This window comes from Lingula anatina, chromosome 8, assembly GCF_051362555.1.
Source record: "Lingula anatina isolate TDL-2025a chromosome 8, LinAna3.0, whole genome shotgun sequence".
Classification (NCBI taxonomy): domain Eukaryota; kingdom Metazoa; phylum Brachiopoda; class Lingulata; order Lingulida; family Lingulidae; genus Lingula; species Lingula anatina.
The window spans coordinates 6,314,134-6,590,944 of NC_141774.1; the positions used below are offsets into that span (position 1 = coordinate 6,314,134).

The 276,811-nt window shown below is 37.5% G+C and overlaps 20 protein-coding genes and 2 non-coding genes across 54 annotated transcripts; 7 read left to right on the forward strand and 15 right to left on the reverse strand.

Moving 5' to 3' along the window:
* Positions 1-4,286: 4,286 nt before the first annotated feature.
* LOC147760263 (uncharacterized) lies at positions 4,287-4,944 on the reverse strand. Its single transcript, XM_086994551.1, has one exon. It carries the CDS (start codon positions 4,826-4,828, stop codon positions 4,313-4,315), a length of 516 nt encoding a protein of 171 aa, XP_086850677.1. The 5' UTR covers positions 4,829-4,944; the 3' UTR covers positions 4,287-4,312.
* A 15,063-nt stretch (positions 4,945-20,007) lies between these two features.
* LOC106164308 (organic cation transporter protein-like) lies at positions 20,008-34,206 on the reverse strand. The gene is made up of 12 exons (XM_086994545.1): positions 34,089-34,206; positions 27,453-27,635; positions 26,903-27,122; positions 26,423-26,526; positions 26,011-26,165; positions 25,468-25,636; positions 24,942-25,062; positions 24,419-24,513; positions 23,672-23,895; positions 23,127-23,311; positions 21,591-21,745; positions 20,008-21,209 (listed from the first exon to the last, which is right to left on the reverse strand). The coding sequence occupies exons 2-12, from the start codon at positions 27,593-27,595 to the stop codon at positions 21,110-21,112; spliced, it is 1,671 nt and encodes a 556-aa protein (XP_086850671.1). The 5' UTR covers positions 27,596-27,635; positions 34,089-34,206; the 3' UTR covers positions 20,008-21,109.
* Positions 34,207-35,130: 924 nt separating this feature from the next.
* On the forward strand, positions 35,131-81,946 carry LOC106181471 (protein argonaute-2). 20 transcript variants are annotated; one of them, XM_086994521.1, is made up of 25 exons: positions 35,131-35,293; positions 36,570-36,680; positions 47,375-47,434; positions 52,431-52,529; positions 53,456-53,560; positions 55,039-55,378; positions 55,725-55,845; positions 56,108-56,289; positions 56,890-57,026; positions 60,242-60,376; positions 60,757-60,844; positions 61,284-61,431; positions 62,089-62,160; positions 62,455-62,502; positions 63,519-63,659; positions 67,814-67,962; positions 68,345-68,529; positions 69,059-69,218; positions 69,731-69,821; positions 70,160-70,354; positions 70,681-70,815; positions 71,247-71,348; positions 71,728-71,927; positions 74,013-74,039; positions 77,864-81,946. In XM_086994521.1, exons 1-25 carry the CDS (start codon positions 35,275-35,277, stop codon positions 77,970-77,972), a joined length of 3,159 nt encoding a protein of 1,052 aa, XP_086850647.1. In that variant the 5' UTR covers positions 35,131-35,274; the 3' UTR covers positions 77,973-81,946. The 20 variants fall into 20 exon arrangements, with proteins under 20 accessions (XP_086850647.1, XP_086850657.1, XP_086850651.1 ...); XM_086994531.1 differs by having other exon boundaries at positions 63,519-63,641; positions 67,829-67,962; XM_086994525.1 differs by lacking the exon at positions 63,519-63,659 and adding an exon at positions 64,838-64,960.
* A 4,450-nt stretch (positions 81,947-86,396) lies between these two features.
* LOC106181465 (60S ribosomal export protein NMD3) lies at positions 86,397-95,606 on the reverse strand. Its single transcript, XM_013565847.2, has 15 exons — positions 95,456-95,606; positions 94,895-95,029; positions 94,205-94,298; positions 93,686-93,766; positions 92,779-92,907; positions 92,353-92,443; positions 91,940-92,018; positions 91,455-91,551; positions 90,835-90,952; positions 90,424-90,572; positions 89,791-89,900; positions 89,245-89,317; positions 88,720-88,826; positions 88,405-88,475; positions 86,397-87,971 (listed from the first exon to the last, which is right to left on the reverse strand). The coding sequence occupies exons 1-15, from the start codon at positions 95,521-95,523 to the stop codon at positions 87,832-87,834; spliced, it is 1,542 nt and encodes a 513-aa protein (XP_013421301.2). The 5' UTR covers positions 95,524-95,606; the 3' UTR covers positions 86,397-87,831.
* Positions 95,607-95,723: 117 nt separating this feature from the next.
* LOC106181468 (zinc finger and BTB domain-containing protein 24) lies at positions 95,724-102,399 on the forward strand. The gene is made up of 6 exons (XM_024077149.2): positions 95,724-95,922; positions 96,241-96,468; positions 96,870-97,058; positions 97,306-97,494; positions 98,018-98,119; positions 101,027-102,399. Exons 1-6 carry the CDS (start codon positions 95,895-95,897, stop codon positions 101,644-101,646), a joined length of 1,356 nt encoding a protein of 451 aa, XP_023932917.2. The 5' UTR covers positions 95,724-95,894; the 3' UTR covers positions 101,647-102,399.
* A 549-nt stretch (positions 102,400-102,948) lies between these two features.
* LOC106181473 (uncharacterized) lies at positions 102,949-112,901 on the forward strand. Its single transcript, XM_013565856.2, has 9 exons — positions 102,949-103,120; positions 104,051-104,280; positions 105,056-105,244; positions 107,012-108,040; positions 108,657-108,847; positions 109,747-109,953; positions 110,470-110,603; positions 110,940-111,121; positions 111,626-112,901. Exons 2-9 carry the CDS (start codon positions 104,052-104,054, stop codon positions 112,585-112,587), a joined length of 3,123 nt encoding a protein of 1,040 aa, XP_013421310.2. The 5' UTR covers positions 102,949-103,120; position 104,051; the 3' UTR covers positions 112,588-112,901.
* Positions 112,902-116,061: 3,160 nt separating this feature from the next.
* LOC147760264 (uncharacterized) lies at positions 116,062-117,114 on the forward strand. Its single transcript, XM_086994134.1, has one exon. It carries the CDS (start codon positions 116,062-116,064, stop codon positions 117,112-117,114), a length of 1,053 nt encoding a protein of 350 aa, XP_086850260.1.
* Positions 117,115-122,889: 5,775 nt separating this feature from the next.
* On the forward strand, positions 122,890-130,279 carry LOC106172908 (uncharacterized). Of its 2 annotated transcripts, XM_087019344.1 has the most exons (6): positions 122,906-123,020; positions 124,112-124,175; positions 124,959-124,999; positions 125,569-125,808; positions 129,251-129,375; positions 129,793-130,279. In XM_087019344.1, the coding sequence occupies exons 2-6, from the start codon at positions 124,153-124,155 to the stop codon at positions 130,000-130,002; spliced, it is 639 nt and encodes a 212-aa protein (XP_086875470.1). In that variant the 5' UTR covers positions 122,906-123,020; positions 124,112-124,152; the 3' UTR covers positions 130,003-130,279. The 2 variants fall into 2 exon arrangements, with proteins under 2 accessions (XP_086875469.1, XP_086875470.1); XM_087019343.1 differs by lacking the exon at positions 124,112-124,175 and having other exon boundaries at positions 122,890-123,020.
* On the reverse strand, positions 130,272-135,409 carry LOC106172909 (proteasomal ubiquitin receptor ADRM1). The gene is made up of 9 exons (XM_013553838.2): positions 135,166-135,409; positions 134,708-134,824; positions 133,893-134,085; positions 133,454-133,538; positions 132,908-133,143; positions 132,727-132,765; positions 131,837-131,997; positions 131,189-131,291; positions 130,272-130,828 (listed from the first exon to the last, which is right to left on the reverse strand). Exons 1-9 carry the CDS (start codon positions 135,364-135,366, stop codon positions 130,734-130,736), a joined length of 1,230 nt encoding a protein of 409 aa, XP_013409292.2. The 5' UTR covers positions 135,367-135,409; the 3' UTR covers positions 130,272-130,733.
* Positions 135,410-135,521: 112 nt separating this feature from the next.
* Positions 135,522-142,197, forward strand: LOC106172901 (phospholipase ABHD3-like). The gene is made up of 10 exons (XM_013553829.2): positions 135,522-135,787; positions 136,340-136,503; positions 136,861-136,979; positions 137,416-137,476; positions 137,701-137,746; positions 138,113-138,225; positions 138,894-139,067; positions 139,460-139,508; positions 140,197-140,362; positions 140,658-142,197. The coding sequence occupies exons 1-10, from the start codon at positions 135,671-135,673 to the stop codon at positions 140,843-140,845; spliced, it is 1,197 nt and encodes a 398-aa protein (XP_013409283.2). The 5' UTR covers positions 135,522-135,670; the 3' UTR covers positions 140,846-142,197.
* On the reverse strand, positions 142,196-148,257 carry LOC106172893 (ciliary microtubule inner protein 5-like). 2 transcript variants are annotated; one of them, XM_087019345.1, is made up of 3 exons: positions 147,847-148,257; positions 145,039-145,243; positions 142,196-144,029 (listed from the first exon to the last, which is right to left on the reverse strand). In XM_087019345.1, exons 1-3 carry the CDS (start codon positions 147,900-147,902, stop codon positions 143,838-143,840), a joined length of 453 nt encoding a protein of 150 aa, XP_086875471.1. In that variant the 5' UTR covers positions 147,903-148,257; the 3' UTR covers positions 142,196-143,837. The 2 variants fall into 2 exon arrangements, with proteins under 2 accessions (XP_086875471.1, XP_013409275.1); XM_013553821.3 differs by lacking the exon at positions 147,847-148,257 and having other exon boundaries at positions 145,039-145,324.
* Trnad-guc (transfer RNA aspartic acid (anticodon GUC)) lies at positions 147,059-147,130 on the reverse strand. Its single transcript has one exon. It is a non-coding gene; the product is annotated as a tRNA-Asp (tRNA).
* Positions 148,258-149,334: 1,077 nt separating the features above from the next.
* On the reverse strand, positions 149,335-149,406 carry Trnad-guc (transfer RNA aspartic acid (anticodon GUC)). The gene has a single exon. It is a non-coding gene; the product is annotated as a tRNA-Asp (tRNA).
* Positions 149,407-156,455: 7,049 nt separating this feature from the next.
* LOC106156866 (uncharacterized) lies at positions 156,456-163,595 on the reverse strand. Of its 3 annotated transcripts, none has more exons than XM_086994574.1 (3): positions 163,430-163,595; positions 158,413-159,180; positions 156,456-157,607 (listed from the first exon to the last, which is right to left on the reverse strand). In XM_086994574.1, the coding sequence occupies exons 2-3, from the start codon at positions 159,061-159,063 to the stop codon at positions 157,002-157,004; spliced, it is 1,257 nt and encodes a 418-aa protein (XP_086850700.1). In that variant the 5' UTR covers positions 159,064-159,180; positions 163,430-163,595; the 3' UTR covers positions 156,456-157,001. The 3 variants fall into 3 exon arrangements, with proteins under 3 accessions (XP_086850700.1, XP_013387751.2, XP_086850699.1); XM_013532297.2 differs by lacking the exon at positions 163,430-163,595 and adding an exon at positions 163,290-163,419; XM_086994573.1 differs by lacking the exon at positions 163,430-163,595 and adding an exon at positions 163,039-163,221.
* Positions 163,596-174,613: 11,018 nt separating this feature from the next.
* LOC106156855 (protein Star-like) lies at positions 174,614-176,542 on the reverse strand. The gene is made up of 2 exons (XM_013532284.2): positions 176,133-176,542; positions 174,614-175,448 (listed from the first exon to the last, which is right to left on the reverse strand). Exons 1-2 carry the CDS (start codon positions 176,540-176,542, stop codon positions 175,040-175,042), a joined length of 819 nt encoding a protein of 272 aa, XP_013387738.2. The 3' UTR covers positions 174,614-175,039.
* Positions 176,543-181,990: 5,448 nt separating this feature from the next.
* LOC106156856 (protein Star-like) lies at positions 181,991-183,416 on the reverse strand. The gene is made up of 2 exons (XM_013532285.2): positions 183,064-183,416; positions 181,991-182,399 (listed from the first exon to the last, which is right to left on the reverse strand). Exons 1-2 carry the CDS (start codon positions 183,414-183,416, stop codon positions 181,991-181,993), a joined length of 762 nt encoding a protein of 253 aa, XP_013387739.2.
* A 2,281-nt stretch (positions 183,417-185,697) lies between these two features.
* LOC147760266 (protein Star-like) lies at positions 185,698-187,561 on the reverse strand. The gene is made up of 2 exons (XM_086994441.1): positions 187,087-187,561; positions 185,698-186,455 (listed from the first exon to the last, which is right to left on the reverse strand). The coding sequence occupies exons 1-2, from the start codon at positions 187,557-187,559 to the stop codon at positions 186,047-186,049; spliced, it is 882 nt and encodes a 293-aa protein (XP_086850567.1). The 5' UTR covers positions 187,560-187,561; the 3' UTR covers positions 185,698-186,046.
* Positions 187,562-211,639: 24,078 nt separating this feature from the next.
* LOC106156860 (uncharacterized) lies at positions 211,640-219,950 on the reverse strand. The gene is made up of 6 exons (XM_024075449.2): positions 219,825-219,950; positions 214,780-214,898; positions 214,028-214,394; positions 213,477-213,673; positions 212,548-213,057; positions 211,640-212,198 (listed from the first exon to the last, which is right to left on the reverse strand). Exons 2-6 carry the CDS (start codon positions 214,853-214,855, stop codon positions 212,035-212,037), a joined length of 1,314 nt encoding a protein of 437 aa, XP_023931217.2. The 5' UTR covers positions 214,856-214,898; positions 219,825-219,950; the 3' UTR covers positions 211,640-212,034.
* Positions 219,951-222,731: 2,781 nt separating this feature from the next.
* LOC106181541 (SCO-spondin-like) lies at positions 222,732-244,737 on the reverse strand. Of its 10 annotated transcripts, none has more exons than XM_086993952.1 (22): positions 244,593-244,733; positions 239,894-239,971; positions 238,424-238,473; positions 237,997-238,097; positions 237,521-237,580; positions 237,031-237,214; positions 236,189-236,425; positions 235,620-235,793; positions 234,540-234,671; positions 233,658-234,032; positions 232,798-232,968; positions 232,297-232,467; positions 231,743-231,913; positions 231,076-231,246; positions 229,666-229,836; positions 227,888-228,058; positions 227,203-227,373; positions 226,015-226,197; positions 225,340-225,516; positions 224,746-224,919; positions 223,963-224,130; positions 222,732-223,622 (listed from the first exon to the last, which is right to left on the reverse strand). In XM_086993952.1, exons 2-22 carry the CDS (start codon positions 239,902-239,904, stop codon positions 223,333-223,335), a joined length of 3,513 nt encoding a protein of 1,170 aa, XP_086850078.1. In that variant the 5' UTR covers positions 239,905-239,971; positions 244,593-244,733; the 3' UTR covers positions 222,732-223,332. The 10 variants fall into 10 exon arrangements, with proteins under 10 accessions (XP_086850078.1, XP_086850079.1, XP_086850082.1 ...); XM_086993953.1 differs by lacking the exon at positions 244,593-244,733 and adding an exon at positions 240,070-240,093; XM_086993956.1 differs by lacking the exon at positions 232,798-232,968 and having other exon boundaries at positions 244,593-244,737.
* Positions 244,738-249,373: 4,636 nt separating this feature from the next.
* On the reverse strand, positions 249,374-256,392 carry LOC106181542 (cartilage intermediate layer protein 1-like). Its single transcript, XM_013565959.3, has 6 exons — positions 256,212-256,392; positions 254,198-255,840; positions 252,928-253,187; positions 252,157-252,362; positions 251,137-251,388; positions 249,374-250,210 (listed from the first exon to the last, which is right to left on the reverse strand). Exons 1-6 carry the CDS (start codon positions 256,390-256,392, stop codon positions 249,975-249,977), a joined length of 2,778 nt encoding a protein of 925 aa, XP_013421413.2. The 3' UTR covers positions 249,374-249,974.
* A 479-nt stretch (positions 256,393-256,871) lies between these two features.
* On the reverse strand, positions 256,872-267,150 carry LOC106156862 (uncharacterized). The gene is made up of 6 exons (XM_086994296.1): positions 267,039-267,150; positions 264,736-265,446; positions 261,988-262,044; positions 259,076-259,255; positions 258,056-258,367; positions 256,872-257,019 (listed from the first exon to the last, which is right to left on the reverse strand). Exons 1-6 carry the CDS (start codon positions 267,058-267,060, stop codon positions 256,907-256,909), a joined length of 1,395 nt encoding a protein of 464 aa, XP_086850422.1. The 5' UTR covers positions 267,061-267,150; the 3' UTR covers positions 256,872-256,906.
* A 3,572-nt stretch (positions 267,151-270,722) lies between these two features.
* Positions 270,723-274,023, forward strand: LOC106181546 (uncharacterized). The gene is made up of 4 exons (XM_013565962.2): positions 270,723-271,043; positions 272,081-272,220; positions 272,701-272,806; positions 273,178-274,023. The coding sequence occupies exons 1-4, from the start codon at positions 270,893-270,895 to the stop codon at positions 273,324-273,326; spliced, it is 546 nt and encodes a 181-aa protein (XP_013421416.2). The 5' UTR covers positions 270,723-270,892; the 3' UTR covers positions 273,327-274,023.
* The last annotated feature ends 2,788 nt before the right edge of the window (positions 274,024-276,811 follow it).

The window sequence follows — 276,811 nt, forward strand, 5'->3', positions numbered from 1 at the left end:
GCGCGAGGGCGTGCGTTTGGACGTAGACGCGCTGTCGCCAAAACTTTTTTAAGTTTACAAATTTTGAATGCTGTTGTACCCCCGTAGGTTATCTTACTAACAATTCCAGAAGAGATAGAAGTGAAAAGTTAAAGCTGTTATTTTAATATCTTAATATTTTTATATATATATAAATCAATATCTCGCTTTTTAAACGTTTTCAAGAATGGGTGCAAACACGATCGTCATTTATTACATTGCTTTTGGCTTAAAATTGTATAATATCGTTATTTTCTTAATTATAACTTTGTCATTGTATGAGAATTATTATTGTTGTTGTTGTTATATATTACGATAATAATAAGTTAAAAAGATAAATACTAGGTTGGAGAGACTAACTCATTTTACGATATTTTTTTCCTTCTTTTATTGTTGTTTTTCTTTTTAATGTGAATGATTAATCATGCAGTAATTTATAATTACATGTTTGTATTGATCAAATAAATGATTCGAGCACCAAACAAAAAGACTCACCTTTCGCCGCATGAAGTTCGCACAATACTTGCAGTAATTTTAACCCTTTATTAATGGGTTCTCTTTTTTAAAATTATAAAATATTATTTGGTCTTATTTCAAACTTTTAAGTATATTTATCATTAGCGGAATTTATAATAATAATAATAATAATATTATTATTATTATTATTATTATTATTATTATTATTATTTGGCTGGCTCCTCTACAGCCCCATTCGTTCTCCTGACCTCTGTTGCGACATATTTACCCTATGTCAAAAGATAACTCGGTATCGACCTCTTGATTTTCAGATACTGACGGAACTTGAATTGGCTCTGTGGTTTTATTTACCACTCTACGGTACTTAAGAGATAACGTCGTGGAAAAAAATGACACAATTTTGATGCAATCACGCACATGTTTCACAGCCGGTGGACGAGAACAAGGCAAACAGAAAAGAAATTTTGAAAGAGGAAGGAAGGGGTGGTGCCTATAATTAACCATTATAATTAATCTAATTAACCAGGGGATTGGTGTGGTGTCCTGACACGTAATATTTTCATGAATTACGCATAATTAAAGAAGTGGACAGGGCCCATTTTACCCCCCCCCCACACACACTCCTCCACCCGATCCAGACCATACTACGCGTACATGTCAAGTCCATTTTAAAAATCGTGTCTGAAATTTTGTTCTCAGGATGATTATAAGAAAAATTGATTAAAACAAAGCGATAGGCAGCCCAGTCGATAGTACATGTCGTACATATAGACTGAGTCTCCGCTGAATTTCTCATTGTTGGCAAAGGCAACGCACAAGGGGATGTTGTACTAAAAAGACTTCTCCTTGAGCTGGTTGATATTAAAGTAGAACTAGATATCGAGGGCTGCAAAACAGATAACAGATAACAAAATCTCAAATTTTGTATGGGGACCTTGGTATACGAGGGGGTGGGGGGGGAGGTCCAAAAAGATGCATTTTAAATTAACATTTTCTATTGGGACAATTTTCCCTAGATCTGTATAAAGGACGTGCAAGTTTTGTGTGGTGTAAGTTTTTATCCCTCATGTACTATCATTTTGCAATCACAACTCAATACGCTGAATAATTTTGGCTACTCGAACACTGTTCAACATGTCATGGGAATTTTCCTGATCTCCGTTTGAATATTATTCTTGCCAACTTCAATGGTTTGGAAATTGTTGACATAGACACTGTCATTACATGCGGGTATCCCCACAGAAAGCAATCGAAATAAATGGGGTCGGTCTGGAGCATGTGCACGGGTAGTCCATGCGCAGGCTTACCCAACTACCAGACTCGGCACCGAATGATCCTGAATTCACCGGTAGATCAGACCACACTACCCGTTTTCAAGGTGTGTGTCAGGTCGCATTACACAGTATCATACCCTGAACAAATTTTGAGTGGTGATGCAATGCTTTTCAACCCCGTCACTATCGTCACTATCACATCGCGTACTAAGCAAGAGCGGTGTCGCGTCTGATACTGTAGGCCTGATACGATGGGGGACCTAAATTTTGTTAAACCCTTTACACTGAACGGCGTCCATTCTGCGTCCTTTTTCGTTAATTGAAACTGGCATCGCTGTGGTCGTAGAAAGGAGACACAAGCATAGCTTTGGTTGTAGAATAAATGCTTAATGATTGGCCAGTAGTCGGCACTTAAAGTATTATTATTTTTTCACTCTCAAACGGGTCTGTACTACGTATACGGGACGCAGAAAGGACGCCGTCCAGTGTAAAGGGGGCTATACAGACTACTAGCAATGACAAGGACTCGGTTCCCATCTCTAGATCGATCTAACAGGATCGGTCCATCTCCATGGGGTCCCTCGCTAAATTGCTTTCAGCCCAAGCGGCTTAGATGTCTGGGACGCCCACTAAAGCTGCTAAACGATAGTTAATAACCCCCTACAGCCTCAGCATGCGTGACAGACATCTAAGCCGCCCAAGTTAATTGCGAGAATCCCCTCGGAGATAGTTCGATCCAAAGTTAGTACGATAGTCTCTGGGAATGGTCTCTAGGGGCACCCTGTGATCATTACAGCAGACGGAAGGAGAAACTAAATGTGGTAGTTGAGACAATGTCTGTGCAAAAATGCGCACAACTTTTGACGCAATCACACTCACGTTTCACAGCTGGTTGAAGAGAATGTGATTATTGTACTAGGGAAGAAAGGAAACTACATTAGGAGCTGGGCGAAACATTTAGAAAAAACTAATGAAAGATATAATTAAAAAAAAAAAACTGTCAGCGATTTATGATGACCATCATCACGTATTCAAACATCACGTATTTGAGGCAAAGGTATACCTTTAAATTTGGCTTAAAGAAGTGGGCCGGGGCCGCCCCCCCCCCCCCCCCCCCCCCCCCCCGCCCCCTAGCCCTGGCTTCCCGTGCTATGGACTGACGTGTTTGAAAAAAGTAACTAGACTCAGACGATTTGACATGGGTTCGATCACGATCAGATTACATTTATATGCTATTTCTTTATTTAAACTTCTCGTCAGTATGGTGAGGGATAGTTAAAACTACAGAGCGAGTTCGAATTCCGATGGCATTAAAAAGACACGTGATCAAAATCGGGTTTGCTTTTGATAACGAGTAAATGGGGAAGTATGATTCAACAGAAGTCACGAGAAAGAATGCACACCCTTGAAGGCATAAGAAGGTCAACATTTGCAAAAGAAAAGATAAATAGAGTTTTGAATAAGTAATCAATGAGAAACTAATAATTGAAAAAAAGATAAAACTAAAAAAAGTTTTAGATTGAAAAAGATTGAGAACCCATTCAATAAAAATTTAAACTACTTCAGAAAAATTTAACAAACTACACTGGCTAAAGTGACTCATATATTTAGTGCCCCAATCGTTTAATTCATTCACAAACACAGGATTATAAATTATTGATTAAATGAGAAAAACATTCACATTATTGTTAGAGGACAGTTTTAACTTTTCACTTCCATAAATTCTGGCATAGTTTATGTCATAATCATATTCTAAAACAGCATTCTCAATTTGTATATAACTCACAGAAGTTTTTCTATAATGGTATGTCTACACCCCGCCCACATTCACGCACCCGTACACGTGCGCGCATGCTGTCTTCTGTAGTTTCCCTTCTTCTTAGATGTGTCAACAATATCTGTGCAACACAACTGTCCTTTGAATTCAAGTAGTTTTATGTACTCTTCCGTATTTTATAACAAATGCTCAATACCAGGCATATACAAGTATAGAAATGGATTAAGAGCAAAGTTCACGCTGGCTTTTCACGTTTGAAAACGTCCATGACAGAACGTTAAGTAGTAGGCGTCCTTTGTGCTTTGATAATTTTTTTTCAAAATAAATTATCAATAAATTAATAAAAACCCATACCAAAGCTGACTAGCTACTTGGTGTCATTGCCCAAGCTTGGTGCAAAAAGCGACACCATCACCAAAGTAATTAACTCATTAACTCGTCAAGTTTAATAATGAATTTGTCCAATTTCACGTGTTGCTATGCTGACTCCATTGGGGCAAACGACGGCTTTCACAATATGCCTAATGCAAAAATATAAATGTTACGTTACATTGAAAAAGATGGTGTTTTTCTCCCTCCGATCCAGGGAACGATGCAGGATCACATGGGAATTAATTCAACAATAAATCTAGGTTAAATTTGCAGTGAGTTCAGTTACATATCACTAGGCTTACTTGTCATTTCGTGCTTGTATCATTTGGTGTTATTAGTCATAAAAATTCTGTCATCACTGTATCGCGTGAAAGTCACGCTTTCTAAATAATGTCTAAATAATGGTGCAGCTATCGGATGAACGGCGTCTAGCCTGGCGATTCCCTCCACTCAGTCCCTGAATGCGACTTTCGAAACTCTTAATCGGGTTGATGAAATTATTCTCAATCCACGACATCTTGAAAAACATGATTTTTTGCACGCGTTTGCGCTCACCGCCGATCATGATGCTGTCGGAGACAACGAAGGTGTGGTTCACGGCGCTGAGTTCGTAGAACTCGTTGCTGAAATCATGGCACATTTCTTCGCTATGGAAAATGCATTTGTTGATCAATTCGTCGGGGCTGATCAGCAGACAGAGAATCAATAATTGGTTGGTCTCTTCTTCCGACAAGCTTGAATAATTCTTATAATCCCTCAGACGCCGGATTTCTCCGGAGCTGTCCAAGTTAAGCACGGTGCAAATGCAGTTAAGATAGTACATCAGCTTGGCTTTGGGGTTGTTGGGGATGGTGCATGGCGTTGTGGTCCTCTTTAAGCCGATCTGGAGTCTTCCCATAGCAGCCGCCATTTCTGATATAGCCAGTAGACTCTTTCAAATACGGTAAAATGTCTCTTAAATGTTAGCGGCAGTTTACTCACAAGCAGACGCATCAAAGTCAAATCCGAGAATGCGAAAGAACATTAGACGTAATGACATAAATCCGGGGCTCGATCCAGGGTCTCTTCTGACATCATAGATATAAATAGATCCGAAAACGAAACTAGTTCATGCAGGATCGATGCAAAAATCTTAAGGATGTTGTCACCCTTTTTCCAAAACTCCTTATCTACTGCCTTACATAGGCCTACATTATTTTTTGGTAAAAATTAATCGTCAGAATTTAGTGACTAAATTAATTATCATTGACACATATGTCATCTTACGGGTGACGTCATAATTGCGATTTGTGGATAAAAACTGAAAAATCGGTTTTTCAAATTCCTCTTTTACCTGAGCACCCAAGATCACCGTTAACGCCGATTTAATAACACCATTTAGTACTCCAAAACCCTGCCAGCGATTTTTCTTTTTGTATTTTTTCAAGGTTATTAATGAGTAAATGCAAATGACTAACCACTAGCTCAATAATTTGCAATTAAGTCGGTGTTGCCAAAGCATGTATCTCAAGCAATTTGATTCGACTGTACTAGTTGGCCTACTCCTACTCCGAGATGGGACTCATTTAGACCAAAAATATCGTGCATAAAGTAGACCGGGTATATCATATATATAAATAATGCGATGATAAAATATACGCCCAGTCCATAAATTGACCTGTTTAAAGTTCACCTTTATTCGTATTTATTAGCTTTGTTTTAAAATGCTTTTCCGATAAACCAACCTTGGCGTTGGTGAGTTGGGTACCTTGGAAATGTGTTTTAGGCGCAATTGTTATTAAATTTTTGTTTACGGTGCAGGTACTCTATCTTGTATTATTTTTCATAACATATGGGACAGTACTTTAAAGAATTCTTCCAAGAAATCGACCTTGACCCCTCCAAGTAGGTGACGTGTTGCAAAGATGGTTGTTTTTGAATTCATACAACGAGGATGGCCATCTCTTTCTTGGGGATATTTTTTTCAGTTTCATTTTAGTGGTTAGCAATTTGCGTAAAGGCACCTAGCGTCCGTAGAACGTGGATTTACAGTAACGCATACAATCCACTTCTGATATACATAGTTCTTCGGTTTTTGTGTCAAAGAAAATTACTTTATATGCCACTTTCACGCATAAGCACCGTTTGGGGTCAAGGTCAAAACAAAGGGGGCGTATCTCGTCCATACTTCAAAGATATCAAGATAGATATTTAGTTAATGATGAACCAAATAATTGTGGAGTTGATCAAAATCCCTGTAATAAATCATCGATTAATATCTTCCAAGAAATCGACCTTGACCTCTCAAAGTAGTCCAGGTGTTGCAAAGATGGTTATAATTGAATACATATAACGAAGATGGCCATCTCTTTGTTGGGAATATTTTTCAGTTTCATTTTAGTGGCTAGCCTTGTTAAGATTCACCTAAATGTACATTTGAAACTAGCGTCCGTAGAATGTGGATTTGCAGTAACACATAAACCACTTCTAGTAGTTCTTCGTTTTTTTGTGTTTGGGTCAGGGTCAGATTTTTATATCAGAAGGTAAAGCATTTTTGAACAAAGGAAGACGTATCTCGCCCAAACTTTAAAGATATCAAGATAGATATATAGTTAATGATGAACCAAATAATTGTGGAGTTGATTAAAATACCTATAATAAATCATCGATTAATATCGATTCTGCGTGTTCTTGAGGCAATAATGTGACTGTCGATTTGGAGGGACCTTATCGCTAAGTTTTTTGTTATTATCATGGCAATTTTGAGGCTCCGGTTATGTACCGGAGATACGTTTAACATTTTATTATTTAGTTTCCGAGTTTGATGTCATTTCACCTTAGACCAAAGCCGCAGTTTAAAAGTCATTTCAGGCTTAAAAACACTAGCTAACATCTTAAACAGGCGCCATGAATTTATTTTAGACCCTAACCCAAACGTTCCTTTTTTTTTTTTTTTTTTTTTTTTTTTTTACATCAACATCACAAAGGTATGTTGGAAGAGGGGAACTATACCATATAGCCGAAAGTGAACATGTAAGTTTCACAAATGACAGATGACTAACTTTGGACTATAGCTGTGCCATGGATGAATATTTTTTAATTCAATGGACAATTTTACGATCCATAAATCGGTTTCTGAGTTCCGATTTTTATATTAATCAGCCAGTCTGGTGCACGTAAAATGAAGACAAGTAGGAAAGGGTGGCGCAAAAAGCCCAGTTGGGGCAAAAAAACAATTTGCAATTTTTCTTTAATAACGCGAGACTTAGTCCACATGACACTAAGCCAAATTCCGCATAGCAGACGACGTGTGTGTATCTAGCCAAAGCCCAGCCTCACCAATAGGTACGTATTTTACAGGGTTTTATAAAGAGGAACAACCTCAGCGTGTGCCAGCCCTAAGCAACCAGCTGAAGGGCCCAAAAATTTCGGTATTTTAGAGGGCAAATGGTGTCATTTGGTACTTTTTAGAACTATGATTCAGCTAGTCAAAATTCTAATTTCAAGAGAGGACCATTGGTGTAATTTTTTTCAGAAACTAAAGGGGTATAGGAGCCCCCTGACACCCCCCCCCCCCCCCCCAAAATCCGCCACTTCTAAGTGAGTCTTTTTTTAGTGCTGAAACCATTAATTTTATTCGATCGATGTGGACTTTTGTATTTAGAACGGACTGTCAAATACAGTGTAAATCCTTAATGTGGAATATCTTTTTTTATCGTTGTTATTTTTGAGTGCATATTAAAACTTTTTTGTTTTATTGTTCAAAAGAGTATGTTATTGAGCGATAAAAATATCCAGTTTTCTGTTGTGATATATTTTGGTTAATAATATCATATCTGACATAAGGTGTCATCCAAAAGAAAAGAACACCCCCAGATTGGCAAACATTTTAGGCCACCCCTGTTACGTAATAACTGGTACTACTACTTTTTATGTTAAATATGAATACCACGTAAGTCACCCAGTCGTATTTTACATAAAGGAGGTTTTTCCATCTAATACATGGGCCATATCAACAAATAAAATAAAAATTACTAAAATTCAAATGGCGCAAAGGGGCGTCACGATTTGATTGTGATGGAAATCCACAAGCTTTGATCTGTTTTTACTGATTGATTAATTGATCGAGTTCATGTCGCAGTTGGGAATTCCTCCCCTATACGTTATTTTTGTCTAGATCCAGTGGGGGAAACAGTCAATGCTTTAGAGGAGATAGCATACGATCGTAAATGTGCTACTACCGATTGGGCTGCGAGAACACACTACTATCCGATGTTTATTCTTTTTTCATTAGACAAAATTTCAGAAACGATTTAAATAGAAATAGCATCTACGTATTGATTGGTCCTAATCGAACCCACGAAAAATTGTCCTATTCCAGTCATGGCACTTCCCTTCAAACGCTCCAGTCCTAAGCGCAGGGAGGGGGGGGGGGGTGCAATGTACCCTATCCTCTTCTTTAAGTCAAATATATCCTCAAATAAACATTTAATATATTACGTAGCGGGACAAGACAACAATGAACAGAGCATCAAGCATGTGATTTAAATCACTGATTTTTGTTCGTTGTTTTTAGTACCTTTTAAAATTCCTTTTTATTTATTTGCCGTCAACCAACTGTGAAACATGAGCGTGATTAAGTCCAAATTGTGTGTATTTTTTATCGCAAAGGGTGTAGTGTAGCAAGGTCACAGAGCGAGTTGGAGTTCCCTCACTATCGGGAAATTCCAATGTCGATGCTAAGTTACCTTTTGACATAGGGTAAAGAAGTCAGGAGAACAAATGGGGCTCTCGTGGAATAATAATAATAATAATAATAATAATAATAATAATAAATTCCTTTAATCATTAATAAATTAAAAAGCAACTCTAAAAGTAGATTAATTTCAAAAGTAAAAATGATTGAAAACCAACTCAATCAAGGATTAAAACCACTTTAAGTATTTTGTACAAACTACATGTGGCTAAAAGGGAGTATTTTATATAGTGCTCGAATCATTTATTTGATCAACACGAACATGAAAATGATAAATTACTGATTAAATGATAAAACATTTACATCAGAAGAAAAAACAAAACTGCAAATCGGAAAATGTGTTCGTCTCTCCAACCTACATGTAGTACTTATCCTAGGAACTTATCATCATATAATAATAATAATAATAATAATAATAATAATAATAATAATAAATTTGTGATGTGAGATGAATGAACAAAGACATGAACACTTTTTAGGTCAGGGTCAGATATTTAGATAAAGAGGTAGAGCATTTTTGACCAAAGAGGGCGTATATCGTCCATACTTAACAGATAGCAAAGGAGATATTTAGTTAATGACGAACCAAACAATTGCGAAGTTGATCAAAATCCAGATAATAATTCAATAATAATTATCAATTTTGATAACTGTGATTCAGCTTATCAGTTTTGATAAACTATGATTCAGCAAGTCAAAATTCTAATTTCAAGGGGGGACCATTGGTGTGATTTTTCTCAGAAATCGAATGGGGGGTGGGGGTCAGACACCCTTAACCCCCTTAAACCGCCACTGGGGAGTCAATAGGTTGAAGAAATATCTCAGACAAAGTGGTACCCATCATCGTTGTATGAATGGTAATTTTGTACATGTATGAATTCAATAAACATCTTCCGTGTCACATGAACCACTTTGCAAGGTCAAGGTCGATTTATTAGAAGATGCCTTTTTAAACAAAGCACTTAGTCCTTTATGATGTGAATATAATGTAAAATACCTGCACAGTTAATATTTAATAACAATCACGCTCGGTACATGTTATCAAAACACTTCACTTTGTGATGTCGGGGTTGGTTTCTTGGAAGAAGCATTTCTAACAAAACACTCTATTGATTAACCTACCAGTACTATGAACTGGTGACTGGTGTCAACATGAACTTAGAGAAGATGTTCGCATGGAATAAAAATAATTACCACGATATTTAGGCCTATATATATGATATGTCCCGTCTAATATATACAAGACATTTCGGGGTTGAATGGGTCCCGCAACAAACCTTCATTAGTAGACCTCTCTGGTGACATGCTTTGAAAACACCGATTTAATAGCAATCGACACTGTTGAGCTGAATTTGGACCGACTCATAACCTACCTTGAAAAATTCAATCAGAGCTTAAATCTCATTTTTAAATTCATCGACAAAATTGAAATAACCTTGTGTATCTGTGTATCTCTTTGTTTTTTTAGTGTAAGGTCTCTACAGAGTGCAAATCTAGGCTTAAGATTTTTTGCATCGATCCTATACGAACTAGTTTCGTTTTGGGATCTATTTATATCTATGATGTCAAGAGAGACCCTGGATCGAGCGATATATGCCATTACGTGTGTTATTCTTTACCATTCTCGTTTCTGACTTTGATGCGACTGCTTGGGTGTAAACTGTCGCTAACTTTTAAAAAGTCATTTTAACGAATTTAAAAGAGGCTACTGGTTATAACAGAGATGGCGGCTGCTATGGGAAGACTCCAGATTGGGTTGAAGAAGACTGGTACGAAAGTTACCGTCCCCGACAACCCCAAAGCCAGGCTGATGTACTATCTTAACTGCATTTGCACCGTGCTTAAATTGGATAGCTCCGGCGAAATCCGGCGTCTGAGGGATTATAAGAATTATTCGCGCTTGTCGGAAGAAGAGACCAACCAATTACTGATTCTCTGCCTGCTCATCAGCCCCGATGAATTGATGAACAAATGTATTTTCCACAGCGATGAAATGTGTGGAGATTTATCAAACCAGTTCTACGAGCTTAGCGCCGTGAACCAAACCTTCGTTGTCACCGACAGCATCATGATCGGCGGTGAGCGCAAACGCGTGCAAAAAATCATGTTTTTCAAGATGTCGTGGATTGAGAAAAATTTCATCAACCCGATAAAGAGTTTCGAAAGCCGCATCCAGAGATTGAGCGGAGGGAATCGGCAGGCTAGACGCCGTGAATCCGATAGCTGCACCATTATTTAGAAAGCGCGACCTTCATTGATCCAGTGATGCCAGGACTTTTCTTTGAACAATAACGCTAAATGGTACAAGCATAAAATGACAATGAAATTGGACTCATTCGATATCTGACTGAAATATCCTTGCTGAATGAATTCTTATGAATTCCTGACTCGCTTTAAATGGATGAGAGAGACAAATACACCCCCTTTTCTTGCTTACAAACTTATCATTTTTTACAATATGGTAAATGCCGTAGCTTTCCCAAAGGAATCAACATAGAAGGAATGAAATTGGACAAATTCAACATCATACTTGACAATCCTTGACGAGTTTATTCCTTTGGTGATGGTACCGCTTTTTAACATCATGCCCGGACAAAGACAAAAAGTAGCCAGACAGCTCGTTAATTTACTGATAATTAATGTTCAACAGTGGAACAAATCAAAGGATATCACAATTAACGTTATTATTATCGTCGCTTGTTAATCAAGAATGGCCTGTTTAAACTTTGGTGCAATCGTTTCCAGTTTGAACACATATTTGACCATTTTTCATAAAATGCGAAAGTACATATTTTGTATATTTTCATATTTTAAAAGGAAATTGATGTTTTTCACAGTAACTGTTGTTAACACATTTTAATTAAACAGAGAAAATGCTGCTATGCAGAAGTTACATGTATGCAGGGTTGTTATGCAGAAAGTGCGGAAGACGGCACGTGTGAGGGCATGTGTTTGGACGTAGATGTGCTTTCACCAAAACTTTTGTAACTTTACAACTTGAGAATGTTGTTGCAGGTTATCTTACTGAAAAAAAAAAACAATTCCAGAACAGATAGAAGTGAAAAGTTAAAACTGTTTTAATTTTAATATCTTAATATTGTAACGCGCGAGGTCGCCGCGTCGGCGCACGACCCCGGACGCGACGTGGGAATATGGTGTTGAAACAGGGAAAGTATATCCCGGTCCTTCGAAATTAACAACAAAGGCATATGGTTACAGTTCAAATATTATTATTATACACCAATTTGCTTTCAATAAAAGAGATATTTCAAGAGATATATACAAGGCCTAAAGCCATAGAGTTTGTAATAAAATCGAGCAACGTTTTTCATGGTATGGTAGCGTAGCGCAAATCAGCATCTTTCTTCATAGTAGCGTAGCGCAAATCAGCTTCTATCTTCATGGTAGCGTAGCGCAAATCGGCTTCTATTTTCATGTTAGAAACGACGACCGTTGAACGCGGCGGCGTCATCTAGGGGATGGCGACGATATCTTACGCCTGGGGACGGCATAACGACGACCATTGAACGCGGCGGCGTCATCTAGGGGATGGCGACGATATCGTACGCCTGGGGACGGCATAACGACGACCGTTGAACGCGGCGGCGTCATCTAGGGGATGGCGACGATATCGTACGCCTGGGGACGGCATAACGACGACCGTTGAACGCGGCGGCGTCATCTAGGGGATGGCGACGATATCTTCATGGTGGGCGTCTGTTCAGTTTCTCAGCATTCCGGCTGTTATTCGCAATGGCAGAGGAGCTCGGTACGCATCACACGGCCGCAGCCGCGGGAACGGAACCTGAATGGGATTCACAGACTGTACCCTCGGTCTGTGAACCTGGTTCGACGACTCGACTCTGAAGTGGACACGGCGACACTCTCCACCAGCAAAATCTCACGGGTACGGTTCATGCACACAACAACTCAGTCCTGGCACTTTTTCCACCCACGGGCGGTGAGATCGTAGGGGAACGCTGAGGCCTTCAGTTCAATCAGTGAACATCTTGGCGGCAGTAAACCCCGCGGACCCGGAACCTGTGACTGTTAGCTCTGAAAGAGCAAGGTTAATCTTCCGTGGCGCATTTCCTGCATTATCTACGCCCTGGACCCGTCTGTCCCATGGGAAGTTCCCAGTCTCGCCTCGGCGGGAGCGGAGGTTTCCTAGGGGAGCACCGTGATCGAGGGTTAGGACGTCCTTCACCATTACTGTCTCTTTTCGCTTTCCGGTAGCTGCATGCAAAGGGACACGTCCGGCGGACCGAACTAAAACAAAATAAGAACATAACACTGCCCCGATCATACACGGGGGAACACTGCGCACTCGGGCTGGCATTTTCCCTTCAGCTCCGAGCTGTCGACGGCGCCTCCTACATGACGTCTTGGACCCGATCAGCCTTTCACCCAAAATCGTCCATGCCGCAGCGGCTTCCTTGGCCAGGATCCTAAACATCTGCAACCAAGGGATCCCATGATCTGACAGCCACCACTTGTCCTCCGGAGCGCGTCACGGTGAATGCAGTTACAGGATTGCGTTAAGAAACTCGCTAAAAACTAACGGTACATGTAGCTGACATAACTGTCAGCCAAAATACTACAAAAAAAAAAAAATAGACTAATCTTCGAAAAGAAAATTCTTCACAATTTTTCCCGACTACGTCGGGTAGCCCGAGGGCTACCCGCAGCCCGTTTCACTCACTTTTTGTCTCTCTCTTGTGCTTTATGACTGTCACTCAAAGATACTTTCTTTCTTCCCCGCTTCAACTTGAAGAACTTGAAAGACGCCGCTAACGATCAGCTGAGCGGTTATTTATAGCGACCGTGACGTCATGACCGCAGGTCGCGCGGTCACACTTTCTGACGGCACGTCGACACGGTTGGAACGTCATTGTTGATTCTTTCCCGTACAGCGGTACAAATCTAACGTTTCTTTCTTTTTTTTTTTTTTTAAATCATGGGGTATTTGGCATCTTTTCGTCTTTAAACGGCTCTAGAACGGCAACTAAAGTTGGACTGGTAAATTTTTGTCGGCATCGGTGTAGAGCTATTGGAGCCCCGTTCGTTACAATATATTTGTATATATAAATCAATATCTCGCTTTTTAAATGTTTGATTAGGTGTAAACACGATCATTATTACTTAGAATGTTTCATGTTTTTGACTTAAATTATATAATATCGTTATTTTCTTAATTATTATTTTTGTCATTGTTATAATAACAATTATTATTGTTGTTGTTGTTGTTATATTTACGATAATAAGTTAATGGGAGCAATCCTAGATTGAAGAGACGAACACATTTTCCGATTTTTTCTTATTTTATTGTTTTTATGATTGATTTATCATTCAATGATTTATAATTTTATGTTTGTATTGATAAAAAAAATGACTCGAGCACTAAATAAAGGGACTCACTCTTAGCCACGTGAAGTTCGCACAATACTTGCAGTAATTTTAATCCTTTATTTAGTGGGTTTTCTTTTTTAAATTCTAAAATATTATTTGGTTTTATTTCACACTTTTAAGTTTATTTATCATTATCGGAATTTATTATTATTCTTCTTATTATTATTATTATTTGCAAAAGATAATTTGGCCGGTTCCACGAGAGCCCCATCCGCTCTCCAGATTTCTGTTGCGTCATATTTATTATTATTATTATTATTATTATTATTATTATTATTATTATTATTTGACTGACTCCTCTACAGCCCCATCGTTCTCCTGACCTCTGTTGTGACATATTTATCCTGTGTCAAAAGATAAGTCGGTATCGTCCTCGTGATTTTCAGATACTGACGGCACTTGAACTGGTTCTTTGGTTTTATCTACCACGCTACCCATGAGATAATGTCGTGAAAAAAATGGCACAATTTTGACGCAATCACGCGCATATGCATCACAGCTGGTTGAAGAGAGCAAGGCAAACAAGGGAAATTCTATAAATGGATAATGAAGCTGCTAAAAACAATGAATTACCCCTAGCAGCTTTAGTAGGCGTGACAGACATCTAAACCGCTTAAGTTGATTGCAATTTAGAGAATCCCCCTTTGAGATAGATCGATCCACACTTAGTACCACAGGGTCTGGGAATGGTCCCTAATAATAATAATAATCTTTATTTAGCACTAAAATGTGTACAGGCTACATTTTACGGGCTCTCTACTCTACTTTTAGTTTTATAACATCTATATAAATGCAAAATACAAATGGAATGATTACTGGGAAGTAGCACAGGATAAAGCATGATATCATTCTTGAGAGCTTCGATAGTTTGGAGATTGTTGACATAGACATTGTCTTAACATGCGGGTATCCCTCCAGAAAGCAATCCAAAGGGTTAGGTCTGAAGAATGTGCAGGGGTAGTCCGTGCGAATTGAGACCTAAATTTTGTAAAAAAAAAAAAAAAAAATTTACACTGGACGGCGTCCTTTCCGCCCCTTTTTTCCGATAACTGAAACTGGCATCGTTGCAGTCGTAGAAGGCACAAGCAGTTGACAATAATCTAGTTAGAATCCCCACGGGGATAGATCGATCTAAAATCTGTAGGAATGCACTCTAAGACCCCATTCCCACAGATTTCAGATCGATCTATCCTTGTAGGGAGTCCCACTAGATTACTGTCAGCTTAGCCAGCTTAATTGTCTGTCCCGCCTACTAAAAGCTGTAAGGGGGTAATTAACTACCGTGCGCGCTCGGCTGGCAGCAATTTAGCGTGAACCCCCAGGGAACTAGATGGATCGATCTAAATCTATGGGAATGCAGTCTAGGACACCATTCCCAGAAACTATCGTACCAGGGAATTCCCTGATCGTACTAACTTTGGATCGAACTATCTCCGAGGGGATTTTGGCTTAATTGCAATTAACTTGGACGGTTTAGATGTCTGTCACGACTGCTGAGGCTGATAGGGGTAACTAGCAGCTTTAGTGGGCGTCCCAGGCGTCTGAAAGCAATTTAGCGAGAGACCCCGTGGAGATGGACCGATCCTGTTAGATCGATCTAGGGATGGGAACCCTTTCTAGGACCCCATTCCCGGAGATTATATCGATCCAACTAGATCGACCTAACTCACTGGGGGTTCACGCTAAATAGCTGTCAGCCGAGCGGGCACGAAAGTTAATTAACCCCTTACAGCTTGTAGTAGGCAGGACGGACATTTAAGCCGGATTATCTGACAGTAATCTAGTGAGACTCCCCACGGGGATAGATCGATCTAAAATCTATGGGAATGCCCACTAGGGTACCCTGTGATCATAACAGGAAACGAGAGAAGATACCAAATGTGGTAGTTGAGACAATGTCTGTGCAAAAATGCATACAACTTTTGACGCAATCACACTCACGTTTCACAGCTGGTTGAAGAGAATGTCAATGAATGTCATTGAGAAATTATGCGGTTTTCCTTTCATGTAGGTCCGCCATATTTAAGTATCGGCCTTGCTAGGCCTCTGCTATTCTCGACTTGAATGCTGTCAATGTAATTATTGTAGGCAGGAAGAAAGGAATTAAGTTAGGTGCTGGGTGAACCATTCAATAAAAAAACTATCAGCAATTTATGATGGAAAGCATCACGTACTTGAGGTTACAGTAAACATATGACTTTAAAAAGTGGACCGGGATCAAATCCCCTTCTCCCGACCTCCACCCTCGCTTCCTGTGCTTTGGACTGACGTGTTTGATTAAAATTGATTAGACTAATTAAGACAGTTTGACATGGGTTCGTCCCCGAAGATTACATTTATATGCCATTTCTTTGTTTAAACTTCCTGTCGGTATGTCGAGGAATAGTTAAAACTACAGAGCGAGTTCAAATTCCGACGGTATTAAAAAGAGACGCGGCAAAAGCCGAAGTTTCTTTTGATAAAGAGTAAATAGGCAAGTATGATTCAAAAGAAGTAACGAGAAAGAATGCGGATCCTTGAGGGAACGGGAAGGTCGCCATTTGCAAAAGAAAAGATTAAATAAATAATTATATGAATAAGTAGTAAATTAAAAAAACTTGTAATTTAACAAAAATAAATCTAAAAAGTAGTTTAGATCGAAAAAGATGGAGAACCCACTAAATTGAAATTTTAAACTACTTCAAAGGTAATAAACAAACTACACGAGCTAAAGTGACTCATATATTTAGTGCCCCAATCGTTTAATTCATCAATACAAACACAGGATTATAATAACTGGCTAAATGAGAAAAATATTCACATTATTGTTTAAGGACAGTTTTAACTTTTCACTTCCATCTGTTCTGGCATAGTTTACGTCATAATCATATTCGACAACAGCACTCTCATTCTGTATATAACTCACTGAAGTTTCGGTAAGGGCATGTCCATACCCACCCCCACATTCACGCACGCGCACACGTGTGCGCATGCTGTCTTCTGTAGTTTCTGTATAGTGAACTTGAAGATTTTTTCCTTCTTCTTAAATGTGTCAATAATATCCGGGCAACACAAATGTCCATTTCAAACATGTACCCATATGTTATGTACACTTCAAGTGTAACATCCTTCGTTTTGATCAACTTTTCACAATGAATTACGAATAAATTTATAAATACACTACCCAAGAAGCCTAACTACTTGGTGTCATTGTCTTGGCTTGATGTAAAAAGCAACACCATAACCAAAGGAATTAACTGATGAAAGCCGGTCAACTCTGATATTGAATTTGTCAAATCTTATGCTTTTCTATGCTGATGCCATTAGGAAAAACAATGACATTCACAATATGGCAAGCAACAACATATAAAGTAAGAATGAAATACGGGGTGTTTTCTCCCTCCCTTGCATTTAAGCGATTCGGGAATTCATTAGAATTCATTCAGCATGGATATTTCAGTCAGATATCGAATGAGTTCAATTTCATTGTCATTGTATGCTAGTTCCACGTGGAATGTTTAGTCACGCTTTCTAAATAATGGTGCAGCTATCGGATTCACGGCGTCTTGCCTGGCGATTCCTTGCACTCAGTCCCTGAATGCGGCTTTCGAAACTCTTAATCGGGTTGATGAAATTTTTCTCAATCCACGACATCTTGAAACACATGATTTCTTTCACGCGTTTACGCTCACCACCGATCATGATGCTGTCGGTGACAACGAAGGTGTGGTTCACGGCGCTGAGCTCGTAAAACTCGTTACCGGAATCTCCACACATTTCGTCGCTATGGAAAATGCATTTGTTGATCAATTCATCGGGGCTGATGAGGAGGCAGAGAATCAGTAATTGGTTGGTTTCGTCTTCTGACAAGCGCCAGTAGTTCTCATAATCCCTCAGGCGCCGGATTTCCCCGGTGCTGTCCAAGTTAAGCACGTTGCAAATGCAGTTAAGATAGTACATCAACTTGGCTTTTGGGTTGTCGGGGACTGTAACTGTCGTGCCAGTCTTCTTCAACCCAATCTGGAGCCTTCCCATAGCAGCCGCCATTTCTGATATAGCCAGTAGACTCTTTTATTTTCGTTAAATGTCTTTTAAAATGCTAGCGACAGTTTACACCCAAGCAGACGCTTCGAAGTTCGAATGGAGAATGCGGAAAAATGATAGTCATAATAACATAAATCCGGGGCTCGATCCAAGGTATCTCCTAGCATCATAGACATATATAGGCCTAAATATGGTTAAATCGAACTGCTCAAAGTTCATGTTTATTTTAGTTTGTCCGATTATATTATTCAAGAGAGTGCTTTGTTCAAAACATGCTTCTTCCAAGAAATCAATTAACATCACTTCAGGTGCTTTAATTGGCAAGGTTTTTCAAGCCCAGGTATTCAGTATTATATTCATATCAAGTAAGAGAACGCTTTGTTTAAAAAGGGCTCTTCCTAGAAAACTATCTTGACCCATGTAAATCGGTCAGGTGACGTAAAGATTATTGTTATTGATTTCATACAACGAGGATGTGGTCTTCTTTGTTTGAGATATTTCTTCAATCTATTTACTCATTGTAGTAGATCACTAGTTAGGTAGGGGTCCACTTAAGGATATTGTCACCCTTCGCCCAAAACTCCTTATTTACTGCCTTACATGTACATTCTTTTGGGTAATAAATAAATCTTCAGTGTTCAGTGACTAAATTAATTTACATTTACACATATGTCATCTTACGAGTGACATCATAATTAGGGCCTACTATTTTTGGGTAAAAACTGAAAAATCGGCTCAAATTTCTCTTTTACATGAGCACCCACGATCCCCGTGGCCAATTTATAGACACTGTTTAGCACTCCAAAACTTTGCCAGCGATTTTTCTTAAAAGTCTTCGTTCAGATTTTATCATTGATAAAGCAAATAATGTCTTTGTTTAATGAAAATCTGTAATTAGGGGCTTATAACTCCAAAACAAAACATTTAAACCAAAATGACGGCACGGGATTGTAGCCTATACACTCGCGGTCAACTCTTCCAATTTTCGTGATAAAATCTTGTTCCCCATCACTACTGGGCGTTTTCAAAACTGCAATGACTTCCAAACTGTGGATGTCAGTTTAAGTTAAAATGACTACGATGCACCAAAGTCCGGAAGAAAAAATGATAAAATATTATCGTTACTTTTGTGCATGATCGACCGGTCCAAGGTCGAAAAGAACATAACAAAACCTTATCGACTTTTTATCTGGTTATTTTGGCACTCACGATCAAATACTACGTATTTGTAAGTAATTGATAGTTACTACGACTTATTATCGGAATTTTAATCAACCTCACAATTGTTTGGTTCATCATTAACTTAATATCTCTTCTTGATAATTCTTGTTAAGCATGGACGATATACGCCCCCCTTTGTTAAAAAATACTCTACCTCCTGATCTAAAAATCTGACCCTGACCCAAACGGTATTTAGTGGTCAAAGAAGGCCCACGTTTTCTATATTTTGTTCAAGAAATAGATTTTAAAAAATTATTATTATTAAATGCCCGGTTAAGTTTTTTAGCACGTTTTCTGGTGAAGCGCCAGCATATAGTATTGATATTTCTTTTAAAAGATATTTTTCCTGATATTAAAATATGAACCCGACCTAAACGTTTATTCAGCAACATCACCAAGTTATGGTGTGAGAAGTTACACCATACTTCATAGTAAGTTACTATGTAAGGTTCAAAAATGTGTTGGATTTTGGACTATAGTAGTGCCGAGGTGATGGATATATTTTCTCATATCCATTGAGACCTGATCTTTAAATTCTCAGCCTCTCTATCTCGTTTAACATATAGATGAAGCTCTTAACGGTAAAGAATTAAGAAATTGGGAGCTCGACAGCAGGTTTAAAGAGGGCTCAGTCCCAATGAAACTGTCGGTCAACGTGGATCGATCCAACTCCGGGAGGAGTCTCGCTGAATCCAATCAGATTAATAGATTAACACACCTTTATTCTTATTACGCATTACTCGTAAAGAGTTGGATAAATACAGTAACATATAATGGCACAATCAGATAAAATTACTTAACAAGATCGAAGGGTATTAAATACCAAGATAAAATTCCATTGCGTAAATTAAAACAAATTTTTAAATTTTTGAAAAATTGTTAAAACAACTGAAAAGTTTTCAAAGTTTGCAAAGAGTTGCTGTTGGAAAGCCCTTCTGGTACAAACCCAGATACATATGTGACTATCCAATGAAGAAAATTCTTCCCGTGGTAGAGAGTAAATGAAACAACTATGAAGATTTTAACACAAAGGGTATCTAAGGTTAATGAAAACACTGAACAAAGTAAACATCTAGCATTAAAAAACAGACTTTCAAACAGAAGCAAAATTCAACCAATGAGAAAAGTGAAAAGAATCAATGGCGGATCCATAATTTTTTTTTTTTTTTTTTTTTGGGGGGGGGGGGGGTAGGGCAAACAAACAAAAATAGGCAAAGAACACTTTCTATAAAATGTAGAACACAGAGCGAAAAGGTGATAGAATTTGTCATATTCAAAGAAGGGGTTACTCCGAAATTAAGTGTGTGTCTGGGGGGGGGGGGAGTGTTCGTTGCGCCCATACCACTACCCGGTTCCGCCATTAAGCCTCTCACTATCCATGTGTCTACAAACTGGATCTTATTTTTATGATGAACTTTTGTACAAAATGTCATGAAAATGAAAAAAAAAAATGAGGCACACAATTAGCTATCTTTCTCCCCCTCCCCCCCACACACACACACACACTACTTACATATAAGGCCTCGTTTCACAAAGTTTTGTTCTATCTTATTATTATAAGTCATTATTATTAGTAACATTATTGTTATTATTGGCAATAATATTTGTCCTGCTGTGTGACGAAACAACAACAATAATAACCATAATAATAATCCAGATATCTAAATTGCTTTAAAAAAACACTGACTCTCATTGCAATTTTCAGTATACTGAAATTATCTTGTGAAGTCGAAAGCAGTTTTATGACGTCACGCACGCCTGTTGTTTATTATGACGTCACGTCTGCCCGTGTTGAAGAGCCTCTTATCTTGGCGACATGCTGATCTCGTTCAGACTGGTCAAACTGAGGCCTAGTTTCTCTCTGTGCTCTCTGTCGGTCAGTTTCCTAGAGCCCGGATGACGGCTGAAATAAAAAATATTCGATTTAAAAAAATTAATGATTTTGAAAAATGACGTGTTTTTTTTTTTTTTTTAAACTCGGAGACATGATGGTTATAACCTTCATCAAATACCTCTGTAGAATCGATTTGTTTCATAATGAAAAAAATCTGTTTTTCAGTGTAGGTATGTGTGCTTTTCCTAGTCTAGTCCGGATAATGAGAAAGAAACGCACGCACGTAGAGAGAGAGAGAGAGAGAGAGAGAGAGAGAGAGAGAGAGAGAGAGAGAGAGAGAGAGAGAGAGAGAGAGAGAGAGAGAGAGAGAGAGAGAGAGAGAGAGAGAGAGAGAGAGAGAGAGAGAGAGAGAGAGAGCTTTCACCACAAATCATTTTTTAAAAAACCTACGTGGAGACTTTTTCAGCCTGTTCGATAGTTTCCGGCAGTTCTCGGCCGGTTGTTTCCGGTAACAGGAGGGACAACAGACCGGCAAGGATTGTAGTACCACCAAATACTATGAGAGCCGCGTTCTGCCCGATCTTTCCTTCAAACTTGATCTCATTCTGAAATAGAATTGCGCATGATCCAATAAAAATGTTAATTTCATTTATTTATTTATTTTTCAAATTCGCATATTTACTGTCTGAAACGAGTGGAGCAGTTAAAGGAAATGAACTCTATATTGTCCTTCAAACCATATTCGTAGAATAAAAGGAAACATTTTAATTGAAACCATCATTCCTGTAGTTCGGAAAAGGCTTTGGAAGGGAAAGAAAAAAGTTGCAATGAGAACAGATTAACTTTTGATATCTTTATTATTAGTTTGTGGGAGAGATACACCTGAAACAATTTGTCACAACCAATGCAATCTGTCACATCTAACACAATTAGATGCCATGAACACTTGATTCTACCCCCCCCCCCCCTCCCCCACTCCATTTAACATCGACATAGCGAGAGTAAATCATAAACTGAGAACTAAAAAAAAAACTGTTACTTTGTCACGACAGTTTTGAGTGTGGTATAACTTGAAGATGAAGATTAAGGAAAAAGTTTCGAAATTTCCACGAAAATTTCTATCCTATAATATATATGTCAAAGGCCCTGATCAAATCTAGTCCTATGCATAAAAAGCCCAGACGGCTGGGGCCATTCTTTATGGTGTCTTTTCATTGTTAACAGCATAATGGGCAAGTTAAATGACCAAGTTAATTGGCCAAGCTGACGGTTTGTTTGTATGGCATTTGCAGGGGATGTCTTAGATCAAGGCACATATTATGATACTTACAGGTGTGGCAAATGAGATATACTTGTATTTCATTACCTGTGATTTGTAAAATACATCAGAGGATGATACTTTTAAAGATGTTTAATGTTTAAAGAAAAGACATGTAGATTCTTTTGTAACATTTACTGAAGAAATGTTAAATTAAAGGTGGGCTTCATTTGTGCCTTGATCTAAGACATCTCCTGCACATGCCATACAAACAAACTGGCGGCTTGGCCAATTAACTTGGTCAATTAACTTGGGTCATTTAACTTGCCCATTATGCTGTTAACAATGCAAAGACACCATAAAGAATGGGCCCAGCCAGGGCGTAATAAACATGGGGTCTGGGCTTTTTATGCATGGGACTAGATTTGGTCCGGGCCTTTGACATATACATCTAAAGCTCATTCAGTGCATCTTAAGGGTGTATTCCCAGAGATTTAGATCGATCCAGGGATTAAGATTTAGATCGACCTAACTCCCTGGGGGTTCAAGCTAAATTGCAGTCAGCCGAGCGCGCACCATAGTTAATTACCCCCTAGCAGCCTTCAGTAGGCGAGACAGACGCTTAAGCCGGCTAAGCTGACAGTAATCTAGTGAGACTCCCCACAGTGATAGATCGATCTAAAATCTATGGAAATGGGGTATTAGTCTCAACTAACGCAATTACTCACCGCAATCACCGGAGCCAGCATACCTCCTACTCTGGCAAATGTAGAGCTAAATCCCATGAGGCCGTTCCTGACCACGGTGGGGTAGATCTCCGCCGACCACACATAGACGATAGCGAAGGCCATCGTGGCGCCGAATTTACCGGTCATTGAGAGACACACGTTGATCCAATTGGTACTGGGTGCGTCTAGAAAAAGCACCATTTTTTTCTTACTTATCTTTTTCATACAATCCTTTATTTATTTATTTATTAATTCCAACCAGTTCATTTATATAAAAAAATAAGGAAATGAAATAAATTTTTTTCTTTTTTCTTTTTTTTTTTTTTTTTTTTTGGGGGGGGGAGAAGTTCATTTATCCAATTGACTTTAATTACAAAATCAATAACAAAACTGATTTATTTTTAGACAAACAACTTGGCTCCGTCTATCCGTAAAACCTGCATCATATACTGTAAAAAATATAAAGTACATGTATTACGATGAAAAAAAAAACAAAATTCCAAAAACAAAAAGATGGAGGAAAATTGGATAAATCTTTGCCTCACCTGGATCTGCGTAAACAGCCACAAAGATGCTACAGAGACATGCCACACCTCCAAGAAGCATGCTACCGCAATACACCGCCTTTCTCCCCAGCTTGTCTATAGTGAAACATGCGGTGTAGGCCGGAAACTCCACGAGCGCGGCCACCAGAAAGTTCAGGAAGATTGAGCCGCCCAGATTACCGCTGTTCAAGCTCAGGCCGTAGTAGACCATGCTGACGATGCACCTGTAACGTGAGACAAGTTTTAAGACAAATTTACATATTTTGATTTGTTATAACAAACTGATAAATAAATAAATAAATAAATGTTAAAACTGATAAATAAATGTTATAACAAATAGATAAATAAAATAATAGATAACCAAATGAATGAATAGTCGATTAGACTGAAATGTTTAATTATGATATGCATATAATATGATATTAATATTAAGTAGAAACAGTACATATATCCTTAAAATACGTGGTCTCAGTGGCCTGACCCAGTGCTTACCTATGCCACTGACGTCATCTAGGTTAGCAAGATGGAAATCATTTAATAAACTTTAAAGACAGACGGAAAGAAAGTGATGATGACGGAAGTTTGAATGTTTTTTTAAGAAAAAAAACACTGAGGACTTCGACATTTGGAAATGATGCTGTTTACGTAATGTATGACGAAAGAAAAGCTGGACTCTAACGTCACATGCAGCGCATCCGCAAAACAAAGATCGATAATATAATAAGTCAAATTTAAATTGCAGCTCACCAGTTGTAGAAAATTATCGCAGTCCTACATAGCAGTTTAGGAGCGCGAAAGATATTCAGCAAACTCGAAGACTGGACTTCTTCGTCCTCGGACACCTGACAATGACCAATATGTAAAGTAGGTTATAGTATATAAATTCAAAGTTTGAACAAATGAAGGTTTTTTTCTTCCTGGATAGAAAGAAAAATATAGTAGAGTCTACTAGAGTATCGATAGTACATGTTTATACCTATGTAAATGTGCTCCTCTGAATTGTTTAGTATGCATCGTCATTTTGTGAATTTATAAAATTGCTGTGAGGTCAAAGCACGCAAAAATATTACGTTTATTCGTACTTTATTCGAGTACCAATAACTGTTAATGAACACTACAAAGGTTATAGAGTATGAACGTAAAGTTTGAGCAACTGATATTTTATATCCTTATATTCTTCCTGGGTGGAAAAGATCGCATTGTCCAGTCTTGACGTCATCTACGGCTGAACCAGTTCACAATTTCTAGTCTTACACTGACGTAGACTTACCTGTTCAAGAAATTTCTCTGGTAGATGGGCGCGGTTCACTTTGGCCGCTTTCCTCAGTATCTTGGCGGCTTCTTCATGCTTACCATTGGCTAGCAACCATCTTGCTGACTCGGGTATCAACCTTTAGGGAGAAAATAAAACAGAATTTGCAGCGCGAAGTCACAAGGAGATACAGACTATCCAGTCTTTTATATTATTATTATTATTATTATTATTATTATTATTATTATTATTTGAAAGTTACATACTTGCTTTATTTAGTCGACTATTGTAAATGCATTCTGGACTTAAGTATACTACAGTTTTCGTGTTTCAGTGAATATCTATTACGGACTCGATTTTGTTTATCCTTAGCGTAATCATTTATTTATTTATTTATTTATTCATTTATTTATTTATCTATTTGGGAGGGCAAAGGAATAAGGCCCATTCTTCGCCCAAAATATCCTCATGACGAGCCAGAATCATGACACCCAGTCATTATTCATGAAAAACTGCATGACGAATATTACATACATGTTCTTACCACCAATAAGATAAATACAGGAAACTGGGGATGGAAATGGCAAGTTCAAGGTATTGCCAGTCCCTGATCAGGTAGCCCAGGAGGGCGAGGATGATCTCTCCCAGGGCGAAGAAATACATGTTGATGAGACCCGCGTACATTCGTTTAGAAGGCCCGACCAGCTCGACACCTTGAACACAACGGTATTTGGTTAATGAGAATATGTTATAAAGGGGTCCTATTTGTAATTTTTGCTTTTTTGTTTTTAACGTATTCTTAAAGATATACAAGGAACTTTAGTTTTTTATATATCAAAACTTTTATTTTTGCTGTGAAAGGTCTAGCATAGTGTACCTTTAATGTACTTTGAATGTCTGGATAATTAAAGAGAAAATGTGGTACATTTGAAATTGAAGGGAAAGACCTAAAAAGCAAACTGTTCAAAGGAGCTGAAAAAGAAGAAAAACGGCCGAAATAAAGGAAATGTAAGACTTTTTAAAGACTTTTAACGAAATTTGGAATACACCATTATTAATCACGTTGGCCTTAATGGAAACTTCTCACCTAGTACAAAGGCGCACATCATAACCCCGGCGTTCGAGAAACCGTCCAAGAAGCGGAAGAAGACGAAACTGTAGTATTCGGGTGCGAACGCTGCGGCTGTCCCCGAAAGTCCTTGAAGAAGCATGGACACCAGAAATGTCAGCTTACGCCCCAAGCTGCCAGCCAAAATAAAGAAAAAAAATCAGTCATTTCTGGGTCAAAGTGAAAACAGACAGAAAAGAAAGAATGAAACAATGAAACAAAGAGAACAGAAGCAGAGGAAAAGTAAAAATAAAACGTGGCGGATGTCATGCACATGTACATATCTTATATGCTTAGCAATGAAAAAGCTGTTATTCACTAAAGCAGAAGAGAAGTTTTTTTGTAGAAACTTTACATAATTGTAATTTTGTACAACAACGTCAAGACTTACTAGTCCGCCATGAAGCCCAGTATGAAGGCTCCTGCCAACACTCCGCCCATGAAGGCGACCTGTGCCGGGGTGATCTTTTCCTTGTCCTTACATACCAGGTTGAACTGAAAAAGATAAATACATTTTTTATTCCAATGATATCCAGTATTATAAAAAAAAAAATAATGTAATTGCCAATGTTTAAATATCAACAACAAAGAACATGGTCTACCTTTAAGTGACGTAAACTAGACGATACCTCTCGAAAACGAGGCCTCCCACATCTCTTTTTTTATAACTTTATGGATTTTAGATTTAGCCTTACAATTCTGATCAAATTTGCTGGGAAAGAAATAGTATTTTTAAAATTAGCAACAGCATAAAGTGGACTAACACCGATTTACTGGGGCATCGTAAATTGAAGCAGGACAAAATAAATTTTGGTCTTAAAGTGCTGACTAAATTCGTTTGTTAAAACCGTAAATAAGCATCCACACTCACATCAGTGGCAAACGTCCTGGTAAAGATCGACCGATCGTACACCCAGCTGTCGCATTTGTGCTCACTCATGTTACCGGTGTACGCCAAGGTGTGATTGGCCCAGATAGTACACTTCGAGTAGTCGCCGTCAGATGTCACTGGTATCGTGGCCTCAGTCAAGGCTTTATGCCAGTCTCCTTGGATTTCATACGTGTCGTTTTCCAGTCCTGGGATCTGGCATCTGGAGGGGATAAAGAGTATAAATAAAAAGAAATTGCAGAGAATATATTAATTGCCAGAATTTTTTCTTTGAAATGTTGTATTTTTTCAATATTTTTAAAAAATGGGTCAGGCGAAAAAAAAAATGGGTTCTAAAAACCCAAAGAAAAGGTTAGAAATCTTATGCTGGAAGCTGAGACAGTACACAGTTACTTGGGCCGCCTAAATTCTCTGAAAATGCATTAAAAGACAAAATAATAGGTCCATTTGGTTGACCTTTGATAATGTGACGGAGTGCTGAATAATTGTGACGTCATAATGTGACGTCACTCACTTAAATGACGTAGCCTACCTATGAGGTGGTAAAACTTGGATGAACACGGATACCAGCATGTGAAAGCCCGCAGAAATCAATGGGATGCAGATGATGATGTAGTTAATAATCTGGAACTTCCCAAATTCTCCTATCTGCTTGAGTATGTCGTCAAAATGCATCTTGAATTTGTATGACGTGATTAGGATGACGTAAGATAGGCTGAAAAAGAAGAGGTCCGGAGGTAGAAAAATGGCTAGGGGTCAGAATGCCTCTGCGTAACATATAACAAATAAATAGAAAAATACAATAATGGATAAACAAATGAATAAAAAGTCGATTAGACGAATAATCAATTGAATTAAAAATTAAATAGATTAATAAATAGATAAATAAATAAATAAATAAATAAATAAATAAATAAATAAATAAATTGACTTTTTAGCATTCTGATATAAAGGTGAATAAAAATAGCCGCAATAGCTCTAAGGGTATATCAAACAGATATTTCACAAAAAGGACATAGCATCAAAAGAAAAATTACATTAACTCTGAGAGCACAATTCTTCAACCCAACACTCGGTGGACCAATATAGCGCACTACATGGATACAACAGACAGAAATAACTAAGACGCACCTCTCTCTCTGTTAAGACCATTACCCATACTTACTGACCTCAGACATACGGTAGCTAGACCCTACTTGTTTTGGTTTAGGACGTTTGTTATTGTCTAGGTGGTGGATTGACCTCATCAAAGTTAGCGTGGGAGCAACTGGGCTTATCGGGTAATTAGCCCTCCAACTCCACCTGCCTTTCACACACACAAACTCACACACACACACACACTTTTCAACCACATCAGTTATAAGTAAGCAGGGGGGGGGGGGGGGCTGGACCCCCTCTCCCTCTGTCGCTATTTTTGAATGGTAACCCCGCTCCACTACAACCCCACCCATCTTAGAATTTGTATTTTACGCGCCTGTCTATGGATATATATATAATTTCCACGTATAATTTCCACGTTTCTATTCATAGTCCGGTGGCTTAAGGAAAAAATCGTGACACGGCGGATAAAAGCACCAAATTTTGCATGTGGGTACCTTTTGACATTCTAAATCAAATTAGAGCCGTAGCCCACGGAAAAAATTTACCGTTTGGTCAAAAAATCCAAAATGGCCGCCAATTTATTGAAATCTTTAGAATTATGTACATACCTATGTTGATTTTTATCAAATAAATTATTTTCTCAGAGTTTTCCACACCCTTATTACCCATTATATTCATATATGTCAGATAGCAAACAAGTTCCCTTGGACTTTTTGAAAAAATCCAAGATGGCTGTCATTTGCCATAGAAACAGCCATAGGAATACTAGTGCACAACTATTACCAGCTAGAACGATACGTTGTCCACTATTAAATTAAGTCTGTTTCTCAGATCTTTGTTACCCACATAATATGTTTGTGGTGAGTAACTACGAAATGTTCTTGGGCATTTTGGAAAATCCAAGATGGCTGCCATGTGCCACAGGAATTCTAGTATACGGGGGATTCAACTAATGGCAACTGGAAAGATTAGTTTTTCACTATCAAATTAAGCTGGTTTCTGAGTGTTTTCCACATCCTTTCTACCCAAACAATATGTATGTGGTGAGTAACTAACAGTATTCTTGGGCATTTTGAGAAAATCCAAGATGGCCGTCATATGTAATAGGAATACTTCTAGTATTACAAAGGGTTGGAACTAATACCAACTAATTCACTATCAAATTCAGTTTATTTTTTTAGTGTTTTACACATTATTATTACACTGTGATACATATCTAGCAGGTAATAAATGTGCATATTTGATCATTTTGAGAAAACCCAAGATGGCCGTCACTGGCCATAGGAATACTACTGGAATTACAACTGCACATCCATGGCTTTTCATCTACTACCAGGGTGAATTTGAGTTTGCTTATCAAGTTTTGCCCATCCTTATTAGTCCTATGATATATATCTGGTGGGTAAAAAGTGTGCATCCTTGGATATTCTGAGAAAAAGATACCTACAATTTAACATAGGAATACTAATGGGTGGGTTTCAATTGCTGCTAGAGAGGCATATGCATGGTTCATTATACAATTACATTTCCATGAGTTTGTTTTAAAAATAATTCATGATTTTCATTCCATTTATTATTACCCCTATGATGTATACCTGGTCTGTAGTATGGCATGTGTGTATCTTTGGGTATTCTGAAAAAATGCAAGATGTCTGCCTTTTGTCATTAGAATATTCGAACACATAATCAAATAATGCTAGAGATACACTGAGTACGATTTAAATGTAGTTAACGTTGGGTCTTTTTTAAATGTTTTTCATATCCTATTTATCCTTATGAAAGACTGTGTGTTTTGAAAGTGTATGTATCCTTGAGTATTATTCGGAGAAAACCCAAGATAGCTGCCAGTTGTCATAGGAATATAGGTGTCAATTAATAGAACAGTTCAGACATTGATTCCAACCTGAAATAAAGCCGTTTGATGTTTAAACATGTTGACATCCTTATTAACCTTACTCTTTATAAATCTGGTGTGTAGCAAGTGTGCATCTTGCGTATTTGAGAAAATTCAAGATTGCTGCAATTCACAATAGGAATAGTACAGTCAACTACTGCCAGAGAGACATTGGGTTCAATATAAAATGAATTTTGTTTCTCGGTATTTCCCACATTCCTTTTGGACTTTTAGATATCTGTCTGGTGGGCAACAAGTGTATACCCTTAAGTATTTTGAAAAAATATCATGATTACCCTCATTTGCCTTAGAAGTGCCTATTAAATCTAATGCACCAGTTTTCCTATGGGGAAAAGAAGGCCATCTTGGATTTCCCCAAAATGATAAAATATGGACATTAATTACCTAGCAGATATGTATCATGGGATAATAATACTAAAAAAAAACAGAATAACAACTGAACTCAGCTTCATTTTATTTGTAAGCCTATCTCTAGCAGGCATTAACTGAACCCCACCTTCTATGGCTAATGGCAGCCATTTTGTTTTGTTTTGTTTTCAAAAAGGATACACGTAACATTCTCATCACATATGTATTATGTAAATTAAAAAGATGTGGAAAATACTCAGAAACAAACCTAATTTATCAATTAATATTATATTTCCATGGCAGAAGAAGCCCTATGTGTATACTACTGTAGTATTCCTTTGATATGGGGGCCATCATGGATTTTTCTCGAATTGCCTGTGAATAAAGGTTAGTTACTCACCACAAATATATTATTTGTGTAATAAGAAACAAAACTAATTAGATAGTGGGCAATGCATCTTCCTATTTGGCATTAGTTAGTTGAAAACCCTTGTACATGTTCTAGTATTCCTATGTCATATGGCGGCCATCTTGGATTTTTCAATAAGTCCAAGGACACTAGTTTGTTATCTGACACATATGCATAATATGGGTAATAAGGATGTGGAAAACATTGAGAAAATACTTAATTTGATAAAAATCAACATAGATATGTATATATTTCTACAAAATTTCACAAATTGGCGGCCATTTTGGATTTTTTGGCCAAACGGTAAATTTTTTCCGTGGGCTACGGCTCTAATTTGATTTAGTATGTCAAAAGGTACCCACATGCAAAATTTGGTGCTTTTATCCGCTGTGTCACGATTTGGCCATTTTTTTGCCCTAAGCAACCGGACTATCAAGCACTACTTTGCCATCACGTTGAATATAATAAAGAATACAATAAAAAGGTGAAGATTTTTTTAATTTTAAAATGAAGAGAAAACTTCAAAGGCTTTTCTCCAAGCTTGCTGGCCTATCTATAGGCTACATATTTCACCAGAAATTGAGATAGGGAGAATTAGGAATAATCGTATTGAAGGACACTTTATTGGGATAACGCTGGGTTTTGAGCGCGTAGCATAAAAATCTCATGAAATCTTCTTTTCTGCATGGACCAGTGGGTTTTTCATTCGCGTTTTCATCATTCTTAAAAGGATAACAACTCCTTGTATGACTTAAAAATCCACAATAAATACATTGCAAACAACAGCATAGGAATACAAAAATTTCATTTTACCGTCATTTTATTGCGCTTATTCTGAAATCTGTGTTTGCCAGCGGACCATGTGGACCTTTATGGGTGACTACCCTCCCTAAAAATCTTTATATAAATTATTAAAAATATCCAAACCAAAAATAAAAAACGATTACTTTGAATGTTGGAACGGATTCATTAACCATTGGTTAGTATGGGAAAAATCCATGCATGGCACTTTTCCCGCTAAAATGAACTGTTCTTATGCCTTTCAAACAGAGGCTACATTTACACATGTAGTCTCACTCCGAGAGGAAAGGGTTTGATAGGGACCAAAATATTAGAGTGGGAAGACCGCCAGGTTTTAGCTATTGTTCGACAAAATAATCATCGGAACTGTGGGTGCAAAACACCGCTGATGAATTTTCTTGCTGGCAATAATATATACACGTAGGTTTATTCACCGTAACATATGCTTATCGTTGCTGTCCAGTGAATCGAAGCCGATTTACATACAGGCAATAGAGCTTAAGTGGACTGGAACGCACTTCAGTAAGGTGAAGCCCTTGTCAAATTCTAGTGTGTGTGTGTGTGTGTGGGGGGGGGGGGGGGGGGCTGGATTGGGAGGGCGAGGACGCACCCCCTCCCCCCCCCCCCCCCCCCCCCCCCCGTCCCCACCTTTTTCAAAAAACCGATTTAATTGCAGACCGGGCTAATATTAGAGTAAAAGGACTGAATTGTGAAAAAAATCTTGAAAGAGCCGAGAGAATATCATTAACATTATCATTTGTGTCCGTCCTTATAGCCGAAATGTACATATACAGTGTATATGCAAAGCAAAAAAAGAACGGACGCCCTTGGCAAAAATCCAGGAAAAAAAGGTTGAAAAGACGTCTCCGGCGTTTTTTGATGCTTTCACAAATTGATCGAAACCAAGCAGTCGTCCAGCCGAGTAAATAGAGACTATGTGGGCTTCTGCTGGGGTGGCGACTTAAAAAAAATATCATAAAAATAGCATTTAACAAAACGCCATACATTATAGCGTTTAATTACCATATAATGCCAACCTTTAACAAAATACTATACATAAAAGTGTTTATATCATACATAATAGTGTTTTTAAACAACGCGTTCAACATTTGGTCTGACCATAAATTGCGTTACTCTGGCCTGAGTTTTAGAAGTCACTGGAAATTATTCTCTACATCATAAGAATACCTCTGCCGTTTTCCAGCACTATCTGAAATTCAGGGTTGCAGCAACATCTCAACAATGTGAAAATCTGTGCATAACCTCGAATGTCTGTGCGATTGATTTAATATGATTTTTATACTAAATATTTGTACAGCTTACACAATTTTGATGTTGTAAGATAATGTAATGCAAATTATATAATGTTAAATAGTTACAAAACTCGTGGTATTTTGTGAAAAAAATGAGCTTTTTAGTAAAACGAAGGGAGAAATTTTAAAATAAGTGATCAAATTGTTTTTTTTTTTTGTCCTTTTTGCAACTTAAACCATAAGATACATGTAAACGCGTTTTTACTTTTTTGTTCGCCGCTGGCGAGTCTACTACTACTGCTACATCCTATATAAGTTTAGTCACTGCTTACAAATCAAATCATTTAATATCATAGATATAACCCATATCTGAATTTTTGTTTTCTCTATAATTATAGAACTGGCGCGCCCTTCTAGCTAGTGGTCCGTATATTGTTCATCATCTTTTTTTTTTTTTTTAATTTTTTTCATCATTATATATTTTACGTCGATGTTTTTTTTGTAAATTTGTTAAAAAAATAAAATAACTATCATAAAACTCAAAATCCGAATTGTGATTGAATAGGCTTGAATTTATACGCCTAAGCATTTTTCTCCGCATTTCTTTCAGCGCGTATGTATATTCAATTCAATTATCAAGTACATATTTCGAAATCCTCCCTCTTCTAGTGCGCATATTATTTTTGGAGTTGTATATCAATATACATTTATGCAACTCTTTCACTTTTAAGACTAAAAAGTTTTCAATCCCTCAAAATGGTGCGAAAAAAAAAGGACCACGCGACATGAAGAGAGCGTAAGTTTCCACCGCCACATAAACAGGACTATTTTACTTCATGTTTTAAAAATTTGAATTAGCGATAATTTTTTTTTATAAAATGCGGGAAAGCAATATCGCTAGATAAATTTTTTTTCATCCGCGCTCTTGCTTTTCGCGTTAAGAGATTTTTTTTTCTTTTTCTGAAAATAATTTTCAGAAAATAATCAGTGTAGCGAACGTATTTGGCATCAATTTGAACTTTAAGAAAGAATTAAAAAAAAAGAAACAATAACGTTTAAAACAAAGACAAATTACGAAAAAAAAAAAGAAGAAAAGAAAAAAAGAAAAATACCATGGCATTCGCAGCAAATTAAAAACAGCATTTTCATAACTGTTAGAAGAAAAATAGCAATTTGTGCTAAAAAAAATTAAAAAATTAAAAAACAAAAATACAATAGAATAAATTATCATCTTCCCACAGTTTAGGTCCCTACGCCTAAAAAATAAACATGACTTTGAAATTGAATCGCATGAGATAAAAACAAACAAAAAAAAAATCTATGAAAGCGACTGCTACTCACCTTGCTGAGCGCCTCTCCCGACAGATTAGGATTTCTCAGCTCGTCGCGTGATTGCGGTTCACCTGTAAGTTGTTGTATTCACGCTTCATTGGAATCGTATCGAGTCCAGGTTTCACAGAAGTCGGCGTTCTCGGTAAGCGTTTAACACGACTGAGGCCAAACGGAAATTCCGGGCACCGCTTTAGAAAAAAAGGTAAGCAGCACGATGTTTGATTAAGTTTACTAATTCTTGTACTAAGGCTGAATACTAAGAGTAACTTTTTGATCGACTGTAACGAAAGTGTTGCGACCCGTTTCACAAAAAAGTACGAATTTTTTGTTGTTTTAGGGCGACAGTTGTTTTAGGGTCGAACTGGATAGGCAATTGCTAGTTTGACTTCGGGCTGAAAATTCGAGCACTCAGTGTGAGAAGGTGAAATATGTTGCTACGGAGAAATTTTAGGACAATATTCTAGGTAGTGTGGTCCTTTTAAGGGCCACCCCTTTCTTTCTGTTACAGGTGTTTATCATCGTATCGTTTTTTGTTGTTTTTTTTTTATCACAGTACCCCATAACATATTCCCTGGATAATATGTCGATCATCGTTGGAGAACCCATAACGGGCCAGCGACCTCACAGTTGAATTTTTGGTAGACCTAAAACGAAGGGAAAATGTAAAGGTGCTGTAAATTGTGTTAGATGTGCAAGGTCACAATCAACAGCGCAACGCGTCTCACCAAATGACCCTTACCTTGTGAGGACTTAAAAGTAAAATTAAAAAATAGAATATTGTTTTATATCATGCTATACATGTTTTCGTGGTCACTTCTGAATAGGGAATTAGGTGGCGTGGAATTGGCAAAAGCAAACGACAAAAATCCAACCTCCGTCGTTCCGCCCTTCGGCTTACTCACCCTCACTGAGCCGCAGCAAATTCGTCAAATTTTCCAACTTTAAACAATATGGGCGACTCTTCCACGTTACACAACATTCCAGTTTTAAATATTTTGCTAGATTATTTGTATAAATCAACACCGACCACTGGACAAAAGCCCCTAAACTCGCAAGTCGTTCCGCGTAATGCCGCGCTTGAAATTAGACAACCCTTTATGTTACCCCTGTCGGCCATTTTGGTTTTGAAATATTTTATTGTACTCTGCAAGCTTAATCGAAATACTCGTCAGTAGTGCAGGTAACAAGTCCCTCCATGTTCCCAATAGGCACAGGTGAGGTCAAAGTCAATAGTGGATACGGATTTTTAACACGAAACATCAGTAAACGTTACTTTTGAGACGTGTATAACGGGCACCTGTTGTTAGAAATGGGGGAAAATCCCCTGACGCCTTGAGCAACCTTTTCAGACAAAGACCCAATGTTTTGGATCTTTATGTTTTGATATAGAAGAAATCTCGGTTCGAAAACAGCCGAAATGAATGTGTTTGGCTTTTATGTTATTTAATAATCGGTTTAGTTTGAGTTTGGAGTGTTATCAATGGAAAATTCTAGTAGAAAATAAACTGTTTTGAACGCCTGTTGGATTTGGCTTTTGGATTTGGAGACACTGTTAACATCGGTTGCTGCAAACTTTTGATTTAAAAATTGTTAAATTTTTCTATTTTAATGACACATTTTGTGGTGTTCCTTTCCTAAAGTCAGTTAAATTAGTTCTGGGCCTGTAAAAAATTCTTAATATTTTCCTTTACAATGTAGTTCGGGGGAAGTCCTTGTTAAACCTAAGTAAAAGTGGTTTCGATACTTCTGCAGCATTTCCCTCCACCTTATAAGTCTTTGGCTGTTTATGTATTTTTCAAAATTATGTTGTGGCCCTTGGCAATGTTTCTGCTGTAGCTGAAAGAATCAATATGTTTAAAAAAATTAAAATTTCCAAAAATCTGATCAGGCTTGCCACTGTTTGAAAAAATCTTGTGGTTTGTACTAGTTTGACGTAAGTTCCTCTTGCTGATGGACTTAACTGATGGTCAATATTGCTGACTGTACTTCATTAATATTTCTTCACATTAATGGGTGAATTTTGTAAATCATCCAGTAGAATAAGATTGATAAATATGAATAACTCTGATACTGAAACTTACATTTAGCAACTGACCAACAATAGATCAGGTGGTCAGTCCATCCAGGTCATTTACCTGGCTAAAGAAGGGTCTCAGGTTGAGACCGCAATGTCAGTTGCTAAATGTTACTTCCAGTATCAGAGTTTTTCATATTTATCATGTCTTCACAATGTTAAGGAAAGAGACAGACCCTATTGTCCTTTCAGATATCTCATAGACCACTGGTCTAATACAGAAATAATGCTCAGTAACTGGAAAATAATACAGAATATTACTGGCCCAAGTTCTTTTTTTTTCCTGGTATTTTGCAACATAGGCCGGCAAGATGTAAATACAGTGGAAATAACCTAAATAATATGACCTTTGTACTATGGACTTTACTATGACCTATATAAACTATGGCCTGTACAATATGATCTATATATTTCAGGTGGGGACAATGGGAGCGTCCCAGGTTTTCCACAGAGTTTTCAGTACCCACAGCCTGTACGACCCCCTATCACCACCAGCATGAGCAGCATGAGTGACCAGAGTATGATGGGTGAGTACATGGTGGCATTACCATCTGTGTGTGTGTGTGGGGGGGGGTACATGGTGATGTTACCATCTGTCTCAATGTGAACATGTTGATATTACCAGCTGCATGTGTACGTGGTGATATTACCATGTGTGTGTGTTACATGGTGATGTTACCATCTGTGTGTGTTTACACGGTGATATTACCATTGTGTGTTTACATGGTGATATTACTCTGTGTGTGTGTGTGTGTGTGTGTGTGTGTATTGTGATGTTACAATCTGTCTCTGTGTGAGTATGGTGCTTTCCTGCTTTGCGTGTGTGAGTACATGGTGACATTACCATATGTGTGTGTATGGGTACATGGTGATATTACCATCTGTGTGGTCACCCGAATACAGTACCATTTGGCATTTGTGATTGCACACGGAGATATTACCATCAAGCATGTATGGGTGAATTTCATTTATTGCTTGGATAAAGTCTTGTTTAGAACACCTTGCAGCAGTAGAATCTGAGAATTGACAGGATTGCTTTTAAAGTGGGGTCGGCCATATTTAGTGAGTGGGTCAGTAAGTCTGTAGGTTATTTGTTCTGAATGTGCTCACTAAGTGGTACAATGAAGTGTCCAAGCAAATTGTACAAATAACACCCCATTTCCATAGATTAGATCGACCTACTTTAGATCGACCTAACTCCCTGGGGGTTCACGCTAAATAGCTGTCAGCCGGGCGGACACGAAAGTTAATTATCCCCTTACAGCTTGTAGTAGGCGGGACGGACATTTAAGTCGGATTATCTGAAAGTAATCTAGTGAGACTCCCCGCGGGGATAGATCCATCTAAAATCTATGGGAATAGAGCCTTAGTGGACTGGTCACATGAATGTTATACTTGAATACTCATTTGTGTGTACATGGCCACAGTACCATCAGTATGTGTGTGGATACATGGAAACATTACCATCTAAATAAGAGTTGGAGCAAAAATTGAAAGGCTTATGATACATATAAGTAAGAGTTCATGGGAAAGATTTTGATCTTCTTGGAAAAAATGAGGAGTACTTACATACTGTTGCCATGACCATACCGTAACCGTACTGAAAACTTCAACAAAACGTTTTTGAAGTTCATAGATTGTATTTCAATAAATTACGTAAACTTGTACAATAACGTTATCTCATGAAAACTTGGGATAAGTGGAGAAAACTGGAGAGACCGTGACGCTGAAACTGAATGAAATGTCCCATAACAGGGCAGGAATTCAAATAAATAAGCATGTCATATGACATGCGTGAACTCATCTCCCCGTACACGTTACTGTGACCTTCATGTAGCACGTGCTACAGTTACACATCCATTGCCAATATTGGTTGGAATCTGGGCCATTACATTGCCTTGTCGGTTTCGTATTTTTTCGTGGTTTCCTGTATCCTGTCATTTTCCTGACGAAGGAAAGGTCTTGCGATGAGAAGCAATGTTTTATTATTAGAAATATGATCCCGAGTTTCCTTTCATTTTTACGCAGTGCTCTGTGTGTTTTACCTATGTATGACGTTATGGTATCAGTCTTCCCAGGCACACTTTGCTTTAGTTTTAAAAGTAAATTATTTTTTTCATTTCGTGTAAGAAATAACAAGCTGACCCCAAACTTATACTTTTTCATCTCATGTAACAGGCACATGCAGGGTTTTCAAACTAAAATATTTTTTAGTCTAAGGCAGAGACATGGCTGGGGTAGTGCTAGCAATTTTTTTTCGCTTAGCCATATACCCACATTTTTGTCAATTTGTTATCAAAATGGTTATAATTTGGCTAAAACATGTCAAATCAAGCCCTATTCTCTTTAGCCAATTAAAGTCAGTTTTAGCATTCGGCTAAATTGGTGAGTGCTAGTGCTACCCCAGCATGGGTTTAAAATGTCTGAATACAGTAATGTCGTCACATCTAGGTGCTATTAACGATGTCTTAAGCCAGTCAGAATGCTCCCACAGTCCAACTAAAATGTTGTCACACTTAGGCATTATCTACGGTTTGATTTAAGCCAGTCTGAATGCTCCTACTGTCTGACTAAAATGTTGTCACACTTAGGCATTATGTGCGGTTTGATTTAAGCCAGTCTGAATGCTCCCACTGTCCAACTAAAATGTTGTCACACTTAGGCATTATCTACGGTTTGATTTAAACCAGTCTGAATACTCCTACTGTCCAAGTAAAATGTTGTCACACTTAGGCATTATGTGTGGTTTGATTTAAACCAGTCTAAATGCTCCCACTGTCCAACTGAAATGTTGTCACACTTAGGCATTATGCGCGGTTTGATTTAAGCCAGTCTGAATGCTCCCACTGTCCAACTAAAATGTTGTCACACTTGGGCATTATGTGCGGTTTGATTTCAACCAGTCTGAATGCTCCTACTGTCCAACTGAAATGTTGTCACACTTACGCATTATGTGCCGTTTGATTTAAACCAGTCTGAATGCTCCTACTGTCCAACTGAAATGTTGTCACACTTAGGCATTATGCGCGGTTTGATTTAAGCCAGTCTGAATGCTCCCACTGTCCAACTAAAATGTTGTCACACTTGGGCATTATGTGCGGTTTGATTTCAACCAGTCTGAATGCTCCTACTGTCCAACTGAAATGTTGTCACACTTACGCATTATGTGCCGTTTGATTTTAACCAGTCTGAATGCTCCTACTGTCCAACTGAAATGTTGTCACACTTAGGCATTATGCGCGGTTTGATTTAAGCCAGTCTGAATGCTCCCACTGTCCAACTAAAATGTTGTCACACTTGGGCATTATGTGCGGTTTGATTTCAACCAGTCTGAATGCTACTACTGTCCAACTGAAATGTTGTCACACTTAGGCATTATCTACGGTTTGATTTAAACCAGTCTGAATGATCCGACTGTCCAGCTGCAATTGAACAAGTCTAGCGGTTCAATTTAAACCAGTCTGAAGACACCTTCAAGCTTCTTTTGTTGTTTTATCAGTGACAGCGGTTTAATTTTAGCCAGTCTGAACGCACCTTCAAGCCTCTGCTGTTGTTTTATCAGTGATAGCGGTTTAATTTAAACCAGTCTGAACACACCTTCAAGCTTCTTTTGTTGTTTTATCAGTGACAGCAGTTTAATTTTAGCCAGTCAGAACACACCTTCAAGCCTCTGTTGTTGTTTTATCAGTGAAAGAACACATGTTTGACCTGAGGTTGTTGTCCTCAGGCCTGTCAGTACAGCTCACGGTACAACTGTTTTATCTACCTGGCCACGTGTTGACCTGGTGGCTTATCAACGGGACACTTGGGACAGAGGTATTCTCTCCCTTATTCTTATCTAAATGGAGAGGAAGCTGTGAGGTTCATTTAGGGGAGGGGGGAGACAGGAAAAAAAATTCTGTATTCTTATCTAAATAAGGTGGATGTTTTGCGGGGTGGGAAGGGGGGAGGCAGAAAAAAAACTCATTTTTTCCTTATTCAAAATGAGTGGAGGCTGTGAGCTTGGGTAGCGCTAGCAATTTTTTTCCCTTTGCCAAATCACCACTTTTTTGGCAATTTGTTATCCAAATGGTTCTAATTTGATTAAAATTAGTCAAATCAAGCCCTTTTTGTTTAGCCAATTTTAGTCAGTTTTAGCATTTGGCTAAATTGGCGAGTGTTAGCGCTATCCCAGCTGTGAGGTGCACTTAAAAGGGGGCGGGGGGGAAGGGGGAACTAGTATTCTTTCCTTATTCAAATCAGTAAGTGGAGAACAGGCTGTGAGGTGCACTTGAAGGGAAAAAGGGGACAGGAGGAGCTGGTATTCTTGGTAAAGCTGCAAAAATTCTGGTCTTAAGTTGAGGCAAATTTACATGCTGAAGTCCTTTTTGGAACAGACCCAAGGTATTTTTAGTTTTTCTCATCATAAAAGGGGATGGAATTTGGTCATTGTTTGAAGGCAAATTTATTCTCCACTTCTTATTGATTGGTATTAAAGGAGACGGATGGATATCTGGCTGTGTTTCCAGTTCGCTTTATGGCTTGCCATAGTTAGTGCTATTTAAACAGTAAAATTAGTCTGCTACTCTGCAAGTGTGGATGAGATAAATTTTGTGGCGTTAGATTGAGGCATACAGTAAGAAAACATAATCACATCACATCACATCTTGAGAAAGAATGCACTAAGTTGGGCTGTCACAAATTGACTTGGAATGCGCCCTATCCGTATTGTTCCTCTGACGTTTCTCTTTGTGTAGACTAATCAATGAGGGGCTATAACTTATTAAAAAGCTACATGTCCTTGACTTCTGATAATTGAAAATGTCTATCTAGGTTTCTGTCGGCTGCAAAGATGGGGGAAACCTCAGAAGATGTGATTTTTTTATTTTACGTAATCTCCTTTTGCATGCGTAGGCAGTCCTAATATGAAAATAGACTGTGTTTAAACTGAGAATGCAGTTATTGGCGTTCCCATATAAAAGATGGGATTGAAAGAGAGAAAAAAAAAGATGTAGATTAAGTGGTATTTAATGGCAGAAGCTGAATGTACTTTAACAATGTTGGGGCTTGTTCGTTTGAGAGAGAGAGAGAGAGAGAGAGAGAGAGAGAGGGAGAGAGAATTTGGATTAAAAACAGGCCTACTTGTATTGGTTTATTTATGATTCAAGGAATTTGTTATTGGCTGCTGTATCGGAGTATTGAAATGAATTTAATAGGAGCTGCATCTTTTCTCTACTTTTTTGTTATAAAACAAGCGTAATTTTTCTTACAGGACTGTTACTGATTCACCTTGGTTCAAAGTAGATAGAATTTTTTTTTGTTTTACTAAAAGTTTTGACCAATATCAGTCCAAAGTTTTCTTGTGTAAACAGGCTGCTGCCCCACATCAGCTGTTGCACGCCAGTGCCAGCAGTGTGTAGGGTGTCTGCTTTGAGACACCAGCTTGGGGTTGACGGTAGTTAGTAGCTAGATCAATATAGACAAATTTGAATTACTATATTTTCTTTATCAGAGTAAATCTAAGTGATAAAAATAAATTGTAGTTCAAGAAAAAAAAAAAAAAACTTTGAAAGAAAGATGTTCATGTGAAAACATTTTGAGCAATTAAAATTGATAAACGTTGAAAACAATGAACTAGAGGTGTTATAAATCTTTGAGAAAGTATCGTATCAAGGCACCAGTACATTAACCTTGCATCCCCTCTGACCCTGTGATAAACTAAATATATATATATATATATATATATATATATATATATATATTAGAATATAGACAATGGGTCCTAATTGATTTATTTATAATATATCTATTGCCAAATCCGCTATAACACATTCAACATATAGACGTGGCTGTCAGTGAAAAAATGACATATCGTCACTGAGACTGTTGTCTTCTACAGCCTTGCCACTTAGTGTTAATTAAGATGCTTAAAAGGAATCTTTTTCCACACAGCACATTTGGGGCAAGTGTCACAAAGGAATTTTAGCTCTAGAATTGGTTTAAACTCTTACTTAGGTCACAAAATGAGTAGTGTCTGTACTTAAATAAAGTAAATAATTGGTCTGAATTTCTTTCTTGTAATTAAACAGGCACAATTATCCCAATGCTGAATTGTTCCTAAACACAAAAGGTAGAATTTGGGTAAAAAAATCTAGACTAATTTTTCAGACTCCAATACTCTTAAAAAAAGGGAAAAAACGGGGGATTTCTTTTTTCTTTGTGAAACGGGCCCCTTATCACTGTAATCACCATGTGAAATTAATGAACAGACCTGACGAGAAATATGACAATTATAGAACGTTGCCACTGATACTATGTGGGCGTCTATCTCCTAGCTTTATCATATGGACGTGACACAATTGATATTTGTGGCATTGTACTATTGGAGTTCAAATTGTGTGATGGAACGTGCATTGCTCGCAGGGAAGATAGTGCTAGCCTGTAGCCTTGGGAATCGTTGATTAATAAGAATTATATTGATAAGAGTGGTTGCTATCAGATAGGGTAAAGTATATATATATAATATATAATACATCAGACTGACTGTTGCAGAGTTAATTTTGGTCGAGGAAGATATTTGAAAATTATTTTCTTCAATTTTATTGTTAAGTGTATGTGGAAGTGAAGGTTGTATAGAATTTTGTCTAGAAATATTTGAAGGTTATTTCACTGTATGTTCTGCTCATATTTAAGACTTGCTTTTAAAAAAATCATTAGGTTGTTCGGTAAGAAGAAACTTTTATCCTTTGACGAGACTTGATAAAATGAGGATGACGGGAGAATACTGGCCTGATAGGCGCTAAGACTATCAATATATGGAAGTAAGGCCAGTGTCGTCATCAAAGGAGTACTTTTAAGGTTGCATGAATTGATGCAGGGATAGAGGCATTAATAACCAATTATAGCTGAATTATAATAGGAAAGGCTGGCTGGGATTTTCATATCCATACTACAAGGACAAAGGCAGCAACAGCTGTGGATGCTGTAAAGTGTGGAGACTATATTGAGTGGGGGCACCTTGAGACTTTTATAATAAAGTAACACGTGTGTAGAGAGAGAGAATATTCTGCAGCTAATATCAGAAGTATTGGCAGCGAGTGACCAGGTAACACATTGGCGAGGACCGTCTTCCGTCGCTTCCTGGATCTAATTCCGACCAAAGTAGCATATGAATAGAAGATAATTACACCTGGTTTATAACAGAGACGGAGACAGGAAGAAATTGGTTATCACGTAGGGAGCAACGACGAAGTATAGTTTTTTCATGGGTCTTAATGCATCCAATGTAGCATATAAAGCGGAGAGAATTATACCTGGCAGAATTCAGACAAAAGCATTAATAGGTCCAGTAGCACAAGGTGGCATAGATTTTTTTCCTCTGGATTTCGATGTAATGCAATCCATGTATGAATTGGAAGCGTGGAGAGTGTTCAAGAATTGTAACAGCGGATTATAAACCTCAGTTTCTTGGGTCTCTACAAGAGTTGATGCTGATTTAAATCAAAAGATTTGTTATAGTGATAAGAAATCTGTGATAGCGTATACTGAGTCGCGAGTCAGGATTTAGTGGTATGGCTTCTGATAGAGGGTTAGGGCGAGGAGGAGGAGCGGAGTTGACCAATATTGCCAGGATATTTGCTTGGTCTGATAATCCTTCCTTGCCTCTTACAACATCTGTGACTTCTCATGGTGAGTATCTCTCTTTCTCTCTCTCTCTCTCTCTCTCTCACGAATTTGTGTTGGATTTTTCAGGTGTGTTGAGTAAATGTGTTGGTTTTGTTATGTGTTATGAAAGTTAGGTGGTTAATCTGCCCCTCTATTTGACTGAATCTCTCTCACACTCTCTCTCTCTCTTGTATTTGTGTATTGAATTTTTCGGGTGTGTTGAGTAAATGTGTTGGTTTTGTTATGTGTTATGAAAGTTAGGTGGTTAACCTGCCCCTCTATTTGACTGAATCTCTCTCTCTCTCTCTCTCTCTCTCTCTTGTATTTGTGTATTGAATTTTTCAGGTGTGTTGAGTAAATGTGTTGGTTTTGTTATGTGTTATGAAAGTTAGGTGGTTAATCTGCCCCTCTATTTGACTGAATCTCTCTCTCTCTCTCTCTCTCTCTCTTGTATTTGTGTATTGAATTTTTCAGGTGTGTTGAGTAAATGTGTTGGTTTTGTTATGTGTTATGAAAGTTAGGTGGTTAATCTGCCCCTTTATTTGACTGAATCTCTCTCACTCTCTCTCTCTCTCTTGTATTTGTGTATTGAATTTTTCAGGTGTGTTGAGTAAATATGTTGGTTTTGTTGTGTGTTATGAAAGTTAGGTGGTTAATCTGCCTCTCCATTTGACTGTGTGCGTGCATCTGTGTGCATGCGTGAGTAAATGTATTAAATTTCCACTAGACGTTAAGGTCCTCCGTTTTAACCTTTCATTGTAAGGATTAAAAGTGACCTCTTGACTCATTGTCTGTGTGTTACATTACGGTTGCAAGTAATTTTCATAATTTGCGGTGGTCTCTCAGGAAGAGAATGATTAAGATTTGTGGTTTTTACAAGGAAAAAGAAGCACTTTATCTATTACAGAACAATTACAAAGGAATTTTCTTGGTATTTTCTTGTCACTCAGGAAGAGAAAATAATTAAATTCTCTAGATTCTACTAGAAAAGAAGCACTTTGTTGGCAAGGACTGTAGAGTTCACATTCACTAGTAAAGATGAAAGTGAATAAGAAGAAAATATGTTTATTTTATGACAAACAGGAAGAAAAACTTGGAAATATTTAACAGATTATTGTTTTTCTGTATTCAGGAAAGTGATCTACTTATAAAGAAATTAGGGAAAAAATACAGAATACTATTTTTTTAAAAGCTGTTGCATGACCGGTTTCAACATCAGTTTTATAATAGTTTTGTAATTTTTGGGGGTTTTGATTAATTTTACATAAGAAGATAAGCATCAAATTTGTAACTTGTAATTTAGAAGTGATAATGCAACTGAATATCCTTAAAGGGGAAAATAAATCGGTTACTGTAGTGTTAGGAAATTTAGACAAAGCATTTTCTTGGTAAAATCGCTCACAAGCAAGTTGCTATTCAAGATAAAAGACTCCACTTTACACATTGATGGGAGTATTAAAGTGATACTGAAACAAAGCAAAAAAGACTGACATTATTAAACGAAAGGTGAAAGTGGTGTGTTAGGAAGAAAAAATAAAAAAAGGGAAAAAATTCAGATTTGGAGCTTTTGTCTCTGGTGTAGTTCAGTTGAAACTGTGATTCTGAAATAAAAAGCAGGTATGAATCTTTGATTGAAACTATATTGAACATGACGGAACACTTCCTATATTGGGGCAGTAACAGCTGACGGTAACATCTTATTTTTACCAGCTGGTGTATATAGATACTAACTGCTTCTGAATTTTTTTATTGTCAAACATTAAAACACCACTACTGATTAGTTTTCTGCAGTTATGATATAGAGCGTAAATGTGAGCAGGTGCTTTTCTTGAAGGAAGTTTTCACTCTATATATTTCTTTGTGAGCCAGAGATAAAAAATAATATATTTTAGTACTTATAAACAAAATAATTGCTGTTTTCTAACACAATCCTTAGATTAGGCATTTGTGCTCATCAATCTGAGACTTGAGCTAATCCATTAATAAGACCTGGATTTTAGTAGCGAGGAGTCACTTGGAGTGCATTCCCATAGATTTAGAGCGATCCATCTAGATCGACCTAACTCCCTGGGGGTTCACGCTTGTTTGCTGTCAGCCGAGGCACACGGTAGTTAATTACCCCCTTGCAGCTTTTAGTAGGCGGGACAGACATTTAAGCCGGCTAAGATGACAGTAATCTAGTGAGACTCCCCACAGGGATAGATCGATCTAAAATCTGTGGGAATGGGGTTGTGAATAAAGATTTGTTCTACATCCTGAAGCAGAATTTCTCACAGTCTGTGTGTCCAGTGACTAATATCTTTAATCATCACCAAGTTTTTTTTTTTTTGGTCCTAATTTGATCATTTTGGAAGAAATACAGCAGTTTTGCTACCACTTTTAAATTGTGATTGCTAGAAGTTGTAAGGCCCCATTCAGAATAGGGGCAATTCAGAATAAATGATCGTATTAACTGATCCACGGACTAAACATGGTCGACCTCACTTCAAAAGCGATGGTCTCCCTTCTTCCACACGTACCATTAATCAGATTAAACCTTGGCTCCAAGGTCTAATTGCTAGGCACCTGCTAAGGAGATGAGGTGACCATCATAGCTTGGCTTTTGAAGTGGGGTCAACCATATTTAATCGGCGGCTCAGGTAGTACTCGGATAATCTGTTCTGAATAGCTTCATGGGGCACTAACAAGTCAGAGGGTCAAATATGGCAACCCACTACAAAGCTTGCAGTCTGACACCCCATTTCCATAGATTAGATCGACCTACTTTAGATCGACCTAACTCCCTGGGGGTTCACGCTAAATAGCTGTCAGCCGGGCGGACACGAAAGTTAATTATCCCCTTACAGCTTGTAGTAGGCGGGACGGACATTTAAGTCGGATTATTTGAAAGTAATCTAGTGAGACTCCCCGCGGGGATAGATTGATCTAAAATCTATGGGAACAGAGCCTAATCCTCTAGTAGACATGATAGATATCCCCTGGGGAAGTATTTGAGTGGGTTGGCCATATTTGACACTTGGCCTAGTTACTAGTAGTCCCCTATTCTGAATGGGGGCCTAACACTTTCACTGTCACATGAATTCTAATGTTTTGTATCCATCTGTGTTGAGAACTAGAAATCTAATACCCTCACTGTCATGTGAATTTTAATATTTTGTGTCTGTCTGTGTATGTTGTAGAAATCTAATACTTTCACTGCCAGATGAATTCTAGTATTTTGTACATGTCGGAATATTTTGAAGACTAGAAATCTAATACTTTCACTGTCACATGAATTCTAATATTTTGGATTAGTCTGAGTTTGTTGAAGACTACACGTCTAATACTTTGGCTTAAATTCACTTAAATTCTTATGTGTGAGTGTGTTGAAGATTAGAAGTCTATTATTTTCACTGTCACACGAATTCTAATATTTTCACTGTCACATGAATTCTAATATTTTTTATCAGGTTGAGTGTGTTATAGAAATCTAATACTTTCACATGAATTTTAATATTTTGTATTACTCTGAGTGTGTTTTAGAAGTCTAATACTTTCACTGTCACATGAATTCTAATATTTTGCACTGTATTTTTAGCGTCCAGTTGGCTCAGTACTAACCAGCCCAGCAGGCCGCCCGATGAATCTCTCTGGCAAGGTATAATTTATATGGATAACTTCTAAGGCCCCATTCAGAATAGAGGACTAAGTTGTCTGAGGGTCAAATATGGCGACCTACTACAAAGCTTGCCGTCTGATCCGCTAATAGACACTGGATAGATATCCCGTGGGGAAGTATTCAAGTGGGTCGGCCATATTTGATCCTTGGACTAGTAAGTCCCCTGTTCTGAATGACCCCTAAGGTTACTCTGGGATACAACTAATTTCAGCCAAAGGGCTGGGCCCTGTAACTTGAAAGCATCGCGGATTGCGACCGAGTGTAAGCGTCTCGATTCCATAACTTGCTCATCATCGACCCATATAATACAATGTAGCCTCTATGTGATATTGTTTTTTCGCAATATGTGATGCTTACGGGTTACTCTGGCCTGGATAATTTCAGTTGAAAAGAAATATTTGTGATGAAGTTGTGGGGGGGGTGGTATGATTCAATGGATTAAAAACTGATGCTTATGATTAAAAATATAAAATAGTTGTGAGTATCAGTCTTTAATTTTTTGAAAAAAGTAAAATATTCCTAAGCCAAATAAGAATGTTCAGTTTTTGGCTAAACTTACAGTGCTGGAGTGAGCCTGCTGTTTCTCTAGCCGGGTTTAGACAGAGGCTGTTTAAACCCGGAAATGGGCTTTACTTAACCATCAGATATCCAGACAAAAAAGGTCTGGCTGGCGTTGTGATTGAAGTCTCATCGCAGAGTTGAATCACGTTTTATGTACAGACACAGATGTGTCTGTACATATTGCCATCACCTGCGTCTGTCGTCGCCGTCGCCAATGCCGATGCCGCTGCCGATGCCGATGCCGTCGCCGGCGCCGTTCACTTTCCTTGTAAACACGATAAGTGGAAGGCAGTTTCACTTTTTGGCTTTATATTTACAGAGCTGATGAATATTCATAAAACGCAGGTCAAGTTCGAAAATCAGCATGATCGGGCCATTATTGTAGAAGTTATGCTGTTTTTTCAGTTTTCAGCATATATGCAACCTTGTAAACACATTTCAAGGAAAACCGTTAGGCCTGTTGTCATGAAACTCACAGGAGTAATCAATCTTACTAAAACGCAGGTCAAGTTCGAAAATCAGCATGATCGGGCCACTATTTTAGTAGTTATGCGTTTTTTTCATTGTTCAGCATATATGCAACACTGTAAACACAATATAAGAAAAACAGAAAGCCCAATTGTCATTAAACTCACAGGAATGGTCAGTCTTACTAAAACGCAGGTTGAACTCGAAAATCAGCATAATCGGGGCATTATTTTAGAAGTTATGCTGTTTTTTCACATTTCCTCAGATTTCCTCAGATTTCTTAGGCATGTTAATAGCCTTATTATTTAAGTAATAAGATACGTAAAAGTGTTTGTTTGACATTTCCTGCATCTTTACAACATTGTTAGTTGATTATGTAAAAATGATGGTAAATTTGTTATCATGTATTGTGTAATCAAGTGTCAAAAACGGAAATAAACTCATATCATTGCAGTTTGTCAGATTCAATCATCCACTATGTTCAGAATCTCAGAATGGAGAAAATTGGACATTTAACACTGTTCTATTGATACTTTTCTCATCTCATCAATTTTCTTAGTTGGTCATAAAAAAATGGCAGTAAATTGTTTATTTTGTTTTATGTTAAAAAAATGTTAAAAACGGAAATAAACCCATTTCAGAACAGTGCTGTCTTGTTTACATTTTGGCATTTTCAAGATGTGACTTTGAAGTTCCATGGGCCTGAAGACCTTTGCTAGTCACATTTTCTGAATATCTGTGATACTAATATTTTATAATTAAAAATTAATGGTCATTATGCTGTTAAACATTATGTAATATTGCATCAAAATTTGAAGAAACCCCTATTTTGGGCACTGCTCCCATGATGACCATTTAAGGAAAATCATGTCACTTACTGTTCTCAAACTTACAGGAAAGAAACATGGGACTAAAATACAGCTTCAGTAGGCAATGCAGTCTGTTTGGTAACTTTTTCTGGCAGTTAAACAGTTTTTTGTGAAAATTTAATTTTTCACATGTTGGAATTTTAAGGTGTGACTTTGAAGTTCCATGATCGTGAAGACCTTTGCTTGTCATGTTTTCTGAATGTCCATGTTACTAATATTTTATAAATAACATTTGATGGTCATTATGCTGTTAAACATTATGTAATGTTGCATCAAAATTTGAAAAAAAACCTATTTTGGGCACTGCTCCTATGATGACCATTTAAGGGAAATCATGTCACTTACTGTTCTCAAACTTACAGGAAAGAAACATGGGTCTAACATACAGCTTCAGTAGGCAATGCAGTCTGTTTGGTAAATTTTTCTGGCAATTTAACAGTTATTTGTGAAAATTTAATTTTTCACTTCCTGGCATTTTCAAGGTGCGACTTAGAACCTCCACGGGCTTGAAGACCCATGCTAGTCACATTTTCTGAAAATCCATGACACATATTTTATTATTAAAAATTGATGCATTATGCTGTTAAGTATTATGTAATGTTGCATCAAAATAGAAGAAAACACAATTTTTGGTGCTTCTGCCATGATGACCATTATGGGAAAACCGTGTTACTTATGATTGTCAAACTTTCAAAAAAGAAACACAGGACTAAAATGCAGCCTGTTCTATATATATATATATATATCAAACTCAAAGATTAAAAGTTTGAATAACAGCTTCATTGGAATTATATTTACCTCTGCCAAGGAGGTTAACCGTTATATTTTCACCCCTGTTTGTCATCAACATAACTCAAAAAGTTATGGACGGATTTTGCTGAAATTTTCAGGAACTGTCAGAAGTGGGCCAAAGAGGACAATAATCAATAATAATCAACAATTGCTACCTTGGCAGAGGTCTGCACTCTCGGAGCACTTTTCTAGTTTTGTTATGTTTTCCTTTATAATTTTTTCTCAAACACTTGCATTTGTGACTTTTAACTCTCATCCGCCTGAGGCTCTGACATTTCTGTATTTCCACATAAGCAGTTGTATTGTTTTTTATGTCTTTAAACATTATGTTACTTATGTAATATTATTTTATGCACTGTCATCATTTTTCAAATATTGAGACTTTCATCATGTGAATTTAAACTCATGGTCCTGAAACTGTAATCTTATTGAAAGGGTAGATTGAGACCATCTTCTGGGTCTTCCAGAAGACAGTCAGGTTATTAAGTTTATCTTGCCTGGTATCTATTTTTTCTTCTGTTGGAAGACCATCAAAATGGAGGATGGATCAAAATAGATACTTTGGAATACTGTCAGAAAATATCTCTGGGTCCGCTCATGTTATTGACCATTTTACCTGTTGTGCATGATTAAAATTCAGTGTTGACTGACAGTGCTATTATATACATTATTTATTATTGCATCAAAATTGACAAAATGACCTATTTTGCATCTTTATTTTCAGTTTTTTGTCTGTACATTTGACAGCTTTGCTGCCTTGTTCCACTTGTGAATCTCAGTTTCAGTTTTCACAGTTAGATTTAGCAAAGAGTATTGTAATTATGTGCATGGTGGCTTCGTTAAATTGTTTTCGGGTCATCTGATAGTGCTAGTTTAGCCAGTATCCATTTTAAAGCAACCCTGTTTGAACTGACCTTGTAGAAATGACATGGCTCACTTTTTAGATTTAAATCTAGGGGAGTATTACTTAGCTGGTAGTCAAGCTGCTTTTAGATTTTCAATGGGGCCAGTTTCACACACACACAAAAAAAAAAAAAAAACCTGGAAATTGGGCTCAAGTTGAAAATGGAGAAGAAAAGGAAAAAAAAAATTAAGATGAATATTTTGGATTAGTGCTCTGTCTTGACACTGTTGTAGTTCTTAGTATAATCTCACAACTTGATGATAAAATCTTCTTTATATGAAACCACCACAAAGGAGAATTTTATTAGAATATTGGTCTCTGCTTAAAAGCCAAGAATGTGCTTTACTTACGTGCACGATAATTCCATTGTAGTTTGCTTAAAGAAAGTACTGGTCTAAAATATTAGCCATATAATACAGCTCAAAATCGGATTTAGTTGGGACTACCGATTTCTCTTGGTTTTAAGTTGAGTAAAATGTGATTAAAAACTATGACCAATTCTTTTCTTCTTGCTTCACACCTTCCATGTTAAACGAGCCCCTTGGTTGTTTGCAAGGTCATCCGAGGTTGATGCGTGAAAGTGCTAAGAAGTGTCGCCCGTCTACTACCTTTGATAGCCAAAATCAAGATACTGTTGTGACGGCCTAAATTAAGACATTACGTGTTAGTTTTCAGAGACAGATCAATATTTCCCATCTCACGAGTACCTGGAATTAGTTTTGCTTTCAGGGGGAAAGGAATGGGATTTTAGCATGCATTTCATGCTTGTTTCTGTGGTTTGAGAAATGAGAATTTGTCGTGTGTCTACGGTAATTGCTAAAAAAATTTGGATGACATGGATTCATCCAGTGTGTCCCAAACCAATGTTTTTGTGCCTTAAAAGTTTACTGTAAATGTTCAAAAGGTTCCTATGACATGGAATGATTCAATGTCGAAAGATGTGTTAATAAGTCTTATTGTTATATTCCTGAGAAGGGGTTTTCCCAGGATTGGGGATACAGCCCGTCCAAATTTAGCATCTGTAATTTCCTACAAAATTTCTGGGATTCTTAATATGCCCAAAGCCATAATATTTCCAAAAAAAGAAAAGAAAAAATCCATAAGCCGTCTAGCTGTCTTTGCAAATTTAGGCTGTCCGGTGACGTTGGTGGCCGTCCAAATGATGGCTAGATAGTCTGCTGGGAAAACCCTTGCTTCTGATTTTCTTTAATAACTCTATATTCACACAGTTTGCACCTCTGTTTTGGACTCTAAGTCTTTCTAGCTGCAAGACTGAAAAGTGCCCCCCCCCCCCTCCCGAAAAAAAAAATTACATAAAAAAAAAAATTAAATTGCTTTTCTATTTTCCCTCAATAAAACTATTATATTATTTCTGTTCTAGCCTCCCAAGGTCTCCCAGGACCGCCGAGTCTCCAGACCACACGGCCTCCGCTAGGAGGAGATAGCTTGCCTTACCCAGGTAATAGCTTGCCGTATCCAGGTAATGTGACCACGAGTTTTACTTTCTATAGAGGCTGGTATAGCAGCGCGAGAAAGCATGCAGAGCAGTTCTCAAATGCTTGGGGTGTGGGTTTCACTAAAGAACTTTAGCCTGCTATTTGGTCTAGGCTTTAGTTCTAAGAGAATTCCACAGTAGTTCAGTGTTGATAAAGTAAGTTTTGCCTTTCTCTTTTTTTAAAGGGACACAGTAATTCATTTTCATTTGAATAAGCATGGATTTATCTTGAATTAAAGTAAAGTAAACTAAATTTTTGGTCTTAAGTTTAGACAATTTTTTTTCGGGCTCAAGCCCTTTTTATTGAGTGTTCCCCAGAGTGTACAGGAAGCCCCAGTGCACCATGGGAACTTGCTGCCCTCTTGCATTATGGGAACTTGATGTCTTAAAGCATTGTTGGAGTTGTTTGCATTGATTGGTTTTCAGTTGGATTAATTTGAAAGTAAATTGGAATTTCCAAGATCATTCTGAAAAAAGAAATTTAAAAAATAGTACTTTTTATTGCCAAAGCAGATTTCCTAAGACATCTTTTATTTCACTGGTCTTATAAAACCTCAGTTTTTAGAAGTTTTGATTGGTTATTGAAACTGAACATATTGGCTCTACATTTCTGCTATCTGATCGCTAAAAAAGCATTAAAATATTTGGAGCTGCTTTCTGCTTTCTTGTGCTGTAGAAAAATATCAGCCTGACATATTGTATGTGTAAATATATATATCTATTATATTACCAATATGCTTGTCTCTTTTATCTCTCCATCTTCAAATGTGCACACATATAATCATGCTTTAGAGGGAGCCCCTGTTTGTCGGAATGGAAACCCCCAGCATACCAGTGGGACCCCCCTGGAACTTGGAAGGGCATCCCCTGCAGCTTTCACTGTACGTGTCTGCTTCTTTATGTATTTTCAGCTTCACAGGGATTGGCCGGGCCGCCCGGGTTACAACCCAGCAGATCGAGTTTTGGAGGAGACATTTTAGGCATTTCTGGGTTGCCCAATCTTCCTAATTTGACAAGTAAGGTCACACCTGTGTCGAGACGACATGTGAATGGTTTTGACAATTTTTCTTCTTTTGATGGTTTTGTAATTGTAAAAAATTGATGCAGTTCTTTGGACTGTGTATCTACTCTGGTTCTTTACTGTTGACATCTTCTGACTGTCTGTGAACTTTATGGCATATGTCAACAGCTAGGACAAAATTATACATCCAGTCTTAAGTACTGTATGCTGAGGAAATAATCGACAAAACTCTTAACTCATGCTTTATTCATGTACCCAGTAAATATGGGTTTGTCTAATTTATCTGGGTCTTCTAGGAAGTGAGTGAGGATAAGAATTGTTTTAAGTTATGTGGGTGCATCTTCAATGGAAACACACCTCTAGAAGAGATGTCTTAGGTTAGATGGACCCATCTTTACTGGAAACGCCTTAAAGTAGCGTTTTTGAAATGATCTGTAACACTAGAGATGGCAAAGGTACCTTGAGATCATTATGAATGAACTATGAAACATTTACTTAAAATTGATTTATGCTTACACTTTAACTTGAAAATGATCCAATTTAAAGTAGGCAAAATGTAAACTTTGCAGGGTGTCATGGTACCTTTAAATCATGTGATGTCATGGTACCTATAAGTCATGTGATGTCATGGTACCTTTAGGTCATGTGATGTCATGGTACCCTAAGGTCATGTGATGTCATGGTACATTAAGGTCATGTGACGTCATGGTACCTTTAGGTCATGTGATGTCATGGTACCTTTAGGTCATGTGATGTCATGGTACCTTAAAATCAACAAGTGTAGAATATACGTTCACATGCACTTAGTGTTTGAACACTGAAATCTTCTGGATGGAGATTTTTGTAAGAAGTCTTGACATAGTTGACTTGTGAATATATGTACTGTAGATATGTATTAACATGTCTAGTATTGTTACTGTTATACTGTCATTGACGTTGTTGCTACTGTTGGTATCATTGGATTTATGTTCAGACTACTTGTAAAAATGATAAAAAGAGTAATGGACCTCCATATATAAAAATCCTGTACTAAGCAGTGGAAGTCCATATATAAGGTTATAGTTACTTTGCTCTCATAATAGGTGTAGCTTTTTTTACAATGGGATCTAAGAAATGTTATTGCTGTTGGAATATTGAATTATTGTTTTAGCAAATAAATGAGAAAAATGTTTCCCTTTGTCAGAATTTAGACCAAAGTTTTAGTCTACTTCAGTTCAAGTTAAATTAAAAAACTTCTTACACATCAAGCAAGTTTTAGTCTGAAATGTTAGAAGTTTTCTTGTTATTGAACAGTCATAGCAATTCATTGAATTCTGCCACCAGTATGACTGCATTGTTTTGGAGCAGTTAGACTAAAACTTTGGTCTAAATGCGTAAACCATTTTCAGGCTCCAGATTTTTGCAAACTGGTTCCTGCATTACAGTTGTGTGATTTCCCTCCTTTACCTCACTTACGTTAATGTTTATACACAGGTCCACCAGGCCCTCCTGGTCCCCCAGGCCCCCCGGGACCCCCAGGCCACCCTCCAGGGCCCCCTGGGCACATGCCAGGACCCCCGGGACAGCCAGGGGGACTACCACCAGGCCCGCCGGGACCCCCAGGTCCACCGGGACCGCCAGGACCTCCACCCTCTGCCCCAGGACAGCCACCCCCACCGATCGAGTTCACGTGTCCCGCTCGCCCGAATCACGGTGTGGAGGGGCGTCCCATCTTGCTCCGAGCCAACCATTTCCAAGTGCGAATTCCCAAAGGATACATCCACCACTATGATGTGGCCATCACGCCGGATAAGTGCCCAAGGAGAGTAAACAGGTAAGTTTTGAAGTGTGACAGGGGTTTGGTTTTATACAGGTGAAGATACTCTGGAATTACCCAGAAGTCTGGATATTTGGGTGCTAAATCTATGCACTCGGGTCTCCATACCTCGTATATAGCATCATCTGTTCTGAATGCGACTGTAATGTGCTTTCTACCAACAGACCTGAATTTAATATTATGAAAACAGTAAGTATTATTTTAAAAGTAATGTTGTACTATAAAATTTTAAGGAAAATGAATTTTAAAAAAATGTTCATGCATGGATCACCTGAGCCATATTAATAGAAAGAAGATTATAAATTGATTATGTAAATGATGTCATGATCTCTTTATCGTACAGGGAGATTATCGAGACTATGGTGCAAGCATATCAACAGAAGATCTTTGCTGGCCAGAAGCCTGTGTTTGATGGGAGGAAAAACTTGTACAGCAGAGATCCACTCCCCATTGGCAGGGACAAGGTGGGTGGACATGATTTAGTTATAACTGGACGTGTGGTAGTACGTAGATTGTGATTCATCTGAGAGTATCCTACTCTAGTAATTTGATGTAAAATAAAATAAATATATTATATCAGTGTTCTATGTTTATCAGTGTTCTATCTCAAGTAAATTTGGTTGATTATTTTCATTTTTGCTGGCTTAGCTAAAATTTCGTATCTCAAGCTCTTTGGTTGATGTGCATAAAATTTAAAATCTGACGATTTTTTTCCCCGACCACCAGGTGGAGCTGGAGGTTACTCTGCCAGGAGAGGGCAAAGATCGCGTGTTCAAGGTTTCCGTGCGCTGGGTCGCTCAGATCAGTCTATTTGCCTTAGAGGAGTCATTGGAAGGGCGCACTCATCAGATTCCCTTTGAAGCAATTCAGGCTCTTGATGTGGTCATGCGCCATTTGCCGAGCATGACGTAAGTTTTGTTTTCCAATAGATTTTTTTAGAATGCTTGAAATGAAAAAAAAAAAAAAAAAAAAACAACAACTTCTTATGGAAACAATAAAGAGGTGATTGAAAAGAAAACAGAATTTTCATATATTTTTAAAAGCGGTTAAAAATATAATTTATTTCTCACAAGGCTTGACATGGTTTTTTATGTGTGAATCATGGCGTTTGGACTTTCTTTACCATAAAGTATCGCGACACATTTCAGTGTATTATACAGAAGTTTTTTGTAAAAGTGATAGGCCAGTTTTTACATTGTATTGAATTATCAAAATGCTTGTATGAATTTGTTCATGTTGGTTTTTGTTTCAGGGAAAGAGAATGTAACAAATCTGGGGCAATGCATCACAATAGGTTTTGATGTCAGATATTCAATTATTGTCATGTTTTTCTCAGTTTCTTTTTTTTTCTTCAAGCAGATGATACCTCATCCAATAGGTGCATCTCTGGGCCTCCGGCAATTCTTTTCCAGATTCTTGCCAACATTTCAGCTGCACTCATTTCAACCAAGCTATATCAGTATTAATGACCGCCATTTTCTGTGGCCACCTTTTTCCTCCATTTCCAGATACACACCCGTGGGGCGATCCTTTTTCTCCCCACCCGAGGGGTACGATCACCCACTAGGGGGCGGTAGAGAGGTGTGGTTCGGTTTCCACCAAAGTGTTCGCCCTTCGCATTGGAAAATGATGTTAAATATAGATGGTAGGTCTTTTTGTTTTGCCACAAGGGGGAGACACAGGTGAGGACTGTCTTGGTTGGTGGCGCTGTGGTCTGCTGTTATATTATTATTATTATTACATACCACATATATCTGTGTATATACAGCAGTGTATGTATGGCTGATGGAAATCCCTATGTGTTGTGTATACTGCACTTCACTTGACTGTTGTATATAGTGCACTTGTCTATGGGGGGGGGGGGGGGGGGTGAAAGATGGACAACAACGGAAAAGATTGCAAAGTAATAGGCGATTCCAGAAATGAGACTTAAAACAGTTTTCGGTCTATCTGATTTGGAATTTATGGAGCATAAAAAAGATGTATAGTAGCAAAATACAATATGTCAGTAGTATATACAACACAAAGCTTCCAGACAGCGTATGTCCACACTGATGCAGTATATACCCTCTATATGCTTTGGCATGCATGTTTGATCCCTACATTATCGATAGCCAGCATCAGACTTGATGTAAACTGTACCCAATTTTTCTAGTCCAAGTTGTGACTGCTGAACTTGATGTATGTTTTTTCTGCCAGAGAATACGATGGCAGTTTTCAAGATTGTCTCGTTGTTGTTGGGTGGGAAACAGAGGGATTAGATTGGTTGTTTATGTTTAAAAAGTATAAGGGCTTATCACCACTTGACTGAATGTATGGGCATAAAGACTGGCCTGATCCTGGCTTTTGAAAAGAAATCTTGTTTGTATGTGTGTGAAGACGTGTTTTTTGACAGCTTTTTAACTTTATCCACACACAAAGATTTTGATCACATGTTGTCTTCTCCAAGATTATAATTTGCTCAAGTTAAAAGACTGCAAAGGAATAAAATTGGTTAAAATCAATCGAACGTGTGTGAAAGTTAAAAGGCTGATCAATCCACCGCCAGAAATGTCACCACCAGGTGTCTCCACCTGCATGTCCACTGGATCGGCTGCCGTGCCAAGTGCTTGCGACTACCACCACCAGATGGCGACACCGTCCAGCCATCTTCCTCTGTTATTTATTATCCATGCATGTCCGAGAGGCAGACAAGAATTGCTTATGACCACCTCGACCTTAGCCGCGGAATTTAGGTGCTGCTGCAGATTGTCAATACCATGCATGCTGGGAAGGCAGCTGCTTGTGGTCACCACGGTGACCTGCCGCTGCCGCTGCTGCTGCTGCCATCTATAATAATTTCTCCATGCATGGCCAGGACTGACCTCAGCGTTGGGGCAGCTTGCTTTAGCTTAGCCAATCATTATGTCATCGCTTGTCTATATATATTCCTTATAGGTATACACCTGTTGGGCGTTCCTTCTTCTCTCCCCCAGAGAATTACTACCACCCCCTGGGTGGGGGGAGAGAGGTTTGGTTTGGTTTCCACCAAAGCATAAGACCTTCACAGTGGAAAATGATGCTTAACATTGATGGTAAAAAAGCTTTTGATGCCATTTGGCTGCAGCTGGGATATGTAGTCTAGTGGAATACTAGTGTAGAGTTCCTGCCACCAGGGTTGCCAACATGGTTAGAGTTATGGTGGAAATAGGTGAAATAATGGTTTATACTGTGGTAAAAAGTACAACTACAGCAATTAGTTGTTAATATTGGGAAATCATTAATATTATCCAAACCATTTTTTTGTTAGTTATACTTGAAAAAATTTTGATTAAACATTTGTGAAAAGTGATTTTAAGTCATAAATTGCATTTTTTTTTTGGTGATTATTGAGTGAGGTTTTTAGTACCTGAAAATTAAAGCACTGATTGCAATCTAAAGAATGAGCATGATTGTGAATAGTTGGCAACCCTGATCTTTACTTTTGATTAACAATATTGATTGATCATGATTATGATTAACTATTTTTACTCATTAACCAACTCTTAGTGATTAGTTGTACCTTGACTTGACATCTTATCAAAACTTACTGGTAGAGAATAGCATGCAGTAGATACATACTAATTTTACTTTGACTAACTGAACCTAATGTCTTACTACTAACAAAACTACTGCCATGTATAACTGTCTTCCAGATTAGTCTTAAAATTAAGATATTTTATTGTTGTACTTATGAAAGGTTTAAAAGGGAAGAAGTAGTAATTGTTTGTAAAAAATTCTATTTATCAGAAGGGAAATGATTTTAAAGTGTTTGTAAATCCTTGTATTTAAAAGAAATGGGTCTTTACAGCAGTATCTTAACTTTTGTTTATAGTGTACGCACTAAGGGTATAAAAATTTTTGGTCTCCCTTTTTTGCCCAAATGAATTTTATATACATTATTATTATTATTATTATTATTATTATTATTATTATTATTTGAGAGGGGTGAATTTATTGTCCAGAAATACTGTGTTAGTTAATGGAGTTGACTTTGTGGTCTGTCTTGTCACATGTCTATATTTATCGTAATTGTGTTGTGGTCCGTGCATGGCCAGTATTGTAACTGACCCCTTATAAATATTAACAGCTAGGTGTATCAAGAAGCACTCAAACATTTGTTTATGTCCCTGGTCAGTTTCTCAGGATCCTTATGATAAACAAGAATTTTGGTGGATCAAAGGGTAAAGAGTTGTCAGAAAGGAACTAATAGTTAACATTGTTTTAAAAAAGATATGACAAATTTTCCTTCCTTGTCAATTCGCCCAATGTAAAAGATGTGTGATTTGAAAAAAAATTATTAGAAAACACATCGGCTTTGTTGCAAATAGTCTTCGTGATTTTTTTTAATCAAAGCCACCTGGTGTCTAGATCATGGCCACCTGGTGTTCATTTTTGCAAGACAGTATCAACTCTAGTTTCAACTTTGATTAAAAGTACGCTATGCAGTGGTGTGACTGTTTCCCTGTGCCAAATACACTTGCTTTAGCTGCTGCTTTGTGTTTTTAAAACAATATTCTCTTAAATTAAACTGTGAAGGAATATTTACAAGTGATTAAGATATTTAACAGTGTTTTATTTACTAACTTGTTGGCATTCAGAAAAAAGTGTGTTACTAAAGTTACATTATCTTTGTTTTTTCTTTCCTAAGATCTTAACATGTAGGAGTGAAAAGAATTTTATACATTTGTGAACTGAGTCTGATTTCTTAAATATGTGAAATCTACTCAGCTCCTTTTCTCCTCTAAATAAAAAATCTGAACAAGCACAAAAATAAAAAAATAGATAAATTAATTTAGAACTGAGGACTTTAACTTATTGATTTTATTTGTTATTTTCCAGTGTCGGCAACTGCATTCTACAAGGCCCAGCCAGTGATTGAGTTTATGTGCGAGGTGTTGGACATTCACAATGTTGAAGAACAGAGGCGACCTCTTACAGACTCTCAAAGAGTTAAATTTACCAAAGAAATTAAAGGTATCAAAAAAGCTAGATTAAATGAGACTTGGAAAATCTTGGAGAATGGCATGAAAATGTTTAAAAATGTGAGAAAACTTGCTTCAGAAAGTCATTTGAACAGTCGGTTTTTAGAAAAGTGAAAGAAGACAAAATTTAAATTTTATTTTTCAAAAATGTTATGGTTATAAGAAATCTTTGATTGTCACACTTAGGAATCTCGTTTTTGATAATTAAAAAGATTGCTTAAAATTGGGCAGAATGAAATGTGTTAAATGTTCAAAAAAATTGCTGCATTCTTGTTAACTGTATTAGCCTAAAATTGTCAAAATATATAACCCCTACTTTTGTATCAGTGTGATAGCCAGGATAGATCTAAATATATAATTGTACATTTGTAGGTTTGAAAGTGGAGATTACCCACTGTGGAACTATGAAGAGGAAATACAGAGTATGCAATGTCACCAGGAGACCTGCCCAGACTCAGTCGTAAGGAGGAGTTCTTTCCTTTTTTATTAAGGAGGGAAGGGGGGAGAGAGGAGGGAATGGGAGTTAAAAAAGTGCAGGGGGAGTTTGAAGACTGAGAGAGGGGAGGAGGGAGAGCATGAATGAGAGAGCAGCAATAGTTGGAACTGAGAGAGAGAGAGAGAGAGAGAGAGAGAGAAGGAACAGCTCACAGTCCATAGCATTTTTTTTTGGGGGGGGGTTAAGTTCAGGGAAGTCCGAGAAAAGCATACCTGTAAGCTGAGAGAAAGAGAGACCAAGGAAAAATGAATGTTCATTTATTTCACAGTAGTCTTCAGTTTCATAAAAAATAAATAAATAAATAAACTCGAAAGTGCGATTTGAAGAAAGCAAATGCACAGGCATGAAGAAATTGACAACCTCTTAGATACAAAATAGTTAATTTTTTCTCTCATTCTTCCAGGTTCCCACTTCAGCTGGAGTCTGGTCAGACGGTGGAGTGCACGGTGGCCAAGTATTTCCTGGAGAGGTACAAGATGAAGCTCCGCTACCCTCACCTCCCCTGTCTCCAAGTGGGGCAGGAACAGAAGCACACATATCTACCTCTGGAAGTAAGTTCAACATTTGAAAGTTTTTAGATGAGTGATTATTGTTACAGTAAGAAGTGCTATTTACTACAGTTAAAAATGTCTGTTAAATCTTGTTGGGAGACCATCTTCTTTCTTTTAGAATATTTCCCATTTTTCATATACTTTTTCAATAAAATTCATATTGCCCTGTCTCCAAGTGGGACAGGAACAGAAGCACACACATCTACCTCTGGAAGTAAGTTGCGGCATTAAATTACTGTCACACCTAGCGTATCCCACTTACATATGAGAAAAATGGCCCACACGCAGACTAATGCAAGGGGTATGTTAGACTAACATTGCTACGAGAGGTACAAGGTGAAGTTTTGAGTTTGGGTGGATATATTACAGTCTGTGCCGTAAACTTTTCTCTTTACTGGCCATTCGGATCACCCCTTTCCTATAATCTCCTAGTCCAAATTGGGATTTATTGAAGGAATAAAAATTTTGATAAGACTGGGCATTTTCCCTTATTGCATAAATATTAATTGAATAATATTAAGACCTTGATTTTGTAGGCTCATAATCGTTTTGAATGGGCCAGTGGTGAAAGGGTCTTGTATAATAACTGTGACTTTGTAAAGAAATATTTCTTCTTCTTTGTCTTATTATAAATGATAAATAATTTTCATAATTCAGGTGTGTAATATAGTCGGAGGCCAGAGGTGCATCAAGAAGCTCACAGATATGCAAACGTCTACTATGATCAAAGTAAGTAATGGAAAAACTCTGAAAAAATGCTAGAAAAACAAATTGAATTCTTTGGTGTAAGGTACTGTACTGTACTGCTGATGGATTAAATGCTTAGAGTAATGTGTTTAGAAATTTGAAAAGTTCTCTTTCATTTTCCATCTTTGGAATCATGTGTACTCTTCCATTTTCTATCTTTGGCATCGTGTGTGATTAAGAAATCATAAAATTAAGTAATTATATAATTTATAAATAATATAAGTAAATAAATAGGAAGAATTTAAATGTTCTAGGTGAATCTTCTCTTATTTTTAGGCAACTGCAAGATCAGCGCCAGAGAGAGAAAGGGAGATCAATAACCTGGTAGGGGAATTTATTTAGTAATTGAATTCTCCCTTGTTAAATTAAGTATTTAAAGTATGAAGTTCATGCAATGATGTGTTCCATCCTCATGATGATTAGATTAAATTTGAAATAACTGTGAAAAAAATTAATTTGGTAGAAAAGTTTTTACATTGATGATAGACTTTTATAATTTGTGCACAACGTTGAGTGGATATATATATTTTTTATCTGAAAAAATATAAATGCATATTTCATCAAGTGCATTACAAATGTATTGTTGTTTGTTAGTATGCCTTTGCCCCATTTTTATAAGAATGTTTCTTTTTTTCAGACATAAAGCTATGTTAAGCTCATATTTCTGATTCACTTGCCATATGATTTTTTCAGGGGACCCCCAAGTTGTAAATATTGTATGCAAAAGTCTTTTTGTATTGCAGAGATCTTTTTCTTCCAGATTGGTCCTCAGCTTATTGTTGCTTGCTGTCGATGTTGCTGGCCTAAATGGCGATGTTACATGTAGATCTGTTGCTGCTATTTCAAATTTAGATTTTTTTTGTTAGATTTTTAAATTGATGGAATTCTTTTGGCATGCTTCATTATATTACCTTTTGGGTAGGGTATTTCTTAGGTAAAAAGATAAAATATTTTGGACATCTCATTTTTTTGTGATATATTCAAGAATAGTATTCGAGTTTTGTTTTCAAACTGTCAAATAATAGACTATTGTACATATTTTAAGTTATCACAAAATTTTAAAGCGGCAGGCATGGCACATGTTTTAAAAGATTGAAAGAATATTCTACAAAAAATCAAAAATTAAAAAAAATTCACTGTAAGAATAGAATTTGACAAGGTTTGGGCTTTTGGGCAACTTCTATTCATAGAAAAGTACTTAGTAGTAATAAATGTGATTTGATAAACTGTTACATCCTAGGAGCCACTGCATGATACCACCAGATGGAGCCACTGTTAAGTGTTGTCTGCTTTTAAGCAAGAAGTCCCACTAATGCTACTTTTCCACTACTATTGTCTAGGTTGGCAAGGCAGACTTCAAAAATGATCTGTTCCTTCAAACGTTCGGGGTCACGGTGAACCCGCAAATGGTCGAAGTACAAGGCCGAGTGTTGCCGGCGCCCAAACTGCAATATGGCGGCAGGGTAGGCAGCCATCTTGATGTAAGATGTTGTCTCAAACGAGTGGGCTCATATGCGGTGTCTTTTTTTTTTTTTCCTTAATTTTTTTTCATGTTGTTGTTGTTGTTTTTGTGCTGTTTTTTATTTATTTATTTTTGTGTGTGTGTCAACCGTAGTTTTGGGGCTCACTCGGTAGGACACTAGAGGTCACTGCTGGCACTTGCTCAAAGCTCATCAGTTATAATCCAAAACAAGCCAAGGCTACTGGTGGACCATTTGTGACTATTACATCAGTGATATGGAAATTTTCCTTTGGAAGCAAAAATGACTTTGAAAGAAAAATTCTCAAAATTGGAAGAATAAAATTTTGTCCCTCTTTATATTCTTTATAATTGAACCCAAACACAAAAAAATATTTTGTACAGCATAACGGGTTGATATCTGCGTACAAGTAAGCCTGTGCAATTGCTGGCAGAAATCTCTTGGTTGACTATGTCTCTCTGATCATGTTCTCTCTCTAGAATCCACACGTGTCAGTCTTGCTTAGTAGAACACGGGACAAAACTGCAGTTCGAAAACTCAGAAATAGATCTTGATATATTCATTGTGAAATATACACAAATAGAACTGAAGTATGTTGTGTTTTCTGGAAGATAAGATCAGATCAGACAGGCAGCGTCGACACTCTACTTACACCGCTTGCTAATCACCATGGCGTCCAAACTGTCATGGCCGCCATTTTTCGCCTTTGCGTCTGCCCTTCACCAATAGGGCGGCGCCACCATCTACTTACTACCAACACCAGCATTGCCAGCCTTAGCTGCAGGGACTGCTCTGCTATAGGTTCTGATAGTAGAGGACTAATACGGATTTCAGACCTACTGATCACGTTTAGGGGTCCTAAATTCCATAAGTACTCTATACGAAACCTGACTGACTCATATGAATGAATTTTCAGCCCCTTGACCTGCGAGATTTTAGACTTTTCAGACCCCTTTTTGCGTATGTAGGGGGAGTTAGAATCCAAACAGGCGGAGAGAGAGGATTCCTTTCACGTAGCTACAGGGCTGCAGCTCGATTGCAACTCACTCACTCACTGACCGATAGTACTAGAACTAGTACTTGTTAGAGTACGGCTCTACTACCACCACTTACTACTAGCAATACTCTGCACATTATATTCTAACCTCTGTGTCTTGTGTACCAAATCGCACCCCCAGGTTCGTAAAGCGGACTTCAATCAGGACCCGCACCTCCAGCTGTTTGGGCTCAGTGTTAATTACCGTATGACGGAGGTCCAGGGACGCGTGTTACCACCTCCTAAAATACAGTACGGCGGAAGGGTAAGAGAAAGAAAATAGTTGTTTTTTCGTGCAGGGTAGGTAAAAATAAGAAAAGAAATGGAAACGACAAACGCAGCTGATTGATTGGACAGAGGAAGAATTAAGAATTTGAGGCAAGAACGAAAAAAATGTTTCTTTGTAAAGGAGAGAATATGTTCATTTACAAGTTGAAGAATGGATTTTAATGAGAATGATTAGATAATGTTGTGGGGGATCAATCACAAGCCAACGTTTTGATAACAATTTAAGGCAAGATTTAAACTGGAAGGAGCGATTCAAACAAGTCTGGTTGCTACCTGAACCATGGTATGTCAACACGACAATATGTTCCTTTCAAAAAATAAAGTTAAAATCAATTGAGTAAAGAAATGAAATTAAGATGTTGAAAAAGTAAAAGTGCATGCAGAGAATGGCATGATCAAAAGCAAGATAACAAAATAGACTGAGAGGGGGAAAATTTTGAAAGTTGACTCAATTTAGCTTACTCTGAGTCATCAGTCTGCTTTTGAAAGAGATGGCTTTTGGAAAAGCAAACGTTTAGTAGAAATATTCGTTTTGAGAAATTACATGATACTTTCAATGGCAATGGTGAAGATATGGGTAAGATTCCAACACCAGGGCGACGCCACCATCTGTTCACTTCCTCCAACCACTGACAACTTGTCTCATCCTGAATTTAATTCAAAAGGTTTTCATATTCAACTTCTTTAATGTTTATTTACATTGCATTGGCCATCATTTCTAATTTAAAGACAGACTAAAACAATTTGAATTCAGTTTCTATTTTCACTAACTACTTCCTCATCCCAGTAGAAACTTAAAAAGGTTTCTCGTAGTGTTATCACTCAGATTAATCAACAGATCATCTCAAACAGATAATATCAGACAGATAATCCCAACAGATTTCTCCTGACGTTTTATTGTTGTGTAATAACTGTTGTCTAGTTAAGTGTTTAATTCTGGTGATAGGAGGATATTAATGAAGAATGTAATCAACATAGTTTGTCTGTAATCTTCAACACAAAGGGCCCCCTGTTTCACAAAAAAAAAAAAAAAAAAAAAAAAAAAATGGGTATACAGTCTTACTTTAGATCATCATCAGTACCCTTTAGGCTGACTGGTGTCTAGGGTGCCTAGATAATGCTCTCTCTGTCACAAAGGTTAGCTTAGAAAGTAGACTTAAAATGTCAACTCCCTGATAGTTTTTAGACCATTTCATACGTGAGACTGACCCACCCGAAGTTGCAACTTTTCAAGAAAGATTTACTAAAATCAATGATTTGCATTTTGGGGTTGGGTTTAAGATTAAGAAATGTTAATTGAATTAAAAAGGAGAAGTAAGTGACCGTAAGTTTTGGCTCAGTCACCTTTAAAAATCTTGCTTGCTTTTTTGTGGAACAGGGAGGCCTCCAGACCATCTATTCTACACCTAAATATTCTTACTGCTCACTAGATGTCTCTTAGATCAACTTATTTAAATATTCAGTAGACGTCTTGTAGATCAATATGAAACAATTCTTTTTGTAGATTTTATTCAATTGTTTGATAGTTATTGTTGTTGTTATTGTTGTTGTTATTTTTCCCTTCATTTTTTGTAGAAAATTGAAGTATTACAAATTGTTAAAAGTGATATAAAATGACTGAATGCTCTAAAGCAGTTTGTAAATATGTATATTATTGTGCTTTCTATTAAAGAATGTATAATTATGTGTATTTATATATATAATTGCCACATAGCATGTTAATTTATCAGATGTCCTTAAGCTTACTTATACAGCACCGTTATCACCTAGAAATAAGAGTTTAGCCAGTGAGCTGTCGCGTAGTTATTTGATTTGTTCGAGGAGAACCCCCCTCCCTCCCACTAATACCGTGATACTATTCAATATTTGAAATAGAATTTTGAAATAGAATATTCTATAGCCTATTTCAAAATACTGGTTAAAACCCTTGCTCTGAAATATGTCGTTTGAGAGATTGACCATGGCTTCCGAAGATTTTTGACGACCAATAAAAGATAGACAGAGGACTATGGATCCCTAGTCCAACTCGGAACTGGAATATCTTTCAAAAAAACTTTTTGGTTTTGATTGAATTTTTTTGGCTTCAGCTGACAAGTGGCTTATGTTAAGATGCATGTTGCAATGAAATGGGGGGAATTTTTGTTCTGTTTGTAGTTGTTTTTTTATTTTGTTTTTTTGTTGTGGGAGGGTATGGTCTGTGTAAGAATTCTTTTGAGTCCCCTTCAGTATCTGATGCTGCAGTTCATCTAATGGGATAAGCGAGCATAATACATTCTCGTAAAGATGCATTTGAGACGCTCCTTCAGGTTGGTCCGTTTTTGTTAATGATATCCACTCAGAGGTGTTTTAGCTATAATATGTTCCCTCTACGTTTTTGAGGCCTGATTTGTAACATACCAATTATAAAAAGGCTGCATGTGAAGATGGTTCCGTAACACACAGAATATGAGGTGGAGCATTGACGTAGACAAGAATTGGAAAAATAAAAACACCTCGCCTCCACTTGCCATTCCCTCATGCCCCTTGTCCTAGTGGAGAAGTTGAACATTTTTGTTTGCTTTCTTGCTGCTTATATTGTGTTTGGTAATTTGGCATTCACTAAGGTGTTTAGTTCTTTTTCTATCCCCGCCCCCCCCCCCCCCCCAAAAAAAAAAAAAAAAAATTCAAGGTAACATTCACAGTGTGTGTGCTGTAGATATTCCGCTTTGCCGTGTACTCATTTCATGCATCGTTTTGCTAATTATTAATTTGTTGACTTTTTATTTATTTCTTTATTTCTTTTTTGTCCACATTGATATTTGACCATAGTGATGGGTTTCCTCTATTGCAGTCTGACTATTTCCAGACCAAAGCTCAGGCGATCCCCAATCAGGGAGTCTGGGACATGAGAGGCAAGCAGTTCTATAGTGGCATTGAGATCAGGGTCTGGGCCATTGCCTGCTTTGCCCCTCAGAGGACTGTTAGGGAAGATGCTCTAAGGTGAGGACTGCGCGAGCATGTGTGTGTGTGTGTGAGAGAGAGAGAGAGAGAGAGAGAGAGAGAGAGAGTGTGTGTGTGTGTGTGTGCGTGTGCGTGTGTGTGTGTGTGTGTGTGTGATAGGGATGATGAAAGAATAAAGTAAATGATTAAAGAAAGATATGAACCGATAGATTAAAAAATGAAAAAATAATGGAACAAATATATGACTTAATGAATGGATGAAAAATGAGAAAATTTGTAAATGAATGAATAGAAAAAGAATAAATTGATTAATGAATAAGTAAATGACACATGATAAATAAAATTACAAAAAAAAAAAAAAATTGGACTGAACAAATATCAGATTCTATTATTAAAATGTTTTCTTTGCCATTCTCTGTAGAAATTTTACCCAGCAGCTCCAGAGGATATCAAACGACGCGGGCATGCCCATTGTTGGGCAGCCATGCTTCTGCAAGTACGCCACGGGCCCAGATCAAGTGGAACCAATGTTCCGCTACTTGAAGAATACATATTCAGGGCTCCAGCTGATTGTGGTGGTGCTGCCTGGGAAAACACCAGTCTACGGTAAGTGGATACATATAACACCAGTCTGTATAGAAGGGAAATGATATTCTTCCATATAATTATCATGCACTGTAATTATTCAAAATATTTTGAGCAACATTTTTAATTTCCCTTTAAAAAGATTTTGTAAGGAATACACATGAATATATTTTAGAAGTACTGAAAAGTAAATTTGCTTCTTGTGTAGTGAGTAAATGAGAATGATAAATAATAAAAAAGTAATATATACACAAGAATGAGTAGAGCATTAAAAAAATCATACTAATTACTGAATGCTTACCTTCAACTTCTTGTTATTATGAAAATTGATAAGTTTTTACCCCAGAGAGTAATTGCCTGAAATATACTTTTCTGTTCCATTTGATTTCAAGCTTTCTTGTAGGTTCAGGTTTGGGTGAGGGAGGGGGTTATTGAATATTGTTTATAAAAACCATGATTCTGCTGCTTTTTCTGGTCGACTAAAGGTGGACTTATCTAGTGGGTTAGCTTTATTGAGAAATAACCCTCAAATCTACTTTCTTTATTTCAGCCGAGGTGAAGCGTGTTGGTGACATCCTGTTTGGGTTGGCGACCCAGTGTGTTCAGGCCAAGAATGTGAACAAAACTTCCCCCCAGACCCTGTCCAATCTGTGTCTGAAGATCAACGTCAAACTGGGAGGCATCAACAACATTCTTCTGCCCAGCATTAGGTAAGTACAGTTACTTGGTTGACTTATAATTTCTTCTTTAAAACATGTCTCATATTAGTAGGCATCATGTTTTTACTAGTGTTTATTTTTTTGAGTCTGGAAATTTTTTTAATGCTTACTTATATGCACAAAAATATAAGTAAAATGCAGGTACCTTCAATATATTATATTACAGAACATTTTATATGTTCACTGCTAATGGATGACTGGGGATATTCACTAACTTGCTTTACAAAGTTGAATTTAGATTTCTAAGGCTTGGGAGATGTTTTAGTGTTAAGGCATTCTATTCACAGTTCAATTTTTCTGCTTAGGCCTGGAATATTGGAGATATTTTAGTTTTATAGCATTCTATACACAGTTTAATTCTCTATCTTAGGCCTGGAATATTGGAGATGTTTTAGTTTTATAGCATTCTATACACAGTTCAATTTCTCTATCTTAGGCCTGGAATATTGGAGATGTTTTAGTTTTGAAATCATTCTATACACAGTTCAATTTTTCTATCTTAGGCCTGGAATATTCCGGGAGCCTGTGATATTCCTGGGAGCCGATGTGACCCACCCCCCTGCAGGAGACATGCTGAAACCTTCCATAGCTGCAGTAAGTTCAAATGCATGCACACACAGACATGCGCATGCGCGCACACACAAACACACATGCACGCAGGCATGCACGTGCGTAATTCAGTAGTGTACAATGTTATAATAGTTCTATTTTAACATGAGAGCAGAGAAAAAAATATATATATTCTGTACACCATTTGTAGCCTGGTCTAGGCCCCATTATACTTAGTATATGGACTAAACTTAGACTGCTCAAATTTGGTAGCTGACTATTATATTGGTGCAAGACTTGAGCTTGAGAACTGACTTTTTTGAGAAAGGGGGGACCTGCAAAGCCGCACCTTTTATCCTATCTGTCCCATTTACTCTTCACAGGTGGTTGGCAGCATGGACGCCCACCCTAGCCGCTACTCCGCCACAGTTCGTGTCCAGCAGCATCGCCAGGAGATCATCCAAGACTTGGCCCAGATGGTGAAGGAGCTGCTGATCCAGTTCTACAAGTCCACGCGCTTCAAGCCCACCAGGATTATCATGTACAGAGACGGAGTCAGCGAGGGACAGTTCAACCAGGTGAGTGACCATTTTGACAGAAGTTTATTAGTCTGAAGTTGGTTTTAACTTCTAAACCAAACATATTGTATTGGCTTGTTGCTTTAATGGGATAGCTGGCGATCTTAGTGGTCTAAGACTTAAAACTGAGATGAAATATTTCGCGTTACTCTGTTTGAGGCAAGAGTTATAGTTGTCGTGTTTTTGTGATAACATTCCACTTGCCGTATTGAAAGAGATGTCACATAATAAACATCATCACATGATATTGTTGCGACCAATAGTTATTCATATCTCATGAATGAGGTTTGATAATTGAGGAGGTTGTATTCGCGCTTTCCTTGCAGGTGCTAGCCCACGAACTGCGTGCTATCCGCGAAGCGTGCATCAACCTGGAGGTGGGGTACCAGCCAGGAATTACCTTCATCGTCGTCCAGAAGAGACACCACACGCGGCTGTTCTGTGCAGATAAGAGGGACCAGGTGGGTTTGTGTGTGTGTGTGTGTGTGTGAGAGAGAGAGAGGGTGTGTGTGTGTGTGAGAGAGAGAGAGAGAGAGAGAGAGAGGGTGTGTGTGTGTGTGAGAGAGAGAGAGGGGGGGGGAGAGATTGGAAAGGGTAATGGAGAAAGAATGAAGGAGGGAGGAAATAGAGAGAGGGGGAGGGAGGTGTGAGAGATATAGAGAGAAAAAGAGAGGGAGGGGGGGGGGGGGAGGAAAAGAAAGAAACTAGGAAGGGAGGGAGGGACCAGGTGAGATAGAGAGGGGAAGCATTTAGAACTGTGCACCTTGGATACCTGCAATTTTTGCATTTCAGACATTTGGCTAAACTTTGCTGGAGAGAACCATCCTCACACAGTTGATCAGGGTAGTTACTTCTTTAATGTTTTAATAATTTCAGTAAAATTTTTTTCCAGATTGGCAAAAGTGGGAATATCCCTGCAGGAACCACAGTCGATGTCGGCATCACTCATCCCACGGAGTTTGACTTCTATCTATGCAGTCATGCAGGCATCCAGGTATATCTTTATATCCCCCTTGCCAAGTATGTTTTGTACCCTTTATATGCCTCCCACCATCAACACCATATATTGTTTCTACCTTTTACACACCCCTTCCCATATACCGCCTTTAAGTATATGCTTTGAAATCAGGAATGAAGCCTGACAGTATTTCAGAGTGCATGTGGTACGAAAAAGTTGGTAATGTAGATATTTTAATGGATTTTAAAAGATACAGTACAAATTTCCAAGCAGAAGGTATCATCTTATCTCAAGTCAAAATTTTTGAATCGTAAAAGTAAAACCAAAGGAAATAATATCTTATCACTGCTGGAGTGGTGTGTTTGTCCATAGAAAAGCTACTTCTGTAAAATGTAATAATTTTGTTTCCCCACAGGGCACCAGCCGGCCCTCCCACTATCACGTGCTATGGGATGACAATCGTTTCACGGCCGATGACCTCCAGATCCTGACTTACCAACTGTGCCACACGTACGTGCGCTGCACGCGCAGCGTGTCCATCCCAGCTCCGGCCTACTATGCACATCTCGTTGCCTTCCGCGCGCGCTACCACCTCGTTGAGAAGGACCACGATAGGTGAGTTAGTTGTGCACGGGAGTTCTTGAAGAAAGTTCAGTGAACGAGACGAAGTTCTTATCAGTTTATCATGTAATTTGTCGTTCTCTTTCACTTTGAAGCAGAAGAGTTATTGCAATCCCTTTTTTAATTCTGTTGTATTATATTGTTACTCCAAGGGGGTAGGGGTGAAGGGTGAAGGGAGGGGGCAGCAGAGATGAAAGAGAGATTACAGATCTAAATGGGAATTTGCAATTAAAATATGGCTTCTTCAAGCTGGGACTGAGACTATTTTTTGATAAATTGATTTGAACATTTTTTTTTTTTTTTTTACTTTTTTCTTAATAGGAAGATTGAGAAATGAGAGAAATTGAATGTGTTAGGCATTGATTTTACTTACTGAAAAGATGCGTACAACTTTGGCAGAATGTTGTGTTGGTGAAGATATTGATAAAAATAGTAATAAAAATGATCAGTAATACATATTAGGATAATACATATATAATGAAAGGCATGAGATTTTTGTATATCTCTTATTATGTTGCTATTTAGAGAGTACACGTATATATATATATATATATATATATATCGAGGTTTATGAATTACATAATAATTAAAGGAAAAACGGGGAGTTTATGGCACGCACGTGGTGTTATTAGGGTGATGACGGACTCTGTTGAGCTCTTGAACCCCTTGGTGTTTTGCAACGCCCTCTTTGAATGTGTCACCCCTACCCCTCCATTTCATACTAGTTTTAAGGCAAGTTCACGGGCTGAGCCAAGCAGACTGAACATATAATATAGTATGATGTCAGTATTTGGCCTTCTGTGTTTGAAGCTCGGTATTGAGCAATGTGGCTGTCTGTATGCATCTGATGGTTTTGATTTATGGTCTAGATTGGTCTGGCCGTGAACTTGCTCTGGTACATGTGAACAAATGGAAAAAAAAAAGTCATTAGATTTTTTATTGAAAATGATCTCAAGTCTAAGAAACTACCCATTAATTTTTTTTTTTTTTTTTTTGATAAGTATTTGATGCCATCCATGTTTTACCACATTGTTTTAGATTGAGAGACACTGATCACTTTCTTTTGTCCGTCTTTTGATGTAAATTTAATAGTATTATCCAAAATATTTTGTTTAATTTTAATTTATTTATGTTACATGTATCAGTGAAATTAGTGATTGGAGTTGTGTTTCAAGTCAAGTTGGTTCTGCCTAACTTGCTGCAATCCACTGCAGCAGGCTTTTTGATTGTGGTGACTTCTCAGAAAGCCTTTGCAATGGCGGATACTGTAATACCATGATGGCGGCACTAGGTGGGACATTGGAGGGATTAGATGTGCTGCCTCTAGGGGGTTTATCAGTTAGAATATTAAGCATAATGGTGGCAGCGGGTGGGATGACAGGGATTGGATTGGCGGGCTATGGTGGGTTAATCATAATAAGATACATGAGACAGTAAAACAATGGTAGAGGCGGGTGGGATGTCTGGGATTAGAGAGGCGGCCTGTGGTGGGTTAATCATAATCAAATATATTAGACAGTAAAACATAATGGTGGCAGCGGGCAGGATGACTGGGATTAGATGCGCTGCCTGTGATGGGTTTATCAGTTACAATATAAAACAATGGTGGCAACGGGTGGGATGGCAGGGATTAGATTGGCGACCTATGGTGGGTTAATCATAATAAGATATATTAGACAGTAAAACATTATGGTGGCAGCGGGTGGGATGATGGGGATTAGATTGTCTGCCTATGATGAGTTAATCATAATCAGACTTCTTGACTTGAAACACGACTAAATGAACAAGTGGCATTTTAAGAAAGTGAATCTTGCCTTTAATTGCTACATTGTCAACAAAAACATACATAAACATTATCATTATTGATAAAAAAGTGAATAATTTCAACAGGCTAAACATAATTTTTACTTGTGGGGCATGACATTTAGTCTGTTTAGAAATTATTTACTTTTTTAATCTTCATTACACTAGACCTACATCGCCATATTATCATTATTGTCACATATTGAATCATTTCATTGATACATCAATGTCATTGTTGCTGAAGCCTTGTTCTGTTGTTTTCTTTTCCCTATAAAGCGACCCTGCCACCTCAAGCAGTTACACGTAAGTACTAATTTTCATGACACTAAACAACAGCCAAGAAAAAAAGTTTTTGTTTATGATTCCAAATACACTGAGAGGCATTTGTGTGTAATGTGTTAAAAAAGGGGAGAGGCTAGGCAAATTTCTAATAATTTGTTTATATCCGTTTTACTAATTGTGGAAAGAAATTCATGAGAGTGGTATGATCAGTTGATACCACTCTAGATTTATAAAACTTTTAAAAAAATTATTCTAGATTAACCACAAAACTTAACATCAGAAATATCCAATCCTGATTTTTGCAGAAAATATTTTGATAAATGCTAGTTTTTTTTTTTAGAATTTAAAGAAAAAGGGGTGTTTAATGGGTATTTATGGTATTTGACCAACAGGCCTCTGTCTCGCAGTATCTTGGAATCTTTTATGTGGTTTGTTTTCCTTCATACTTAATCCTTCCACTGCCAGACGTTCAATTTCACTGGGTGTGGTGGATGAAGGGTTAAGTAAACCCCTCTTCTTCGAGTTCTGATGCAAACTTGTGTGACTATCTTAATCAGCCTGACCTTGAGTAATGTTGTGTTGTTGGAGTCTACACTTATAAAAAAAAGGCACTTTGCTAGTTTGACCCTTCTGTGGTATTTATCACCTACCGTTCGATTTAATCCTACTGAAATTATTTTAGAGCTAACTCGATCCCATTTATGACCAACATGAATTTTTTAAAGGCATAGTGCTAATGGAAAGCCAGCTTGGAACCTGTTTGCATGTCTTCCCCACATATAAGACTCCCCCCATCCCCACCCCCCACCCCCCCCCACCCCCACCCCCCCAACCCATATAACACCCACCCTAATACAGTCCCATTTAAGACCTTATTTAATCCCATTTCAATATTCTCTCCATACAATTTAAGCCCTGCTACATCCATTTAAGACCAGTTATAAATATTTAAGTCCTGCTTTATCCATTTAAGACCAGTCGTGTACATTTAGGGACTGTTCACATGGAAAGTCTCTTTTCTAAAAATCTATTTTCTATTTGCGGTATCTTGTGATCACAGTCTGTGCCCTGAATATCCCGCAGCCAGTTACAGAATCTCCTCCGAGCGCAGCGGAGAATTAATTACAGCTTTGGAAGTAACTGGCTCGTGCTGCCCGTAATTACGCCGCGGGATATTCAGGGCACAGACCGTGATCACAAGATACCGCAAATAGATTTTTCGATTTTTCGATAATAGATTTTTCATGTGAACGCAGCCTAAGCCCTGCATTTTATGTGAAAGACCAGGTATGTCAATTTCAGCCCTGCTTTATATATTTAAAACCAGTTATGTCCAATTGACCCCTTCTTTATTCATTTACAACCAATTATATCCATTTGTGAAGAAAAGGCTTATCCAGTAAAAAAGTTCGAATTCACCCACATATGGAGTGATCAAACCATCATTCCATCAAGGCTTGGGATCAGGTGCCTATTAAAACCAAAAATACTTAGCCTCCTAAAATTGGATAGCCAGTGACACTTGGTCCACTTTGCAATGAGATAGCTTTTGAGAGAGGTTGGCCCACAACAAGTCTTTTACCTCTGCGTCAATCACAATTTGCTTAAGAGCTTAGTTAAAAGTCAAAAGAAAAAAAAAATCAACATTTGAGATTAATGGTAAAAGGCAACATAGTTCCTTCAGTCTTAGATGATAGATTTTAGCCTTAAAACTGACGTTGGACTTTTGTAACATGAGTCCCTGACAGGAGCGGATCCAGAGCTATTTACTGACAGTCTTCCAAATTATCTTTGTTGATTCATCTTCCAATTTTGACCGTCTTCCAACAGAAAAAAATAGATATCGTCAATGTAAACTTGAAAATCCGACCGTCTTCCGGAAGACCCAGAAGACGGCCTAAATCCGCCCCTGCCTGATGTTGTTCACAGTCTCCTAGGTTATTTCCAAGTATTTCCAAGTACAGAGAAGGTTCACACATTATATTTGACAACCTTAAGTTTCCAATACCTTGATTTGAAGAAAGACAACTGATTTGGTAGTTATGAATGCTTTGAAGGACTTTTTTCCCCCCTATCATTTGATGTTTGTTAAATGACTGATAATTTGGCGGAGAAAAAAATGTAGAATTGTCCATGTATAGCCAGTAATTGGGTTTAAAATTTAAATAGGATTCATCTAGATTTGTCTGTATTTAATTACCCTACATTTCAAATGAAAACTCGTAGAAAATGCGGAAAAAATTTTGTGAGCCTTGTCTGTACAATATCGCAAAGTCAGACGACAATGGTCAAGAGCTCAAGAGAGTTTCGTGAACATGTTTTACAAAGTTTTAGACCAGAATGTTGCTATAGTTACAATCATGTGACATATGTTGTCATAGTAACATGATGAACAATCAGCCAATAGAAGTTGCTCAGTATACTGGAAGGTAGAGGATTCTGTTGAGACAATCCTCTTTTAATTTGAAGATCAGTATGTGATTGCTGGGAGGGGAAAAAAGGGGGGGGGGATACTGGAAGGTAGAGGATTCTGTTGAGACAATCCTCTTTTAATTTGAAGATCAGTATGTGATTGCTGGGAGGGGAAAAAATGGGGGGGGGGGATACTGGAAGGTAGAGGATTCTGTTGAGACAATCCTCTTTTAATTTCAAGATCAGTATGTGATTGCTGGGAGGGGAAGAATGGGGGGGGGGGGATACTGGAAGGTAGAGGATTCTGTTGAGACAATCCTCTTTTAATTTGAAGATCAGTATGTGATTGCTGGGAGGGGAAAAAAATGGGGGGGGGGTATACTGGAAGGTAGAGGATTCTGTTGAGACAATCCTCTTTTAATTTGGTGATCAGTATGTGATTGCTGGGAGGGGAAAAAAAGGGGGGGGGGTATACTGGAAGGTAGAGGATTCTGTTGAGACAATCCTCTTTTAATTTGAAGATCAGTATGTGATTGCTGGGAGGGGAAAAAAATGGGGGGGGGGGGGATACTGGAAGGTAGAGGATTCTGTTGAGACAATCCTCTTTTAATTTGAAGATCAGTATGTGATTGCTGGGAGGGGAAAAAAATGGGGGGGGGGATACTGGAAGGTAGAGGATTCTGTTGAGACAATCCTCTTTTAATTTGAAGATCAGTATGTGATTGCTGGGAGGGGAAAAAAATGGGGGGGGGGGATACTGGAAGGTAGAGGATTCTGTTGAGACAATCCTCTTTTAATTTGAAGATCAGTATGTGATTGCTGGGAGGGGAAAAAAATGGGGGGGGGGATACTGGAAGGTAGAGGATTCTGTTGAGACAATCCTCTTTTAATTTGAAGATCAGTATGTGATTGCTGGGAGGGGAAGAATGGGGGGGGGGGTATACTGGAAGGTAGAGGATTCTGTTGAGACAATCCTCTTTTAATTTGAAGATCAGTATGTGATTGCTGGGAGGGGAAGAATGGGGGGGGGTATACTGGAAGGTAGAGGATTCTGTTGAGACAATCCTCTTTTAATTTGAAGATCAGTATGTGATTGCTGGGAGGGGAAAAAAAGGGGGGGGGGATACTGGAAGGTAGAGGATTCTGTTGAGACAATCCTCTTTTAATTTCAAGATCAGTATGTGGTTCCATTACATTGTTAAACATATACTGTTATTGAAAGGGAGGGTAATAAAAACTGAGCATTTTACAGTGCATAGTTTTCAAATTGTTCTTGTAATGTATATGACTGTATGTATATAAACGCCTTAGTATAGATGTGCATTGTCTGAATTTAATTGTTAAGGTCCAAAAAAAAAAATTCACAAGACTGCTACAAAAATGTCCTTTTTCTTCTAATTTTTCTTAAAAAATGAACTTTTTTCCTATTACAGTGGAGAAGGCAGTCACCAGTCCGGCAACAGCGATGATCGCAATCCAACGGTGCTTGCACGTGCAGTCACCGTGCATCCCGACACTATCAAGGTCATGTACTTCGCATAAAAAAAAAAACGATGTCAATGTTTATCAAGGGAACAGACGAAGCAGCAGACTGTGTATAGTGTTCCTATCCGTGTTATTGGCAGCAGAATCAATGGGATTTATTTATATCTCGGTAGTCATAGAGACGCTAAAACATATGGAATCCGATCAAGATTCTGATTTTATGAAAACCCAGACTTGCAGTTTTTTTATGAGACACTAGACCCATGAGACTGACTGCCTGTAGCAGTGTTTCTTATCGACATAATCTGTTCCAGTAAAACTTCCAAGTTATATCCTTGTTCCGAGGGCTTTAGACATACAGGTTCCAGGGGAAAACAGATTGAGAGCGCCATCTTTCCAAGACAGACTTTTGGTGTTGCTATAGTTACAATCATGTGACATCTGTTGTCATAGTAACATGATGAACAATCAGCCAATAGAATTTGCTCAGTATGCAGTGTTTCATAACTGGAGTAAAAATGTGTCATTTCAAAGCAATATTGGTTGGTGTCTTCCAAGATGGTTTGGGATCAGGCAAAAAGTGGAAGATGTACTTCAAGTTGGACAGAGTTTTAAAACTAGTTAAGGTTGCAAAAGAAGAAGAGGCGGCAAAGATCAGGGGAAAAACTCGGAGAAGAGCAATATTGGATGGCGTCTTCCAAAAACGTCTTTGAACAGTGGTACTTTTAGCTCAGCTTGAAACAAACAAGCCCAGCATCGGTTTTGTCATTGTTGCAAAGGCATAGGCACTGGGCCTTACAAAACATCATGGGATTTTTGCTGTCAGACAGCATTGCTGCTCAAACTGGGTATTTGGGTATTCAATTAGAAGATTTTGGTGATCCATTTTATGTTGTTTGCTAATTTTATTTTATATTGTGTGGAAATAAGTGCAGTTATTTGATATTGTGTGTCAAAAAATGAGATGGAATTCATGCAAATGAGGGTGAAGTATTCTGCCTAGAGTCGGCTGACTTTTTAATTTTTTTTTTTTTTTTTGTTCTTGAACTTCATCTGCAGAATTTTATAAACAATGAATTCAATATTATAATTAAGTATTTATCAAATTTGCCCTTCACCAGTAAGGAATTTTTTCAAAGATTTATTTTCACACAGTTTTTTCATGCAATGATTTGTAAATTTGTGTTAGCAGAAGCTGTATCAGTCAGAATCCCAACTTTTGTTCCATGCATTCATTAAATGGGCGTTTTTTTTAATCTATCTTGTGAGCTGGAAGTATTTGAAAATCAAATTTTTTACACATCAGCTGTGACTGTATGAACATGTCCAGGTCACATGGGCCTACATTTTCAAAACATATGCACAAAATCCTCATCTTAAGCACATGACAACTTTCACCTTGACCATGTGGGTCAAGGCCATGACAAGGTCAAGGGCAAACTTGGGCAGCTGGAACTTGTTGTTTTTAAAGGTGTCAGCTGTTAGAATACTTAACCCATGTCATTCTCCACATGCAACTTTTGACTACTTTGAAATAGGCATGGCTGTTCAACTTTCTATGGACTATATGCAAAAACTTTGAAGTATTTATATGCTGTTCATTGCTGTGCCTGGTAAATAACCGCAAAATTGTTGCACAATCATGACTTAAAACATATGTCAAAGAGGAGTTTTAATGATATTTTTTAAGAGAGGCAGTGCAACCAAGCAAGATATATGCCGTAACATACAATTTAGTAGAGGTAGCTTGGATAGTGCAACTTTTACCCATGCGTGCATTTTGCAGATACTTAGAGTTTTTTTTTTTTTTTTTTGTTTCTTTGTATGAAATGTAGAGCAATGTTTAAGTGACTTTTATGTGAATTTTCTTTTGTTGTGATCTTTGCTTTAGATATCACCCCCTATATCTTATTATATTACATATTGTATAAGATGATATAGAAATGAGGCTGTGAGCATGGATGTCTGCCTTAAAGGGCAACTATAATAACGGCAATTCCTTTAAGAATTTTAAGGCTGTATGTGATGTAGAATCAGCACGTATCGAGCAATACAATGGCTGGAAGAAAATGCAGCTTTTTTTCCCCAATACTTAAGTTAATATTTTATGTATATTTTGTCTGCTTTAGAATTCTTTGTCTAGAATTACAACTGTTAAAATGGGCTCTTCTCCAATTTTTATGAAAAATTAAATCGATGATGGGGTTTTCTCATGTTTTAAGAAAATGTATTGGATTTTATTGAATGGTTTGTATTGTGTAGTGTGCTTTATTATGAACATTTCAGTCAATCATGTTGAATGCCTTTTTTTTTTCACAGGTGAAAAAATGTTTAGTCTAATTAGCATTCAACTGTATTTCAAAAAGGAAATGGCACATATGAATATTTTGGTGTTTTTTTTATTGTGACCACAATGTTCAAATAGTGGTAAAATTATAGTTATTTAAGATCATATGATTTGCTAGACATTTTGTTATATACTCTACATGGTGTTTTAATGCATTCTTTGTAAATATGAAATATCAGGCTATGAGATGGGAAGAAAAATTAAACACGGTTCTGCCACAATGGGAGTCAATGCGGTATATAAGTTATTAGTTAACCTGTTTGCCTAAACAGTATGAGTTTATATTGACCCAGAGATAGGTCTGTCCCATGAGGCATTGGGCTCTTTCTGAAGATGGACAAGGATGAGATTTTCGGGCTGTCAGCCGTTTTCTGACTTTTTGAGATGTCATTGGCCTAGGCGGCCCACTGGACCCCATGTCATATTTTTCCAACTTTTTTCCTAAATGACGGTGTCAATATAAACCTGTATTGGGTAAGCAAACCTGGGGCAAGAAATTTATCATTCAATGAACAAAAATGCCTGGTAAACTGCTCATCATCATGCCTGACAAAGAATCTGGTTTGGTGCAGAAAAAGAAGCTCCAATTTCCATCAAGATGGGAGCCTCTGTTTAACATCAGTCAAACTAAATTATGTCACCGAGTTGGTGCCAAAACGAGACAACCGTAAAACAAGGCTCTCTATCTGTGGAGTTAACATGCTGATAATGTAGACAAAAAATAGTCAGTAAATTCATGGACAGGTCTTGTGTCTGGTCTAACCAATCAAATCACATCGGTTTTCATGGCATTGAATCACATGACACTGAATGATAAATATTTATATTATAATCCATATCAGATAGTTAGGGGAGGGGGTACTATATGGGATCTGTACCTTCTGCTAATACCCAAGTGTGCTCGTGTGTATATATATTAGGACCAATGCATTTAAGTGAAGGGGTCACCCGGAGTGGGCAGGCGGTGTTCAAGAAATCTCAACCTTTTGTCAAATGTTTGTTAACCCATACTGGGATGTTTAACCTCTTGCAACCCATTGCGGCTACTGATGTTACAATTATATTGTATGCTGTTTTGAAGTATTTTTTTTTTCTGTAAATGTTTAGAGTGTTGATATGGGTTGTGAGATGTGGACGGTGTTGTGTCGCAAATTTTTTCCGTTGTTGTGCGTCAGCGGCGTGGAATGATTTGTGGCGTGTTCACTGTACAGGGACAGACAGTAGACCGGTGGAAATCAAGTCATTTTAAGCCACATAAGATCAGTTGAGTCAAGCAATGAGCTGTCTTGGATCAAAGAAAATTAATTTTTTTGGCTTAAAGTTTTGGATAAATATTTTGGAGCTAATTTTTTTTGTCTGATTCTGAAAAAAAAAATTCTCACCTTTGGTCTACTAGTCTTGTCCCTGGCATCCTTTGGCTGTGACTTGGTGTTAACTCTTCCAAGGCATGTTTAGACACCCTCTTGGTCCAGTTGTTCCATTTTGGTTCATTTATGGTTTCAGACTTGTATCTAAATTGTGTTCCATTTTGGTTCGTTTACGGGTTCAAAGCTGTGTCTAAATGTGCCTTGTCTCTGTTCCAGATCTCATTTAGGTTGACGTGCCACTTCCGTTGCCTTCAAGTGCCCAAAATGTTTTAACTTGATAGGTGCAGCAAACTTGAAATAAATGACAATGATATTTAGCTCAGTGATATTTGTACTAATTTAATGATTTTTTTTTTTCTGTGAAAATCTAGGCTCACTTGAGCTAGTGCAAGTTCGCTAAGGACTAAATGTGGATCATTTCCAAAAGGGAATCAAATATTTAATTTTGTTTTAAAAAGTTTCTGTAAGGAATGCTTTTAGTCCTTGGACTTGCAGATCACAGCAAAGGTTAGCAAGAAAGACTCAATAGATGTTGCGCAGCCAGTAATTTTGTTTGTTACAACTTTTGTGATTGGCTGTTGTTTTTTTGTTTTTTTTTTCGAGTTCTGCTTGTGGTGGAACATCCATGACATTTTGAGATCAAAATCCAGACATTTGGTGTTGGAACATGCTCCCTGGTCCTCCCAATGTAGCGCTATCCATCTTTTGTCATCTTAGACAACCTTAAAATAGTTAAAATAAAGAATGTTGTAAGATTGTAGAAGTATATAGGGATTCCAGTTTTTAAACTCTATTGGTATTACTTGAAAGTCAGTTAAATACCTTGCAGAAAATTCCACCTAATTTAAACTTAGTCCTGTATAGTTAATTCTTCAATACATTAATATTCTGTTGTGTCCACTCAAGAAAATTAAATAATCAGTGCTGTGAAGCAAAAATATTTCTTTGGAAAGAATATTATTTGAGATTGGGGAGGGGGGGAGGTCTGGCCTGTTTCTGTATCCTCCTAGAAATGCATCAGATGTCTTATCTAGGGACCATTTTTGCAATTGGTAAAAAAAGAAAAAATAAAAAAATAAAAAATGGTGCCATTAACCATTTCAAATATTTTAGACCTTGATGCCAAGAGCTGATCTCATATGGCAAATGTACTAATGCAAAATATGAATAAAAGCTAGTGTAATCCCTCACTATTCCCCTTTACACTGGACGGTGTCCTTTCTGCATGAAACTGGCATCGCTGTGGTTGAAGAAATGGGGGAACAAACATCGCTTTGGATGCAAAATAAATGCTCAATGATTTGCCAGTTGCCAGCATGTAAAGTTTTTTTATACTCTCACATGGGGCAGTACAACAGAATACAAAAAGAACGCCGTCAAGTGTAAAGGGGGTTTTAACGAGGTTATAATAACGTTGTTGCTAGGGCCTTCCAGATTTCTATGCATGTAATTCTATGGTGCAAGAAACTGAGATCAGTCATACTCGCCTGATTAACAAGCAATATCGCCATTATTTTTGTAGTCCCAATATTCAAATGGTATAATATGAAGGCTGGGTATGGGAGACTTTACTCCTAGGTTAGTTTTACCAGGTAGATATTATGCATGGCTTTTTATGGCCTGTCTAGTAATTTTCAAGGTTCTTATTCCTGTCCTTCCTTAATGACTGTCTCTATCAAACTTAAAAATTTTTAACAACTACTGGCAATTTCATGCAACTTTTGAGTACCTTCAAAAGTGATAATCTTTAGATGTGAAAGATATTTTTGACTTGCACAAAAAATGGCTGTTGACGGACTTTTTTTTTTTTGTTATTTAATGGGACATCAGATAATTTTCTTGCCAGTTTTCCAACTAAAGCTGCCCCAAGATCCCCCAAGGCTAAAAGCCACGCCCATTTTTTACTCCTTTTCTTTTTCTAACAACCCAAAATCATATCTGTATTTAGGATTTTGTATCAAATTGCAAATTTTGTATCAAATAATGGGGATTAAGAAAGGACAATAGCATATTTAAAACTTTTAACCCATTTCTGGCTTTTTTTTAAGGAATATAGTGAGAAATAACTGGATAGCATAACTCTGATCCAGTATATAATATAGATACTGAACACTGGAGTCCAAACTCTGAAATGGCTAGTTAACTTGTAGCAACAAAATAGTTTTGAGATTTGCCATCTACATTTAAGGAAGACGCAGGAACACATCCATTGAAAAAAAGGACTTGTAGCAGACATAAAAATCGCCTCCCCGTCTTGACATTTACCATGCGGTTTTTACGGCAACTGTATCCAAAAATAGTCTGAGTGGCACCCCTTTCAGGCATTACCAGTTGCGCCCCCTTTCAGGCGGTACCAGTGGCGTCCCCTACAGGTAGGGCATATGGCATGATCCCTGCCTGCCATGCTCTTGGTTTGTCACTGGGATGACGAGACTAGCGTAGAACTCCTGTGTTTCTATTGGCCAACAAATTGAGATGCTCACCCTTGAAAAATTAGGCTCATTTTTCTCACCTGAGTGGTACACTTCACTGAGCACATCCATTTTGACTGGTCCACACATGTTATTAAGCTACAGGGAGGTTTGACTCCCTACCAAAAGTTCGGGGGAATTCCCATGAACCCATTGTACTAGCTTTAGTGATCTAAATCTATGGGGATTCTTGCTAAATTGCGTCCATTGTAAGTGGCTTAAATATCTGGTACGCTTATTCTAACTGTTAGGGGATAATTAACGACAGCCAACTACCCCCAAGTTACTCAAGAGGGAATGCCAGACAATTAAGGTGATCACACTGAGAGCACTTTAGCAAGAAGCCCAGCAGAGTTAGATTGATCCTGGTAGTACAATGGGTTTGTGGAAACGCAGTCTAAATAGAGCTCCATCGCAGAAGCTCTGTTCAGTTGACTAAATTTGTTTTAGGCAGATATGAATTTGTTGGCCTCTCAAAGTGAACCGGTCCAGTGAAGTGTTCGTCTCGATGTGAAAAGGGGGTCTAAGATTGCTATGCAACATGATGCGTAATGGTGCCAGCTTTACATTTGTGAACTTCCTTTTCACCCGTGTGTGTGTCCATGAGCGCATTCAGAACATTAGAATTACCAATCTGTGGATCAAATATGGCAACCCACTATTAAGCTTACCGCGTAATTCCTGATTAGGCACTGAATAGATTCCCTGCGGGGATTACGTAAAAAGCATTCAAGTGGGTCGGACATATTTGATCCGCGGATCTGTTAGTTCGCTGTTCTGAATGCACTCCAAGATGGCGGTGAGCGAAAGACGTTAAGAAATTTTGTATTGTTCAGTGAAAGAGGAGAAAAGCATGTAGAGCGAGTGATTAGAACTGTGTTCCGCTTAATGAATGAAAAGGTGATATTCCAAATCCAAAATACTGATCATTCTAGATAATTAAAATATATATTCCCGTTATTTAGACTATGTCAAGCCTTGCACATTATACATATTTATTTGCATATGCCCAAGCGGTAACATGTCAAATGAATAATTGCCAGTGAAGATTTCCAAGGTGCCCAAAGAGTTTGGTGTTTTATATTGCTGTCTGTATTCTTAGAGGGCCATTTGAGTAGTTATTGTTTGAGATTCTTCATTCAAATGACAGATAAAATTAGAGAGTCATTACAACTCCATTTTTTATTCATTGCAATTTATATCATCTTTATCCTAATAATGGAGTCTCTCTGTATCAATATCTATATCGACATCATGAACCCTCTTGAGAATACAGACTAGAAATAGTTTTGCAAAGGGATCTTAATTACAAGGCAAAAGTAAGGCACAAGCATTTCCTTGAGCAATCTACTGATATTTGATAAAATGTTTGGTGCAATTTGATTGGTCAGCCCTTTGAAGTCAGTCATGTGACTGATAACACATATCATTTGACCAATCAAAATTTTGCTCACAAAAAACGGGTCCCAAAAATGGGGGCCTTCAAGCAAAGCCGGGAAAACAATGTCAAAATATCATAAAGTGCATGCATTTTATTAAGAATTATCATTATTATAATTATAATAATTATTATTAATAGCAATCTGCTTTGTTGTGTATCTATTTTATAGTGAAATGTTCATGTATGGTTAATGCAATGATTTTATTTTTAGTTGTGCAGAGGGTAACATATTTTAGTTTGACAAAGCTTTGAATTATGTGAAATTGTGTCATGGGTAGTGGTGACACCTTGTGGAATTTTGATGCCTGCTCTCCCCACCTAATTTAAGATCATTGAGGGTCTTTTTTCGTAACTTTTTGTTTTAAAATGTGAGACGATTTAGTGTTTAAAAAGTGTTTTTATATTAGTTTTATCACAGTTGTTTCGATGTAAAAATAAGCTACATTTTGGTGAACGAGGGAATGAGGATAGAATTTGAAATGTACCACGCGCAACTATTATTTTCGATGAGTGTATTATGTATACCTTATTTCTAGATAAAAGGGAAACTCCCAAGATGGAACTTTTCATCATTTGAACGTAACAAGGTGGAGAACACAATTTGAAGGGAAATTTAAAATATCAAGAATATGTGTAGAAAAAATAACAAGCTTTGTCATTAAATTGTATTCAAGATTCAGGAATAAGTTTTAGTATTACATTTGACTGAGAATGAAGTATTTAAGCCCATTTTCAGTTTGCTTTGAACTTGTATTTGTTTTTAAAGGTTTGACTTGTGAATTCATCATAGTAACTGGCTGTGAGTATTTGGTTATCTTATATCTATTGTATAATATTAACAATAACAAAGCCTAGTATGTTTTCTTAGTGGACTTTATTAGAGTTAGCAGTAAAGGTAATGTGGCTTCTAAAACCAAGACTTTGTTTTGCTTAATTTTTTTTTAAATTAAAACAAATTACCATGGAGTTTGAAGATGTCTGTAGGTACAGAGAATAACAAAGAGCTGCCCATCAAGTTTAAGATTGCTGGAAATCTTTCTCTTGAAATAGTAATATATTACACTGCTTTCTAGAAAATTAAATTCAAAATCTCTGTTGAGAGTGAGAAATGTTCTTCTCCGGTATCTAAACAAGGGGGTAGATCTGTTTAACATAAATGGGAGGATAATTATTCTTCAAATCTTGAAATTGCTACAAACATAATCATGCAGTCTTCCATGTATCCACATGCTACATGTAAGATTGCACATAGGGGGAAAAAAAACTTTTACAGGGAAAATGAAAAACATGACATAGATTTCAGGCAAATGCTCAGCTAATACTTAGGCTGTATTCCCAGAGCTTTTAGATCGATCTATCCCCGCGGGGAGTCTCACTAGATTACTGTCAGATAATCCGGCTTAAATGCCCGCCCCGCCTACAACAAGCTGTAAGTGGGTAACTAACTTTCGTTTCCGCTCGGCTGACAGCTATTTAGCGTGAACCCCCCGGGAGTTAGGTCAATCTAAAGTAGATCGATATCTAATCTCTTGAAATGGGGTCTTAAATTTTACTTTAAACATACCATAAAGCAAATATGATTTGAACAAGTCAAACTGAAACATCACATCACTTTAAAGGATAATAACTCTTCGTATGAGATCTATATTTCACAATAAAAACATTGTGAATAACTCATAGAAATATAATATATTCTGTTTTACCACAAAAAAGGCAGTTATAGCTATTATTCTGATATCTGAGCTTGTCTTAAGACCACGTGACCTCCATTGATGGCTATACTCTGTTAAAATCTCTTAAGAGATTTTAACAAAAAACCAAACTTTTTAGAAAAAAACCAGGGACTAACTTTGAATGTAAAAATGGATTCATTAATCATTGGTAAGTATGGGAAAATTGTTGTTTACTCCAGGAAAATTCATTTTTTGGCCGAAACGAAGAGTTATTATTGCTTTAAATGTTCTTAAAACCAAGACCCAGCAAGACTATAATAAAGATAACCTCATAATATTGAAATATTTGTTATTAATAAATAAATAGAGGAAAATCCCTCTTCGCCTGACAAAACCCTAATTTCAAACGGGAAATGTGATGCCCCGTAGGGTTCAGTCACAGCATCATGGCTACTTTTTCCTTTCTTCTTTTCAACGCATCTCTACAAACATGCAAGGCATAGCCAACAGTGTTTCAGCATAAGAGTTTATCACTTTCTGACAATTATTCATCAAAATTTAGCAATCATTGCATATTGTTTCCAGTCACAAAACATGCAGTGCCCTCTATAGTTTTGTCACTCCATCATGGCCGCCCCCTCTTCCCCAGTTGCATCCTCAGAAATATGCAAGTCATCCAGCATTTCCTGCAGGCTTATGTGTGGCACGTCTTCATCATCACTGGTGTCATCTTGGTCAACTGCCAATTTCTGTGCATCTGTAATGTCAAGAATTCTTGTTTAATAGGGGAGTAAATAAATGAAATGAAATTGTATTTCATTGGCATCCCTTAACGACAATATAGGCTTTTGGCAAGGGTTGCTGGAGTACTCTGGCTATTCTCCGGGAGTACTGCTGCAACATTTTACATTCTGTAAGGGATAGGCCATGACTGCTCTATTCTTTATACACCTACTTGATAATCTGTAATTTGGCTTTTTTAAAATACCTTCAAAATGTTTTTCTAAATTTATTTTGAGAGAAGTGTTGACTAATTCTGATTACAGGGAGAATCTTGTCTTATTTTATGGAAAATGTTTTTTTTTCCTTTTCTTTCTTTTTTTTTTTACAAACTGGACTAATACAGTAATGATATCCACCATTGAGTTTTTTGACCTATTTATAACACTGCAAATTTAAACTATACTTGCCTTTGTATATATTGACATTTTGCCTCAGTCCTGGGTCTTCCTCCAAATCATCCAAGAAATCATTATAATCCCTAAGAATAATGAAATTTTATGAATATATCACATATTCAAAACCATATTAAAATATGCCTATTTTTACAATGGGAACAGTCAAAATATTTTGAAAGCAGAATATTCGAGACTCGATTAAAATATGTTTTAATCATGTTAACAACTTATGTTGATTTTTAATGAAATTTTAGAATATATGTTCTTTACCAAATAGAAAAGATATATTTCATTTTCCAGTACAAAAACAAACAAACAAACAAACACCTCTCAATACTGGAAGTCTCCTCTTTTTCTGTTTGCTCCAATCTCTTCAGCTTCCACTTCCTCTTCCTTTGACGCTTGCTCTTGTCATAAATCTTCTTGACAATCACCTGCGTAAAACAATTGACAGATTAATTTTGAGAGAGAAAAAATTCACTTGATCTAGTATCTACATCTCACCTTTTCTCCATACCTTTTCTTTTCAAGAATTAAATTGTCTCTTCAGCAAAAACTCCCTTCTATCAACCACTAAGGGTTACTCTTAAGGAAAGTGAATATGTAAATCGCACCAGTGACACACATTTTGTGTAATATTTCACCTTGCCCAATTATTTTCTCTGCTTTATACTTTAGTTCCCACGTATATCAGTAATTTAAAAGTAAAATAAAACACACATAAATATCACACAAAATGTGTGCATTGTTGATGTGATCGCAGTGGTTTTATTTTATTTTATTTTATTTATTAACTTGTTTATTTTTTTTAATGGAATGACCACAGATACAGGACTTTTGGGTACTACTCACCACATCTGGTATCTTATCAGCAGGTATACTCTCCAGGTATTTATCATTGACATTACTGTTGTTCAAATCAAACCTGAAAGAAAAACACAAAACATTGAAGAATAATAATAATAATATGGTTAACCAAAAAAAAAAAAAGGGTACCGAGACAGTTAATTGTATCACACAATCAACAATATAATCCCTTCTCATCCCACACAATCACACCTAACACAACAATCAACACTATTGCTTCTCAGCAAACAAAATCACACCTACCACAATGAAGAGTGTTCCCGTCACTCACCCCAGCACAGAGTCCCAAGGCTGGAATTATGTCAGTCAATTCTCCTCCAGCACAATCACACCTCTCACAGTCAATACAACTGTTTCTCATCCAACACAATCACACCTGTCACAATCAATACAACTGTTTCTCATCCAACACAATCACACCTATCACAATCAATACAACTGTTTCTCATCCAACACAATCACACCTGTCACAATCAATACAACTTTTTCTCATGCACCATAACCACACCTATCACAATCATGGTCACTCACCCCAGCACAGAGTCCCCAGGCTGGAGTAGATGTCCCAGGTGGGTTCTGCAGAAATATTGCTTCTCTCCCATCTCACTGGGTCTGGCCACCCACACCTCAGCCAACACATGCTAGGGGAGAAAAGAGAGAAAAATCTTCATTTTATTTACAAATTTTGCACTTATGTATGCTGTAAGATATTTCTGAAAGTTAGCAGTGCACATACATTTAAACTTTCATGACTCACATGATTGTAATCCCATATGGGTGAGTTTGCAGTAAAGAACTTCATATAGATGATTAATGCCTTGCTTCTTGGAAACGAAATGTAACATGAAAATAGGATTGTGTGTGTTTTTTTTATTCAATATCTGAGCACTTACATACAAAGTCTGGAAATTCTTTTACAGGCACAATCTTAAATTCCCATATTTGGGCATTACATGCGAAATCCAATTACTTTCTATGCTCTCTCTCTCTCTCTCTCTCACACACACACACACACACACACACACTAATTAAGACATACAGAAGCACACACACACACTTACAAAGACAGAAATAAACAAACATTCAGAAAGACGCACAAACACACATAAACAAAGACTAACGGACATAACTCTACATCAGCAATTTCCCATCTCTGCACCCTACCTTCTGAGAGACGGGTCCCCTAACTGTCCCCTGCTTCCCGTGGTCAAACAAAATCTGGATGTCCATGACAACAAACTCTGTCAAGTTCTTAGGTTCGCACAAACTGCTGAAGGGAGTTCTCCAGAATGTTGTGCCACTCATCTCAGCAACTGATAGAAATAAGTTTTCTTCTTTTAAAAATTTTTATATGTTACAATGGGCGGTAGATACCAGATTCCATGTCCTTCTACTTTTATTCAAAAATCACACCTGTAATTCAATATATCTTTCTTGCAATTTTACAACTTAATTTTTTTTTTTTTTTGAAATTCTAGTGTAGAATCCAAGTTTTGAGTTGTAATAAAAATTTTAAGTACCATAATTGTCATCAACAACAATACCACATCATTATTATTATACCAGTTTACTTACTCTGCAGTGTGTTGACATCAATTAAGTGTATGGTCTGGGTGACCCTCTGACAGAGACATATGGGGTTCATACCCCCCAGGGACTGGGCCAGCTTGGGGGGCAGACACACCACATTATCCTGGAAATTATAGAAATCAAAAGGCAATTTATTTAGTTCATTTTATTGCACAACAACTTATTTATCTTGTTTAATTATTATTTACACCTAAAATTTAACACTAAATTTGGGGCTTGGCTTAAAGGGATAGCAGCTGTTGCTTTTGGTAAAAAAAAAAAAAGGATTTTCCTGGGGTAAACCACAGTTTTCCCATACTTATTTCCCTTATCAATGTTTAATGAGTACATTCCAACATTCAAAGTTAGTCCAAGTTTTTTTTCTAAAAAGTTTTTTGTAATCATCTCTTAACGCAACAATTGTTATCCCTTTAACTTGTTTATTAAGTTAATTTGTAAATGGCTCCATGGCAGCATGTTGTAAACTGGCCAGCATTACTTTAGCAGGTGCTTCAACAGCGCCCCTCAACACGTCTTCCCCTACTCTTTTTTTATTTTGGAATACATTTTGACCCACAAATCTGGTCTTGTTGAACGACACGTGAGAACTGAAAATAAAGACTAACCTTGCATATAGGCACAATTTCCACTGAGAAAGTGGTCTTGTAGTTGTAGGTGTTACTGTGAACATCATGAGATATCAGTTGCTGTGACGTTTGATACCTGAAATAGACAAATAATGGCAGGCGTAAAGATTAACTTTAGTTATCTAAGGCTGCAATCAGAACAGTGGAATAGTCTGAAGGTCAAATATGGCCGACCCACTTGAATACTTCCCCACTTGGAAACTATTCAGTGTCTATTACAGATTAGAAGGCAAGCTTTTAAGTGGGTCACCATATTTGACCCGCGGACTGGTCCACTGTTCCGAATCAACATACATCCTCCTTAATCCATTTTACATCTGGTTTCCCACAATGAATAAATTCAAGATGATAAAATGTTAAAATACAGACTGAAAACCATACGGGTTTCTTTGAAAAGACACATGGGAAGGGCAAGGTCACTTGAGTGTCAAGGTCATTCTGAAAGTGAACAAACTTGGACCCACCTACAAGGAACCACAGCCTGCAAGAAGTTCACCATCGTCCTGGCTTCTTCCTTCTTGTGGTAAAAGAAGTCGATTCCATCTGAAAGAAAATATCATTGTTCCATTTGATCTTAAGTAATAGGTTTTATCAAGGGATGAGACTGCCGTTACATGAAAAAGTCAGAAAAATATGGCGCGATGTCCAGGGAGCTGCATGGGCCGATGATATTTTTGGTTCCCAAAAAGTTGAAATTTCATCCCTGTTTATGTTTACAGTGGCATTGTTTCTCTCTCAGCCTGCATTTTTTACTTACACTGAGGAAAAGGACATTTTTCTTTTGAACTAATAACTATCAATCTTGATTAGTTTCCTGAAAGTTGAATATAATCTTTGGTACATCATGAAGAAATTTCTTTGGGGGAAAAATTCTTACCTGGCACTGGGACTATACTGACGGTGTTAGCATGGGCATTGTGCTTCAGTATCAGCTGCTCCAAGTAGAAGAAGGTCTTCTTGTGGGAAGTCTGAAAAATAGAAGAATTTGATATAGAAAATCTATAAATTTAATTATTATAAAATTCTATTAAAATATGCTTTTCTGGAAGAAATAGAATATTTGTGGATTCTAGAACCGAATGTACACTGCCAAAGAAATACTATAATCCTACATCAGGTTTTTAGCCTTGACAAATAATTTTTCTGACTAAGTGACACACACACACACACACACACACACACACAAGCAGGCATACACAGACAGTGACTTTAAATAACACCAATCTTCTTATTTAAGGTCTTAAATGTCTCTCAAATCATACTACCATCAGAGATTCACATTATCTAAACATTGAGGCCCCACCTTCTGTCTGACTTGCACACATGCCTTCCAGTAGTCCTTGGCCTCCACCTTGTGACAGTCGTCACACATCTGGTTGTTTACTGTGAACTCCACCACAAACACCTGCTGCAGTACAGCACCATTTACTACCTGAAAAAATAGAACTGAGGATTAGAGAGGCATAGTCCACTTTAAGGCATTTCCCAAAAAGGTATAGCACCATTAACCACCCTAAAGTAGAACTGAGGATTAGAGAGGCATAGCAGCCTCCTGAGCATGTACCACCAGTTTGGTAATTAAAGACCTTTCTCATCAATAACAACACCCAGTTATAGCACCATTAACCACCTGAAAAAAGAATTGAGGATCAGAGAGGCATAGCTGCTTCCTGGCCACCTGCCACCAACTTGATAAGGCATTCACAGCAATAATATCACCCACTCAGAGGGTGCAGACCTCCAGCAAGGCAGCAAAGTCTCCATCCAATGCCGTTTCACACCTAAATTTTCGATATTTTTGATTATTGATTGATTATTGATCCAGATCACTACCAAAAACTAATCACTTCTAAGTTAACCCATTTCTGACCTACCCCGAAAATTCCATTGAAATTCATCTATAACTTTTTGAGTTATGTTGATGGCAAACAGACAGACAGACGGACAGACAAGCAGTGGTGAAAACATAATTATACCACCATTCATGACTGAAAATAAAATTGAGGGTCAGAGAAGCAAAGTTGCCTCTAAGACATGGACCACCAGACACATTTTTAAAGACCTAAAATATGGTAAACTTATTAAATCCAGCACACTTTTATTTTACTTTCATTTTTTATATGCATTAATTTTTAAAATCATGACTATCACCAGTTCAGCTAAGGTTGCTTATTTCTACATGAACAAATAATTATCATTATCCTACATACCTCCTTCTGTATGGTCAATTTCACTTTGATTCTCTTAGAGTGAGGCTCAGTCCATATAAACCCAGCATCCACCAGACGAACCTGTTGATTACAAAGCCAAGGTCACATTTTCATTAAAAAGTGAATGTTTCATTACAATCTTATTGCATGCACTGTCATTAAAACATGAAACTTGAAACTGAACTTAAATATGATTGTGATACTCAAAAATATGACTGAAAATGTCAGACTGGTATATATTACAATTATCTAATGTGATGGTTTAAATGTTACAGATGGTTGTATTTAATGTAACAAAGCAAATTGTTATATGTTGACAAATAAGACTTGATTTTTTAAAGATATTTCAAGCTGAACTGGCTGTCAATATGAACCATCACATATCTCAAGGAAAGACTCAATAAATTGTTACATTTGAAAACACTTCAAAAGCTGAAGACGTGACATTCATTGCTCTCTAAATTCATTTTTCTGTAAAATGTACAGTGTCTGTACATAAAAACTGAATTCAGTATTTACCTTGTTAAGCCCCTTCAGTTTCTTCAGACACACTGTTAACAGCTCTCTGGACTCTAGTGATGCTGCTACCCAGGCACTAGGAGGCTGAAGATATCTATAGAACAAAACAAGGCAGCAAAGCTGTCAAATGTACAGACAAAGAGCAGAAAATAATGATGTACAAAATAGGCTACTGTCAACTCTGATGCTGCTACCCAGGCACTAGGGGGCTAAGGGTATCTAGAGACCACACAACAAATTCACTACTGGCCAGATTAATGTTAATAAAAGTTTCAGTCTGTGCCCCCCCCCCCAAAAAAAAAAAAATAATAATAATAATAATAATGTAATCAATAAAATAAAATAAATATTATATTAGTTTTCTATATATCTGGAAGGCTCTAAGGATCAACTGGCCTTTAACAGTTAATAGTGGCTGATCATTGAACAAATTTACAAATTTTCACTGGCTCAATTTCAATTCTGCTGATATAGTACTTATAACAATCTATATTATGTATTTTTAACTTTTAATGTCACAGATGAAATGAACCAGTATTTGTCCATTCATAGAAAATTCTGTTATCAATTTACTTGAAGTGGTGAAAAGTGTTTGAATTTTTAGGGAAATTTAATTTCAGTGAAATAAAAGCCTTAGGTTAATGCTTCTCATAAAGAAAGATGAGCACTCCTTGGAATAAATCAACAAACCTTTCACAATTCCTGCAAAAGTAGATGGTCCCTTGTTTAGGGATTCCTTCTGTGATGTCAACATCTGCCCTGAGACACGCAATGCACATGTTCGTAGGGTTAGGCTCTATGGCTGTGCCACATGAACAACACAGGCTAAAAGTAATAAAAAATTAGATTTGCTATACTACAAAAAATTGTTCATCATTTGTGTATCTAATTCATTTCCTATAACAGCAAAAACAGGTCCCCAAAAATGTCAAAGCATTACATAATATCAAGCCACTACATTGAATTATGTTGACATTAAAATATGAAAAATACCTGACACTTGACAGGAAAATTGTCACCCTTTACTTTTAAGCCTAAAAAATGTAACTAAATTCTAAAAGAAATAGACATGGGCAAAATACACAGTATAAACGCAAGAAACTTTAAGCTAACCGAGTCATATTTCACAACATTTTGTCATGTTGGCAAGTTGTTTTCCTACGGTTTTCGGAAACGATAAAATGGCCAATATCAAAACTCAAACTTTCATTTGAAAAACACACTTGTCAAATGAATACAGTAAATACTTACATCATGTTTGTTTGGGTCGATGAAGTTTCGGGTAGATATTCCATCTTCACTCTTTTTTTTTCGACCATGTGTTAGAGATGTGATATCACGTGTAGAGCTGCGCTGTAGTTAAAACTGTAGTTTCGTAAAAATGAACTTATCCAAGCAGGAATATTGTTTAATGTCGTTTAAATTATTTAAAATAAATTTATGAAAAATCAATAATCTAATCAACGAAAAAAGACAGATACAACATATGTTGGTGATACATCATAATTTAGATAATTTCGAAAATTTTCCTTTCTTTCAGCTCTGAAAGAGAGGTAGATAAAAAAAAATTCAGCTGATCTTTCGGACAACGAATTTCTTACAAATTAATTTGTTAATTAACCCCTACTCATTGCAGAAGTTGGAGCGGGTGAACAGATAGATTAAAACACACTTCTTCCATGTCGTGACCATGTCGACCGTCGAACTAAAGAACTTGAGTAAGTACAACATGAAAGTTTTAAAAATACACCATACGTGTGTAGACTTGGACAAGAATGCAGAAAGTTGCCTAAATGGTTGCTTATATTTATATTTGGTACTTATATTTACCACAGCCACTTGAATGAATTTTAGGTTTGGAAAGTTTGCTTTTAAACTAAATTACTTTATTATTATTTTTTTTATCAGATGCAGAAATTTATCAGATACAGAGTGGAAAATCCCTCTAACTAGTCTTTATATCATAAATACATTTGCCCTCCTACAAGTGATATGACTCTGGCACTTAATTTACCATGCATATCATCTATTTTCAGGCATGGACTCCAAACTGATCTCGCTAACAGCCAAAGCGTTTTCTGACGCCATTCTCTCGTGTCTCCACACATTATATCGCAGTGTTATACTCTGTGACGTCACCCTGGTGGCGCAGAACAGTGTGGTCTTTCCTGCTCATAAAGTAGTCTTGGCCAGTGCCTCGGGATATTTTCGGTCACTGCTTGACCAGGGATGCCTGCTGGATGAGGACAGGCATCTGTTGACTGGTATTTAATTTTTTTTTGTTTTTATTCATTCATTCATTCATTAATTCAGTTTCATTCATTCATTTTAAATAAAAGGTTGTCAATTTGAGGAAATAAAAAGAGATACTTTCATGCATATCATTATTTAAGGATATCTCGTGGTTACTGGAATTTTTGAACAATATTGTTTTTATCATAAGCACTATAAACTTATATTGAACTAAAGTTACTGAGGGTAAATCAAATTTATGAAAAGAGCATCTCAGTTTGTAAAAAAATAGATATATATACAATTTTAATAAAGAGCTTGCCATAATTTAAACAGTTTTCTGTAGCTCTGTAATACCAGTTTATGATTTTATTTCACCTCAGTCATACCAAAAAAATCAAAATTTATGGTCAGTTGTTGTTCTTTTTATCAGGCATGCCAGCCAGTCAGTTAAAGATCCTATTGGACTTTATGTACACAGGAACACTGCAGCTGACTGAGTCTAATCTGGGACTGATTCAGAAAGCAGCAGAACAGCTGAAAATAGAGGAGGCTGTCAGGCTGTGTAAAGAGTATACAGAGAATCAGGAATGCAAGGAAGTAAAACAGGAGTTAGATGAAGGTAAGATATATTCTCTCTCTCTCTCTCTCTCTCTCTCCTGTATGTGTGTGTGTGTTTGTGAGAGAGAGATGAGGAAAGAAAAAGCAGGATAGGGGATTAAAAAATGAAAGCCAAAGTTTAACTTTGATAACATGTTTTCATTTTAAAACAAATTAAATGTAATTCCTAAATTCTCTCAAAATGCTTACTACAGATTGAATTGTCTTGGTAGACGTGGTGCTATGATACTTATGACGTTTCTATTCAGAGACATGGCTGGTGAGGTTCCAGAGGTGCTCAGAAGATGAAGAGTCCAACACTGGGACAGTGACACAGATGACCTTTCATGATGACCTCCACAGTGACCTTGACCTTCACAGTGGCCCCCGTAAGGATCACCACAGTAGTGGTCACAGTACTGGTCAGCAGTCTGGTCATCAGAGTGATGGACGTACAGGTACATTGGCTGTATTCATTTCGGACATGTTTTGTTGTGACTTAATATATTCGACCCTTTCAGCCATAAATATTGAGAAATTTATGGTTAACACTTGTGAGCAGCCCCAGTTTTGAGGAGGTCAGAATTTTTTATTGCATCAATTTTCCAACGCAAGAAAAAATTGCTTTGAGTATTGTGTTGGTGGATGGGAAAAAATTTACAAATGGAAAAGTCTTTATGATGTTTTTTATTGCTCTAAAAGCATTCAAACCTGAAATAAAAGGGTGAAAAAAACACTGAACAACCGTAAGATTTGACTGCTGTGCTCTATGCTCAATAAAAAGAAAAATAGAGTAAAATAAAACCTGTATTTTTGTCCACCAACCCTGTTTAGATAGAATCCATGCTGTTTTACCAACTTGTCAATTTTGTCTAGTCAAACCTTTATACTTCAGCAATTGTAAACAGAACACCAAAATGCAAGATCACAGCTACTGAGGAAAAACAAATTTCAAAACATGATCTTTGAATAATTTTGCAGATGTTAAGAAGAAATGCTGCAAGAACACTGACAACCTGGAAAGTGCTGCTGATGTCAGCACTGATGACGGCGATATTACCAACACAGACCCAGAAGTGAATGGTACGGTAACTGTTTAATAATTCTTAATATCCAATTTTCTCTAATATTTGTCGTCATTTTCAGACACGCACAAAAATGTATTTTCAGACATGTCAACTTATTGTTCTGATGAAGTCTTGAATCGACATAATTTTACTGACAGAATTATTGTACCACCAGCGTTAGCGCTGGCGGTACACATGGTTTCGGTCCCGTCCGGATCGTTCCGCCGGCTCCGCCGGACGGCTACCGTTACCGCTTCTCCTCCTAGACGGTAAGGGCCCCCGTACCCATCTCATGGATTTAGGTCACCTATAATCTCAACTCGTTCCACGTAAAATTTGGGCTTTGTCGGTATTGGGGTCTGGGTGTGGCACTCATTACAATGCACCCTTGTCTAAAAATGGCAAAATTAAATGCTAATTATCTACCCTACGGAAGGAGTTATGGGAAAAATTTCTATAGACGGCTTTCCAAAAGTCATATGTGTAGATTTCAAATATACCCTTGGATTTGACCTTTGACCTTTACTTCAAGGTCAAATGGGACAAAATTTTCAAAAAAATGAAATTTTTTACGAAAAAAATTTTTTTTGCCCTGTTATTCAGACACTACACAGACTTAACCAATAATATTATTGGAAAGTGTTACCCTTCAGGTCATCTTTCATCTCCATGAATTTGGGGTCAATCGGTGCATTTTCACGGGAGTAGCGGCCATAAGATACCGAAACTGAAAACTGTCTCTAATTTGGGAACCGTTAATGCTAGAGACCCATTCTTTTTTGCATTTTGTAGAGCATGTAAAGCCCAAAACTGGAGGTGGTCTCGGTTTTTTTGTATTCCATACGGTTTTCGAGTTACGCTGTATCAAAAAGTACATATTGGTGGTAAAAGCAAAATGTGCAGTACGGTAATGGATAATAAATTTTGAACTCTGGAAAAATAAAACATAAGGCTTGGCAAAGCAGACAACTTGTGTTCAAAAATGACATTATTTCATCAAATTTGAACTTCTGAAACTTCAGAGCACCTCCTATTTCAAGAATTTTGACCAAAATGACATTTTCTTTATTTTAATTAATTTTTTCTGTACGAAATTTAAGGCACATTATGGTAACTCCAAAATTATAACATTTAGTCCCTTATAACTATAATACTATTGAACTTGAATAGGAAGTCATATACTGGCATTATAAATGTGACATTAAAATTGACCTTTGACCTACTTTACACCATGAACTGAATTTTGCAAATTTTGTTTTCCTTTTATCTCCAAAACTGGCAGAGATAGGTCCATAGTTACTATTGAAGTTGAATAGGAAGTCATATACTGGCAATCTTACTGTGACCTTGAAATTGACCTTTGACCTACTTTTCACCATGAACTGAACTTTGCAAATTTTGCTTCCCTTTTATCTCCAAAACTGGCAGAGATAGGTCCATAGTTACTATTGAACTTGAATAGGAAGTCATATACTGGCAATCTAAATGTGATCTTAAAATTGACCTTTGACCTACTTTTCACCATGAACTGAACTTTGCAAATTTTGCTTCCCTTTTATCTCCAAAACCGGCTGAGATAGGTCCATAGTTAGTATTGTACTTGAATAGAAAGTCATATACTGGCAATCTAAATGTGACCTTGAAATTGACCTTTGACCTACTTTTCACCATGAATTGAACTTTGCAAATTTTGCTTTCCTTTTATCTCCAAAACTGGCAGAGATAGGTCCGTAGTTACTATTGAACTTGAATAGGAAGTCATATACTGGCAATCTATATGTGACCTTAAAATTGACCTTTGACCTACTTTTCACCATGAATTGAACTTTGCAAATTTTGCTTTCCTTTTATCTCCAAAACTGGCAGAGATAGGTCCGTAGTTACTATTGAACTTGAATAGGAAGTCATATACTGACAATCTATATGTGACCTTAAAATTGACCTTTGACCTACTTTTCACCATGAACTGAGCTTTGCAAATTTTTCTTCCCTTTTATCTCCAAAACTGGCAGAGATAGGTCCATAGTTACTATTGAACTTGAATAGGAAGTCATATACTGGCAATCTAAATGTGACCTTAAAATTGACCTTTGACCTACTTTACACCATGAACTGAACTTTGCAAATTTTTTTTTCCATTTTATCTCCAAAACTGGCAGAGAAAGGTCCATAGTTACTATTGAACTTGAATAGGAAGTCATATACTGGCAATCTAAATGTGACCTTAAAATTGACCTTTGACCTACTTTACACCATGAACTGAATTTTGCAAATTTTGCTTTTCTTTTATCTCCAAAACTGGCAGAGATAGGTCCATAGTTACTATTGAACTTGAATAGGAAGTCATATACTGGCAATCTAAATGTGACCTTAAAATTAACCTTTGACCTACTTTTCACCATGAACTGAACTTTGCAAATTTTGCTTCCCTTTTATCTCCAAAACTGGCAGAGATAGGTCCATAGTTACTCTTGAACTTGAATAGGAAGTCATATACTGGCAATTTACTGTGACCTTGAAATTGACCCTTGACCTATCTTACGAAGAACTTAAATTTGATTGTACCATATATATTTTTTGCAAAAGTTTAAAAATTCTTGTTGATTGCATTTTTACAGCTTGTCAAGCACAAAACTGGTGGCTGTGTCCCTTATTTTGTGTATGTGGGGGTCTATACGAATGCGCTTGCTCCAGCTGGTGGTACAATATTCGGAGGCGGTATCGCCTCTCTGATCCTCTAGTTTTACTAACAGAATCTATTAATGGAAAATTATTAATGCATGTTATTCACTTTAATTGTAATGAGTAATAGCCTATAGCCTTGGGCTGTTGGCTAATATATCAGATTACTTTGAATGCATTAAACAACTGACTTAATTCTTTCCAAGATATGTAATAATTTTATTTTTCTTTTTTCCTCCAGCTCTTCTTAAATGTGATACATGTGGAAAGTCATACCAGACGAGAGACGGACTACGAAGACACAAAAGAGTCCACTCCAATGAGTATCCCTACAGATGTGAAGAGTGCCAAAAGGGATTCCACTACGAGAATGCGCTGATGGATCACATGCGCACGAAACACCAGGAAAGCGCGATGAAGTGTGCACTGTGCTCGTGTTGCGTGCAGACTGTGGCAGGGTGGAAACTTCACGCCTCCCTGCATGAGCGCAACGAGTCATTCCCGTGCGATAAATGCTGCAAGACGTTCCCCAATAAAATCTATTTGAATCGGCACAAAAAGACTCATACTAGGGCGTTTGTATGTGCAGTATGCTCAAAGACCTTCACCTCCAAGCAGCATTTGAAAACCCACGCCATAATTCACCAGTCGGATTTTTCACTGTCATGTGACATTTGCTCTTTTGTTACGAAGCACAAGGGGTCTCTCATTCGCCACAAGAATGCTGCTCATAGTTCCGGGGCTTCCAGACACACTTGTAAGTGTGGCATTTCGTTTAAAAGGAAATATCGCCTGACGGCTCACATGGAAATTTGCAATGCGGCCCAGGAATTAGGGACAGATCCTAATGTAAAAACGTAATATTTTACGATGAGATTGTCTGCATTCACTTATGATTTTACAATGAAATTATGTGTTGACTGTGATACTGTACTTAAAATATGACTGAAAAATACAAGACTGATATAAATTAAATTTGTTTAAAGGGATAATAACTCTTCGTATGGCCAAAAAATGAATTTTCCTGGAGTAAACGCCAATTTTCCCATACTTACCAATGGTTAATGAATCCATTTTTACATTCAAAGTTAGACCCTGATTTTTTTTCTAAAAAGTTTGGTTTTTGGTTAAATTCTCTTAAGAGATTTTAACAGAGTATAGCCTTTAATGGAGGTCACATGGTCTAAAGACAAGCTCAGATATCAGAATAATAGCTATAACTGCTGATTTTGTGGTAAAACAGAATATCTTATATTTCTATGAGTTATTCACAATGTTTTTATTGTGAAATATAGATCTCATACGAAGAGTTATTATCCCTTTAATACTTTATTAATCAGGAAGTCATAAGAGTAAAAATCGTGCTAAGTATTATTTAGGTTGTTTCACATTTTTTTCTTGAAATGAGATGTCGTTCGTTATTATTTAAAAACAATTTTTTTTATTAACAAAACTTTCATAACATAAAATATCAGTGCATTTGCATGGTTTTAATCTTCATTATAATGGAAAATATGGTCCCAAGTCGTTAAAAGTGATTCTTCAAGCATGGAAGAAAATTCAGCCTATCATTCACAATTAACATGGTGCAATAATAAATCTAATTCAAACCATTCCTAGGTGTAATTGTTGTTTTTCTTTGAGATTTTTGTGGAACTAATTTGTTTAAAATGTAAGGCATGCATAGAGACTAGTTCTGTCAGTTGGAGACATGTAATCATTCAAATTTTATATCATTTTCTTTTGGCAGAAATTATTTTAAGAAATATGAATACAGTAGATAAAAGATGTATAGAAAGGCAAATGATAATTTTTTAAAATTATTTTTAAAGGGAGATCAATGAACAATAACAAGTGATTCAACTTTTTAACACGTTTGAGTAAAGTTTGAGTTAATAGAAAAATAAATAATTCAAATGGAGAGAAGTCTGACACCCCCCCCCCCCCAAAAAAAAAGCGCCTTTATGTCACACACTTTTAAACTTCTTCAAAGATCAGATCAGTACTTCAGTTTCGGCATAAATCCAGTTGATGAATACAATAAGTTAAACAATATTAATCAAAAGATCCAAATACAACTGGGTGTTTGTAATCTCAAACAAGGAATCAATGTGATTTTTAAACAACCTACGTAAAACAACTAAGCAATAAAATAGCGAAACAAAACTGCAAACCAAAACCAACTTTACATGCTTTCTTACTGGGAAGAAGGTACTTATCGGAGAAAGGAAAATCGCAAATAAACACAAAAGTCATGAGGTAGAAAACAATAAAATACAGGCGAATTGATACATCAGCTCCCGAAGAAAGTGCAGACGGATGCTCGAAGTGCAAGGTAAGGCGGATCTTCTGCAGAGAACTGAAATTGTACATGAGGTCGATGGTTAACCACCCGCGGCCGTTTCTCAGAGAGACGATATCGACGCGATTCGGTGTAAATCAATGCTGCCATCTTTTGGGCTGTTTTGTCAAAATCCCCATTCATCAAAGTGTAAATAAAATCGACGTATTTCAGGACGCTACCTCTCTTAAACGAGCTGGACCCCCCCCCCCCCCCCCTCATCCCAACACCAATCTCTTTTTACGTTTTAGCCCATCGCATATGCAGTAGTCTGTAGGTTAAGTCTTTCAATTTTTATCGCAATTTCCAGGGCAGATGATATTAGTGAAATTAGCCTGGGTCTACCTAACTTAAGGCAAAGAAGATGAGTTAAGTGCAGGTTATTTCAAGGGAACATGCTGTTAGTTGCCAAACACTGCATGTGATTTTTTGTATTACTTTTTCAATTTCTTTGCAAGTTTGCAATTTACTCACGATAGTGTGATTGTTCATTCCTGAAATTACATCTCTTGTCATTTTTTTAAAGGGATAATAACTCTTCGTATGGGATCTATATTTCACAATAAAAACATTGTGAATAACTCGTAGAAATATAATATATTCGGTTTTACCACAAAAACGGCAGTTATAGCTATTATTATGATATCTGAGCTTGTCTTTAGACCACGTGACCTCCATTGATGGCTATACTCTGTTAAAATCTCTTAAGAGATTTTAACAAAAAACCAAACATTTTAGAAAAAACCAGGGACCAACTATGAATGTAAAAATGGATTCATTAACCATTGGTAAGTTTGGGAAAATTGTTGTTTACTCCAGGAAAATTCATTTTTTGGCCGAAACGAAGAGTTATTATCACTTTAAACTTTGTGAATGGGATTGAAATATTATTTTTTTAATCAAGCTATACAATTGCATTTCAAGCATGGAGCCCGACACGTTCATCCTGACAGCCCATGGCGCATTCTCCGCCACCGTCCTCTCCTGCCTGAATGAGCTCTACCAAAATGGCGTCCTGTGTGATGTCACCCTAATGGCGCAGAACCTGATGGAGTTTCCCGCACACAAGGTGGTGTTGGTCAGCAGTTCTGGCTACTTTAAGACTCTGCTGGACCAGGGCTACTTGCTGGGAGACGATAGGCAGATTACTACTGGTGAGTTTTATTTAGCCTTAGGAACCATTCCCACAGATATTTGGATAGATCTATCTCACTAAATTGCTATCAGACTAACCAGACTAAACATCTGTCATGCTTAGTAAAACTGTTGGGGGTAATTCTTTACCCCTAGCTGATTCGGTAGGCATGACAGACATTTAAGCCTCTTGAGCTGATAGCAATTTAGCATGAACCCTCAGGGATTAGGTCGATCCAGATGGTCGATCCAGTATGGGAACCCAGTCTTAAAGCATGAAGATATGCATGTTATATTTGGGTAAAGCTAAAAAAGATAATATATTCCAATTAGCTGCTGGTAGATGACTGGCAGAGTACTACTTGTGAATGGGCTTTAAAGCTTTGAAGCGTGCAGTGCAGGTTAGATGTGGGTATAGCAGAAAAAATGTGAATTTACCAGGAAAATTGAGCATTTTTCTCTCAATCATCGAGAAGTGCTTACTATTAATAAGCAGGCTGTTGCTATAGTCTTGGGGACTTGTCACTGGGACTGTTCAGTATGACTGGTCAGTGAGACTGGACATTGAGACATGTTTTTAAAAAAAGGCCCTTCCTGATCACTCAGAACCGGTCATCTCTTAAGATCTGAGAAATACATTGAATTTCATGTCAGTCAGTTGGTAAATGTTTAATATATATTCTGAATTAAGGAAATAAAAGAGAATAGAGATAGTGAAATAAATGAATGAATTAAAACGGACAAGAATGAATTACCATAAATATAAAAAATATGAGCACATCCTTTCTATTCCAGGAATGCCAGCCAGTCAACTAAAAATTCTCCTGGACTTCATGTACACAGGGACACTGCAGCTGACTGAGTCTAATCTGGGACTGATTCAGAAAGCAGCAGAACAGCTGAAAATAGAGGAGGCTGTCAGACTGTGTAAAGAATACACGGAGACTCAGGAAAAGATCAGGAAAGAGGCCAATGCACTTAAAGGTATTTCAATATCATTACAGTGGACCTGGCTATAATGTACTGCTTGGGGTGTACCATGAAAATCTGACTCCCCCAAAATGTGACTCCCCAGTCAGATTTTCATTATGAAAATGTGACTCCCCAGTCAAATTTTCATTATGAAAATGTGACTCCCCCTATGAAATTTTGACCCCCCCCCTCCCCCCCCCCCCCCCCCCCCCCCCCACAAAACTTTATAAATCTTATTTTATTTGAGTATATAACTTTTATACTGTAGTATACATAATGGAGGCTGTATTGGCACTTTTTGCTAGTTTGCAGGTGAAAATTTTAATGAGAAAATAAGGAAATTAAAAAAGTGTATTTTACCACCCAATGACTCCCCTATAAAAAAGCTATTTATTTGATATTTGGTGATCATTTCAACATTTTTCCTTACGTATACTTTATGAAGAATATATATTGGAAATATTTGAAAGTTTGGTGGTAAAATATTGGGTGCAAAAAATGAAAAAAAAAATCATAAAAAAAAAATCTTCATATTCATACCCATGGGATTCGGACACTCATGAAGAAAAGGCCCTATTTTATATCTAGTCACCAAACCATTGTTTTCTACAAGGTTTGCATTGTGACATATATTTTGTTAATATTTGAAAGTTATGTGGCGAAAATTGTGGTGAAAATTGATAATTTTTGAAACAAGTATTCATCTTACTACTTGCAGGACATGGACTCCCATAGTCTTTTCATAGGAGTCATTGAGTGGAAAAATACACATTTTAATTTTCTTTTTTTCTCATAAAAATTTTTCTAAAAGTGCCAATGTATCTTCCATTATGCGTACTATATAATAAAAGTTATATACTCAAATAAAATAAAATGTAGTTTAGTCAAAATTTCATGGGGGGAGTCAGATTTTCATTATGAAATTTTGACTGGGGGAGTCAGATTTTCATGTTAGAGGGGCACATGATTTTTGATCATATGTGAAGTCAGTTATATGCTTACTAGTATATGATTCTTTGTCGTAAGTTGGGTCTGGTACTTCCAGTTTTAAAATGATAAAGACATTGCAGTTATATGCCCTCTTTACTGTGTATTATATGTAAAAGATGAAAGTGGAATGAATAACTGATTAAGATAGAAAACAGATGAAACCATCTGTGACTTATCATGTACAGAAGCATGAATTTCATTCCCAGCACTGCTTGAATTTCAACACCAGCACGTCAATATACATTAAGGTGTCATGTGTTACATGACACTTAGAAGCAGGGAAACAAATTAGATCGGCTATTGGAGATGTTAACGCACATAAAAACATATACTAGTAAACTGCTGATCCAGCAAAGAAATTTATCAGCTGTGTTGTGCTTTTTTTAGTAAGAATAAGGGTCTATTCCCAGAGATTTAGATCGATCCAGAGATTAAAATTTAGATCGACCTAACTCCCTGGGGTTCACGCTAAATTGCAGTCAGCCGAGTGCCCACCAAAGTTAATTACCCCTTTACAGCTTTTATTAGGCGGGATAGACTCTTAAGCCGGCTGAGCTGACAGTAATCTAGTGAGACTCCCCACAGGGATAGATCGATCTAAAATCTATGGAAACATATCTTACCTACAGCTAAAATCAGAGTTATTACACCTGCAATATTTCAGCATCTACAAGACTAGTATTCCTTGGTACAGATGAATTATTGGAGTGGTAAAAACTAATTTTTAGCATTTGAACAAAAACTTTGTTTCTGTTACTTTTAAACTACTGATCATGCTCATTTTTTCAGACACTCCACGAAGCAGAGGTCGGCCGAAAAAGAAAGCAGCAAATGACACGCCAGCAGAAGTCAAGGACTTTCCAAAAACCCCAGGAAGGAAACCGAGTAAAAAGGGGCAGGAGAAGCTAAAGGGTGGAAAAAGTACAAAAGCCAGCCCTCCTGAGACCAGCAATGAAAAATTGGAAAGTAATAGAAAAAGCATCGAGAGTAAGAGGACTGAGGATGATACTGATGATGATGATGACTCGGATGTTGATGACTCCGATAAGGAGTGGGAACCGAAAGGGGTAAAAATCCCAGAATCCAAGCTCACGAGGAAGCAGAAGTGTTCTTGTCATATTTGCAAAAGGCAGTTTGAGTATCACTCCCTCTTGTACAGACATTTGCATCAAGACCATAGAATCTCATCCACCGACGTGGCCGACAAATTAAAAAAGCAGTCCATACTTACACATTTCTTAAGCATCAAGAAAGAATTAGGGACATCAAACATGTGTATGACATGCAACAGGACATTTAAAACGTGGTCCAGTGCCTCGTTGCATATCAAACGAAAACACTTGAAACACGTCCACCGAGTGTGCCGTTTGTGTTTTAAGGAATGCTCAACGTTAACTCATCTACGAAGACATCAACTGGTTAAACATAACTTCACGCCTTTCAGCGGAGACAAAATGTTGCTTAAATGCAGGCTTTGCCCACGGGTCTTCTTGTACAAGAAATCCAGAAAAAGTCACGAGTTTACCAAACATGGAGCTATGGGGAAAGACATCGAAAAGCTCGGAGGAGAGCAGCCTAGTTTAAGATGGCGGCGACGCCTGAGGCGGGTCAGTAAATTCAAGTGCGGGGCTTGTTTCAGGAGGTACACCACGGAGAATCGTTTGCGGATTCATATGATCAAGTTCCACGGAGTGAAAAGTGAGCAAAGGGGGAGCCACAAGTGCATGTTCTGCGAGCTGGAGTTTCCGCTGCCCAAACTGTTGAACATGCACGTGTCAGACTGCCATAACTGCGCATGTGAGGAAGGAGAAAACGGAGGTGAGTAAATGCATGTCTGCTGTGGCACACACACATGCAAACACACACACACACACACTCTCTCTCTCTCTCTCTCTCTCTCACACATGCACACACACACACCCAACAACAATAAGAACCTTAAGTGTAAATATAACATGAAATTTTGAGAAATAATGTGACTTTTTACTGAGGTCTTTATAATCATCACCAAAATTTTTATATAGGGACTAAGTAACTCTTAATTTAAGTAGAAATCATCTCACTCAGTTTTTTTTTTCTCCTTTAGTTTCTCTAGATTTGTGCATTGAAAAACTTGTATGACAGCCAGCCAGCATCTCCATATCTTGTGTATTTATTTTCATGTTGTGAAAAAAGTCATTGCAATATAACAAACATCTGTCACTGTTTTAAAGACTTAAGTAGCATCTGAAAGCTCAAGTCTTTCAGTTTTGCGCATATCCAGATAAATTAAAGGTTTAAGATTAATGCACTGGTTTTTTCATCAAGAGAGAGAAACTGACAATAGAAGTCTAGAAATTGTCAATCTAAACATAAAATCCAAAGATTTAAGACACTAAAATCCACTTGCAGAAGTTATATTTTACTTTTCTATGTTTTTCTCCTTCTCCTACAGTTGTCCTGTGCATGATCTGCAAGCAGATGTTTTTGCGACGAGGAGACTTGAAGCGCCACCTACATGATATTCACAATCTCAATCAGCCTATCAGGAAGAACAACTTGCAGTTGCGATCGTTCAGATGTGACGTTCAGGGTTGCACGTTTAGCACGGACAGCACGCCAACGCTGAAGATCCACGTAGAGACAGTAAGGACCCCTTGATTTTAGAATTAAGATTCACAAAGTTGAATTTTTTCAGGCTTTTTATAATTATTGTTATTTCACATCATCATTAAATTGGAGAAGGGGGAAGTTTTTGCATAGCTTGTTTAGAAGCATGATCTTCTGGCAGTGTGCATATAATTTAAGACCAGTCTTTATATTTTACAAACATCAAATTACACAGAATCTTGTTTAAATGTGTTGACAGAGTACATATAGTATATATTACTAAGCAGTATATTTTACATGAATTAATGCCCAAAATTAGAATCTTGTTTATAGATAGCTACAATGGGCAAAAAATTTTTAAGTTCATAAAAATACATACAGTATTTTCTATATTGTAATAGGTTGTGGCAACATACATATATTACATATGCAGTATATTTCATGTAATGTGCACCTTTAGGATCTTTCTGTATTGTGACAGTGTATAGGTGATAGGAAAGCAGTATACTTCATTATAATAATAATAATAATAATAACTAGAAAAGCACTCTGAGAGCGAAGACCTCCGCCAAGGCAGCGATTTTTTATTATTATTGATTATTGATTGATTATTGATCCGGATGACCACCAAAAACTAATCACTTCTAAATTAACCCATTTCCCACCTACCCTGAAAATTTCATCAAAATCGGTCCATAACTTTTTGAGTTATGTTGATGATAAACAGACAGACAAACAGGGGTGAAAACATAACCTCCTTGGCGGAGGTAATAATAATAATAATAATAATAACAGTTTGGATCGTTTTATGCTATTACTATTTATTTATTTATTTATTTATTTATTTATTTTATATATTTTTTATTTTATTATGTATATTTATTTCTGAAATGATGGTGAAATGAAATTATAAGGTTGTTCTGTGACGTTTCCAGGTGCACCCAGAAGTAGTCTTTAACTGTGAATATTTGGGCTGTACATACAAGAGCTGCCTAAAGATGGACGTACGCCGCCATTACACTCTACGACACGAGCGAGGCATGGGTGTCGTGTGTACGCTGTGTGGGAAGAAGTATCGCAAACGTTACCACCTTAGAATTCACATGTTTAATAAGCATGAAGTCCGAGGGGATGGGCTGAGGGTAGGTTTTATTTATATATATTTACTTATTTATTTGTTTTGTTTATTTATTAATTTATTTATTTCATATGTTCACCAACAAGCAGTCCAGTGTTCATTGTGTCTAATTGTGCCTTGACTGCAAATTGGAAGAATTGAACTTTTGCAGCTTCTCTCCCTCTCCCTCTCTCTCTCTTTCTCTCTCTCTCTCTTTATATATATATATATATATATATATATATATATATATATATATATATATATATATATATATATATATATATTTTTTTTTTTTTTTTTTTTTTTCTTTTTTTTTTTTAATTTGTAAAAAGTCAGGAAATCTGAAATATTGTGTTTCAATAAATATCAAAGTGACAGAAATTTTCAAATGCTGAACGGTCCCAGAATTTTGCTTAATTTAAGACTATTACAACCAGTGACCTTAAAACTATCATAAACATTTTATCTTTCATTGGTACAAGTACAATACTCCCTGATGATTTTAAAGATTGATATTGTTCAAATTGTATTCCTTCAGACTTTCAAGTGCCCAGAAGAAGGTTGTGAGTATGAAACGACAGCAAGCAACAGTCTAAAACTCCACGCCACCAAGCATAAGAAGGACAAGCCGTTCAACTGCCCTTACTGTGGTCGCTGCGTGAAAACGGAGAAGTAAGTAGGAGAAGTTGAGATGGGTTTAAATGTATACAGTGATCTTTAGGCCTTTATTTGAGAAAACTTGAACTTGAAAAAGGGTCTGTTGGATGTAATTTTTTTGAACAGTTTTGGATAGAACATACCTTGGTCATAAGAGCAAATTGCAAGAATTTTCAGAAAATTCCTTTTTCACAGTGGATATTTTGTGAAAAGTAATATGCTTCCAAAATGCTATTTCTCAAACCTTCAATATTAGTCTTTTTTTCCTTTTAAGTGATACCACAATGCAGGATGAATCGGAACATGACCTCAGTAATTATGAAAATTATTAATATTTCCAATTATTTTCAGAACCCTACAGAAGCACATCAACAAGCGCCACCTGAACATAAGGCCTTACTTGTGTCAGGTGTGTGGAGCATCTTACGGAGAGGAACACGAGCTGAAAACTCACGAGGCGCGTCACCTCACGGATAAACCTTACATATGTGAACACTGTTCATATTCCACCGTCAGCAAGGCAGATTTGGCGAGTAAGTGATGGATAGGATAAGTACTCAATAAATAAATATATGCCTCAAAGCAATGCTTTGATTTAGTAGTGCTTTAAGATATTGATGTTAAAGTTTTTGAAAAATTAGTTGGTTTTATTTTGGAAATAATATTTTTGGGGTTTGGAAATTTGAGTTATTGCAATTAAACCTTCTCGAGGGCCAAGTTCTTTTCTTAACATTTATTTTTTATTTTTGTAATTATAGAACTGATTGGCTGCATTTGTCTCTTCTTTTATCATATATCTGATGGGGTGAATTTCCTTACATCTGGTTTATGTTCTTTTATTATCAAAAATCTAATTGAGAGTATTTGTTTACTTGTAGGCCATGTTTCTTTCTAATCATAAATCTTATTGGGTAACTTTGTTTACTTCAAGGTCATGTTATTTTCTAATCATAAATCTTATTGGGTGCATTTGTTTACTTCTAGGCTATGTTATTTTCTAATCATAAATCTTATTGGGTGCATTTGTTTACTCCTAGGTCACGTTCTAGCCAGACACAACCAGAGACTGGACAGCAAGATCAAAGTCTACCAGTGTCACATCTGCGGCTACACCACGACCCGGAAAAAACACCACGAGCGCCACATCAAGGGGCACCTCAACATCCGCGACATGGTCTGCAACATCTGCGGGAAGACGTTTGCTCACGACCGCACGCTGGCCAAGCACATACGCTGGGTTCATACAGAGAAGAAGGTGAAATGTCCCCACTGCGATCACGTCACGGCGGATAATTATCACCTGAAGGAGCACATCCGCGTGATGCACACGCACAGAGATTTGAAGCCCTTTAAATGCGGGTACTGTGATTTTAGGTGTAAAATATCGGGAAACGTTCGCAAACATTGCCTGCATAAACACAAAGGAGTGGAGGTGAAGTATTTGAAGGTGGCGCGGACGGATGTCGTCAAGGAGGTTCCGAAGCGCCCTCTTTTGTCCGACGTCTCCATGCGCACGGCGGATGTGTTTAGTTCTGCCCTGGAGATGTTGGCGACCCAGACCGTGCAAGCAGTGTCGTCTGAATTGAGTCATTTGTCCAATCAGGTCGTTTCAGGACAGCAACAGATCGCCAGCGTTTCCGACCAACCTCATATCGAGTCTTGCTCGCCCGTGCCCATGTACGCCGGCAACCAAATCCTCTCAGTGCAGCACGTGACGTTGGGACAACACGTACAGCAACAACATCAAGAACCGCAACACCAACAGCATCAGCAACCCTCTTCCATAGCGACCAGCCAAGTGATGACCAGTCACATGACGGGCTCGGGGCAGTTGCCAGTCTCGGCAATACGCACAGCGCTGATGCAGCCCGTGACGAACCAGATGCCGCCGCCTCACCCCCATCAGCACCCGAACCTCTTGCCCCCTCATGGTCACCTGGCTGGACCCATTGACATGTCCACCGGTCAGATTCCCCACTGGACCATGGGGCAGTTTTGAGAGGTGGTCAGCCTAAAATTTTGGCTCTACGTCGTTCGTGTGTTTGTTGAAAGACGGCGATTGAAATGTTTTGTCGCTGATATTGTTTTGTTGAAGGCAAGCAAATTTGATGTGTGGAAACATGCATACACACGTGCGCACGTTCAACACATGTTCACGTACGTGCATTCATACATACAATCTACCTCTAACTTATTTGCTTGCACGCACATGCACACACACACACACGTACGCACACGTGCACACATTCACACAAAGCTTTCGGTTATCGTGGTAAATGATCAAGAATAATGCAGTGGTAATTTTAGACAATGGAACATTAAGTGGGCAATTCTTTTATAGGAAGGTTTAAATCTCGATCATGATTCAACAGTGGAAATTTTATAGTAGATTGCTTTATTTATAGAACTTTTTTTCCTTTATCTTTAAAAGTCTGTTGAAAACAAACTTTAACAGTGAAAGAAAATAGCACGAAGATTTTATAAGTTATTTATCTATATTTTATACCGTATGTGCTCTTACAAAATAATGGACCTATTTATTGTTTGGTATGGGAATATAGATATAGTAATCAGATGGTTCAGTTTGTAAAATAATATTGTTTTGTTTTAGAACAATTATACTTGATGACATCATATCGTGCTGTATATGTGAATACGCCAATTGTTTTTGCATTAAAATGCAATTGTTGCTTGTTTGTGTAGATATAAAATATTTAGAATAAAACCATTTGAAGTTGGAAATGTCACGAGTTGTTTGTGTTTATTCATTTATTTGAATTCACGTGCAATAAAAAAATAAAATGCACGGGGATGTGGGGGCCGCACTACAGCAATTTCTGAACGACGCAATACATTGCTTCAGAAGAGAGCTATCTGTCTGCAGACAGTAGATTAGTTAGTCAAGAGGGGGCAAACGTTTGCCGAATTGTTTCGTTTGCTTGTATTTAAATATGATTAAAATATCTGTGCTTCGGAGAAAGAAAGAAATGATCAAATTGTTGAAATTAAATGCAGCAGAAACCATAAACATTTCTCCTTATGGTCGAACAATTCGTACCCCAGCTCAAGGTCGTCGATTTCACCATGTTGTACTGCTTCGTGAGATCAGAAGCAGGGACATGTTTTCACGTTTCTCCAAGATTCCCCTTTTCTCTTAACACCACAAAGTAACACCTTTCACTTTCTTGGCATCTAGAATGAGGTAATACTCTCCAGTATTTCGCAAAAATAGCGAAGGGCAAATTAGTCACCACTCACGTATGAAAACACGTACGTATTGACGCAAATACGTGGCCACCCACGATTTCGTTTCCAGAAACACTGTTCGTAAACCGACTCGAGTTTTGTACGAAAATTGTGTCCGTAGAGAAGTTTGTATTTTGTTCATATGTATATATGAGCGTTTGAGTTCCGAGGCTCATCTGCGCTTGAAAATAATCAAATTATATACCATTCCCAGTTCTCTGTATGTAGGACTACGGACTACAGGAAGAACTGATGAGGGCAGAAGCACGGTAATTTCTTAAGAATAATGCGCCTCTCTTTTGTTATATTTTGCTTTTTTTACGATTCTCAATTTCAATTCTCAATATCCTTTCTGACTTATTGTTTGATGCAAAACCATCTAATTTGTCAAAAATTCTGTACGAGTATTTTAAGTATTACAAACATAAGGTTTTTTTTTTTGTGAGGGGGATTATTTACCTTGTGCGAATTTATTTCGCAAATGCCGTATATACTTACTATGTGCCTAAAACGTGGGTATTTTGAAGTGATGTAATAGGTTACTTCGACTAAATTGAGATCGTATAGCAAGTGAAAGCGTGGAGCCGTATATGGAGTGACATGAGGGATTTACAGGGCGTAGCAGGGGCCGATTTCACGAAATAACGATACCCGAATGTTGGCCCAAGCTCAAACAGCAAAAATTTTGTCTACCTCTGATCAAGCTAAATCTTCTGACATAAAGATAAGTCTTACTCGTTGTGTAACAGGTGCAATATTTATTTTACGTAATCCTGTTACGTTACAGGCCTCGAATCAACCCTCGAGTGATCTGGAACCATTACAATGAATTTATCGGGGGGGCTTTGTGTTATTTTTCTTTTCTTGCCAGAACATGTATTTTCAGTGACAGACGTATGCAACAAACTACTGATATCCCGCACATGCATATATTTCCAAATGTTCAAAACTTTCAAGGTATATTGGGTATTTTGGTGACTTTTTTCTTCAAACGTTAGTAGATGTTTGATAAAATAAAAGTTATAAGAAAACATTACATGTTCTTCCGTGATGTCGCTTAATAATAGTATTTGTTGTATTTTTGTGAAATATATCTATTTGCCCGAAACAAGGATTTTCAAAATGTTCCGTATGCGCATGCGCATTTGTATTGTTACCAATTTCAGATAAATGTTACACTGCGTACGTGATCTTTGACACGCCCTTCTCAGATTGGTTGAGCCCAGGGGGGTTCTGCTCAATACATGAGGCACATATCAAACCAGTTTTTTTTTCTTAGATTACTAGCTCTATTTTTCGTGGTATTGACTGAAGACAGAGGAGGCGGGACTTTTAAAGAATCACTTTATTCGAAAATGGATATTGTTCTGGATGTGCTTCTATGACCTTAATATTAAAATGCTCTAACTTAATTCGTTATTAAGTAAAGTCTAAAATGTGGACCATGCACTAATGCAATTCGCCGAACTCAGGGAACTTTTTCAAAGCGTTTTAAAATTTTGCGAAAAAAAAGAAACATTTTTTCAGGATTTTGCTGCCTCGTTGTGCTCGTTTTCTTAACTTACTTCTCCATTGATAGTGCCCCCCCCCCCTTCCCCCACTACCATATTAGAGTAGACCTTTGCTAATGTATGAAAATGTGAAAATCATTTTCTGGGAGAGCCAAATCGCCGCCATTTTCCGTTATTTGTTATCTCTTTCTGGGCGATATAACTGCATTCTTTTGGAAAATTTGAGGACTGAAAACATCAAAAAAGCGAAAGAAAGAAAAATAATTCTAAAGTATTATGCATCGACATCATCAGAGGCAACTTTGACCAATAGCAACCACCTATCAGATCGAAGAACGACGTCGGCTCTCTACAAAGAGGAAAAAAGTTACAAGAGCGGTTGCAATATATTTCGTTTGGATATAAAATATCTTGAGTTCAAAGTGAAAGATTCGTTCTGGTATCACCGAGAAGACAAAAGCCAAAGCTTTGCTGGACATACTAAAAACGGGGACAAATATCTAGAGAGAATTCAACATCAAATGGACTGATATCGGCAACGTAACATATTCCTCTATATTTTAAAAAATACCAAAATCGGAGAGCAAACGTAACGGGTCTCAGTTTCTGCGTATTTCTATCAGTGAAAGATAATCAAGGTAGAGCTATTTCTTTTTCTTTCTTTCAAATTAAAAAAAAAAAAAAACAAGAAGCTACGCCAAATTTCATCCATAGCTATGGTCATTAAAAAGGTCGTGATCCTCGAGTGCAAATCCTCGCCGGACAAACACGTCGAGAGTGATCGAAAATATCGCCGGGACACACCATGGCTTAGAGATGCTTTCATTCGAAAGGGCATCCCCTCGGAAATCATCTACATCACCGACGCCACCACCGTGGAAAGCCTCTCAAAGGACTACCCGGAGACGCACTTTCTTGGGCGCGTTAACCCCGGCGACTTCGAGGACCTCAAGCTTCACAACTACCTACGGCTTCTAGCAGACCTTGCACGCGAGAAACTCCTAGTTGGACCCTTTCCCGACCATATGGGTTCCTTGGGATCTAAGATCGCTTTATACTACCTCCAGAATACCGAATTAGGAGTCCCGGGGGTGCGGTACCATGCCCTTGAAGACGACAACGAGATTGATAGCATTTTACCTCTGAACGGAACCAACCGCGTGTTGAAGACCCTGCTAGGAAGCACGGGTTCTGGGATCTGGAAACTGGAGAACATCGACGCGAACACCGTTCGAATCACGGACGCTCACGCTCTGAAAACCGAAGACAAACCCCGCAAGGATGTCGTACGAGATTTCCGCGAGTCATTCGGGAAGGAAGCCATCAGTATGCCTTTTTTACCACTCATAGCGAGCGGGGAGTACCGTTTCTTGTTGAGCAAGGACAGAGTAATGGAAGTGATCGTAAAGAAACCGGTAGACGAGACAGCTTTTTGTGCCACCCTCCGCTCCGGGGCCATCTACGAGACGAAAGGGAGAGAGGCCTACACGGCCGTGGCAAACACTTTGGAAGGCTGGGCGCGGAAAATCCGGGGCATTATGCAGATGCCGGAGCTCCCGTACTGGTGGTCTATAGACTGCATCCCGGATGATACAACCGAGGCCCCCGAGGGCCGGATCCCCGTGGACGGCAAACCGGATCAGCGGTTCACTTTCTCTGAGTGCAACTGCTCCTGCCTCGGCCTCGTTACCGATACCTCTTCACCGGAAGTGACCAAAAAGAAGGGCGACGAGTATGCTGATTTTATTGTGGAACAGATTTTAAAATAAATTTGTTTCGTAACTTTAAAAATAATGAAATAATTTAGATGATTTTAGAGTGGACATTGTTTTTATTGTTTATTTGAAAGTTTTTTCATTCAATTAATTCATTTATTTTACATTATCATTATCTGGAAGTGGTTGTATAACTCTCCCCCCCTTTTTTTGCTTGTTTTTTTTTTTTTTTTTTTTTTTTTTTTCATTTTCTTGTTAGCGTAATGAGCAAATACTTTCATTACTCACATTGACCTATGTTATAATCGACTGTGTGTGTTTACTCGAATTATTATCACCAAAATAAGACATATCTAATGACTGGTATTTAAAAAGATTTAGATTGAGATTTAAGTTGATACTACCGTCCCTCCGGTGTCGCCATGAGTCATGACCAATAAAACATGTTCTTCCCTTTACGCCATTTTGTTGTTTAATAAACTTCCATGTTTCAAATACCTGAGCATATAGATGAACGGTCAATTTTGAGAGAGAATTTAATGGCTGAAAACACAAATTTCTTCATTACTACCTGCCTTAAAACAAGCAAACCAAAAAAAAAAAAAAATCATTTTACTCGAAAGGGTCTAACAACTCTGATTTCTGAACATTTGCCAACGTAACATTGCTCACTATGTTAAACTGTTCAAGTGCAAACAAATGGGAATAATAACAATTGCTATTTCCCTTTTTTCTACTTATTTGTGGAATAATACTCAGAAATTTTGTCACGAGTTCCTTAAATAGATACCCGGTATATGTTAGCGAGTCTTTGATGCAAGTACAAAAAAAATACCAATCCAAATGATGTAGCTAGGCAGCATGTAGACTAATCGCCTACTTTTTCATTTTTTTTTTTTGCCAAATTCTCCAAGCAGCTCCATTAATTAAACGTTAAATATGTATTTTAAACAGTCAGTTTGGATTATTAAAAACTTATATCCTGTTTATTAAAAAATAAAAAAAGAATGCTTTACTGCTTTTTATGCACTCAGCTTGAATTGTTTCTTATCGAGCAGAGATTTTTTGTTTATTTTCTCTTTACTGAAAGCAATCCGGAATGAAGACTCAAGACCCTGAACACAATTCCAGACAAGTGTTCGTTTTCACCCGGTCCCAGTTGACAATCTTGATACCCTAGGATAAATGTTATATTTTTTTCTCAGATATAATTTTAAAGACATTTCTATTATTTTTGCAAGGTCAACTCTAAGCTCCTCAAACGGCGCCTGTCTCTTTTTTTCTCTTTCTCTCTCTGACCTATTTTTTCTATCTCTACCATTTACTACTTACTGCCTTGCCTTTTGGTGCTACATCCGCATATTTCAAAGAATGCGACATCCATTATGCATACTATAATACGACGGTTATCTTTTCTCATACTTTTACTTCAGAAAAAGAAAATTTCAGATTTCGCTAGACGTTTACTGTTTCTGCTTTGCATCATGTAAAACATACCGTACGCCTTTTCGCCGAGATCAAAGCTCTCAATTTATCAGAAAGATCACTTATATGTTTTTGAATCTGATTTTTCTCATATTAGCTCAATCATTAAGCGAAAAAGGCTGCTAACACGCTTCACGTCTTCTCTGTCTTCTCTGATAACTATGGCCGTTGTGACAGGAATGGAAGTCCTAGAAAAAGAGGTCCGTGGTCCTACATGATTAGTGCAGGGTAGGTTTTGTTGGAGTAATATGCTTAGTATATGGATGAATGTCACCTGTACCGAAAAGTTATTACAGCGTCTTTGCCTGTACAAAGCAATGGGGGACGGCCTACCTTTCTGTCATACAGTAAACACACAGTAATAACTTAGCTATAGGATGCTTTAACATTATTAATCTTATTATTGTCACTTTTATCATTAGTACTACTCGTCTCGTATTATTATTTTTTCTATCACTATTTTTTATTATTTAAAGATCTATCATTTCTTTTATTACTTTCACTATGGTAATCCTAACTACATGTAATACCAGAAGTACTACTATTAAGACAACCATTATTATCAATTTTTTACTTAGTTACTATTACTTTCATTACCCTTATCATTACTGGTAATTTTATTAATTACATACGCACCATTTATTACTTACACACAGGCCCGCCTTGAGCCAAAGGTGCAAGCTAATTAATCTTGATCGCCGCGTTCATTTTTGATACATATTTGGGAAGCGTTGAAGTTGCTGCTTTGCGTTGATATCTGTGCACCTAGCATATTTGCAAAGAGCAGCTCTTTTTTTTTTCAGTAGAGAACGTGCTGCTGCAGAACAGCATTATATGCCGATTATATATCATTTTGCAACAGGGGCGCATTCACAAAACAGTTGTTCCGTCGACTAACAGATCCTCGGATCAAATATGATCAACCCACTAGAAAACTTGCCGCATAACCCCCCCCCCCCCCCGGGTACCTATTCAATGTCTGTTAGGGGATTATGCAGCAAGCTTTCAAGTGGATCTCCATATTTGATCCCCGGATCTGTTAGTTTGCAGATCAACTTTTATTGTGAATGCGGCCATAAAGTTTGCGGCAGAAATTGGATAGCGCTACTCCTTCTTTTATTAGGATGCAATATATAATGTTACGCAACACGTTTGGCACGTCGATTGCCTAATACCAAATTTTTTCGAGGCTAAATAAGAGGAATCAGCGCTGCAGGATCCCAGACTATCTGGAGTTTTTACCTACCTGCATTAGGATAAAGATAGAAGCACTCGTTCTCATGTTTTGCAACACAAAATAAATAAATAAATAAATAAACAGCCATTGCCAAAGATGCTGAGCCTATACAATGGATGATACATGTACCACATTAAGTGTCCTGCACGACCATGCTGTACACACATTATCCGAAACTAAAGAAACAGAACAAACTCCAAACTCACTTTTGAGCATTTTTTCCCTTTTTTGTTATCTTTTGTCAAAAAGAAGTATCAAGACATAAGTGACTTCATTTCGGAAACTGCAGAGGGCTGCTGATATCAGAGGTATTGCCAAGTAAACTCTGAAACGCAGGGTGTTACGAGTAACGGCAGAAGCGTGCTGACAATAGGGGTAAGTCCAAAGTTAACTCTGAAACGCAGGGTGTTACTGGAAACGAAGCACGTGCCAGAACGAGAGGTTAATCCAAAGAAAACTCTGAAATATGACACGTGTTACTGGAAACAAGACACGCACTAGCACCTGAGGTTAGTCCAAACTTTGAAACACCGGTGTAACTTGAAACAACAGAGGCGTTCTAGTACGTGAGGTTAGTCCCTCACAAACTCAGGGTGTTATATTGTTATATGCAGACTTGAGTTTAAATTTGGAATCAAAACTCTAGAGTTAACAACATGCCATACTTATATACTTATTTAACTTGCTCAATTTTATTCAATTCAAAGCAAGCGAGTAAAATGCAAATTTCCGTTGCATACGTGTGTCTTTGTGTGTGTGTGTGTGTGTGTATGCAGGCCCGTAGCCAGGGGGGGTTCGGGGGGTTCGAAAGAACCGCCCCTTTTGCTGAGAAAAGGTCCACTCTGGGTAAAATTTGATCTAGGTACATGACGTTTTTATGGGAAAAGGTCCACTTTTTCAGAAAAAGAACCCCCCTTTTGAAACTGCTGGCTACGGGCCTGGTATGTGTGTGTGTGTGTGTGTTGGGGGTGGGAGAGAAGCTTGGGCAGTCCATTCTTGAAAAAACAGCTACTGAGAAGAGGTGTAAAGGGAAAATATGTCTTAAATTTGGGCATCGGTTGACTTAAGTTTTGGCCTGCTACATAATAACTTACGTTTTAGATATAAATTATTTGAGAAAAGGATGAGCTCCCTGCGCTTAGGATTAAGGTGGCTGGAAAAAAAACACCCTTAGTCCCTATTTATTTATTCATTAATTTTATTTATTCCTTTTTAAGCAGGAAAAATCATCATGAATAATCAACTACCAGAGAACCTACATGTACTTTATTCTGGACATTTTTTTTTTATTTTATCCGAATACCAATACAAATACCACTACCCCCCTCCCCCCTCCCCAATAAACAAAGACTCACCTACTTGATTATAATTGGCCGTTTTTTGCGTCACTTGATGTTGCACACACTGAATATCTAAGGCACGTATGATACCACTTATTGCATAATAATCTAAGTTAGTCTCCACATTTTACAGACAACATTTTTCAGACCTGTCATTTAGAGACATATCTCCTGATTCCCCGATTCATAATAAATACTCCCTGATTTATCAGACTAGAACGCGTGGCCATAAAAAAATGCACCTAGTGACTATACTATGTGCCGTCACTTAATCGCCATGTTCCATTAATTGATTAATTGCAGTAAACAATGAGGAGGAAATGCTGAAGACAAAACAATGTCGGGTCGTTGTGTGACTCCCTTAACACTTTCTATGTTGCTGTCAAGGAGAAAGGAACCGAGATAGCGCTCATTTAAACCGCAGCTGCTGCTTGTACAGGTAGACTTCAACATTTATCATTTAAATGCCCCTTCCTTCCAGCACACCCAACTTGAGGAATGTCATGGTACAGCACACTGTATATCAAATCTTGGTTCAAGTTATGAAAGGTTTTTAAACCTTAAAAGGCCTCAAGGATATTACAAATACGTCTAAAACTCGATTTTTTGTTTTTTATATGTTAGAAATAATCAATTTTGTATCTAATAATGAATTCAGTTATATTTTTGCAACACGGACTAAAAATATACATTTGGAGTTTTTCTACCTGTCCTGACTGGTACGCGTGGCAGCCTTTAGGCTCCGCCTCCGTTGTCAAGCACCGTTACTATGGGGGGCGGGGCAAGATGGGTTGTCTTAAGGCTCTGTTCTCATAACTTTTAGATCGATCTATCACCGCGGGGAGTCTCACTAGATTACTGTCAGATAATCCGCCTTAAGTGTCCGTCCCCGCCTACTACAAGCTATAAGGGGTAATTTACTTTCGTGTCCGCCCGGCTGACAGCTATTTAGCGTGAACCCCCAGGAAGTTAGGTCGATCCAATGTAGGTCGATCTAATCTATGAGAATGGGGTGTTATAGACTGAAAATTACGTGTGCACAGGCAGCTCATAAGTCTTACGTCAGCTAAGCATTACACATTTATATACACTGTCATGGGAAGAAAGAAAGTTGAGAGAAAACGGATGAGCGAGGAAAGCAAGATGATTTTGAAAGAGAGTGCTTCTGGTGGATGAAGGGGAGTCTTGGCATATGCAGGGAGCGTATGCGTACAACATTTGGGTTGTCAGAAAAAAATCGTTACATTCACAATAAAGATCAATCGTAACAGCAAGCAGATTTATAAATTGTAATATTATAAATTTTAATATTGCCACCTGTTTTCAGAACAGTATAATTTCTAGTCAACTGTACCTTGAATTTTTGATTGACCTTTTATTTTTGAAGTTATTAATACTGAAAGTGGAGGGTCCATAATTAAAAATTTAGTAAAATTCACGTTTTATCGAAATAAAATCAAAAGTAAAAATAATAAGAGAAAATCCAGAAGCAGTTTACTGGTTTTTGTGCTAACCTTTAGATAGCTCTTTCAATCGTATTTATAGGGATTTTTGTTTAAGATAAACCCTTGATTACAAAATATGACAATTTTAGCCCAAAACGAGAATATTACGTCACTCGTGTTACACTGCGACTACAAGCTTTGGAAATTTTTTTGCTTGGTAGACCACATCCTTTAGTTAATAGGAAATTAAATTAGCTGCATTAGTTTTGGATTTTTTCATTAATATCCTTAAGCCTTAATTAAATTTAAAATTGCTGTCAATTATAACCATCCACCAATGAGCGATGGCGTCTACAGGGATATATATCCCCGATCTTGTTTGAACCCTAGTCAGATGTTTAAGGCCCAAGCTTTGACAGTCACCCGTGGAAAACACACAGCAACGGAACAAAGGTAACACATCACCTTGTTATACTGTGGTGTAGGAAAGATGTAACTTTGACTTAACTGGTGATTTTTTTACACGATATGCGTGCTGCCATCTGCGGGTCGAATATAAACTTCAGAGACTTAAGAATCAAGAATCACGATGAATATTTTAACACAAAAGTCGGTGGAAGCCGAAACTAGTTGAGAGAAAATTGTCAATGTTTGGATCAAGTTACGAGAAATTGTTGTTTCTTTTTAAAGATTATAACTGTCATCATTTAAATATACACAGTTTTACCTTTTGGACAGAGATTTTTGAGAACTACAATGAGTGATATAATATAATATATAAAAATAAGAAAACCAATTTTGTTGGAAATTTGAGCTATTCTTTTTCCAAAACGAGAAAAGCATACACCATCCAAAAACAATTGAGATAATTGAAACCCTAAGTTAAAAAAAAAATGAATATCTCTCTTAATGGAGATAGAAAAGAGTGAACTTTAATGATCACTGTAACAATGAGAAATTCAGAGCGCAAAGAAGAGTTTATGGATCAAGATTTTGTGACCGGTTTTGAATTTTGCATTGGCGATTAAAGGAAAAATTACTTACATTTCTAGGAAATGGATTTTTTTGCTATATAAAGGTGTAATGCACAATGTAATGCTTGTATTTAAGTTAAAGCAGTTTAAGTTGGTAGATCAGAGGCGGATCCAAGATTATTTGAAGGGGGGGGGGGGCGCTGATACGAAGCCGACCCTAGCCAACCCTCCTTGGCGTGGAGGTTCGGGGACCGTTGAAGGCCCCCGAAAAATTTTGGCGTATTAGAGGGCGAATGATGCCATTTTGTACGGTTTAGAACTATGATTCAGCTAGTCAAAATTCTAATTTCAAGTGGGGGACATCGGTGTGATTTTTTTTCAGAAATCGAAAGTAAGTCTGAACCCCCTGACACCCCCTTGAATCCGCCACTGAAGATAATAGGCAATTGCAATGAAAAGCTGACCAAAGTAACTTTCATTGAAAACGATCCATGAAAGGAAAGGGGGTTTAAGGGGGTGTGGAAAACGACACATGAACTAGATCAGAGCTGTAAGTTCTTTACTTTTCAGTCAAGAAGCTGTTTGGAGATAAATAGTGAAGAAGTCATACCATGGCGATCGAAATCGTTTTACTGTGAGTCTGTTGATTTTTTTTTCTGTAAAGCGAATGATTTTTATTCCGCAGAATGTCGATTTTTTACACATGCCGAATCTCTCTCTCTCTCTCTCACACACACACACACGCGCGCGCGCGCACGCGCATGCACACACACACAAACACACACACACACACACACATGCTAGAAGACTATTACATCGTAGCAGTACTGAACTACATAAAATCAATGATAAACAGTCACTTGTCGATATAAATTGTCCACTTTTCGCTGAGATAATACTGGCGCACCTTGAACATGCGGGCATAATTTTTGTGACAGCATCACAAACTACGATGAAAATTATTTGTAATTCCGTGTCACCGTTCGCTTAAAGGCATAATGGACTAATAAGAGTTAAAGCAGAGCGAACAACTAACACCTGGAGCCTTAAATTGCCCAATTTTCACAGAAATCATCCAGACATCATTATTGTGAATTATTACAAATAATTATTGTAAACAGATCCATTAGAAGTATTTACACTTGATCGACATTTTTCAAGGCCACTCTTTTTTATACCAAACAAAAGCATAAACTTTGTAATTAATAAAGTGCATTTACCCGTCATGTGGAGTGTTAGGCAATGTTATCACACAAATTCACAAAATAGCTTGAATAGGGACAAAAAGTGTTAATATCCCAAACAGCTCGAGAGAAGCAAGCCATCTTTGATTTATTTTATTCACTATTTCTCAACAGAATGTGATAACGTCAATAGAAATTAATATATATATATATTCGCATATTTTTCTGTTTAGGTATGCTTGTGGGTTTATAGCAGGTGTGGGAGGTTACGGAGGTACGTGTCATTTGTTTTTTCTTCACACATTGTGATGTAAATAAAGTAAACTAAAACGATTAATTGTGTCAAATGAAAATGGAAGCCAAATCGCCAGCATCAAACGGTTTGCGCCTCTTTAATCAGATCGCATTACTGATGCTTGTGAAAGACGGTCTTAGCAAAGACGACTATTTGTTTGTGAAAAGACGGTCTTAGCAAAGACGACTATTTGTTTGTGAAAAGACGGTCTTAGCAAAGACGACTATTTGTTTGTGAAAAGACGGTCTTAGCAAAGACGACTGTTTGTTTTTAAAAGACGGTCTTAGCAAAGACGACTATTTTCTTTGGTCGACGAAATTGCGTTAAGCAAAGGAAGGTACTTTACCTCGCTTTTTGTCTTTCAACTTATCCCCTATTGCTATTTGCAATAACCTTGGCAACGACGTTGACGCACAGCGATGAAAATAACCCTTTTTTGGCACAATGACTGTTGTTCGTAAAATGATTTTTAATGTCTCATGTATATTTAAAAACTACTACTACTTCTACTACTATTATTATTATTATTATTATTATTATTATTACAGACCTCATGATAGGCACCATAGGTCAGGTCCGCAATGGTATCACGGCACCAAATGGCATAGAATATCTGGCGTCCCGGATTTCTGAGGGCACCGGATGCATCATCTCTATCTCAAACAACGGAGACGGGACACTGCGGGCGCCGCACTGGGACGTTTTTGAGGGGGAGGTGGAAGGAAGCGTGCCACAAGAGATCGGTCCCAGACAATCCGTGGCTCTGAAATTCCACAAGTCAAAGATAGGTGAGAAGGGCTATCGTCCATCGTATTAAAGGCGTGGGTTGGTGCTGAAAATCAAATTTTTAGTCAGCAGGCCAATTTCCCTTACTGAGCAAAATGTATCGTAGCATGACAGTAGATCTTATCGATTTTTTTTTGTTTGTAAAGAAAGACACCCATTAATGCCACCCTGAGCTTCAGAGATAACTTGACACTAACCTCTTCACTATAGCCTGTCTTTATCGTGTCAAGTTGAACATATGCTATAGTGAAGAGGTTAGTGTCAAGTTAACTCTGAAGCTCAGGGTGCCCAATGCTGATTTTTCAAAATAATTTTCACATAGGGGAACAGGTGTAACAAGAATGGAAGTCCGGGCTCTCATATGATTAGTACAGGTTAGGGTTAATTGGAGTATTGGGCTTCGTATATGGACGAACGTCACCTGTACAAAGTACTGAGAAGCGGACTATGGTTCTTAGCGGACTCCCATTCCTGTTACACTGGGCTACATGTGTAGTGGGTCTAGTAAGACACTTTTGGCCTTGTAGAGTATCGTATGTGACATCGGATATTTGCACGACTTTGAGCAAATGAAGGTATCACCACCGGGTTTATTGAACAATCGTGAACAGCGCAGTAACAGCCTCTCACTTAAAATGGGCTATATCTGTTGTTATTTGCATAACAACAAGTTGCTCATCGTAGTGCGAGCTGTCTTCTCGAGTGCTCACTTGGCAGTTAGACAGAGTCGGGTGTAGACGCAGCAGTAGGCCTATGTGTGGTGCAGTCAGAAGGTCGAGCTTTTATAAGGCGTGGAAGCAAATGCATGTTTGTAAGTATCACCATTTCTTCATCAACCACAGTCATTAAATACTAAAGGCGCAGAAGAATGAGAAAATATTAACGACAAATATTAATGACATGAATCCTTTTACCATTGTTACTTGTATGTCACTCAAAATGGTAGAAATTATTGCTTACAGTACACTGGGACTCCAAATGTTCAGGATAAACGGCGCATTCATCTGACTTTTGATGATAACCCAAGTTTGCTTGAAATCCTCTGCACTTTGTAATCCTCTGTTTGAACATTTTGTGTGTCCCGGCCTTGACAATTAATTTGGAATATTTTGACCTGATTAAAAAAGTCGTGTGTGTTTAAATATAAGTATTACCACCCAAATTAATTAATTGGATGCTTGTCACCGTTCTGAACTTCTGATCCAAGGATTTCGAGTCATCATTACACAATGATTAATAGATACATATTTTACACAGCCTGACGTCTCCATTGTGCCGTGTGTTTTCCATCCATTTCACGGTTCACTGTATGAAAACTTATTATATATGTGCAATATATTTGTTATAATTTTCGAAGAGAATTTGCAAACGATCTCTTTCTCTGAAATGCGTCAACATGTACAACACGTGTTATAACTTTTAATATGAAGAGGAATATATTACCGGTCGTAGCAATAACCTCACCCACCCTGCAAATGAAACGGGCTGTGCTATCAATGTTACTTATTTAACAAGAGGCCTCAAATAGTTATATCATTAACTAATTCCAGACTAATTCCAGATTATAATTTTGGTTTTAGCTGAACCTGAACATCAGACTAGTTAATAAATGCGCACGCCATTCCATTTATATGTGCCCTCTGCCCTGGGATGTTACATGCATTATTAGAATGTAAAGAGCCTTTCTGTTTAATTCAAAGTTGTAAACATTATTTTATCTTTTCAGGAGCTCAACGAGATTCTGCACAGTATCCGCCTGAAAGCAATCTGTGAAGTCTAGCCTTTGTTTCACACGCAGGAACCCACGCTCCTTCGTACATCTGTTATATGAAAACTCAATAAAAAACTTTTGTAATTTTGCGTTTTATTTTTTACTTTGTTATGAAATTATTATGATAAGTATAGTAAGAAAATGAGTTTTTTTAGTGTTTGAGTACGTTCAAATTCAATCTGATCAGTAAATAACGTCAATGTTTTTGAAGTTGACGGTTTTCTGTGGTGCCTAAATTTTAAATAGTTGTAAAATGACCAGTATTTTCCAAATAACCCCTCCAAGCTGTTTTAGCGCACTGAAATATCTAAAATGCTTTCCAACAACCTACATTTTACACTTCAAATTAATACAAATTTACATTCCTGGTTTTTAAAAATTTTACATGAGATTTTTGTTCCATAGCATATGGAACTGATTCGCTTGGATATAATTTTCACTATATTTTCTCATATAGGGAGGGTACCATTTTGACGGGTTTTGACATTTTTATCGTGAATTGTTTTAATTTGGCGGCCTATTCTTAGTATAAATACTTAATTTGATATTTGAACGTAATAATGAAAAGGTGGGATGATTCTGATGTAAGCTTAAATCAAGTTAGTTTTTTAATGGATACGGCTGAAATTGTCCACAAAATTTGATTTCTGAGGGTAAAGCAGAATTTATTCAATTCCTGTTCTCTGAACCAAATCGGGATAATTACTAGAATCGCCCCACCTGCCTCCCCTTCTATTGGAATGGACTGGCCCCACCTGTCATCCCTCAAATGCAATGGACTTGCTCCACCTGACGCCCCTTCTAATGCAATGGACTCGCCCCACCTATTAGCCCTCTAACGCAATGGACCTGACCCACCTGTCATCCCTCTATTGCAATGCACTCGCCCCACCTATCACCCCTCTTATGCAATGGACCTGCCCCACCTAACACCCCTCTCATGCAATGGACCTGCCCCACCTGTCAGTCCTCTCATGCAATGGACCTGCCCCACCTGTCACCCCTGTGATGCAATGGAATCGCCACACCTGTCACCACTCTAATGCAATGAACTCGTCCCACCTGCCACCCCTTAAATGGAATGGAATCGTCCCACACAACACCCCCTCAGATTGAGTGGATTTTCTCCACTTAACCCCTCCAATTGAATGAAATCTCCCAACTTGTCTATCAGATGACTGTGGAGTACTATTCAACCTTACTTGCTTCAGTCAATTCGTCACTGCTAAACCTTTTCACTACTCCTGTGTTAGCTGACCTTGTAAGCAATTTATTAGAATGGATTTTCTAAAATGAAGTTATAACAATCCATTAATTCACCAGTAACGTCAATCAACTATCAGGATTACTTGAAAACAGCTTTTTAATAATTTTGATAAACCTTGTTACATAATTGAAGTCTATTTTTAAGATTTTTTAAAGCTTTTCATCATGTCGGTAATTTCGAGTAGGTACCGACTGCCGGAGGGATCTAATAGCTCTAGTCACTCTAGAATTTTGACTAGCTGAATCATAGTTCTAAACCGTACTAAGTGGCACCGTTCGCCCTCTAAATTACCATATACAGAAATACAAAGGTTACTGTAACTTTAAAAAGTCAAAAGTGGGATAATACGGGGAAACTTTCGAGTCCCGACTTTACCAGTATACTAATGATCATATAAATATTTCAGGTAACCCCAAGAATATTTTCGAGTCCTCCTCCGGTATCATAGGGTACACTGTTAAAGGAACCGCCCACACTTTGGTATTTGGATGGGAAGTGCCCCTGTTTGACGCCAATCATTTCAGATTTCAGGTAAAGGATTGTTACTATCTTTTTCTCTCTTTAGCTTTGGGTCTATTGGAAGTTTTATATGGGTCACCAGGGTGCTTTCGCACACACACACACACACAGAGAGAGAGAGAGAGAGAGAGAGAGAGAGAGAGAGAGAGAGAGATCCTTTACACAAGTAATCTTTTAAAAATTATATAAATTTAAAGGAGTTGCTTACTGGCACTAAACGTCTTGGTTCACAAAACAAGACTTAGACGTGCTTGGAAGTAGTAAAATATTCTTTTTTGAGGGTAAAAGCACGTTAAAAATAAAAATTAACTTTCCCAAGATACTCCCACGCTTGCTTAAGTTTCGGTTATGCACAATTTCAGGTAATTGCCATTGATAGAATAATAAAATTCTTTAACTTGTTTTATTTCCCCTTGTTTCTCTTTATAGGTATTCCACAAATACGTGCACGCTTCGAGGGAAGTTTACGACGAAATCGAGTCCAGATACAACGTCACAGAAACTCGCGTCTTCAAGCAAAAGGACTTCGGAGGGTTAACCGTGCAGGGGGCCATGACGAACCGCAAGCAAGCGGAGCTCTACATTTTCCTCGATTATGACCAAAGAGAATTCGAGCTCGCCGAAAAGTTGGAGAAATAATTACATGAGAAATGATATGAGATGTCAAAGACGGTGTATTTCACGTTTGTTTTTAACTTCAGTTTTGGAACATAATCCGACTTTAAACTAGGTTTGGCCAGAAAAGCACAGAAACAACATGGATATCGGCGGATTTTTAATTTAAATTACTCTTATTGCCACTGTTATTACTACTTCTCGTCTAGTACGAATATTTTCTGTGACCATTGTTATTTTATTCAGATTCATTTCACTTAAAAATAATAATTAATAATCATTAAAGCAGCTCAAAAAAGAAGTACAAGGCATTTATTGGAACATATTTTCTTCAAAGCACCAGTGACAATTCTAGAGTGTCAAGTAGAGTATGCTCAGTGACATTAGAATGATACAATTGCATTTAAATTAGGATTACTAGAATTTATAAGCTCAGATTTCCCAATGACACAAATTACAAAAATAAACATAAATAAACAAATAAAAAATCAACCAAAATAATTATTAAAAAAAAAAGTCAAATGACGTGAACAATCCCCATTTTCGATCAAAAAAATTCCGTCTGAGCCCACAGCTTCAGTGCATCTATTTTAAATTTTTTAATCATTAGTATATTTTCATATTGAGAAATGATTTTGGATATCCAGTAAGGAAAAGTCTAATATAGAATTTGAATAATATATTGATATGTTCCTGATTTTTCAAATTCTTCAGGAATATCTCCCAAAACGGGCACAAAACTGTTCTTCACAGTTTTAGCTTTCGTCCATCTTTTCCTCTTTCCTTCCTTCATCCTTGCCCTCGCCCCCCTGCTCAGCGTTTTGCATTGCACGAACAAACGCTTCAACATCTGAAATACATAAACAAAATATCATACAGTGGATATATCAGGGTTATACTGAACATTATTCATGAAATCCATAGATATTACAGCTTCTTGGCCCTAAAATATAAAATTTGGATGCACAAGTTTTTAAGATCTTTAAATTTCTAAATTGCCAAGAAATCAGTTATAATCTAAACAATCTTAGAAGCAGGAAATTGTACTACTAAATATTCAGTCAAATTTGAAAGATTTTTCTTACATTTATGGATCATTTAATTTAAACATGCAAACCAGAATTATTGAAGTCACTATTTGAATTTCCATAAAAACTTTACCTGCATATGGAAAATAAATAAATAAATAAATAAGGCAATTAAAACTCACCTCCCTGTGCAGCTGCGTTGGCCACCTCTTCTCCCAGGCCAAACTGCCCCATGAGTGGCCCCAGCTGACCAGAGGCCAGTGCAGCACTGAATGTACTCAGAGCCTGGAAATAGAACAAAGAGAAAGAATTATTATTATTAGTACTAGAAGAAGATCTGAGAGGGTTAGCATACTACTGGACATGTACCACCAGCAGCACTAAAAGTACTTAGAGCCTGGAAACAGAAAACACAGGGAGAATTAGTACATCAGAGAGGGTAAGGGTTCTCCTAGGATGAACCACCAGCTGGGTTAGGTGTACACATTAAAGGGATGATAACAAAGATATTTCTGGAGCAAAGGGGTGATAAAAATGATATTTCCAGAGCAAAAGGATAATTACAAATATATTTCCAGAAAAACTCAACAGCCTGTTGATAATTTGTAACTGAGGAATAGGAGATGCACAGCCACCTTCTGGGCATGTACCACCAGCGGGGTCAGTAACATAAAGTGGGCAGAATAATAACATGTAAATATTTCAAGAGACACTTCATTTGGGCAATTCACAATTATAGGTTTTATTTGACAATTAAAAAAAAATTAAATTAATAAAATAAATTAATTTTAAAAAATAAAATAAATTATTGAATATGGCATCATACAAACCTGTTGAAACTGAGGTGCAGAAACCGTGGCTCGCAGCTCTTCCTCACTCTTCGGCAGAGAGCCCCCCTGTGGCAAGAAGGGGATGAGCCTCTGCTGTACCTCCTTGTTCGCCAGGATGGGAATGAGGCTGTCGGGATTCAGGGCCTGAACCAAGTCTACGTCTGGAACAAGAGGGATATGATTCAAAACATACTGAACAAAATTTAGAGAAGAATTTCAAAAATATATTTTAGGAGCAATTTTATTAATGGACAACAGGAACTTCCACAACACAATAATGAATATAATATAACTCATGAATGAGTGTGTGCCCTGGGAAAAAAAAAAAAAAAACATTATCTTTTGTTCAGCCCTTTTCCTTTTTAGTATGCACCATAACAGAAAAATCAGGGTAGCAATGAATTACATTTCACATCTATTTTCATCCACTTATCTATAATTGTTTTTGCCAATTTATCATCAAGTATTTCAATTTTCTAATTTGCCTGCAACTGGCCAACTAGAAATAAATTCAAACCATTTCTAGAAGACAATGATTTATATCAGATATAACAAATTGCCCTTTCATGAGAGGGCCTTGATCACATTTTTACTATCAATGCACAAGACAACAAAAAACCTATTTAAACAAACTATCCAACTAGAAGGCTAAGAGATATTTTATCCTTGAGTGAGCTAAGAGAATAAGATGATGCTGGGGTAGCGCTAGCAATTTTTTTTGGTTAGCCAAATTACCACTTTTTTTGTCAATTTGTTATCCAAATGGCTTTAATTTGACTAAAATTAGTCAAATCAAGCCCTTTTTGTTTAGCCAGTTTAAGTCAGTTTTAGCATTTGGCTAAATTGGCGAGTGTTAGGGCTACCCCAGTGATGGTAAAATGTATACATACTTGTTTGACTGGAACCTGTGGCTCCTGATGCTGCCGGCACTGAAAATTATAAACAAACAGACTTCAAATACACATTAAGATGATATCATACCTGATTTTATTCAAGAGCAAAAACAACTTTCAAACAATATAATCCAGAAATTAAAAATTTTAAACCTGTGAAAATCCCACACTGACTCACCTGTCATATTAGACAATATATTCTGCAAGTCACTGAGTTGTATGGGAGTTCCGCCGGCACCAGGTGTCGGTGCCTGAGGACCAGCAGGGGGCGCTGTCTGTGGCACAGGTTGCTGCGCTGTGATCAGCGAAGGCTGGGAAGGCAAGGCAGCCGCGGTGGCAGGCCGCGGAGCAGGGGTCACTGTACTGTCAGCACTGGTGGCTCTGGGACCAGGAGAAGATTGGACTCGCAGTGGCCTGCAATATCAATCAATCAATTAATTAGTCAATAAATAAATCAACACTAAATGTTAATGGAGTAAGAAATTCAGTATGAATCAACTGACGATGAATACGGCAACATTTTTATTAATCTGTGCACAAAATACGAATAATTCACAAAACAATACAAATATCTGAAAACAATCTGCTTCTTCCACAAAATAAGTTTAGTTTGAATATAATGATTTCATTTCTTTATCCCTTCTAGTGTGTGCATCTAATTGCAGAGAGGAATAGACTTTGTATAGGAATCAAATACTTCAGAATAAACTGTTTAAATTCTTACGTGGATGAGTCAGTGGACTGAGCACTGGCAGGTCTGGCTCCCATCATAGATGTCAGTCCTCCCATACCACCCATCCCCATACCACCTGAAGAGTAGAGAACATAGTCCTTATTAACTAGATAAATACACTCTCTCTCTCTCTCTGGCACGAACACAAATTCTCTGTCTCTCTCATTTATTCACTCTTTGTCAGACACACCCTCTTTCTCAGGCAAAACTCTATTCAAAAAGTTTATCTTGCTCAATGCAAATCCTTGCCAGAATGTCAGCAAAGGTCATTTCACTGGAAGTTATGACAAATGTAGTAAAACAGAAAATTTTGAATGGTACTCTACTTTAAAATTTCTTACTCTACTTAATTACATAAAAAACTAGTACTTACTTCATTTAAATTTAATAATAATCATTATAATAAATAAATAAATTTTATTCAAATTACCCAGTAGCTGCATCAACTGTTGCTGGCTCATCCCCCCCAGTATACTTTGTAGATCGCTGTCTCCCAGACCAGCCAGATCTGGGGGTAGACCAGACATCCCGCCACCCCCTCTGCTAGACCCTGGGGTTGGGGGGTTGTTCAAGTACTCATTCACCTTCTTGCAGTGGTCTTCATCCTTGTCCGTTTTGGGCTCCTGGAAAATGGCAGTTATTTAAAAAGATGTAAACGTCCAGTTGAAAAAGGTTTAATTTTATAAATTGATTATTTTACATAAAAAAGCTCAGTCTGTCAATTTGTGTCTCTTCTTTATGGATCTGTTCAATCCTGAAAAGATCTCACCTTCCTCAGGAACACACAATTTACGAGGTATGATCAAAAAGCTCTTGGCCTAATGTACTTTGATTCAATACATTGACAGACAATCCAAAGCAGTGGAAAATTTTATCTTTTTGAAGGTCATTGGTTGAGAGCATACAATTTTCGTGACCTAAGAGCAACATCAGGTATGTTGAATGGTGTTCTAGTAACTTGAGCAAACATCTTAATGTTGTCTTTGTTACTTTACCACTTTTTTTATCAAATGGATATGACCTGCATTTTTTCTATTCTTGGTATAAACTTCTAGTTAGGGCAATATTTTCATGGTAGGGTTTTGACTGTCGGACCGTATCATCTAGAAGAATTATCCTATTTCATATCTCTGAATTTTATTTGGATAATAGTACGGAGCATGCTTCCTTAAATAGGTCTTATCTTCCTTTTTTTTTTTAAATCTGAAATTCAAAAATCCAAATATGAACCATCTGTTATATTACCTGCATCCAGAAAATAAACTTTCTGGTAGAAGACTTGAACTTGAGGACATAAACTCTCCCCGTAGTACACTGCGGCACTAGTTTGAACTCGCAGTCATCCGGGAAGATAATCAGGTCCTGGAGAAATAAATAGAAAGATACAAGAACTGCGTATACATATTATGGAGTTTTTCATGCTTTATGCTTAAACAAGATGGATAAGATCTCTTTAGTTTAGCATACGAAAATTGGAGATTTGACAAGAACTTGAAGAAGGCAAAGTATTTTTTTAGATTTCTTAAAAAGCGGTTTTGTTCCGTACTGTTTTCAAAAGTAAAGTTATTTTATAAAAAAGAAGTACACATCAGGTATTTTACATATATTATTTCATCAATAATACACAGCAATTGTTGAGAATAAAATTTAGGCAAATGCGAAGAACGATCATTAACTAAATACTGTCAAAACTGCCTACTCACGTCTTCCACCGCACCGCTGGTCCTGTCTTTCCAACAGAAGTGCATCAAGGAGTCGTCCGACTGATAAATATACACCATCCCCTTCCTTTTATCGGGGTGACACATCTTGCTCTTCAAATACATCTTACCGGCCCTAAATTCGACCAAATTTTTGCTTTGACTGCGGCCACCGGCCGTGCTTCCGAAAAGTGCTGCTGCCATCTTGGAGAAGTTCCCGGATGATGATCGTGATGTTTAGTTTCGATACAGTGGTTTCGACTACATTTAAAAGTGTTTATATACCATTTTTATTTCAAAATTGTATCAAAGTCTTGAAAAAAGACATTCTTCAATACATTTGCGTCATTGTTATTTAGACAAAAAGTATGTATATGATAAAGAAACCGACCGGTATTTCTTAGCGTCTCGATTTCAAATCCGCTCTCAGGAATGATGAGATTGTTTTTAAATCGATACCGAGGTTGTTTCGCGGGGAATAGTAAAGGTAAAGTCCAAAATTCAGGAAATGTTCAGTCGGGTTTGGGAAGACACTCTGCACTTTTATCGGAAAAATCCCAAAGAAACCCTTCTTACTGGGTTTGGGATTTTGTATCTGTCTTACTATTTATTATATGCAGTAAAGGTAGGATATCATTTTGCTTTTTTTTACGGTAAATCAAGTGAAAATTAATTAATAGAACGCTGACTCCTAACATTCAGTCAGCGAGTGACAGTCGGGCAGTATTTACATCTAACTGCACCAATCAGTATAACCTTGTCCCAAGATCTAGGTTTTCATGAACTCCTGCACCTGATGAGTAAGCAGTTTATCATCTTTTAGTGATATGTAGAATCAGACGAGAGAAATAAACAACTAGACGGTACTAGACGGTGGAATTTTTTTTTTTTGCATGCTTCAATATATCGATCACTTATCGAGCTAGGGCATTTTTCATCTTTTAAAATGCTAACACCTCATTAACAATCAATGTCATAGATTTGCCATTGCAGTTGCAGAAATAATGAACTTCAAGAATTTTAATTTCAAATGACAAAATGACCAGGCCTCAATGTAAAATGCATCGTGGACAAATAATACAATTTGTCTTATTCGTCCAAGGATCGACGCATGTGTGTTGCGGTATATAAAAGCTGAACTTTCACTATAGTTCTGGTCTGGACACTTGAATTTCAGAAGCCGATCTTTGCCTGCAGAGATGCCAAATTCAGACGCTTTCTGCACAGCTATGTGCCCGTTGTCAACGAGAAGTTTTGGCCAACGCTGTGGTGTTTTGAAGCCAGAATTATGACAATTGTTCGAGCTGTGATTCAGTCGGTGCCAGACATTACTTACACTAGGTCAGTTTGCAGCAGGTTTGCAAGAAAAAAAAATACTGTTAATGTGCTTTTATGGTTTCAATGGAGAAATAGTGAGTTTTGCAAGTACTGAATTTTTTTTAGTCATAAATTTTTAAAATTAGAACATTCCTGTTGTTATAAGTGTCAACAACAAAATGGAAAAAACGGTACCTTATAGTTCTATTATATACAGTAAAACACCAAAAAGCCAGATATGAATATATTTTTAGTGATTGTGATTTGCACCCTGAAACACATCTCCATATTCAGCAGGTTGAAGTAAAAGCTAACTAAAAATACTATGTTTGACTTATGGTGGTAATTTATTGCAATTTGTATATAATTTTATACTTCCAGTGATATTTTAACTCTGCCAGATGGGGGCCAAGTGATTTTACATTGGGAGGAAAATGAGAACAGTATTTATAGTGACTCTAAAACAAGACCAACAGTTCTATTACTGCCAGGACTTACAGGTATCTCTCTCTCTCTCTCTTTCTCTCAGAGGCAGATACAGAGATATTTTCTGACAGTCTTTCAAATAACTAGTATTTTTGTTGATCCATCTCCCATTTTAGACCATCTTCCAACAGAAAAAATTAGATACCTGTCAATGTAAACTTGAAAATGTGACCGTCTTCTGGAAGACCCAGAAGACAGCCTCAATCTGCCCCTGTCTCTGTCATATTGGATTGTCTTTATTTGAACATAATGATAAATGAATAATAATAATAATAATAAAAATAAGTAAAACCTTAATGACAGTTATGATAATAATTGGCATATCTATATATGTCCTCTATTTACCGATTCTTAGTAAATTTTTTCACACATTTATAGATATGTCTGATAAATTTTAATCTATTTCATCTATTAAAATTTTTTAATGCAAATTTTTTAACTCGTGTTTAGGTTGTAGTCGACAGAGTTATATTCTACACCTTGTTAAACAAGCCAAAGACAAAGGATACAGGTGACAAAGTTATTACTTACTTACTGCTTTAAGAAAAAGAACCTTAAAAATTGCTGCCATTAATGATTATGTAACCTAAATTAAACAGATCTATAAAATATTATAAACCATATTTGAAATTAGTTAATAATTTGAAAAATAAAAAAAACATTACAGTCAAAGATTTAAAATTATTGATATATTTTTAATATTTTAATCATATGTTTATTGGTGTATTTTTGAAGGTGTGTTGTGTTTAACAACAGAGGCGCTGGTGGCAAAAAATTGTTGGTAAGTAAAACAAAAGTGGAACACTCTGTAAATAAAATTCTATTATATACTGGCATTTTTAACTCCCTGAACATCAATTGTCTTGCTTTCAGAGGTTACCAAATGCATGTAAAAATAATAATATTTAAAAAAAAAATGCTGAAGATGTGGCTTAGTACATTATATTTTTAATTTAGGTTTGTATAATTTTCGAAAGTATTTTTAAAAAGGGCAAGTACAAAATTATAAGACCCATTTTTTTGATTGGTAGCAAAATTACTTAGGACATGGCAGTATAGTGTAATTGCTGCTATCATTCTTTTTCGTAAGTAGCTATTGTTTATGTTTCACTTATTTCGAATTCACAAAAGTCAAAGGTCATTTCAGACGCCAAGGTCATATTGTGCTGCCAATGTTGAAGATTTGACCAACGTGATCAACCATATAAAGGGAAAATATCCTGACGCACCCCTCATAGCAACAGGGATATCTATGGGAGGGTAGGTTGATAGAGAAAAGGGGAGGGGCACAGCAAGCAGAATAGCCACCCCTCCCCTTCCCAATACACGCTTTTTCCACTTCATAACATATTATATTGCCCTTAGTGGCAATATTTGAATTTGTGAAATTTCCCTTGTCTTGTGTTAAATATTCCTCTTCCCCCAGCATACAGTTTCTGAATCTAAGACCCCATTTCCAGAGATTAGATCGATCTACTTTAGATCAACCTAACTCCCTGGGGGTTCATGCTAAATAGCTGTCAGCCGAGTGGACACGAAAGTTAATAACCCCCTTACAGCTTGTAGTAGGCGGATTATCTGACAGTAATCTAGTGAGACTCCCCGTGGGGATAGATCGATCTAAAAGCTCCGGGAATACAGCCTAAAATGGTGAATCATGATCGTAAAATACATGTAAGTCTGCTATCTGGTAGCACAATAGTACTTTCTGAATCATTTGTTTATTTCATTATGTAAAATCTGAAAGAATATTTGCAAGTTCTGACATGTTGCTTGTTTATAGCAATAAGTGTATTTCTCCAAAAACACAAAAATAAGAAATCTTGAAAAAATTTAAGTGAATTTTTTAGATACAATAAATTCAAAATTTTGCTTCAATTTAAGAAGCACTTGGAACACAGCTAATTAAAAAAATTCTTTTCTTCAAGAATGCTCGTCTTCAACTACATAGCCAAGATGGGAAGAGACTGCCCCCTACTGGCGGGGATGACCATTTCTGTGGCCTTCAATGTATTTGAGTCCACAAAGAGCTTGGAGCAACCTCTCAATCACCTGCTGTTCAACAGGACACTGACCTCCAGCCTGAGAGGGGCCATCAAGGAGTAAGTCTTGCATAGATTTTCCTCATCTGGTTTGACACGAGTTTGGGTTTTGGGGGATTTATGTTTTGTGTGTGTGTGTGTGTGTGAGTGAGAGAGAGAGAATGAGAGAGACAAGAGAGAAAGTATTTTTGTGTAAGAGAGAGAGAGAAAGTGAAAGAAAGGAGAGTGTGTGTCACAGTGTGTGTGTGTGTGTATGTGTGTGTACGCGTGCATGACATTAAATTTTGAGTTGATATCTGTTCTGATGAGTTTGTGTATTGATATGTATTTACATTTTGTTTATGCACTAAGAATGTGTCTTTAAATCTTCAATTAGAATAATATTCTAAACATGTATGAAGGTATTTATATAAATTTATACATAAGTGTTTATAAGATTGATTTCTTTTCAGAAATTTCCAAGTATTGTCAGAGAAGTTTGATTTGGAGCATGTTCTGAAGGTAAAAGTACAAGATCATCATTGCTTTGTCAGCTGTTTATTTCCTATTCCTGTCTTTATTTATACAAGCACATGATATTTTTGTGCTTGTAATTTTAAAAGTTACATTTGCATAGAGCCAGTGTACTATACTTCCCAAACCACTTCTTTAACTTCAAAAATTATGCCACAAGCTTTCAAGTGGGTTGGCCATATTTGATCCACTTACAAGATCTGCTGATGAAATATATAGGCAACCCACTTGAAAGCTTGAGACATAAGTCTATAAGGGGGTAAACTGATTGTAAATGTGGCCTAACTTTTGAATTGTATCTTATAAGTTTAAGAATCAGTATTTTTGTAAGTGCGAGTTTAAAACTTAAGGATAGAAACATTTGAGTAAGTGTAATTTGGGGATTGTAATGTGTTTCTTGTGACTGTAGGTACATATCCATGAAAAACAGATATATGTCAATCTGCGCCAACATTAACCACCAGCATATAAAATACCAGATGGTTTGAGAGTTTTAATATTTAAAATTTTGTCAATTCGTTCAGTTGGCCACTGAGGGCCTAGTTTTTGGCTCAGATTGTCAATCAGTGAGAATGAACATTTCAGTGTGTACCTTATATTTTCACTAAACTGAAATCATGGAGCTTTGCATACCTGTATAGACTTACACTGATGATCAGTCTTTTTTTTTTTCCAGAGCTCTACCATTCGAGAATTTGATGACCGCCTGACGTCTAAGATGTTTGGTTACAAAGATTGGCAGGAGTATTATAAAGACGCTACCCTGCATGACAAATGCCACCATATTCAAGTGCCGCTGTTATGTCTTAATGCAGCCGATGATCCTTTTTCCCCTTTGTATGGTAGGTGCACACACGCACGCACACACACACACACACACACACACACACACTAGGATATATATGTATATTATTAGTCTATCTCTCATCCCTCTGCCCCCCCATCCCTCCAGTGGCTAAAGTATAGTACTATTTCACAAAAGAAATGAGCCCAAATTATCAATTATAAAATTATAATGATATTGCAACTCTCTCTCTCTCTCTCCCTCTCTCTCAGCCAGTCAGTCCCATCATCAGGCATATTGTCACATTTTACATCGTTTAAAAAGATACTTACCATTTCTCCATGTCTTTGCAGCAATTCCAATTGAAGACGCCAAACAAAACGACCATCTTGCCATAGTTGTCACCTCTCATGGCGGCCATATTGGATTTCTGGAGGGATTCTTCCCACGCTACCAGAATTACATGGACCGTTTTTTCGCACAATATGTGGACGCCATGTTTAAACATGCTAATGAAGAGCTGGTTAACAATGCTGACTGACAGAAATTGAATCAGATGTTTTAATTACAGTATAGGTATTCAGATAATGTTTTTATCATCCCTGTGGGACAGATCGTTTGGTACCCTAACTACCACGGTAGTGAGAGAAACATTCAGCAGTCTCTCTTTTATAAGATTGACTCTGGAATTAGAAACTTACAGTGTTTTTTTACAGAGCATAATTTTGACAGTTGTTAGTATTTCCAGTTTTTTTTTAATTTTTTTATTTATTTTATTTTTTTGCTGAGGTCAAACGTGTACTGCATGCCTTTAAATTTAGACATCTTAATCTCTTAATCTTCTTGCATTCAGCGAGAGTTGGATCGATATATATATATATATATATATATATATATATATACTCTAGACCAAAAGCCTCTTTGGAAATTGGCCTTTGGAGAAGTTTGATGAAAAACTTCATTGGACTGTATATTTTATCTCATCTTTTGACTAGTTTTCTAAACAAATACACAAAACCAGCCTTCTGATCTTTCTTGTTTCATTTCTACCTCATTGTTTATCAGGGGAACAATGGCCACAAAAACGGAACTGAATACTGGTCTTTGGATCATTGTAATTTCTTACCTGTAGAATGTTTTTTTTCTACTATTAATATAAAAGATATTTCTTTACTATTCAGTATTGATATAAGATTCTTTAAATGTTTTATGCAATAAGCCTAATTTGACCATCAAAGCAGAATTGTAAATTTATTAGTAACAAGTATAAAAAATTACATAAATAAACAAATAAATAATTTACTGAAAGAATCGATATTTATCAGAGTTCAAAATATATAACTTTTGAGTACTTTTGTTGAAATGATTTTATAACTACGAACAATGCTTTTTGTATGCTAGATTAGTATCACTGATATTATTTGTCTCAAACAGCTTTTTATTGACGTGTTAAAATTATCTGTGATGTTTTAGAGAAAGTGAAAGTTGGCTAGGTGCTTTATTTTAGAAGTGCAAAAATCAAAAGGGAATTTTATTATTTGACTCAAATCAGTAAGAATACGTATGTGAGAGACAAAATTGTCAATAGTTTTCATAACATTTGTTTTTCTTAAGGACTTTTTAGTAAGACCTAGGTAAATTGCAAAAGCAAAGATTTTGATATTGCTTACAAGGTAAAATAATTCAAAATTTAGCAAGATAATTTTGTGGTATCTTGTACCAAAATTTTTTTTCATAATTTTTTTCATGATTGTTACTGCATTTTCTTGCATTGTTTTGTTGTTACTGTTATTTTGTTTATTAATTTATATTTGAATGGTCTACATAAGCATTAAATTGGTCATTTGAAATGACTTGTCCTTAGAATATTATATAATAAAAGAAATAAAAGTGCTTTGGTCTAATGTTTTTATTTTTAATATTTAGTGGAAAATAGTTTCTATTTTGTAATAACAAGTGAACACTGAAATATCATTATAAATATTGAAACATTACTTCAATTCATAAATATTGAACACATATTATAATAATGTTAGTCATATCACCTTATAACAAAAACACTCAGCTTCCAAAATGGCATTTGCTGTTTCTATTTTCTCCCCTGCATTTAACCCATGTTCTAATGGCTCCAGAAAAAAATTGAGATATCTTTTAACCTTAATGTCACTGCAGCAAAAGCAAATTTTACCCACTTTTGAGATTTTTAAAAGCCTCAGTTTAACATTCTTCTTGCCTTAAATTCACAGAAGCAAACTCGAACTTTTATCCACATAGAATAAAGCAGTCAAATATTTAACAATGAGTATACAGCAAAATATACTATACATGAAATCCAGCAAAAATTTACCCTAGCAGTAAACAAAGTGTGAATGCAATCCTACAGATCGTAGAGCTTAAAAGTCTGGATGAGACTGAAATTTACAGCAGATTTTTTTCTTCCATTTTTCACGTGCTGAAAAACTCAAAAAATTTCAACCTTACACTATGAATGGAGCAATGACTGCTGATTCATCAGTATTTGCCCAGAATTTTTGGTCAGCTCATGTTTTTGCTCAGCTAAATTCAATGCCATATATTAATTTGAAAAGTCTTAAAAAGTATGTTCCAATGACTAATACAGGTACAATACTGTTAATCTCTCAATATATTTTTTTGTTAAAAAAATACACCTTTTTGTAAGAGACCAAAAATATTCTACCTTTGAAGTGTTACATTTCTTCAGAAATGCTTTCCTTTTTTGTCAGTATACAAGAGACCATGAAAAACCTTTTCCATCACAGCAGTTAGTCTGAATTTCTAAATTATAATGAAAAAAGAACATCTTACAAATCCTTTGCAACACCCTGTAACTGACAGAGATTTCTCCTTTTAGTAAAAGCAACTTCAATACATAGAAAGTTGCCTCAGTTAAACCATCGAAAATCCAAGTGCAACTCCAGAACAACTGATTGTCTTTGTTCGAGTCTCTTTGTCATTCAGCACAGACTCGTTCTCCTATTTTTTAACAACAAAGACAGAGGTTCAAGTGTCATTTGGCAGGTAAAGCGGTATGAATTAAATCATCCAAATGAAGAATACGTGTCATTCTTTTGCTCTTATACTGGATAGCTGTATCACAATCCATTTGTTAGGTAACATCAATATCACGTCTATCCATCTTGCACCATTTTGTATGACTAATAATGGGACTCGGGGGGGGGGGGGGGGGGGAGAAGGGGATGCTCCCCTTTCTTTGGCATGAAAAATGGGCTCCAACGTAATGCACTCATTGTCACAAATTTGCTGGCCCAAGATTAGCTGGATGAAGCTTTGCTACTGGCTGGCATATATATACCAAGCCTATGCATGTTTTTATGAGTTTAAAACTAATGGCGTGCTTCCAAGCTCATCTCTTCAAACACTGGGTCTTGACCGGACCACTTTTGGCCCTACATCACAATATAAAGTGGATCCAAAATATCACTTCTGGATAATGCCCCATCTCAGAATTTTTTTTGGTCCTTCCAAATAAAAGGTATTGTTAGATTGCATATCTAATAACATATAATATCTCCATCTAGCTTCTTCTTCCTGCCTTCAGCATAAAACTGGAATTCCAAATTTTGCATCCTCTTTCCGAGGTCAGTATTCAGTCTGCTACCGTAGTTTCCAGAATTTGTGTTTGGGACATTATCAGAGAAACGAGTGGCTGTTTCTGGGAGAGGTTCCTTCTCTTTTGGGTTACCCTGTAATAAAAATATAATAATAATAAAGTCACAGAAACTTACTAAGTATATACATGTTCAAGGAATAATAACTCTTCGTTTCGGCCAAAAAATGAATTTTCCTGGAGATAAACAACAATTTTCCCATACTTACCAATGGTTAAAGGGATAATAACTCTTCGTATGAGATCTATATTTCACAATAAAAACATTGTGAATAACTCATAGAAATATAATATATTCTGTTTTACCACAAAAACGGCAGTTAAAGCTATTATTCTGATATCTGAGCTTGTCTTTAGACCACGTGACCTCTATTGATGGCTATACTCTGCTAAAGTCTCTTAAGAGATTTTAACAAAAAACCAAACTTTTTAGAAAAAAACCAGGGACTAACTTTGAATGTAAAAATGGATTCATTAACCATTGGTAAGTATGGGAAAATTGTTGTTTACTCCAGGAAAATTCATTTTTTGGCCAAAACGAAGAGTTATTATCCCTTTAATGAATCCATTGTTACATTCAAAGTTAGGCCCTGGTTTTTTTCTAAAAAGTGTTTTTTTTTTTTGTCAAAATCTCTTAAGAGATTTTAACAGAGTATAGCCATCAATGGAGGTCACGTGGTCTAAAGACAAGCTCAGATATCATTTCTTCCCCTTTGAATTTTTCTTAATGAAACTGTTTTTGAAATTCATGTTTATTTAATTTTTACTCTATTTCCCGCTGTGCTAGAATGCTTAGCAGCTGAATAACTTGAATTGGAGAGCTTGGAGAGAGTTAAGTAATAGATGTATTTTAAGTAGCTGGCTATATAAATAAAATTCAGAATGCATGTATGTGAGAGATGTGGGTTGTAAAAAACGGACTGAACATTGCATCCTTTATTTTATTAATATACCTCCAGCGTTTTAAATTTATTCACTTAATTTATTTTCAATTTTTAAGATGAGCAAAGGGATTCGGAGTGCTTGGAGAGGCTTGAGAAATAAATAATAAAATTAAAACTCGGAATCATTAAATAAGTGCCTACCTTAGGGTCAAACTCCGTCAAAAAGCCCCAGTTTTCGCTCCACTGCTTGGCGCCGGTGGTCTCCTTGGCCACGCTCTGCTTCCAGATCGTATCCTGGGTCACTTGGTCGCACTTCTCGTAGTCGGCATTGGAGTAGGCCTTGGAAGGTTCGGCGAAGTTCGTCTGGACCTTCGAGTCCGTTGGAATGCACCGGTCGTGGTAGGCACTAGTGGAACGATTTTGAGTTATTGGAAAACGATAACCAGCTGAAGTTGTTCTATCCATTTTTTTTCAGGAACAACTACTAGTTCTAAATGTAATAGAATGGAAATAAGCAGGTGAACCCTTAAAAGCTGTTGCCGTCTGCTTGTCGTGTACTTCGGTAGCTAATTTAGCCAATTTCACGGTAGTGTGCTGATACCACAGTCTTCCTGCTGTTTTATAAGCCCAATTGAACGCAGGTTTATACACTGCCAACAGGTAAGTCCATAAATTTTCCGAGTCAATAAAAATAACTACCTGTCTCCGTAAGATCGCGTGCCACTAAAGCTCAATTACATAGATTATTCCTTCGTAAATCCTTTAAATCCTAATGATATCCACCTCGAAATGATACGGTTAATACTCCCAAAACGCTATTGTTCTTATTTCTTCGAAATTCTTTCGAGTTTTTGCGAATAATCTTTGAGCTGTCAGCGGCTTAGCAGTCCTTCAATCAATCAAAATAGAAAATGGCTACCGTGCAGACAAGTGCGTGTGACGTCATTGTTGACAGGTCACTAAGGAGACGACAACAAACCTTCGTGAGTTCTCGCGAGACCATACATAATAACCACTGAAGCTCAACACTGGTATTTTTATACATAACGCCACTGTACATATATATACCACACTTAATGAAGTATGTTAAAACGACATGAAATAACCAGTAAAATTACCTTAAAACCAATGAAAAACTTATAGTTAAATAATTTTATAAAACACAGACATTGGATTTTAAAAGTGATGCGAGTTGGGGGTGAAGGAGCGGGTAAGGGGCGGTTGAGGGGGGGGGGGGGAGGCTCAAAGTCTGAAAATATAATTCCTACATTTAAACAAAGGCATATATATTTTAGTACTGAACTCCAAAAAGGAACTAAACTATACAGAAACAATTGAAAATATTTCTCATGAGCATGTTTGTTATCGAATTTCCTATCCATTTCTTCCCAAAAGTGCCAGTAGGCCTAATGTTCAATATCTAGGCCTACTGATAGGCATTCAAATAAGCATTCCATTATCTTCTCTACAGTGTCTCAAACCCTTATTTAAGACAGCGCCCCCGCCCCCCCCCCCACCCCCCCCGGCTGAATCTGAATTTGCAATGACTTTTGCTTGCGTTTAAAAAAAGACATCATGCAAATATCAGACTTCCGAACAGCCATTGTTCTGCTATTGATACTAGCCCCTGCCGCGCGTGGCGTCTGTTTGATGGCGACCAGTGACAATTGACTTACAAATAGAGAATTTGATCTGAATATGGATCACGCTGTTCTGACAAATTTGCACGTCAATTTCCTGTCATTGATGCGACATCAATCCCAGATTTCCTGATGTGTAAAAGGTTTTGGTAGGCCTATTATTCGAGGACATTTGAGTATTCCCTTTTCTCTTTTCCTCTGATTTACGAAAACGTTGACTGAAAACGACGAAATATCACGTTCACATTCAGGCCAAATTGGCAATGCATGTCAGGCGACTTCATTCTAGGGACATTTGCCTGTCAGAGATTGAAGACAATTGAGAAAGACACGATTTTAAACGAAATGGAAGAGATGGGTCTTTTATGTGGTGATGGCAAGAGACAGAGTTCAAAGAGTGGTTTTTGCTGGAAAAAATCCATTAAAATTTAGATGAAATAAAAATGATGAAATCGTAGGCCTACTTGATGCAGATGAGGCAAACTTTGTACAATAACGTGCTACTCGTTGTTTTAAATTAGAGAAATTACATTTCTTATAATTTTATATTATAAAATCGTTAAAGATAAAAAGAAAATGCTCTTCCCGACGGGGAATTGAACCCCGGTCTCCCGCGTGACAGGCGGGGATACTCACCACTATACTATCGAGGACTGACATAACACATTTATTATTATTATTATTATTATTGGCACCCAATGTTTTTCTCGGAAAGAAGAGTATGATAACTAACTATAGTTCACTGATATGTGCTTTAGATTAATTCTTCAAATGTTATCTGCTTCGTTGAAAAGGCGTCAGTGGTAACTAGCCGTCTATACAGTGTCTTGCTTCACTAAGTACACTCGGGTGTTTGGTCAAACGACAAAACGCTGGTCAAATTTTTGCAAGTCATACGTTAACGTTTGCTGTCATAATAGAGTGCTCGCTGGATTACTGGTTGATTTGATGGGGGTTTAGAAGCGAAGAATCAGATTGATTCTAGAGGCACGTTTCAATCTACCAATGTTTTACCTTTACCCTATCTTCGACTACTTTTTAGAAATAAAGCTTACTCTGACAGTAAACCAAGGGTAGTATAAATTGTTCTAATTTTCCTCAATTTTTCCACAAACACAAATACTTACAGCTGAATTTAGTGACATGATATGATGAAAATAATTTGGTTTTAGAATTTAATTTTTCGAACATGCCGACTACTTGCATCACACGGTCGACTTAATTATTAAGTAAATAAGTACTTCACCTTTCTTAAAGTGGTAAAAACGACATGTAACTTTCAGATTTGAGATACCCCCCCCCCCAAAAAAAAAAAAAAAAAAAAAAAAAAATCGATCACGGACGCAATGTTGCTTTCACAAAATCTCACCTTGGCTTCGTTTTGTTCAAGTAGGAGAACATCACCCCGCTTGTCTCGCGATGCATGATGATAGTTTTTCTGATGTCACCTAAGATAATATAACTGGCGTCCTCTATTTTTACACTGGCTTCGAATGTTCAGTATAGCTACAGCGCGGTTCCTTGGTAAGGAGACGCCGCCAGTGTCTCACGGGCAGTAAGTCAGAAAAGGGAGAGAGAGAGTCCACTGATTCCGCGTCCACTGTCAAATGAAGATCCTTTGATCTCAACTTTCAGGCATCAATCGAATGGTCAGTCCTTTCTGAGGCATTTTACAGGATAAATTTAATTTAAGTGCGGCGTTTGCACTCATAAAGTTCAGCGGCTGCTAGGCTTCACATAAATATGCAAGTCCGTATAATCAGAGAAACAAGCCGGTTTCTCTGTTTTAGTCTCCTGCGTCAGTGAGTCTGTAGTCCCAATGATATTATGAAGTCAGTATTGGTTATTCCCCCTACTATAGAACGTACATATTGTCCAAAAATCACGGAATTTTTGCCAAAATGCCCGTCCCCCGGGGTCCTGAGGTCCCACTGCTATTCTCGGCCCTCAGACAGCGAAGGGTTTCCCGCAACTGATCGTTTCTACGAGGTTTTACCGATATGCGCGGCAAGCTATAATTGTCCAAGGCTAATCATTTATTTAACCGCACACGATTCATGGCAAACAGAGCTCGACGGTAAACAGTCGCTTTGATAGAGTTTCTATGCAGTTGAAAGGTGAGGGTTGTTATGTTTATCGATTTTCCTCCCTACTCTTCACCTCTGATCTCGTGCTAGTCTGTTTTTTTTTTCGAAAGGCGAAGCGAGCACTTCTTCAGGATGAAATTTATCAAACTATTTTTCTTAAAAAGTAAGAAAGGTGTTAGCATTCTTTATCGCTGCAAATAATTACATTTTTCCTCTGAGATTTTAAATTAGCTAACCGGAGGGGTGCCCCATGACTAATAGCACAGCTGATATGGCAGGTGCATTTCAGTGAAAAATTGAAAAGAACCCCCTTTATCTCACCTTGTTACATTTTGCTCCACAAAAGAACAAATCATTTGTTGCCGAAACAAATCGCACAATGCTTAAAAAGAAATTTAATATGGTAGCAACCAATGCGTTTTATACGGAGCTTTTTCGGCTTTTGAAAGGGGAAGGGATTGAGCAAAAACGCATAATGTGCCTGGGAGGACCTCTCTAATGGGTCTTGTTGTTGACGTAATAAGTCCATTATGTGGAATGAAACGGAATTAAATTAAATCAGCCAAAAAGCAAATAATATTAACCTTTAAAGAGCTGCATGGCTATTTCAATGGTACTTCTGATGCTGTTATAAAAATGAAGGAGTAGTTCACGGCGGTGTGCGAAAATTTGTAGATTTAAGTGCAACTCTACGTAATTCTAATTTTGAGAACTCATATTTCTTATAATCTTATATTATAAGATCATTAAAAATTGAAAGAAAAAATTCTCTCCCCGACGGGGAATCGAACCCCGGTCTCCCGCGTGACAGGCGGGGATACTCACCACTATACTATCGAGGACTAAGTTAACGATAGCGAAAGTCAATTTAAAAATTGAAATATATAACTTGACGCTAGCTCTAAAATAATAAGAGATATATCCAGGTCAAAAAGGTAACTAGGGACCGACTTTGAACGAAACACAACATCTAAACACCACATATTCGCCTTAACAAGTGAGGCATGTTTAAATAACTATATGTAATTGCAATTTAAAACCTAAATTGATGTTAAAACCGCCCTGCCGAGAGAAAAAAAAAAAAAAGAAAAAGAAAAAAAGACGGGAACCCTTTACTGAGATCTTCATATTCACTATTGATATTTGAGTTAGTTGCAGAGAAGTCAAGATTTAGTTCTTGACCATTTTTTCTTGAAAAAAATCTTCAAAACTAAAAGAGGGACTTCCACTGACAAAACAGTTAAAACGTTCAGTTATATTATAACAGCAATGGAGGGGGGGGGGAGGGGAGAAAGCGCCCAATTTATTGGATGCACCACCTTGTTGCGACGGTGTATTCTCTGAGAGGGGCATTTACATACAGACATGTATGCTTGAAAGTAAATGCTCTGTAAAGTTTTCAAAATATTAGTACAGGTTTCTTACAAAACATAAATAAAATGCTATACCATTACCTTTTATTTAGATTGAGTAAATACGAAGGTGTCGCCCCAGTGTTCCTGTTCATTTTCGTTGTTTCAAAACCCGCGAGTTGTTTTCTAATAGTAATACGGTCATATTTCCACTCGGACTGTCAGTCACATGAAAAGCAATGACAATGTGTCAGTTCATACTTGTTGCCTGTCCCTGGTTAAATTTCACTATTCGAGTATTGTTATATGGCTGACATGGCAGTCTTATACGATTAGTGTTTTACACTGTACTCGTACGTAGCCGCCATATGTATGGGGAAATGTAACCGTATGGAATTTAGAATATTCAGAATGTCTCCGTTTCTTTTCACATGGACTAGGTCCCAGATAATCATAAGGAGCACACTGTATAAAGTTTACGGGACTTGCAAAAAATTGTCAGTAGATCTACGAAGAGTTTGCCCACTAGATAGTTATTACATGCCGTCTGAGGACAGCCGTTTTGCATTCGTTTTTAGTGGCAGGTCGCCTGTGACTGCACTCTGTAGGCCTACCTTTGTCCAATGAATGGATCACATTTCAGACTTAAGTTTCAGTTGACTTCTTTGTATTATTCCATGCCAGTTTCATGATGGCAAAAATCCCCGACTTTTCACATTTGTCTCTGTACACTTGATTTCCTTGAAAAATCTTCAAGGCGTTCTCATGAACCAGCCTATATTAGCCGTCTACGAAATATTAGCCGTCTACAAAATCAGACATCTAATGCCACAAGATGTAGGATGCAAGGGTCAAAATTTCCAAACTCGCACAGTGTCCTTGTGACTGGAATATACGATTATTTTCGATTATAGAAATCTCCTCCTTGGTAGTTTTCTCTCTTTATGGAAGGCGTACGCAGACAGTTGTCGGTTTCTCAGTTGGAACAAGGAGTGAATTGATCAAGTTTTCCAGCGATGTAGATCTTTCATCTATTTTTTTTGTGAAATGATGCTCCAAATTAACAATACTCCGTCTCAAACCTCTCGTTTTATTTTAGTCACACAGATCACCTCCAAGTTATTATCTGATAATGTTTTAATATTAGTCCTCAATCCACAGACCATGCCAGCGTGAATCCTATCTCTTCTTGACTCAATATTTGAACAGCCCGTGCGCAATCTCTTTGATAATAAAGAACGGAAATGATTGATTATTTTTCTTATGGTCAACTTCCCACAACTCTTCTCCTACGTTCTACGTCTTCGGTTCGGGTGGAGATCAGTTGTTTTTTAGTCGGATTTAATTTGTTGAAGCAGTAAGTACCAATACCTCTCGAGGTTTCTTTTCATATACGTCTCATTCTCTCTGAAATCCGTCTAGTCAGCTGAAGTGCCTTTTCTTGAAAGTAACAACAGCAGACCGTTTGAAATAAAGGACACAGCAGTCATGAACGCTGCGGTCACAAAGTCAGACATGCAAGCTATCATGTATGAGTTTTACCTCCTTCTTCAGTATCCCATTTATGTTTTCCCCCTGCTTCTTACATGTATCCCAATAATTCGAATCCACACACCGCCCATGAAAAAATATTTCAACACAGTGTTAAAGTACTCTCAGCCACCCGTTGTCCAATGCACTGAAAATTCTAACTCCTTGGTATAAAGTTTGGATACACATTTACAGTTGCTAGGCAACGAGACGCTTTAACAGACATTAAACTGTAAACGGAAAGAAATGACCTCGGGGTTGCCTTTGTTGTGCTGAAAAGTGATATCCCTTTCAGATGTGACTTTGAACTTGTAATCTGTTATTTGAAATTTGATTTGAACTTGTAATCTGTTATTTGAAATTTGATGTGACTGATATAGATTTTAAGCGTAAAGTATATGAAAGACTGAGAGAGAGAGAGAGAGAGAGAGATAGAGAGAGATGGAGAGAGAAAGAGGTGGAGAGAGAAAGAGTGAGAGCGAGTGTGTGAGAGAGAGAGAGAGATGGAGAGAGAGAGAGAGAGAGAGGTGGAGAGAGAAAAAAAGAGAGTGTGTATGTGTGTGTGTGTGTGTGTGTGTGAGAGAGAGAGAGAGATGAGTGTGTATATTTACTGCTGCCGTACATAGTGTTTCTCAGGGGTGGATCCAGGATTAGTTGGGGGGGGGGGGGTCTGCGGATGCGAAGTCGACCTCCCCTCCCCCCCTTGGCGTGGGGTTCGGGGCCTGCTGAAGGCCCCCGAAATCTTTGGGTAATTTAGAGGGCGAACGGTGCCATTTGATACGGTTTAGAACTATGATTCAGCTAGTCAAAATTCTAATTGCAAGAGGGGGCCATTGGTGTGAATTTTTTCAGTAATTGAAGAGTGGATCAGTAGTTACTTTTAAAACAATAACTCATTATTTGTTTTCATTAATAAATATCTATTTAATGTCATTTGAATTTTTTTTGATAAAAAAGTCAAGTTTGATTTCATAGATATTAGTGATTTTTTTCAGTAATTGAAGAGTGGATCAGTAGTTACTTTTAAAACAATAACTCATTATTTGTTTTCATTAATAAATATCTATTTAATGTCATTTGAATTTTTTTTTTGATAAAAAAGTCAAGTTTGATTTCATAGATATTAGTTTTCTTGTTAATAAATGTTTTTAACCCATGTAAAATAATGAAGGTAACGTATACCCAGCTTACACAGAACGTTTTGATAACAGGGTTATATATTGGTTAGACCATCAACAAGTATTTAGAGAATGTTATTCTAACGTTCTACACTTCCACTGTCATTATCACTGATACGAGAAACGTTGCCAGCAAGTTCTATTAACGTACATAAATTTGGTGAAATTTACAAATTATACATTTTTGTTAATTTAAGCAAAAACACATGAACAAAGGATTTCATATTTTGCATCACTACAATTTGCACAACTTCAATCATCACATCTAGTATTAAAACGTTCTAACAATGTTATAAAAAATAAAAAGATATGTGTCGGTTATATTTACCAATGTACATGTACCAAGTAGTAGTCGCGCCATACGCTGTCGGTATAATGTTGGGCACCAAGCCTGCGTCATACGCCTGATTACAAATTAAAGTTTGGGTTAGTCGGCGACTAGAGCGACATGATGAAAAGCTTTAAAAAACTTTAAATAGACTTCAATTATGTAACACGGTGTATCAAAATTATTATAAAGGTGTTTTCAAGTAATCTTGACAGCTAAGTTGATTGGCGTACGTGATGAATAAATGGATTGTTTTAACTTCATTTTAGAAAATTTATTCTAATAAATTGCTTACAAGGTCAGCTAACACAGGGGTAGTGAAAAGGTTTAGCAGTGACGACTTGTCTGAAGCAAGTAAGGTTGAATATTACGCCACGTGGAGAAAATCTGCTCAAGAAGTTATAAAGAGAAGGAGTAGAAACGGGACATCAATTATCTCTATCGTCCAATCAGATCGCAGCGTTCTTTTCAAAGCGGCGTCCTTTGAAATTGGATCCTCGTAACTGGTCTAATCCTCCGCATGGCTCAAGACGGAGAAGATGAACTAGTGCGTCTACTTCTTGATTTATTCATGTTTAATGCGAATATTTGGAAGTTACACTTAGAAAAACGCCAAGCCGAGCGATATAAAGGTGAGTGAGAGTTGATAATATGCTTTGAGCATTGTTTTATGTTCAGACGGTGGCTGTCAGTCAAATATGCCTGTGCAGAAACCAGCGTTAGCTCGAAGATCTGAGGCCGATTCAGCGGGTCCTCCATGTTTAGGACTTTTTTCTTCTTAAGTGCGTGATGTATGCACATAATTTATGTTTTTCTGGTTAGTTAAGCACGGGCATCATTACAATACACCATTTTGGTATTAAATGAATCAATCCTTTAGATGAAAAACATCGTTTCAAATAGACAACTTTTCATCGGACTTTTTCAAAATGGCGGGTCCCTAAATTGATAAGAGACAGTTGGGTGACAGTTTGGGACATGTTTCGGTAATTTTAACGTGATGTATGCACATAATTTATGTTTTTCGGGTTAGTTAAGCACGTGCACCATTACAATACATCATTGTGGTATTAAATGAATTAATCCTTTAGATGAAAAACATCGTTTCAAATAGACAACTTTTCATCGGACTTTTTCAAAATGGCGGGTCCAAAATTTGATGACAGGGAACTCTCTTTTTTTTTCAATTTTTTTTGTTGCAATATGATGTTTGAAGAGTTTCGTTTAGGATATGGAGTTATATTTTGTAATGAATTCCGTACTTACACATTTCAGGTTGAAGAGAATGCAGGTGAAAGATCTTAAGTTTTGCTGGTAGATGTAGCCATAATTGAACAGTCAAAATGATTGTTTCCAGCAGCAACTTGATGAGGCACAAGGCACTGTTTTCTTACCACCACTAACATTAAACTACAGTGCACAAGAGGTAACCATCGATTGTTTTGGGTATAACTTCTTGATCTGCTCAATCTGAGTCCAGTGGGGCGACTCCATTCTGTTGGAGGGGTGGCAGGTGGGGCGACTCCATTGCAGGAAAGGGGTGGCAGGTAAGGCGAGTCTTGTAATTACCCGGAGGGGTTATTTAGAAAGTACATTACATAAAAGGGGGGGGGGGGAGTAGTGACAGGCGGGGCGAGTCTATTGCATAAAAGGGGTGACAGGTGGGGCGAGTCCATTGCATTAGAGGGGGTGACAGGTAAGGCGAGTCTTGTAATTACCCAGAGGGGTTATTTAGAAAGTATTGGTCATTTTACAACTATTTAAAATTTAGGTACTGCAGAAAACCTTCAACCACTAAAACATTGACAATTTTTACAGATCAGATTGAATTTGAAAGTCCTATAACACTAAAAAAACTCATTTTCCATTATGATTACTACTACTATCCCTATCATAATTGTTTCATAAAGTGAAAAATAAAACGCCAAATTATAAAAGTTTTTTTTTATTAAATTTTCATATAATAGATGTACAAAGGAGCGTGGGTTCCTGCGTGCGAAACAAAAGCTAGACTTCAGAGGTTGCTTTCAGGCGGATGCTGTGCAGAATCTCGTTGAGCTCTGAAAAGATAAAATAATGTTTACAACTTTGAACTAGACATACAGGTTCTTTACATGAACAACACACGGCACAATGGAGACGACAGGCTGTATAAAATATGAATCTATTAATCATTGTGTAATGAGCACTTAAAACCCTTGGATCAGAAGCTCAGAACGGTGACAAGCATTATCCAATTAATTAATTTGGGTGGCAATACTTACATTTAAACACACACGACATTTTAAATTAGGTCAAAATATTCAAAATTAATTGTCAAGGCCGGGGCACATAAAATGTTCAAACAGAGGGTTACAAAGTGCAGAGGATTTCAAGCAAACTTGGGTTATCATCAAAAGTCAGATGAATGCGCCGTTTATCCTGAACATTTGGAGTCCCAGTGCACTGTAAGCAATAATTTCTACCATTCTGAGTGACATACAAGTAACAATGGAAATATAGTAAATGGATTCATGTCATAAATATTTGTCGTAAACATTTTCTCATTCTTCTGCGTCCTTAGAATTTAATGGCTGTAGTCGATGAAGACATAGTTATACTCACAAACATACAGTTGCTTCCACGCCTTATAAAAGCTCGAGCTTCTGACTGCACCACACATACTGTTACGTCTACACTGAACTGGTGACATTCGTCCATAGGCTAAACTAACCCCAATACGATATAGTTAACCTTAACCTGTACTAATCATATGGGAGCCCGGACTTCCATTCCTAGGACTTCCTTTCCTGTTACACCTGTTTCCCCTTTGTGAAAATTATTCTGAGAAATCAGCACTGATAAGGATAAAATTTCATTAAATATTCAGTTCTAAATATCCCACCGTAACAATAAATTTGAGCAAATTCCCCTTAAGCACTAAAGTATAATTCCAAAGCAGAAATGATGATATTGCTATTTTATATGTTGCATTTATGTTAATTCTTGGCCTAAACTGACTTATTGTTAAAATGCATAGAATTTTTTCTTCATTGCACACTCGTAATGCGTTTGGTGAGACAGCAATGCGCAGATCCCAACTATCACATTTTCGTTATGACTGACGAATACTGTGAACACAACTCGGCACAGACGGAGCCAAAATGAACGATATTGGGGGGCGGGTCTAGGGGTAGAAGAGGTGCATGCACACATGAAAAAATGAAGCGGCTGTTGGACACTCACCTACGTGACGCTACTTTGACTGCGCGTGCGAATGCTGACTGCAAGCGCGTTAGTTAGATTCGCTGACTAATAGCTGTTTAGACTAGTCTTTCATTCACATTCTACTTAATAAAAAATTATATATTACTTTAAGTTTATTGCGTAGAAAGGCAGATAGATATTCCGTATGTTTTTTCAAAAATCCCAGGGAGACGCAACATCGTCAGCTAACGATAAATTGTAAAACCGGTCGTAGAAGAATTACAAACAAAACACATGTGAAAGATATACATACTGGATTATAAATAAACATAAATGGCCATTTTATTTTGCATATCCGCTTAACACAATTGTCCTACAAAAATTTCACAATTTTCTAATCATTCAATATCTACTTTCTATTATTTCTACATTTACTCCATTGTGGCGCGTTTTTGTGCATAGTGAATCTGAAAATGACTTGTCTATTGCAAAGCAATTTGAGCATTCTTGGCTGTCTCACTTTTGGCAACAATTCGTGTACGAAAATGAGAAAAATAGTACACATATAAAAATAATTACTGATAAAAGCCGCTGTGACACATCCTATTCTGAAGCAAACCCCACTTAAAATATCATAAATTCTGGCAAATTTGAGTATTGTTATTCATAGAAAGTCGTTGTTCTTTCCTCTGTTTGTTGCAGGAGTTTCCCATGCAGAAATTAGATATCCTGTAATTTACTGATAGACAGTGTCTGAAATTTAAACGCTGTCTTAACCAAAAACATGCACGTCTTAAGCAGCGCTATCATATTCACTAAATGGGAATGGCGTAGATTACAGCATAAACTGACCAGGCAAAGAATCACTGTACTTCAATAGGAGCCGCGCCAGAAGCTGCATTCGCTGCTTTCATGTTTTTAAGCATAGCCATCAACCCACCAGCAGCGGCGGGCTTTTTGGCAGGCGTCTCTTGTATAGATGGCAGCACGGGTCTAGGGTTAAGGTCATTTTTCTGAACTTGACCTTGACCTTCAGTCACTTGACCTTGAGGCTGATCTTTTGGAATCGTCAGTAAATTAGACCCAGGCTCCTTTTTGGTTATACTCGCAAAGAATCCTTTGCTGAGTTCTAGTTTTCCTTTGGTTAACGCCGGCTCTGAAGCTGCCAGCGATACTGTGCTGTCTGATAAGTTAGGTAAATCTCCCATAGACTTCGCCTTCCGTGGAGGGCGGTTCATCTCCCGATATTTTTTCATGATGGACGAAAGAGTCGGCGGAGCTTCTTTTGGAAGCAAGGTTTCGTCGACTTGGTACTTCCTTTGGCAGTTCTTGGTGCAAGTTTGCAGCGCAAGGAGCTCTCTGTTCGTCTGTAGCACCTTCGTGGCGGCGGTTAGCATGGAGGCCATTTCCTGAGCCGTCTTCCTGGGCCTCCGTATGGATCCCACTGCCGCGGGATCTCCCGGCCATAACTGAAATGATATTAGAGGAAAACGTAGTTATAATCTTTTGCACAACTTTGAAGACATAGCGATACGTAGAAAAAAGTCTGAAAATCACATTAAATTTCCCTCTATACAAAATATGTAGATACAAATGGGTGACAGAAGACTAAATGTTAAGATCAGCAGTAGATAAAAAACACGTACAATGTATTTGAAATATGACGAGTTGACTTATGTACACAGTTTAAGTACATTCTTATATTTGTCACTGGTACATGTATTCGTATAGAAAAACAGATTTTCCTGTAATTTGACAATTTTCAAATTAATCTGCTGTTTTTAATATGACCTGGGATTTTCTTTTTATTGCCGTATATTTTTAAAGATAAACAAGATATTAAAAAAAGAAAACTTAGAAAATGCATGAATGAAGACTATTGCTTCTTTTATGTGTGCTTCGCGGTTATCTTAAGCAGATAAATGAATTTTTATCGTTGTAGTTGCTTAGAAAAAATCAATGTCCAACTGCCACAATTTCTTGAGTAGCATCACAACGCACACGCGAATCTGGGATATTGATAGATCTAGATTTGGGGAGGGGGTGGTGGAATGTTTTTCTTAATTTTATGGCAAATTTTAATAATAGACAATTTAATCGTGATATATTTTTACCGAAAACAGGAAATTGTCGCTTCTTGGGGTGGCAGAGGGGTGGGGGTAGGGGGGGGGGGGTAGGGGTATCTCAGGAGCTTAGAGAGAGATACAGCGCTTGCTGTGCCCTCTCCCGGACCCGCCATTGCAATGTCGTAAAGAAAGCTTGAATTTCTTTTACCTTTTTCTTCTGTTCCTTCTTTGGTCGCAATTTATCCGCAATTTTCTTAAGCCCCTCTAAAGTATTATCCCGCTTCTTAGGTTTGAGACTCGATAGGTCCGTATTTTGATTACTCAGCGCTTGGAAAATATTCGCTGCGGGTATGTCAGTCTGCGTCGGCTGTCTGCTGGGAGGGTCTTGCACTGAAACTGTTTTATTTATGCTCGGCAATTTCAAAGTCTTTTTCCCTTGTTGGGTGTTATCGACGTTTGAAGGTTCCCTAGATACGGCCGGAGAAGCCTGTGTATTAGAACGACTCCCTATTTTCGGAAGCATTATTGTTGGCGCCAATTTATAGTCACGTGGCAGATCCAATTGGTCATCTTCTTTTTTCTTGCTTTGAAAAAGTTTTAATAATCCTCCTTTGAAGTTCATCATCCGGCGCATGGATCGCGCCTTTTCTCGCATCCTCTCGGCTCTTTTCCGTCGCATTTCTATCTCCTTCGCTTCTCGTTTTAACTTCGCGCATATTCGTCTTTCTTCGGCGAGTTCGACATTGATGATTGCCGTTGACTGAAGACGATCCTTTTCTATCTGCTTCAACTGTTTCCTTAACTTCGTGTCCTCGTAAATGTTTTTGCTCTTGGCGAGGATGTAGGCCCTGTCTCCCATTTTTGAATTTGAGCTTTATGGGACTGTCACGTAACAGGTACTTGCATCATTCTCTCACGTTTATACTGTAGGTTCCACGCGAACTCTATTTACCTCACTTCCCGTTGTCATGGCAATCTGAAAAGTAAACAAGAAACACGTCAACGGATGTAATTGAAAATAGTTCATAGTGTACTCAAAGCACAACCCAAAGTTTAAAGGCTCGAATTAATTGACTTTGAATAATTAGAGAAAAAATCACAGGATTGAAAATGCCAGTATCAGAGTACAGGCGAGTACGTTTGTCGTTGAACCGTGAGTAGCGATTTCAGCGAGAAATTTTACAATGGCGGATCCCCGGCGGGCACAGCAGGCGGGTTCTCCTCCCTTAGCTAAGGAGGAATTCCCTTCTCACACCCCCCCCCCCCAAAAAAAAAATAAATATAAATAAATAAATAAATAAATAAATAAATAAATAAATAAATAAATAAATAAAATGAAATGAAATGAATGGTATAACGAAAGAAACGTGATAAAGCAGATTTTCAATATCTCTGTGCCCTACATACAGCCGTGCATATTTGTCAAAAGCCCCGTCTGCTGTTTTATATTCCCAACACGAATTTTTAAAAATCTTTGTTTATCCTCATTAGCAATATCCTGGAACCTGGATGATTATTATGAGATGAGGCGAGGATTTAGAAACTTATCAGAGAATGTATCACTGTTTTAAAAAATCTTTCGCCTAGCAATCAACTGGTCCCTGGAACCCCGCCCTCCGCACTAAGGGTGCATTCCCAGAGATTTAGATCGATCCAGAGATTTAGATTTAGATCGACCTAACTCCCTGGGGGTTCACGCTAAATTGCAGTCAGCCGAGCGGTCACCATAGTTAATTACCCCGTTACAGCTTTTAGAAGGCGGGACAGACGTTTAAGCCGGCTAAGCTGACAGTAATCTATTGAGACTCCCCACAGGGATAGATCGATCTAAAATCTATGGGAATGGGGTCTAAGACCCCATTTCCAGAGATTAGATCGATCTACTTTAGATCGACCTAACTCCCTGGGGGTTCACGCTAAATAGCTGTCAGCCGAGCGGACACGAAAGTTAATTACCCCCTTACAGCTTGTAGTAGGCAGGACGGACATTTAAGCCGGATTATCTGACAGTAATCTCGTGAGACTCCCTACAGGGATAGATTGATCTAAAATCTATGGGAATGGGGTCTAAGATCATACGTACTGCGATGGAAGTCCGCTAGGAACCGTAGTCCGTTCCCTATTACTTCGTGAGGTGACATTCGTCCTATATACTAAACCTAATACTCCGATCCACCCTAACCTGTCTTAATCATATGGGACCTAGCCGGCAATGAAACAATATCAATACGAGAACAAGAAAAAAGATAAATTTAGTAGGCATTAGAGCAAGCAAGCTCTTGACTTACAATGTTATGCAGCAACGGTCTACCTTCTGTCACAACATCACACTTCCAGATGAATCAGAACAATCACTCTCTCAATATCAACGCAGCTTTTCAACGTTAGATCAAGTCTATAAACGCTAATGTTTAAGCACAGCCCCTTACTCAACCACATACCCTCTATATTTTCCGATTTGAGTAGTTTCTTTGTTCTAGGGACGGCTCATCACCAAGTGTGACCACTGACCAGCATTTATTAATAGATGATCTATCTTTTCCTGTTGAATTATATAGGAGCACCCAGTAACCGCCTTTCTCTCTATAAACGTATTCTGAATTTCTTTTCAATAATCTATGAATTTTTAATGCGATTTGAAAGCGGTTCGCAGGGATCAAAGGCGCTGAAATGTTACGACCTTTAACTTGCTGGTTGCGTGTGTTTGAGTGAAATAGCTGATGGGAAATTCTCACGGTGTGTGCAGGTGTGTCAGCGAGTACGTGCACGCGTGTTGTGTAATCATTTACGCGTGTGCGTGTATGCATGTTTCTGAGTTTAAGGTTATTTGTGCGTTTTGTGCGTAAATGTTTATGTGTGCGTGCTTGACGGTTGGAGTTTGTGTGTGCGCATACAAGTGTACAAGTGTACGTACAGGCGCACGCGCGTGTGTGTGTGTGTGCTTGCGTAAGAGAGAGAGAGAGAGAGATGCCTCATTACATTTAAGCAAATAATTTCATATCAACAAAGTACCGTCGTGCGATCATAACACCGTGCCTATGTGACCAAACTTCAACTTAAGATACAGTGGTCATTTAATTAAAGAGATAACTGACCGGTAGAGGTCCGCCCATCCCTTCTTTGCGCTATAGATTAATAGATAATTTAGCAATATACAGTATATACATTGTGACTAACAGGGGTGATTGGGATGGGGGGGGGGGGGGGGTAACTGCTTTTTTATCTATCAAATTATCATTTTTCCCTACCATCCGCCCTACAACATCTACTTCTATAATACACATGAAATAAAAATCTGCCAATCTCTATGTTAAATTTGATATCGATTTTCTTTTCCGTGAAATATTAGAATCTGAACGCGCAGTATTCCGTCCTGATAGTAAATGCCTCAGATAAGGTCGGAAATTAGAAAGGTTATCAATATAACCGTGTATAGAGCGGCGCTGTTATTATATTTGAGAATACCCTGGGGTTCATACTGTGTGGATTTGTATTAAATATGACCAAAAATGTTCAATCACTTGGTTAGATCATATATGATAACTATAAAACAAGCTGAAATGTTTTCGTACTTTCAGCTTATATGTATTAAGGTTGTATTAAACTTTGAGGCGACATGTCAATGACAGATATGGATCCAGGTGTCATGTCAATGACCAAGTCAGATGACATGTCAGTGGTGACATGTCGAAGGAAGATAACGGGACATAACGGGTTGTCATAATAGCTTCTTACACACCCCTTCTTCCCTTTCGTTTTATGGTAAGCGAAACGACACGATATCAAGCAATTCGTTATCTCTGTGGCTTAGGCCTACATATTACATTCTGCACTAAACCCTAGGTCCTTCATTGTTGTCTTCCTCATATAATAGGCCATTCTATTCGGCAGGGGCGGATTTAGGCCGTCTTCTGGGTCTTCTGGAAGACGGTCAGATTTTTAAGTTAACATTGACGGGTATCTATTTTTTCTGTCGGAAGACGGTCAAAAATGGAGGATGGATCAACAAAGATAATTTGGAAGACTGTCAGAAAATATCTCTGGATCCGCCCCTGTTCGGGGTTGCCAAATCCCATAAACGCTCTATTTTTACTGTTATCAGTAAATCCTTACCACTGGATAAAGCATGTGTCAGAAATGTATGTGCATACGGCACACGCACACGCGCTCGCACGCACTCTCTTATAACACCAACGCCGATATTGCAGTCACGTTGTCGTACCATAAGCACGCACCGATCCTGAGCTTTTTTAAGACTTGTCAACCAGCGAGAATAATATGACAGTATCGAATTACTATTTTGCCTTTTATAGGGGTCGAAACACGACAAAAAGACTGTAGACCAACCATCGCGTATAAAGAAACCGGAAACAACAAACAATTCGAGGATCTAGACTTTAGTTCTGATGATGACACAAGACAAAAATAGATAACCGAGGACCATATAAGATTTGGCAATTTTCTGGGATGGTCGCGTCCTTAAAAGTCTGCAAAGAGACGCAGGTTATCAGACGAATTCCCCAGTAATGACGGGTGGTTGTGGCAAGACTGAGTCAACTTTCGTTATCAAGTACTTGTATTTTATCTTTAGGACGGAATTATTACCTCTAAGCTGATTTCTAGGCACAATTATAGTTTAACACGTATCTGTATAGCAATGAACTGGTATGAAAATAAATGAGAGAGAGAGAGAGAGAGAGAGAGAGAGAGAACACGCTGTTTTTCCTGTTTGTGTGTGTGTGTGTGTGTGTGAGATAGAGAGAGAGGAGGAAGAGAGGGAGAGATAGAGACTTATTGGCTGTACAAAACTCAACTTACATCGTCGATAACATACCTTACCATACATCTTGTACTTCCTGCACATGTCACCGAACCGAAAATGTCCACAAAATCCTACCAAGATGAACAGTGATAATCGCACCTGTCTCAATTTTAATGTCTATAAGATTAACCATAACGGTAGACCACCTCCGAACGGTCCGGTAATCCTACCTTCCATACGGGCCCATAAATTATAATCCACGTCAATAACTCATATCTTTTATCTTGAAACACGCCCTACGATGAAATTTCATTTCAACCTACCTTCATATTCCTTTAACATTACATTTTAAGTGAATGAACTCCACCGACACTGTATCCTTATCCGTTTCCACAGGTGACTTTAGTCTAAGTGCGCTACACCCAGTGCATGGGTCCCTAATGCAATAACAATGGACACCTACCCCCTGACTCTGCAGTGTAACATTTCATCCAATATTCGGCCGTTGCTATACAGCTATTTACGCGTGACATAATAGACGTAATTTCAAAACCTTAAGTTTTATAGAGACGGTCACTTTTGATTCAACTCGGTTTATTATTCAGGTCCCGTTGAAAGCTTGTTACATTGTTTCTTTAACGAAGGCTGCACGGTGTTGATTTTTGGCTCGCCACAATAACGGGGAGTGAATGGCCCCGATTGAATTCTTTCGATGCGGATGATGAGCTTTTCTTTCAAATCCTTTAAGCTCTTTGAAAAGGAGGGTGTTGCATTTCAATAACTAGACTATATCATTTCCCTGTTAATCAACAAGTCCTATATTTGCCAAGGCTCGCCTGTTACTGTAGATCTGTCCTCAAATATTATTTTAAGTCTTGAAAATATTCATGTTCAGTGGCTTAAGGATATCAAAATGGGGCCCTCGTTGTGGATAACAAAGACCCGTGTGGCGTTCAGCTATTAATGCCATCAAAACATCCATGTTCAAGGGCCTATGTTCATAAATACGATGAAAATATTGACCGTGACGTGGATAAGCGAAAAGTCGGTGGAGAATTTACTGAATTTCAACACAGTTGGGGTTAGGAGGGTTATGTATATTAAAAGTGGCTAATGCGCTACGTTTTGGATTATTTTACAGCGTCTATTCTCAACGATCAACAGAATTCGACCTCCGGGTCAAAAAGAGCGTGCCCGCAAGCCAGGGGTCGGCTTTTTTCGCGGTGCGTTAACACCAAGGTGATTTGTTGGCAAATAAAGCGCATTCTTCTCGTCGATAAAAACCAATAAAGAAAACAAAGTCAAACAAAAGGATTTCTTTAAATTCGCTCCATGGTTAAAGTATAAAGAACATTTTTGTATCATTTTGGCGAACAAAAGGACCCCGGTTGGTCCTGCAGGAGGTTCGGATTTGAGACAGTTTAATGGATAATCTTTTTACAATGGAAGAAATGAAGTTCGAAGCCCAGGTGGTTTATGCTTTGTCGTTTTAAACGCCGATTATTGCCTTTGTGGGATGTTTTTTTTTCGGTGGGGTAGGAAGACGGGTTTTCAATCCCAATTTTATCTGATTTACTGAGTTTTTCATTAAGTACTGACGTACTATGAAAGTAAATTTAATGAACACAATTTTATTGTTAGTTGATTTACAGTTTTCCTCTGCTACGATAACGAAATTCGGGATAAGCCGTAAATGATAAATAGTCCTCCGTAGAAATGTAATGTACGGGTATTACATCGCAGCGGTGGTCCCGTTACAATAAAAATGGTTTGAGTTCTTAAGTTATTTGTAACACAAATGTTCAATTGTTCTGGAAACCAATGTTATATTTGAAGGCATTACCTCCAATTATGATTATGAATTGGCATATATATCACATTTGATTGCAGATCAATTTGCCAATTTAACAAGGCACAAAATATAGTGATCCATTGCTTAACATGTTACATAAACGATTTGACAAATATCTGATCGTATTAATACTGAGCCACACGATAAAATGCGTGGAATTCACATTAATAGTTGAAATTGAAGAAAGTGAAATTATCTAAATTGTGATAAAAGGATATCAATCATACCTGCTACCATGGCAACCATATCAGGGTTGCTATAGAGATTTACCCGCTTTCATCTAACGCGACTCCAATATTATACGTGTCCATGTCCTTTCCACTTCAGTTTGTTCCAGGGGGCGGGGGCAGGATTGTTACAAAAATATATCAGTTATGATAAGCAGAGAAGCAGAGAATAAGGTCTTGTAATTACTGTCCTTGTTCCGCATAGTTCCCAGCTGCGTTGAGCTTCCCTTGTTCACTTGCTAGTGAGTAATTCCTCTTGATAGACAAGCCAGTGGAGATACGCATGTTAATCATATCACTCAGCTCAAAATCGCGTCTCTCGGGGTGGTTTTTGTTCTCTTCCAAGGCCGCCCCAGGGAACGGTCTTAGAGATGGCACGAGTTACTAATCATGCATTGTGTAATTAATACCCTCTCTCGCACGGTCCTGGCGTCACTGTTATTTAAATATTATTTGTAGATAAATAATTGTACACCAGGAACGGCCTTCAAGGTTAATATTGACGAGTGTGTCTTTGGGTGAGATTATATTCATATGATCCGATCCAAACGTTACTGAAATGCCTGCGTTTCCCCCTCTACTAACCACCATGAGCAACAGAACTTCATCAATCTTTGCAAGTTACCGACTCTCATAATCGTATAGATTTTGATATCTATTGTTTGAAATATTAATAGGTCAAAAGTGAGACTCTGTGTAAAGCGAGCTCTAAAACACGCGTGATTACATTAGCAACAACTGTATGAAATCAACACATTTCGTATCACTCTTTGGTTGCACGTATCAGGGTCATCGATCCGTGATCGATCCATAGAACAATAGACAGATGTTAACACACTAGCGGATCAATAACCAATCGATCGGACTGGAATTGTTTGTTAATTATGAAATTGGACATATGATTTGTGTTGCTGCGTGGTAAAATATAAGACTAGGATGGGGTTCCCATAAACCTATCGTACTAGCAGGATCGATCTAACTCCGAGGGGATTTTCGTTAAATGACATTCAGTTTCAGCGGCTTAACTGTCTGTCACGCCCACTTAAGCCGCTAGGGGTTAATTACCTTTGGTGCACGCTTAAATTAAATGCAATATAGGGAGAAACCCCTTGGAGATAGATCGATCCTGCTAGTGGGATAGGGTATGGGAATGGTCCTTAAGACGGTCAGATTTTTCTTTTCATTGGTGTTTGTGGACGTATTGTATTTTCATGAAGCATACTTGTTTAAAATTATACAAATAAATAAATAAATAAATAAATAAATAAATAAATAATTAATTGGTGAAAGGTACAAGGAACACTAATAGCAAAACGAATCGGGATCAAGATCTGGAAAATGTACTGTACTAGTATATTCGTGTTAAGACTAATTATAATATAATAATAATAATAATAATAATAATTTAAACATGAAAGGGTTTTTTCAAATAATTTCACTGGGTTTGTATCGAATAAACTAAAATGAAAAATGTTACTTTATGAAATCGTTTTACAAATAGGAAGAAAAGTCATCCAGAGATCTCTAAACTATGTCACAATCACTGGTGTCACAACTAACACATTTACATACTTGACATAACTGCTGAGGACCAGTTGAAAAAAACATTTTAAGAACTCCTGGACTAATGAGCTTAGGCAGCTTAAATTGGATAGCCGGCTAAGTATGGTCGACTTAACCATATTAGTCTGACATTTTTCAGCAATGTTCGGTTTCTCGCACGTTTTCTCGTCTCATATGACGTCACGCGGCGATTCCCATCACTAGTGCTTTTTCTGGGACATCAACAATAAAAAGTCAGCAGAGTAATTTTACAACCGTTTTATTTCCTACCCACATTGAGACATCCATAGCGCACAAAGTCGACTTAACAATATTGGTTAAACAAAGCACCAGACGACAGAAAAAAAAGGCAACTAATATCCCATAATAATAAACACAAATACAAATAGGATGATAAATATTCATCTTTGTGCTGACTTTTATATAGCGCATAGCGCATAAAGTCGATTTAACAAAATTGGTCAAACCAAACACCAAACAATATCATATAAGACAAGTAATATCTATAAATAATAAACACAAATACAAATGGGAAGAAAACTATCCATCTTTGCGATGACTATAAATATGTCACAACCGTTGGTGCTACACCTAACATACGAGTGATTACAAACAAGATGTGGCATGGGAAGCAAGTTAAACACCTCAAAGTGTTTCTGTAGGGCTAAGACCCCATTTCCATAGAATTTAGATCGATCTATCCCTGTGGGGAGTCTCACTAGATTACTGTCAGCTTAGCCGGCTTAAGCGTCTGTCCCGCGTACAAAAAGCTGTGAGGGGGTAATTAACTATGGTGCGCGCTCGCTTGACAGCTATTTAGCGTGAACCCCCAGGGAGTTAGGTCGATCTAAATCTTAATCTCTGGATCGATCAAAATCTCTGGGAATGCACCCTAAGGGTCTATTCCCACAACTTTAGATCGATCTATCACCGCGGGGAGTCTCACTAGGTTACTGTCAGATAATCCCCCTTAAGTGTCCGTCCCCGCCTACTACAAGCTATAAGGGGTAATTAACTTTCGTGTCCGCCCGGCTGACAGCTATTTAGCGTGAACCCTCAGGGAGTTAGGTCGATCTAAAGTAGGTCGATCTAATCTATGGAAATGGGATGTAAGACTACATGCATCTTTATAAAACCAATTATTGTACTGTAAGTCCACTTAACTATATTACAACAATATTGGTTTAAGGGGTTTTAAAAAAGATGCCAATTATAAGCAGACATAGCTTATTATCGGTAGCGAAAATTTCCGATTTAATCTCTTAATTGTTATGTTGAAAATTGTCAGCCGAACCCAGTCTCAAATCCACAACTTGTTATAAGTACCGTACGTACCGTACGGCAAGAAGCGAAAACTTCAAGAGTCGAAGGTCCATCTTTTTTTTACTGGGATTTGGAATTTTTAATCTTTTATATAAAACAAAAAATAACAAAAAGATGACAATCATTATTAATAATAAATTATTAATAAACTAATGAATCGCCACCAAAAATCGAAGTGATTCTCAGTTTTGCCATTTCACCGTCACCCCATATGGTTTTATGAAAAGTCACCCATAACTTTCGAGTTATGCTGTTAACTAACCTAAACCCTATGAAGGTAATAACATAACCTGCTTTATGGAAAAAAACCCTTCAGTGTTTAGTGGACATCTTGTCGCACAAACAGTAGATCTTGACCTCTTGGTTCTACTTCTTTATACATCCCGGTTCGAGTAAATACCCCTCTAATATCTATCAAAGCCTGACTGTAGTTTTCACTAAGACGATGAACTTCTACCGTCCACATATCGACCGTTATTTTATCCCACGGGAAAGCTTGGAGAACCTCCAGCTCTGCTCCCTCTATGTCGAGGGAAAAAAAGTCCACGTGTGTCCGTCCAATGGTGCTTAAAAGCGTCTGGATCGGTAGGCAAAGCAGCCTGGTCGTTCCCCTAATAGGTCGGTTTTTGTTTATGGGGTTGATGGCTCCAGCATCTGCTCTGCTGGATAACGTGAAATCCAGCCACTTTGGTTTACTGGTAAGGCAGGACTGGACCACAAATGCCTTCCTGAAATTAAAGGTGTATATACCTTGTAATGGGATTCATACACACACACACACACACACACACACACACACACACGCGCACGTACACACACACGCACGCACACACACACACACACACACACACACACACACACACGCACGTACACACACACGCACGCACTCACACACACACACACACACACACACACACACACGCACGTACACACACACACACGCACGCACACACACACACACACACACACATACACAAACTCACACACATGTATCTATCTATCTATGAGGCAATATGTAAACACTGTGTTTAAACATTTTCAGGCCGTGGTCAAATGTGATTCTATCAATTTTATTTTGTAACTAACAGACAAAAGTGTGAAGGTTGAGTTAATCTACCCTCTTCCAGGGCCGCAGTTATTATTGGGGACATTTCTTGCTGACTGAGAGCCAAAATGACTGTCTATTTATCTAGAGACATATCTGTGAGTATATGTGGAAAGTCAATCTGTCGCCCTGGTAGAGGGTAGAGTTAATCAATGTTTGGCGGAGTGTGGTGTCGGAAGTTAATGCACACTAGGGCGCATTCCCATAGATTTTAGATCGATCTATCCCCGTGGGAGTCTCACTAGATAACTGTCAGATAATCCGGCTTAAATGTCCTTCCTTCCTACTACAAGCTGTAAGGGGGTAATTAACTTTCGTGTCCACTCGGCTGACAGCTATTTAGCGTGAACCCACAGGGAGTTAGGTCGATCTCGTTGGATCGATCTCATCTCTGGGAATGGGGTCTAACAAATCCCCTACAAATACCCTCGACAACGACCGGGGATTAAAGGAATACCAACGCTTCATTTCAGCCCCAAATATGGAATTTTTCTAGGTTAAAGGACAATTTCCCCAAAATTACCAATGGTTAATGAATCAGTCCCGACATTCGAAATTAGTGCCTGTTTTTTTTCTTAAACTTTGGTTTCTTGTGATAATATCTTCATAGGTTATAACAGGCGGTAGCCAGCCATCTATGGAGGCCAAGCGGTCCGATGGCAAACGCAGATTGCAGAAAAATAGCGATATTCTCTGGTTTGGTGGTAAAATTCTATTTCTATGAGTTGTTTACCATGCATTTATTGTGGAATATGAATCTCATACGAAGAGTTGTTACCCCTTTAATTATGTGCCCTTTCCAGGGGCGGATTTAGGCCGTCTTCTGGGTCTTCCGGAAGACGGTCAGATTTTCAAGTTTACATTGACGGGTATCTAATTTTTTCTGTCGGAAGACGGTCAAAAAATGGAGGATGGATCAACAGATATAATATGGAAGACTGTCAGAAAATATCTCTGGATCCGCCCCTGCTTTCCTCTAACGCGAGAGTGGTGTGTCACAGTAGAAAAATAAGCCATGATCTAACAAGCAACACATCTGTGAATATCTAGTGAAAAATCAATCTATGGTCCTGCCACCGGTAGAGGGTATTACTCAAGCATGTTGTACAATCTATTTCCATCACATATGTATGGGAGATTACTTTTATTGGGCCACAGATGTCATAGGTCATACATGTAATAAGCAACAAAGGTCACTTGTACATGTAAGAAGAGAGAATGGGATGTGAAGTTTCCTGTTGTAACCTTGACCGGTTTTGTATAAGATTGATAAAAATCTCATGCTAGTATGAGACACCGAGACAAGTGCAAGCATAAATTAATGTATAATACTAAAAAGAAAAAGGTCTACACGTGCAATCACACACCTGCTTTTCACGACAAAAAGTTCAAAATGTTGGGGGTCTTGTTCTGCTTGAACTAATATTTTTAAAATGTATCACCTACTGGAACAAGTACATATATATACTTGTCCCACACACACAGACACACACACAGACACACACACAGTTATATGTGTGTGTGTGTGTGTGTGTGTGTGTGTGTTAAGTACTAGAAAGAAATAGGTAAAGATGTGCAAACAAATTTCATGTTCATGTACCTGTTTTTCCTGACAAGCTTTTCAAAATTTTCGGGGTCTGGTTCTACCAGTATTCCAGTCCAGTTGCGAGATTTTTCAAAAAATAAAGAGTTGCTGGTCTTTTCTCCGTCCCAAGCGCCGGCCTCCACAAAGAAACCGTGCCGACGCTGGTGCAGAAATGTATCTACAACTTTACTTTGTCCGCTATGAGAATAATCCAGTGTGTTCGGTCTCTTAAGCCTCCGAGGCCCCAAAGAAGGTGCATAGAGCAGTCTGTGTCTCACAAACTCCAACAGCTTTGGATCCAGTGCGTCCATGTCTCCCGAGAGAAGACCTTGAAGAACCTCGGTATCCGTATTGCTGCTTTCATCCAATTCAAATACGGAGGAAGGTCCATCACACTGGTTATTTTTACTGACGTAAAATTCCACCAGTATGCAAGCAGTTGTAAGGACTAGAATACATCGCAGGAGGAAAAGAATCTTTAAATGCATTTTCTGCAAAAAGAAAAAAAATAATAAGAATAATTATACGACTGGCTGTTATGGTCGATAAACAAACAGATAATCGAAAATAAAAAGAAAATGGAAATGTGCTATCTATTGTAATAAAAAAGAGATTGCGCACACGGCTACGCTGCAGCAGAAAGAATTCGGTATTACCATTTGGTTACAAGACATATTTATTAGTAATTTGACCCAATATATAGATATAGGTGTTTTACCTTAATCATTCCGGCATATTTTGCAACATTTTCCTACTGGGGGGGGGGGGGGGGGGGGGGGGGGGGGGGGGAGGGTCTTTTGCGACCCTATGACATTATTGCTGAATTACAAGTTTTTTTTGCAAATAGCTTTTGGGTAAATCAATAAACATAATGCACATTGCTGGGGAGGTTCAATACTATTCCATACTGATATAGGTAATTTTAGAACATAAATTTTTCATGTCAAAGTAAAAACTTTTCTTTGTTTACAGCACAAGTTCTGTTGATATACTAAAGAAAGCTAGCGCTGTGCATCATAACACATCATAACATACGCTCTTAGTTGTTAAAAACAGAAACAAAGGTGAAACGTTTTTTGTTTCAAAACTGATTTTATGACAAACGCACATTTCACTGCGGTTAATCTCAGAATAAATTAGACCATCATATATATATATATATATATATATATATATATATATATATATATACTTTAGATGCACCACTTATATGCAAACTGTTCACAGCAGTCAATGAGTGCTAGTATACAATCTACAGGGTCCACAGATGTTTTTTTTTCACTCAATATTCAACATATATGCGACTGGTTAATTCTGTGCACCTCTATCTTGTATCCGATGAAGTTTTTTGTATTGATTTGATCAGTCATTTGGCCATTGTTTCAAAAAAATCGCCGGACATTCGACCCTTGCTTCGGTTTGCCTAAATGGAACATTATTATACTTGGATACTTGCTTCAATACGGTTACAGCAATCAGGAGAAAGATAAACTAATATACGGGTATATAAATTTTCATCCAGCTGTGGTTTCTTTATTTGCCTGATGTAAATCGAATCATATACTGTAACCTACTTTCCCGAGGAGGAATTCCACGAGGAACTAGAAGGAGGAAGCCAAACTATATGTCCGTAAGTTTTCGTTCTTTAATGCACAGACAGGATTGTAACAGAAAATTAATCTGATCATACTTACGGCTGGGTCTCGTAGACTCTCTGTCACACAGCAGCTTCTAAAGCCACAAATTACAGGTAAACCACTCAAATATCTTCTACAGGGCTTGACAAAAGTTCAGGGTCGCTTCTTCAGTATTAAAGGCTTACAAGACAAGATTATATAAAAGTTGGTGCCAATACGGTTACATCCTTTTGGAAATGCCTTTCCTAGCCCATTGCAAGGATGTATGTAAGCTGCACGTCTTTTAATAAAATAAAAGCTTTGAAAGGGAAATACAGTTACTAGATAGGCCTATAGTGCCATTGTAAAGATTTTGGGAACAAAAAGGAAGGATATTAATTCTTTGCTATGAAATCCCAGAGGTGCATTGCTTTTGCCACGTCTGTAGATGCCCATATATTATCAGTCACACACACACACACACACACACACACGCACACATTTATCAGCTGTAGTGAAATAAAACAAGAACGTGGGTACTTGTAAAGAGTTTAACATTTCATTTGACGAATGTTGGTGAGAATTCTAGAAGGAGAGAAAGAATAATTTTGGTTTTCAGTGAGTAAAAATAAGTAAATATTAAAAAAAAATTAAAAATACCTGATATTATTGAAATTGTAATTGGGTTATCAGTGAGCACATTTATTCATTTATTAATCCTTTTATTTATATAAAAAAAAACGCCATTTTAATTTTTGCACGAATTGCACTAGCCAGCATGTAGGTACATGTTCATTTGTGCTAGTACAGTGCTACCTGCATTTCTTACTGACATGTAAAAAAGGTATTGTGAAAAATATTTCCACATTTATACCAATGGACATTAATTTACTAATCTTAATTTCATCTTTTTATTATTTAATTAATTTTATAAGAAATAACACGTTGATTTTAAATTGAATGTACTTTTTGAAAACCGGGCCAACTTATTTGTTTGACTTTATATGTATTATTATCTGTTTCTTAACATGAATCATCATCATCATCATTCCTCTGCGTCCCGTGTGGGATATAAGGTCTTAAGATGAAAATAACTAAAAAATTCTAAAATGTTAAAACAGCAGAGGTGTATAAAGATAATTATTTCCACATTTATACCCACTCACATTAGATAATTTAGAGTGGTAGTGCTGTTACACCCCATTTCCATAGATTAAATAGACCTACTTTAGATCGACCTAACTCCCTGGGGGTTCACGCTAAATAGCTGTCAGCCGGGCGGACACGAAAGTTTAATTACCCCCTTACAGCTTGTAGTAGGCGGGACGGACATTTATCTGAAAGTAATCTAGTGAGACTCCCCACGGGGATAGATCGATCTAAATCTATGGGAATAGAGCCATAGTGTTCAGTGTATTTTGTCTGTGATGTTTGTGAGTGTGTTTGTTGTGCTGTGTTGTGCTGTGTTGTGCTGTCCCAAACACAGGAAGTCAGCCTCCTTCTAAAAGAGGGTACCAGACAGATCAAGTATAACCAAGGTAAGTATCAGACACTGTTACACTATTTAGTATATTTGTTTAAATAAGTATTACATTTACATATCAAATTGACTGTCATATTTTGAGAAATTGAGTTATCAGTGAGCATGTTTAATCATTTGGTTGTGGAACATTGGTTGTCCAAAAAAGAGAGCGTTTATTATAAACAACTTACCTTAGGAAAAAGCCTTGTTATCCATTTTAATTGCAAAATAAATGGATCTTTCGCTAAATGCAACTTGGGGAATCCCGGATGGGGGAATCCCACAAGAAGAGCCAAGTCCAACTTCTGAGCTTACATGTCAGAGAAAGCATATTCAATATAAGTGGATTTTCTGCCGAAAACTTGTGAGAAAATGTTGGGAAATATTTTTCCGACTAATTTGCACTATATTTTACAAGACTTCTTTGTCTAGGTAAGCATTTTATTGACGCAAAGCACGGGCGTATAATACGTCACTGTGGGTTATTCATGGACCGAGCGTCACCCCGGAAAGTAACGTGCAATGTTACAAGAGTTTCTAAGTCCAAGACTTACAAGAATTTGAAAAATGCCTTGTATGTCCAAGTTACAAATTTAGGTATAGAGTTTTAAGTTACAACGTTTCGATAATACCTCCCCATATATATATATTAAAGGGGTAACAAGGATCATTGAGAAAACAAACCAAAACCTTGAGAAACAAACCAAATTGTTAATGAACACTATATATCCCTAGCAGTAGTTGAAAAGCTATGTACATTTTCTCGTCTCGTGTAACGTCAAGCGGTGATTTCCATCACACGTGTTTTCTACGATATCGACAATATATTGGAAGTCGGCGGAGTAATTTTACAACCGTTTTATTTCCCACCCTCGTTGAGACATCTATAACACATGAAGTATACTTGACAATATAGGTTAAAAAATAGCAGAAGACAGGTAATATCCAAAAATAACTAGAGGATTATATACGGGATACTGCCTCCGGGTATTGTACCACCAGCTGGAGTAAGTGCATTACTTTGGAAAATAAACAAACAACCAGACCAAATTAAATAAATAAATAAATAAATAAATAAATAAAATAAAATAAATAAGGGGGGGGGGGGGGACCACCACCAGTGTTGTGTTTGACACTCTACAAAATGCAATAAAAAAATTCTCAATTTTTTGTAGAAACGTACAATGTATAACAAAATCGTGAGGAAAAGCAAAAGGTCAAATCCAGGGTTGCAGTAAGATTGTGAACATAGCCTACTATATGAAAAAACCCTCCAATGTTTAGTGGACATCTTGTCGCACAAACGTAAGATCTTGTCCGATAGGCTGCACTTCTTTATACATCCCGGTTCGAGTAAATACCCCTCTAATATCTTTTAAAGCCTGACTGTAATTCTTACTACGCTGATGAACTTCGACCGTCCACATATCAACCGTTATTTTATCCCACGGGAAAGCTCGGAGAACCTCCAGCTCTGCTCCCTCTATGTCGAGGGAAAAGAAGTCCACGTGTGTCCGACCAATGGTGCTTAAAAGCGTCTGAATCGGTAAGCAAAGTAGCCTGCTCTTTCCCCTAATAGGTCGGTTTTTGTTTATTGGGTTGATGGCCCCAGCATCTGCTCTGCTGGATAACGTGAAATCCAGCCAAATGGGTTTACTCGTGAGACAGGACTGGACCACAAATGCTTTCCTGAAATGAAAGGTATATTGGATATGTAAGGCAATGTCTATCTATCCACTGTATGTCTAAACATATTTTGTCCGCGGTCATAAATGTGATTCTATCGATTCTATTTAAGTGCAAATTTTTGTAACCAACAGACAAAAGGTTGAGTTATCACAGAATGCACCCACTTCATTGCCTCAAGAAAACTGTACTTTTCAATTGTGTGAGTGATGTACTTCCTTTTAGTTTTCTCACCAATTTCATTCGATATACAAAATAGTATGAATCTCATACAAATAATTGTTATCCCTTTAATTATGTGCACTCTTCTCTAACGCAAGAGAAGTGTGTCACAGTAGAGAAATGTGCCATGATTTAACCAGCGACATATCTGTGAATATCCAATGAAAAATCAGTCTGTAGCCCTGGTGGGTGGTATTACTCAAGCATGTTGTACAAATCATTTTCATTTTCAACATAGAGGATTGCTTTTATTTATTTGGCCACATACCCGGCATGTGATAACAGCAACAAAGGTCACTTGTAAGAAAGAGAGAATGGCATGTATAGTTCCCTGCTGTAACCTTGATTTGCTTGGAATGAGGTTGATAAAACAATCTCATACTTGCAGGAGAAACCGAGACAAGTACAAGCATAAATTAATGTATAACACTAAAAAGAGATAGGTCTACAGGTGCAAACACAAACCTGCTTTTCATGACAAGTAGTTCAAAATTTTGGGGGTCTGGTTCCACCAGTATTCCGGTCCAGTTGCGTGATTTTTCGAAAAATAAAGAGTTACTGCCCTTCTCCCCGTCCCAAGCACCTGCCTCCACAAAGAACCCATTGCGTCGCTGGTGCAGAACTTGATCAACCAGACTACTTTGGCCGTTTTGGGAATAATCAATTGCTTTAGGCCTCTTAAGATTCCGAGGCCTCCTAGACGGCGTATAGAGCAGTTTGCGCCTCACAAACTCAAGCAGCCTGGGATCAAGTGCGTCCAGTTCTCTCGAGAAAAGATCTTGAAGAACCTCGATGTCTGTACTGCTTCTTTCTTTCATTTCAAATGTAGAGGAAGGTCCACCACTGTGGGAGAATGTTTTGACGTAAAACCCCATCATGATGAACACAGTTAGTGTGATTATTGTACATGCCAGTAGGAAATGTTCTTTGTAATGCATTTTCTACAAAAACAGAAAAATACATATAAAAAAGAATTGATATTAATTTTAAGAACAAAACATGCATAAAAATGAAAAAAAGAAAAAACAAGAAAATTCATGTACATACCTCTGTAAATGAAACATTAATTGGAATCACATGCTTGAGCCATTGTATTTAAATTCGATCATACTCGTAATTAACGACAGCAATCTCTCTCTCTCTCTCTCTCTCTCTCTCTCTATATATATATATATACATATATATAATTATGAAACACAAGCTGGAAATCCAGGAATGATTTCATACCTTTAGCTGGCCACTTCACTACCTAACGGTAAGTTAGTAACAACATGCATCCACTTACATCAGTCTGATGAAGGTCTACGTCCAATTAAGCGGTAAGCTAACAGTATGAAAGCATTCCAGGTTGTTATTTATAATTACCATATATGCAGTAAGTGTGGAGTATTCGATTATTTTCTTTAACATTCTTTAATGTAGATACAGGACTTTAAAAAGTAAATGAATCTGATTATACTTACCGCTGGGTCTTGCAGTCGTTGCACTGGGCAACAGCAATATAACTGCAGCGTTTAAATATGATATGCATGATTTATCAATGAGTACGTCATAAATTATAAAGTCGTCTTCATGTTGAAAATGCGGTTTTCTAGATCTTATTTCAAGATGATGGCGTATGTCTGGAGATTGATGCTTTATTCTAAAAAAATTCATCCATGAAACCATCTTTTATATCAACATGCGTTCGACTTTGAATATCCTATTAAGTGTCACTGGTTTGATCTCTGTAAAAAAGACGCACATGCTGGTGTGTTAACTTTAGATTGAATACAATGTTTTTATAACACGAGTATATATAATGATGGAATATTTTGGATTTTGATTTAAGATATTGGGGAGACCCGGTTGGTTGGACCCCGGGGTAAGTTGCCCCCCCCCCCCCATCAATTTATGGAAAAGTAACAACGGGATGAAAAAAATTGATCACATCATTTTGTAAAGTGACCGTATCTTATAATTCCAAGAAAGCTTCGGTCGTAAAAAAAGTATTATTTAGGCGGTGAGTCCAAACGAAAAAAAAAAAATGTACATCTTAAACTTTATTTAAGAGATTTTAAAATCTATTTTGATAGGCTTTAGGTCAAATGTGATATATGCATACGGCATCAAACTGAAGATCATTGTTTCAAGTTTCACAGAAATGCACCATCGTTTTTCATTCTAGTACCAAAATGGTTGCAATCCTTTAAAAAAAATGTTGGCCCCCTTGACTAGGGCAAGTTGGACCCTCATATAGACCACAATCCTTTGCGCGCAACAGAGCTACAGACCATTGTTAAAACAAATATGCATATGAAGTCAATTTTTTTGCCGCAAAAGCATACCAAATGCCAGCATATAGTTTCAAATAGTATAACTAAGAGTATTACCAAAAGACATCGTTTAATAATACCCAAGAATGATATTTGAATTCATTTTTCTGCTAGCTGTCTATGGTGTATATATGTCAAAGGCCTGGATCAAATCTAGTCCTATGCATAAAAACACAGACCCCATGTTTATTACGCCCTGGTTGGGCACATTCTTTATGTTGTCTTTGCATTGTTAACAGCATAATCATCATCATCATCATCATTTAGAGCCTATTGTGTTCCACTGTTGGACAAAGGCCTCAGCATGCTTTTTCCATTGTTTCCTATCCTGAGCCTCAGATTTCCAGTTTGGCCAAGGTTTCTTCTTCCAAGACTTCCAGTAGTCATCTAATTCATCCCTCCATCGTTTAACAGCATAATGGGCAAGTTAAATGACCAAGTTAATTGGCCAAGCTGCCGGTTTGTTTGTATGGCATGTGCAGGGGATGTCTAAGATCAAGGCACATATAATGATACTAATAGGTGTGGCAAATGAGATATACTTGTATTTCATTACCTGTGATTTGTAAAATACATCAGAGGATGATACTTTTAAAGAAGTTTAATGTTTAAAGAAAAGACATGTAGATTGATTTAGTAACATTTAATGTTAAATGTTAAATTAAAGGTGGGCTTCATTTGTGCCTTGATCTAAGACATCTCCTGCACATGCCATACAAACAAACTGGCAGCTTGGCCAATTAACTTGGTCAAATAACTTGGTCATTTAACTTGTCCATTATACTGTTAACAATACAAAGACACCATAAAGAATGGGCCCAGCCAGGGCGTAATAAACAAGAGGTCTGGGCTTTTAATGCATGGGACTAGATTTGGTTCGGGCCTTTGACATATACATGGGGCAGATAAGTAGGTCACATAAGTAGGTTAAATTTCTGACCAAAAATTTAAAGAAAGGGGCAGTCTAAGGCTCTTTTATGGCTGTTCAAGTGATTCATTCAGTTTATCCCTTGGCATGTCGACTTTATTTGAGTGGTATAAGAAACTAGTAGAAGTGGTTTATATGTGGTATTGGAAATCCACGCCTTACCGATGCTCGATTCAAATGTGCCTTTAAGACTGAATTTCTTAGTTTCTTTTAAAACAAAAAAATATTATTCGTTTTTCATTAAATAACTGCTTTATACCATTATTAGTTTATTCTTAATTTAAACAAAGTTTAATTAATATATATTTTGCTTTTTGCAACCCATACAACGTAACGTACAAAAACCTCAATATACATGTATCTGCCTCATTTGAACTACTTATTCACGAAAGACTCTCAAAAATCAATCTATTAAAATAAAAATGTGTAAAAATGTATTTCGCGGCGTTTACATAGGATACTTACTGCATTTTCGTATAGGGTGCCAACTTGCCCCGACCCTGGGGCCAACTTTGAAAAATTGTGGGCCATCTAGCATTCGTTGCATACGTAGGTAAGTTCATGGGGCTTATTTTGAAACCGGTTTTGTTACTCTAAGGCTCTATTCCCATAGATTTTAGATCGATCTATCCCCGCGGGGAGTCTCACTAGATTACTTTCAGATAATCCGACTTAAATGTCCGTCCCGCCTCTACAAGCCGTAAGGGGGTAATTAACTTTCGTGTCCGCCCGGCTGACAGCTATTTAGCGTGAACCCCCAGGGAGTTAGGTCGATCTAAAGTAGGTCGATCTAATCTATGGAAATTGGGTGTAACTCATTCCTAGTTGGCTCTACATAGGCACAAGTGTCTAACTGGGCCAACTAGCCCTGGTCTCCCATCATGATTTTTTTTTTCACAGAACCATTGATAAATTTGGGTAGGGCAATCACTAATAAACAATTTGCAAGCTCATTGGATAATGCTCAATTAAATCCCCTTTACACTGGACAGCGTCCTTTCTGTGTCCCTTGTGCGACCATGAAACTGGTATTTTTGTGGTTGTAAAAAGGAGGCACAAGCATCGCTTTTGTTGCAAAATAATGCTCAATGATCGCCCGGTTGTCGGTACGTGAACTATTATTGTTTTTTACTCCAAAAGAGGGACGCAGAAAGGACATCGTCCAGTGTAAAGGGGGCTTTAGCGATGAGAGTTGTATGCCCTGTGTGACAAGTTTATATGCAGAATATATATATAGGGAGGTCATCAGGGAATAAGTCAGCGCTGCTTTTAAGTGAGTCGACCATATTTAGTCCGGGGATCTGTATTTAGTCCGAGGATCAACATGTTCTTAAATAAATGCCCTCAGAGTTCTAAAAAATTGACGTTATCGTTCATATTTCCTCGCGGAAGCCCTCGAGCTGTGTATGGCGGCGACACATACACCCCGTTTCCATAGATTAGATCGACCTACTTTAGATCGACCTAACTCCCTGGGGGTTCACGCTAAAAAGCTGTCAGCCGGGCGGACACGAAAGGTAATTACCCCCTTACAGCTTGTAGTAGGCGGGACGGACATTTAAGTCGGATTATCTGAAAGTAATCTAGTGAGACTCCCGGCGGGGATAGATCGATCTAAAATCTATGGGAATAGAGGCATAGGTCACGATAAGCTGGGCATGCAGCTGAAGAGGAATTGTTTTTACCGGCGTTGCAGGAATAAAAGTCCGCTAGGAACTGCAGTCCGCTTCCAATTACTTTGTACAGATAAGAGTTATCCTAAATACTAGCCCCAATATCCCAGCTTACCCTAACCAAGGAGTTACATCTGTTGTAACTCCTTGCCCTAATATGTATTAATCATATGGGAGCCCGGATTTCCCTTCCTAGGACTACCTCACTACTCACACCGGAATTATGCATCTCTGCAATAGTTAAACGTCTCACAATCATGGCCGTCACACCTAACACAATTACAAATCTGAAATGTCGGGTTGGCCTCTGATATCAGTGGATACAATTCACCTCCAGTTTTTCAAAAGGTAAATTGTTTCTAAACGGGCTAACCTCCTTTTATCTTTTCTTTATCGTTGATAACAGTAGATCTTAATTTAGTAAATAGACACTTAATTATCCATGCAGTTCAAAGGTCTTCGAGAAATTTCAAATTTTAATGATCGTCATATTGATTGTTGGACCAAACTATAATCAGCCGGCTTCTCTAAAATAAACTAGACAAAGTCGTAGGGGTAATGTTACAACCGTTTCATATTCCACCCATATACAGCGTGTCACTTTTGTATCGCTTCCTAAGAAGGTATTCCCGCATGTAGCCGTTAGGGTTCCTTCATTTCACTGAAAAGTCAATGTGGCCCCACCTCACTCGGATTCTCGCACGTTTTCTTGTTTCGTGTGACGTCACGCGGTGATTTCCATCACACGTGTTTTCTACGATATCGACAATAGGAAGTCAGTGGAGTAATTTTACAACCGTTTTATTTCCCACCCTCGTTGAGACATCTACCAGTATAACGCACGAAGTAGACTTAACAATATAAGACCAAACCATAGCAAAAACACAGGTAATATCCAAAAATAACTAGAAGATCATAGAGGCGATACTACCTCCGGGTATTGTACCACCAACTGGAGTAAGCGCATTCCTATATGCACCCCACTCCCTTCATTTCACCTCATTTCACCTCAAGCGGATTCTCGCACGTTTCTCGTCTCGTGTGACGTCACACAGTGATTTCCATCACACGTGTTTTCTACGATATCGACAATAGGAAGTCAGTGGAGTAATTTTACAACCGTTTTGTTTCCGGTATCTACCGGTATAACGCATGAAGTATACTTAACAATATAGGTTAAAAAAAAGGTAATATTCAAAAATAACTAGAGGATCATAGTGGCTATACGGCCTCCGGATATTGTACCACCAACTGGAGTAAGAACATTCCTATGGACCCCCCCCCCCCAAAAAAAAAAAAAAAAAAAAAAGAGGGGGGGGGGGGGTCCACCACCAGTGTTGTGTTAGACAAGCCCTAGGGTTGCAGTAAGCCTGTTAACCTACTATATGAAAAAAAATCATCCGATGTTTAGTGGACATCTTGTCGCACAAACGTAAGATCTTGCCCGATAGGCTGCACTTCTTTATACATCCCGGTTCGAGTAAATACCCCTCTAATATCTATCAAAGCCTGACTGTAATTCTTACTACGCTGATGAACTTCCACCGTCCACATATCGACCGTTATTTTATCCCACGGGAAAGATCGGAGAACCTCCAGCTCTGCTCCCTCTATGTCGAGGGAAAAGAAGTCTACGTGTGTCCGTCCAATGGTGCTTAAAAGCGTCTGGATCGGCAGGCAAAGTAATTTGCTCTTTCCCTTAACACTTATTCGTTTGTTTATTGGGTTGATGGCTCCACTATCTGCTCTGCTGGATAACGTGAAATCTAGCCAAATGGGTTTACTCGTGAGGCAGGACTGGACCACAAATGCCTTCCTGAAATGAAACGTATATGTACCTTGTAATGGGAATCATATAAAGGGCAATGTGTACACACTTTGTATGTCTAAACATTTGCAGTCCGCGGTTATAAATGTGATTCTATCAATTCTATTTAAGTGTAAATTTTTGTAACCACAGAATTGTATCACAGATTGCGCCCACTTTCTTCACTGCCTTAAGAAAACTGTAATTTTCAACTGTAACTCGAGAGAAATGCGTAACAGTATAGAAATGTGCCATGATTTAACCAGCGACATATTTGTGAATACTACTCTCTACCAGGGCGGCAAATTTTCCACAGATATTCACAGATATGATAAAGAGACAGTCATTTTGGTCTGATATTTCAACCACAAAAGTCCTCAATAATAACTGCAGCCCTGTTAGAGGGTATGTGAATTCCTTGTGAAAAATCAATCGGGGTATTATCCAAGCATGTTGTACAATTCATTTGCGACATGGTAATTTGCTTTTATTGGGCCACATAGGTCATAACGAGCAACAAAGTGACTTGTAAGTAATGGGGTGTAAAGTTCCCTTCTGTAACCTTGACCTTTTGTCACCTTGACCTGCTTGTATCAGACACCGAGACAAGCACAGACATAAATTAACTCATAATTCGTAAAAAAGAAATATGTCTACAAGTGCCATCTCAAACCTGCTTTTCATGACAAGTAGTTCGAAATTCCGGGGGTCTGGTTCCACCAGTATTCCGGTCCAATTGCGTGATTTTTCGAAAAATAAAGAGTTGCTGCCCTGCTCCCCGTCCAAAGCACCGGCCTCCACAAAGAACCCATCTCGTCGTTGGTGCAGAACTTTATCAACCAGACTACTTTGGCCGTTTTGGGAATAATGAACTGCTTTGGGCCTCCTAAGATTCCGAGGCCTCCTAGACGGCGTAAAGAGCAGTTTGCGCCTTACAAACTCTAGCAGCCTGAGATCAAGTGCGTCCATTTCTTTCGAGAAAAGATCTTGAAGAACCTCGATGTCAGTACTGCTTCCTTCATTCATTTGAAAAGAAGAGGAAGGTCTACCACTGTATGTGATTGTTTTGTCATAAAATCCCACCATTAAGAACACAGTTAGTATGATTATTGTACATGCCAACAAGATATGTCCTTTGTAATGCATTTTCTACAAAATAATAGTAATAAATAATAAATAATAACAATAAAATAATTGATCAATTTAAAAAGCATAGAGATTAGCTTTAAGATAAACATGCATGAAAATAGAAAAATGAAAAAGAAGAAAATTTATGTACATTAATGAAAAATTAATTGGAATCAGATGCTTGGACTATTGTATGTATTTAAATTCGGTCATACATGTTATCAACGTCAGTAATTGTAAAGTGCAAAAGAAATCGAGCAATAATGTTCATTAACTTCGTAGTTGAAACATATATGATAATTATAAAACACAAGGGATGATGTCATACCGTTAGCTGGTTGCTTAACTAACTAGCTGTAATTTACTAACCACATGTAATTACAGTCTGATAAAGGCCTTTGTCCAAGTTGGACGTTAGCTAACGGTATGAAAACATCCCTACTCTTATTTTGTTATTACCATATGTGCAGTTAGTGTCCAGTATTCGGTTCATTTTTTTCACATTCTTTAATGTAATGCAGTACCTAACAAAGTTAATGAATCTCATCATACAGGGTACTTACCGCTGTGCCTTGTAGTGGTCGAAGAATATTTTAGGCGACAGCAATATAACTGCAGCGTTTAAATATATTAGAATATATATTAATTATATATATATATACCGGTATTACATGCATATTTAAACGCTGAAGTTTTACTGCTGTTGCCCAAAATAATCATTAATTATAAATCCGCCTTCATTTTGAAAATGCTGTTTTCGAGAACGTATTTCGAGATGAAAGCTGACCCTGGAGACGGTTGTTTAATTGTTAATAAAAGCATCCATGAAACCATCTGCTACATGAACATGGTGCGTTCGGAGAGCAGGCCCTTTGAACATCCTTTAAGTATCTCTGGTTTGATCCCTCCTTGTAAGAAAGACGCACATGCTGGTTTGTTAACTTTAGAAACCAATGCGATATGTTTTTATAACATTTTATAAATCTTAATGTATTCCCGGCTTTAAATTTCACGGCGACAATTTTCACAAAACCATTGACATACCTGGCTAGGGCAATGACTAATAACCAGTTTGCAAGCTATGGATGCGGAACCAGTTCATTGAATAATAGCAATGAGAGTTGTATGCCCTGTGTGACAAGTCTTAGCAGAATATTTAGAGTGAGGTCATCAGGGAATAAGTCGGCGCTGCTTTAAAAGGAGTCGACCATATTTAGTCCGCAGATCTGTATTTAGTCCGAGGATCAACATGTTCTTAAATAAATGCCATCAAAATTCTAAAAAAATTGACGTTATCGTTCACATTTCCTCGCGGAAGCTCTCGAGCTGTGTATATCGGCGACACAATAGGCCACAATAAGCTGGGCAGAAGAAGACTTGTTCATAACGGTGTTGCAGGAATGGAAGTCCGCTAGGAACCGCAGTCCGCTTCTAATTACTTTGTACAGGTAACAGTCGTCCTAAATACTAGCCCCAATACCCAAGCTTACCCTTACATGTACCTTGGACATAATAAGAGATCCTTTTTATGTCCAAGCATGTACTAAACATATGGGAGCGCGGACTTCCGTTTCTAGGACTACCATTCCTGTCACACAGGGCTACCATCTGATTAGTTTATTATATTATATCACTCTACTTGTATCAACGTCCGTTTAAAATGAAACTTTTTGTTTAACTGGGTACAGTAAAACATGTGTTATACAAAGTGCAATGATTTTGTTTTCGCGGTGCCTCTTTCACAGAATTATGTATCGCTGCAAAAATGGTAAAAATGTCACAATCATGGCCGTCACAGCTAACACAATTACAAATCTGAAATGACGGGTATGCCCCTGATATCAATGGATACAATTCATCCCCAGTTTTTAAAAGGTAAATTGTTTCTAAACGGGCTCACCTCCTTTTATCTATTTTTTATCTTTGACAACAATAAATCTTACCGTAATTCAGTAAAGAGACACTTGATTATCCAAGCAGAAATTCGAGAAATTTCCAATTTTAATGGTCGGCATATTGAATGTTGGAGCAAAGGGCAATCAGCCGTCTTCTCTAAAATAAACTAGACAAAGTCGTAGCTGTAATGTTACAAGCTTTTGATATTCCACCCATATACAGCTACCAGTCTACTTTTAACTCTCGATTCGACAATAGGAAGTCAGCGGAGTAATTTTACAACCGTTTTATTTTCCACCCTCGTTGAGACATCTATAACGCATGAAGTAGACTTAACAATATAGGTTAAGAATAGCAAATGTTAGGTAATACCCAAATAACTAGAGGATCATATAGGGGATACTGCCTCCGGGTATTGTACCACCAGCTGGAGTAAGCGCATTACTATGGAAAAAAGGGACACCACCACCACCAGTGTTGTGTTTGACAAACTCTACAAAATGCAATAACCAAAATTCTCATTTTTTGTAGAAACTCACAATGTATAAGAAAATCTAGGGGAAAAGTAAAAAGTTAATTCCAGGGTTGCAGTAATACATAACCTACTATATAAAATAAAAACCCTCCAATGTTTAGTGAACATCTTGTCGCACAAACGTAAGATCTTGGCCGATAGGCTGCACTTCTTTATACATCCCGGTTCGAGTAAATACCCCTCTAATATCTCTTAAAGCCTGACTGTAGTTCTTTGTGAGTTCATGAACTTCGACTGTCCATATATCGACCGTTATTTTATCCCACGGGAAAGCTTGGAGAACCTCCAGCTCAACCCCCTCCACGTCTAGAGAAAAGTAGTCTACGTGTGTCCGACCAATGGTGCTTAAAAGCAACTGAATCGGTAGGCAAAGTAGCCTGGTCTTTCCTACAACATTTATTCTGCTGTCTATTGGGTTAATCGCCCCACTATCTGGACTGCTGGATAACGTAAAGTCCAGCCACATAGGTTTACTCGTGAGGCAAGTCTGGACCACAAATGCCTTCCTGAAATGATAAGAATTGTACCTTGAAAGAGAGAGTATGTACTAGCGTTTTCAGCCTCCAGTCATAAATTCCTGAAATGGTCGTACTTTGAAAGACAAAGTTTATGCTAGCAATTTTGGTCTCAGGTTATAAATTCCTAAAATGACGTTTCAATGCACTTAAAAATCAAATTATATACTAGAGCATTTAGTCTGTGGTCATGAATTTGCCTCCACAAGTTCGCATCAATTAATTTTTGGTCTTTTAGAAGTTTGTGTGATTCAGATTGTCAAAGCCTTGCATTTTTAGAGAAAACAAACACCGGGCACTGACACAGATTTTTAACTAAAACTCTATGGGGATCGTCAGGTACAGTATATCCCAAAGTTTTTATTGCAAAGGATTTGGCTTGGAAAAGAGTGGCGTCAGATATAATGGTAACCAAGTAATATCTTACTGTTATCAATTCAGCCATTTTTACTAAGAAGGCACTGGGTAAAAAAACAGTTCCTTATTGTAACATTTATCTGTAAGGAATAACATTTCATAAGTACCACATTTAGAGACAAGCACACTAACCGAAGAATTAATACGCATATGTAATACCAGAAGAACGTAAGAGTTTACCTGTGCAACCATAGAAAGTACATACCTGTTTTTCATGACAAGTTGCTCAAAATTTTGGGGGTCGGGTTCTATCAGTATTCCGGTCCAGTTGCGAGATTTTTCAAAAAATAAAGAGTTGCTGGTCATTTCTCCGTCCCAAGCACCGGCCTCCACAAAGAAACCGTTCCGACGCTGGTGCAGAAATGTATCTACAACTTTACTTTGTCCGCTATGAGAATAATCCAGTGTGTTCGGTCTCTCAAGCTTCCGAGGCCTCCTAGAAGGTGCATAGAGCAGTCTGCGCCTCACAAACTCTAGTAGCCTGGGATCAAGCGCGTCAAGCTCTCTCGAGAAAATATCTTGAAGAACTTCGATGTCTGTACTGCTTCTTTCATTCATTTCTAATGTAGAGGAAGGTCCACCACTGTGGGCGATTGTTTTGACGTAAAACCCCACCATTGTAAACACAGTTAGTATGATGATAGTACACGCCAGTGGGAAATATCTTTTGTAATGCATTTTTTTCTACAAAAACAGAAAAAATACATATAAAAAAGTATAGATATTAATTTTAAGAACAAAAACATGCATAAAAATAGAAAAAGAAAAAAAAAGAAAATTTATGTACATAAATGAAACATTAATTGGAATTATATGCTTGAGCTATTGCGTTTAAATTCGATCGTAATTAACGTCAACAATCTCTCTCTCTCTCTCTCTCTCTCTCTCTCTCTATATATATATATATATATATACAAATGAATGTTTTATCAAAAGAGAGATTCCAGTTTGTTATTTGTTAAATTATCCAAGTTTTTGTTATTCATATTTTGTTGTCACCGGAGGCAGTAGAAGAGTTTCCTTTGGCTTATATATATATATCTACAGACTTGACATTTAATATGGAATATTTTTTTCCAAATAATTTTTAATCATGTTTTTCCTATTTTGCAGACTGATAAATGAAAATAAGGATTAAAATCGTGTGTTAATAACTTTTAATTATCTCTTTGATGTCATTGTGACATCATTTCATTAATGGAATTCGCCAGAGAAGGAAACAAAAGCACATTGCCTATTCTATGTCATACGACAACCATTAAAAGGGATATTTTGGACCTCCATATATTCCAAATTATTGTCTGTAAAAGAGTTAAACGCTCCACAAAGGACCCCCATGTCAATGTCTAGTCACAGTAACGGTCGCTGTTACGCCTGACTTCTTCTGGCTGCTACCAGCGCTCTCAAATGGCAAGGCATTCAATGGGATAGGTTTTTAAAGTTCAATCTGGAATAACATTTCAGGCATCGGTCAAAATCTGCCCAATTTGGTCTAGTTTTGTTGTAGGACATGTAGGCCATTGATTCGGAGAGTAATGGCCTACCCACATATTGTCTATATGGTTCAAATATGGCGACATTGATGACCAAGGTAGCTGCTCATTCCCCTGGTTCTGTAAGTACATGCTATTAAAAGTGCTCTTTGTGAACCGGTAATCTCACCGTGCAACCTAAAATTGTTCCTAAGTTGTCCCCTATCAAATGATAGCCAAGTGGTTCCCAGTTATTTCTTTATTTGATCTGGTTCAGGTTTTCGTCGATGACTACCATTGGTGTTTTGGCACCAATGTGGTATCCACTCCAAATACTGACGCTGTTAATGACCTTTGTCACTTTAGACGCGGCACACGCTTCGTTGTTGGCCTCTTCTGGATGTCTGTAAACCCTTTTTTGTCTGTTGAGCGGTACAGGTGAAGTCTGACCTCAATAAAGAAAGCCACGAGATTTCAGTGTTCAACCCAGAAACAGTCAAGGTCCCTAATTCAGTGGGTGTCTCGGAGGTCGTCTGGTATTCTAACCTGCTAAAACCAGTTTGGTGTTCGCCAAGGGCCTTGAAAAATGCGTTTTGGTGGTTATTTACCCCTCATTCTGAACGGACTTGGTGGTTTTTGTTTAGTTGCAACAGCATATCCCGAAGGACAGTGGATCCTGTACCATGGTGGTAAGATTTCAATACATTGGGTGTGGCCTCTGTGTAGGTACATCAGTCTGGGCATTACTCTGTAAAACTGTGCGGACCGTTTCGTTTGGCGCAATTACCTGTCTGGCAATGCCTGTGTTTTTCGCGCCATTCTGCCACAGATTAACAAATTTGTAAAGCACTGCATAGCTCATTTTACACGCTGCACACCCGACCACGTGCATGCAAAATTTCAAATCCATCTATGCTGTAGTTGCCGACATATTGATACTTTTTTGACAGAACCATGCTTTGCCAAAGCAAAGCTTTGACCTGCCCAAAGGAGCACTACCCAATTAAAGCACTGCATATTACATAATGCAGCAGCGCAACAAACCTGGTAATCAGTTAATTGGTAGCGACACACCTGACTACACACTTCTCCATTCACATATCTTATATGAGCTCGGAGTTTGTGGAAAAAAAAAAAAACAACGCATTTTCACCTAGGCATACATTAATTCGAAACTGAAATATTCCATATTAAATGTCAAGTCTGTATATATGTGTGTGTGTGTGTGTGTGTGTGTGTGTGTGTGTGTGTGTAAAAGTGCACATAAACTCGAGCAATAACGTCCACTGGTTTGGTAGTAGACACATACATAATAATTATGAAACACAAGCTGGAAATTCAGAAATGATTTCATACCTTTAGCTGGCCACTTCACTACCTAACGGTAAGTTAGTAACAACATCCACTTACATCAGTCTGATGAAGACCTACGTCCATTTAAGCGTTAAGCTAGTCATATGAAAACATTTCAGGTTGTGTTTTATGATAACCATATACGCAGTAAGTGTCGAGTATTCGATTATTTGTCTTACATTCTTTAATGTAGATACAAGACTTTAAAAAGTAAATGAATCTGATTATACTTACCGCTGGGTCTTGCAGTCGGTGCACTACATATTGTGCAACAGCAGTGCAACTGCAGCGTTTAAATATGACATGCATGATTTATAAATGATTACATCATAAAATATAAAGCCGTCTTCATGTTGAAAATGCGGTTTTCTAGATCGTATTTCAAGATGATGGCGGATGTCTGGAGTTTGGTGCTTTATTGTAAAAAAATCATCCATGAAACCATCGTTTATATCAACATGCGTTCGACTTTGAATATCCTTTTTGTGTCACTGATTTGATCTCTGTCAAAAAGACGCACATGCTGGTGTGTTAACTTTAGATTGAATACGATGTTTTTATAACACGATTATATAATGATGGAATACTTTTGAAGATATTGTGGAGACCGGGGCTGGTTGGACCCCGGGGTAAGTCCCCCCCCCGAATAAATTTATGAAAAAGTAACAACGGGATGAAAAAAAATTGATCACATCATTTTGTAAAGTGACGGTATCCAATAATTCTAAGAAAGCTTCGGTCGTAAAAAAGTATTATTTAAGCGGTGAGTCCAAATGAAAGATTTGTACATCTTAAACTTTATTTAAGAGATTTTAAAATCTATTTTGATAGGCTTTAGGTCAATTGTGGTATATTCATAGGACATCAAATTGTTTCAAGTTTCACAGAAATGCATCAGCGTTGTTCATTTTAGTACCAAAATGGTTGCAATCCTTCAAAAAATGTTGCCCCCCTTGACTTGGGCAAGTTGGACCCTCATATAGACCACAATCCTTTGCGCGCAACAGAGCTACATACCATTGTTAAAACAAATATGCATATGAAGTCAGTTTTTTTTGCCACAGAAACATACCAAATGCCAGCATATAGTTTCAAATAGTCCAACTAAGAGTATTACCAAACGACATTGTTTAATATTACCGAAGAATGATATTTGAATGCTAGCTGTCTAAACTGTATATACATGGGGCAGATACAGTAGTAGGTCACATAAGTAGGTTAAATTTCTGACCAAATATTTAAAGAAAGAGGCAGTCTAAGGCTCTTTTATGGCTGATCAAGTGATTCATTCAGTTTATCCCTTGGCATGTCGACTTTATTTGAGTGGTATAAGAAACTAGTGGAAGTGGTTTATATGTGTTACTAGGAATCCATACCCTACCGATGCTCGGTTGAAATGTACTTTTAAGACTGAATTTCTTAGTTTCTTTTAGAACAAAAGTATTATTCGTTTTTCATTCATTAAAATACTGCTTCATATCATTATTAGTTAATTCTTAATTAAAAAAAAAAACAAGTTTAATTAATAGATATTTTGCTTTTTGCAACGCCTACAACGTAAGGTACAAAAACCTCAATATATCTGCCTCATTTGAACTACTTATTCACCAAAGACTCTCAAAAAATCAATCTATTAAAATAAAAATGTGTAAAATTGTATTTAGGATACTTACTGCATTTTCGTATAGGGTGCCAACTTGCCCCGACCCTGGGGCCATTCATGTTTTTTTTTTAAAGAATAATTGATAAATCTGAGTAGGGCAATCACTAATAAATGATTTGCAAACTCACTGAATATTGCTCAGTTAAACCCCCTTTACACTGGACAGCGTCCTTTCTGCGTACCTTGTACGACCATGAAACTGGCATATTTGTGGTAGTAAAAAGGAGGCACAAGCATCGCTTTTGTAGCAAAATGAATGCTCAATGATCGTCCGGTTTCGGCAAGTGAACTATTATTGTTTTTTTACTCCAAAAGAGGGACGCAGAAAGGACGTCGTCCAGTGTAAAGGGGGCTTTAGCGATGAGAGCTGTATGCCCTGTGTGACAAGGCTATAAGCAGAGTATATATATATATATATAGGGAGGTCTTCAGGGAATAAGTCGGCGCCGCTTTTAAGTGAGTCGACCATATTTAGTCCGCGGATCTGTATTTAGTCCGAGGATCAACATATTCTTAATGCCCTCAAATTTCTAAAAAAATTGACGTTATCGTTCACATTTCCTCGCGGAGGCCCTCGAACTGTGTATGGCGGCGACACAATAGGTCACGATAATTAAGCTGGGCATGCAGCTGAAGAGGAATTGTTTATACCGGTGTAACAGGAATGGAAGTCCGCTAGGAACCGCGGTCCGCTTCCAATTACTTTGTACAGGTAAGAGTTATCCTAAATACTAGCCCTAGTACCCCAGCTTACCCTAACCAAGGAGTTACATCTGTTGTAACTCCTTGCCCTAATATGTACTAATCATATGGGAGCCCGGACTTCCGTTCCTAGGACTACCACACTACTCACACCGGAATTATGCATCTCTGCAATAGTTAAACGTCTCACAATCATGGCCGTCACACCTAACACAATTACAAATCTGAAATGACGGGGAGGCCCCTGACATCAGAGGATACAGTTCATCCCCAGTTTTTAAAAGGTAAAATATTTCTGAACGGGCTCACCCCCTTTTATCTATTCTTTATTGTTGACAACAATAGATCTTAATTTAGTAAATAAACACTTAATTATCCACGCAGTTCAAAGGTCTTCTAGAAATTTCCAATTTTATTGATCGGCATATTGAATGTTGGACCAAACTGCAATCAGCCATCTTCTCTAAAATAAACTACACCAAGTTGTAGGGGTAATGTTACTACCGTTTTATATATTCCACTCATATACAGGTGCATAACAGGATGTAAGTTAAGTCTAAGTGCAGGCAAAAACCACATAAAATGGGGATTCTATGAAGTGTATATAATTGATTAAATCAGGGGCGGATCCAGAGATATTTTCTGACAGGCTTCCAAATTATCTTCATTGATCGGCCCTCAATTTTTGATCGTCTTCCGACAAAAAAATTAGATACCCGTCAATGTAAACTTGAAAATCTGACCGTCTTCCGGAAGACCCAGAAGACGGCCTAAATCCGCCCCTGTAAATGAACGGAATTTCTCTATATATTTATAATTAAAGATATATACTGGTATAATATCAGATCTCAGTAAGTACCCCAACGTAAAATCAATTTACACAGTGTTCTATTTAAGCTACTCTTACAACCGGTCGTGCGTGCTCGACTGCGTGCAAAAAATTGGCCAAGTAGTAAGATACACGCACGTGGAACGTACTGTTTTTGGTGGACGCAAACTCGACGCAAAGCACGCAGCCCGAAAACTGGCCGGCCAGTTTTTCGCTACGACCTGTCTGCGACAATTAGAACGCCTGGAGCACGCTCGTAGCACGCAAGACAAAAGTACTGGGTAAGTGCGCTAGGCGTGCGTGTAACGCAGGAAAAGCATGCAGTGATTCCGGGGTATTTTACCACGAAGACGTACTTACCACGCAAGAGACTCGTACGTTCAACTTGCTTTCAGTGTACGTGTTAACGAAAAGGGGGGGGGGAGCGCACTTCCTCCGTGCGTTTATCTCATTTCCAAAGTGCGTGGCGAGTACTACTACCATACTTGTGAAGTGCGTCACACTAAGACGACGCACGTGCCCAGCACGATAAAAGTGCAGGCGATCCCCAGCAACCACTGCAAGCATTGCGTCACGATCTTCGGCCTCCTCTAGCATTAACAGCTGTAGAAGTCGATGGCGCATCCTTCTTGGAAGTGCCATTTTGGAAGCCAAAGCAGTGAATGATGAAGAGACTCGGTGCTCCCTTTTATATTATTTTGATTATCCGTGCGTTCCACTTCCGTGCTTATTAGGCCACACTTTTTTATTTTTATGGATGACATCCTCTGGGGACCCCAAAATCGGTGCGAGCGGGCGAAAAAAAAAAAAAAAAAAAAAAAAAACTGCTTAAGAAAAGTTATGTTTTCAGTACACAGCTGGAAACACTTATTTACCACAGAAACACGTATCAGACTAACAATATGTCTTTATCCATGCTCTCAAAATATTAAAGCATTGTGAATAGGGCCTACTTCGTAGAAAGGTAAAAAGTCATGAATATATATGTTGCATATTACCAAATCTATTTAAGGTTATTTCATGCATTCTGTTGGTATAACAATCAATAAAACAAATATCGAATAAACAGCGTGTCTTTATTTGTACTCTCAGAAAATTAAAGCATTGTAAACACTTCACAGAATTGTTAAAAAAAATGAAGCAAAGATAGGCCTATGCTTCCTACTTCCAAATCTAAAAAGGTAATTTCGGTCGATGCCATTTGTCTACTTCGACTCACACGTAGCAGCCAACTATCGGGTGGCCCGTCCGACCTTCAGTCCACCAAATACCACGACGCTCTTGTCGACCCTTTTTTCGCTACAAAAAAACCTGGTATGTGCTGCTTTGGACAGAATGTCACTGAAATTTTCCTGGCGATGATCGTATAATTGTAAAAGGGTGATATCTCCATGTCCAATATCAATGGCAAACCAATCCAAAACGACGGCCCCCGTTCTCTTTATGACTTTAATTGTCGTGTATTTTGAAATTATTGCTAGAGATGGTGATAATACGCATGCGCAGAAAGCTCATTTTCCACACTCGGAACTACTTGGATGTCTCCGCAGTCGACAATGACAGTATGGAGCTTGCGGATTTAGCCGAGGATTGCCGATTGCATTTTCCGGCAAATTCAATAACCACGTTTGTGACAACCGACTTCCTTGGGGGGAAGGGGGGGGGGGATTATTTTATTATTATTTTTTTTTTTTGAGAATGGACGAAAATCAGTGCGCGCGCAGGATGTGATCCATAAAAATAAAAAAGTGTGGCCTTACGTTTCTCTTACGTTTCTCTTACTTCGTAAGTACGATTTCTGAAAACGTACGCTTCACTTGCAATACACGTGTGATTATTTCACTCACTGTGTGCGACACAAGTACAGATCGTACGTGCTCCTTACTTCTTCCTACTTCCAAAAAAAAAGGCGTACAGACCACTTGCGGGCCCCACGTTTAGAGCACGACACACCTACTCATAAAGTACTTACTACTTCGTCCGCTGCGATTTAATTTTCATCCTGCGACAACGCTACGTCTGACAAGAGCTCTGAGGACGCACGATCTCTAAGCACGCACGACGGGTTGTAAGAGAGGCTTTAGATACTTGTAGTTCATATAATAATGCTATTTAGAGGAGTATGTCTTGGCGCACAAACAGTAGATCTTGTCCTCGTGGTTGCACTTCTTTATACATTCCTGTTCGCCGAAATAACCCTCTAATATCTTTTAAAGCCTGACGGTAGTTCTTTGTGAGTTTATGAACTTCGACTGTCCACATATCGACCGTTATTTTATCCCACGGGAAAGCTTTGAGAACCTCCAGCTCAACCCCCTCCACATCAAGGGAAAAGAAATCCACGTGTGTCTGTCCAATGGTGCTTAAAAGTGTCTGGATCGGTAGGCAAAGTAGCCTGCTCTTTCCTGTTACTTTTATTCTTTTGTCTATCGGGTTGATCGCCCCACTATCTGGGCTTCTGGACAAAGTAAAATCCAGCCACATGGGTTTACCCGTGAGACAAGTTTGGACCACAAAAGCCTTCCTGAAATGATAAGAATTGAACCTTGAAAGAGAGAGTATGTACTAGCGTTTTCAGCCTCAAGCCATAATTTTTTTGAAATGATGGTACTTTGAAAGACAAAGTTTATACTAGCAATTTTGGTCTTAGGTTATAAATTCCTGAAATGACATTTCAATGTACCTTAAAAGCCAAATTATATACTAGAGCAATTAGTCTGTGGTCATAAATTTGTCTCCACAACTTCGCATCAATTAATTTTTGGACTTTTAGAAGTTTGTGTGATTCTGATTGTCAAAGCCTTGCATTTTTAGAGAAAACAAACACCGGGCACTGACACAGATTTTTAACTAAAACTCTATGGGGATCGTCAGGTACAGTATATCCCAAAGTTTTTATTCCAAAGGATTTGGCTTGGAAAAGAGTGGCGTCAGATATAATGGTTACCAGGTAATATCTTACTGTTATCAATTCAGTCATCTTTATTAAGAAGGCATGGGGTAAAAAGCAGTTCCTTATTGTAACATTTATCTGTAAGGAATAACATTTCATAAGTACCACATTTAGAGACAAGGAATTAATACGCATATGTAATACCAGAAGAACGTAAGAGTTTACCTGTGCAACCATAGAAAGTACCTACCTGTTTTTCATGACAAGTTGCTCAAAATTTTGGGGGTCGGGTTCTATCAGTATTCCGGTCCAGTTGCGAGCTTTTTAAAAAAATAAAGAGTTGCTGGTCACTTCTCCGTCCCAAGCACCGGCCTCCACAAAGAAACCGTTCCGACGCTGGTGCAGAAATGTATCTACAACTTTACTTTGTCCGCTATGAGAATAATCCAGTGTGTTCGGTCTCTTAAGATTCCGAGGCCTCCTAGAAGGTGCATAGAGCAGTTTGCGCCTCACAAACTCTAGTAGCCTGGGATCAAGCGCGTCAAGCTCTCTCAAGAAAATATCTTGAAGAACCTCGATGTCTGTACTGCTTCTCTCATTCATTTCTATTGTAGAGGAAGGTGCACCACTGTGGGCGATTTTTTTGACGTAAAACCCCACCATTGCAAACACAGTTAGTATGATTATTGTACACACCAGTGGTAAATATCCTTTGTAATGCATTTTTTTCTCTACAAAAACAGAAAAATTACATATAAAAAAGTATAGATATTAATTTTAAGAACAAAAAATAAATAAATAAATAAATAAATAAATTAAAAAAAATAGAAAAATAAAAAAAGAAAATTTATGTTCATAAAGGAAACATTAATTGGAATTACATGTTGAGCTATTGCATTTAAATTCGATCATAATTAACGTCAACAATCTCTCTCTCTCTCACTCTCTCTCTCTCTCTCTCTCTCTCTCTCTATATATATATATATATATATATGAATGCTTTATTAAAAAAGAGATTCCAGTTTGTTATTTGTTAAATTTACAAAGTTATTCATTTTTTATGTTGTGTGTGTGTGTGTGTGTGTGTGTGTGTGTAAACGTGCACATAAACTCGAGCAATAATGTTCATTGGTTTGGTAGTGGACACATATATAATAATTCAGAAATGATTTCATACCTTTAGCTGGCCACTATACTACCTAACGGTAAGTTAGTAACAACATACATCCACTAAAATCAGTCTGATAAAGGCCTACGTCCATTTAAGCATTTAGCTAGCGTTATGAATTAAAGCATTTCGGGTTGTGTTTTATAATTACCATATACGCAGTAAGTGTCGAGTATTCGATTATTTGTCTTACATTCTTTAATTCAATTCAATTCAATTCAATTTATTTCTGTACTGGTACATAGATTGTCATGACCTTGTACAATATGATGTACTAATGACGATATAATACAATTGGTGCATTACCATTTCTCTAGTTGGTATTATGTTGCCTAGCCGTTTGTGAATGAAAAAAATAATCTTTATATAATGAACATATGTACTAGTATAATTCCTCTTAAAATATTCTACCTAAGCAGTGAAATGAACCTTGGTGTGATTATAAATTTACCATAAACATACTATATACATATGGGTACAAGCATATGTTACACAAAAGGATATGTTCAAACTTAAAGGGAGGGAGAACTACAGTTACATAGCTGTTTACATGGCTGTTTAAAATCAGTTTGACGACATAGATAATTACAATAAATGGCAATGACAATTTAGTGTAGATACAAGACTTTAAAAAGTAAATGAATCTGATCATACTTACCGCTGGGTCTTGCAGTCGGTGCACTACAAATTAGGCAACAGCAATACAACTGCAGCGTTGAAATATGACATGCAGCGTTTAAATATAACATGCATTATAAATGATTACTTCATGAACTATAAAGCCGTCTTCATATTGAAAATGTGGTTTTGTAAATCGTATTTCAAGATGAAGGCGGATGTCTTGAGATTGGTGCTTTATTGTTAACTAGAAAAGCACTCAGAGAGCGCAGACCTCCGCCAAGGCAGCAAAGTCTCCATCTAATGCCGTTTCATCCCTACATTTTCGATATTTTTGCTTATTGATTGATTATTGATCCGGATCACCACCAAAAACTAATCATCTGTTCCTTGGCCCACTTCTGACAGTTCCTGAAAATTTCATCAAAGGTCCATAACTGAGTTTTTTGATTTTTGATTGTTGATTGATTATTGATACGGATCACCACCAAAACTAACCACTTCTAAGTTAACCCATATCTGACCTATCATGAAAATCTGAACTTTTAGTTATAACACAGCCACATAATCAGAAAATATCAGAAAAAATTGAACTCAAAATTGGATCCAGTATCAAAGCCAACGCCCAAAATTTCGGCTCAAATCAACCGGCCGAGAATCGACGCGTGGGAAGGCGTGTGAGAGAGAGACTATTACAGGATTAAGCGGACTTCCTTGTATGTAGGTCCGCCATATTTAGGTCGCGGTCTTACTAGCACTCGGCTCTTCTCGATCTGAATGGTCCATCTGTCACAAAGCAGCTTCTAAAGCCACGAATTACTGGTAAACCACGCAAAATATCTTCTTGACAAATGTTTACCGTCGCTTCTTCAGTATTAAAGGCTTACAAGCCAAGATTATATAATAGTTGATGCCAATAAAAATACATCTTTTTTTGGAAATGTGTTTCCAAGCCAATGCAGGGATATATGTAAGCTGCACGTTTTTAATTAAGTCAAAGCTTTGAAAGGAAATGCAGTTACTAGATATAGTGTCATTGTAAGGATGTCGGAAACATGTCCTCAAGTCATCATACAAACTACATACCCATGAACATTAAACTATGATATCATAAGTAAATACAGCATTAATATGATGTTGAGATTCGTTCTGCTTGTAAAATATGTTTTGTGGGTTATCTGCCGCTTTACAATTGATGAATTGCTTTGGATTGCCAAATTGCTTTAGCACATATAAGAAATTAAACATTTTCAAAAGACAGTAATGTTTTGTGTAGAGGCTGTGAATCAGATCAAATATTTGAATGAACGTTTGAAACTGTCACAAAAGCTTCAATTATAGTCAATTTTAAATCGTTTTAAAATTAATATAGTAGTTTTATAATTTGGAAATAAGTTTCCGAAATCTAAATATCTCAATGCCTGTCACCAAAACACTTTGGTGGTTTGGATCCAAAGTATGTGGCAGAAAAAAGGGAGGACATTTAAAACATGTTACAATACTTTTATTACCTCTGTTGATGCGCTTAATAACATAAATCGTACATATATAATTGCCGGCACTTGTTCAGTATTTGCATATATTCAGTACATATGCTAGTATGATGAACATATAAACCATCAATTCATTATTTTCCCAGACAGAGTACATTGGGTATCATTGACGAATAAGAGGCCATATATATATATATATATATATATATATATATATATATATATATATATATATATATATATATATATATATATATATATATATATATATGTACATGCTGGTATAACATTTACTACGGCGAAAGCCTGTATTCATTTGGGGGGGGGAGGGTATTTGATTATGCCGCTTCGTACTTTAAAGGTATCGGTTTTAAACACTAAAAATTGGAAAATTGGGCCCAAAATCAAACCATAGACAAAAATGCTCCTTTGGGTGGTTTGGAATCCCCGTGGCGCAATGCTTTTGCCACCTCTGTAGATGCACATATATTATTAATCGTATACACACACACCTATCTTTGTCAACGTTATGTTTCAGCTGCAGTGAAATAAAACAAGAACATGGGCAAGAACTGTTGGTGAGAATTCCAAAAAGAAAGAAAGAATAATATTTGTTTCAATAAGTTTAAATAAGTAAATATTATATGATATAAATTATTGAAATTGTGATTGAGTTATCAGTGAGCACATTTATTCATTTATTATTATTATGATTAATATTTTTATTTATTTTCAAAATCCTCCATTTTAATTTTTTGTACAGACTGCACTAGCCAACATTAAGATATATGTTAATTTGTACTAGTACAAAGTAACTTACTTTTCTTGCTGACATGAAAAAGGAATCGTACTCACTAATGATAACAACAAAGGTATTGAGAAAAATATTTCCACATTTATTCCAACAGACATTAATCCCAATTTAATCCTTTATTGTTTAATTAATTTCATTAAATAGCAATAGCATGTTCATACAGGGGCGGATCCAGGATTATTTGAAGGGGGGTCCGGAAAGACAGGCTTCGGATGCGAAGCCGACCATCGCTTCCTTGGCGTGGGGTTCGGGGCTCAAGGGCCCCGGAAAATTTTTGGTCTTGGAGAGCAAAAAAGTGCACTTTGGCACGGTTTAGAACAATGATTTAGCTAGTTAAAATTCTAATTTCAAGAGTAGAATATTTGTGTGATATATTTTTCAGATACTGAAGGGGGCGGTCAAACCACCTTGACCCCCCAGACCTCCTCTAAATCCGCCACTGTCATATGAAATTGAATGCATTTTTTGAAAACTATGCCAACCTAATTGTCTGACTTTATTTGTATTTTATTATTTGTGACTTTTAAGTTAAAACACGAAAATAACATTTACTGTATTCACTCCTTACGATAAAAACTTAACAGCAAAGGTGTATAGAAAAATAATTATTTCCACATTTAACCCATTTACATTTAATAATAAAGTTTATTTATTTATTTAGATACACATTACATTTTCATATCAAACTGATAGTCATATTTTGAGAAATTGAGTTAACTCATTTCTATTGCTTTGGAACTTTAGTGTCCAAATTTGAGACAATATGGCGGATGTTTATTATAATCAACTCACTTAAGGAAAATATCCTTCATCATTTTAATTGTAAACTTAATAGATCTTTCGATAAAAGAAACTTGGGGGAATCCCATGGGGGAATCCCACAAGAGGAGCCAAGTCCGATTTCTGAACTTACATGTCGTGGATTTTCCGACGAAAACTTGTACGAAAATGTTAGAAAACTTCTTTCTGGATAATTTTACTTTATTTGAAAATACTACTTTGTCTAGATACGTCGTTGTGGATTATTCATGGACCAAACGTCACTTCAGGAAACAAACGTAAAAACTTACATAAGTTTGTAAGTACAAGACTTACAAGAATTTCGAGAATAACGCGTAAGTCGAAGTTATAAATTCACATAAATAGTACCAAATTGTTGTAAGTTACAAGGTTTCGAAAATACTGCCTCAGATATATATCAAAGAGGTAAAAAGGATAGGAAAAACCTTGAGAAACAAACGTAAAAGGTGAAATCCAGGGTTACAGTAAGATACTTTATGAAAAAAAATTAACCCTCTAATGTTTAGTGGACATCGTTTCGCACAAACAGTAGATCTTGTCCAAGTGGCTGTACTTCTTGATACATACCGGTTCGATTAAAAACCCTTCTAATATCTATTAAAGCCTGATTGTAATTCTTAGTACGCTGATGAACTTCGACTGCCCACACATCGACCGTTATTTTATCCCACGGGAAAGATTGGAGAACCTCCAGTTCTGCTCCCTCTATGTCGAGGGAAAAGAAGTCCACGTGTGTCCGTCCAATGGTGCTTAAAAGCGTCTGGATCGGCAGGCAAAGTAATTTGCTCTTTCCCTTAACACTTATTCTTTTGTCTATTGGGTTGATGCCTCCACTATCTGGTCTGCTGGATAACGTAAAATCCAGCCGCTTTGGTTTACTCATGAGGCAAGTCTGGATCACAAAAGCCTTCCTGAAATGATAAGAAGTGTACCTTGAAAGAGAGAGTATGTACTAGCGTTTTCAGCCTCCAGTTTCCAGTCATAAATTCCTTAAATGATGGTATTTGCACTTAAGACAAAATTTATGCTAGTATTTTCGGCCTCAGGTTATGAGTTCCTGAAATGATGTTTAAATGTACCTTGAAAGCCAAATTATAGACTAGAGCAATAAGACTGGGTTCCCATGCCTAGATCGATCCATCTGGATCGATCTAACTCCCTGGGGAGTCTCACTAAATTGCTATCATCTGGCCAGCTTAAATGTCTGTCACGCCTACCAAATCAGCTAGGGGGTAAAGATAATTACCCCCTCACAGCTTTACTAGGCTTGTCAGACATATAAACCCCTTCGGTTGATAGCAATTTAGTGATACTCCCTAGGGAGATAGATCGATCCAAATATCTGTGGGCGTCAATTAATTTTTGATCTTTTAGAAGTTTGTGTGATTCAGGTTGTGAAAGCCTTGCATATTTTAGATAAACATCGGACGCTGATCCACCAAATTAACTAATACTCTAAGGGCATCGTCAGGTACAGTATTTCCCAAAGCCTTGCGAATTACGGTTAAAAAAAAACGAGCTTTCGTGGGATTTGGGATTTGGCTTGGAAAAGGGTGGAGTAAGACATTATGGTAGCCAAGCTATACCTGACAGTTATTAATTCTGCCATCACTAGAAGGAATGAATGGCGTAAAAGGAGTTACCTATTGTAACCTTTATCTGTAAGGAATAACCATGTGTAAGTATCATATTCCGAGACAAGCTCACTTACCAAGGAATTCATATAGCCTACATATGTAATACTAGAAAGCAATAAGCGTTTACATGTGCAACCATAGACATTCGGCCTACCTGCTTTTCATGACAAGTTGTTCAAAGTTTATGGGGTCGGGTTCTATCAGTATTCCGGTCCAGTTGCGATATTTTTCAAAAAATAAAGAGTTGCTGTTTTCCTCCCCATCCCAAGCGCCGGCCTCCACAAAGAAACCGTGCCGTCGTTGGCGTAGCAACTTATCAACCAGACGACTTTGTCCGTTTTGCGAATAATGGATTTTGTCGGGTTTCTCAAGCTTTCGAGGCCTCCTAGTAGATGCATAGAGCATTCTATGCCTCACAAACTCTATTAGCCTGGAATCCAGTGCGTCCAGTTCTCCCGAGAAAAGATCTTGAAGAACCTTGGTGTCCTTACTGCTTCTTTCCTTCTCTTGGAATCTGGAGGAAGATCCACCACTGTGGGCGATTGTTTTGACGTAAAATCCCACCATTACGAACACAGTTAGTAGGACTGTTATGCATGTCAGTAGGAAATGCCCTTTTAAATGCATTTTCTACAAAAAAAAAAAAGACAAATGAATAATTATATATTATGAGAGAGCTTAAAGAACCTCGGTGTAAGTACTTGCCTTCCCTTCAACTATGGAGGAAGATTCACATTAGGAACGGATGGGCAGTGACAAAAAAGCATGACAAGAGAAATTTGATCTTGAAATCCATTTTCTAAAAAAAAAGATGAATGGATGAGTACCCCGTACGACGTCCTGTTAGATTATTTGTGACTCTATATGAACTTTAAGGAACCCTAGAGGACCCTATGCCACTCTACATGTACCCTGTGAGGCCTCCTTTGGGACGTACTGTAGGAAACATACGTCCCATAGGACCCTAAGAAACTAAATGATATTGTGAACAGGCAGATAACTAAAAAATGGAAACATAAGGATCCATGTAAATTATTAGTAATTGCAAACACGTTCATGTTGGACCAAGAGGAAAATGACATATCTTTACCTCAGTAGTAGATTCCAATGCATGCATGTAACTGAGCCTACAAAAACTGTATATTGGATGCTGGAATAAATATCGACCGTGATACTAGTAGCTGTTACCTTACCACTTAATATTTTGAACATGGCTGAACCAGTAATTTATAAGATTGCTTAAAGTACTACTTTATTTAACTGGGATGTTTGATTCAAAACGGTCACATCATTCGGGAGATACGGATGCTTAATTTTTCGTTCAGATGTAGTTTCAAACAAATGTTAGATGTTAATCGAATCACATACCCGACGCTCACGTGCTTTTTCAGAGGAGTAATTCTATGGGGAAATAAACATTGAAACTCAAACCATCTATATATAAGTGTTCAGCGGGTATTTCAGTTTTCATTCTTTAATGTAGAAACTGGATTGTTACAGAAAATAAATCTGGAAGTACTTACAGCTGGGCCTTGTGTACAGGCTGTCAGGCGAAAACTTCTTACAACGCAGTTTCTAAATTCACGTGTAACATTGTGGATATACTTTATGTCACACTATATATAAATTACATAATATATCTTCTACAGGGCTTGACAAAAGTTCAAGTTCGCTTCTTCAGTTATTTTAGACTTACAAGCCAAGATTAGGTTTTAGTTGATATCGTTACATTTTCATCCTTTTAGGAATACATTTTCTAGCTTAATTATAATTATTAAGGTAATATATGGAAGCTGCTTGTCTTTTAATAAAACCAAAGATTTGGTAGCAGTCACACGTGTCAGTGTAAGAATTTGGGGAATGTACCAGTATTACGTCATCATAACATCAAACTATGATGTCATAAGTACATCATTTATATAGCGTTGAGATTGGACCCGTCTGTAAAAAACTGCTTTGTTATTTATTGATGAATTATGTTCCTTTGTTGGCAAACAGCTGTCAATTTTTTTAGTCTTGTTTTGGATTACCAAGTATTTTAGCAGATATTAGAAATTAAACATTTTCATCGGGCAGTTAAGTTGTGCGAAATGGACATCGAATATTTGATTGAACATTTGAAACTATTACAAAAGCTTCAATTGTGGTCAGATTGAAACTGTTTTAACAGTTCATGTAATGAATTTATATTTTTATGCCTCCAGTTCTTCTTGAAGAAATGGCCCCAAAATGAAATTTTTGGCAAGAATGCTCGCCTGGGGTGTTTTGGAACCAAAGTAACATGTCACAGAACAAAAAGGGAGGAAATTTATTTTTTGCTCTTAAATCCACGTATTGCAATGCTTTTGACACCCCCATATTTGCCGTTATTATGTGTTCAGTATGTATGCATATATACAGTATTTATGCTGGTGTGATTAACATATAAATCATCAATTCATACTTCTCCCAGACATAATTTATTGGGTATCATTGACGAAAAAGGCTGCATTCCCACAGATGTAGATCGATCCATCTGGATCGACCTAACTCCCTGGGGGTACACGCTAAATTGCTGTCAGCCGAGCGTGCACGGAAGTTAATTACCCCCTTACAGCTATTAGTAGGTGGCACAGACATTTAAACTGGCTAAGCTGACAGTAATCTAGTGAAACTCCCCACAGGGATAGATCGATCTTAAATCTGTGGGAATGCAGTCTAAGAGACTATATATATATATATATATATATATATATATATATATATATATATATATATATATATATATATGCTGGAGAAACATTTTACTACAGTGAAAGCCTAGATTCATGGGGAAAAATATATGATTGTGCTGTCTCGAACTTAAAAGGTATCATGATTTAGACACTATCGGAGTCTCTGATAGAAGAGCACTGACAATTGAAATTATAATATCAATAGCAAATGATTGAATATTTAAAAAAAAATGTTTTATTCAGGTGTGCGATGCAAGAATTGCAGTTTCGCTATCGCTTTGTTGGATCCGGTTTCCGCTGTTGCATACACCGTGTTGTTTGATACCGATTTGCAGACGTTACAATTAAGCATTTTTCTTGCACGTGTCTCTTAAGCCCAAAGGATTTGCGTGTCGTATTTCATTTTAAACTTCCATGAGCCGTGTTCATATTTATTCAGTGTGCACTTGTTATTTCATAAATCTTCCCTGTTGTTTAATAGAATATTAATTCGTCCAATAATGGCAAAATCTGATTTTTTATACTTTAAATAATGTTTTTTAAAGAGACATCAAAACGTTAAGATGTATTGCTTAAATATCAAGGTTTTTGAAATTGCCAGCCAGTAGCCTGGTCATTTTTTATTAGCAGATGAAGTACCGAAACATTTCAGTGTAAATTCTCTCAGTGCAGATTCAGTCCTCACAAACGAAATGCCAATCATGGTCTCGAACCCCTTGTTTTTGACTGCAACTCAAACCGCTATTACTTGTCGCGAACGCAAAAAAATTTGTACAAACCCGCGGCCCGAGATCATAAACGACAATTATCGCTTATGAGGCCCGAAGTTTCTGACAATACAAAACTTTGTATTCTTTTACAGTCATGTTCAGCGAGTTCACGAGCCGCTCTACGGCATACACTATGGCTTAGGATTCCCGCATACAGTTCCATGAGTTCATCCTTTTATGATACAGCAGGCAAGGTTATACAAGGGCGGCACACTGCGCATGCACGAGTTATTTACAATTAACATTGATAAGTCGAAACCTACGACATGTAAAGCACAAGAACTAATATCGTTTGCTAAAATTTGTGTTAATCACAGAAAAAGTGTGGCTTTGAACGGTACTCATGTACACAAAGCATATCTTTCTCTAAAATTTTAATCAGAGGTTGAGACTCGAGCATACATAAGAGCAAAGCAACGCATCAACTTGACTGGAGGTGGCACCTTTTTTACTGTCAACAATTCTCATCACAGGGAATAGAAATAATCAATAATGTTAATCACTAATGCAAAGCAAAAGATTTTGAGTCAAAAATGCAAGTAAGGGGTTCGATAAGGTATACTGGCCTACATTTGGGAAAATGGCATTTTCCGGGTTTCCCTTAAATGTATACAAAATTCTAATCTTAATATCAGTGAGTGAAAAAACACTTTTCGAGTAAAAATGCCATTTTTGTGTTTCTATTCACGTTCTGAACCCCTCTTTGTGCATGATGATAAAAAAAATACCAAAAAAAAAAAAAAAAAAAAGAAAGAAAGAAAGGCAAATTAATAGTAATAGAGCTTAGACCTCCGTCAAGACAGCTCAATTATCAATAACAGAGCGTATACCTCCGCCAAGACAGATTTCGAGTTAGGCTGTTAACTAAGACACTTATAATGGTAAAAACATAACCTCCATAGCGGAGATGATTATGCAGAAAAATACTTCTAATATTTAGAGGAGTGCGTCCTGTCGCACAAACAGTAGATCTTGTCCTCGTGGTTGCACTTCTTTATACATTCCGGTTCGCTGAAATACCCCTCTAATATCTTTTAAAGCCTGACCGTAGTTCTTTGTGAGTTCATGAACTTCGACCGTCCACATATCGACCGTTATTTTATCCCACGGGAAAGCTTGGAGAACCTCCAGCTCTGCTCCCTCTGTGTCGAGGGAGAAGAAATCCACGTGTTTCCGACCAATGGTGCTTAAAAGCGTCTGGATCGGTAGGCAGAGTAGCCTGCTCTTTCCTGTAACATTTATTCTGCTGTCTATTGGGTTGATAGCTCCACTATCTGGACTGCTGGACAACGTAAAATCCAGCCACATGGGTTTACCCTTGAGGCAAGTCTGGATCATGATTGTCTTCCTGAAAAGATGGGTATACGCATCTTGAAAGACAAAGTATATACTAGCGTTTTAGTCTTCGGTCATAAATTTGCCTTGTATCAGTTCGACTTAATATTTGGTTTTTTATGATGCAGGTTGTGTGATTCATATTGTCAAAGCCTTGCATATTTTAGAGAAAACAAACACCGGGCACTGATACACATGTTTAACTAAAACTCCAAGGGCACGGTCAGGTACAGTTTATCCCATTAGAATGAGTTACGGTTAAAAAGCGAGCTTTCGTGGGATTTGGCTTTGAAGAGAGTTGAGTCATATATTATGGTAGCCAAGTAATCCCTTACTGTTATTAAACCTGTTATCACTAGTAAGAAGGCATGCCGTAAAAAAAGTTACATATTGTTACCTTTATCTGTAAGGAATAACATTTCATAAGTATCACATTCCGAGACAAGCACACTTACCGAGGAATTTATATATATAGGTAATAATAGAAAAAAGTAAGAGTTTACCTGTGGAACCATAGAAAGTACCTACCTGTTTTTCATGAGAAGTTGTTCAAAGTTAAGGGGGTCGGGTTCTATCAGTATTCCCGTCCAGTTGCGCGATTTTTCGAAAAATAAAGAGTTGCTGTTCTCCTCCCCATCCCAAGCACCTGCCTCCACAAAGAAACCGTCCCGTCGTTGTCGAAGAAATTTATCAACCAGACGACTTTGTCCGTTTTGGGAATAATGGATTTTGTCGGGTTTCCTAAGCTTCAGGGGCCTCCTAGTAGGTGTAAAGAGCAGCCTGCGCCTTACAAACTCTAGCAGTCTGGGATCCAGTGCGTCCAGTTCTCCCGAGAGAAGATCCTGAAGAACCTCGGTGTCTGTATTGCTTCTTTCATTCATTTCAAATGTAGAGGAAGGTCTACCGATGTGGGTGATTGTTTTGACGTAAAACCCCAATATTATGAACACAGATAGTATGACTGTTATGCACGCCAGTAGCAAATGCCTCTTGAAATGCATTTTCTATAAGAAAAAAAATGAAGAAAACGAATAACCATTAAAAGAGAAGATCCCGAACAACCTCGAACCCGTATTGCTGCTTCCCTTCACTTTCAAGGTCACCACTGTGTTCTTGAAATGCATTTTGTAAAAAAAAAAAAAAAAAAAAATTGAATGGGTGAGCACCCCTAGTACGAAAATACCGAATGGGACGTCCTTTCAGACTTTTTATGACTCCATATGAACCCTACAGGACTTAAGGAACTCTACAGATATCTTTGTCACAACATATGTACTCTGTGAGACGTCCTTTAGGACGTCCTATAGGAAACATATGTCTCATAGGATCCTAAAGAAAATATCATGCTGGAGCAAAAGGATTATTGACATTTCTTTACCTCAGCAGTAGATCCCAATGTATGCATGTAACTGAGCCTACAAAAACCATATATAGGATTCTGGAATAAACATCTACCGTGATACTAGTAGATGTTACCTTACCACTTAATATAATAATAATAATAATAATAATAATAATAATAATAATAATATTTATTTCTTAAAAACCGCACTACACTACCGTCTCAGTGCTGTTTACAAATAAAATTATTAGGAATAAAATCATCAGGAAATATAATGAACATGGCTGAACCAATGTTTTTATAAGATTGCTTAAAATTCAATGTTATTATTATATACTCGGATACTTGCTTCAAGCAGACACACCATTTAGGAGAAATAAGCACTAGTATATACAGATGTATAGTTTTCCATCCAGATGTAGTTTCAAACGATTGCTAGATGTTAATCGAATCAAGTACTTTCTCGATGAGGAATTCTATGGGAAAATAAACGTTGATACTCAAACCATCTATCTATCTATATATATAAATATGTGTCCAGAGTGCATTTTAGTTTTCATTCTTTAATGTAGAAACTGGATTGTAATAGAAAATACATCTGATAATACTCACAGCTGGGCCTTGTGTACACCCTGTCACCTAAAAACTTCTTACACTGCAGTTTCTAAATTCTCGTGTAACATTACAGATGTATTTTATGTCTATATATATATAAACCACACACAAAATATCCTCTACAGGGTTTGACAAAAGTTTAAGTTCGCTTCTTCGGTATTAAAGGCTTACAAGTCAAGATTACGCTATAGTTGATGCCGTTACATTTCATCCTTTTACAAATAAAATTTCTAGCTTATTACGGGAATATATGGACACTGCATGCCTTTCAATAAAATCAAAGCTCTGCGAGGAATTACAAATCTCATTGTAAGGATTTTGGGAATGTGCCAGTATGCCATCATACGAACTACAAAACATCAAACTGTGATGGCATAAAAACATCATTTATATGGTGTTGAGATTGGACCTGCCTGTAAAAACTGCTTTGTTATTTACGGCTAATGAATTATGTTCCTTTGTTGGCAAACAGCTGTCAATTTTTTTTTATTCTTGCTTTAAAGTGCCAAATGTTTTAGCGGATGTAAGAAATTAAACATTTTCATCAGTTAGTTAAGTTTTGCATAGACGCTGGACATCAAATATTAGATTGAACATTTTGAAACTATTACAAAATCTTCAATTATGGTCAAATTGAAACTGTTTTAACAATTCATGTAATACATGTAGTTTTATGGTTTGAAAATTAGTTTCCAAAATCCGTATATTTTCATGGCTCCAGTTCTTCTTGACAAAATGGGTCCAGAATCAAAGCATAGACAAGAATGCTCGTTTGGGTGATTTTTAACCAAAATACTGTATGTCACAGAACAAAGAGGGAGGAAATTTAATTTTTGCTCTTAAATCTACGTGTTGCAACTTTTTTGTTACCTCTGTAGATGCGAATAATAAGATATAGTGCCGCCGGAAAGTCACCTTAATTACTCTGCGGGTCCCTGCGGGTTGTTCATACGGCCTGGCCCAGTAACCATGGAAATAACATTGTCATTCATGCGCTGTTTGGTTTCTGTGAAACAGTGTAAAATATTATTAAAGAAATTAGACAGCTTTAATTTTGATACAAAATGTTTCTCTGTCGTTGTTTGATTTTAACTCTGTACCTATGTAGTTCAAAACGATAAAAACAGTTCATGTTTACGATCTAAACCCCAAACTTAATCAAAAGCCTTCTTCATACCTAAAAGCATCAAGGGGAATTAATTTAAGAATCTGTCTTACCATCTCTTGGGCCAACTTCACTGTTTGGCACGTAAATCGTACATATCTATTTGCCCATATTATGTGCTCATTATATATGCATGAATACAGCATATATGCTGGTATGATTTTAATCATAAAAAAACATATAAACCGTCAATTCATGATTCTCCCAGGCAGAGTAGATTGGGTATCATTGGAGAATAAGAGACCATATATATATGTACATGCTGGTATAACATTTACTACGGCGAAAGCCCGGGTTCATGGGCGTAAAATATATAATTGTGCTGCTTCGTCCTTAAAAGGTATCGTGTTTTAGACACTACCAGACTCTCTGCTGGAAGAGCACTGACGATTGAGATTATAATACCAATAGCAAATGACTTAATGTTTTAAAGAATGGAATATTCAGGTGTGCGATGCAAGAATTGCAGTTTCGCTATAGCTTTGTTGGATTCAATTATCACTGTTGAATACACCGTGTTGTTTAAGACCAATATGCAGACGTTTCACTAAAGCATTTTTCTTGTACATGTCTCTTAAGCCCAAAGGCCTTGCGTGTCGTATTTTATTTTAAACTTTCTTTAGCCGTTTTCAAATTTATTCAGTGTGCACTTGTTATTTCATAAATCTTCCCTGTTGTTTAACAGAATATTAATTCGTCCAATAATGGCAAAATCTGATTTTTTATACTTTAAATAATGTTTTTTAAAGAAACATCAAAACTTTAAGAGATATTACTCAAATATCAAGGTTTTTGAAAATGCTAGCCAGTAGCCTGGTCAGTTTTTAATAGCAGATGAAGTACTGACACATTTCAGTGTAAACTCTCTCAGTGCAGATCCAGTCCTCACGAACGAAATGCAAATCATGGTGTCGAACCGCTTGTTTTTGACTGCGAACGTCGAATGATTATTGACTCAAACCGCGATTACTTGTCGCGAACGCAAAAATATTTGTACAAACCCGCGGCCCGAGATCATAAATGACATTTATCTCTAATGAGGCCTGCAGTTTCTGACAATAAAATTATATATTTTACAGTCATGTTCAGCAAATGCGCCGCTCTACGGCATACGTTATATGGCTTAGGATTCCCGCATACAGTTCATCCATTCAGGATACAGCAGGTGCGGTTATACCATTTCGACACAGTGCGCATGCGCCAGTTATTTTTTTCTATTTTCATTGTTAAGTCGAAACCTACGACATGTAAAGTACCTGAACTAAAATCGTGTGCTAAAAAATTTGGTAATCACAGCATAAGTGTGGCTTTGAAGGGTACTCATACAATGCATATCCTTATCTCAATTTTTTTTTATCCAGAGCACATGTGCACAGCTACGCATCAACCTGACTTGAGGTGGCATCTTTTTTTTACTGTCAACAATCTTCATCACAGGGTATGGCAACATTCAGTCATAAAAGTCGCCAAAGCAAAGCAAATGATTTTGTGTAAAAATTGCGTTAAGAGGGTTCAATACAGTTTACTGGCCTACGTTTCGGAAAATAGCATTTTTTTCCCATATCTCTTGTCTGTATACGAAATGCTTATCTTAATATTCGTGAAGTAAAAAAAACGATTTTTCAAGTAAAAATGCTATTTTTGTGCTTCCATTCACGTACTGAAGCCCTCTTAGTACACGATGAAAAAATAACAATTAAAAAAAGATAGAAAGAAAGAAAGAAAAAACAACGGCAAGCAGAGCATTGAGAATTATAATCTGAACAATGTCATCCTCTGCTGGCGAATAAACGGAAGGCAAACTGGGTGACACACTGCTCATAGTCCCTCTGTGTTGAGGAGGACTTCTTCAGGGGTTCGCAGTCGGCGAAAATACACGGTTCCATGTGGGCCAGCTGCGCGATAGTCAGGATTTGCTCGCCAGGTAGCAGCACTGGAAGTAAAGATGATAAAGACGTGACATAGGAGTGATGGTAGTATATATCGGTATGGCATGAAGAAATATTTGTTCATTTGCAAATCAGGACGGAATGTGAAACAAAGTGAAGAGGTGAACTAAAGCACAGTAGAGTTTCAGGGAGGCATCAGCACCTTCTATGTATGCACCACCAGCTGGGTGTGGTCCATTTAATGGGTAACAGCACATAAAAATCGTTAAAAATTGCGATTCTAAGAAGAAACGTAAGCAAAGAGCATTTCAAATAAGAAGCACAAATCCCCAAACACCATATCATGACCTCAATTCCTCACTGAGCCATTCAAGTAAATGCAACATTTCATACCATCAGTCTGAGGACATTGATGTTCCACTTGCACAGGATTGGAAGCTAAGGCCAGCTGCCTCACTGACCCGGATACTCTCACTTTCGCTTTCGGTTTTGACACAACTGGCACAGCCACTCTCGCTCTCGCTCTCGCTTTCGGCACAGCCGACACAGAGACAGACACAGAGACGGAGCCGAGCGTCGATCTCGGAGGTACAGGGATTCTTGGAGCGTTTGGGTTCCTACATGGGGCGCCACCACATCTCCGTCTTTCCTCGCTAATCCCGGCACAACCGTCGTAGAAGAGCAAGAATGGGAAAAGTACGCAGCGCCGCTTACGTGTCTGTTGCCCTAGGCGACCGCACGTGACTGAACATGACGACCACGAGGACCAAGGCTCCCAGTGAGGTTGGTTCGATAATCTTTCAACTGTGATTCTGCTGTTCACTGCGATACTAGTTTGTTGTCTTCGAGGCTGTGGTCGGTTAAAGCGACGTGGTAAAACTCGGGGTGGTACTGGGCTATCGCCTGAAATGTAACCGTAGATTTATGACCTACAATATATATACCCAAAGTTATTTATATATAACATAACAATGTCTTTTCTGTATTCTACTCAACGCCAGAAGGTGGCAGGTTAGTCTGTCAACCTGATTGCATTCAGCGAGAGGCCCCGTGGAGCTAGTGGACATAACATATTGCGAGATAACTCCTGCTTAACGTCCCCTTATACATATAAGTACTGTTATGTAAACTAACAAATATTTGTAAAAGAGATCTTTACAAAATTCATTTCTCATGTGTATTCCATTAAATAGCTGAATATAATAGTATATTTTGCAACCCTATAGCCCTTACCATTGTAAATTAATTGACCGATTTAATAAGTGTTGAGTTAATATTTCAATTACAAAGACAAATACCTTAAACCCAGAATTCCTACTTACGCCCGCATAATGCGTCCACAACGACCTGCTGAATCCTGGACAAGGCAGCGAAATCATTCACAAGGAACAGGGTTTTGTCACTGGATGCAATCAGCTGCAGCTCAGCCCTGTTGATTTTCCCTCCCACGCCCACTGCTATGACAGGTGCCACGCCTTTTGACTTGAGTGACATTGCGGCCACGCCCACGTCCACGCCCCTAAAACCACGAAACAATGAGTATAATATTTTATTTGAAATGTTCTCTTAATTTTGTTCTCAGTCTTGTTTCCTTGCGGAATCTCTCTCACACACGCGCGTCCGCGCGCAGCAAGCAAATTAAAGCAAAAGAGGGACTAAACATCCAGAAAAAAAAAAAAAAAAAAAAAAAAAAAAACAGAAAAGGGACTAAACACCGTGGAGGGAGGGATTCAGCTTCCCATCCACCCTTTTTCTTGCACTCATGATTGACGTGGCTGAAAAGTGTGTATTCGTGTGTGTGTGTGTGGGGGGGGGGGGGGGGGGAGGGGGGGTCAAGCCCTCATAAGCATGCCTTTGTACCTATTGTACTTACTTGTTTGATCTCCCGTCAGTCAGAACTATTACGATCTTCTCCACATTATCCCGCGCCCCAAACCGGTGGTCAGTGAGAACAGTACCCGCCAGCTGTAAGGCTGACCCAGTGTTCGTTTTCCCGCCAAAATTCTTCATCTGGGAAATCTTTTGCAGCAGCTGCGCGGCAGACCGGAACTCATTCAGGCGGATAAGGACGACTGCTTCCGAATCAAACCGAATCAGGCCCACGTGAACAGCACGTGACGAGATCTCGAATTTCCGGATGATGTCGGAGACGAACGATTTGGCCTTTGTGAAATCCTGAGGCTCAATGCTGCCCGAGCCATCCAGCAGGAAGACGAGATCGGCAGGTCTTCTCCGACATTCTGAAAGATAACTTAGTCTTAAAAAGAAAAAGACTGGCGTGTGTGTGTGTGTGTGAGAGAGAGAGAGAGAGAGGGAGAGAGAGAGAGATGATCGTACGCGTGGAGTGCACGCTATCCGGGATGCTGTAAAAGGCTTAGTACAATGCCTTCAATGCCAAGTATCAGAGAAGAAAAGATTGAATCGAATCACAAACTTTAACGCATAGATAACATTAGTGGCTTATAAATGTTTGTTTATGTAAGATAATGAAGAAATTAATTCAAATACTGGATCTTACGTTTTTTTATTTAGCTAATGTTCTCAAAGACAATTTTAACACAGATTCCATTTAGGTATTATAAGCTGTACATTATCTATTATATCTCGGTGTCAACCCTAGAGTACCTTGCACAGTGACTCCTGATACCATGTGGCCTCCGAGCAGGAGCAAAACGGTCAGTTGTAGCCGGAAAACGTCCATTACGACATGCCGTGCTTTAAAATCCCATACCACTCCAAGTCATCTATAAAATTGATTAAAAAAATGCTGCGATAAGATGAAACATAAATCAGCGAGGAAGGATGATGGAATATGAATGTGGCACTTGCACAGGCAGACTCGGGATTTTTTTTCGGGGGAGGAGGAAGATGAAACAATAAAAATAAGACAAAATGGAATTAAAAAGAATTCAATTGCTTTTCTCTGTTGATATAAAACGATAGACGAGAATATTGCAACTATAATAAGAGGGACGCGGGGGTGGGAAATAATCGTTTCCTCGTGTCACTCGTTAAACTGTTTATGCGAGAGGAAGAATTGAAAGAAAGCGTCCCTCTCAACGTCACTGGGGAGGTGGGGGAGGGTCAGGTATCCGATGTGCATTTCCCTGGACCCATCCCTAGACACTACAGTTTTTTCCTTACAAATGTTATTTGTCCATGCCTATTTATAAATCATCATCATTATCATCATCATCATAAATAAAAACTCCGTCTGGAATAACAGTTGCTATATTTTATACACTGGTTAGATTTTGCTAACACACAAAATGAAACAAACAAATAAAAAAAGAATATCATCGTGCATACCTGTACCAGTACTACTCTAAAAAGTATGAAATATAACATACAGAAATGTATGGATTTTTCTCAGTTTCACTGGGCCAGTTTTCAGGGTGTCATTTACCAGTATATACCTGGCTTAGTTAAAACCGTTACAGTTTTAAGTCACGGAGACGAAGCGATATTGCTTGATGATAAACAACATAATTTTTGCATGGCGAGAGTTTTTTACCTTGTGTGTTAAACCAAAGCAGAATAAAAGGTCACATGTACATTAACGGTACGGCTATGTCGCTGATTAGATTAGGTACAATTTAAAACCGGTCCTAAAATAAGAATGATAATATGCCCTCGTACATACCAAGGAACAGTTAGTTAAATAATAACCCATTCTATGTTTGTATTCATTTTTATCACTTAAGTGATATTTCATACTGTTAGCAGCAGTACATGTAGAGTACCGTAGTTTATTAAAGTCTAACATCCGAAATAAAAAAAAAATCAGGGTAATGGGAGACTGCAAAACACAGATATGGCAATTCAGTCTACACACTAAATCAATGCTCATACATAAAAATAGGAAGTTAGGTAAAACATATGAAGGGGTGCTTGTTTAATGATCGATTTACACTACTACGCGGTATATACTGCTACAGTAGCATTACATGTACCTTTCCTGAACATTTTATGTAATGTTTTAGCTGTGCTAACTTGTTAAAATTCATTCCAAATTACAAATACAGCATAATAGCACAGTTTCTTTTCTTTGGAAAAGTGTATTAATTGTATGTACCAGTCGGCTCCGCCAACAGCTGCTGATTGACAAAAATAGACCTGAGACCGAAGATTTAAAATTCAGGTATACAAGTATGATATAATCTATGACATGGTCTAGCATGTAAGAGAGACAGCACCGGCATGCTGTCTACGGTTTTCAAACAAAGGGGGATTCATATATAGAAGACCAAAGGGGGCTTAATAGATGGCTTGCCATGGCCACTTCTTAATTAAATTAAAACCGATTGATCCATCATTCAAAGAGTCGTGGAAATGTCATAAAAATTAAAATGAACCGACATTTTCTGTCTCTACATATAAATGCATGGAATTAAGACTCGATTTAAATGAAATAAAATAAATGAATAAAAGAAACAAATAACGAGCTTGCGTCTAGGGATTGTAATTTTCTCAACGTTTTTAAGAGTACACCTTGATAGTAGGTAGAAAATTGACGACAAATCCAGGGAAAATACCCTTTTAATATAGAAAGGTCTAACGGGCATTTAAACAGGTCACACTGCTCACAGTGGACGGCCTTGAAATTAAGTAATACGTCCACTACATCTTGGTTAATGATCAAGATCACGTCTTTCCTCGCGAAAAGTACTTGAAAAGTAACAGTTATTGTCACCATTAATTTATCTTTTAATATGCATTTAAATGCATTCAATTGGATAGTTATTAAGAAAAGATGGATTTGGAAAATCTGTGTACCGCGAGTAACGTAGTAAGGTGAGTTAGTAACATATGCGTTTTTTAAATACTGGATCCATCATTCAAAGCATGATTCATTATGTAAGAACTATAGTGTTTTAACATGTAAGCCATTTGTTGATGAAAATTAAAACAAATCACCATATAAACGTGTATACATTCTTTATTGCACTGACTAATTTAAACGTGTATCTTTCTCAATTTCACGTTACGACTTTAGGGATGCCAACTACCCGGTACGTCAGTGGACCTGAACAGGAAAGAACAGGCCATGGCATGTCGGATTCACTTTAAATCCTTTGAGATAAGCACTTCCCTTAATGATACCGTTTTGATTATCGTGTGTAGTAATCAATCTAAGGTGTATCGCGGCATGGATTGATGTTTTCATATTTTGGACATGTAATATAATGGTGACATTGTAATGGACCCAGGTTTGTATACGTTTATAGTAAGAATGTCCTGATTCGAACATGCTAGTAAGAGAACCGAATGTATCATTTTATGTGTTTGAAACCCATAAGGTAATAGTTACTGCAATACGTGTATATACAAGTTAGGAAGTAAGTAAGTTAGTAAGTAAGTAAGTAAGTAAATAAGTTAGTAAGTAAGTGCGGTGTTAGTAAATAAATAAATAAATAAATAAATAAATAAATAAATGAATATATGCGTTTTTGTTAAGTGCAGTAAAAAAGACCCCCCCCCCCCCCCGCTGTAAATATACAATGAAATACGTTATTCTGGCACACAGGTAGATAATTAAGACAATTAACTAAAGAAAACAATAGGAAGACTGATAAAAAGAAAACAATAAACAGCACTTGAACTAGTCAACAGTTTCAAATCTTAAAAAGATAGATGACCCGAATTCAAATTACATAAAAAAGAAACAAAGGACGCCTTCAACAAGCGACTACTTAACGGACATAAATCAATTTCTGTAGCCTTTTATTTAATTCTCTACATCTTCAAGATCACTTACCTTTGTATGGACGATTATATAATACTGCTTTTATTATAAAACTTAACAAGGGGAACCGTTCTGCGTTATCAATTTATATCCGCTACAAAACGTGTCTTGTGTTCACTAGGGTAGCTTTGTTCCTTGTTACAGTCTTACGGTTTGGTTTAAAGGGAGGGTTGTTTAAAGCATCAAACAGAATTATTTGTCTTTTTGCTTTTTGACTGGGTTCTTGGCGTCAGTGATTTGTGTCGGCGAAATTCAAATGCCCCTTGTATGCCTGGTTGAAAATTTTTAGAACTTGTGTATTTTGGTGCCAGAAGACATAAATGTTATTTTACATACTAAAAGTTGCAAACAATTTTAATTAGGAATTTCTCTACGTCACGGCTGTCGTAATAATAAATACATTTTACATGTTCTATTATAATGAACATTTTAAAACTTTGATTTTATAATTTGATCAACTACATTTCCTGCTTTCAATTTTAATGCATTTATTGAATATTTATCTAAATATCGTTTATACCTTTCTTAGAGTTAAAGTAAGTTTAGTACGTTTTAAATAACTTCGCTTACGGTTTCTACTCAAAAATAGCAATTACAAACAATCGAACAAAACAAATATTAAACCGTAAGTGCGTTGTGCTTTAAAATCTCATAATGCCCACGCTGCTATTTCTGGTAAGTTGATGAATTATAGCGGCCAGTATTTGAGAAATTATAATGTGAAGTCCGAGACCATTTTTACCCATCAGAAATAAAATATTGAAGAGGGGAAACATTTCAACCTTCATTTAGGAGCCAACTCGTACAAGGCAAATAGTGTCGCGATAATTCTATTCTTCTGCCTAGATATAGTTTTCATTTTAAAATTTATCCAAGCAATTTAACCATCAGCAATTTTCCTGTCAGGTAATACCCATGTTTGTCGTGAGTCAGCTGTCTTCATTTTGTCTTAGTCAACTATTATTTTCTTAATCAAAAACCTTGCTACTGGCTATGCACTACTCGCTGTCCAAGGTGATGCGATTTTAGGCCCCATTCACAACAGCTGATCTGCGGAGTTGTTTTAATTTAGGTTTAACTGCTAGGCCCTTGCAGGGATGGCGCGTGTGGTTGGGGGGGGGGGATCATTAGGGGATTAGGCAAAATTGTTTTCAAGTGGGGTCGGCCATGTTTGATCTGCGGACTAGTTAGTCAGATGATCATCTGTTGTGAATGGGGCCGTTGCGACCTTATTATATGGTAAGATATGTATTACCGAGTTCCTACATATTGAACTCCCTCGTATGGGGCGTACATGTACAAGTACCTGAAACAAATACAATCATTTGCTTTCAGCAAGGAAATTTCAACCTTTTTTTGTAAACAATATGTGCTGTTCAATACCTGCACTATCAGTCATCTCAACAACATGGACAAAAAGCTATCCATCTTATATACAAATATGAAATGCAAAAACGGCAAGATGAGTTATGTTTCTCGGTCTATCCGTATGTCTTGAGAACAGCAAAACAGTGACCTGCATATTCTCAGATATGACAATTATATATATATATATATACGCCTCAAATCTGTATAAACGGTACTGTTTCAGATACAGCAAAATAAATGTAGCTTTCCGCTGCCTTTTTTCTAGGTGTCTTTTTATCGGATTTTAGATAGTTGCTTTCCTTTATCTTTTGAAGAGGAGGTCGGGTACATGAAAGGCAACGATACCCTACTGACTAAGCATAACTAAGATAAAAAAAATGATGAACTGAATTAAAAGAGAAACTGTAATCCTTATAACTGATCTGGAATGTTTCCCGGGCGATGACAAAGTCAGCGACCCTGCGTGTGCGCGCACGCACCTGTCTGTGTGTCCACTTACACATACGAGCTGTTTTTTTACATAGACAAAAAAAGAGCGAGCTTTCAATTAACTTACCTCTGCATTCATTTTGCAGGCCATATGCTATGGTACTTGTTGCCTATCTCACCGTCTCGTGAGAGAAGTGCATAAACATCCGTCCGAAAACGATTAACATACATTTTCTTAACAAGCTTAAGGTGTCGTCAGGAAATTTGGGATTGTGGCATGGCTTCTAAAACGCATGTCACTATAACCTTGGACAAAAGTATTTTTTTCTGTATGGTAAGTGTATATGTACAAAGTAAAAGGAAACGGACTACGGTTCCAAGCGGACTACCATTCTTGTCACGCGGACATACTAAGAATACATTAAAAGATACTTGCCGTTTGTGACTTGGAACCGCGGATTTGTGTTTTTTTTTGCCAATAGCTTACGGTTAACCCGGTTGGAGGGCTTCATCAGGCTGATAAAAGTATATGGAAGCATCATGAAAAAATTGCAAAAAAAAAAAAAAAAAAAAAAAAAAAATTCCGGCGAGATTCTCGCTGGACGAGAACATGTATACCGGGCCGTGGCGCAATGGACAACGGGTCTGCGTCAGAAGATTCCAGGTTCGAGTCCTGGCGAGCTCGTATTTTTCTCTTTTTAAAGAATGAATGAATGAATGATAACAAAAAAGTATGTGACCCCCCTTAGAATGTGTGACCCCCCCCAAAAAAAAAAAAAAAAAAAAAGACTTTGGCCGTATATGACCCTCCACTTAATTTCAGTTACCAAGGCGATGATGAATTATAGCGAATAAAATTAAAGAAATTAAAATACGTAGTCTAGGAACAATTTCACTCAACTGATATGAAACACATTAAAAAAGTTTTCAACGTCTTCAGGGATCCAATTTGCGTACAAGAAATATTAGCATTAATTTTCGAGTATGTATATTTGCTCTTACAGATGGTAAATTTGCTTAGCGAGGAAATAAATCACCCAAAAATGTACAAACAGCGCCTACCTCGACGAGGACATATACCTGTATTGTTTGGAGGACCAATTAATCTTTATCATTGCGAGATGAGATCATTGTGAGCCTTGAACACAGCAAAAAGGCTCATATATTTCAGTCGGCGCCACAATCATGCTGTCTGGTAATGGAAATGAGTAGTTTTTAATTCGGAAAAACTACGTATTGTTTTCAAGACTTTATCAGATAATTCTGATGAGTCAATTGGCTGGTTAATGAAACGGATTCCTGTATGATTGACTGATTGGCTTAATATATCAAAAAGCCATATTAATAAACGCACAAACGAAAAAAAAACAGGGACTAACTCCAATATTACAAACTTCTGAGTGCGGACATTGACTATGTATAATGACGAAGGCTCTCTTTTACACAAGAACTTGTATGCATTTCGCCTTTAAGGGTGGTGGTGAACGTGCCCTGTTCAGAACAGTCACCGTCAGCAGTGGCGTATTTGTGTGTGTGTGTGTGGGGGGGGGGGGGGGGGGGGGAGGGGGGGTCAAAGGGGGGGGGGGGGGTCCTGAACCTCTCCTTCGGTTACTGAAAAAATTAAAATTTGACTAGCTGAATTATTGTTCTAAACCCTACCAAATGGCACCGTTCCTTCTCCAAAACACCAAAACGTCGTCAGTAATTAATGGTAACGGAGCGAGCGCGATGGATATAAAGAAGTCTGAGTCGCCGTCATCACTGTCATATTCAGGGCGAAGAAGCGTGCTTGTTGACTTAAGTCGCTGTCGGAACTTTGAAACTCGGATCGAAAAAAACGCAACCTGTGTTTTGTTGAGCATGCTAAATGCAGGGGCGGAGGCATATTTGAAGGGGGGGAGTCGACCCCGACCCCCCCCTGCTGAAGGGCCCCGAAAAAAATTGGCATTTTAGAGGGCGAACGGTGCCATTTGTTACGGTTTAGAACTATGATTCAGCTAGGCAAAATTCTTATTTCAAGAGGGGATCATACGTCGAAGGGGGGGGGGGGGGGTCTATAAATGTGTCGTTAACCTAAGACCCAATATACTGGTTCCTAGCTGTAATTTAAGTCTGATATTTCAATTTCAATAAACCAGTGTGTCCATTTTGATACGTATAGGTTACACCGTGAAATATCATCAAAGATACCTTTAGTGACCTTTAGTGGAGGCAGCTACGGCATTTAGTTTTTAAACAGTTTCCACATATTTTGATACCTTTATACACATCTACTGGTTCATCTACAATCCCTAACAGAAAACATAATACAAGCTAAAATACTTCAACCTCACCTCCTGATTTTTTAAAAATTCTCTTCAACAAACTGTATCAATAACAGAAATCGTACAGATATACGAGTATACAATACAAAAATCATGTTACTGTGTACTTACAGTATCGGGCCGCTGAGCCGCCATACATACACAGTGTTAATATTTCAGCGTGGCTTCCTTTGCCCTCTAGACGAGAATGCAGAGTTGTGTGGACATTTGAGGACCGCCTTGATGTGTCACCAGGTTGACACGACAACAAAGCTGCACGTGAGACAGTCACTGTGACTGCACGAAACAACGCCAGATGTGCGTTTTGTGTGCCATTTTTAAAAAAAAAAACCTTCGTCTTGTAGGGTCTAATTAAATTACTTTCTCTACTGGTATGCTTTATTAAACTGGACTATTAATCTTTATATCAACCGCGCGGCAGATTTAAGATTTTGAGAAAAAGGAACTTTTTTTGTGAGTGGAGGGGGAGGGGTGGAGGGGTAATTTGGATTAATTTGTTATAATTTGAGGGGGGGGGGGGGCATTTGTCTTGGAAGTGGTGTTGGTGTTGGTGGTGTTGGTGGTGGTGGCTGGGGGGCTGGGGGGGGGGGGGTGAATCCGCCCGCGAACAAAGAACAATATTAGCAATACGAAAAGACAATCTACACTGACTCGTAAGAAAGATTTGAAATGCCTACGCATCCAAACTAAATGAAATACTAGACAAATAATTCCCCAAAATATATTTATTGAATCTGTTTCTTAAGGTATAGAATGTTATATTACATAATGCTCAGTGAACCAATAAGAAAGGAGGTAAAACGCTTCTATTTGAAGGGATGTCACACGTACGCGTAAAATATATCAGTAAAATACACCACAGAATGAATACAGTATATTCATTGTTGTAAGAATCTTTCATGCTTTAAAACTTAAATGACAAATTATACATCAAATATAATTATCATAACTTGTTTAGCAACAGGCACATGACGTCGATTCGATGTCAAAGTGACACTGTTTCGAAATTATGATGTCAGAATGATACTAAGTGACTGTCGGAAAAATGTAAAACATTCCCAACCTAAGATATATAAATATATGTGCCCATTTGTAGCACTGAAGATTAAAGCTCATAGTAAAGAAAAGCAACATACGAAAGTCACAGAGAGAAAAAATTAGTTTCAACTCTACTGCAACGCATTGTCAACAATCAACCAGCCCTGAACAATTTACGTCAAAAGCACTCGGGTAATTTCGGCTGTTGCCGTCAATGTACGGCGTCACCCGAACCTAGCCGAGTGGCCGCGCCACGTCGAAACGACCTCAACCTCAGCAAGTACATCTATAGTTTATCTTCAGCGTGCCGGACAGCACCATGTCGCAAGGTCGCTTTATAACACAAGCGGACTTCCCGTTGCAAGATGTCTGGAGAAGTTTCGAGACAGAAGGAAGAGGTGAGCAGTATTCGGAGATACCGAAGGTGGAACATGCGTTGACAATGTAGACGGAGCCGCCTTGGCAGTTGAGGTAGACGTTGGGTACGGTGTAGAGGTAGGAGTACATGGAGACGCCGTTCCCGGTGATGGAGGAGCATGCGGAGGTGGACACGTGGGTCGTTTCTGAAACAAAATAGAAGTAAAAAGATTATGAGGAGTTATTAGATGATATTGCGCTATAATGGTATGTATATGTACATGTATATGTATTAATTGCAGATAGGTCGCAGAAACGTGACCTTTGTCAAAGCTTAATGGTCGAGCACATCCACATTACGTTCACATTATGTTCAATAAGCATATGTGATTACACATATACATAAGGTACCTTCTACTCTTTCAAAATTATAACGAAGACTAAGCTGAGTGGAATTAGTAGAGAAACTAGCCAGAAAAATATATGTGAACATTTAGTGTAAAATACATCTCTCTATGGCCCTGGAAGAGGATAATGATAACCTACCTCGACAGGGACGGACGCAGGGGCCGAGGTTGCATGCCGCTGTCTCCGTGTCTGAGCCAACGCAGGGCAGTAGAGGGTTGACGCACTGGCGACGTCTGCCCTGGATGCCAGGGCCGCACGAGGCGGAACATCGACTCCACTGCCCCCATTCTCCCCAGCCAGTAGGAACTGAAATGATAGATTTTGGAGGAATTATTGAGCAGATTATTGAGCATTGAAACCAAAGCGGTGCTCGTGCCTCCTTTCTACGACCACAGCGATGCCAGTTTCATGGTCGTACAAAGGACGCGAAAAGGACGCCGTCCAGTGTAAAAGGGGTTCTAATCGTTACTGAATAGAGTGAGCAATTTTGACTCGTCTTTAGTTAAAAACGACACGTTGAGTCTCTTTGGACAAAATTTACTATTTTTCCGATATGAAATTATCAAAGAAACTCGATTGCGTTAAATGCAATTGTGTTATATGCGATAGGTGGCTCCACTGAAGATTCCAATGAATGTGCTAGCTAGTAGGAATGCATTACACTAAGTTGTTTTAACGTTATTATATAGCTTCAAAGATTTATTTATCTATGTATATACAAAATTTAATAATAATAATATAATAATAATAATAAAACAAAGTGCCACTTCAGCATGAGAACCTTTTTTCTATTTTTTTTCGATACTAAAATGAAACTTTTCTCCATTTATATCAACTGTAGACGTTTATACGGTACGTAATAATACTACTACTACTACTACTAATAATAATAATAATAATAACAATAATAATAATTCCTACCCAAGCAAGGAAACACATTGCACGCCTGTGTCTCAACATTCGGGCCCTCACAAGGCAGACCTCCGTGTGCTGGTGCAGGCATGGCGCACTGTCGGGTACGAGACTGTACGCCGCCGCCACAGCTAGCAGAGCAGGACCCCCATCCACAACACCACGGGCCCCAGTTACCGTTTACTTTGAAAATAGAAAAAAAAAAAACGTATTATTGGATTGAGAGTATGAATAAACTGAAAGCAATAATAATAATAATAATAATAATAATAATAATACTTTATAGTAATAGTTTATTTTGTTCGAAAATTATGGGATCTAAACAAAGTGTCAGAGAGAGGTGCCTGAAATCGTATTCAACAAAATAAAATTATGGTGACTGTTCACAAGCTGATTTACCACTTTAAAATCATTTAAAGCCTCTACATGGATCCCATAAGTGTTGCATTATGCAATTAATAAAAATATAACACCTGACAATCCATGTCACTTTTAAATCGAAAGCGAAAGTAAATTTAAACAGCACAAAAGTATATCTATACAGTACAAAAGTATATGACTATGCAGCTTCTAAATCGAAAGCGAAATTACTTAAAATACTACCTGGGCAAGGGTTCTCGTTACATGAAAGGATATCGACCTGTGGGCCTTGGCAGTCCTTGCCGCCGTTCTGGGGGCCAGGGGCATTACAGTGTCTGGCCCTCACTGTGGCGCCACCGCCGCAGCTCTTGGTACAGGCCGTCCAGCCATTCCATACGTTCCAGTTACCGTCGACGATTACTGTCAAGAAAATAAATAAATGAAAAAATAGATAAATAAATAAATAAAATTTAAAAAGCATGTATTTTGCACATACCAAATACATTTATAAATGGTTGACTTTGGTCTTAGCGCCTTCCTTCATTTCGTTTATACCAGATGCCAAATGAATAAATAAATAAAAATAATAATAAATAAATAAATAAATAAATAAATAAATAAATAAATAAATAAACATAGATCTGTAACATGCCAGATGTAGGTATAAATGCCTGGCTTTGTTCTTGGCGACATTCTTTAGTGCGTTTATTCCAGCTTCTAATTTCCATTGAAGTCTCCACAGCTGTCCGTCCCCCCCTTCCCCCCTCCCCCCACTGTTCAGCACAATGTCCATCTCCAATGAACAAAAAAAAAAAAAAAATGAAATGTGTATTTGTAAGTGTCATTATAATTTAACGTCAATCAAATCACCACTGAATATCGTTTAAAATAAATATAACTTGTCAAATTCCTCTTTACCTAGACAAGCCTTATTCATGCAATCGGTATAATCTATGGCTGGTCCCTCGCAGGGTCGTCCACCGAAAGATGGCGCTGGTGCGTTACAAATTCTACCACGTGACTTCCTTCCAGGACCGCACTCGGCGTCACAACCAGTCCACGCTGCCCAAGCACCCCAGTTGCCGTCAATAGCACAGGGACCTGTGATAAAATGTGATGTAAATAAACTATCTCAAGATAAGAGGGAATATTGAATACTGAAGACCTTTGTGCTTCCAGGCTCTACCAATGACTCTTTTTTTCTTGCTTTTTCTCTACGCCCATCTGACAACACGGTGTGAGACGCCACCTAAATGTACATATATTGATTATTTGGATGTTATATATTCCAGGGTTTATTTTTTAAGCAAATGTGCAGTTCATTGGAAAAAAAATTGGATATATTTGGGCACTCGAAAAAGACAAGTCCAAAGACGCATTGACGTACGCTTGAAACCTGGCCCCAGTTTCACAAGAAAATTTAAGTCAGTTCCCTGGCTTAGCTGACTAGGGTTTCCATAAGAGTGCTGTAACACTGTGCCTGATAGGGTGAGATGTGGCCATGTGACCATGTAACCTTGGTAATTAAGTTCTTAGCCAGGGAACCCAATTTTTATGTTAACGTTGAAATTTAAATGCGTAGCACGCGATGCAAAATGTCGACAAATACGCCTAGGACTTCCCGTTGACGACAATTACGTTTCCCATGTGGAAATAATGGCGAGTTTTCCAATATTATAACAGATTGGGGAACAATGCATATACATGAATCTCTAAATGTTTCCACCCGTGTATCTTATTGAAGCAAAGCTAGGGAAATTCAGTCAAAATAACACAACATACTTAAAAAAGCTAAAAAAAGTCTATAAAATGGAAAAAAATCAGCACAAAACGAAACCCAACGCAAGGAAACTAAATCAAAAAAGTGACTTAAGAAAAGCATAAAATCTTGAATGAGATACAATTAAATCTAAGTTAATAAACGTATGTACTGGTTTCAAATTTCTCAAAACTTAAAAGTTGTATTATCATAAGATGATAAGCAAATAGAATTTACTCACTGTACAAACATACAGGTATTAGTACAACAAACAAACAAACAAACAAACAAACAAACTGACTAACAGACAGAAAGACATACACACAAGAAGGACAAGGCCCACTCACCCAAATTGCAAGCACCGATTTCTAGGTCAGGCCCAGGGCAAGTGAGACCACCAAAAGCGGGGGCGGGAGAGTTACAAGCGCGCACGCGCCTCCGCTCTCCTGGTCCGCACTGCGCAGAGCACGCGCTCCAAGAGTTCCACTGTCCCCAGTTCCCGTTAATTGGACAATTACCTGAGGATTATGAGGGATTAAATAGATTAATACGTAAAAGGTATGGCCCTGTAAGCAACCTCAAGTAGAGATCGTAAGCAATGAAATTTGAAAAAAGAAGAAAAAAAAGAAGATTATGGGACAAAGCAAAGAGAATAATACAGATGTGTATATACTTTTTAGCTATGGGATGAAAATAATAACTGAAGCACAAAGAGGTGAATGGGCATATTTTTACAAATTAACAGCTATCCCCAAAATTAGAATTAATTAAATAAGCAAACGTTTGATACAGATAAGGTATTTTGGTATTTTTTTTGGATTTGGATTAGGTATTTGACTAGATTAGGTATTGTTAGAAATGAGTAGTTTGTTAAGAAGATAGAGATTTGGTCAAATGGATTTTAGCATCGAAGTTCAAGTATCCAAACATACTGCAGTCATCGGTAAATTAACAAAAAGAGTCACTTTGTTCATGCACCCCATCTTAGAATCTAAAAAACCCCAGTGTCTTTGTTTCTCTGATGGATCTTACCTAGATTACAAACAAGCAGTTCTACACTAGGCCCCTGACAAGGAGCGCCGCCATATTGTGCTGGGGGAGAGTCACAAGTGCGCGTGCGCCGTTGCTCCCCAGTTCCACAAGAGGTGGAACACGTGCTGTATTCTGTCCAAGGACCCCAGTTACCATTCACGGGACAGAAACCTGTTAGATATATTAATAATTAGTCGGTTAGGTTTTTTATTATTGTAGTCGGGATTGTTGTACATATATTTTACCAGCTAATGATTTTATTGAAACGCAAGCAAAATTCTGACAATAATAAAAGCTGCATTTGCCTACAGCTACGCTTGCTTGCTCTTTTTAATTCATTTGATCTTTCGATTTTGTTTTGATTAAGCTTTTTTATTATGAATGGTTGTCTTGTGCGGCTTTGGGCGGTTAAATAATGTTTCGTAAACCGATAGAAATAGCTTTAGCTTTCTAGATTTCTTCTTAGCTGCATTAAAAATGCAAAATGCATACCAAAGAAAAGAAAAGCAAATGCATCTTTTGTGTAAAGCCTAAAGGAACAGATAATGAGATTTTGGTTTTTTATAGACATATTTTTAATTTCGATAGCCTTTTCTTATATATATCCCCGAAGATTATTTTATTGCTACTGAACATTGCTACTGAACAATGCGACAAACTGTTCTGGATTTGTAAATTGCAAGGAAATTTGAGAAATATGTTATGTAACTCTCAGCTTTTGCTATATAAACAAATAATTAATGAGCAAACAAACAAACAAACAAACAAACAAACAAGCAAACAAACAAACAAACAGACAGACAAACAAACAGTAACTAAACAAACACATAAAAAATAAAAATAAAAAAGATAAAGAGATAAGTAAAGCGGCTCTCTGTGTGATAAATTCGGATAATTTTGAAATTGTTTGTTTGGAACGCCTTATGCAAGTTAATTTATAGCATTCCTTAGACCACATTCTCAACGAATTGAGCCAGGCTTTACAAATCCTGAGAACTAAAAATGGCGGACGTACATGAAAGAAAAACCGCCTAATCTTTTAATAGTCTCTCCGCCTCTCACACGCCTCCCCACACGTCGTCCCTGCGGCCTTATGCAAGTTAATTTATAGCATTCCTTAGACCACATTCTCAACGAATTGAGCCAGGCTTTACAAATCCTGAGAACTAAAAATGGCGGACGTACATGAAAGAAAAACCGTCTAATCTTTTAATAGTCTCTCCGCCTCTCACACGCCTCCCCACACGTCGTCCCTGCGGGGTACAGTAATTAAATCTCGGCTCCGAACATGAATATCTCCGTGAATATCTCTGGTGATATTATCTCCGTAGATAGTCGATTCATTGCTGCTCTACGGGCCAATTCATTCCTTTTTCGTCTCTGTTTTGAAAGATAATAGAACAGAAGAGCTTTTTTCCTTCGATCGCCTTCAGCTGCCATGCTTTCTTCACCACGAGTTTAACTGATGAGCATGCGCACTTAATATTTCTCAGGTAGCTTCCGCATGGCGAACGGAGCCGAGATTTAATTACTGTACCCCGCAGGGACGACGTGTGGGGAGGCGTGTGAGAGGCGGAGAGACTATTAAAAGATTAGGCGGTTTTTCTTTCATGTACGTCCGCCATTTTTAGTTCTCAGGATTTGTAAAGCCTGGCTCAATTCGTTGAGAATGCGGCATTAGAGTTTTTATCCCAGAAGCTGTTCCTTTAGGACCAGGATGTAAAGGGCCGGATGTGAAGGGCCCGGTTGAGGGGATGCAGATTGGTCTATAAAATCACCTAGATTGCAAACGATGACTTCTCGGGCGGGTCCGGGGCAGCGGGCGCCTCCGTAGAGAGGGGCCGGGTTGTTACACAAGCGCGTGCGCCTTTGCTCGCCCGGGCCACATAATGTTGAGCAAAAAGAAAAGTCTGTCCACTCTCCCCAGTTACCATCGATAGCACAAGAACCTGTGTATAGTCAGATAGAAGATAGTTGCATTAGTTAAAGAATATGAAACCTGTTAGTTATACGTTGATGTTTGTGTGTGTGTGTGTGTGTTTTGTCTTGTTTAGTAGTTTGGTAACCGAGCCAACTTAAAAGGGAACAACATACCACGTGTGAATCTTGGTGTGTAACTGTGTTAGGTATTTTATATGAAAACTTCTCAGTATTTGTGTACTGTTTGCTTTATCATTTTAAGAAGCACGTGTGGCTGTTGCGTAGATTTGATGTGTGTAGTGTAGATGAGGCATGGTGTCATTAAGTGTGTAATGTACTTGGTAATAATGGTATGAGGTTAGTAAAATCCAGAGCCAAATAGGCAAGAAGGAGAACCCCTGTCCAACACCATACCCTTGCCCCAGTCTTTTCTTACTCAATGGCCTAGATAAATCTGGGTCAACCAATGACCTTGATAAATCTAGGCCACCCAATGACCTTGACAAATCTAGGTCACCCAATGGCCAAGAAAGATCAAGGTCATTGTCCTATCCGAGAAGATGTTGTGGCCACTTTTGTGAAAATGTTTCCACTCTCAAGGGCACTCCATACCACTTGAATCGGTGCAGATGCGTTAATATCCATTTATACGACGGAATTGACAACCCTGCAGAAGCTGTTTCAAAAATTGCAGGTGCAGCAATTTTTTGCCCTAAAATGTACATGTATGATTACGAAACATGAAGTGGACATGGAGGGAGTTTCTGTCCAGATATGTACATGGAGGGCCTATTTGGCTCTAGAAATACAACACTGCATAAAGCTATAGATTTAACAGGACACGAAATGTTTCATTGCCATAGAAACTGAGCATCTGGCCTTATTGATCAGAAAAATCAACAGCGGTGGACTGAATTTTTGTGCGGAATTTCTTCTGATTCAAACCAGTTGAAAAAAACATAAGGAGGTGACTTGATAAGCCCAATCGATGAAAGATTAAATAAAAAAACTTAACTGATCAACAAAGCGTTTACAGTATTGTTTCAACTATTGCCGTTACTTTTATATATCAAAGATCCCAATGTCTAAATCGGAAGTAAGGCGTTGCAATTCTTCGATCAATCACTCGCCGCTGTTGGTAAATTTAGATTTTTGAGACAGTTGAAGAGCCAACACTTTGTACGATACAAATCTGCATTCTCATTCCTGCAATCTATGGCAATGTGCAGTGCCGCATGTCAAAATAATTGTCAACATAAATGCATCACCCAAGCTGCAAGAGGTCACTTCCGCACTAAATCCCGGGCAGTCAGCACCGCCGAAAGCAGGGGGTGGAGAATCGCAAGCGCGCGTGCGTCGTTGTTCGCCGGGGCCACAAGTTCTTGAGCAGGCCCCGAACTCCGTCCATTGGCCCCAGTTGCCATTTACAGCACAATTACCTGAGAGAATTAAGATAGTCGGACTGTTCAGATAAGAAAGATTTTAGACGGAAATCGGGGAAACTGGCGTAAGCCGAAAAATGGCTCATCAACAGACCCCATTGCAATTTCCAGTCGAAAACAGTTCTCGTCTGATTTGACCTTGCCTTCCCGTTAATTTTCCATAAAACAGTTAAGGCCAGAAAATTAACCCTGAGAGGAAGAAGAAAGAGGAAATATACCAGTAATATCCAGGAAATGAGAACCCAATTAAAGCTTATCAGAGATCACCATTTCAGAATCCCTCTCCTCTCTCTCTCTCTTTCCTCTCTCTCTCTCTCTCTCTCTCTCTCTCTCTCTCTCTCTCTCTCACACACACACACACACACGCCCACAAACGAGCGCTCGCATATCTTTCCAACTCCTACTCGTACTCATGCATATGCTTATTCAAAAACCCCATTTGCAGTAATATATGGAGGGCAAACTTCCGCTCCGGAATTCGTGCCCTACTAACCAAGATTACAGGCGATCGATTCAGCGGAGGGTCCAGGACAGGTGAGTCCCCCAAACAGAGGAGCAGGTGAATCACAAGCGCGCGTGCGTGTCTGCTCGCCAGGGCCACAAGGCGCTGAGCATGCGCTGAATTCGGTCCATTGACCCCAGTTACCGTTGATGGAGCAGGCGCCTGATGGATAGAAAGCGAGAGTAAACAATGAAACAGCGAAATGCATACAGCCTCTCTCTAACTCTTGCGCTCGCTTGTTTTCCTTCTTCTTCTTATTCTCTTCCTCTCTTTCTCTCTCTCTGTCACACACACACACACACACACACACACACACACACACTTCTCCAACTTGTCTCCAACACCCTCAAGCTCTTACATTTTTATTCATCTCCCCACACAAATTCGAGTACATACATGTAAGTTCAAACACACGCATGAGCGCATCATTTTTCCCATGTCTCTCGTATATTTTTATTTATACATGCAGGCCCAATTTGCACAAATATACCGAGGACTAACTTTCGCTCTAAAATTATGCCTTACAAGGCTGTACATGTACTAACCGAGATTACAAGAGATCGATTCAGTGGAGGGTCCGGGACATGTGAGTCCCCCAAATGCAGGTGCAGGAGAATCACAAGCGCGCGTGCGTGTCTGCTCGCCAGGGCCACAGGGCGCTGAGCATGCGCTGTAATCGGTCCACTGGCCCCAGTTCCCGTTGATGGAGCAGGCGCCTGATAAAAAGGAAACCAATTAAGCTATGAAAATGCGAAATGCACACAGCCTTCCTTTCTCTCTCTTTCTTTTACACACACACGCACACACACACACGCACACACACACACACACACACACACACAAACACAAACGCAAACTCTCCAACACCAATAATACTATATTTTAATTTGTACTCCCCTCTTTGAATATCGTACATGCGAACACACAAACACACGAGTGTATGCGCACATCTTCTCAACCCGTTATCAAGCGTTAACAATATTTTTAGGCCCTGTTTGCAACAAAACTAGAGCAATCTTCCGCTTCGGAAGTCAAGACCTACTAACCAAGATTACATGAGATCGATTCGGTGGAGGGTCCAGGACATGTGAGCCCCCCAAATGCTGGAGCAGGAGAGTCACAAGCGCGCGTGCGTGTCTGCTCGCCGGGGCCACAGGGCGCAGAGCAGGTGCTGAATTCAGTCCATTGACCCCAGTTACCGTTTATGGAGCAGGCGCCTGATGGATAGAAAGCGAAAGTTAATAACGCAACTGTGAAAAAGCACCTAAGCAGTAGAGAAGTCTGCTATAGAATCAATAGACCTTAAGAGTATAAAACATTCAGTGTGCCTAGTCCGAAACTTTGATCGAAACTTTTGTAACAATTCACACGATACAGCGAACATAAAAAACATGTTCAAAATATATTCTCGAGCTTACCATTTTGACTGGATAAATAAAATAGTGCATTGTGAGTTAGTGCAATTTTAAGCCCAATTCCCAGAGAGAAATTATATTCCCCTGCACGTTTGCATCGGTATACAAAATTTGCTTTTGGTCTGGAGGCCACAACCTTTTAAAGAGCAATTCTAAAGACCGGTTTCGGCCCTGACTTTGTAGCCACCTATACGTTTTGATTGAAGGCAAATCCAGTCGGGTCCACCTTGCAACCCATAGCCCAGCCGAACTGTGGCTCATTTTAGTGACTAAATTGGCCCCGTATGGTTCCCTGGGCAGTCTAGCTGTCGTGGATGTATACTGTGCAGTGTTAGCCAGTTGACGACATGAACTTATAGTCTTGCTGACGTGCATTGGTCAACACTAGCATTTAAAACGAAGAAACAAGGACAACTGCAGCAAAGCAAAACTAAAAAGAAACTAGTCTTCTTATCTTAACCAGCAAACTGCAAGGGCGGTGTTGTACTTACCTAGATTACAAACAGTCTCTTCGTAATTTGGGCCAACACAGGGCCGTCCTCCAAAAGCTGGCGCTGGCGAGTCACATGACCGACCACGTGTTTGAATACCGGGTCCGCACGGAGCAGAGCAGGGAGTCCACACACTCCAGGCGCCATATCCACCATCCACGGGACAGCTTCCCACGGTGCAAGATGTCGTATCGACGTTTGATCCGGGACACGAGGCGCCTCCGGGGGAAGGTGGAGGGTTGTTGCATTCTCGGAAACGGTTCTGTTCGCCAAGGCCGCATGTGGCGCTGCAGAGGGTCCAAGCGCCCCAACCTCCCCAGTTGCCATCAGTGATACAGGGAGCGATGAAACAGTCGCGGCCTTCATTCGCCGGACCTTAATAATAATAATAATAATAATAATAATAATAATAATAAAAATAATTAAGAGTACGTGTAGTTTGTAACTGCGCTTTAGGCGTGATTTACTTGCACTGACGATCAATATATGTCACGTTAATTATATGTATATAAAGCCAAAACCAAATTTTGGATTAAGTCGATTTATGTGACGTATATACATGCATGTACGCTATAATCACTTACAGTTTAGACTACATATACTCGTGAAATGAGAAAAGCAATATTAGGGTGAGAAGTTTTATTGACACTCATTTTTAATAAAAACAATTAAGTTTATCACTGTATTATATCTCGAAAGGTACTAGTACATTGTCATAAATGCCTTTTTACAGGGGTAGAAAATACAAAAATATTGCAATAAATATACGTTGAAACATTTAACATAAAAGGTAAAACCATTCAACGTTGCTGAATAATATCTAAACATTAATTATAATAATAATAATAATAATAATAATAATAAGTCAAAATCTGTTATCACCTGGACAAGATAGCCCGCCATTTTGAGGGGCGGGGTTGTCACAGAGGCGCGATCTAAATTGTTGTCCTGGACCACAGGAGGCGCTGCAGGCGCCCCAAGACAGCCACTGCCCCCAGTTGCCGTTAATTGGAACTGAAAAAATTAAGTTAAAATACGGCAATCGATATTTTAAAATGCAGAATAATGTGGCAAAGAAATGGTATCAAGTTCTATGGTTAGAGTCATAGTGGCGACTAATCTCTGTATAGAATAAACTTAGTAATTCTCCTTTGTCTTCATGGTACACCCTACATATGTATATGCAACGCCGTTCAGAATATAAATGTCTGTAAAGGTATATTATATTCGTTTAATAATGTCCTAAAGTCATATTTTATTTCTTTATATCCGGAAACGCTACTTGTCTTTCTCCATTAAAACCCTAAAAACGATACAAAACCCTGAACTAAAAATACACGCGATGTTTCCTTTTAAATCCCACAGGAAGACGAGGCCGGCTAAATGACGTCAATATGACGTCATCTGCCTTCTGGTTAGGGTTTTTGGTACAAATTGTTAGGATTTCATAGTGATAGCATCTTATTCTCTTTTTGCCATCTTACTAGACGATATTTATATTCTCTGAACAACTGATTATCTGCCTAATGGTGGGGTAATTGTACTCATGATAAGTGCTTAAAAAGGAATAACTGTACTTGGTGCGTCCGCCCCGTTCTAATCTGATGTTGACTAGATTAAGTACAGGTAAGTACTGTAATAAGCAATCGTCTGATATAATTTCCAAGGGTAGACAATATGCAAAAACCATTTAATTGCATACTCTGTGGTATATGCAAATATACCTAGTTCAGACATGCTCATTATTTTTTCATTATCTTTAGTGATAAGGAAGAGAGTGAGTGCACCTTAAGTAGCCTCATGCATTTAAACTGTACTACAGTGTTGGGGCAAGGATTAAGGCACATGTACCCTATTGAGTACACTGCACGGCGTGTAAAAGCTTTGTAAATTGAAACGAAATCCAGTGAAATTGTGTTAGGTGAGAAAGGACAATTGTGCCGGAAGTGACGTTGGACTTACCAATGCAGGGTTGAAGGTTACAGGGGCGGATCTCTTCATAGGGGCCCTGGCACGTCTTGGAACCCTCTCCAGACGGGGGAGGACTGTCGCACAGCCGGGTACGCACCTGTATAGCCTCGCCACATGTACGGTCACAGAGGGACCAGGGTGTCCACTGCCCCCAACCTGCGTCCACTGGAACGGTATTAAATCCAATGTGTTGATATAAACATGTAGGCCTACTGGTAAGCTAGAAACAGGGAGCTTTCAATATTGAAGAAAGGATACAAAAAGAATGGCAATGTATGAATAAATGACAAAGAAAAGGAGCTAATCACTTTGGTAATTAACGTTTAACTTCATCCAGAAAAATATGTACTGTAGTACTTGGCATCCAGTTACTTCACAGGTACCTGCTTATCAAAAAAATAATAAATAAATAAATTATAAGAATTAATAAATTAATGAAAAAACAAATAAAATTACAAATGTAAGTAAAATAAATGAATAAATAAATAGGTTAATTAAAAAAAAAAAAACGATTAACAGGAGACTACATTGATATTTCCCCCAAAAAAATCAAATCTCACCGTGACAGATAACTTGCGTCAAATTAGACCGGATTCTTGCGAGACCTCCGAAATCGCTGACGTAAAGCACGTTACTTGACGGGTAGGCAATGGTCTCCAGCTCCGCCAAGACGGCGTCGCCGACACCGATCGCTACAACCGTTATTCCGAGAGCGTGGACAGTAGGAGCGACGTCAACCACGGGCGGTCCGGTGTTTGACCGTCCGTCGGTGATGACGAAGGCGACTTTTCTTGTCCCTGAAATGAAAATATGTGATAACTGAGTATCGCTTCATTTATGATTATACTGATGATAACGACATTCACTTCTTTCATAGCGCATTACATTTAAATGCACTTTATAAGTATGAAATATAAAATTCAAAAGAATTACCGGTACAATACTAAAATGATAGACACCTCATTTTAAAGTTTATTCATAATAGACAATATTCATAACACTTTAAAACGATATGTTTTTAGAGAGACTTCAAAACCATCAAAATCACTTTTAGCTCTGATATACATGCATTTGTTCCATTATATTGGGCCATATTGGATTAAGGACCTTTCTGCATGAAACTGCGCATCGCCATCCAAGTAATTCCTTAGTGGCCTACTAAAATCTTAGTGAGTTTGAAATATCATCTACTAGTTGTGGTATTCTGGTGGTTTGTCGCCATTCTGACTAGGAACGCTTCGGACCAAAAAGCAGCACAACCATGGTTTAGACACAGTAGTTATCCATCTCTAATCTCCTTATAACCTTTATCTGATGACGAAAATAAAAAAAAAATCACTAGAATAATAAAAAAAAAACTCTCGATCCAGGTGATTTTTCTGAGAGAATCGGTTCGATTTACCTTGCCTCGACCCCAAATTCGGATCCATGATGGCGTCTCTCATCTTCAACAGGCCGTCACCCGTGTTGGTCACTCCGCCGAACCACTGCATGTCCTTAATGGCCTGAAGCAGCTCGTCTTTGTTTTGGTATCTGTTTAAGTTAAACATCACCTTGGCGTCGCTGGAATACCGAACCAGACCGACCTAAAAGAACAATAAAATGTGAACAAGGGTGGGATGTGCTTACACAGTTTATACCTGTACAGTAACCGTACATGTATAGGACAATAAAGTGCATAGCGGGTGAAAGTATTATCTTCCAAAAGAATAAAACAGAGGATTGCGTAAAATTATTTATGCCTTGTTTGCAAAGTATCATATCACTGTAATTGTATGTTAATAATTTTACAATAAGGAGTAAGAGAGAGCATGTGAGCAATTAGGTTAGCATTTATCAATTGTTATTCGAGGGGCAATTAAAATAAATGATAAGAAAAAAGGAAAACCGACCTGAAGATTGTCCGTGCCTATATCGAAAGGTTCGATGACGGACGACATGAAGTTGGTTGCCTGAAGTGGAAAAAATATAAAGATGTAATTTTGAATCCTGACACGAAATTTTTATTTGATCCTGGCGGTTGTGGGGAGGGGAGGGGGGCATCTCAGAGCGCATTCAGAACAAATATGGCCGACCCACTTGAATGCTTGTTGCGTATTACCCGCGGGGAATGTGTCTAATTATGAACAAATCTATTTACATATTATTTCCAGCCATTTACCTTAAACATCTAGGGTTCAGGGATGCGTGTAGAAGATGATTGGTTTTGTTTTGTTTTATTTTGCTAGTTGTGCATTCTTGTGGACGGGAATCGAAGGGGGTTATATGTCCAGTTTGCTAGTCCAAAGCATGTGACTGAGAGTTCATTCATAACAGGGGACTAACAGACTCACTGAGAAGTCTGCCGCTTAATTTGATTCAAAAATACCTGTTCCCATCCAGCGGAGCCCACACTCGCGGATCCATCCATAACAAAGAATGCGTCGACCGGCGTGTACACACAGTGTTCGCCAATCGGAATCTCGATATCTAAAACATGGAATGGTGTAGTGAAAAGTGGAAAATCATAAAAATAACGGGAAAGCAGTTAAGTTTAGGAGGAATCACGATATCTAAAACTAGGAATACTGTGCGAAAAAATGGATATCTGGACTCCGAAAAATAGCAGTGGTATAAAATAAATGGCATAAAAATCTGAGCGGAGTCTCTCGACACATACTGTACTTGGTAACGGTAGTCCTTTTAAGTTTTATTCTATCATTTACAAACGGTTACTTTGATTTTTTAGATACGATAGAACTTGCCAAAGTGCTATACTGTATATTTAGAGAAATAAATCTACTTCGTTAACTTACTCTGAGCACGCGCAAGGCAGACGAGTCCAAGAAACACAATGACGAGAAACCTGAAATGTTTGCAATGCATTATGGTATATGTAAACGACGCACAAAAAATAATAAAAACGTGTATGAAAAGTTCACTCAAAACAGGAAGATACTGCGTCTAATTCAGCAATATTATTATTAAAAATCCAAGCATTTGCGCAAACGACATTGTAATAGAACACATTTAAAGATATTCTACTGGAAAACGCAGTCACGCTTGCAGAATAAACCGCTGCATTTACACAGATTATCGCATTTTAGTCGCCCACGTATCTGGAAATGTTGCCCTCAGATCAGGCACGGCAGACATATCATAGTACAGGATTTGGATTTGTTCGAGTGTCGTGGGCTGAATTAATAAAATAAAGACTGGCTTAGGGCTCAGTTCTACTGAAACTATCGGTCTACGTATATCGATTCAATTCCGCGGGGAATCTCTCTGAATGGAATCAGATTAAAATATAAACACGCCTCTTCTCGTTTCCAGCGTTCTCGTACAATTCTCAGTCTTTAAATGATTTTTCCACTAAGCAGTGCACATATAAATCACGTCAGTGACGCAAATATTTTGTGTCAAGTATTCACGATTGTTTTCCATCACTTTCAATTGCTGTTGATTTTACCATATTGGAGGCCTCTATATATAAAAGTATAAAACTGTAAAAATAATGGGGTAAGTCAAATTATGCAAATATTACACTAAATATGTGCGTCACTCAGTACGTAACTGAAATATTAACTTTTTCGTGGAATTACCTGAAAATACCCCTTTGTATCATTAAAAAGGAGCCATACCGTCCTTGCGTGATGAAAACTACTATCTACACCACACTCCAAAAACAATTACCAGTCCCACACAAAGCAGCAGAGACGCTGAGGTAGGGCAATTTGTTTTACCGTACTTATATGATAAGAAACCCATTACTGTTGGCTTACTAGGTGAATATATAATTTGCATTAATGATTTCAGTGTGTACCAGGAAATGCGGTATGAATGACAGGCTAAGATGATTTTTGAATGTAGAATAAGGTCAAAACTGGAGTTTTCAACGAGAGCAAATTATATTACTCTTCAAAGTTACAGTTATTATTTTATATGTATATTTTAAAGTAGGCGTAGATAAGTAAGTTTAGAGGTATTTAAATAAGCGAAAATTCAAAATGAAAAGTGATATGTTGACGAACAGAAACACAGTATTAAAATGACAAATAGATGCCCCGGCGAATCATTCCATACAAACAGCTAACCAGCTGACTGACTCTCTAACTACACTTTACACGCATGAAGCGCTTATTTAATAAATCAATTTATATTCTGATGAAATAATACTTCAATAAATGTGGAATAGAAATATGACCAAAAGCTTCACACAATCTATTATCTTGGGACAGACATTGTTTGTCGCTTTGAAAGTCATCCGGCCAATCGGCCAATGTTACCTTGCCGCCATCTTGACTTTGGTCACGTGACGTTCTCAACCTTCTCACTGTTCACAACTCCACCCGTCCGACGTCACGCTGAAAAGAAAAAGAAAACAGTTTTGATATTTTGTATGATTAGGCAAATGCAAACAACTCAGGAAAAACACAGAAAACGTATCAACCCCAATACTTACCACACGAATAAACATGTACGCCTACCCTGTAGTAAATAAAACTGTCAACAATATCATGGGGTAAATTGTTCCTCTTTACAGACCTACATGTATCATCCACTTTATGTACCCCAAAAAATTTCAATAATCCCTCATTTCATTTCCTTTCTGCAAAATTTCGTGCGCAGTGCATTCAACTTACAGCGTACGTGCCAACCCAGAATGGACTGCTCAAGAACACAAGCGCGCTTTTTGTGCGAACTATTTAACAGAACTCTCGATGTGACGTCAAATGTTAATTTATAAGTCATTTGTATCACATTAAAATTGAATAGTCTTTTAAAATAATTGTAGTACGGTACAAGTCACTTGAAGGACCATTTAACAGAAAAAAATCGTTCGAGACTGAGGCTGGGCGTTACAGACCTAGAATAAAATTGACCCAAATTATGACAATGACAATAGGTGTCCTCCTCTATTCTAATGATTTTAACGACACCAAGAGTATGAATTTGTTTGAAAGATAATTGGCATGAGTATACCTTTATTATCGTAATTTGAAGCGTTAAATGTGAAGGTAATGTACGACGAATGAACTCGGGGTCAGCTCGTTAATTAGAAGGCGTAAAACAACGCGCATTAGTGTCAAAGTTTTATGATGCAGTAATAAGTCACCATCGTGTAATTCACCGAAACAGACGGTAAATATGGGGTTAAAAGGTGGGTGACATCGAGTTAGGGAGGACGTTCACGGCACTTGGTCATCATCCCTGACCGCGGCCCTTTTCAGACCCCTTAAAAGAGCCAGTCAAGGACATCACGTGATATACCCTACCGCGGTCAGTAAAGGTGAAAAAATTCAAAATAATTTACCGGGAACTTCCCTTAGACGTCCTCTGAGGTTAGGGTGGGTCCCATTGAAGCATAATAATTTCTAAGTCGCGCAAATAGTAAACAAGGACATTTTAACTATAAAAAGTAGAGCACGGGGATGGAAAATTACCTTGGTTTTGTCTCGTTTGTTTTACGTAGGCCGTTTTATTTGTTACACATGTAGTGGGGGGGGGGGATCGTTGTGGCCCCCTTGATTCCTTAATATTTTTGGGTGGGTCGAGTATATTTGTTCAGACAGATATGTCGGAAGTGTTGGTATTTGGGGCTATTCTTACCCAAGACTCATCGTATTCGTTATTATGACGTTTTGACGTAGAGTAAAGAACTGAGAAAACTAAGAATCCGTGACATGACCTTCGTTTCGCTCAATATATCAAACGAAACCTGTCACATGAGGTTAAGTAGGCAAAGATAGGCTTTTAAATGCGACACTTCTTCCCTTAAAAGGGGGGTGACATCGAGCTGGTATGACGTCTGTTGTCATTACGCTAAGAAGATGAGGTTGTTGTGCGCATTTGAAACGAAAACTGTAAGTGACACGCGTTTTAATTGGAATATATCACATTACTAAAATATGCTGATAAGCACCGCAAATCAGTAGGAGAAAACGTACATATGTATATATGTATATGCGGATGGGTGCCAACCACACGAAACATGACAAGCGATTACGGTCACACATATTTGCCACATAAGTTTTAGTTTATTTTTAATGACGACAAGGAAATAAAACGCGCTGTCCTTCAGGTTAAAGTGCAGCGTTTAAATATAAGGCGACGCTCGTACCCCGGACAGCGGTCATCAAGATAACAACGAACCACAATGGTCATTAAAAAAAAAAACACGTTGTTAACACAACTCATAAATGGTTCTACAGAATAAAATTGAGGGAGCTAAACTGAAAATGTAACATATTGATTCAGGAGTGTTGAAAAACATGCCGATATTTGTGGTCAGAATGATCTCGATGCAATTACTGTCATGGTTAACAACTGACGCTTTTAACATACTTTCTGCTTTTTTTCTCAGCTATTATTCGCAAGAAACAGACTGAGCTTTAAATTTTCCTTGTTCGATAAAAAAGGTCCATCTCATTAAGCTGCTTAGATTTAAATTAAAGCACCACCGATGCTTTAAAAAATTATATTTTTGTTGACATTGTGATCAGTCAGTCGTCTGCTAAGCACCACGCCTCTTCTTCGTTCACAAGCTTAGACGTCGTCTGTACCGGTGTGGTCATTATGACGTCACGTAAGACGCTTTGGGAACTACATTCATCCTTGTTAATGTAATGGACGTCCTTGGTGTGTCTATTTATCTACGCATATTCCATATTCAACGGTACCAGTAGATCCATGGTAGCGTTGATAAGTAACAGTGTCATTTATATCTTAAGACATACCAAGTGGTACTGTACCTCTACACCGTACGTGGTTTTCATCAAATACGTTAGTTGTAAGTTCTTTAAACAAGAAAATAGGGGACAGGGGCCTAGTTGAAAAGTACCACGACTACGCCGTGTGCACCAATTCAGAATTTACATATACAACTTAAATTTTAATGTACATGTAGGAAAGTGAGAACTGTGGTGGACTTCTTATCTTTTTATTTTATTCCTGAACTTGGCTGGGAAACTAGTCGTTATCTTGGACCAATTGCAACGCTACACTTTTGTTTTATGAATAAATAATGGCATTATGTCTGTATTTATAAGACCGTGACTAGTCGTTAATTGATGCACACCTTAACGGCTCATGTGACATTTCTCACGTACATGTGAATTTCACGTATAACCGAACGACAAGGTCAATCATTGAGTTACAAATGCATGGAAATAAACCAACTCAAACAACGCAACATTTTTTTTATCTTACGGGTGCACTTCAACAAATGCCGGTGCGTGTTCTTATGGAGCCTTTTTTATTTGGCGTTCTGAATTATATTTTTTTTTAATTTTGCCTACTCCTTGAGTTGAATGACCCTGAGAAGTGATACGTTTGTATAAAGATAAAAAAACGGGGCGATATTCCTCTATTAGGACATATTTCCGTCTGTTATCATCGCAGTAAAACCACACACCTCTGAATATTACTGTGGTCGACTGGTGATACAAAATGTTTTCACCGCATTAAATAAATACGACAAGACATCTATTTTTCTATTTTTATAATCCTCCCCTCATGAAATATGAAAAAAAATTATACATGTGAAAAGTGACCAAGCCCAAAAGAATTTTAACTGAGCTGAGATATTTAGAATTGCGCTCTATTAAATCAGGCAGAAGGTTAATTCTCGACTTGTGTGCACTAACGTAATACAACACAGTGTATGATACTCCATATGTATTTTAGAAATAAGTCAAAATTTAAAACGACTTGAAGTCATTTAAGACAAATTCCTATTTTACCTTATACACCTACGGGATAACGACCCCTGCACTATTGCAGAGTATTTTGATAACACGTAGTTGCCATTTGGAAAGAAAATCACACCGTTCACATATTCAAAATCAGACGAACCTTTCATTTTTAATCAAATTTTTATCCAATACATTTTAAACCTATGACAACCCTTTGTTTGTGATTTCTTAAGATTCTCATTTCAGACACATTCCAAACTACGTGCAATTAATTATGAATTATCCAAGAACTACGACGACAGTGATAAAACTGTCCGATCTTAGTAATTTAGCACCCTGTGTGTGATGACACCCATTTTCACCGTTATGTTTAATTTATATATGTCCGTTAAGATGGGCTATCTACACAAAAATGTCTCTGTCCTTGGTGAATACATATTCATACGTTTAATTCTTTGCTGCTTGTTACACCGTATTATTTTGGTCAGCGACTTGCGGTTACTTAAAAATACTTACAAATTAAGATTTCGGGGGCCAGCAGAACCTGCAAGTGTTATACGGGACCACCAAATCAAATTAAAAAAAAATCGTTCTTGTCTGTTAAATTTATCTTTCCATTTATACGTTAGAATATTTATCACGTTGGCCATAATCTAATTATCTGAAAATTATATACGTACTCTCACTCTCATGAGATGTACTGTAGTTCTTGGCTTAGCATAAGATGTTTATAAATAGATAAATGAGTCTGGAAATGTTAATTCTTTTTTTCCAAAATTCACTTTGCTTTTAAATGGGAAGTGAGAACTTGTCATTAACTTTCTTGGACCTAGTTATCCCATTTTGATTGTGGCACCCTACATTTTTCATGCAACATTTAAAAGATAAGCGGCATACCGAATACCTTTTTCGCGATAAAACCAATTATCAATGTAATCTTTATAGTTTAATCCAAAAAAATGTTGCGACAAACATAGATATCCTCAATACCTCCCAAGAGATATGGTTAAGATCCTACATTCCAGAGAAACAATTTAGGGCACGAAATAAAATATCTCTTCCACAGAAAGTCCTTTTTGGCAAAAAATGCCGCAACAAATAATTATATTAATACTAACTCCTAATATCAGAGTTAGCTAAAAATGACAGTAGAAAAGCATTAAGAACGTAACTTCTCTTATTTTCATAATTTTTCAGCTAAAACATACTTATTTCATACGTTTTTTTCATTGTTTACAATGAAACATTTCTCCTTTGCTTTCTTTATAAAATGAATACACCAATAACTCACCTGTCCAGGGGTTCCGTATTCTCTGAGTGCGCGCTAGCGACTGAATCTCTCTCGCCTAATCCCTACCTCTGTCAGGGGCCAGACCTAGTTTAATATTCAGCATAATTAAGGGGTGAGGAGATGGGAGATGATATCTTTTTTTCTGATAGCAGCGAACGCCGTAATTTCGGCCAGTGATAATTTACGGAGAATGAAGACAGCGCATGTGCAGTGTGTCGCCATCTGGCGGTATGTTTAGCCAATTGTAACGTAAAATGTTGACGGAAGAATTTTCCATGGTTTCACACACACACACACACACACACTTTCTCTATCCTTTTCTTTTTTTCCCCCAAAACCGCGCTCCTGGTATTTCCGGGTCTGAATATACTGTCTTTATAAAAATAAAGATAATAACTTTGTTTATTATTCACGAGATTTAAAACAATCCCTGCGGTTGGTAAGGGGTTGGGGTAAATTTGTCCTGGGTGAGGGGGTTTTAGTGAGGAAAATGGTGAAGTGTGGTGGTGGGGGGGGGGGGGGGGGGCGGGTCTGAGGGTTGGGCGATGGGGGCAGAAATATTGTATAATTTCGGCTCGTCAGGTCTCACTGTAAAATACATAAAATAAGTAAGAATACGACGTTCATTGGATAAAAAGACTGTGAAGCTGGTGCATTCTCTGAGGATCCGACCACATGAATAATTTTACAACCTGTGTGGGTACAACTACAGAACTCTTTTAATACCACAGGCGATTATGAGCTTTACCGCTGTTCCTTCCCGGTCTCAAACTTTTCCCACAACTCAACGATAAATCCCACAACTCATATATACTACAAATTACTTCCCCCCACTTCGCAATCAATGAACCACGATACCTATTTAAAATAATGTTCTAATCGCGTGTGGAGGTGAGAGGACCCTGAACTCGTGTTGGAAAAGAAGAAAAAAAAGGATAATCCAAGAAGGTAATCTCTGTAGGGTATAGTACCGGTTCCCCTCGACACTGTTTGGTTATTTGATAAAGTAACCATGTTGTTTGTCATTATCCCGTCACTTACCTGAACCAACCAGCGTGACAACAGAGATGACCACTCAGATTAAGTTTTCACTGTCCCCAGACTTCCTTAAACTCGTGCAATTTTAAAAACACGTGAGTTGTGGGTACAGTTTGCTTGAGTACAATTAGCATGAATTCTACAAATAATAATATTATTAAGAGTAATGTCGTGAAGTCTTGTAGGCCCACGGTAAAGCGCACGCGTGTTTCAATTTCGTAAACTCAAGATAAATATTTTATGAACCGACGGGCACAACTTTCTTCTAAACGTATTCTATACCTCCGGATTAAACTAATATGAATGCTTACTGATCATGTTTCACTCTACAGATTTATTAAAACCATTTGATCATTGATAAATTCATGAACAGGTACAATAGTAGTTGATAAAAAGTTCTGACTGAAGAAGAAAAAAATATTAAAGGAAAAATATTATCATAACGACTCCTTTTTCCGATCTTCACAAAAAAGCAATATTCATATCAAAACGCGCCGTGGTAATTACAATAATAATGATAATGGTTATTGTGAAAATAATAATAATTTAATAGCTATTCAACAAAAGCGAGTAAACAGAAATATATTATTGTGATAATTGCCAAAAATCTTTTTTAAAATCTTGGGATCAGTTTGGTTTGCGTTTCCCGGCATATAATTGTGGGTCTTCCAAAAAATAATTATATTTGATGGCGAAGTTACAGTTATCAAGTGACCTGTTGTGATTGGCCTTCCTTGTACTGTTCTTTTGCTAGCTTACAGCGCCTCATACGGCAGATGGGCAGTGTCCTCCATAAGCAGCTGAGCACGCTAACACCCAGGGTGCGTCCTGGTCAAAAATGACCAGGGCTCCGTAACTCGAAAGCATCGTGAATTGCGACCGAGCGCAAGAGCCTCTATTCCATAACTCTGGATTTACTCGTCCCGTGTAATAGCCTCGAAATGAAAGGAGATATCGCTATCGCAATTCGCGATGCTTTCGTGTTATGGAGCACAGGCGTCTAACGTAAACCGCACTGCGAACTGCATGGGAAATGCAGTGTCAAGGATATTTAAGAACCGAACTTTTTTTTTTTCATTTTCCTTCGGTCACATTGACAGAAGACGCCCTTCAAAGAAACATCAAAGACATTAATCTAAGACATTAATCTGTGTACTGAGAATGTTATTATTTTAACCTTTGTCATAATACAACTTCTGATTTTCCAAGTACACGCAATGCTGTAAATATTTGTGTGACTTCTGTGACCTGTTTTACATGAGAACGTTCTCCGAAATTTGGCACAAACTTTTACACCAAATTTTAGTCTTCTTTGGGCCGAATTTTAGTCTTTTTAGACCAAATTTTAGTCTTATTTAGATCAAAATGAATCAGTAGTAGCTTAATCAAATGAAGCAATGTCCCTCTTTTATAACAAGAAATAGCAAAATTTACAGACCAATAGTTATTCTATTTCAGTTTAGTACACAACTGCAGATTTATGATGAATTAAAATACACGAAAGCTGTCTTAAAGTTTACGCGAACTTTGTTTAAGCATCTTACATTACGGTTTTAGTTATTAAAAAAAAAAGCAACTGTACATGTATCAAAATAAATAAATAAATAAATAAATAAATAAATAAATAAATAAATAAATGATAAAAAAGCTCTTCTTGAGTCTACAAGCGAGTAGTTTTAACGACCTTAGTTGTTTGTAAAATAAGTATTCTTTAGGTTGTATGAAATTAAGCAGTGTCTACGACAATCTAGGTACATCAAAACCGCTTTCTGTTTCTGACAAAAAAAAAATGGTGCGTGAGCAAGTCATTCATTCATATGCTAAAACAAAATACTGTTATTACGAAAAATTTATCCTCTGGATTACCATATAAGTTGCATGTTGATGTCCTAGTTCATGTCAGAAAAAAACTGTACTTCTGAAATTCCACCCATCCGAGATTTTAGATATGTTCATGTATTATTAATTGGCAATGTCTAGTGCGGGTGGCTCACATATTTCGCTTGTCCACCGTATATCATTACAAAGGACTCTCATTAACGACAACTCCTGTCGCATTTTTCCTCTGCAGGTGGATGTTTGCCACGCATATTTGAAGCCTAGTGGCCTTTCTCGATTTCAGAAATTATTTAGGTTTAGGGATTTAGGGCGTCTTCTGGGTCTTCCGGAAGACGGTCAGATTTTCAAATTTATACGGACGGGCATCTAATTTTACGCTGTCGGAAGACGGTCAGAAATGGAGGATGGATCAACAAAGATGATTTGGAAGACTGTCAGAAAATATTTCTGGATCCGCCCCAGCTGCAGAGTGCCCCTTCTCTCCCTTATCCGTTCCTCCATTAATGCTGAACGACTTTGCCCCCACCTCCCGCCCAACGCCCTCATAAATTCCTAGGCTCGCCAGTAAAATCTCAGCTAAAACACTGTATTTACTTATAACGCGTCCACTCAGTTTGGTTAAGCCCCCTTTACACTGGACGGCATCCTTTCTGCGTCCCGAAGTACGGCCCCGTTTAAGAGTTACAAAAGGTACTTTACGTGCCGACAACTGGCCAAACTTTGAGCATTAATTCTGCAACCAAAGCAACGCTTGTGTCTCCTTTCTACGACCACATGCATCAATGCCAGTTTCATGGTCGCACACAGAAAGGACGCCGTCCAGTGTAAAGGGGTTTTTACGCTCACAGATGCAACGCCTGTTGTCAAACACCCTTGGTCTTCCTCGTAGCTCGAAATAGACTTGAGACTGGTTGTTTAACGATTTCTTGTTCAATTTCCCACGTTTAACTTTGATAAAAGAAAACGGCAGATAAATTACATCCAAGTACTTAATTTCCACGTCTTAGATAAAACATTTATTGGTTCACCTTTATGTACGAGAAATATTGCTTTGTTAATCATTCACATTTTTTTTTTCAAAAAATCATGTTCACTGTACGCTTTAGGATTTTATAAAACATAAAATGAATTTTTCTGTCGAAGTCAGCAATAATTCATGGCCTAATCTTTCAAGTACAAGACGCTTGCAAGGTGTGTTCTTGCTTAAACCCTTGCAAAAAAAAAAAAAAAAATCCATCTATTCCATCTATGAAACCGTTTTCCAGTTCGAAATTTATAATCTCATCCGCATTTTTTGCTTGACAATTCTCCATCTTGACTGTAAGAAAAAAAAAAGAATCGTAATTCTCAACCAGTTTTTGGTACCGTATAGCTTGGAAAATAAAAGAAAAAGGTTTTGGGATTTCTAGAGATATTAATTCTTTGCTGTGTAAATAGCTGTGACATTTACACAATGTCACCCTGACATTAACATTGCCTGTACACACCGCCATTCTCATGCCCCCGCACATTAAAACCGAATCAATCTTTTATATTAAATTAATTTCTTTTAACTTTGAGTATCATATTAATAAATATCATAACGCAAGAGGAATATTTGTCTTTAAAGTCAAATTGTTTCCTCAATTTGTTTCGTTTTATCATACAAGCATCGTATGACATTGTCAATTATGTATAATGCCTCTCAAAGCGTGTTGTGCCAAGCAAGCACCCCGCCACAGTTTCAAAAAAAAAAAAAAAAAAAAAAAAAAAAAAAAAAAAAAAAAAACTTAAGTCAGTTCCCTGGCCTAGTTGACAAGGATTTCTATGGGGATGCTGTTACACTGCTCCTGATTGGGTACGATGTGTCCATGTGACCATGTAACCTAAGTAATTAAGTTCTTACCCTGGAAACCTGACTTAAGTTGTTTTTTTTTTTTGTGTGAAACGGGGACCTGGTAAATACAGTGCCTAGCTAGATGTAGCAACTATCTCCTACGAACCTTTGGGTTTTTATAACATAAAGTAATTAACATTTTAAATTAATTTACACAAAACACAAAATAACGCATTCCCCAATAGTAAAAATGATAAATCAAAGAATTAATCAGTTGATAAAACCGAAATCAAATAAAAGTAGATAATGACAGCAAATAAACAAATCTTTGTACGAACAAAACAACTTTTCTCAGTTGATAAATAATACATTTCAAACTAACTACCACTTACTAACTAACTTACTAACTAAAATAATCTATACATTGTTGCTTATATGCAAATGTTACCATAATTTTTGTTAATGGCCGAATTAAAAGCACCAGTGGAAAACTTGTGTTGTGAAAAATAACATTTTGAACGGATAAAATTAACTCCATTAAACGAAATAAAATATCATTGGCTATAATCCAGGCACAGAGATTATGAGAAATTAATTCACTTCGCCTTGACCTCCTGTCTTCAATAATTTTGATCACGTTTCGCAGCCGAGTTTGACACGCAAACCATCCTCCATAGCTACAAAGATCTCTATGTGCACGATTTCACAAAAGTTATACCCCCATCAATGTTCACTAACTGTCGTCTGCTGAGATCAGTGAAAGTAGTGCACAATCTCGTGGCGGAGAGATACGTTGCTGCCTTGCAGTCCTGTGCGTAGGTGCATACAGCCTCGCACTCACGAGATGACGTCACAGTCTGCTCGGTGCCGGCCTCTCCATTGTACGTCTGGCCGGGGAGTCGTTCAGAGATTGTGCACGTAGATTCTGAAATACAACCAAAGATTATCAATATTTATACAGCCCAAAAAGGTATGAGCTTTAACAAGAAGAAAAAAGTGCCTTAACATGCAGTATCGTTGAACATAGCTAACCCGCAGTTTAATCAAAACAATATAGAACAAAGATGCCCTTTATGTTGGTTTTGCAGCTGATAAACAACTTCGTCATATGTAAGGTCCACTTAGCACATTGGGCTTTGCAATTTTGTCATATACATGTATAAAGGCTAGTTAATTTTGACCAATAAAATGCCATTCCGCAATAAAGAAACTCAATTAAACATCAAGTAAATACTTTTTCCATGATGACTTGGATTGATTCTTAAAATTCTGTGCCCATTTCGTGGTCAATTGCATAAGCTTTGTGAAAATCATCATTTTTGTCATTTTAAAACGCCTTTTTTAACATGTAATCTATACGTCTTTTGACAGTGTGGGTCTAACACCCCATTCTCATAGATTAGATCGACCTACATTGGATCGACCTAACTCCCTGGGGGTTCACGCTAAATAGCTGTCAGCCGGGCGGACACGAAAGTTAATTACCCCTTAAAGCTTGTAGTAGGCGGGGACGGACACTTAAGGGGGATTATCTGACAGTAATCTAGTGAGACTCCCCGCGGTGATAGATCGATCTAAAAGTTGTGAGAACAGAGTCTAAGTCTATCGGTTGTGGGTATGAGTTATTGGAAATGATACATTACTTGTAATAATAAACCTTATATAAAGAGAGTTAAATATGTCTAACCATAAAAACGCATCTTCCATACACGTATCAAACATGCATCTAAAATTTAATTAAACTTAAGTTTTGATTATCAAGCAGTAGATATTGCAAGTAAAACTTACCTGAACTTCATAACATATTATAACTCACACAGGTATCTATCAATTTACAAAAATATGACCCACCTGAAGATTTGGAGCATAGTTTTTGAGAAGTAGACACACCGAAGAACGGTTCTAGCGCAACCCCCTGCACGTCCTCGTAGATGGCGCAAACAGAGAAGCCGAACGTGTACGTTGCAGCCACGCACTCCGGTATTGAGAGACAAATGGCATTACACTGGGCTATGGAGGTGGCGGGACTGTACCGTGACGTCAGAGCTTTCGTGTACGCTTGCCCCGAGACCCGGTTCGTCATGATGCAGTGTTCTTCCGAAGCTAGGGAAATTATTGACAATATAAGTAAGCTGTGAGCGTTCTTCCTGAATACTTTTGATTGAATAATTTTATAATGTACAAAACACAGTTGGCAACGGTTAACTTCATTGAGCTGAAAGAATTTATTCAAGTTAAATAAAACAATCATTTGATCAAGTGTAACATACAGTGTACATGTACCTGTACTAGTACTGATGCACTGTTTTTAAGGTACATGAAAACAACGCCTTTACAGATTAAATGGAAAGACTGTACGCTGCGAACATCATTGTAAGACGATACAGTCAAGTACATGTACACAGTTTATGATGAACTATCACGGTAATGTCAAAAATCTGACTGTCAAAAAAAAAAAAAATAAATAAAATAAAATAAAATAAATAAATAAATAAAATAAAATAAATAAATAAAAAACTCTGAATGTGGAAGATACTTGTATCTTAACCCAGTGACCCTCAATTGTAATCACTGACAGTTTGTGAATCGATATTAATTAGACTGACGCCTTACGACTTGCCTTGTCATGACTTTTCTGTCAGTTATTCAAAAGAGACTCAAGGGGGCCATATATACTGTACATGTATTTAGTATAAGCGTGTACATATTTTTTCAGACGTTCAATGTAAGTGACGTAGTGAATTCGTGTGTTAAATACAGCAAATTTATGTTATCAATAATTCTACAAAACAGAAAATTACCACTCAGGCAGTCGTGCTAGTCATAAAGCTGCCAAAATAAAGCGTATTCTGTAAGCTATATAAAACTCACCTCCAAGACAGTAAAACTCAAGAGCATCCTCAGCCTCGTTTTCGCACCTATCCTTTGCATCCTCTCGCGAGATCTCGTAATCCGTGTTCACAGCCCTTGGTATGCCCTGGGAAAACCCGAAATTGTCTCCGATGGTGGACAAAAAGGAGGCAGTATTTGGGATGCTGCTGATTGGAATCAAGTTGCCAAGCCTAGAGTGAGTGGACCTATGGAGGAAAGTACGATGTGTACATGTGATAGTTAAAGTCCATGTTACATTTACTCAGTATAGAATCAATAGCGGCTTTAGGGGCGCGTTAAAAGGAAACCTAAGAATTTTATTGAAAAATTGTTCTGCTATCATACCATCCGGCGTATTTGACAGCATTATGCACATTCTCTCTCTCTCAAAAATAACTTAAACTAGAAAAGCACTCCGACAGCGCAGACCCCCGCCACGGCAGCAAAGTCTCCACCCAATGCCGTTTCACCCCTAAATTTCCATTCTATAATGGTTTAGTTTTTTTTTTTTATTATTGACTACTGATTGATTATTGATCCGGATCACCACCAAAAACTAATAATCTGTTCCTTGGCCCACTTCTGACAGTCCCTGAAAATTTCATCAAAATCGGTACTTTCTGAGTTATGTTGATGACAGACAGACAGACAGACAGACAGACAAACAAACAGGGGTGAAAACATAACCTCCTTGGCGGAGGTAATAATCTAATAAACACAATTAAATAAACTAAGACAGAATAAAGAAGCACCATTGTGTTAACCACTTGCCTGTGAATACATCTAAGAGTCCGATTCGTGTTTGCCTCTTTTGCTGACACTTTCAACGTCACAGTTATGTTTGCCCTCGGTTTATAGTGCGCTGTGACGTCACCAGGTACTATGACGTCACCAGCACATCTGAACTCTAGGCAGTGGAAATGAGATCTCGCTGCTCGGTCGGAGTCGCAGGTGGCGGTGCCGAAGTCTTCGGTATTGAATCCATTTTCGTTTAATTCACTGCTGGCTATGACTGCTGCTTTAAATTCAATCTGAAAGATGAGAGAAACTAATACTGGTAAATAAAATAGCCTCATGAAAAATGATAATGAATCACTTAGCACATTAAAGGATGAATGAATATTTTAAAAACCACTTAAATAGCATAACTGATTGAAACATTATTAATCAATCCATTGTTTTACGAATTATTACGAATTGATTAATTATAAATCTATCAATAATACACTTAATTGTTATACTAAAATCATTTTGTGCTAAAGCTGTAGCACTTATCCTGTAATTTTTTAACAGATATGTTTTGGAGCTTTGTGCATATATAAGAAGTGACAAATCTTCCTTTCTTCTTTCTTGTTGTGTGTTTTCACTCATGCATCAGCAATTACTGGAGATGATAGAATTTTTTTGTCATAATATAATCACATCATAAGTTAGCTGGGTAGTTTTATGACGTTCGTCACTTGAAAAGTTTCACTCTGGGTATAAAAATGTATCATTTTCTCAACGAGTATGAGTTTACATGCCAGTACTGGTGTGATTCTATAATCCATTTTTTATAATATCATTGCGTAACAGGCCCGCAGCCAGGAAATTCAAAGGGACTGGGTCTTTTTTTTTTTTTTTTTTGAAACAGGGGACCTTTTACCACGAAACCTTCATGTACCTAGACCAATTTTCACGCAGAGCTGATCTTTTTTCGACAAAAAGCGCGATTCGTTCGCCTCCCCGAGCCCCACCTGGCTGACTGGATGCGTTACGTACCAAGTAATAATTCAAGATAATTCATCGTAAGTGGCCAAACAGAAAGCTACATTTTTTTCTCTTTTGTTTTTCGGCCATTTTCATAAACTAATCTGAGCTAAGAGAGTTGACGTTTCCCCATTTAGTGGATATAAACTGCAGAAAACTCGTTATTAGAATATTAAATACTGATATTTTCATATTAGATACTTTTCTCATTTTCCTCTGTTTTTATTTCAATCTGTATATAAATAAAATATAATAATAATAATAATACGAAAAAAAAAAAAAAAAAACCTACCGGTCCCATAACTTTGACTCGCACGAAACAGGCAGCGTACCGGGCAGTCGTTCTTTCTGGCACTTTCCACTGGGCTTCATTTTTCCTAAAAACACTGCATTCCCTTTTGACAGGGACATAGAATTTCAAATGATCTTTACTCTCCGGGCTATAGCATGACGGAAGATCTCGATAAAATGCCCGACTGGGTACATTTCGGGGAGATTCGTAATACACATCCGTATGGTTCACGATGACGTACTGGTTGTAGTCAGAGATGTCCGCCAGGAGTCGCTGGGGAGACCCTGCTGGCCCTTTGGCCTCCGAGAAGATGAAACCCTCGGCGTTGGGGCAGAAAGTTCGTAGGCATGCTTTTCCGTTTTGAATACATGTGCGACTGTAACCGATCCAGTTTCCGGTAGTGCTGCTTTTGGTCAGGATGTAGGCATTCAAACCAGAAACGGGACTCGTCTTGCTGACGTCATCGTAGGCGCCAACTTTCACGTGGCACTGAATGGTGTTGTTTTCTCTGATGTCTAAATTGTAATAATCGTACAACACTGGGGTGGGGATTGTCCCAGCGATAAAGGATCGCGGTTGTGTTTGAAGTAGCCTTCTACCTGTGCGTCTCGATCCTTCCTCTGTAACATCTTCCCGCTGGGAAAGGGGTCCCACCTCCACCCAAGCTCCGGTATTTTTATCGAGACCCCATAATTTAACATCCGTAAGCCCGTTGGTTTCCGACATAGCCTTGACCTTGTCGGGGTCAAACTGAAGCTGAATAGGTTTTGTCACGAACAATTGGTTTCTTCTTGTGTCCTCAAACCGCAGTGAAAATGTTCCAAAAGTTCTCAAGGGATCGGTTTCCCCTTCTTCGCTCATCGTTACGAACTCTCCTGGGGACTCTGTTATTCCTTCGAGATCTCTGGTGTCTTGAAATGACAAGAGAAGTCGAGCTTCTCGAGAAAATATTTTTCCGTTTTTGTCCACAACGGAGCCAGCGTCAACTTTAAGGGTCCCTAAAGGAGACGAGTCCGAACCGATTATGTTGACACTGTTTGTTTTGTTGAGCGTCAGTACTACCGGATCCGGGTTTAAGGGTACCTGTATAGACTGATAGGCCGTTAAGCCGGATTGGTACTGTAAAACTTTAACCGTAGTTGACAGACGTCTGAAAGGGCCGTCCTTGATTTCAACTGCAAATCTCTCAACCTTTTCGGGAACTCTGAAATGAAATTTTCCGTCGCTGGTTGTTTTGGACAACTGCTTTCCTTTGTAATAAATGGTCCCGTACTGCAAAGGGATGATTTCATTGTTTTTCTTCCCGTAAATAATTCCACTTACAAATGCTTTTGTGACGTCATCAAAACAGTTCACACATCCACATGACGTAATTTTGTACATGACGTATTGTGTTCCGTCATTACATGTCACATTTATAGTTTCCGTTTCCTTTGGCTTGCAACAAGAAGACGAGGAGTTTTTACTACTGTTGCATGTAGCTGAGGGAGCTTCGGAGGAGAGGACGCACCTGTTGGCGGCGCATTCTCCAATGTCTATCGTCGTGTCACGTGCTCCCGTGACGGAGTTGTTCACGTGGCATCCAGGCAATAGATCTACCTTCTTTGACGTCAGGGATCTGGAGCATGCGTCAAAATCATTCACTGAAAGTTGTGACGCAATAGAGTCATCATTTTGAATATCGTGCATCAGATACATAATATAAACTTTCAAAATAATACTTATATAATATATAAGTTATTTAATTATATAATATATAATTAAGTACTTGACTTTGTGATAAATGCATATGTGACTATTAATAAACCTGCTTCCATGTCGTTACACATTTTTTTTTGCCTGACAGCAGTAATGTCAGAAGTCGATTTAACCAACAGCCGTTTACTTAAATTATTTTACCGAATTAGATGCAGTAAAATACTTTTATCGAAGATACGGATAGGTTTTTTTCTGATTATTATTATTATTATTATTATTATTATTATTATTATTTATTTATTTATTTTTAGCTCACCATATACGGTTAACTCTGCGGGTTTTGACATGGTCTTCCCGGACGGTGACACTGCCTGGCACTGGTATGATCCAGAATCCTGTTGAGTGACCTTGCCGAGGGTCAGAACATTTCCAGCCCCTTGTTGTGCATCTTCCAGCAGTCTATTATCTTTGTACCTGTATATATACCGATACTGCATTATTGTTAGGCACACTGAGATTTTTATGGAATAATCCATAAAATAACGTATTCTCATTATTATTATTATAATAATTATTATTATTCTCTAACATAGACTTTGTCACTGTACCTGAAAAAAAATAGTAAAAAGCTTACACAGTTCACAAACTTTGGGCAAAATCTACCAAACCGGGCTGATGCTGAACGAACATATAGTAATAGTAGGCAACTTTTATCTTTTATTTCTATATACCCTTTGAAAATAGTTTTTCTATATATCTGTATTATGCAGTTACTAAAAGACATTCATGGTTAAGAAAGGCCCTAATTTTAATAACCAAGATGGAGCATCATGATGACGAAGATCGAATTGCCTTCAATTTAGATCTATTTAGGATCGGAAATCGGTCAAAAACACGTTGTAAGATCACTAGATAGTGTATGTAGAAAAACAACTCGATTTTCCGCTTTTTTGTCAAGAACACTCCTAATGTGAACGTTAAAATAATAAATTGTATTACAAGTCTCACGACTCACCACAAGTATTGTAGCTGTTCATCATGCCCTGTAGCGTTGCAGCAAAATGTCACCGACTGGCCTACCAAAGCTGCCGTGCTATAGGGATGGTCTGTGAATTCTGGAGGCTCTGTAAGATACACGAAAGTAGGGAATGAACAACGTGTAACAGGAAAGCTAGTCAAAAGTGAACGTTATTTTCAAGCTATTTCGATATAAGATTTAAGGTATGCTATGCGTATTAGACATATATAAAAAGTAAAAATAATAATTAGATGGGAGTTTCAAAAAAAAAAAAAAAAAAAAAAATCCTTGCATATGTAAGATAAAAAAGAGGTGCATTAATTTATTTTTTCATTCACAAACGGCTAGACAACATAATTACCAACTAGAGAAATGGTAATGCACCAATTGTATTGTATCGTCATTAGTATCGTCATATTGTACAAGGTCATGGCAATCTATGTACCAGTACAGAAATAAATTGAATTGAATTGAATTAATCTGTTAAACTGATGGCATTCAGCGAGAGTCCCCTGTAAGTTGGATCGATGCACGTTGAACGGTATTTCCATTGGGAATGAGCCCCAAATATCGACCAGGGCAGAATAATCAGATTATAATATATATTTATGAATTATACTTCAATAAAAATCTGTCAAAAAATATTTATGAAAAAAATTGACATAATTCCGAAAAACCTAAGAATAACAAATTAAAATAGAAAAAAATAACTTGTATAAAACAGAATTGTTCTTGTAGATCCCGGTTTCAGTAGATCTGGGACATTTTTTAACTCAATTGTGCAGAAAATTGGTCCAAACTTTCAAGTCAGTACAAATTCTAGTCTACTTTTAGGAGAAAATACCTCTCAAACAGAAAATCTGTAGTTCCAATTTTTTGGGCTAGTTTCATCAAGGAGTCAACTGTCTCTCTCAGTAAAACTTATGTCAGTTTTGAGACAAACTTGCATTTCTTATTAAGACCATTGTAATTAGTTAATTCAATTGAAATATTACCTATTTATCTTGAAACTAATAGTAGGGAATTTTACTCCTAAATGTTAAACTGGTTTTGAGTTTTTTTTTTTTTTTTTTTTTTTTTTTTTTTTTTTTTTTTTTTGTGTGATACAGCAACCTTTCTGTATTAAAGGACCTTAGTCTCACCTTTACGACTAAGAGACACGTTCAATCGCGCATGCGTGCTATTGACTTCTATGGCAACGTCACGTTTTTCAAAGAAGAATGGTGCTCTGATGACATAACTTATTTCTCTTGTACAGACATTCGGCACCGAAAATTCCCCCCACTGATTCGTCATGGTTATAGCATCCCACTGCTTATCTTGGTGAAAAACTGCCGCAGCGTTCAGAGGTATGCCATTGGTAGTCGTCACGCGGCCGTACAATACGGAACCATTGCAAACGCATATTGAACAGTTCACCAATGTGGCACCGGCGGGACAGGGTTTATTGCAGTCTGAAACAAAATCGTATAGAAAACTACAAGAATATGGTAAACAAGACAACATTAAAATAACGATCTATTTAATTGATATAAAATGTACTGTTGATGTTGAAAATTGTGAAAAAGATGTCCGTAAGCTTTTCAAAATCTTGAAAAAATCTGTCTCCGTAAATGCACTTTTCCGTCAAATAAAAACAAAAATTCTACTATTGAACAAAGACCCAGCAAATAAAAAAAATTATATAAAAACACTAAATATAATCATATAAAAGATAAAGATATAAAAAACAATACATAATATAGATAAAAAAATGAAAATTTTTATAAAAAAGAAAAATATAAAACTGTCTGAGTAAATGCGCTTTTACAGCAAATCAAAATAAACATGCTATTATCGAACAAGAACCCAACAAATAATAAAAATAAAAAAATATAAAAATACAAAATATAATCATACAAAAGATAGATATATAAAAAACAAATACATAATATAAATAAGAAATGAAAAATTATATTAAAAGAAAAATATTAAACCGTCTGCGTAAATGCGCTTTGACAGCAAATCAAAACAAACATTCTATTATCAAGAAAGGACCCAGCAAATAAAATAATAAATATATAATCATATAAAAGATAAAAATATGAAAACAAATACATAAAACAGATAGAAAATAAAAAAAAATAATATAAAAAAGAAAAATAGAAAAGGTCTTATAGTACCCGGGCACGGCCAATCAGAACAATTGCGCCTCTCAAAGTCCGGTCCTGCACAATCCAAGCCGCCATTGTGCGGGGCGGGGTCGGAGCAGGTGCGTCGTCTGACTTGTACACCCTGGCCACACGTTGTTGAACAACTACCCCAGGGATCCCAGCGTGTCCACTGGCCGTGTATTGGTTCACCTGTACAGTTCAATAACACAGTATTATTGATCAGTGCATAGAAAAAATATTTTTACAATTATGAGTCTATTAAAATAAAAATATGACAATAGAAGTTTTTTTTGTTGAAATAAGCTGAAACGTTATCTGCCAATATTAGCATGTTTTGCATGTTCCAAAAGGACTTCTACAATTCGTTTGAAATTACTATGCTGATGGATTTTGTCAATAAATAAATAAATAAATAAATAAATAAATAAATAAATAAATAAATAAATAGCAAAAAAAAAAAAAAAATGAAAAAGAAAATAAAATTAAAACAATGATAATTTATCTTACTGCAAAATAAACACAAGGCTCCTATGCGTAAACAAGGAAAATTCAACAAAACTTGAATTATCTAAAAAAATTCTATAATCACACGCCATTTCACAGATAACAATTCCCTTGTACCTTTTAACAAAACAAATATTTATCGAAATCTCCCAATACTTAAAATCAAGGAATCTAAAAAATAAAAAAAATAAAAAATAAATAAATAAATAAAAAACAAACAAACAAACAACGGTGCTGAATTTGACACGTATGTTGACCTTGAAAAAAAAAACATAGACAATACAACCAATCTGAAAGGAACTAACAGGAGAAAAGGTCAATAACCGAAAGACTCCGGTGTAACATTCATAGACCTTATATGGCAAGTTGGTGACAATTCGAACGCTTTTGAGTTACTGCACCGACTCACTGAGAACTCAAATAGCGTGCCTCACTACATCAACACCTAGGTCCAAACGCCTCGGAACAATTGCGACACAGTGACAGCACTGTGACAACACGGTGACAACACAGTTACAGCATGACAGTGCAACACAACATTGACTTGTCACAGCCACTGGCTAAAGGGGACATTTTTTATGTTGAAAACGCGCACTGGTTGACTTGCACCCTCTGTGGTGCTACTACAAAATGGTCTATGTGAATCGCAAGGTTAAAAAGGTCTTCTCTAGTTTTATTTATGTGTTTTATTGATAGGTTATTTATTTTAAATAACTTTTATAAATCTTAAATGTACTATAACAGGTTTTAGTCTCTCATAACCCATAGTAGAGTGAGTTTTATCTTTAAACGTGAGACTTAAATAAAATTATTATTATTATTATTATAACAATTATTATTACTGCAGAATGGTAAAGGCGTATCCAAGGGATGAGAATGGAAACTTTCATCTTGGTTAGATACATGTAGCAATAGGCAATAGGCCATTTGCATTTATAGGTTTTGACCGCACGCAATCTCTTCAACAGGAGGGACGTTGTATGTACATTTTATCTGCTGTTTCTGAGATTATAAAAATACTAGCTAAATTTATACTGTGGTTGCACAGAGGTTGCCCTGTAAAACCGGTGTAACAGGAATGCTAGGAACCGTAGTCCGCTTCCCATTACTTTGTACAGGTGACATTCGTCTCATATAGTAACTCCAATATTCCAACTAACCCTAATCTGTACTAATCACATGGGATCCCGAACTTCTAATCCTAGGACTTCCATTCCTGTTACACCGGAATATACAGTATATAGTCCATCAGAAGGCACCTCGTGCATAGCTTGTGAATAGCTAGGAAAATGTCTTTGGATATCTATTTAGTGATATATTTTTCCTGTGACTCTGACAGACGTTAAAACACAAATAACACGCGTAATTGCCTAGTTACATTTGGTGCAAACATTTCGTGTACCACCTCACTGAAAACTACCCGTGCACGTGACTTGACTTTATACCCAGTAGGTAAACGTGACACACTGACAGCTTCTTTTAGAAATGAATAATGGTAGGTGTTACAAAAGAAAGCTTTCTGTTCGCTACAGCTGTTATGCAATCTAAATTTTTCTTTTTAGGCAAGCAAACTAAAATGCGTTGAAACAAGCACTGTAAAAATATTTTGGTCACCTTGCAGTGAATACGTTAATTGTTAGATTTTTTGCATTTTTTAAATATAATTTAATAGTAATACTATATATCTATCTTCATTGCTAACAAAGGCCGCAATCTTATACAAGCTGCATGCATTTACTGCAATTCATCTGAGTTGAATTGTACCACGTTTCATTTATAAAAAAACTGATATTTGTTAGCTTTCTAATGTTAAAAATGGTTTTACGGATCTGTGGAATTTTAAAAACTATCCCAAATCCCCGAGGAGCATACAACCCAAGCGACATGGCAGCGCTCAAAGATATAATTCACACTAATCAGCGTATCACTACCAAGAGCGGGTATTTACTCCTTACTTCATCCTCCCTTGAGTATTTTTTTCAAGAAGACAGCAGGTACCATTTTTTTTTAATTGTCCTTGGTATGACTCGGCGTGGGAAGCGGCCACACCACCACCTGCGCCAGAGGCGAGCAACTCTTTTTTAGAGATAGTCTACCCAGTCAGTTGATTTTGATATAATTTATGATGATGTAAATTGGCGTGTCAAAGTGTGCATTTGAAAGAAAACACAATGAAAGTCTGTTTTGGTTGTGCATTTTTACAAATATATTTTTACAAATATATTTTCATTTTTAATAAAAGTAAGATGTGTAGAACATGTCAGACAACTTAACTATCAACCATAAAGTCTCTCTCTCTCTCTCTCCCTCTCTCTCTCTCTCTCATACTGAACCTCCTACCGGCATTTTGTTCAAACAATAACAAGTTGCGTGAGTAACAATGATAAAAAGACAGAATTGCGTAAACAAAGGATCACCTTGGTTGACCTTGAATATTTCCGGCTGTTCTTCTCGCTCAACTGGGATATTGTTCTCTATAAAATATAAAAACGAAAAGAGAACATATGGCAAACATAATGTGTTCATATACATGAACGGGGTCATTCCATAAGAAATATTGACTCCCTGAGTCACGGCAGTACTGGTGACGCACACATTTGATGCAATATTTGTTTTATAATGTCAATAATAATTTATTGAGCACAGAAATGGTTTTACATTTAAAGGCTCTCTAACTACCATATATATATATATATATATATATATATATATATATATATATATATATATATATATATATATATATATATATATATAGGAAAATAAAAAATTCGGACTTTCCCAAAATTTTGCTAATAAAACCGGTATAGCACCATCAAATATGGACAGAAAAAAATTGTTGAGGGCCATTCCGTGGTATTTGGTCCGCAGGCCAAAAAATTAAAAAAAGAATCCTACTTACAAAACTACTAATTTCTGAAACTAGGCACCACAAGACACCAGAATCCAAAAGAAAATTTAGGTTTTAATGATGAATTATGATTTTATTGACACTTTTATCTGGATAACTTATAAAACAGTGTTACGGAAGGTAATTTTTTAAATATATTTTTCATAATAGAGATAATTTTAAACAATAAAGGCTAAATACATTAAATATAACATTTCTTAGTCAAGTGCATTAAATTAAAAAAATATTTGATTATAAAATTATGAATTAATTAATATCAATTTGTACTTCCGAGATGATTTTGGTACCTTTTTTAAGTTTTTAAATAACTACAAAAGCTAAAAACTTATAACTTCATCTTCTCCTCAATCATGATATGGGTCAGCAAAATACGAAAACATTTTTGCTTAGAACCACTCCAATAAGAAATTAAATCCAAAAACATGAGCATTAAACATGACACCTAGAACTGTGGAAGGACATGTGAGGCATTTTGATTGGACAATAAGAGGTCATGTGACCGATGAGCCCTAAACCCTTATGTCTTTCAAGATAATCTTTAACTTAAAATGCACAATTATTATATAAAGAAGCATTTTTAAACTGAGATACATTTCATATGAATGAATGATTAAGAAGTTATTATAATTAAGACATTTGATTATATTTATAATTAATGAATTTGGTAAGATTTTCTCTTAAATGTCCCAATATTATTTAAAGATGATCAGAGTAGATGAGAACTAATACCACAGTCAAAAATAGTAACATGTTTGAAGATGAAATATATTATCATGGAAAGACTTGTTTACCTTTGGTATTATTCATCAAACTGATGCTGGTCTGTATTCATAAAATATTTTTATTAGCCTTGTTTTACATTTTATTTAGCAATAGACAAAACGTCCTTCCGAGACGCGTCCTTCCGAGACGTCTACTTGATTTTTTTATATGCAAAATTTTCAAATTAATTTTTTTCAAAAAAAAATAAATAAAATAAATAAATAAATAAATAAATAAATAAATAAATAAATAAATAAATAAAAAATTAAATTGAGAAAGTGAAATAATCAAACATTCAAATTTTGATTCGACTTTAAAAATATTTCAACAGACTGAGCAGATTTTTCTGTTGAAACTGAAAGTAAAAATTCCATGTCTGTTTCACGGCCTTCCGAGACGTTAACTATTTATTATAATTTTTCGTAACTATAATTTTTTTAGCCCAAATTTTCTTAAATATAACTTACATAAAGAGGAATAAACATACAAAAAATGGGATTCTAAATTTTTACTTTTTAAAATATTTTCATCTGAATGTCAAATGTCCTTCCGTAATGGCAATAAATAAATAAATAAATAAATAAATAAATAAATAAATAAATAAATACCACATAATGGCCTTTAATTAAAAGTCATATAACACATATCCAAATATATCAGTATATAATAGGTATGCAAATAATATACATGTGTCACTGACGCCACACATATTTTTCCTTTTTTCGTGGAATGCAATATGCTGGTACGTGTTCTGTGTCAATAAGATATTCAATGGTTATTTCGGTAGGTTTCTCTTTGCGAGTTTGTAACGTGATGTGGCTGATTACAAAAAAAAAAATAAATAAATAAATAAAAAAATAAAATAAAATAAAAAAATATAAATAAAAAATAAATAAATAAAAGGAAAAAAAATACTGATACTATTCCATTGTCAATCATAAAAGTAGCATATTTATGCTTAAATGTTTATCCCTAAAACATTGTTGAAAAACAGTAAATAGACTTTTTCCAAGTTGAGAACAGTAAAAAAATTGGAAAAAGATATATGATGCGCGTTATTGAAAAAATAATTCTGAAAATGTCAACAAATGCTTTATTATCAAAAAGGTATACTCTATCTAAAAACGTTGCAATTTAACATCTTTTTCGAGTTCTACTCCTAAAAGTACCTACGTTTAACTGTCAACCCCTTCATTCTCTACAAGCACACAGGTATCTCTATTACACGAGCGGCGAGATTAAACTTTTAAAACCACCAAATCATCTTATATAGATCTTAATAACGTGAATATTTTTGACAATGAGATATTGTCATCATTACAGGAAAAAAGCTGAAATTTCCCGGAAAATAAGGACATCCCTTTTTCAAGGCCAGACGTTTTTCCTGAAAAATGATCATAATATTTCGAGATCCCCCCAGAAACAGTGCATTCCATTACTGTAATCAAAATAAATAAATAAAAAAATTAATAAATCATTGATATTTGCCTACCTTGAAACTCAGTGTCAAGACCGGAAACCAACTTCTGCTGCGGGACTGTTGTCACGTGGTCTTTAAGATGGGGAGCAATGACGAAAACCCCAACCAGAGACAGTATTAACCCCACAACTCCCAGCACGACCAAAATCGCTGCAATGACCCATTTCACCATCTTCTTCCTCCTCAGCTCTTCCGCCAAAGACGGAGGAAAGCTTTTCGGTAAAGGTTCGTAAACACTCTCAACGGACGGTACCTTGGGAATCGGAAGCGGAGGCACGTCCGGACGAATCTCCGAAGGTGTCACTTTTTCAAGTTCAATATCCACATGCTTCTCGGAGCGATCCTGCATTTCGCGATGGTCGGTAACATTCCGGTAATCTCCTGGCGGGATTGGTGTTCTCCGTACAGGAACCTCGCTGTTGTTGGTAATGGTGTCGTAAACATTTTCCCTATCCCCTACATAATCACAAGCTACGTCATAGGGAAAGGATTTCGGTGCCTCGTACAGCCCCAGATCATTGTCTGCCGAATCAGGGAAGTCATCCGTTACGTCAGAATCAAGGTCACCTTCTGTGGGGTCAAGGTCGTTTTCGTAGGGGTCAAGGGCAGACTTGGGAACCTGTTTGGTGGGTTTTGGGGGAGGAATTGGCACGTAGGCCTTGTTCACGAAGAACGCTCCTTTGCTCTGAGTCGCTGGCCTCGGATCCACTTTCGGTGATGGAACTGAAAGAATACAAGTAATAGTTTTAGACACGGCAGTTATCTTCTCCTAGAATAATCGCCATCAGTCGTTTTCACAGACTACGTCATTAGAATTTCGTGCATTGGTTGCAAATATCCATTGAAATATATTCACAGTTGCAGTTCTTACATTGATACCCAAAACTTCCGAAATGAAGAAAGTCGAACCACCTTTTAAGGAAGTGGCCATCTGCGCAGTTTACCCCTATTTAAATGCTTTATTCAGTTGCATATTTACATATATTCATTGTCAGCTGATCGGCTGCTTTATGTTTTCCATCTAAGTATATATTTTGTCAAACAAAAACGCCGAATCATGTTAAGTACATTATTTAGTATTCCGTTTATACCTATGACAATTCACGAGATGTTTTAACAAATAATTCACTTTTTATGAATGAAACAAGCCCACATCATTTAAAACATAAATTAATTTTGCTCTAAATGCACCAGATAAATAAATCAAATCACATGTGCTTAACATGCTAAACATGCATTATAAAATTATATTTTGCCATTTTTTACATAAATCAATTCAATGTATTTAAATATAAAAACGTATGATCCTGTTTCTAAAATGTATGGATTATTTAGAAATATAACTTTTTGTTTATATTTCTATACATGATGCAACATACTCTGTTAAAATACATGTCTAATTCTGTCCTTTGAAAAAAATGATGTGAAAATTTCTGCCTTTTCCAATGCGATTTTCATTTTTTTTGTTCATACCTATTTTGCATTGTAAAACGGAGATTGTTGATTATACTAAATATGATTCAGTATAATATGTTAAAGAAAATATACCTTTACTTTGCATTTTGAGACATTATTTTGTTTATTTCTCTAAATATAAATCAACTAAATATCTTAAGGCGCATAAACCTTTATGTTCGTTGAACAAATATGCTTACATGTACCTATTTCGTCTTTTTTTTTCAGTTTTTCTCCACTAAGATAAATTAGATTAGTTAAAGAACATTACATGTGCATGTATGCCCTTTATAATATGGTCTGAATATTATAAAATAAGCTTAAATTAATTTTCCTACAAGTATACATAAATAAACTAAATATCTTAAAATATATTTACCTGTTTTCTGCTTGTACAATACCCCTAGACACTTTTTAAATGGAATTTTGACTATTTAAACTGTTAAAACCATAAGCCCTGAGAGAGAGAGAGAGAGAGAGAGAGAGAGAGAGAGAGAGCGTGGGTTATTTGTAGCATTAAATCATTAAATATTACTGTACCAAGTACTGAGTGCACCAGTTTACCCTTAAAAGTTACATATTACATGAAATACATCAATAAAAAACTAGGACAAATATGCTCTATTCACAGAAAACAGAGATAACCAAGTCAAAGTAAGAAAATCTACATAAGTGTAATAATACTGAAATTGGAAATCATTTACCTCTAATTAACAGTGCAGTGTATTCCTCGTACGACTAAAAACGCCAAAAAGCAGAAGCAGAATGGAGCATGTAGACAACATGAAATCGCCTTGCGTACTTTTTTGCATGTGCCCCTTCCCTTGAAAATGACGACTACTCAAAACACAACATTTTACCTGTCATCATTCCATCGGACATGACAAATTCAACATCAAAAGAAGGAGGAAAAATATGATTCTTCCTGACCCTTTCGCTGCACTCACGCCATATGAAACAACCAACGAGGGAAGCATTTTTCAAAAAACGCCAGTCATCTGATGAATCGCTTTCCTAGTCAGCCTCCTCATGGGGGCAATATGAATATCACCAGTCAGTAAACATAAACAGGCCTAGACATTAATATATTATGTTTTACACCCCAAAAAGAATAAAGGACAGCTAGTCACCGACATAATACTCACGCGCAGGACTGTTTACATAGATATTAGAAACACGGCGGCCGCAGCTGGCCAACTCCTCACTTTCTTTAAACGACATAAATTACGATTTTTTCCTCCAAATGTATCTTTTCCAACTGTGCATTTGTAGTTAGCATCGTTTTATCTTACATTTTCTTTTTTTTTCACTCGCAAAGCATCAATCGCTGTTGCAGACGTTTAGTCGTTCATAACATCGCGTGAGAGACAATAGAGGCGGTCTATGTGTCGCATGCACCTTGAATCCAGACTTTGGTGCCTTGTACTTCATCTGGTTTGTATTCTTTTGCTGCAATCTCGACGCTGCTGTTACATATTTATTCCCTTGTTGGCGCAAAGGGTCTTTGTATCTTGGTGCGTGTAAAATTGCACTTGGATTATCTGTTGATTTGTGCGTGGAGTTGTGAAATTTGTATCTTGAAGGATATTTTTTCCAGTACTGGTAATCGTTAGTGGGAGTAGCTCCAGTCTGAAAAAGTAGTCCAAGAACAAGCACGAGATGCCCTTTTCAAAATTTGAGGTCAAAAACATTAATAAATATGACAAATAAATTAAGTGAAAAGGACATGTTCGTTTCAGACTTATGTAAAGCACAGTTGACGAGGCGTAGCGTGTCTCCATAAAATTTGTCGTGTCCTTCATTTCAAACAATTGCTTGTGAAAGGACTTTTTGGGGAGAAAAATTGAATTTGACACGAATATTGCCCAGCTCTTAACTTTGCGTAATTTGAACACATTTCCAGGTCCCATATATTCATAATTCTGATGGATAATAAGAATATGAAGACATCAGAGAATATGATTATAAAAATGTCAATGAAAAAAAAAATAGATGTCTTTTTTCTCGCTGATCAGATAAATAAATGTTTAAGTAAAAACATTATTTCATAGTTATGAACATCTTATAATCCTTAAGACTCTTTAGAAGTGCATGGCATGACCCGAGATGAACAATAAACCAAACCTTTTTATTTCCCGTGGTGATGCCAAACAGGTCCATAGGATTAATAATATTTTTTCCTTTAGAATGTTAATCTTCTGGTATTGCGAAAATTGAGCAGGAGCGCGCACCCCACCACCATGTAGCACAACTACCGCATTGTCGTTTGCTCTGAATGTTACACAGATGTTAGGTGCGTTGGGCACCCGGATGAAGAGTTTTGCCACCTGTCAGTGACACGTTTCTTAAACCCACCTTACACTGGACGGCATCCTTTGTGCGTCCTGGAGTACGGCCTCGTTTGAGATTTAAAAAAATATGCATGCCGACAACTGGCCGGTCATTGAGCATTCATTCTGCAACCCTGGGCGATGCTTGTGCCTCCTTTCTACATGTACGACCACAGCGATGCCAGTTTCATGGTCGCATAAATGATGCGCAGAAATGACCCCGTCTAGTGTAGAAGGAGTTTAAGCAACTTTTTTCACTGCCACGATTTCAGGGCGGCATTCATTTAATCTGTTGTAAAGCAAATGACTTACACTTTCGATAATAACAGATAACAATTAAAGCAGAATCAATTGTGTAAAGGGATAGGGAGTTATTTAGTGCAAGTTAAATTTCTTTAAGAGTCAACAAGTGTAGAGATTGTTCTCGAAGTAAGAAAGGGTGAAACATTTCAGTGACATTTTTGATTTGATTGGGTAATTTTTTAATAGATTTGCACGTTTCTAACACTTGTAAAAATCATGCAAACTCGAGATGGACAAGGTTCAAGCATGAGTAATTCGAATAATATTTTATATATTTTCAATTGAAAACAAGTCTCTCTGAAAGTAATTAATAAGGAAATATTGAATAGCTTTTTGTAACATGAGCATGGAAATTAAGAGTGTAAATAATGGTGAAATTGTGTGAAAGAGAGAGTCGGTGAATAAACGTTTGAAAGCTCCAGACTGTTGTCGTCATTCCTCACTATAACAGATCTTTTGTAAGGTAATCTGTCTCCAGCATTTGGTGAAATACACTCCCGTAGTTAAAGCCCCCTTTACACTGGACGGCGTCCTTTCTGCGTCCAGCAGTACGGCCCTATTTGAGAGTTAAAAAATTATAATACTTTACGTGCTGACAACTGGCCGATCATTGAGCATTCATTCTGATACAAAATCAATGCTTGTGCCTCCTTATTAAGACCACAGCGATGTCAAATTTCATGGTCGCAGAAAGGACGCAGAAAGGACGCCGTCCAGTGTAAAGGGGGTATAAGTGCTTGGGTAATGACAAACAAGGAATTTTCTTCGTCTTATAAATAAAATTACTTATACCTTTAAGAATAATCGTCAAGCAGAGTTAAAATGTGCCACCCCCCCCCCTCTTCAATGCACTTTCTAATGATACCGTGTATAATACAAATGGGTTACATGTTGCATGAAATTACTGAAATTGGCAATGGCTGAAAATGTAAAACAATGATATATAATTCAGTCAGATAAAACATAACATTAATAGTTGCCAGTGTTAGATTTTGTCCTAGATTAACAAGGCACAGGAAGGGATTCAGAGACCACGACATCTTTTATCAGACGCTGTACATGTTTAGATTTTATAATAACGCTTTTAATTATTCGCCAATGTACCAAATCGTTCATGTGCATTCATCGTGGGGGATTGAATTATAAATCAATGATATTGTCTATTTTAAAAGCATAAATTTGTCAGGCACTGAGCCATTTTAGAATAAGACCTAAAAATACAAATAATAATAATAATAATAATAAAATAACAAAAAATTCTCTAGAAGGTAATACCTTTGCAAGATCTGTTAATTTGTTGTTTTTAGCAAAACATGAAAGAATAATTCTGACTCAACCTTACTCAATTAAGGAACCAAGGGCTTATCAACCGAGATGATGATAGATAATTCTATAATGATATAATATCTTAATCTAGCGTGGAAGTAATTTAGAAATAATGACCCGGATCAGGATTGGAAAATAATATCCACTGCACAGAAACCCCGGAAAGGAAATGTCATAAATGACACCAGTTTCACAACTATAATTAGATTTACAATTTTCTCATTTGGTAACGGTCAAAGACAACGGAATGTTATTATGTAATAACAGCCCCGTATGTGACGTCATATGATAATTAATCAAACGATTAATTGTGTCACCCTGGCCTCTGACGGCTAAACATGAAACATATGAACAGACATGATTATATAAAAAGAGTGAGCAGCCAATTTTCTAAACCATTGATGATATCGTAATTATGAGGTTACCGATAACTGGAATTTTTAATTTGGCGTTGGAAATGTGCTCACAAAAGCGTCCACATCTCTTTCCTCTGACGTATGACGGAAAGTCGACAAGTCCGCAAACCAAAGCCGTGAGCACTGCTCACGCGCCGTATATAAGGTTCAAGCTTTTCGCCCTCTGGCAAACGCTCGTAGAATTTCCCCAGAGGTTGCGACCCTATGCGCTGCTCACACATTTTGTGGACAACTAGAAGAGAAACTGTTAACTGTTGAATTATCTGGCTGACAGTCGAAACTGTGGATTAATTTTTATTATATTTAACATTCTCAGACGAATAATCACAGTGTCAAGTAATGTACTTTGTGTTTTTCATCGTCGCGAGTGCACTTGTGAGTGCTACATCAGCTTGCAGTTGTTGGGTAGATTATCCTCCCGTACCAGGGAAACCGATTTCTCCGTACGGACCAAACGGGGACAGGTATTGCAAAGGAAATTACGACTTTGGTGAGTTGATTGCAGCTTTTACTGTTTATTTCACTGTATTTCAGGCCTAAAGGCCAAGAGTACATCGATTGAGTTCTATTTACAATAATACTGAGTTGACTACACTGGAATATATATCATAAACGACACAAATCACTTATCTAAAAAAAAAAAACATCTCTTAATTTCTCAGCATGATATATGAAGGCCGCATGTCTTTTTATAAAGTCAACATTATGTGATGACATAGCAGTCGCTAGTGACAATGTTGTAATCTCGGGAATATAGCGTTCCCTCAGACCGTTATATAAACTACATGACATTAACACGTGTTCCTCATTCTCGATAATTGTTATGCCATCAGAAAGGCATGCAGCACATACTCTATTTTCCTCATCTACACTAGCATACCGACCCTTCTCAACCTGTAAATTGTGGTTTGATATTCTGAACTTGCAATAGGCCCTTCTATGCTCTGCTATGGACACAAAAGATAAGTATTCCTCAAATACCAAATATCCTTAGCTTGCCTGATTCGCGTACTGAGGAATACCAATTCTGCCTGCTTATATCCATTAATCGTTGTCTAAACTGTTTTGTAAAAAGTTCCACAATTCCACATCCTTGGTTTTCCCATACTACTCCAAATCCATATGAATATAAAAGATGCTTGATGTTACTCGCCCATGTTTGCCTTCCACTACTATCTAACTGTAACTTGTATCTTTTACTATAACCTTTCTGTTGTAAAGATGGCATTAAAACGTGATGACGTTAAAAATACATGGTCACGAAGAGATTTCGCAAATTTTAGTCATGGTTGTAGGTTTTAAATTTTGAAATACTTTCTTCTTGTGTACATTTAAATTTCTTGTTTGTTAACAGTTCCGTGCTTATTTTACTTTTTTTTTTTTATTCGCCCGCAATAAATAAGAACTAACAAGTCACAAAACAACCCACGATTTAGAAAGATGGTCAACAAAATCATGGACCTAATGAGAGATTTATTAGGTCCATGACAAAATTGAATAAGATTGCTTAAATCTATTTATTTCCAGTTATCAAAGGTTATGTAGTAAACTCCAAAGAACACGTGAAGTATACAGAGTTCTCCGGCGCGGATGATGAGGTGTCGTTCCGTCTTCCGGCGCCCGGATCCTACTTGGAATACGACGTCCACGTTCACAAAGTGTACAAGGTACAGTAATAGATGTTCTTTTTTGTTCTTTTTCTTTTCAGCTTTATACCATTTTTAAAATTAAGTCAAAGGTGTTATTTTCCTGGAAATTAAAACAATTTTCTCGTTATCACAAAGGTTGGTTTTCTATTAGGGCAAAATGTTAGTTTATACTACCCTCTACCAGGGCCACAGATTGACTTTTCACAGAATATTCACAGATGTCTTTAGATAAATAGACGGACATTTTACTATCTTTTCCCATTTTCCCCTATATAATCTGCCACTCTGCTAGAGGGTAATTTTATACAGTGTAGCCGGTACACTCTACAACCAAGTTACACAGTCTATACCAGGTTTCCATGATTATACCTGGTCTTGTATTAAGGACATGTGCTTGAAATTTCCTATTTCAAACCTCTTTAATCCTGAAACGATGTCACCTTCCCGTTATAGAGGGAGAAAAAGAAAACTTTGGTTCACTTTTTTTTCATTTTCCAGGCATCCCCACAGTTTCCTACTGAACAGTTTGTGCGGATAGTTAGCCCAGTGACCGGTATGTCCTGCGACTTTGAATTGGGGACAGATGTCGAATACTTGTTGAGAGGTACGTTGAAAAAAAAACTCACTCTCTCGACCCTTGCTCTGTTTTCTTATGTTTTTTCCTCCTTGCTCTCTTCTATGACGGTTTCTATTTTTAAACCTATCTTCCGTGTACTACTGCTCTTTTTTCGTGCTATCGTTCTCGCTCCCGCTCTCTCTCACCCACGACGCGCATGCGCACATACAGACACGCGGACATTTCTCACGCACTCACAAAACCCAAACAAAACTTACAAATAAGTTTCAATATGTTTTTTTTTTCAAAATAAAAAGAAAGAAAAAAGAAAGGAAAATATTTTTAAAAAAGAAGAAAAACGAAAACGTATGATAAAAAAAAAAGCATAATGAAAGCAATCTCGTTTCATTTTTTCCTAGGAACTATATCCATCAAGGGTGATAAACTCCAGTTGAACTTGGCCGGTTTTTGCGACTACGGAGGGGTGTTCAGCAGTCAGGACAAACAGATGAAATATCTAGAAGACATTGGCTGTCAGCAGAATATCATTCCCCCTTTGAACAAGTGAACCTGTTAAGCCCCCCTTACACTGGACGGCGTCCTTTCTGCATCCTTTGTGCCACCATGAAAACTGGCATCGCTGTGGGCCGAAGAAAGGAGACACAAGCATCGCTGTGGTTGCAGAATGAATTCTTGAAATGATCGACCAGTTGTCGGCACGTGAAGTATTATTGTTTTTTTTTTTCACTTCCAAACGGGGCAGTGGTATGGGACACAGAAAGGACGCCGTCCATTCTAAAGGGGGCTGTAGAGACAGTACTCGTATAAGTACTGTCAGCTTCATAGAAATATCATTTATTCTTGTAGCACGGGTGGGGTACGTTAGGTTCGAAAAAAGTCCATTTTATGTATGGAAAATGTCCATTTTTGCAACTCAGAATTATTTCTTTATGGACAATTGTACTTCCAAATAAAATCAGAATGCAGAAAGGGGAATGATGCGATTTGACTAGATTTATTTCGTCCATGGAATCTTTTTGTTCCTATTTAACATAATCACCTCCACGGATTTAAATCCTTAAAAAGAAAAATAAGAAAAAGTAGAAGTTAAATGAGGACACAAAAAACGCTTAATACTGAACTTGGAAAGAAAACATTGTTTTTTTCTGTATATGCTAATTGGTTATTTTTTTTTCACGCGGAATGCGATAGGTGTGACTAGAAAACCTAACACAATCTTCAATAACTGGGGTCATAGCGCTAAGGGGGGGTCCTTTGAAGGACTGTTTGTAGGATTTGATCTTCTAATCTCGAATCGTTCCTCCTTGATCTTTTTTAATAGCATCAATATTGTCTCAGAAAACTGCCAAATCCCTTTTCAATGTAGGGCATTGTCGCTGTTTGAGCGGAGAGAAGGGTGAGCAATCCCTTGATTTTACGAAAAGATGACCTTTAAAATTGTAAAGTTGTGAGCTAGTTTGTGTTTGGATTAAGTAAGAATGAAGACCAGTAAATCCTGAAAATAATATGGTTGTCATAAAATACTTTTTTTCGATTTTTTTTTTTTTTTTGCAAATATGCTCTGTAATAAATACCGTTAATTTTTTCTCGCTTTTTATTTGTTTTTGTCCTTAAAGTGCACGAAAAAAGTACATGGTAAACACAATAAAAACCACGAGCATAGGCGCTCACAGGTATAATGTCACTCTCGTATGCTAGGACAACAGACGCTAGGAAACGCGTCTTATATATATTTTTTATTTATTGCACAAGCGTTCTTAATATTCTTATTTACCGAATTATTGTAAAGACTATCGCTTTGATCCTGTTCTTCATGTATTAATAAGAAAAAAAAATATGTAGGGAAGAGGGAGTGTTAAAGTAATTGAAATTGCAATCAATAAGGTTCACTAAGCTTATTATAAACATCTCCTTTCAGACCTGTATAATAAGCTCTTATTTTCGACAAAGAGTGAGACATACGGCAATACCTAATTGTAAACACCCTTTGTTGTTGCAGAATTCTAAACACGCGCACTTCAGCAATACACAATGTAGGTCATTGTAAGCTAATACTAATTCTGCATTACACCAGAACTTCCTCCACCGAAGCGTATTATTTCATTTCCATTTAAATAATTAACCCCCTGACTAACCTGATTGTGAAACGGCATTTCCCATACATAATTTACTGTCGATATTATATAAGGAACCCACAGCTTGGTACCTGGAGTTCCGCAAGTTTCTATAGTTTTGAAGTATAATCGATATGATTGTGGTTTACAGTATGCTGTTGGTATGCACCAGCAGCTTTAAAATAGGGGCGGCTGGCTTACACAGAGAGAAATAAAAATTTCTGAGAGGCATTTCACGTTATTCTGATATGAATTAGGGTACTTGGGTACTGGTCATGTTAGGGACGCGGCTAATTTCGCCTACCTTTTCTTTCAGTAGCAACTATTATATCGGTGGTGCGACGTCACAATGACGTCATAATGACGTCGCAGTGTCGTTGTGTGCCCGCTGCAGCAGGATGCGATCCTCATACGATTCCGGTATATTTGATGTCAGTCTCTCGTGTTTCGCACTTACATTGTTCGTCAAACAATTCAGACACTTTTTAAGGAATATACCATTTGTAATCTTCAACATATTTACCATCATTGAGGATATCGCACCTTATTTTCTTATTTGTATTTTTTTTTTTTGCGGGGGGGGGGGGGGGGGCGGGTAGGGGAAGGACAAAAGCAAATGTTAAATGAAAAGGCTGGTAGAAGGGTATGAGCCTACCCAGGCCCCCCACCCCCACCCCTCCACCTCCGCCTCCCATCTAAAGCAGATGGTAAACATTCGTGTAGGTGTGGCGCATCAGGCGTGACAGGAATAGTAGCCCGCTCTAGGAACCGTAATCCGTTCCCCATTACTTTGTACAGGCGACATCCGCGCTATATACTAACCCCAATACTCAGACTAACCCTAATCTGTACTATAATCATATAGGACCCCGGACTTCCATTCCAAGGACTACCATTCCTGTCACACCAGTTGGCATTCGTTTGAACGACGCAAACCCGGTCAAAATTCGACCAATTTTCTGATCTGACCTAATTAGCTTTCTGATCACAATTCTAATTACAATTCTATTCAGATCTGAAATTAACTGGATTTTGATCTGACTGCGGTATTCATTTAAATGAAACTGGATATCTAGAAAACCTGATCACGGAAAATAGTATACGATGGTTTTCCCGAGCAGGATATTAAAATTGTTAGTACGGCGTCAGCCATGTCTAAATCAATCAAGGACATCCCCCACAGTTGAATTTAAAATTTAAGGCAAAGTGCAGTGGGGAATAAATAATCACGTTCTATTTTTCTCGATTTGAATGCAGTGGGTCTTCACTAAAAAATTTGATACAAGTATTGCGAACGCATTAAAAATATTTTACTTAAAAACATTGTACAGGTGAAGAAAATGTGTCATTCATGCTCGTTGGTTTTTTGAGCATATAAAAAAACAAAGGAATCTGTGAAAATTCTGTGGTGGTTAAATGTGAAATTGAATAAAGAAGAGTGACTTAATCACAGCAGTGAAACGCTGATTTCCCCGAGCGCTCAGTTTACAGAGAATTAATCGTTGTTCCTGTCTCATTACAGGGTTAAAACACCTGGGTTTTAATATGTATTTGTGTTCAGGGACAGCTTTAAGGATAACCCACCCTCATACCCCCTTTTCTTATCCTAAGAAATAATAAATAAATAAATAAATAAATAAATAAATAAATAAATAAATAAATAAAAATTCGTACTCATCTCTCGATCCTTACATAAGAGTGAGGAAATTCTGAGTCGAAAAAAATTTTGTTCAGATTTAAGATCATGTATTACCGGGATTGCGACCGCTTGGAGCACGAATTTTTGCCCATTTTTACTCCGGACCCCATCAAAGTTGGGGTACTGAGAATATTCCACAGTCAACATCAAATCCATACATTCATACAGTATGGTAAACTTCGAATATTGCATCATTTTGTTTTGTGACAAATTAGTGGG

Coding starts and splice junctions, on each gene's coding strand:
- LOC147760263 (XM_086994551.1), bottom strand. CDS start 4,828: ATGGCGGCTGCTATGGGAAGACTCCAGATCGGCTTAAAGAGGACCACA.
- LOC106164308 (XM_086994545.1), bottom strand. CDS start 27,595: ATGCATTTTGACGACATACTCAAGCAGATAGGAGAATTTGGGAAGTTC. Junction 23,312..23,671: donor GGCTGTTTACGCAGATCCAG/GTGAGGCAAAGA, acceptor TGCTTTTTCTAG/ACGCACCCAGTACCAATTGG. Junction 21,746..23,126: donor TGCTGGCTCCGGTGATTGCG/GTGAGTAATTGC, acceptor ATTCTATTTCAG/AATGAGATCAAGTTTGAAGG.
- LOC106181471 (XM_086994521.1), top strand. Junction 60,845..61,283: donor AGACCTGCCCAGACTCAGTC/GTAAGGAGGAGT, acceptor TCATTCTTCCAG/GTTCCCACTTCAGCTGGAGT. Junction 74,040..77,863: donor GCCACCTCAAGCAGTTACAC/GTAAGTACTAAT, acceptor TTCCTATTACAG/TGGAGAAGGCAGTCACCAGT.
- LOC106181465 (XM_013565847.2), bottom strand. CDS start 95,523: ATGGTCGAAAAAAAAAGAGTGAAGATGGAATATCTACCCGAAACTTCA. Junction 92,908..93,685: donor AATTGACCATACAGAAGGAG/GTATGTAGGATA, acceptor CTATTTTTTCAG/GTAGTAAATGGTGCTGTACT. Junction 90,953..91,454: donor AAATTGTGCCTATATGCAAG/GTTAGTCTTTAT, acceptor TATAATTTCCAG/GATAATGTGGTGTGTCTGCC.
- LOC106181468 (XM_024077149.2), top strand. CDS start 95,895: ATGTCGACCGTCGAACTAAAGAACTTGA. Junction 96,469..96,869: donor GGACAGGCATCTGTTGACTG/GTATTTAATTTT, acceptor TCTTTTTATCAG/GCATGCCAGCCAGTCAGTTA. Junction 97,059..97,305: donor AAAACAGGAGTTAGATGAAG/GTAAGATATATT, acceptor GTTTCTATTCAG/AGACATGGCTGGTGAGGTTC.
- LOC106181473 (XM_013565856.2), top strand. CDS start 104,052: ATGGAGCCCGACACGTTCATCCTGACAGCCCATGGCGCATTCTCCGCC. Junction 110,604..110,939: donor CGCTGCGTGAAAACGGAGAA/GTAAGTAGGAGA, acceptor AATTATTTTCAG/AACCCTACAGAAGCACATCA. Junction 111,122..111,625: donor CAGCAAGGCAGATTTGGCGA/GTAAGTGATGGA, acceptor GTTTACTCCTAG/GTCACGTTCTAGCCAGACAC.
- LOC147760264 (XM_086994134.1), top strand. CDS start 116,062: ATGGTCATTAAAAAGGTCGTGATCCTCGAGTGCAAATCCTCGCCGGAC.
- LOC106172908 (XM_087019343.1), top strand. CDS start 122,905: ATGAGCGATGGCGTCTACAGGGATATATATCCCCGATCTTGTTTGAAC. Junction 123,021..124,958: donor CACACAGCAACGGAACAAAG/GTAACACATCAC, acceptor TTTTCTGTTTAG/GTATGCTTGTGGGTTTATAG. Junction 125,809..129,250: donor ATTCCACAAGTCAAAGATAG/GTGAGAAGGGCT, acceptor TAAATATTTCAG/GTAACCCCAAGAATATTTTC.
- LOC106172909 (XM_013553838.2), bottom strand. CDS start 135,366: ATGGCAGCAGCACTTTTCGGAAGCACGGCCGGTGGCCGCAGTCAAAGC. Junction 131,998..132,726: donor CACAGGTTCCAGTCAAACAA/GTATGTATACAT, acceptor CTCTTGTTCCAG/ACGTAGACTTGGTTCAGGCC. Junction 131,292..131,836: donor CTGCACCTCAGTTTCAACAG/GTTTGTATGATG, acceptor TTCTATTTCCAG/GCTCTGAGTACATTCAGTGC.
- LOC106172901 (XM_013553829.2), top strand. CDS start 135,671: ATGTTCAGTCGGGTTTGGGAAGACACTCTGCACTTTTATCGGAAAAAT. Junction 135,788..136,339: donor ATTTATTATATGCAGTAAAG/GTAGGATATCAT, acceptor CTTGAATTTCAG/AAGCCGATCTTTGCCTGCAG. Junction 136,504..136,860: donor CCAGACATTACTTACACTAG/GTCAGTTTGCAG, acceptor TTATACTTCCAG/TGATATTTTAACTCTGCCAG.
- LOC106172893 (XM_013553821.3), bottom strand. CDS start 145,302: ATGGATAGAACAACTTCAGCTGGTTATCGTTTTCCAATAACTCAAAAT. Junction 144,030..145,038: donor TGACGGAGTTTGACCCTAAG/GTAGGCACTTAT, acceptor TTTTTATTACAG/GGTAACCCAAAAGAGAAGGA.
- LOC106156866 (XM_086994574.1), bottom strand. CDS start 159,063: ATGGGAGACAGGGCCTACATCCTCGCCAAGAGCAAAAACATTTACGAG. Junction 157,608..158,412: donor AGAAGGAACAGAAGAAAAAG/GTAAAAGAAATT, acceptor ATATCATTTCAG/TTATGGCCGGGAGATCCCGC.
- LOC106156855 (XM_013532284.2), bottom strand. CDS start 176,542: ATGGGGTTTTACGTCAAAACATTCTCCCACAGTGGTGGACCTTCCTCT. Junction 175,449..176,132: donor CTACTTGTCATGAAAAGCAG/GTTTGTGTTTGC, acceptor CTTTCATTTCAG/GAAAGCATTTGTGGTCCAGT.
- LOC106156856 (XM_013532285.2), bottom strand. CDS start 183,416: ATGAATGAAGGAAGCAGTACTGACATCGAGGTTCTTCAAGATCTTTTC. Junction 182,400..183,063: donor CTACTTGTCATGAAAAGCAG/GTTTGAGATGGC, acceptor GTTTCATTTCAG/GAAGGCATTTGTGGTCCAGT.
- LOC147760266 (XM_086994441.1), bottom strand. CDS start 187,559: ATGCATTACAAAAGATATTTCCCACTGGCGTGTACTATCATCATACTA. Junction 186,456..187,086: donor CAACTTGTCATGAAAAACAG/GTATGTACTTTC, acceptor TTATCATTTCAG/GAAGGCATTTGTGGTCCAGA.
- LOC106156860 (XM_024075449.2), bottom strand. CDS start 214,855: ATGGACGTTTTCCGGCTACAACTGACCGTTTTGCTCCTGCTCGGAGGC. Junction 213,674..214,027: donor ACTGACGGGAGATCAAACAA/GTAAGTACAATA, acceptor TCGTGGTTTTAG/GGGCGTGGACGTGGGCGTGG. Junction 212,199..212,547: donor TCAATGTCCTCAGACTGATG/GTATGAAATGTT, acceptor CTTTACTTCCAG/TGCTGCTACCTGGCGAGCAA.
- LOC106181541 (XM_086993952.1), bottom strand. Junction 234,672..235,619: donor TAACCTTCAACCCTGCATTG/GTAAGTCCAACG, acceptor TAATTTTTTCAG/TTCCAATTAACGGCAACTGG. Junction 225,517..226,014: donor CATGAATAAGGCTTGTCTAG/GTAAAGAGGAAT, acceptor TTTTCTTGACAG/TAATCGTCGACGGTAACTGG.
- LOC106181542 (XM_013565959.3), bottom strand. CDS start 256,392: ATGCAGTATCGGTATATATACAGGTACAAAGATAATAGACTGCTGGAA. Junction 251,389..252,156: donor TGAGTTTTACTGTCTTGGAG/GTGAGTTTTATA, acceptor TAATTTCCCTAG/CTTCGGAAGAACACTGCATC. Junction 250,211..251,136: donor ACTATGCTCCAAATCTTCAG/GTGGGTCATATT, acceptor GTTGTATTTCAG/AATCTACGTGCACAATCTCT.
- LOC106156862 (XM_086994296.1), bottom strand. CDS start 267,060: ATGTCCGATGGAATGATGACAG. Junction 265,447..267,038: donor GTCCGATGGAATGATGACAG/GTAAAATGTTGT, acceptor GTATTCTTTCAG/TTCCATCACCGAAAGTGGAT. Junction 262,045..264,735: donor TCTTGACACTGAGTTTCAAG/GTAGGCAAATAT, acceptor TATATTTTATAG/AGAACAATATCCCAGTTGAG.
- LOC106181546 (XM_013565962.2), top strand. CDS start 270,893: ATGTACTTTGTGTTTTTCATCGTCGCGAGTGCACTTGTGAGTGCTACA. Junction 272,221..272,700: donor ACGTTCACAAAGTGTACAAG/GTACAGTAATAG, acceptor TTCATTTTCCAG/GCATCCCCACAGTTTCCTAC. Junction 272,807..273,177: donor TGTCGAATACTTGTTGAGAG/GTACGTTGAAAA, acceptor ATTTTTTCCTAG/GAACTATATCCATCAAGGGT.